Source organism: Heptranchias perlo, chromosome 10, assembly GCF_035084215.1.
Source record: "Heptranchias perlo isolate sHepPer1 chromosome 10, sHepPer1.hap1, whole genome shotgun sequence".
Classification (NCBI taxonomy): Eukaryota; Metazoa; Chordata; class Chondrichthyes; order Hexanchiformes; family Hexanchidae; genus Heptranchias; species Heptranchias perlo.
Window position 1 is genome coordinate 72,407,035 of NC_090334.1, and position 288,358 is coordinate 72,695,392.

Below are 288,358 nucleotides of genomic sequence, written 5' to 3' on the forward strand. Positions count from 1 at the left end.
CTGGTTGGAGAGAGACTGTTTCCCCCAGTGTGGGAAACACTCTGCCATGCAGGTGAAATCCCACACTTCCTCTTTTGACAGCTGATTCAGCTCATTAACTGACCTCAACAAGCAAGGTAAGTACTCTCAAGTGGAACCCCGCTGGCTTTAATTGCCTGCGGGATTCCCACCAGCAGGGGCCACGCACGCAGCCCCGCACGTCATCGGGGAACCCGGAAGTGGTCGGGATCGCAGTGCGATCCGGTCACGTGACCGCATATCGGGATTTTCGGGGGCCCCCCGCTGGAAACCCGCAGGAAACCCGACCCTAAAATCGAGCCCATGATGTAGATATGATTAAAGTTTTTCAAGTTTTCAATGAATTTTCATCTGCAACGAGCATCAGGGCTCAAGTCTTGATCTCACTCCCTACCCCGTTCCTATTCTGCTTTCTTTCCTGACTTCCTGAAGGAGTGAGTGGAATCTCCCATATCCGTGAAGGTTGAGTATTACAGCTCTCCACAGATGGAAACATTGTGCATCAGTGACTCTCACCAGCATTCTTGGCCTTTTATTTTATTTGATTCCAGATACTTAAGATAAATTTGATTTCTTAAAATATGGCTTTAGCCAGATGTGTGTCTGGGTGGCTTTGTGGAAAGTTCTGTTGTCACATTGCAATTATGCTTCATCTGACTCACAACTTGTGAAATGTCTTTGATGTATTGGGCTCTGTTACTTGCATCCCTCTTGGATGAGACAGAAGAATAATGTAACTTTCTTTTCTTTTCAATTGGATACTGGGAATTAGTCCAACTGAGAAGGTATGAATATCATTGAGTTAAGATTTGTTTCTTGGACCATTGGTTCATGGTTCACTTTGATGCAAGTTTGTTAAGGACAGCCTACAAGGTATCTGCTTTTACTTCAAAGAAATGACTGCCCTATAATCCAAGGACCATCTTATGGTCCCCAGTTCTCTATTTCACTTTGCCACTGACATCTGACAGGATGCTAATAGAAATTTTTGAAAAATTATTCCCAGGTATCACATCTTCCAAGATTTTATTTTCAGGAATTTGCTGAGAGACTATAAAAAAACATTTTTCTGAAAAAGGGAATGATAACCCCCTAGTGGGCTGATTCTAATCCTGTTGTTTTCTTTAAAGATTGTGCTGTACGGTATCTTGTATCTTTTTGCTTCTGTATATTTCACCTGCAAGTAGTTTTAAGTCAGTGAACATTAACCTAATGACACGTTACTTTTAATCTTCAAAGATGATGGGAGAATGTAGTGGGCCTCCCATTTATTCTCCAGTACACATCTCATAGTGATTAGGGATTCCTTATTAAACCAGGGCATGCTATTCCACGCACAGAGGTGAATAAGGACACGGGTTTCCGTTCAGAGGGGACTCCGTCTGCTGATAGAAATTGCTGTGTAGCTATGAACACAAGAATAACTGTTGAGAAGAATCAACAACATCTTTCTGGAATACCCAAGAAATGTTTTTTGCCCGGAAATATTTTGATCAGCCCTCCTGCATAAGAGTACCAGGATCTGTTAGAGATAATTGGGTCAGTGTATCCAAATAATATCTATTTCATTAAACCCAATGAATTTTGGAACCGTTGATGATGACAGGCTGCAATTCTGGTATAACGCGTGCAGTTGCTTTCCATGTTTGGCGCAGGGAGAGGCCTCCAGGTCAACTCACCACATTAACATACAGCACCCCTTCAGCCGTTTGCATCGCGTACACGAGGAAGGGGTGCTGAGCAGTGAGCTAAGGATGCTCGCTAACTTTGTTTTTGTATTATACATATACATGAGCATAGTTGGCAGCATTTATTATATAAAGTATTTCCCCTTTTCCTCCTCAAATCATTTGCTTGATTAAAACATAAAATTTCCTGATTACAAACATTCTGATGGTTTTGATTCCAGAAAGGATCCTATTGATCCGAAATCAGGATAAAATAAAACCTGACAATCAAAGCCTACTTATAAATAATTGGGGCAGGATACGCAAATAATGGGAGCAGGAAATGATGTGGGTAGGAGGGTTATTCTAATAGGTCACAATGCACTTTGTTTCTAATAAGAGGAAGATGTGATTTATCAGGGATGCCTTCTCTCTGGTGTGTGAGCGTCTGTTGTCCCCTCGGTGCTGTCAGGCAGACATTAATTGCAACGTCTGATTCTGGTATCAGCAGATGTCACGTCTGTCGCAGCCAAGCGAAGTACTCTCCAGATTTATGCAGCTGGATAAATTTCACTTGCTTCCACAGTTCGTTTGCAGGGTAAAGCCGATTGTTCTCCTCATGTACAGGGAAAAACACGGATTCCGACTTGGATACCATACCGAGCAGTAACATCTGGAACAGCAGCTGTATTGCTGAACAAGATAATTAGGGCTGGTTGATTTCAGCAACATAATTAAAACTCTCCTCCCAGTTATCCGCTCAGTAACATTTTAAAAGGTCGCTAATTATTGTAAATAATTCACACCTTCACACTTTGCTTTTACAACACAAAAGACCGGGGGTATGGTTTGCAGTCCCAGGGTTATTTATGTGGTACGTACCAAAATTACAACAATGATACCGGGGCCAGCTTGTATGCTACCTTCTCCAAAGGAGGCCACTCGACCTTTGTCTAACAGGACTGTAAGCCGCAGGCTGACTGGCTCTGTTCACAGGGCTGATCACCGACACGTTTCTTACCCAGCTTTGAGCTTCTTATTAACGCAGTACCATCATTAAGGGCTCCTGGTTTGAAAATTACAGCAATTCAGATAATTTCACAAAACACGTTATGGGAAAGAATATTCACCCTAATCACGTTTCAAAGAAGGGACCGAGTTGTCATGTGAATAAAATGGCCCATTACCAAACATGGTGCATTAAACGAAAAGGAAAGGACTTGCATTTATATATCACCTTTCACAACCTGATAGATAGGGCATGATACACGACAGGCAGTGTGTGACATACGGCAGACAATGTGTGATACACGACAGGCAGTGTATGACATACGGCAGACAATGTGTGATATGTGACAGGCAGTGTGCGATTCATGACAGGCAGTTTGTGATACATGACAAGCAGTTTGAGGTATGTGATAGGCTATCCTAGTACATGATAAGCAGTGGGTTGCTTGGAATACTTGGTAAGTAGCAGATCCCTATGAAAGCTATTGCATTGCCAATTAAATTGGTAAAGTTAATATCTGTAACTTTTAAATCAACCTCTGTCAGAAACTAGGACATAAATAGATCCCAAAACAACCCAGGTGCAAAGAAAGTCCTGCACCGCGTGGGATGTTCATCCCTTCCACCTGATTCAAATCAGGAGCTTGTTTCAAAGAGCACTTCAAGAAGCAACAATATTTATTCACTTCATTCTTTGACCTAATGTTGCGGTGAGTAAAATAGTTTTGTTTAGACAGCACAAGCTGGTGGTGTAAGAGGTTGAATGGAGTGAAAGCTTCACACTGTGTCAATAAGCAGTGTACAGAGTTGTACTAAAACAGAAGCCTCAAGTGAGAAGGAAACTACACGTGGAAACAATTGTAACACATCAAGAAGATGCATGTTGCACCTCATGGAAATATCTCCGGAGTCATACATTTACACGAGACAGACTCTGGAGTGCATCCTGTACCAGCTCTGGGGAACATTCCATCTTACATCCTGTTACAATGTATTGTTGGGAAAGGCTAATGGAGTGGATTTTATTTATGTTCCTTGGCATAGATGAAACCATTCAGCCTTGAATGGGTGGTAGCACCCTTGCCTCTGAGTCTGAAGGTCATGGGTTCAAGCCCTCACCCCTCCAGTGATTTGAACGCATAATCTAGGCTGACACTCCAGTGCAGTACTGAGGGAGTGCTGTACTGTTGGAGGTGGCATCTTTCAGATGAAGTGTTAAACCGAGGCGTGATCTGCCCTCTCAAGTGGCCTTCAAAGATCACATGACATTTCAAAGAAGAGCAGGCCAACATTTCTCCCTCAATCAAAACAGATTATTTGGTAATTTATCTCATTGTTATTTGTGGGACCTAGCTGTGCTCAAATTCACCGGTGTGTTTTCCTAAAGCGGAAGCAACATGCTACAGACAGAGCTAAGTGATTCCACAACCAACGGATCAGATCAAAGCTCTGCAGTCCTGCCACATCCAGTCATGAATGGTGGTCGACAATTAAGCAAGTACAGCTACAACACTGGCGTCTCCCGACAATGTGGAAAATTGCCCAGGTATGTCCTGTCCACAAAAAGCAGGACAAATCCAATCCGGCCAATTACCGCCCCATCAGTCTACTCTCAATCATCAGCAAAGTGATGGAAGGTGTCGTCGACAGTGCTATCAAGCGGCACTTACTCACCAATAACCTGCTCACCAATGCTCAGTTTGGGTTCCACCAGGACCACTCAGCTCCAGACCTCATTACAGCCTTGGTCCAAACATGGACAAAAGAGCTGAATTCCCGAGGTGAGGTGAGAGTGACTGCCTTTGACATCAAGGCAGCATTTGACCGAGTGTGGCACCAAGGAGCCCTGGTAAAATTGAAGTCAATGGGAATCAGGGGGAAAACTCTCCAGCGGCTGGAGTCATACCTAGCACAAAGGAAGATGGTAGTGGTTGTTGGTGGCCAATCATCTCATCCCCAGGACATTGCTGCAGGAGTTCCTCAGGGCAGTGTCCTAGGCCCAACCATCTTCAGCTGTTTCATCAATGACCTTCCCTCCATCATAAGGTCAGAAATGGGAATGTTCGCTGATGATTGCACAGTGTTCAGTTCCATTCGCAACCTTTCAGATAATGAAGCAGTCCGAGCCTGCATGCAACAAGACCTGGACAACATCCAGGCTTGGGCACATAAGTGGCAAGTAACATTCGCGCCAGACAAGTACCAGGCAATGACCATCTCCAACAAGAGAGCGTCTAACCACCTCGCCTTGACATTCAATGGCATTACCATCACTGAATCCCCCACCATCAACATCCTGGGGGTCACCATTGACCAGAAACTTAACTGGACCAGCCATATAAATACTGTGGCTACAAGAGCAGGTCAGAGGCTGGGTATTCTGCGGCGAGTGACTCATCTCCTGACTCCCCAAAGCCTTTCCACCATCTACAAAACACAAGTCAGGAGTGTGATGGAATACTCTCCACTTGCCTGGATGAGTGCAGCTCCAACAACACTCAAGAAGCTCGACACCATCCAGGACAAAGCAGCCCGCTTGATTGGCACCCCATCCACAACCCTAAACATTCACTCCCTTCACCACTGGCGCACAGTGGCTGCAGTGTGTACCATCCACAGGATGCACTGCAGCAACTCGCCAAGGCTTCTTCAACAGCACCTCCCAAACCCGCGACCTCTACCACCTAGAAGGACAAGAGCAGCAGGTACATGGGAACAACACCACCTGCACTTTCCTCTCCAAGTCACTCACCATCCTGACTTGGAAATATATCGCCGTTCCTTCATCGTCGCTGGGTCAAAATCCTGGAACTCCCTTCCTAACAGCACTTTGGGAGAACCTTCACCACACAGACTGCAGCGGTTCAAGAAGGCGGCTCACCACCACCTTCTCAAGGGCAATTAGGGATGGGCAATAAATGCCGGCCTCGCCAGTGACGCCCACATCCCATGAACGAATAAAAAAAAACACTACAACAGTGACTACACTTCAAAATATTTAATTGACTGTGAAGTGCTTTGCGACATCCTGAGGGTGTTTAAAGTCACGATATAAAATTCTTTATCTTCTTGAATTAGCCAGGTGCCCATGGGGTTTATGATGACAAGAACACATCACGCTATTGCAATCGATGGAAGGAGCTGTGGAAGGAGCAACAATTCAAGGTGTGAGTACAAGCATAAGGAGGGGCAAAGCAGTCTTCCCTCCTGCAGAATGGGCAACCATGGGAAACTTCCAAGGTACTGACATATTGGATGCAAACAGTGAGAGTCGATAGCAGGATGTTCCACCCTGGCAAATCTGGTGACATCTTTTCATTTTTTATGGCACTGCAATCAGGCCCTTGGACAAATACTGCTGGCATTTACATGATTGCCGACCTCTTTCCGAGTCTCTTCCCCAATTTGTCATGGGATTCGGCGTCTCTCCGTAGGAAAAAGAATATCCCTCCTCTCCCGAACTTGCTCCAGTAATAATATGACAGTCCCATCAGAGAACCAGGGCACCCTGTCGCTCCCTTGACTGCTGGTAGACACGGTAGGCAAGTTCCTGACAATGATTCTTCTTTGGCCTCAAAAAAGGCAGACTGCCCCTTTAAGCTGCTGCAGGCTTTTAAGACCTGCAGCAGCTCACAATTTCCCATCTCCCAATGTCCGAGCTACAAACCCAGGTGTTACTCACGCTAGCAGTTGGCCAACATATGCTAAATGAAGCTGAACTGGAAATTTGGCTATGTTCAGCGCTAGTTGTCTCGACGGGTGCCATTCCTACCATGCCGGCCTCCCATCGGTTTTTTTTCATTAAAATATACTTTATTCATAAAATTTGCAGCAATGCATACAATACAGTTGTCATATCACATTTCAAACATACACAATACAGATTATACAATTTGCAGGTTACATCAGGTACAGTTCAATGAACTCATTGTACATAATTACAGTTCATGACACTCTAGGGTGCTTCATTGCATAACACTCAATACAGATTATTGATTACAGATTCATTACAGGTACATTACATCAATTTGAATTTTACATTCTGCCCGGGGGAAGTTTTTCCCTGATTGCAGCCCCTCGGTATACAATGGCGGGAAGGCTCTAAATGGTTGCCACCAGTTATAAGCTCGCATTGTTTCCAGGAGAGGCGCCGTGCTATCTTCTATTGCTGTGTTTCCACAGAGATCTACAGCACAGCCTCCCTTATTCGTGGCTGTCACTTCCCATTCTTTAGTTTTCAGGAGGAATTGAAAGCTCGACCCCCTGGTTACAGGTTATACACCGTGACTACATTAAAATGGAGGCAATGACTCAAGGAGGCAGAATATTAAGCAACAGTCAAACTAATTATGCATTCATCTGAAAAACAACAAAAAGTTTATTTTACATAGACACCGAGAGCTCCAATGACTCTTCGGTACACAGGCTCCCTCTATTGATTACACTGGACACAGCAACACTGACCAGGATGGTGTCTCTGTTTTGTTAAGGAGTACAATTTACCAATAGTTGCTGTGAGACACTGATAGATAAAGAGGAGCATAGACGGAGGATTACGATAAGTAGAAGCATAGGTAGAAAGGAAGGAAGATTAGGACAATGCTGAGATAGAAAGGAATGGAGACAGGGAGAGAGAGAGATAGACATACAGAAGAAAATAAAACGTAAAATAAAATAATTAAGAAACGGAAATGAGAGCAACTTCAAGAAATTGCAAGAACAAGAGGAGCTGAATAAGGACAGCTTGGTGGATGGCATTGCCCTATTGCATGATTTGAGTTAGTACAAAGTCAATAATAACATGGGTACCGCAGTACAATATTACCAGCAGGCAGGTTACTGCTTAATGCGGGAGTCTGCTTTGGTCTGCCTCCTAGAAGAACATTAATAGTAGCCTAGAAACATCATTCGCCGGGCTATCTCAGCTGAGGTTGGTTTATGGTGTAAGGAGGTTCCGAGAGAGAAAAGGATATCAAAAGTAGATGACCCCACCTCACCCCCTCCCCCCCCCAAAAAATCCAGACACAATCTTTGGACACTGGAGAACCATGCCAAAATAATGCTTTGCCAAACCAAGGAGAGCTGTGCTAAATGAAAAGTACATAGTAGGCGACAACAGCACAGAAAATATTCCACTAACTCAGATTGTTTGTGGTTAAGCAGTCTGATTCATTGGGGGTCACTGCTATATTTTCAGCATCCTGTTTGCTCCAGTCTGAATGCCCTCTAGCTGATACAGCCACTCTCCTCTACTTGATAACATTACGGCGCACATCTTCTTCATTTCTCGTGGATCACCTTTGGCATTGCTCAAGGATAACATTTTCTTTTAAATTGACTACATAATTAAACAGTTGAACATTATTACCACTTCAAATCAAAAACTTAACGGATGGAAAGTTATGGGCTGGGAGCGTGCGATTTCACGATGTGTGCTGCTGGTGTGTGCCGGCAATCAGAAGCAGAGTTTATTCCACACCCCCTTCCCCCTGATGTTCTCCTCACCTACTACACTTGATAATAAAACTGTGCCCCGCACAAGCTACAGATAAATAGAATAAAAATCTGTGCGTGTATCATACTGTAATAGATAAATATAGATAGATGCATTGCTCACACATCACAGTTCCATAAATAATATTGCTCCTGTCGACTTCTGGTATTTGTTAGAAAAAAGAACTTGTATTTATTTAGCGACTTTCACAACCTCAGAATGTTCCAAAGAGCTTTACAGCCAGTGAAGTATTTTTGAAGCGTAGTTACTGTTGTAATGTAGGAAACACAGTAGCCAGTTTGCACACAGCAAGCTCCCACAAACAGCAATGTGATAATGATCAGATAATCTGTTTTAGGCGTTGGTTGAGGGATAAATGTTGGCCAAGGCACAAGGGAGAACTCCCCTGCTCTTTTTTAAATGGTGCCATGGGATCTTTTATGTCCTGGGAAGTCCACCTCAGTTTAACGTCTCATCCAAAAGACAGAATCTCCGACAGTGCATCACTCCCTCAGTACCGCACTGGAGCGTCAGCCTAGATTATGTGCTCAAGTCTCTGGAGTGAGACTTGAACCCACAACCTTATGACTCAAAGGCAAGAGTGCTACCACTAAGCCACAGCTAACACCCAACAATATTATAATAGTTAAGTTTGGGAAACATACCGCAAATGGTAATACAGGGGTGAAGCCACAATTCCACCAGGGCACAATTCATGCAGGAAGAGCTACTCTGGATACAGTCCCAATGACCGCCCTGCTGGAAGCACCAGATCATGGAATCCTCCTTCTGTATCTACTTCTGCTCAGTGCTTATTTTTACCTCTGTGATGTGGCTTGAGACCTTTACAACTTTAAAGGTGCTATATACGCGCATGTTTTTTTTTGTCATCACACTTCAAAGTGTTTAACATAAAAAGAGAGAAAGTAAGGCAGTCATTTAATACTGGTTTCTTCCAACATCAAGCCAGAAATTTACCAGCACCTGCCAATCTACAAATTTCCTTCACCAATGGCCATTAACCTCTAATTGACTTCATGACCTGCCTATTCACAGTAATTCATAGAATCAATCAGCACATAATGAGGCCATTCAGCCCATTGTGCCCGTGCAGCTCTTTGAAAGAGCTATCCAATTAGTTCACTCCTTTGCTCTTCCCCATAGCCCTGCATTTTTTTTCATTTTCAAGTATATATCCAATTCCCTTTTAAAACTGACTATTGAATCTGCTTCAACCACCCTTTCAGGCAGTGCCTTCCAGATTGTAACAACTTGCTGCCTAAATAAATTTCTCCTCATTTCCCGCTGTTTCTTTTACCAATTATTTAAAGTAATTAATCATGTGACCTTAAAGGTACAGGCTGGGATAAACAGACCTAAGTATTACTGTAGAAGCAGAATAATACATTGTACATTACATGGTATAACACTCCTTATATGCTTGTAGTTATAAAATAGTGCATTATCTGACTTGCTCATGAACAATATCAGAGGTGATCAAATAGAATATATGTAATGTATAAAAATTGGAAATATATGTAATTGTATAAATATATGTAAATTTAAATATATCCAAGTGTATATAATTGTAATTTAAATGATTTTTAAATGAACTTTAAATGTTATATAAAAACCTATAAATATTGCAATATTTATTGTAAATATATCTTTCAAACTGAAGTTAGAATTTCGTCAACAGCTCTCATCTGCTTCATAACTCACAGGAACACTATACTTTACTGGTTGACCGAGGTCGCATTTGGTTTTTATGGAAATAGTGCAGCAAAATCCTTGCTGGCTCTGGCTATGTGCGTTCATCAAGCCTGAGCTGCAATCGTCTCCTGCTAACCCTGTCCGTGAGGATAGGCTCTGAGAGTTGGTCCGTCTGCTATTAGACCTTAGGGCCTTCCTGCTGCCCAGGCTAAGGGAGAGGGTTCCGATCTCACGTGTATGTGTGTTTCAGACAGTGGATGCTTAGCAGGCCTTGACTGCCTGTGTTCTCTCTTTGCTTGATGTAGGTGAGGAGAAAATAGAGGGAGTTATAAAGGAATATGGAAAGAATAACATCTCTTTCCCTCTCCCTCAAATAGGATCAGTCCCTCTTTCTTTCTCTCGGGGGGCGGGTGCAGAACAGATATAAAGCCAGAGGATTCGGCCAAGTCCACCTTCATAACACCAGAACCCAATCACTCTACCTGGTCCACTACCTTTACTGGAGAAAGAAAAATCTGCAAACCCGCCCACTGCAGGTCACGTGATCGACTATCCGGGGGTGGGGGAGATGGAGGCACCTAACATACGATTTCCATAGACCAATCAAATTGGCAGAAGGTAACTCAGACTGAAGAAGTAAATACTATAGGTAAACAATAGACGAGTATCAAAGACAGAGCATTACTTGACAGCATCCCGTTAATTGGGCTCAGCTGCAGACTGTGGCATGCTTCCAGACCCCAGATTGTGCCCTGAAATCGATGTATTTTCAGAGGCTCTTGGGGGTCACTTTAATGGCTTCAGTCACAGGCTTTAAATCATTTCTAAATAAATAGTAAGCTTGTAAAAGCTCTGTCTGGTTCTACACTGTCGCTGAAACGACAGAAAATACTGAATTAAAAGCTAGCAGTGTGTTGACTATTGTGCTGAGAATTCCAAACTGGGCAAACGTAGAGCATTTTCCATTTAAATTAGAATTCTGTAGAACGGGAGTGACTAGATCCAATTCAAATATAGATAAGCGGGAGTAAATGAAGAGTGGTTTGGTTCATTGAGACTTTAAACAGTGGGTGTGAATGAAGAGGTTTAGGATGCTTCAATTCTACATAATGGTGGGAAATGGCAAGTGGTTTGGTCCATTAAGATTTCATACAATGAGCATGATTGTACGAAGACAGCTCAAGTAAAGAGGCTTTGGGGCAGGTTTTCTGCTCTCTCGGACTGAGGAATAGGGATGAGTAGGCAAAGAAACATAAAGTGGAAATTGGTTTGTGGACGTAGAATAAGGGAAACGGTTGGTAAAAATCGAGAACGCGTGAACACTCAGAGAATAAAAGAAAGTGAGGGAAAGAGAAACAGAGCAAAGAGAAAACAAGTGGGGGAAGATGAAGGAATGAGACGAGAAAAGGAAATTAACAAGGATAAAATAAAAGGAAATAACACTGAAGAGAAAGAGTAGTAGGAGATTGAAACTCAATGAAAACAAGAATAACTTTTAAAAATGTAGAAATAAGTACTGCTAGAAATCAGAGAAAAACGAGAAAATAGCAAGGTCATGGCTGCAGGTTTAGCAAGAAATCTAAAAGAAAGTGGAGAAAAGAGAAACGAGTAACCGAGAAGTGCTGTGCAGCAGCTGATTAGTATTCAACTCACAGCTCTGCTCCTGAGAGGAGCTCAGTACAGTGAGAAGCAGTCACTGAGCCTGAGACCAGCGCTAGAATCCGGAACTGGCAGGGGACAGTAATGTGAGCAAGCACGGAGGAAGGAGGCTTAGTCCAGCGCCGCTGAACACACACACACACTGGCTGTAGACCCACAAAGAGTTATTTATCTTCCTGGAATCTTTCAGGTTACTGAGCTCAATCCAACGTTTCCCTTGATTGTTAAGGGTATGGGGTGAAAGTCCACGAACATGCATCTGTGCATCAATTGAAGAAAGCTGAATTAGTGAGAGTGCAGCAGGATCTACAAGTGATTCGTTAAAACACCTCAAGCGCTTTAATACTATTTTCCTGACATTGCAGCTCTCTTCGGCTCCTAAAGGAAAACCCCAGCCTTTGGGAGTTCGCAGCAATCCTGCTGGCTTGTCTTTCACCAGAACAGATGCCTCGATGTTCCTGTCCTACTCAAGTTTCCTACCGATGGCTTGCGGCTAGTGTTCAGGTAAGGAAGAGGTGCTTGTAGTCGTCTATTGTACTTGTTTTTTTTTTACAGACGAGGTGTGCCTTAACCTTGTCACTTACGTGATGCGAGGAGAATCCTCTTAATTCTTTCTTCAGCTTACTGCGGTTTAGCAGCGGATCTCAGTCCGATACTAAATTCTGCTTATTGTGAAGTTATCTATGAATGGCGTTTTGATCTGTTGTGGGGTTTTTTAATATAGATTTTATTGCATTGTCAGTTGCGTGCATGTTTCGTTCGTAGCGTAACACACACTCACAGGTGTGACAGTTTATTGATTAAACTAGACCTGAGAGAGCAGTGTAAAGAGAAATCGAGGCCAACACAGTTCAGATCTGTTCGAAGACCTTAATTGATGTGAAGCCCAGGAAGGTGAAGGAGAAAATTTTGCATTGAAATATGCGTGAGTAAAAGTAAAATTAGATCTGTTCCACATTCGGTCTGTAAGATCTGGTTCACACTATCAGTCAGTGTCAATTCTTTCACTGACTAGAAACTGGAAAATCTTCAGCCCTCCCACCTGAAAATCGGTTCTTTTTATTTACACCCATTGTGTGTTTAGTGATAATGAGAGTTCTTAGGCAAACGCGTTGCAGCCTCATCACGTATTTCATTGATTACATTGTGAATTACAGTCATCATGTCCAACATCGTTTCTGAGGGGCTGAATGCGTGTCCCCCCCCCCCCCCGAAGTAATTGTAATAAATCATTTTATCAAGTTATTCTCGTCATATGTTAATAGAATTGTGCATTTTGTAAACAGATGGGAGAAAAACAAAAAGGCTGTGGAAAAAGTTAATTGTCGTTATTCATAGGGTAATAGTTTTAAAATTTTCATTAACTTTCCTCCCGCCCCTCCTTCCCCTAGCCCCGAAGGCGTTGATTCCCTTTTGGGGTGAATTCCCTCTAACACCCGCCATCCTCTGCTACCTCCCTTCCCCCACGGCTGCTATTTGTCAGCAGGCTATTTGACTACAGAAGGCTATCACAGCCCAGTCCTGCCGTCAGCCCACATCCACCCACGCACACTTCCAGTACGGGTTGCTGCATATCGAGAGCGGGACGTTGGCTGACTCTCCCTCTCCTCTCCCCTCCCTAACCGACGGACGATTAGGACCACTCCCGACACCTCAGATAAGATCAGTTAATTCGGCGCGCAGAGGTGATCGAACCGTGGACTTCCCAGCTGTGTATGACTTAGCTGGATAAACTCACTGAGCCATCGGGGGGAATATGGCCTCACTTTTTATGTGAGCTTGAGAGAGAAAAGAAAACTTGCTCATTGGTAGACGCAACTGCTGAAATAAAGGTCAATGGGAATCCTTTTGTGGTCGTAGAGAAGTGTATGAGAGATCAGGGGACAGCAGCCTCCAGCAATAAGGTACTGCCACTGGTAATTCACCGTGGCAAACTATACACACAAACCCTTTAAATAGTCTGTTATTGAACTTTGCATTACAACTGGATCTCCCATGGCGTTACTCGCATTGGGTCTGTTTTCTAATGCGGGCCCATTGCGCCCCAATGGCAAATCTCCCTCTTGCTCCCAGTGATGCCTTCAATGATGAGTTACCCACTTCTGAAAAACATGGAACAGGAGATTTGCTGATGGGGAATGAGCAAAGCAGATAGGAATGTCTCAAAACCCCATCAGCAGAAAGAGCTGTTGCGCTGCTGCTAGCGCTGGCTCAGGTAGGGGGTTAGGGCTGAGGTTTACTCAGGTAGAGAAGTGTCATGGCAGCTGTACTTCAGGGGGAAGTGGTTTTTGGTGGAATGTGTTTGGTCAACATTTAACGAATCAGAAAGAAAAAAATGAGGACTAAAGACACAAAAAATGTCATATAGATGGATGCAAAAGTGGAAGTTTGCATCATTTAGTTTCTGGAACACTGGATTAGTTAGATAACCAGCACAGCTAAAGACATAACACGTCTTGCTGTATTACTCATACTTCAAAGCAGAAAAACCATGCTAGATTTGAGCACATTACATCCATGACATGACCATGGAAATCTTCTCACTTTTCTAGGCCTCAATTAGCTTATAAAAGGATTTTCAAAGTGATTTTTCAGTCGCTCAGAAACCAACCTTTTGATGTGAGACCACCTCTAAATTGGACTTTGGAGCTAGGTAGCAGAGAAAGACACGTATGTTAAAGGTATTTTGAGGTATATTTTAAGAAATTGGATAAGATCAGGTAAATAGAGTAAAAGGAGTATGGGTGAAAGCACAGAAAGTAGAATTTCCGATCCGATGTACTTGTTCGTACGATAATCCTGTGTGCGCTGTCTCTATGTCGGAACTAAAATAAACGGGTTAATGCCTGCGTAACAATCGGGCTCACGGGAATGTAATATGCGGGGTGTGAACCTGGCTGATCAGAAGCTCCAGCCTAGAATGAGCACAAGTCTTTAAAGTTTACTATTTGTAGTTAATAATACTGCACATCAAATGTGCTGTTTGTGGGACGGTGCTGATGTGGAATGGTTGCTATGTTAATAGCTGCATAACAACACACATACTTCAGAATGAAATTCATTATGTGAAGCACTTTGAACATTTAAACATAATGAGGTGCTATATGAATACATGTTTTTACTATTTTGTACTAATGCAGTAATACATCTGCTCCTTCCATTGCTATTACCATAATTTAAAATTCTGAAGTTTTACCAGTTAAATTACATAAACACAAGATGGTGGTCAGTAGCTCATTATTCTACACATAAAGTATCCGAACCCTTCAGTTAAATTCCAGTCTGTAACTCGCTTCTAGTTATCCCTTATATTCTACATATAAACCGTCTGCTGTGCGAGCTCACCCCCACCAACTTGCTGTCCTCTTTAACAGCAGAGATTGCGACTGCATTGCCGTTCTCAAAGCTGACTCTACACATCAGAAAAAACAACCTTTTTTTCCAGTCCCAATTATCCTGTGCTACGTTCTGGAGAAGGGGATGACATCAGACCAAGCCTGCGATAAATGTACACACATCAGGTTAAAGCTGACACTGGGACATGTACTGCATGTGTGTATGCCGTCTGTATGAGAGGAAAGCACTCTAGGTGGCTGCTTTGCTTTCTCAGTGTTGGGTAAATAAATGTGAGCTCCTCTTTTACCAGCACAACCTGCTCTCACATGCTAGCTCCTCTGCTGTGATGGACTGTCCAAACTTGCTCAGCTTATAACACCATTTATACAGAAACTGGTGCTAAAATAGACATACAGTACCACATTTCAGTGAACTGTCAATTTTAATCCAACTCATCATTTACCGGAGCTACGTTCAGGGCTGTCTACTGCCCGATGTAAATGAGCTCTCAGCTATACAAGACCTCATCTGGAGTATTGAATACCATTTTGGTCCCCCTACCTCAAGAAGGACATTGTGGCTGTAGACACGGTACAGAGAAAGGGCAATGAGGATGATCACCGGCCCGAATACGTTGAGCTATGGCGATAGACTTCCTGCCTTGGGTTTGGACTAATCGGAGAAGCGTAGACTTAGTGGGGATCTGCTCAAGTCTTTAACGTTATTAAGGGCAGCGATAACTTCGATGTGATGGAGTCGTGTGGAACTAGGGGGCGCCTATTTACACCGATGAAGCAGGGAGTGAGTTTTATTTTTCTCAGCGGTTGATCAACCTGCGAAACAGGATTCTGGAACTAATAATGAGAACGAACTCTTTTCAGTCCTTCAAGAAATCATTAGATTTTTTAAAAAGAAAACTACGAGATCACAGCAGAATGAAGATAAACTTTCAGTAATAAGCAATGAGTTGGGACTTCCTGGGGCTTGGCGGACCACCTTTTGAGGGGTTGGGGGGGGATTTTTGACACCTTCCTGAATTGGTTATGGGTCTAAGCGTTCTTTGCATCTCCTAGGAAACGGGGGAAGTAAGAGTGGGGGTATTGGAATGGGTCCATTGAGAAGTGGGGTGAGCACATATGAGCCTGATGACCTTTTCTCATCCTGACCGCACAACAGTAGATGACAAGAGACTGTACAGTAACAGCTTTTGCCAATGTGCAGTGTACGTGCGATTGAGTTGATTCTGAAAGGTATAAGAATTGTAAAGTAACAGTACTGAGTAAACTGTCAGCTTTCACATGATCGATCCAAATCCAAATTAATGTGATAAAACAAACAAGGTAAATGAGGTTGTGTACACTTCCCAAATGGCATTGAAAAATATTGTAAACAATTTTACAACACCAAGTTATAGTCCAGCAATTTTATTTTAAATTCACAAGCTTTCGGAGGCTACCTCCTTCCTCAGGTGAACGAAGCTTTCGGAGGCTACCTCCTTTCACATCGTTCACCTGAGGAAGGAGGTAGCCTCCGAAAGCTTGTGAATTTAAAATAAAATTGCTGGACTATAACTTGGTGTTGTAAAATTGTTTACAATTGTCAACCCCAGTCCATCACCGGCATCTCCACATCATTGAAAAATATGTTCAAGAAATAAAAAGTTGGAGATGCAAATCAACTGGAAAATCTGTACCGAGATTAATAAATACCTAGACGTTATAGAATAATATAGAACTTATTATGTATGCTAGTTCATCTCTCAAGGCGTTGAATACGGTCTCCCTCTTACCTGTCTCTGCTTCATGTTGCTGTTTCTCTGCCTTGCACGTTTTGCTCCTGTCTCCTTTCTCTTCTCTTCTGTCTCTCTCCCCTTAACTCCTCTTCTTGCTTCTCTTTCCATCCTTTTCAGATTCTGTCGATTTCTTTTCTTCGTTTCCTTTGGGGGGTGGATAATATGATGTGGTGGGGAATGAGGCCACCAGTAGCTTCAGGCATTTGAGGTGGAAGTTGTGTGGAAAATGTGGGGCTCCCTTCTCATCTCGTCCCCCAGTTATTTGTGCTTTCCCCATACCCTCGCTTCCATCACATCCCCTTAACCTTGCCACTATTTTCTCCAATTACTGCCATCCTTTCACTCCCATCGCTACCCCTTCCTCTTCCCCTTTGAACTATCCGTACAACCCGTGTATCCTCCCCTCCCCTTGCTCTGCTGTGACTCACCTCACTCTTAGCCTTCCTTTAACTGTTCCCATGCCTGTTCCCATTCCTACTCACTCCCCTCCAGGGGTGGGTAGCAAGAGGCCAGAGGCTTCCTCATCCATAACCTGTTTCTCTCCTCCCCTTTCCCATCATACTTTTCCTTCCTGTTTCCCTCAGAGGATTTGTTTGCTTTCAAAATTCAACATACATTCTTTTTTAAAAGAAAATTAAATTAGAATGAGGAAAGGTGTTTGGTTTTCTATCTGTGTGTGTGTCTCTCATAGATGTTAGCAACTAGAATTGCTCTCTTACTCGTGTAACCAATAATTATCAATTAACTTTTCTAATTAAATCATAAATGAGATAATTAGTTGGCTTTAAAATTCTACTGGTGTTTTCTTTGAAAATTGAACAAACATTAATATCTGTCTGTCTGTCTCCCCTCTCTGCCCCTTCATCTCACATCCCCTCTCTCACTCTCTCTGACCCTCTTTTTCTTTCATTATCCCTCTCTCCGCTTAATACACTTTCAAAAACTTAGAGAATACAAGAGAAAAGCTTTATGCATGCACACACACTCAATTTCTTTTAAACACTTAATGTAAATTTTACCTCGATAAATTTGTCCTCTTGTTTGAAGAAAAGCTACTGGGTAGAAAGTACTAGAATCTAAAGAAACATATTTCACCAGTACAGCTGTGGGTATGGTAGCCTAGTGGTTATGGAATGGGAAATTGACTCTTAATGCAAACAGAGATGAGCAATAAATACTGCCTTATCATGTTGCCCACAACCTGAATGTTTAGTCTGCATAATCCAAAATCAGCTCAGACTGCATAATCCAAAATCAGTTCATAGAGTCACAGGTCTAGGCAAAAATATCAAGGCTAAATCCAGGATTTTGGGAGAAGCTGAGTGTTTTAAGTCAAACCATTAATGAAGGCATTAAAGGACAAATTTAATCATATTGTGAAATAGTTTTTAAAAAATCTTTTTATTTTATTTAAACTCTTATTTTGGACATTAGAAATTTCAGTTACTGAGAAAAAAATGACAAGTCAAATCATTTCTTAAAGCATTTTGAGCAATTTTGGGAATTCACTGGTCAGATTGAACTGTTACAGGATGATATACACTCTCTAAAAAGAAGCTAACGTGTCACTCAGGATTAAGTGATTCTGTGACAGGGGAGCATAACATTTTTAATGTTGAAAATGCCCATCACAGTGCCACTTACAGATGTAACCGGTACTTTAGGTACTAATAATTTTCAATTAAATGTGTGTCCCATTTACCAAATCTAATATATAACAATAAGAAAAACTCACCACGTCTTACCTCAGAACCTGAACAGGGCATCATTTTCAATCTTGTTCTGAGGCTTGGTTACAGAGATATGTGTTGAGAAATTCTGGGGGAGTTCTTTAGGGCCAGATCTGGGATGGGGCAGGACTTCCACCTGCTCCATGGATGTGCCCCTGTCTCACATCGCGAGGTCATGGGTGTTTGTATACTGTTATGGGTGCTGATGGGGTGCCCCCTCAGGTGGGGGGAGGGTTTAAGCTCCAACATCTCATGGCAGCGTAAATGAGCTCTGTGATTGATCTCTCTTGGGAAACTGACTCCCCAAAACACCTGAGAACATTGGATATCAGTGATGTACTGGTGTCCCTTTGTGTCTAGCATTGCTATGGTGAAAATGGTTGTATTTCTTTCACCTGCATGGCATTGTAATACTCTTGCTACTTGTGGCTGGGCATATTATGCACCTAACCCCACTTTGTTTGGAATTTCTGGCGGGCAATAAAGGAGGCCAGGATGCCGTAACCAGGTCCTGCCCCAAATTCTGCCCCTGTTCCTTTTGCTGTCTCAGGGTCACAGAATTTTGTGGCCATGATGTCTAAGCACACAGTCTTGGCTAACAAATGGAGACAATCTGATGCTCAGAGGGTCATTAGAATTTCCTGGTTTTCATTTTGGTACATGCCAGCCGGGAGTTGAATCATATCAATCAGTATACTTGAAGCCAGTAAAAAAAACTGGGTGCCATGGATATACCTCCCAAACATTACCCACTCAGCTCACAGTTGGAAATGAAAAGGACCTGGAGCTCAGTCATGGCACCAAGATTCTTGGTGCTTCTTCAGGTGAGAGCCCAGTAATGATACCGCTGGAAGCATCCATTCTAATCATAGGGGTCAAGTGATGCCATGCCGCACAAACGTGAGCGTGGTTTGTAACTGTTCACTTACCATAAGATTACATTCCAGCTGAAGCTCATTCCTCAAAATGTAGACTTTACTTTGTATATTGGTATTGAAGATGATTCAATTTTCAATCATCTTTCATGCCGACACTTGCTGGCCGTGCACATCATCACTGAGCAATGACACCATTACCACCTAAGAGAGCTGCGGAACCAAAGTGGTTTATGATGTGATTTGCAATTCCCAAACAAAACCATATTTATACAATGACACAAATAGATTGTGACATTACTAGCACATTTTTATCAAGAAATGAGCAGCAACTGATTACCAGGAATTCTGCCGCCACCCCCCCCCCATATTCATTTACCTACACAACAGTCTCTGTACTCCAAAAGTAATTAATTGTGTGAAGCAAGTTGAAATGTCTTAACGACATAAGGTGCTGTGTAAATACAAGCTTTATTGTGTTGATCTTAGTAGTGGATGTGCCACGGTGTTCACAGTGAGTTGGAGGCTAGGCTTTTTTATAATGGCAGCAGTGTTATACCATGTAAAGCACAATGTATTATATTATGACTGCAGTGATATTCACAAAAAAACAAATTAAAAAAAAATCTTTCTTTGTGTAATTATGTTTCTGCCTGTCTCAGACTTTAATCCTTTCTGTATTCACTAGGTATATTAAAACCATGTCATTCTTCTCCAACACCTCTCCTCTATTGTCCAGCTCCAAGGGACTGTCCTTGCCTGGTTCCCCTCCTACCTATCCAATCATTGCCAATGCATCTGTGGCAATGGCTTTGCTTCCCTCCCTTGCAACAAAAGTCACCCTCGGAGTCCGCTGAGGATTTATCCTTGGTCATCTCTTCTTCAACATAGATATTATGCTCCTTGGTGACATCATCCAAAGGCACAGGAACAGCTTCATGTATGTCGACAACACTTAGCTCTACCTCTCCACCACTTCTCTTGACCATCTCTGTGCTGTCAGCCTACTTATCTGACAATCAGTTCTGGATGAGTTATAACTTCCTCCAGCTCAATGTTGGGAAGACCATAGCTATCATTTTTGGCCATCACCACAAACTTCACTTCCTTCCTACTGATTCCATTTCCCACCCCAGCCAATGTCTCGGGCTCAACTGGATCATTCACAATCTTGACATTTTGTTCAATCCTGAACTGAGTTTTAATCTGCATATCTTTTCAACAGAAAAAACTGCCTACTTCCAGCTTTCCAGGATTTGGCCCTGCCTCAGCCCCATTGCCGTTGAAACCCTTATACATGTCTTTACCATCTCCAGACTCAAGTGTTCCAATACTCTCCTTGCTGGCTTCCTATCCCCACCCTTCATAAACTCCAACTTGTTCCCAACTTTGTTGCACATACTGTGTCCTGAATTAGATGCCACTCACCCATCTATGCCATCTTCACTGAAAGTACTTTGGCTTCTTATCACCTAATGCATTCAATTTATAATCCTCAGCTTTCTCTCTTTAAATCCCTTCAAGGCCTCTTTTTACTTTTCCATATCTTTGTAATTTCCTGCAGCCCTATATTTCCCCCCCCCCCAAAAACTCTCTATTCCTCTAACTCCAGTCTTTTGTGCTTCCTGTCCCATCTCCACACCACGGATGGCAGAGCCTTGAGCCGCCCTTGTGGTACTTTTTGGAACTCCCTCCCTAAAACTCTCTGCATCTCCATCTTTCTCTTTTCTTTCAAAAACCTCTGAAATCCATTTCTTCAACCAACCTTTCTGTCGTCCATCCTACCCTCTCCCTTCCTGACTTGGCATCCGTCTGTGGAGCACCTTGAGATTTTTTTTACTTTAAAGGTGCTATTTAAATGCATCTTTTTATAATTGTTTCTCACTTTGTGCCTTCCACTTTCTCTCACTGTTTCTCTGTATGTCTCTCACACTTTTTATTGTTGTATCTGTCATTTGTTTGTCTCCAACTCTTTTTCCCAGTTTTTCTCTTTCTCTCTCATTCTCTGTATTTGTTTGGTCAGGTGTAGGAGTGAGGGAGCAAAGTGCATCATGGCAATGAGGAGGGGCGGGGGCAGTGAAGGAGGAAATATGGTCACTACAGACGCAAAACTTTTTATTGGATGGATAGCTAGGTAGATAGGCATAGATAAACAGAACTAGTTAGATACAGACAAGCAGGTAGTTAGACTTAAAATACAATACAGAATAAGAATGGAGTGCATTTAGATTTTCAATTTTAGGGTCAGTTACTGCTCCATATACCATTATATTGCATGCAATACAAGTATGTTGCATTTAAGGTTGTAACATTTTAAATAAATATGATAAAACATCTAATCTGCTCCATGAAATATGAATGATTTAGGTGGAAATAGTGCTCTGTATATAACTGTTTGTAAGATTATTCCATGTATGAGGTGCACGCTTACAATAATTATATAATGTTTAAGTTATAGCAGAGAATAAGAATGTAGTCCATTTAAATTTGACAATTACTGCTCTAAGCATAATTATTAGACTGCAAGGACAATCATTTTAATTAGTAGAGGTGAGTATTTCAAATAAATATTAAATCATACTTAATACACAACACAAATATGTTTAACTGAGTTTATGCACTTTAGCTGTAATTACTACTCTTTGCAATACAATTATTGAGTGTACCAGGGCGTGCAATAAGGAGCTACACCAGAGGAGATGCCTAGGGCACTCCGCAGCTGTTTGTGCATAGCTCAGCTGCAAGCCCCTGGTTGATGTCACTCCCATTACAGGTCCAGCATTAGCTGAGACTGCAGCTCCCAGCCAGGCTCTCCTTTCACTCTTGCCAGACATCTTGGCCCCAATATTGCGAGACAGGTGGTCCTGAGCCTGCCTCTAGAACAGGTGCAGCCATGGTAATGAAAGGGGAGGGGGTGTTCCTGGCAGTCCCTCCTCAGCTTTGCATCTGAAAAGTGCCGATTTCCAAAGTCACCTGCAGAGGCTGGTGGAGAGTCTGAGCAGGCCAGGCAGCAAGGCAAAGGAGGCCGGAAAGGTGACTAGTGCTTTCAGTTAGAGGCTCCCAACAGATCTTCAAGTCAGTCCCACAGCTGCAGGCCTTTCAGGCCCGCAACTGCACTTCTGTTCCCGCCAACGTTTCCTGGCAGAAGACTATGCCAGGGGGCAGCGCTGCACCGGGGATGAAATTGGACCTTGCTAATGACCCATTCAGGCGGTCTGATGCCCAGACAGATGGGGCACACCCAAAGTGCACTCCGCCAGTCCAGCGCCCAGACAAAGGGGTGGAAGGAACATCCGGGCTCTTATCTTCAGGTTGTTCATGAACAGGATCAAGTGAGGCAGCAGCAATGTTTAGGACCGTGTCTTCGCTACCAGAGATCTCCAGCTGTGGCAGGGAGACTCTGTAATTTCGACCAGCTACTTAACAGTTCCACCCATCAAAACATACAACTTCTGAACTGGGCTTCCGGGGATGTTTCAGAATAATAAGTCCTGAGTCCTGCCGCCTGAATGGTTCTATTAATCCTCCCCTCGCTTTCTTCACTAATCATTCTTACATCATTTAAACAATTTCAACAGATTGCCTTCCTCTACAATCAGTGCTCCAACTTGCAAAATTTTCACTAAACATTTCCTGTTTCAGATTATTTACTCTTTTTCTCTCATCTCAATCTCCTTTTTCAAACTCTGATGTTTGCTGCTTGACCCAGTTTTGTACTGATTTAAAACTTCATTCAGCTGTCCCTTTCTCAGGCTAGTATTGACCCTCCTGGGTCTGGACAGCAGCAGCGTGGGCTCTTAATTTCTCTCTTCTCCCCAATTCTTTTGCTACATCTGGGATAACTAACCGAGGGTTCTTTTCGTAATTCCATCCCACATCTGTATGCTGTCGAAGAGCTGCTTTTAAATCCTCATTCTCCTCCTACTCAGTTTCTGTCACCTTTTCATAATGTGACTTGTAATATGTACAAGCAGTAGAAGCTAAATACATTGTCCGAGTCTTAATTTTTTTTCGTTTTTACATCGATCGACATTTGATTCTCTAAAGCAGCTGCTTATATATCCCCATGTGTCACATCGTGATTTGTTATCTGGGGCTAAGTCTCTAACCTGGGGATTGCTTACAAAGTTAATTACAAATTCATCTAATTCAAAGCCCTTTATCAGTGGCCATCATTTTGGTCAAGGTAGGTGTCTACGTTAAGCTTGCGAACCTTACAGGCAGGTGAGGTAGGTTGTGAGCCTTTCACTCAAAACTACACTTTTCTACAACTTCTTTTAACTATATTTTTTAATGAATCATTTTCTTAAGGAATCTCTAAGTTACTACATCAATACAGCGAGACCAGCTCATCAGCCTTAGACTAAGATGGGCGAAAGAGGCTACTACCTGGGGTAACCTTTCAATCAAAGCCACATAAAGTGGATACATTTCACAGAAGGTCCCGGTGGAGTCGCCAATTGTTAGATTATTGATCCAAAGGTCCACTTATATTTCTAATTTTGGCTGGAGACCTTCAGTGAAACATTCCACATACGTTAGTTCTTCTAAGCAAAATTATGGAACAGGACAACTCTGAAATAGAGTGAGTCAGTGCTGCTGGATAGAGAGGTCGAGAGCGTGCATGTGGTGACGCATGGCATTGTGCGCTCTTCATGTCTCTCTCCAGCTCATCGCCATGTGCCGCCACATGCATGCTCTTGACCTCTCTCCAGCTCCATGCTCAACGCCATGTGCCGCCACATGCGTGCTCTCGACCTCTCTCCAGCTCCATGCTCAACGCCATGCACCACCACATGCATGCTCTCGACCTCTCTCCAGCTCCATGCTCATCGCCATGCACCACCACATGCATGCTCTCGACCTCTCTCCAGCTCCATGCTCAACGCCATGCACCACCACATGCATGCTCTCGACCTCTTGCTTCAGCAGCACCGATTCACTATTTCAGAATTGTCTTGTTCCACAATTTTGCTTTTGATTTAGTCCTCCTGAGGTCAGGCTTTATTTTTAAAGTGTAAATTCCACAGTAATATGATTCATAAACATAACATTTAGTATATGAGATTAAAACACAGGGAAAGGGTTAAAGGTAGCTACTCGGACTGGCAAAAGGTGGGAAGTGGTGTTCCACAGGGATCGGTGCTGGGACCACTGTTGTTCACAATTTACATTAACGATTTGGATTCAGGAATTGGAAGTACAATTTCAAAATTTGCAGACTACACCAAATTGGTGGGTGCAGTTAATACAAAGGAAGGCTGTGTCAAAACTCAGGAAGACATTAATAAACTTGCAGAATGGCTGTGTAATTGGCAAATGAATTTCAATATGGATCAGTGTGAGATGGTGCATTTTGGTAGGAAGAATAAGGAGGAGACATATTGCTTGGATAATAAGAGTCTAAACAGAATAGGGGAGCAAAGGGATCAAGGGGTACAGATACACAAATTACTAAAAGTAGCGATATAGGTTAATAAGGCCTAAAGAAAGGCAAACCAAGCACCAGGGTTCCTTTCTAAAGGGATAGAATTGAAATGCAGAGAAGTTATGTTAAACTTGTATACAATCTTGGTTAGACAACACTTGGAGTATTTGCACAGTTCTGGTCTCCATTTTATAAAAAGGATATAGAGGCTTTGGAGAGGGTGCAAAAAAGATTCACAAGGATGATACCAGAACTGAAAGGATATACTTATTAGGAAAGGCTGAACAGGCTGGGGCTCTTTTCTCTAGAAAAGAGAAGGTTGAAGGGTGACCTGACAGAGGTCTTTAAGATAATAGGGTTTGATAGGATGGACGTAGAGAAAATGTTTCCACTTGTGGGAGAGTCCAAAACTAAAGATCGTAAATGTAAAATAGTCACTAATAAATCCATTAGGGAATTCAGGAGAAACTCCTTTACCCAAAGAGTGGTAAGAATGTGGAACGTGCTACCACAAGGAGTAGTTGAGGCAAATAGCATTGATGCATTTAAGGGGAAGCTAGATAAGCAGATGAGGGAGAAAGGAATAAAAGGGTATCCTGATAGGGTTAGATAAAGTACGGAGAGAGGAGGCTCGTGTGGAACATAAACCAGTTGGACTGAATGGCCTGTTTCTGTGCTGTCGTTTCGATGTAACTCGATGTAGGGTAAAGTTCTTCATCTAACAAGCTGTGTCTGCAAACTGAACAGATTGGTAGTTACCACAGCACCAGAAGATGTTCCACTTTTACTGTAGCTGTCAGCTTTCATGTCCTGGGGGCACACCCTCAATGAGGCTGCTCACTGCCACTCAATTTAAGGCAAGAAACTACTGCCTACATGAACTTCAACACAACGGCCAATTAAATCTTTATACCAGAGGAAAGTTACAGAACAAACAATCTCACCTGGTAAAATTAATGGGCTGACAAAAACCTTCCATCTCACTGAAGGACTGTCGTCCTCTTATCAATTAATGCATTCCTTTTGCAGCTGTGGCCAAGTAGATTTGTTTTTGCAGCTAGCAATTCTGCAGTATATCCTCTCCCCATGATTTAATGCTGGGCTTCAGGAACTAATTGAAACTATAAACTCCTAAACCATGAGGTTTACATGAAATTGTTCTTCCTGTGAAGGGAATGCCAGTCTGTCACTGCACCTTGACATGATAGCACTGGGCTATCATAAAGATATCCATGTGAAACTGCAAAAATTGATAGTCTGGGAGCAGCCACACTGTTTCTCAGCACTTGGGATCTAGACATTTCCAAAATCCTTGTGTGTTTATTAGAGGATTGTTAACCCCCCCCAAAAAAAATTAAACTGCAGGTGATATAAGGGTCAGCCTCAGTGGTTTACATGATATTTTAATTCAGAATCTAATCTCCTCTATCCGAATCAGGCCTGTATATTATACAAACTAGAGTTGTCCTGTTATTAAAATGTCACTTTAAAAACGCACTCACTTACAATGGGATGGGAACGTCTGTTGGGAAAAGACCATAGATGCCGGCCAAAAGCATGCGACTGAACTCTCGCTGCTGGGTGGGGAGGTTGGATTGGGTGGTTCTAGATCTCGCCCGGTGCATGCCATGTGCAGTGAGATCATACACGCGTCAGTCTGAAGAAGGAAAGGTGAGTAAAGATTGAGCTGAGGAGTAGGAGTTCTAAAACAAATTAGCAGGAAAATCCCAGGCTCCTAAGAAAAAAATCAGGCCTGCTGGCAGTGCTGACGCAGCAGCAGCAAGTCCTAGTAGGCAAGAGTGGGAAACAAGTAGAGGTGTGGGCGTGCTGAGCAGCAGAGTGGGAGTGACTCAATGCTCAGGGTGGAGGAGTAAGGGTGAACTATCCTGTGGGCGACAAGCTATTTGAATTTTTTGTTTGTTTGGTTCCTTTTATGTTTTTGGTCGGTTGTTTTTGTGCGGGATGCTGGTTGTTGGTTGTTTTCGATGCGTATCAAATTTGAACCAATCGGCATAGATAAGCTAACTTAAATAAGTTTTTTAATTGATTACTTTTCAGTTGATATGAAATTTGTATAACATATGAACAGGAGTAGGCCATTTAGCCCCTCGAGCCTGTTCCACCATTCAATGAGATCATGGCTGATCTGTGACCTAACTCCATATACCCGTCTTAGCCCCATATCCCTTAATACCTTTGGTTAACAAAAATCTATCAATCTTAGATTTTAAATTAACAATTGAGCTAGCATCAACTGCCGTTTGCGGAAGAGAGTTCCAAGCTTCTGCTACCCTTTGCGTGTAGAAGTGTTTTCTAATTTTACTCTTGAAAATCCTGGCTCTAATTTTTAGGTTACGTCCCCTAGTCTTAGGCTCCCTAACTAGCGGAAATAGTTTCTCTCTATCTACCCTATTAGTTCCCCTTAATATCTTGAAAACTTCGGTCAAATCACCCCTTCATCTTCTAAATTCCAGGGAATACAACCCTAGTTTGAGTAATCTCTCCTAGTAAATTAACCCTTGGAGCCCAGGTATCATTCTAGTTAATCTATGCTGCACTTCCTCCAAGGCCAATATATCCTTCCTAAGGTGCAGTACTGAACACAGTACTTCAGGTGTGGTCTAACCAGGGCTTTGTATAGCTGCAGCATAACCTTTATCCTGTTGTGTTCTAGTCCTCTAGTTATAAAGGCCAGCATTCCATTAGAAACCTTTGGACCATGAACAATCTAACAAATGGACAATTTATTCCCACAACCTATAGATTCCCACGAGGAAGGAAAGATAGGGCAACCTAAGCCAGAGTTCCCTGGATGACGAAAGAGATAGAGAGTAAGATGAAGCAGAAAAAGTGGGCATATGACAGATGTCAGGTTGATAACACAAGTGAGAACCAGGCTGAATATAGAAAGTACAGAGGAGAAATGAAAAAGGAAATAAGAGGGGCAAAGAGAGATTATGAGAATTGACTGGTGGCTAACATAAAAGGGAATCCAAAAGTCTTCTATAGGCATATAAATAGTAAATGGGTAGTAAGAGGAGGGGTGGGGCCAATTAGGGACCAAAAAAGAAATCTACGCATGGAGGCAGAGGGCATGGCTGAGGTACTAAAAGAGTACTTTGCACCTGTCTTTACCAAGGGAGAAGATGCTGCCAAAGTCATAGTAAAAGAGGAGGTAGTTGGGATACTGGATGGGCTAAAAATTGATAGAGGAGGTACCAGAAAGGCTGGTTGAACTTAAAGTAGATAAGTCACCTGGTCCGGATGGGATGCATCCTAGGTTGCTGAGGGAGGTAATCTTCCAATCCTCCTTAGATACGAGGGTGGTGCCAGAGGACTGGAGAATTGCAAATATTACACCCTTGTTCAAAAAAGGGGTTAAGGATAAACCCGACAATTACAGGCCAGTCAGTTTAACCTCGGTGGTGAGGAAGCTTTTAGAAACAATAATCAGGGACAAAATTAATACTCACTTGGACATGTGAGGATTGATAAAGGGAAAGCCAGCACGGCTTTGTTAAAGGCAAATCATGTTCAACTAACTTGATTGAGATTTTGATGAGGTGACAGAGAGGGTTGATGAGGGCAATGCGGTTGATGTGTATATGGATTTTCAAAAGGCTTTTGACAAAGTGCCACATAATAGGCTTGTCAGCAAAATTGAAGACTATGGAATAAAAGGGGCAGTGGCAGCATGAATACAAAATTGGCTAAGTGACAGGAAACAGAGAGTAGTGATGAACGGTTGTTTTTCAGACTGGAGGGAGGTATACAGTGGTGTTCCCCAGGGGTCGGTGCTGGGACCACTGCTTTTTTTAAATATATATTAATGACTTGGACTTGGGTGTACAAAGCACAATTTCAAAATTTGCAGATGACACAAAGCTTGGAAATGTAAACAGTGAGGAGGATAGTAGTAGACTTCAAGAGGACATAGACAGGCTGGTGGAATGGGCGGACACATGGCCAATTAAATTTAATGCAGAGAAGTGTGAAGTGATACATTTTGGCACGAAGAATGAGGAGAGTCAATAGAAACTAAATGGTACAATTCTAAAGGGGCTGCAGGAACAGAGAGACCTGGGGGTATATGTGCACAAATCTTTGCAGATTCAGTCGTGGCTTTCAAAAAGGAATTGGATGTATACTTGAAGGGAAAAAAATTACAGGGCTATGGGGAAAGAGCTGGGGAATGGGACTAACTTGATTGGTCTTAAAAAGAGCCGGCACAGACTCGATGGGCTGAATGGCCTCCTTCTTTGCTGTAACCATTCTATGATTCTAGATGTGTGTAGATGCAAGACTTTTATATATAGACAATAGAGCTGAAGGATTATGAAGGGGCTAAGGATCTTGACTGTTAAAATTGCATTTTGAACTCAATATCCACTCTTCCACCACCAGTGGCTGTGGTTGCAGTACGTATGATCTACAGGATGCATTGCAGTAACTTGCCGATGTTACCTTGACAGCATCCCCACCCCTCTCTCCTCTCCACGGGATCTACCACTTGGAAGACACAAGAGCAGCAAGATCACCTCCATACTATTCTCCCAAGTCACACACCATTCTGACTTTGACACATATCGCCTTTCTGTCATTGTCGCTGGCTCAAACTCCTTACGCTATCATGGTAATGCCATTACCACAAGAACTGCAGTGGTTCAAGGAGAATGCCCATTCCCACCTTCTCAGGACAACTAGGGATGGACAACAGATGTGACCTTGTCAGCGTTACCCACATCCTGAGAACAAGTAAAAAATTATCACACTTCAGTTAATCATAGTATCATAGCATGTTACAGCATAGAAGACGGCTGTTCGGCCCATCATGCCTGTGCCAGCTCTTTGAAAGAGCTATCCAATTAGTCCCACTCTCCTGCTCTTTCCCCAAAGCCCTGTAAATTTTTTCCATTCAAAAATTTATCTAATTCCTCTTTAAATTTATTATTCAATCAGCTTCCACCATTCTCTGAGGCTGTGCATTCCAGATCATAACAACTCTCTGCGTAAAAAAATTGTTTCCTCATGTCACCTCTGGTTCTTTTGCCAATCACCTTAAATCTGTGTCCTGTGGTTACCGACCCTTCTGCCACTGGAAACAGTTTCTCCTTATTTACTCTATCAAAACCGTTCATGATTTTGAACACTTCTGTCAAATCTCCTCTTAACCTTCTCTGCTTTAAGGAGAACAACCCCAGCTTCTCCAGTCTCTCCATGTAACTGAAGTCCCTCATCCCTGGTACCATTCTAGTAAATCTCTTCTGCACCCTTTCTAAGGCTTTGACATTCTTCCTAAAGTGTGGTGCCCAGAATTGAACACAATACTCCAGCTGAGGCCTAACCAGTGATTTATAAAGGTTTAGCATAACTTCCTCGCTTTTGTACTCTATGCCTCTATTAATAAAGTCCAGCATCCCATATGCTTTTTTTTAAACAGCCATCTCAACTTGTCCTGCCACCTTCAAAGATTTGTGTAAAGACACCCCCAGGTCTCTCTGTTCCTGTACCCCTTTTAAAATTGTACCATTTAGTTTATATTGCCTCTCCTCATTCTCCCTACCAAAACGTATCACTTCACACTTCTCTGCGTTAAATTTCCTCTGCCATGTGTCTGCCCATTTCACCAGTCTGTCTATGTCCTCCTGAAGTCTGTTACTGCCCTCCACATTATTTACTACAATTCCGAGTATCGTATCATCTTCAAACTTTGAAATTGAACCCTCTATACCCAAGTCCAGGTCATTAATATATATGAAAAAGAGCAGCGTTCCTAATACTGACCCCTGGGGAATACCACTGTACACTTCCCTCCAGTCGAGAAAACAACCCTTCACTACTACTCTCTGCTTTCTGTCCCTTAGCATATTTTGTATCCACACTGCCACTGTCCCTTTAAACCCATGGGCTTCAATTTTGCTTACAATGTATTTTATACAAAAAGGGGAAAGGGTGCAATGCTAAATATTTGTGATCTGCAAACCTCCCATCCCCTGACTCTGGCCTCTTGTGCATTTCCCCCCTTGCTTTGCCTGACCATTGGCGGCCATTCCTTCAGCTGCCTAGGTACCACACTCCAGAATTCCATCCATGAACCCCTTTTCTCATTCATTCATGGGATGTGGCAGTCACTGGCAAGGCCAGCATTTATTGCTCATGCCTAATTGCCCTTGAGAAGGTGGTGGTGAGCTGCCTTCTTGAACCATTGCAGTCCATGTGGTGAAGGTTCTCCCACAATGCTGTTAGGTAGGGAGTTCCAGGATTTTGACCCAGCGACAATGAAGGAACGGCAATATATTTCCAAGTCGGGATGGTGTGTGACTTGGAGAGGAACATGCAGGTGGTGTTGTTCCCATGTATCTGCTGCCCTTGTCCTTCTAGGTGGTAGGGATCGCGGGTTTGGGAGGTGCTGTCGAAGAAGCCTTGGGGAGTTGTTGCAGTGCATCCTGTGGATGGTACACACTGCAGCCACGGTGGTGAAGGGAGTGAATGTTTAGGGTGGTGGAAGGGGTGCCAATCAAGCGGGCTGCTTTGTCCTGGATAATGTTGAGCTTCTTCAGTGTTGTTGGAGCTGCACCCATCCAGGCAAGTGGAGAGTATTCCATCACACTCCTGACTTGTGCCTTGTAGATGGTGGAAAGGCTTTGGGGAGTCAGGAGGTGAGTCACTCGCCACAGAATACCCAGCCTCTGACCTGCTCTTGTAACCACAGTATTTATGTGGCTGGTCCAGTTAAGTTTCTGGTCAATGGTGATCCCCAGGATGTTGATGGTGGGGGATTCGCAATAGTAATGCTGTAGAATGTCAAGGAGAGGTGGTTAGACTCTCTCTTGTTGGAGATGGTCATTCCTTGGCACTTGTGTGGCGTGAATGTTACTTGCCACTTATGAGCGCAAGCCTGGATGTTGTCCAGGTCTTGCTTCATTATCTGAGGGGTTGCGAATGGAACTGAACACTGTGCAATCGTCAGCGAACATCCCCATTTCTGACCTTATGATGGAGGGAAGTTCATTGATGAAGCAGCTGAATATGGTTGGGCCTAGGACACTGCCCTGAGGAACTCCTGCAGCAATGTCCTGGGACTGAGATGATTGGCCTCCAACAACCACTACCATCTTCCTTTGTGCTAGGTATGACTCCAGCCACTGGAGAGTTTTCTCCCTAATTCCCATTGACTTCAATTTTACTAGGACTCCTTGGTGCCACACTCTGTCAAATGCTGCCTTGGTGTCAAGGGCAGTTACTCTCATCTCACCTCTGGAACTCAGCTCTTTTGTCCATGTTTGGACCAAGGCTGTAATGAGGTCTGGAGCCGAGTGGTCCTGGCAGAACCCAAACTGAACATCGGTGAGCAGGTTACTGGTGTGTAAGTGCCGCTTGATAGCACTGTCGATGACACCTTCCATCACTTTGCTGATGATTGAGAGTAGACTGATGGGGCGGTAATTGGCTGGATTGGATTTGTCCTGCTTTTTGTGGACAGGACATACCTGGGCAATTTTCCACATTGTCGGGTAGATGCCAGTGTTAAAGCTGTACTGGAACAGCTTGGCTAGAGGCGCAGCTAGTTCTGGAGTACAAGTCTGCCTTTCTGCCTCTCCTCCTTCAAGACAATCCTCAAAACCCACCTCTTTGACCAAACATTGGGTCACCTTGCCATCTCTCTGTCTGTCTCTCTCTGTGTGTGTCTCTCTGTCTGTCTCTCTCTCTCTCTGGCTCTCTCTCTCTGCCTCTGTTTCTCTCTCTGTCTTTGTGTGTGTCTCTCTCTGTCTGTCTGTGACTCTCTCTCTGTGTCTCCCTCTCTCCCTCTGTCTCCCCCCTCTTTGTCTCCCCCCTCTCTCCGTCTCCCCCCTCTTCGTCTCCCCCCTCTCTTCGTCTCCCCCCTCTCTCCGTCTCTCCCCTCTCTCTGTCTTCCCCCCTCTCTCTGTCTCCCCCCTCTCTCTGTCTCCCCCCGCTCTCTGTCTCCCCCCGCTCTCCGTCTCCCCCCGCTCTCCGTCTCCCCCCCTCTCCGTCTCCCCCCCTCTCTCCGTCTCCCCCCCTCTCTCCGTCTCCCCCCCTCTCTCTGTCTCCCCCCCTCTCTCTGTCTCCCCCCCTCTCTGTCTCTGTCTCCCCCTCTCTGCCTCCCTCTCTCTCTCTGTGCCCTTCTCTCTGTCTCTGTCTCCTTCTATCTGTCTCTGTCTCCCCCCCTCTCTCTATCTCCTCCCTCTCTCCGTCTCTCCCCCTCTCTCTCCGTCTCCCCCCTCTCTCTCCGTCTCCCCCCTCTTTCTCTGTCTCCCCCTCTCTCCGTCTCCCAGCTCTTTGTCTCCCCCCTCTCACCGTCTCCCCCTCTCTCCATCTCCCCCCCTCTCTCCGTCTCCCCCCCTCTCTCCGTCTCCCCCCCTCTCTCCGTCTCCCCCCCTCTCTCCGTCTCCCCCCCTCTCTCCGTCTCCCCCCTCTCTCCGTCTCCCCCCCTCTCTCCGTCTCCCCCCTCTCTCTGTCTCCCCCCCTCTCTGTCTCTGTCTCCCCCTCTCTGCCTCCCTCTCTGTCTCTGTGCCCTTCTCTCTGTCTCTGTCTCCCCCCTCTCTCTATCTTCTCCCTCTCTCCGTCTCTCCCCCTCTCTCTCCGTCTCCCCCCTCTTTCTCTGTCTCCGCTCTCTCTCCACCTCTCTTTCTGTCTCCCCCCTCTCTTTCTGTCTCCCCCCTATCTTTCTGTCTCCCCCTCTCTCTCTGTCTCCCCCCTCTCTCTCTGTCTCCCCCCTCTCTCTCTCTGTCTCCCCCCTCTCTCTCTGTCTCCCCCTCTCCCTCTCTGTGTCTCCTCCTCTCTCTCCCCCTCTCTCTCTCCCTCTCTTTCTGTCTCTGTCTCCCCCTCTCATTGTCTGTCTCCCTTTGTCTCTCTGTGTCTCTCACTCTCTTTTTCTCTGTCTTCCGCTCTCTCTCTCTGTCTCCTCCTCTCTCTCTCTCCCTCTCTTTCTGTCTCTGTCTCCCCCCCTCACTGTCTCTGTCTCCCTTTGTCTCTCTGTGTCTCTCACTCTCTTTTTCTCTGTCTTCCGCTCTCTCTCTCTGTCTCCTCCTCTCTCTCTCTCCCTCTCTCTCTGTCTCCCTTTGTCTCTCTGTGTCTCTCTTTCTGTCTCTGTCTCCCCCCCTCACTGTCTCTGTCTCCCTTTGTCTCTCTGTGTCTCTCACTCTCTTTTTCTCTGTCTTCCGCTCTCTCTCTCTGTCTCCTCCTCTCTCTCTCTCCCTCTCTTTCTGTCTCTGTCTCCCCCCCTCACTGTCTCTGTCTCCCTTTGTCTCTCTGTGTCTCTCACTCTCTTTTTCTCTGTCTTCCGCTCTCCCTCTCTGTCTCCTCCTCTCTCTCTCTCCCTCTCTTTCTGTCTCTGTCTCCCCCCCTCACTGTCTCTGTCTTCCTCTGTCTCTCTGTGTCTCTTGCTCTCTTTTTCTCTGTCTTCCGCTCTCTCTATCTCTGTCTCCCCCTCTCTGTCTCTGTCTCCCCCTCTCTCTCTGTCTCCCCCCTCTCTTCATCTCCCCCTCTCTCTGTCTCTCCCCCTCTCTCTCTCCGTCTCCCCCCACCTCTCTCCCCCTCTCTCTCTGTCTCCCCTCTCTCTCTGTCTCCCCTCTCTCTTTGTCTCCCCCCTCTCTCTGTCTCCCCCCTCTCTCTGTCTCCCCCCACTCTCTGTCTCCCCCCTCTCTCTCTGTCTCCCCCCTCTCTCTCTGTCTCCCCCCCTCTCTCTGTCTCCCCCCCCCTCTCTCTGTCTCCCCCCTCTCTCTCTGTCTCCCCGCTCTCTCTCTGTCTCCCCGCTCTCTCTCTGTCTCCCCCCTCTCTCTCTGTCTCCCCCCTCTCTCTCTGTCCCCCCTCTCTCTGTCCCCCCTCTCTCTGTCCCCCCTCTCTCTGTCTCCCCCTCTCTCTGTCTCCCCCTCTCTCTGTCTCCCCCTCTCTCTGTCTCCCCCTCTCTCTGTCCCCCCCCTCTCTGTCCCCCCTCTCTCTATCTCCCCCTCTCTCTATCTCCCCCTCTCTCTTTGTCTCCCCCCTTTTTCTTTGTCTCCCCCCACTCTCTCTGTCTCTCCCTCTCCCTCTCTCTCTCTGTGTCTCCTCCTCTCTCTCTCCCTCTCTCTGTCTCTGTCTCCCCCTCTCTCTATGTTTCCCCCCTCTCTCTGTCCCCCCTCTCTCTCTGTCTCCCCCTCTCTCTCTGTCTCCCCCCTCTCCCTCTCTCTCGCTCTGTCTCCTCCTCTCTCTCTCCCCCTCTCTCTCTCCCTCTCTTTCTGTCTCTGTCTCCCCCCCTCACTGTCTCTGTCTCCCTCTGTCTCTCTGTGTCTCTCGCTCTTTTTCTCTCTGTCTTCCACTCTCTCTGTCTCCGTCTCCCCCTCTCTGTCTCCGTCTCCGTCTCCCCCCTCTCTCTCTCTCCGTCTCCCCCCTCTCTCTCTCTCCGTCTCCCCCTTCTCTCTCTCCGTCGCCCCCTTCTCTCTCTCCGTCTCCCCCCCTCTCTCTCCGTCTCCCCCCTCTCTCTCTCTCTCTGTCTCCCTTTGTCTCTCTGTGTCTCTCTTTCTGTCTCTGTCTCCCCCCCTCACTGTCTCTGTCTCCCTTTGTCTCTCTGTGTCTCTCACTCTCTTTTTCTCTGTCTTCCGCTCTCTCTCTCTGTCTCCTCCTCTCTTTCTCTCCCTCTCTTTCTGTCTCTGTCTCCCCCCCTCACTGTCTCTGTCTCCCTCTGTCTCTCTGTGTCTCTTGCTCTCTTTTTCTCTGTCTTCCGCTCTCTCTATCTCTGTCTCCCCCTCTCTGTCTCTGTCTCCCCCTCTCTCTGTCTCCCCCCTCTCTTCATCTCCCCCTCTCTCTGTCTCTCCCCCTCTCTCTCTCCGTCTCCCCCCACCTTTCTCCCCCTCTCTCTGTGTCTCCCCCCTCTCTCTGTGTCTCCCCCCTCTCTCTCTGTCTCCCCCCTCTCTCTCTGACTCCCCCCTCTCTCTCTGACTCCCCCCCCTCTCTCTGTCTCCCCCCCTCTCTCTGTCTCCCCCCTCCCTCTCTCTGTCTCCCCCCCCTCTCTCTGTCTCCCCCCTCTCTCTCTGTCTCCCCCCTCCCTCTCTGTCTCCCCCTCTCTCTCTGTCCCCCGCTCTCTCTCTGTCCCCCCTCTCTCTGTCCCCCCTCTCTCTGTCCCCCCTCTCTCTGTCCCCCCTCTCTCTGTCCCCCCTCTCTCTGTCCCCCCTCTCTCTGTCCCCCCTCTCTCCATCTCCCCCTCTCTCTATCTCCCCCTCTCTCTTTGTCTCCCCCCTTTTTCTTTGTCTCCCCCCACTCTCTCTGTCTCTCCCTCTCCCTCTCTCTCTCTCTGTCTCCTCCTCTCTCTCTCCCTCTCTCTGTCTCTGTCTCCCCCTCTCTCTATGTTTCCCCCCTCTCTCTGTCCCCCCTCTCTCTCTGTCTCCCCCTCTCTCTCTGTCTCAGCCTCTCCCTCTGTCTCCCCCCTCTCCCTCTCTCTCGCTCTGTCTCCTCCTCTCTCTCTCCCCCTCTCTCTCTCCCTCTCTTTCTGTCTCTGTCTCCCCCCCTCACTGTCTCTGTCTCCCTCTGTCTCTCTGTGTCTCTTGCTCTCTTTTTCTCTGTCTTCCGCTCTCTCTATCTCTGTCTCCCCCTCTCTGTCTCCCCCTCTCTCTGTCTCCCCCCTCTCTTCATCTCCCCCTTTCTCTGTCTCTCCCCCTCTCTCTCTCCGTCTCCCCCCACCTCTCTCCCCCTCTCTCTCTGTCTCCCCTCTCTCTGTCCCCCCTCTCTCTGTCCCCCCTCTCTCTGTCCCCCCTCTCTCTGTCTCCCCCTCTCTCTGTCTCCCCCTCTCTCTGTCTCCCCCCCCCTCTCTCTGTCTCCCCCTCTCTCTGTCCCCCCCCTCTCTGTCCCCCCTCTCTCTATCTCCCCCTCTCTCTTTGTCTCCCCCCTTTTTCTTTGTCTCCCCCCACTCTCTCTGTCTCTCCCTCTCCCTCTCTCTCTCTGTGTCTCCTCCTCTCTCTCTCCCTCTCTCTGTCTCTGTCTCCCCCTCTCTCTCTGTCCCCCCCCTCTCTGTCCCCCCTCTCTCTATCTCCCCCTCTCTCTTTGTCTCCCCCCTTTTTCTTTGTCTCCCCCCACTCTCTCTGTCTCTCCCTCTCCCTCTCTCTCTCTGTGTCTCCCCCTCTCTCTCTCCCTCTCTTTCTGTCTCTGTCTCCCCCCCTCACTGTCTCTGTCTCCCTCTGTCTCTCTGTGTCTCTCGCTCTTTTTCTCTCTGTCTTCCGCTCTCTCTGTCTCCGTCTCCCCCTCTCTGTCTCCGTCTCCGTCTCCCCCCTCTCTCTCTCTCCGTCTCCCCCTTCTCTCTCTCCGTCTCCCCCTTCTCTCTCTCTGTCTCCCCCCCTCTCTCTCCGTCTCCCCCCTCTCTCTCTCTCTCTGTCTCCCTTTGTCTCTCTGTGTCTCTCTTTCTGTCTCTGTCTCCCCCCCTCACTGTCTCTGTCTCCCTTTGTCTCTCTGTGTCTCTCACTCTCTTTTTCTCTGTCTTCCGCTCTCTCTCTCTGTCTCCTCCTCTCTTTCTCTCCCTCTCTTTCTGTCTCTGTCTCCCCCCCCTCACTGTCTCTGTCTCCCTCTGTCTCTCTGTGTCTCTTGCTCTCTTTTTCTCTGTCTTCCGCTCTCTCTATCTCTGTCTCCCCTTCTCTGTCTCTGTCTCCCCCTCTCTCTGTCTCCCCCTCTCTTCATCTCCCCCTCTCTCTGTCTCTCCCCCTCTCTCTCTCCGTCTCCCCCCACCTCTCTCCCCCTCTCTCTGTGTCTCCCCTCTCTCTCTGTCTCCCCCCTCTCTCTCTGTCTCCCCCCTCTCTCTCTGACTCCCCCCCCTCTCTCTGTCTCCCCCCCCTCTCTCTGTCTCCCCCCCTCTCTCTGTCTCCCCCCTCCCTCTCTCTGTCTCCCCCCCCTCTCTCTGTCTCCCCCCTCTCTCTCTGTCTCCCCCCTCCCTCTCTGTCTCCCCCTCTCTCTCTGTCCCCCCCTCTCTCTCTGTCCCCCCTCTCTCTGTCCCCCCTCTCTCTGTCCCCCCTCTCTCTGTCCCCCCTCTCTCTGTCCCCCCTCTCTCTGTCCCCCCTCTCTCTGTCCCCCCTCTCTCTGTCCCCCCTCTCTCCATCTCCCCCTCTCTCTATCTCCCCCTCTCTCTTTGTCTCCCCCCTTTTTCTTTGTCTCTCCCTCTCCCTCTCTCTCTCTGTGTCTCCTCCTCTCTCTCTCCCTCTCTCTGTCTCTGTCTCCCCCTCTCTCTATGTTTCCCCCCTCTCTCTGTCTCCCCCTCTCTCTCTGTCTCAGCCTCTCTCTCTGTCTCCCCCCTCTCCCTCTCTCTCGCTCTGTCTCCTCCTCTCTCTCTCCCCCTCTCTCTCTCCCTCTCTTTCTGTCTCTGTCTCCCCCCCTCACTGTCTCTGTCTCCCTCTGTCTCTCTGTGTCTCTTGCTCTCTTTTTCTCTGTCTTCCGCTCTCTCTATCTCTGTCTCCCCCTCTCTGTCTCCCCCTCTCTCTGTCTCCCCCCTCTCTTCATCTCCCCCTCTCTCTGTCTCTCCACCTCTCTCCCCCTCTCTCTGTGTCTCCCCTCTCTCTCTGTCTCCCCCCTCTCTCTCTGTCTCCCCCCTCTCTCTCTGACTCCCCCCTCTCTCTCTGACTCCCCCCCTCTCTCTGTCTCCCCCCCCTCTCTCTGTCTCCCCCCCTCTCTCTGTCTCCCCCCCCTCTCTCTGTCTCCCCCCCCTCTCTCTGTCTCCCCCCTCTCTCTCTGTCTGTCTCCCCCCTCTCTCTCTGTGTCTCTCACTCTCTTTTTCTCTGTCTTCCGCTCTCTCTCTCTGTCTCCTCCTCTCTCTCTCTCCCTCTCTTTCTGTCTCTGTCTCCCCCCCTCACTGTCTCTGTCTCCCTTTGTCTCTCTGTGTCTCTCACTCTCTTTTTCTCTGTCTTCCGCTCTCTCTCTCTGTCTCCTCCTCTCTCTCTCTCCCTCTCTCTCTGTCTCCCTTTGTCTCTCTGTGTCTCTCTTTCTGTCTCTGTCTCCCCCCGTCTCTGTCTCCCTCTGTCTCTCTGTGTCTCTCGCTCTTTTTCTCTCTGTCTCCCCCTCTCTGTCTCTGTCTCCCCCTCTCTCTGTCTCCCCCCTCTCTTCATCTCCCCCTCTCTCTGTCTCTCCCCCTCTCTCTCTCCGTCTCCCCCCACCTCTCTCCCCCTCTCTCTCTGTCCCCCCTCTCTCTGTCCCCCCTCTCTCTGTCCCCCCTCTCTCTCCGTCTCCCCTTCTCTCTCTCCGTCTCCCCCTTCTCGCTCTCCGTCTCCCCATTCTCTCTCCGTCTCCCCCTTCTCGCTCTCCGTCTCCCCCTTCTCTCTCTCCGTCTCCCCCTTCTCTCTCTCCGTCTCCCCCTTCTCTCTCTCCGTCTCCCCCTTCTCTCTCTCCGTCTCCCCCTTCTCTCTCTCCGTCTCCCCCTTCTCTCTCTCCGTCTCCCCCTTCTCTCTCTCCGTCTCCCCCTTCTCTCTCTCCGTCTCCCCCTTCTCTCTCCATCTCCCCTCATCTCTCTCCGTCTCCCCCTCTCTCTCTCCGTCTCCCCCCCTCTCTCCGTCTCCCCCCCTCTCTCTCCGTCTCTGTCTCCCCCTCTCTCTCTCCGTCTCCCCCTCTCTTTCTCTGTCTCTGTCTCTGCCTCCCTCTCTCTCTCTGTCTCTGTCTTCCTCTCCCTCACTGTCTCCCCCGTCTCTCTCTCTGTCTCTGTCTCTGTCTCTCTCTCTCTCTCTCTCTCTGTCTCCCTCTCTCTCTGACTCTCTCTGTCTGTGTCTCTCTGTCTGTCTGTCTATGTCTGTGTCTCTCTGTGTGTCTGTCTCTGTCTGTCTGTTCTCTCTCTCTCTCTTTCTGGCTGTCTCTCTCTCTCTGGCTGTCTCTGTCTGTCTGTCTGTCCCTCTCTCTGTCTCTCTCTCTGTCACTCTGTCTGTCTGTCTCTCTGTCTGCCTCTCTGTCTGTCTCTCTGTCTGTCTGTCTCTCGCTCTCTCTCTCGCTCTTTCTCTGTCTGCCTCTCTCCATTTTCTTCCTGCCTCTGCAAAGTGCCCTGGGATGTTTTTCTACATTAAAGGTGCTATATAAATGCAAGTTGTTACTGTTATTCCATATAATATATGCAGGGTCTGCTTTCTACCTATATAATTTAAAGTCTTGTTTCTAGAATGTGCCCACAGGGCATGGGAAAGTGACACACTCATAAAATGTCCTTCACTTAAGGTGGCACATGTGCAAATTGTCCAAATATTATATTCATGAAAAAGCAGCAAATCACTGTGAACTGAACAATGCTGATTGCTTCATGTAGGAAATGTCCCAATGAGCAACCAGAAAGAAGCAAATAATTACTAGTAACATTGAAAACCCAGCAAGCAGCAAAAAGGCTCAGAATAACTCAAATATTTTGGGACTGAAAATCTTCAGCCTTGCTTCAGTGGGGGAAATGAGACAGAGGAGGTGTCAGTTACCTTGGCTACTGACCCAGGGTGGAGTCACCGAATTAACTCAGTGCCAGGCACCTGCACCACTATGGGTACATCTTGGGTGCTGCCAGAGGATGGGAGGTGGCAGAAGTGGTACTGACCAGCTATAATTTCCGCATCCAGCATCACTGGAGGATTTTTAAAATATCTGCCCCATGAACCCACTTTTTGTGGAAGTCCAGACCTGGACTCTTGGTGGGTCATACTTTTACCGCTCAAAAGACCAGTACATGGGTTCATCCCAACATCCAAGTCACTGGGTGAAGAGAGGTCAGAGATGAGGAAATTCCCTGCCCCACCCCACCAACATGTTTTGGAGGACAGAAATTCTGTCTGCTCCAGGCCTCTGCGTCAAACCTCCTGGCCCAATTTCTGCCCCAGAACTGCCATTGGGTCCAAGAAGTTTTGGCCTCTATTTTAATAACTGCTTTCAGCTCCTACTTTGGTTTCTAAGTAACCTGAGATGAAATGCCAAATATAACATTTCTAACATAATAAACACATTTTAAAAAAATGTTCATGATGAATTCATAAAGCTTACCAGTAAGAGGTCTATTTCCAAGTACGCACTTGTAGGTCAGGAACCTTGTCCACTGGTAGTGCTGATTGGAAAATTCACAGTTCTTTTGAAGGTGTTGAACATAGGGAGTCAGGCTGAAGTGTAGGAGTCAAGTAAAGTGGGATTGGGGGAGGGGGGAAATAATTGGACCAGTGCATGCCTTCTGTTGCTTATCTTTGTATTTCCATTCTATTATTATGGAAAGATAACAGGAAATGCGCATTGATGTGAGATTTTTAATTATATAATTACATATTATTCATTATATAACCAGGATTCATTATTCATGTTATTCATTATTCATATTATTCATTATATAACCTAGGCCCAACCATCTTCAGCTGCTTCATCAATGACCTTCCCTCCATCATAAGGTCAGAAATGGGGATGTTTGCTGATGATTGCAGTGTTCAGTTCCATTTGCAACCCCTCAAATAATGAAGCCGTCTGAGCCCGCATGCAGCAAGACCTGGACAACATCCAGGCTTGGGCTCATAAGTGGCAAGTAACATTCGCGCCAGACAAGTGCCAGGCAATGACCATCTCCAACAAGAGAGAGTCTAACCACCTCCCCTTGACATTCAACGGCATTACCATCGCCGAATCCCCCACCATCAACATTCTGGGGGTCACCATTGACCAGAAACTTAACTGGACCAGCCATATAAATACTGTGGCTACAAGAGCAGGTCAGAGGCTGGGTATTCTGTGGCGAGTGACTCACCTCCTGACTCCCCATCTACAAGGCACAAGTCAGGAGTGTGATGGAATACTTCCACTTGCCTGGATGAGTGCAGCTCCAACAACACTCAAGAAGCTCGACACCATCCAGGACAAAGCAGCCCGCTTGATTGGCACCCCATCCACCACCCTAAATATTCACTCCCTTCACCACCAGCGCACCTTGGCTGCAGTGTGTACCATCCACAGGATGCACTGCAGCAACTTGCCAAGGCTTCTTCGACAGCACCTTCCAAACCCGCGACCTTTACCACCTAGAAGGACAAGAGCAGCAGGCACATGGGAACAACACCACCTGCACGTTCCCCTCCAAGTCACACACCATCCCGACTTGGAAATATATCGCCGTTCCTTCATCGTCGCTGGGTCAAAATCCTGGAACTCCCTTCCTAACAGCACTGTGGGAGAACCTTCACCACACGGACTGCAGCGGTTCAAGAAGGCGTCTCACCATCACCTTCTCAAGGGCAATTAGGGATGGGCAATAAATGCCAGCCTCGCCAGCGACGCCCATATCCCATGAATGAGTAAAAAAAACATAACCAGATTGTGTCAGGAAGGGACAGAGCGTACAAACAAAAGAGTGCACTAACATATAGGGTCCGGATAAGAAAAAATAGTAATAAGACAAATAGGGCCATAGTGCAAAAAAATGTTAAAATGTCTAAAAATGTTAAAAAGACAAATCTAAAGGCACTATATCTGAATGCACGCAACATTTGTAATAAGGTAGACAAATTAACAGCGCAAATAGATTAAATGGATACTATATAATTGCGATTACGGAGATATGGCTGCAGAGTGACTAAGGCTGGGAGCTGAATATCCAAGGGTATTCGATATTTAGGAAGGACAGGCAAAAACGAAAAGGAGGTGTGTGGCATTGTTAGTAAAGGATGAAATCAGAGCAATAGTGAGAAAGGATATTGGCTCAGAAAATTAAAATGTAAATCAGTCTAGGTGGAGTTAAGAAGCACCAAGGGGCAGTAAACATTGGTGGGAGTTGTCTATAGGCCTCCAAACAGTAGTGGTAATGTAGGGGATGGCATCAAACAGGAAATTAGAGATGCATGCAACAAGGGTACTACAGTAATCATGGGTGACTTTAATCTACACATAGACTGGCCAAACCAGATTAGCAATAATACTGTGGAGGATGAATTCTTGGACTGTGTACAAGATGTTTTTTTAGAGCAGTACATTGAGGAGCCAACCAGGGAATGGGCTATCCTAGATTGTGTATTGTGCAGTGAGAAGGGGTTAATTAATAATCTTGTTGTGCGGGGTCCTTTAGGGAAGAGTGACCATAACATGATAGAATTCTTCATCAAGATGGAAAGTGAAGTCGTCCAATCCGAAACTAGGGTCCTAAATCTAAACAAAGGAAACTACGAAGGTATGAGGATTGAGTTGACTATGATATATTGGGAAGCTTCATTAAAAGGCATGACGGTGGATAGGCAATGGCTAACATTTAAGGAACGAATGCATGAATTGCAACAATCATACATTCCTTTCTGGCGCAAAAACACAAAAGGAAAAGCAGCCCAACCATGGCTAACAAAAGAAATTAAGGATAGTATCAGATCCAAAGAGGAGTCATATAAAGTTGCCAGAAAAAGTAGCAAGCCTGAGGATTGGGAGCAGTTTAGAATTCAGCAAAAAAGGACAAAGAGATTGATTAAGAGGGGAAAAATAGAGTATGAGAGTAAACTTGCAAGGAACATAAAAGTAGACTGTAAAAGCTTCTACAATGATGTAAAAAGAAAAAGATTAGTGAAGACAAATGTAGATCCCTTACAGTCAGAAACGGGAGAATTTATAATGGGGAACAAGGAAATGGCAGAGCAATTAAACAAATACTTTGGTTCTGTCTTCACGAAAGAGAACACAAATAACTTCGCAGAAATGCTAGGGAACCAAGGGACTAGTGAGAAGGAGGAATTAAAGGAAATTAATATTAGTAAAAAAATAGTGCTGGAGAAATTAATGGGACTGAAAGCCGATAAATCCCCAGGGCCTGATAATCTACATCCCAGAGTATTAAAAGAGGTAGCCAGAGAAATAGTGGATGCATTAGTTGTCATCTTCAAAAATTCTATAGATTATGGAACAGTTCTTGCAGATTGGAAGGTGGCAAATGTAACCCCACTATTTAAAAAAGGAGGGAGAGAGAAAACAGGGAACTACAGACCGGTTAGCATAACATCAGTAGTAGGGAAAATGCTGGAGTCTATTATAAAGGATGTGATAACAGGACAATTAGAAAATATCAGTGGGATTAGACAAAGTCAAAATGGATTTATGGAAGGGAAATCATGTTTGACAAACCTACTAGAGTTTTTTGAGGATGTAACTGGTAGAATAGATAAGGGAGAACCAGTGGATGTGGTTTATTTGGATTTTCAGAAGGCCTTTGATATAGTTCCACATAAGAAGTTAGTGTGCAAAATTAAAGCACATGGGATTGGGGGTAATATACTGGCGTGGATTGAAAATTGGTTAACAGACAGGAAACAGAGAGTAGGAATAAATGGTTCTTTTTTGGGGTGGCAGGCAGTGACTAGTGGGGTACCGCAGGGATCAGTGCTTGGGCCCCAGCTATTCACAATATATATCAATGATTTGGATGAGGGAACCAAATGTAATATTTCCAAGTTTGCTGATGACACAAAACTAGGTGGAATTGTGAGTTGTGAGGAGGATGCTAAGAGGCTTCAAGGCAATTTAGACAAGTTGAGTGAATGGGCAAATACATGGCAGATGCAGTATAATGTGGATAAATGTGAAGTTATTCACTTCGGAAGGAAAAACAGAAAGGCAGAGTATTATTTAAATGGTGATAGATTGGGAAATGTTGATGTACAAAGGGACCTGGGTGTCCTTGTACACCAGTCACTGAAAGCAAACATGCAGGTGCAGCAAGCAGTTAGGAAGGCAAATGGTATGTTGGCCTTCATTGCAAGAGGATTTGAGTACAGGAGCAAGGATGTCTTACTGCAGTTATACAGGGCCTTAGTGAGACCACACCTGAAGTATTGTGTGCAGTTTTGGTCTCCTTACCTAAGAAAGGATATACTTGCCTAAGAGGGAGTGCAGCAAAGGTTCACCAGACTGATTCCTGGGATGGCAGGACTGCTGTATGAGGAGAGATTGGGTCGACTCGGCCTGTATTCACTCGAGTTTAGAAGAATGAGAGGGGATCTCATTGAAACATATAAAATTCTGACAGGGATAGACAGACTGGATGCAGGGAGGATGTTTCCCCTGGCTGGGGCCTCCAGAACGAGAGGTCACAGACTCAGGATACGGGGTAGGACATTTAGGAGTGAGATGAGGAGAAATTTCTTCACTTAGAAGGTGGTGAACCTGTGTAATTCTTTACCACAGGAGGCTGTGCAGGCCAAGTCACTGAATATATTTAAGAAGGAGCTAGATAGATTTCTAGACATAAAAGGCATCAAGGGGTATTGGGAGAGAGCAGGAGTATGGTATTGAGATAGAAGATCAGTCATGATCACATTGAATGGCGGAGCAGGCCCGAAGGGCCGAATGGCCTACTCCTGCTCCTATTTTCTATGTTTCTATTATTACATATTCCTTGCCGTACATGAAGGCTATGTTATTCACTGCACTGTATGCAGGATGTTCTATCACCTGTAATATATGCAGAGTACTGAGTTGCAGATTGGGGTTGTCCTGTTCAATATCATAAGGATGTCAGTGTTTTTTTTTCGGTTGTGGGGAGGTGGGGGAGAATTGTAGCTGTGTCAGAGCCGTGGCCTCTTTAAATTGGGTCCAGCTTGCTGCCAGTGTTCAACAAGTGATTCATGTTGTGCTGGCTGTGATCTTCCCATATTTATAGTCCATTTCATTTGCTTTTGTACCAGGCCTTCAAAGGATGTGTATCTCAACTCGGGATTCTGTTTTTCCATCTACTTTGTCTTGAAAGTGGGCCGGCTCTCTGAAGAGCTAACAATTCATGTCTCCTCTGGTTCTTTTGCCAATCACCTTAAATCTGTGTACTCTGGTGTTCGACCCTTCTGCCACTGGAAACAATTTCTCCTTGAGTGTATTCAAGGCTGAGATCGATAGATTTTTGGACTCTAAGGGAATCGAGGGATATGGGGATCGGGCGGGAAAGTTGAGGTCAAATTGAATGGTGGAGCAGGCTCGAGGGGCCATATGGCCTACTCCTAGTCCTATTTCTTATGTTCTTATTAATATATATCAAAAAGAGCAGTGGTCCTAATACTGACCCCTAGGAAACACCACTGTATACTTCCCTCCAGTCTGAAAAACAACCGTTCATCACTACTCTCTGCTTTCTGTCCCCTCGCCACTTTTGTATCCACGCTGCCAATGTCCCTTTAATCCCATGGGCTTTCATTTTGCTAACAACGCTATTATGTGGTACTTTATATACGGAGAAATGAGCCATACAAAATTGCCTGTGGTAAATTGTTAGTTGTTATATGTGTGGACTCTACATGAACAGGCAATAACTCTGAGATGTACACAAGCTATACAGTACCAGAAGCTGCCAGACATCGAACCGCATCCCACCCCCACCTCCCCATGATACACACTGAAATGATCAATGAGAAACAACAAGTGGAATTGATTCCCCCTAACTTGACACAGGAGCTCCAGCATTTACTTGCTTGCCAGCTACTAATCCATTGGAAAATTTAAAGCAAGGTCCCCCATAAAGTGCCCTTGCATAAGTAAGTTTGGACTTGTTGAAATGATTGGCTAGTTCAATTCCAAAATAACCTTAAGGAGGGCAGGAATTGACCATTGGTGAATTAGCCCAGAATGGTCCAATTCAACTCACTTTGATTTGGGTTTGACTCATTCAGCTTGCTTGCTCTGCCTACTGTGGAGACCATGTCATTTGTTTCTCAGTCATAATGGATAGCAGATTTCTGGATGCAGTATGTGGTAAGTGTTGGCATGAGTTCTCCTGGTGTTCGGGTCCAAGTTCTTCCCTCAACCAAAATCCAAATTAACGCACCATTCATCTTATGGCTGTTTATGGGATGTTGTGGCGCTCAGTGGCTGTCACATTTACCTAGGTAACAGCAGTCACTGTGGTTCAAAAGTAATTCATTATGTGAATTTGAGACATTTTAGTGTGATGAGGCACTGCATATAATGCAAGTACAAAATGGGTACAAGCACCAAGTATAAGCAATCATCGATGAGAGTGCATAAAGTGTATACAGTGTGGATACAGATTGTCTGAAGGTGGAAGGAGGGTCACACATGGCCAGTGGGATCAAGATTAGGTCTGCAGCTTAATGAATCACTGGATGTTTAGCAAATATCTTGATATGAACCGTATGTCTGAATGGACTGTCAAAGTGCATAAAGAGGAAACTATTGGATACTAACTGGGAAGTCTAACTTAGACAGGCTCCTAGAATGGCTGAAGAGGCAAATGGAAATGTCTCCCTGGTGCATCAGGGATGCTCTTCTGGGGTTTAAGGGGTGATTCTATGATCCTGGTTTCCCTCCGTGGAGCTCCGTGGAGCATGATTCAGAGAACTGGGGCTACGGTGTACTAACCGTATCTCTGAATAGGTTTGCCAACTATGGTTAGATGTATTCCTGGAGATTTCATCACATGACCTCCCACCTCCAACAGCCCCACGCAGTCAAACAGCCTTTTTGTCCCATATCCAATATTTTTATAACTAATAACTGAAAAAAATGCACAACTTTTTAATGCCCTTATGATGTTTCTCCCGGTTTGCTCGCAGCAGTGTTAGGGAGATTAATCTTCAATTCCTGGAGACTCCAGAGCACTCCTGAAGCGTTGACAACCCTATCTCTGAGTGCTGCTCCCAAACAGGAAGCATGGCCCCTTTACTCTAAGTACACTGCTTGTGTGTTAAATGAGAATGAATTGCTTCGCTGGTGGGGTTTTTATTTAAAGCATGCTTTCAGGAAAGAGCAGCCTCACTCTGTGTGCTTCTTGGACAATGGGTGCCCTATAACTAATGCACCACTAAACAACCAGTCAGAATGCACTTGCCATAATGTTGTTGAGCTGTTTACCATGCACTGACTGATGCTGACTCAACCCTGCAGATGTTGATTAATGCTGTTGTATAGTGCACAAGTCCCTGGTGTTTTTTGTCCTAATTGGCACAAGTAAAAATCTGGCAACGACTTTGATGAGGCCCTTCTCTAATGAAAGAAACTCCCCTCTGTGTTTACTTGGAACATTACGGTTGCTTCAGTGTCTTGTATGTTGCTGATTTGAACTGCATTCTTGACCAGCATTGGAACTCTGTAGCTTGACTGCTTTTTTGCTGAGCAGTTGATTGGCGTCAATGAACATGACTTGCTGATTCCTAGCTCAATCACAGGACACCCTGAATAGATGTGCTTCAGTCATATTTACTGATCCTTGCCCAAGCTGCGGGATTCTCTCAGTGAGTGTGCTTCGCTAGTTCTTGGCTAAGCCAAGTCCCAGCCTGTTCTATTGTACTGGCAGGAAACAATAAGATGAGGCTGTGGCAGTTAATGAAGAACAGTAAGTAAGGTGGTTTTACTAAGATAACATTAATTTGCAGTATATTTAGCACGTGTTTTATTTCCATTCAACAACAAAAACATTGGTTTCTTACTCCAGGGTCGCCAACATTTATGATTTGATTCTTTAACCGTATATTGATTTGGCACCATTGCATCAGCTTGGCTCGGTCAGTAGCACTCTTACTTCTGGTTCAGGCGATTGTAGGTTCAAATCCCACACCAAGACTTGAGCTCATAATCTCTGCTGACACTCAAGTGTAGTGTTGAGGGAGTGCTAGCTATATTGCTGCCTGTTTGAATGAGGTCTTATCTACCTGTTTCAGGTAAATGTTAAAGATCCCGTGGCACTATTCAGAGGAAAGCGAAGGGTTGCCCTGACCAACATTTCTCTCTCGACTGAAAAATGACAGATTAACCGGTCATTCATTCTATTCTACTGTAGGAGGTTGCTGCTGCAGAATGGTCACCATGATCTCACTACACCTGTTAATCGTGTGAAGTGCTTTCATATGTTTTAATGATGCGATGAGCCATTATATTAGTGGGAGTCTTCCTATTGTGCACAATTTACAGGGATAGAAGGAACAGAGGGAGGGAATTTTTCTCCCATTTCTTTTTACCCCCCAAATCATTTGCATTAAAACAGCAGTGTAAATTATTAACAGCAATGCTCAGGTTCTTTCCCGTTAAGTTAAGGGAATGCTCCAGTTTCATAGAATCGTTATGGCATAGAAGGAGGCCGTTTGGCCCATCAAATTCGTGCTGGCTCTTTGTAAGAGTAATCTAGTTAGTCCCATTCCCCGGCTCTAACCCCATAGCCCTGCAAGTTTTTTCCCTTCAAGTTTTTATCCAATTCCTTTTTAAAAGCCACGATTGAATCTGCTTCCACCACCCTTTCAGACGGCCCATTCCAGATCATACGTACTCGCTGCGTAATAAAGTTTTTCCTCATGTCGCCTTTGGGTCTTTTGCCAATCACTTTAAATCTGTGTCCTCTGGTTCTCGACCCTTCTGCCAATGGGAACAGTTTCTCTTTATTTACTTTATCTAAACCCTTCATGATTTTGAACACTTCCATCAAATCTCCTCTCAACCTTTTCTGCTCAAAGGAGAACAACCCCAGCTTCTCCAGTCTCTTCACGTAACCGAAATCCCTCATCCCTGGAACCATTCTAGTAAATCTTTTCTGCACCCTGTCTAAGGCCATCACATCCTTCCTAAAGTGCGGTGCCCAGAATTGGACACAATACTCCAGTTGTGGCCGAACCAGTGTTTTATAAAGGTTCATCATAACTTGCTTGCTTTTGTACTCTATGCCTCTATTTATAAAGCCCAGAATCCTGTATGTTTTTTTAGCCCCTTTCTCAACCTGTCCTGCCACCATCAAAGATTTGTGCACATATACCCCCAGGTCTCTCTGTTCCTGCACCCCCTTTAGAATTGTACTATTTAGTTCATATTGCCTCGCCTCATTCTTCCTGCCAAAATGTGTCACTTCGCACTTTTCTGCATTAAATTTCATCTGCGATGTGTCCGCCCATTCCACCAGCCTGTCTATGTCCTGTTGAAGTCTATTATTCTCCTCTTCACTGTTTACTGCACTTCCAAGTTTTGTGATGTGGAGATGCCGGTGATGGACTGGGGTGGACAAATGTAAGGACTTGCACAACACCAGGTTATAGTCCAACAGTTTTATTTTAAATCACAAGCTTTCAGAGCTTACCTCCTTCGTCAGGTGAGTGAAGGGTTCTAAAAACGCATAGCATATATAGTCAGAGGACAATGCCTGGTGATTACAGATAATCTGTAATCACCAGGCATTGTTCTCCAAGTTTTGTGTCACCTGCAAATTTTGAAATTGTGCCTTGTACACCCAAGTTCAAGTCATTTAATGTATATCAAAAAGAGCAGTGGACCTAGTACTGACCCCTGGGGAACACGACTATATACCTTCCTCCATCCGAGAAGCAACCGTTCACCACTACTCTCTGTTTCCTGTCACTTAGCCAATTTTGTATCCAAACTGCCACTGCCCATTTTATTCCATGGGCTTCTATTTTGCTGACAAACCTATTATGTGGCACCTTATCAAACGCCTTTTGAAAGTCCATATACACATTAACCGCATTGCCCTCATCGACCCTCTCTGTCATCTCATCAAAAAACTCAATCAAGTTAGTTAAACACGATTTGCCTTTAACAAATCCGTGCTGGCTTTCTTTTATTAATCCTCACATGTCCAAGTGACTATTAATTTTGTCCCGGATTATCCTTTCTAAAAGCTCCCCCACCACCGAGGTTAAACTGACTGGCCTGTAGTTGCCGGGTTTATCCTTACACCCTTTTTTGAACAAGGGTGTAACATTTGCAATTCTCCAGTCCTCTGGCACCATCCCCCATATCTAAGGAGGATTGGAAGATTATGGCCAGCACCTCTGCAATTTCCACCCTTACTTCCCTCAGCAACCTAGGATGCATCCCATCTGGACCAGGTGACTTATCTACTTTCAGTACAACCAGCCTTTCTAGTACCTCTTTATCAATTTTTAGCACATCATATATCTCAACTACCTCCTTTTTTACTGTGACTTTGGCAGCATCTTCTTCCTTGGTAAAGACAGATGCAAAGTATTCATTTAGTACCTCAGCCATGCCCTCTGCCTCCATGCGTAGATCTCCTTTTTGGTCCCTAATCAGCTCCACCCCTCCTCTTACTACCCATTTACTATTTATATGCCTGTAGAAGACTTTTGGATTCCCTTTTATGTTAGCCGCCAGTCTATTCTCATATTGTCTCTTTGCCCCTCTTATCTCCTTTTTCACTTCTCCTCTGTACTTTCTGTATTCAGCCTGGTTCTCACTTGTATTATCAACCTGACATCTGTCATATGTCCCCTTTTTCTGCTTCATCTTACTCTCTATCTCGTTCATCATGCAGGGAGCTCTGGCTTTAATTGCCCTGCCTTTCCCCCTCGTGGGAATGTACCTAGACTGTATCCGAACCATCTCCTCTTTAAAGGCTGCCCATTGTTCGATTACAGTTTTGCCTGCCAGTCTTTGATTCCAATTTACCCGGGCCAGATCTGTTCTCAACCCAATGAAATTGGCCCTCCTCCAATTAAGTATTTCACTCTAGATTGCTCCTTGCCCTTTTCTATAACTAACTTAAACATTATGATACTATGATCATTGTTCCCTAAATGTTCCCCCACTGACATTTGCTCCACTTGACCTACTTCATTCCCCAGAACCAGATCCAGCAATGCCTCCTTCCTGGTTGGGCTGGAAATATACTGATCAAGAAAGTTCTCCTGAGCACACTTCAGAAATTCTTCCCCCCTTTGCCCTTTACACTATTACTGTCCCAGTCTATATTAGGATAGTTGAAATCCCCCATTATCACTACTCTATAGTTCTTGCACCTCTCTGTAATTTACCTACAAATTTGCTCCTCTATATCCTTCCCACCAGTTGGTGGCCTATAGAATACAACCAGTAGTGTAATGGCACCTCTATTGTTTCTTAACACTAACCAAATAGATTCTGCAATTGACCCCCTCCTTTCTTTCCTTCCCTATCTTTCCTGAACACCCTTATATCCTGGAATATTTAATACCCAATCCTGCCCTTTTTTGAGCCAGGCCTCCGTTATCGCCACTACATCGTATTCCCATGTGGCCATTTGTGCCTGCAGCTCACCAACCTTATTTACCATGCTTCGTATGTTTACAAATGTGCACTCTAAACCTATCTTAGACTTTCTTGTATTCTCCCTTAGTCTGATCCCACCTAATACTGTACTATTTCTTACTCTAGTGCTATCTGTCTTTGTGCTCCTTGTTTCTCCTTTCTAATGCTACTTCCTGGTGCCCATCCCCCTGCCAAATTAGTTTAAACCCTCCCCCACAGCACTCATGAACCTCTCCGTGTCGACATTGGTCCCAGCTTTGTTGAGGTGCAACCCGTCCATCTTGAACTCGTCTCTCCTGCCCCAGAACTGGTCCCAATGCCCCAAGAATCTGAAGCCCTCTCTCTGTGTGCTTTATATAAAAAAAATCACAATGTAGAACTTACCCGTTACCAGATGAGTCCTCAAGTATCAAAAACCGATAGATTGTATCCATGGTGGCTGGCTGCTGCCATTCTATCTGCCACACTCATAGAATCATACAAAATAGGAGCAAGAGTAGGCCATTCGGCCCTTCGGGCCTGCTCCGCCATTCAAAATGATCATGGCTGATCGTCTTAACTCATTACCCTGTTCCCACTTTTTCCCCATATCCCTTGATCCCTTTAGCATTAAGAAATATATCTATCTCCTTCTTGAATATATTTAATGACTTGGCCTCCACTGCATTCTGTTCACCATCCTCTGAGTGAAGAAATTTCTTCTCATCTCGGTTCTAAATGGCATACCCCCATATCCTGAGACTGTGACCCCTGGTTATAGATTCCCCAGCCATCGGGAACATCCTCCCTGCATTTTGTCTGTCTAGTCCTGTTAGAATTTTATATGTTTCGATGAGATCACCTCTCATTCTTCTAAACTCTAGTGAATATATGATGTGGAGATGCCGGTGATGGACTGGGGTTAACAATTGTAAACAATTTTACAACACCAAGTTATAGTCCAACGATTTTATTTTTAATCCCACAAGCTTTCGGGGGCTTTCCCCTTCCACACCGCCTGAGGAAGGGGAAAGCCCCCGAAAGCTTGTGGGATTAAAAATAAAATCGTTGGACTATAACTTGGTGTTGTAAAATTGTTTACAACTAGTGAATATAGGCCTTGTCGACCCAATCTCTCCTCATACGTCAGTCCTGCCATCCCAGGAATCAGTCTGGTAAACCTTCGTTGCACTCCCTCTATGACAAGGACATCCTTACTTCATCACTGCAGGAGTTCCTCAGGGCAGTGTCCTAGGCCCAACTATCTTCAGCTGCTTCATCAATGACCTTCCCTCCATCATAAGATCAGAAATGGGGATGTTCGCTGATGATTGCGCAGTGTTCAGTTCCATTCACATTCTCTCAAATAATGAAACAGTCCATGCCCGCTTGCAGCAAGACCTGGACAACTCCAGGCTTGGGCTGATAAGTGGCAAGTAACATTTGCACCAGACAAGTGCCAGGCAATAACCATCTCCAACAAGAGAGCACTTAGCCACCTCCCCTTGATATTCAACGGCATTATCATAGCCGAATCCCTCACCATCAACATCTTGAGGGTCACCATTGACCAGAAACTAAACTGGACCAGCCATATAAATACTGTGGCTGTAAGAGCAGGTCAGAGGCTGGGTATTCTGCGGTGAGTGACTCACCTCCTGACTCCCCAAAGCCTTTCCACCATCTACAAGGCACAAGTCAGGAGTGTGATGGAATACTCTCCACTTGCCTGGATGAGTGCAGCACCAACAACACTCAAGAAGTTCGACACCATCCTGGACAAAGCAGCCCGCTTGATTGGCACCCCATCCACCACCCTAAACATTCACTCCCTCCACCACCGGCGCACAGTGGCTGCAGTGTGGACCATCTACACGATGCACTGCAGCAACTCGCCAAGGCTTCTTCGACAGCGTCTCCCAAACCCACGGCCTCTACCACCTGGAAGGACAAGGGCAGCAGGCACATGGGAACAGCATCACCTGCACATTCCCCTCCAAGTCACACACCATCCCGACAGTGATGCCCACATCCCATGAACGAATAAAAAAAATCTTCTCCCTTATAATTATAATCTTGCTGACGAATAACGATCTGAGGGAATCTTCTCTCCTGTTTCTAAAGCATACTGGAGTCAACTAGTAGATTCATTTGGATGCAGTATGGGGCTGCCGGAAATGTTTCAGATCACTGAAGTTGTCACACCAAAAAATCTAGATCTATTCATGAGTTCTGTGGAACAGCAATCGTGGATAATGTTGTTTTGTCAGGATAACTATAAATGTTATAGACAAAGCTTTCAAAAACCACACATATTTCTACTCTTTCCAATAAGAAATAATCTTTGGTTCTGCACATTTCTCTAAAGATTGAAACTCGCTGTCAAAGTGCACAAATGGCCACCTAGCTGAGGGCTGTGGGGTCTCCTGGAACCGTACCCCTGCAGAAACCCAGTACTTTTAGGAGCAGAAGGGAGAATGGGGAACAAAATAAGGTGAAAATAGTCAACTTCCAAATCTTTGCATCACAGACCATTTAATCCATTCATTCAGAATTCAATTTAAACCCAAATAAACAGAAAGCACTGAGCAAAAGCATACATTTTACATAAAACTAATTAGATTTCTGAAAGGTGTTGCTGACTCTAGGTCAAGTCTAGGAGTAGATTGATGGTATTAACTGTGCTGTTCATTTTTTTTTTAAAAGCACTGGATAATTGGAGAACAGTTTACGCCTGGATGAGGATTCTGAGTTTAACTTGTTATGGAGGGATCAGGAATTCTATACTAAGTAAAAGGCTGGGTCTTCTGCTGCTCTCCTGGACCATGAATGAATGTAATGAGATTTGGCCCATTGGGATTCTACACGAGGAGAATAGAATTCTATACAACGATAGCAAATGAGAATTGGCATCTAATGAATGGGAGTGATAGGGGAATATTATGGCCTGTTAAAATTGTGTAAAATAAGGAATTTGTAATTGGTCCATTGGAATTCTGAATAGTACTACTGAATGAAATTGATTTCTCCCGTTGAAATTCCATACAGTATTAGGGAATGGAATTGGGTCAATCCATTGGAATTATGTGCATTGCTCGTGAATGAAATTGATTGGTTCATTGGAATTCTGCAAAATGCTAGCGAATGGAATTGGTTTGATCTGTTGGAATTTTTTACAGTGCTAATGAATTACTTTGAGGTTGTACATGGAAATAAATGGGAAATGGCTTTAGTTGATTAACATTATGCTTGCTTCAGGTGTACAACATCATTGTCTTTCCAATACCCGCACAAGTCTTGTTTTATTCATTCTTTCCATGGCATTAATCGTGTGAAATTAAAAGCCGGCAGGATAAGTCAATGTGCAGTTTTGACGTGCATTAAACTGCAGTGAAAATACATTGATAGGAGAAAGGTATTGACACATCCTATACTGGTAAACATCTGAAAATGGGGCATTTGACATTAACAGCAGGTCTGTGAAAACACTTACATCACTTTCAATTATTTGAACATTTGAAAGTCTTTCCGTTCTCAGCGGGCTGTGTGTAATCAAACAGAACTCAATTGAAACCCATTTCCCTTTGCAAAAAACAGAACTATTTGCATATTTATGGCTACGGACTGAACACTGAAATTGGCTCATTAATGAAGACTGACTCCTTTTTGGAGCCTCAGCCTTGGAGAACAGCAGCATTGTGTCTCTCTCCTACCATCTCCTAAAATAACACGGGGCCACAATTCTCCCTTTTTCTCATAGATCTCCTCTAACATATTCTATCCTGGTATCCTATTTTTTCTTAAATCATCTGAAATTTAAAAGATGAGTCTGGCCATCCACATGCAATTAAAGGGACACTGTCATTGTGAAGAAATGTGTAACAAGCCTCATTTTGTTTGGCAGAGAGAGAAAAGCCAGAAGAGTATTGCACTGTTTTTGTCGCAATGAGGTCACGAGCAACAGATCACAATGATGTGGATGAATACGATTTGCACCATCGTGTTGTGTGTTTGAAAACAAATAGGTTTGCCAAATTGTTTTAATAAAGATGATGACCCTTTTAAAAATCAAATTATTATGTAGAATTATTACAAGTAACAAGTTCAGCTTTGTGGTAAAGATGTAACTAAAGAAGAGGTAAACTCTAGGGAAAGCAATGCAAAGGAGGCAAGAATTTTGCTTTAAATTTTTGAGTATGTTTATCTTCTGAATCAGAAGTGAAGGGACACTGTGTACTATCTGCCTCCTCGCAGATGAAATTGGTCCTGGACGATAGCACAAAACAGGTGACAGGTAATCGGCCGCCTGCTTTACACGCCACCCGATTTTCTTTTCCATGACTTCAATGTTGCAGGGCTTGTACGTCCCTGAAGTGTCCAGCCAATGCTCCTTTACAAAAAGAAATCCCAGCTCTGTCTATTTTTGCTTATTCTTACTTGTGTATCTCCCATAGCATTGCTCACAGTAAGTCACATGTTATGCTGTTTTATAATGACAGGAGTGTCACGCTGTATGCAATGCACATTTCTTCTGCTAAGGTGGCTCTGTGTTCAAGTGACTTATTCCTTAAGGCCACAAAGCCTAATTGTTGTAAGTAAACACAAACTGAAGTGACTCAATTTAATTGCTGCTTGAGACATCTGCAGTCCATCCGACCGGTCCCAAAAACGAATACTCCTCAATCAAGCACTTCCTCAAATGTCTATCTAATTCCCCCTTAAATTTACCATACTATTGCCTCCACAGTCTGTTACACACATTCACCACCTCTGTGTGAAATAGTTAAATAAGGCGTCTACACGCCTTCCCCCTTCTAAGCTTGAGCTCATGTCCCCAGGTTGTAGAGTTCACAGATTAGAAGGTGCCTGTAAATTTCTGACTTCAGCATGAAACGGCAGCCCTGCTTTCACTTTCTTTTCATACAGCTCCTTCAGCCCTATATCTCCCCTCAAACACTCTAGTCCTCTGATTCTCGCCTTCTGTGAATCCCCCTCCCTCCCATCCTCCCACCATTAGTGGCGGAACTTTCTGTCACATCTGACTCTTTGGAACTCTCTCACTAAACTTCTCCACCTCTTAAAATCCTTCTCAAGACTAAGGCTTCTTCGACAGCATCTCCCAAACCCGCGACCTCTACCACCTAGAAGGACAAAGGCAACAGGCGCATAGGAACAACACCACCTGCACGTTCCCCTCCAAGTGACTTGGAAATATATCGCGTTCCTTCATCGTCGCTGGGTCAAAATCATGGAACTTCCTACCTAACAGCACTGCGGGAGAACCTTCACCTCACGGACTGCAGTGGTTCAAGAAGGCGGCTCACCACCACCTTCTCAAGGACAATCAGGGATGGGCAATAAATGCTGGCCTCGCCAGCGACGCCCACATCCCATGAACAAATAAAAAAATTTCCCTGGCCAAGCTTTCAGTCGCTTTTCCTAATCTATCTCTTCCGGACTTGCCATCCATTTTCATAACACTTATTTGTGAAGCACCTTGGGATGAGTTGTTGTTGAGGATATTAATGTATGAGACACGATCCATTCAGAGATGTGAAATACATTAAGCACTAGCGTGTACTGTTCGGTCAAAAACAACACAATATTAAACACTCAAATGATGTCAAAAGATCATTACTCTCTCAACAACTGATGTCACAGCACAATGAGCACTTGAAAATTTAAACCAGTAAATCAGCCTCCAAATTAAACAAAAATAAATAAATACGGTGCCAACATTTTCATCACTTTGCAGGCACATATTCAGACATAGGAACGTGAGAAGGCCATTCAGCCCCTCGAGCCTGTTTCGCCATTCAATTAGATTATGACTGTAAGAATATGGTTTAAAACAAGCATAGAAAATAGGAGGGCAAAAGTTCAGCATCTCTGTGAGAACAAGGACAGCTCACACAGCAGAACATCAGGGAGAACATAGAATAGTTACATTAACGTCAGAGGGTGGTTTACATCAAAACAAGAGATGTGATTGCTACGAAACCGACATTGGTTGGGCTGTGCAAAGCCAAATAAGCCGGGGGGGCTGTACTCAGAAAGGACGCATTCCTCAGAGGAACATAACAGCTTGTAAACAGAGATGGAGGTTGAAGTCATTAGCTATATTACGTAAATCAGCTTATCTTGAGTTGCTAACGTTACGTCAGCACGGTGGGAGGACTTAATAACCGTGAGATAAGACCAGGGGTGCTTATGTACAGAAAAACGCAGCCGAATAGTAAAAAGACAGGACATGCTCTCTCCCAAAAGTTAGAGCTCTCGAGGGTATGGTCAGAAGTCCATCAGGTTGTATTGATTACTTGCATTTAATGTAATCTGTAGACAGTTGTATTATAACTATAATAATGTTGAATGCAATGTTGAAGACAGCTGGAGTGCAACTCTGTTGTAAGTCAATCTATTAAACTTGCTATTTTATTACCACCCTGGCTAGAATCGAGTGGAAGTTATTGTTATGGCTCACCAACCCATAGTTGCAACAGTAACGAAGAAATTCACTAACAATGGCTGATCTGTATCTTAACTCCATCTACCCACCTTGGTTCCGTAACCGTAACCTTGCCTAACAAGGGGATGCAAAAAGACTATTGAGCCCATTGAAGTTCAGCAATCTAAACCTGTTGTCCTTGCGTAAGTCAGACGTACAAGCACCAGAAGTGAGATAGGAAAAATGATGATGTTTCAATGAGTGGAACAAGAGGTAACTGAATGGGGATCCCAAATCTATATTCATAATACCTAGTATATACTAGAGGGGAACCAATGTACCGCAGTGAATAGAAGATGCTATATATATATATATATATGTTTGTTTCAAAATTCTTCAGGGGATCTGCCAGTTTCCCACTTTAACTCCAGGCCCAACACCTTAGAAAATGGCGGACACCTAGTCGTGTCTGGTCTTCGCTGTTCCTGGAAATTTCTTGATTTCCTTTTAAGACGCTGAACCTCTATCTACCCATTACAAGGCAAATGAAGCCAGGGAACCTTAGACCCAGAGTTCCTGCTCCTTAGGCTCAGTAACGATCCAGAAGGTCGGTGCAACCAATGAGGTGAGGCAAACCGGCCTCCAGCAGGGTGGTTGTGGGCCCCTTAGTGGGTCCAAAGAGAAGTATTTTACCTTTTAACTTTTTTAATGGATTGACCCTACATGTGATGTCAGAAGTACATAAACTATGTCCATATTTAAAATGGAAATAGCTACTTAAACTTGTCATGCTGTAATTACATCCTCCCACTGTAGAGGGGGCTATAAGCACCTCAGTTTTACATCTCCCAGCTCCTCAGCCCATTTTGGAAAGAAACTCCAACTATGTCCCAGCCAACTGTACTTCTCTGCTTCTCAAATTGCCCCTAAAATTTTCCTATTTTATTATAAAAATCAAATCAAATCAAAGTAATATACAAAAATATAACGTATGGCTTTAAAATGGGGACTGAATTATCTTTGCGCGCGCACCCTGGTCTAATTATTCCCCGGTCCTCTAAGCCTGCTTCACCGGAAGACTACACTTGGTGTTGACTCCCCGTGTGCAATGCCACAAAAGATCAGCAAGTTTTATCATAAAATTTGAATGCAAAATTGTCTTGTTCACACCATTCTGGAAGTAAACTTGCCCAAAATATTAAAGTTTGCAATCTCATATTTTGATTCAGACCCATGGAGGAGGAGTCCTGAGTGGGTTAATCCTGATTTTAAAATTCTCCAAGTGTCCCACTTTACTCAATGCCCCTTACTCTGATCAATAGAAATGAAATAATATAGCAGTTCAATTTGCTTCAATCATCTGAGTCACCTTTATGAATTCCTATGCAAGGAAGCAGCTCCATGCAGTATAGATTTACCCTTCATATAATGGATTAATCTCCAGCCTTGTCAAGCAGATTGCTGCAGATTTCTCTATTTAAGATGAAGCCTTGGAAGCAATTCCTCAGACTTCCCTGGTAACTCTGCATCAGACTCACACCTTCCCAGCCAGCAGGCCCATGTTGGAGCCATTCCGTCCTCCCAACTGGCCTTAATGAAAAGATTCAGTTCACACACAGGGTCTCTACCCAAAACCTTAACCTTTCCTTTGATTTCTTTAGAGGGTGATGGACAGCCCTGCATTTGCCTGGTTTAAAAAAAATTCTCATGACACTTTCATCTGGAACTTTGGAGAGAGCCCTATGTGGTAGAGCAGGAAAAATTGGCAAAAGCTAGCCTATTGCTATAAGCCAATAACAGAGTCAGCATCAGACAGAGATGTTTGAAGTGTTAGTGTGTTTGTGGACGTGCATATAGTTTATGTCGAAATTCCACTCAGATCTACATTACGTGGATCCCTGCCAGCAGAGCCTATAGGGGGCACTGTTGTCAGTGTCATCAATGATATACTGTAGCATGAAAAAAGAACTTGCATTTGTATAACGTCTTTAACAATCTCTGGACTTTCCAAAGTGCTTTACAGCCAATGAAGTACTTTTGAAGTGTAGACACTGTTGTAATGTAGGAAACACAGCAGCTAATTTGCATACAGCAAGATCCTCACAAACAGCAATGTGATAATGGCCAGTTTATCTGTCTTTCTTTACGTGTTGGTTGAGAGATAAATGTTAACCAGGACACTAGGGGACAACTCCCCTGCTCTTCTTCGAAATTGTGCCATGGGATCTTTTACTTCCACCTGAGAGGGTAGGCAGGGCCTCGTTTAACATCTCCTCTGAAAGACGGCGCCTCCAGCAGTGCAGCCCTCCCTCAGTACTGCACTGCAGTGTCAGCCTAGACTATGTGCTCAAGTCTCTAGAGTGGGGCTTGAACCCACAATCATCTGACCCACAGGCGAGAGTGAGCCACAATCAAGAAAAGGCCTTTTGACCTATTAAGTCAAACAACCTGGTGCAAGAACTTTGAGCAGGTTAAATGGGAGTGGTGGAGTCCTAGATAGAGGAGGGGAGTGTGATTGCGAAGGGGACGGTGAAATGAGGGAACATTTGAGGAAGTGATGGTCTGGATGGTCTGTTGAAAAACAAAATTTTGTTTAATTTTTCTTTTTTCAGATTAAAAATCTATATTGTGAAGCAAAAAAAGTGTTCAAAATTAATCAAAATGCACGATTTATAATGTAAAAATTCAAAATTGCTGGGGGGAGAACACTAAAATGCACAGCCAGTTGGTGCAGGAGTTGGGGGCAGCATTAGGAAATAAAAGTGACATTTTCTGCCAACAGCCCTGGACATCAGGACCGTGTGGTAGCCAATGGAAACAAGCCAGTAACGGGCAATGAGACGTGAGGGCACGCTCCAGTACTCATCAGTATGTTTCAATGCTTCCTGAATCATTCAGACTGCACAGTCTACATCTGCAGCCTTTGATGTGTTACAGCTATTATCTGACACCTTTATAATATGGAGGTTTTTGGTTGTTCTTTGGATCTGAAAACACTCTAGTGTGACAAAGAACAGAATATTGCAAGTACGGTAGCTTAGAGGTAATGGCACTGGATTAGAAACTCAAAGGTCATGAATTTAAATCCCACCATGGTCATGTTGGATTGATATTAAAAACCCAACTGCTTCACTAATGGACTGCATTCAGCACATTTTGTACTGATGCTGCCTGTGACTGTTGGTGCTAAAGCATTTAATTTGACGGCTCTTGCACTGAAGGAGTAACTACTGTGACGTTATCGCTTCAGGTTTATCGAGAAATAATCTGCAGTTGATTACAGGCACTGCTTATTCCAAATCAGATCGATTTCGTTCTTGCATGGGTGTCTTCTCTCATGAATTTGGTCGACCCTAGCGAATCGATGCGAATCAAACAACAACGTGTAAATGTTAAGAGACAAGTAGCTCTTCACATTTAACAATGCTGCTTTTGAGTCACAGTTGAAACTGGTCTCTTTCATTTTTATTTTTTATTGTTTAAACTTTTTATTGTCAGCGAATGCCTTGAGGCCCAAGATGACATCTGGCAGGTAACATCAAATACTGAATGAGGCTGAGATTTCAAATCCCGAAGTGCACCAATGCTTTTACCACTGCAGTTCCCGGAGAGTTCGTGTTTTTTTTAAACAAACTTATTGCTATAAGCCAATCACTGAGTCAGCAACAGAGATGTTTGAAGTGTTAGTGTGTTTGTAGAAGTGCATATAGTTTGGCTTGAAATTCCAATCAGATCTTCATTATATCGGTTTCTGCCAGCAGAGCCTATAGGGAGCACTGTTGTCAGTGTCATCAATTGTAAACAATTTTACAACACCAAGTTGTAGTCCAGCAATTTTATTTTAAATTCACAAGCTTTCGGAGGCTTCCTCCTTCGTCAGGTGAACGATGTGGAAATGAAATCCTCGAAATGAAATCACATTTATAATTCACAGAACAATGCTTGGTGATTACAGACAGTTTTTTCAACTGCCCGTTGCCAAGGCAATCAGTGTGCAGACAGACAGGTGTTACCTGCCAGGTCTCAGAATATACAAATCACCAAAAAAAAACAACAAACAAAAAAAAAACAGAGATAGAGAGGTAGAAACATAGAAAAGACAGCAACTGACCCGTTATATTAAAAACAGATAACATTTGTTCGCTGGTGGGGTAACGTGTAGCGTGACATGAACCCAAGATCCCGGTTGAGGCCGTCCTCATGGGTGCGGAACTTGGCTATCAATTTCTGCTCGACGATTTTGCGTTGTCGTGTGTCTCGAAGGCCGCCTTGGAGTACGCTTACCCGAAGGTCGAACAATTATCTGTTTTTAATATAACGGGTCAGTTGCTGTCTTTTCTATGTTTCTACCTCTCTATCTCTTTTTTTTTTGTTTGTTGTTTTTTTTTGGTGATTTGTATATTCTGAGACCTGGCAGGTAACGCCTGTCTGTCTGCACACTGATTGCTTTGGCAACGGGCAGTTGAAAAAACTGTCTGTAATCACCAAGCATTGTTCTGTGAATTATAAATGCGATTTCATTTCGAGGATTTCATTTTCACATCGTTCACCTGACGAAGGAGGAAGCCTCCGAAAGCTTGTGAATTTAAAATAAAATTGCTGGACTATAACTTGGTGTTGTAAAATTGTTTACAATTGTCAACCCCAGTCCATCACCGGCATCTCCACATCATGAGTGTCATCAATGATAGACCATGAATCAAGAAAAGGCCATTTGACATATTAAGCCCATCTTTCCAAGCAACCTGGTGCAGGAACTTTGATTGAGCAGGTTAAATGGGAGTGCTGGAGTCCTAGATAGAGGAGGAGAGTGTCCCCAGTTACTTTTTTAGGTCTTCCTGGTCCGACTGACTACACCCCAGCTGAGAACACGAGCAGGCAACTTGTTCTCTTAGGCCTTTACCCATGTTGCACTGAAATTGGCCTCTAAGGGGTGCAAGAGACTGATTTTGCTTCCCCCCCACCCTGTGAAGAAGTGTGTGACCTTTTCTCACCACATCCCCACAGTGACAAGACACTGTACGGAAGATTGCAGGCTTAAACGCAAATCGCGGCTTATTGTTGCACAATACATCAGGGACTTCATTGCCTGGTTTCTGATTTAGCACCAATGGTCAAAAAATTGTCTTGAGTTGAGTCAAAATAAGCAGCTTAAATGCCAATGTATTAGCTGGTGATGGAGACCACTGTGGAAAAGCACCAATATTCCTAAAACCGACATCCTGAGCTGTGAATGAAAATCCTTTGTTTATTGAATTCTAAAATGTTAGCACAAGGATAAGTAAATATGATTTTCTCTCCTTCTCCTCTACAGGCCTTGGGCCAGTGATCATCATCACGGTCTGACAGCTCTTAACAGGTCAATCAATCATCGTCATTTCCTCCTACTTCTTCCCTCTCCCCTCCCCCACCTCCCATTACCCACCCTCCCCTGAGTCTGAATAATGGAAAACCTAACTGAACTTCAGAATCCTCTGCTGGAGAAAAACAACAAGCATGTCAGAAATGATTACGGTTACCAGGACGATTACAGCGGACAGCAACACTACAAGGAGAAGATTTTGAGCTACTTTGTGAACAATAATTCTGCCAAAAACAAACCTAAACCCAACTTCACCCACCAGCTCCTGGACGCCAGCTCCCTGCACCTGGCCGTCGAGGCCTTTTACCGCCCAAACTTTATTTTGTACAAGGACGAGGCGAAGGAGAGTGTAAAGGATTACAGGAACGACAGCTGTGAGACAACGTTCACGGAGAGGAAGAACTTGACTATTGACTCCCCCGACCATTCAGAATCTAAACTTGTGGAGTACACGGAGAACGATGTTAAGATTCAAACCGTCTCCTACGAGGTGGAGGAAGAGGAATTTCATGACTGTGAGGTAGAGTCACTCTCACTTTTTATTTTAAGGGTTTTTTTTAACTTCATTGGTATTGGCACTCTCAGCAGTATAATTTTATATGAACCATAGAACCATGGAAAAAATACAGCACAGAAGGAGGCTATTCGGCCCATTGTGTCTGCGCCAGCTCGAAGAACAACCAGGTGCCCATTCTAATCCCACCTTCCAGCAACTGGTCCGTAGCCCTGCAGCTTACAGCACTTTAGGTGCAGGTCCAGGTACTTTTTAAAAGAGTTGAGGGTCCCTGCCTCTACCACCAATTCAGGCAGTGAATTCCATACACCCACCACCCTCTGGGTAAAAAAAAAATTTCCTCATGTCCCCTCTAATCCTTCCGCCAATCAGCTTAAATCTATGTCCTCCAGTTCTTGAACTCTCCGCTAGGGGAAACAGGTACTTCCTGTCTACTCTATCTGGGACCCTCATAATTTTGTACACCTCAATCAAGTCTCCCCTCAGCCTCCTCTGCTCCAAGGAAAACAACCCCAGCCTATCCAATCTCTCCTCGTAGCTGCAATTTTCAAGCCCTGGCAACATTCTTGTAAATTTTCTCTGCACTCTCTCCAGAGCAATTACATCCTTCCTGTAATGTGGTGACCAGAACTGCGCACAATACTCCAGCTTTGGCCTTACCAGTGTTTTATACAGTTCCATCATTACATCCCTGCTTTTGTATTCTATACCTCGGCTAATAACGGAGAGCATTCCGTATGCCTTCTTCACAACTTTATCTACCTGTACTGCCACCTTCAGGGACCTGTGCACATGCACTCCAAGGTCTCTCACTTCCTCTACCCTTCTCAATATATTCCCGTTTACTGCGTATTCCCTATTACTGTTTGCCCTCTCTAAGTGCATTACCTCACACTTCTCCGGGTTGAACTCCATTTGCCACTTTTCCGCCCACTCCGCCAACCCATTGATATCTTCTTGGAGTCTACAGCTATCCTCTTCACTATCAACTACAGGACCAATATTTGTATCGTCTGCAAATTTGCCAATCATGCCCCCTACATTCAAGTCCAAATCATTTAATATATACCACAAACAGCAAGGCACCCAACACTGAGCCCTGTGGCACACCACTGGAAAAGGATTTACATTCGCAAAGACATCCATTGACTTTTACCCTTTGTTTCCTGTTACTGAGCCAATTTTGGATCCAATTCGCCACATTTCCCTGTATCCCATGGGCTTTTACCTTTCTGACCAGTCTGCCATGTGGGACCTTGTCATATGCCTTACTAAAATCCATGTAGACAATATCTACTGCACTACCCTCATCAATCCTCCTTGTCACTTCCTCAAAGAATTCAATCAGATTCGTAAGGCATGACCTTCTCTGAACAAATCCATGCTGACTATCCCTGATTAAACCATGCCTTTCCAAGTGTCAGTTTATCCTATCTCTCAGTATTGATTCTAATAGTTTGCCCACCACCGAGGTAAGACTGACCGGCCTATAATTGTTCGGCCTTTCCCTCATACCTTTTTAAACAATGGTACTACTTTTGAAGTCTTCCAGTCCTCCGGTACCTCCCCTGTATCTAGTGAGGATTGGAAAATGATCCTCAGAGCATCCGCTATTTCCTCCCTGGCTTCCTTCAATAGCCTAGGAAACAATCCATCCGACCCTGGTGACTTATCAACTTTCAAGGATTCCAGTCCCTCTAGTACTTCCTCTCTCGTTATGTTTACCTTATCCAATATTTCACACCTCTCCTCTTTAACTGCTACGTCCGGATCATCCCTTTCCTTTGTGAATATGGAGACAGATTATTCATTTAAAACCCTACCCACATCCTCTGCTTCTACACACAAGTTACCCTTATCATCCCTGATAGGTCCCACCTTTTCCTTAGCTATCCTCTTGTTCTTAATGTACGATAAAACATCTTTGGGTTTTCTTTAATCTTACTAGCTAATATTTTTTTCATGCCCTCTCTTTGCTTTCCTTATTTCCTTTTTTACGTCATCCCTGTACTTTCTAAACTTCTCTAGGCTTTCTGCAGTATTTAGTTTTCTGTGACAGTCATAAGCTTTCTTTTTCTGTTTTATCTTGCCCTGTACACTTCTATACAACCAGGGGGCTCTAAATTTGGCAGCGCCACTCTTTTTCTTTGAGGGGACGTGTCTGCATTGTACCCGTAGAATTTCACTTTTTAGTGCCTCCCACTGGCTTGCCACTGATTTCTCCTCAAGTAGTTGTGTCCAGTCCACTTCTGCCAAATCACCTCTTAGTTCTGTAAAATTTGCCTTCACCCAATTTAAAACGTTTACTCCTGATTTAACTCTGTCCTTTTCCATAATAATGCTAAAACAATTGAATTGTGGTCACTATCCCCAATATAGTCATCCACTGTCTCTTCACCCACTTGCCCATCTTCATTTCCCAGGACTAAATCTACAATTGCATCCCCACTTGTTGGGCTTGTCACGTACTGGCTAAAAAAGTTCTCCTGGACACCGATCAAGAATTTTGCACCCTCTGTGCCCCTCACACTGTTTGAATCCCAGTTGATGTTAGGGTAGTTGAAGTCCCCTACTATTATTGCCCTCTTATTTTTGCACTCAGAAATTTGCCTACATATTTGTTCTTCCAACTCCCTTTCGCTATTCGGGAGTCTATAGTACACTCCTAGTAGTGTGACTGCCCCTTTTTTATTTCGTAGCTCAACCCATATGGCCTCGATTGATGATCCATTTAGCATATCATCCCTTCTCACAACTGTAATTGATTCTTTAACCAATAATGCTACCCCCCCTCCTTTTTTATCACCCACTCTATCCTGCCTAAAAACTCTATATCCAGGGATATTGAGCTGCCAATTATCCCCCTCTTTAAGCCAGGTTTCCGTTATAGCAATGATATCATGCTGCCATGTGTCAATCTGTGCCTTTAGCTCATCTGCTTTGTTTGTAATACTCCTTGCATTGAAGTATATACCCTTTAACCCTGTCAAATTCCTGTGCTGAACATTATTTAACCTTTGCTTCTTTTGCCTTTCTGAGTCGCTAACTATGTCACTAACTGCTTTTCTACTTCCCGTTTCTTGGTCTGAATTTGTCCTATCTGTACCTGCCCTTTGGTTCCCATCCCCCTGCCATAATAATTTAAACCCTCCCCAACAGAACTAGCAAATGCCCCCGCGAGGATATTGGTCCCAGTTCTGCTTGGGTGCAACCCGTCCAGCTTGAACAGGTCCCGCCTTTCCCAGAATCAGTCCCAATGCCTCAGGAATTTAAACCCCTCCCTCCTACACCATCTCTCAAGCCACGCATTCATCTGGTCTATTCCCCTATTTCTGCTCTCACTAGAATGTGGCACTGCGAGTAATCCTGAGATTACTACCTTAGAGGTCCTGCTTTTTAATTTATTTCCTAACTCCCTGTATTCTGCTTGCAGGACCTCATCCCTTTTTTTACCGATGTCGTTGGTACTGATATGGGATTACCTATGTTCAGATATTTTAGGGGTTGTACAATGATCTGTGTTGGTGGGGGGTTGTGACAGAAAATTACAGTGGGAGATCAAGAGAACTCCTGTGGATTTTCAGGATTCATCTATCAATCCAATATTTTTTTTTGTGCCTGTAGCTTGTAGTCTCAACTTTCTGATTGATCCAGTATTTGTACTGTCTCTGATTAATCGAGAACATTTTTCTCTGAGATGCAGCCTTTCTGACCAACAGCTTGGAACGTCTTAAATACACTGGGAAGATAGAATCATAGAATCATAGAATCATAGAAGTTACAACATGGAAACAGGCCCTTCGGCCCAACATGTCCATGTCGCCCCGTTTATACCACTAAGCTAGTCCCAATTGCCTGCACTTGGCCCATATCCCTCGATACCCATCTTACCCATGTAACTGTCCAAATGCTTTTTAAAAGACAAAATTGTACCCGCCTCTACTACTGCCTCTGGCAGCTCGTTCCAGACACTCACCACCCTTTGAGTGAAAAAATTGCCCCTCTGGACCCTTTTGTATCTCTCCCCTCTCACCTTAAATCTGTGCCCCCTCGTTATAGACTCCCCTACCTTTGGGAAAAGATTTTGACTATCGACCTTATCTATGCCCCTCATTATTTTATAGACTTCTATAAGATCTCCCCTTAACCTCCTACTCTCCAGGGAAAAAAGTCCCAGTCTGTCTAACCTCTCCCTGTAAGTCAAACCATCAAGTCCCGGTAGCATCCTCGTAAATCTTTTCTGCACTCTTTCTAGTTTAATAATATCCTTTCTATAATAGGGTGACCAGAACTGTACACAGTACTCCAAGTGTGGCCTCACCAATGCCCTGTACAACTTTTGTTGATAATATTGAACATATCAGAACAAGCTTACCATGTTATCAGTGATAGAGGAGAGGAAACCTTCCCACCATGTTTCTGTTGTTGCTAACCCATGGTGACCAGAGGAAATCGTTCCCCATGGTGTAGATTTGTTTATTTAATTTGTGTCGCATCATTATGTTTCTTATTTCAATGCAGTGGAGCCTCTGTGCACAGTGAATCACCCGTTTAGATAATACATTAGGCTCACCATAACTGTTCTGCAACTGTCTGGTGTTGATCATTATAAAGAAATACTCCAGGAGACTGAATGGCGCAATAATTTAGTGAACTGACCTTTCACCTCTGGACATGGCTCGCAATCCACCCCAGACTGATGGAATGAAAGTCTCACTGCTGTTTGTGAAACCCAGTTTTGTGTAGAACAACCAAGTTTCGAGTGGATGCAAGTCCTTAGCACAGAACGACCTACAAATTGGTACAAAGTTATCAGTCTCACTCTGAAGAACCAGAAGGTTGGTAAGAGGCCTCTCTCTGACCAGTCCAAGTACCTGACTGACTGCCTTAGCAAATATTTGCACAATACGGGACTTTGTTTGCTTATATGCCTTGTTGTATTTATGCTCAGATGGGGTAAGGGGTATGCAGAGATGTTATCTGCAATTGCTCAACCACACAGCTCACATCTCCGATAGGGTTGTCAACTCTGGTTGGAGGTCTGACCACGCGGTGCCTGCCCGCAGTGTGCAAATGTTACTTAATTTACCTTATAAAAGGTTGGGGCCCCTATAGTTGAGTATCCTTCCTCTTGGTTTTGCGCCAGCGGCTGTAGTGAGGGAATTCTGAGAACCAGAAAGTTGCCCACGAGCAGACAAAGAAAGTACACAGGCGCAAACCCCAGGGGTGAACTACAAATGCGGTGAAGTGCGAACTCTACTTTCCTCCTGGGTTGCTAGCGGCTGTGTCCCGGGAGACTCCTCTTCCATTCTGGGAGACACCTGGACAATCCGGGAAGGTTGGCAGCCAAAGATCCAGGTACAGTACCTGTAACTCAATTAACCTGACTGAACAAACTCATCTTTCATAATGTTGTGAAATAGAAATATGTTGTGTAAATCGAAGTTGCATGTTTTCCAACTTTTCAGGAGGGAGAGGCTAATGGAGTTGAGAAGAAATGTGCTTGGTACCTAGACTGTTCATTCAAAAAGAATAATGAGCATTACACAATCCATGAAAAGCAGACTTTACATAGTGGAGAGGATAATGAGCTCATGGTGTCCTGGCCAACATTTATCCCTCAACCAACATCACTAGAAAGCAGATTATCTGGTCATTATTACAATGCTGTTTGTGGGATCTTGCTGTGCACAAATTGGCTGTCACATTTCCTACATTAACACAATGACTACACCTCAAAAGTATTTTGTTGGCTGTAAAGCGCTTTGGGACGTCCTGAGGTTGTGAAAGGCACGATATATAAATGCAAGTCTTTCTTCTTTCTTTCATCGACTTTATTTAATAATATGCTAATCAGCTGCAGAACTTGCAGGCTGCACTTGTGAACATGATTGAATAGGAATTTCCTCATGGCTAGCTGGCCCTCCTGAATCCTGCCGCGGTAACTTCACATAGATGCGACTGGATCGCACTTCTGACGAACTTACAGCAGCGGACGGGGCAGGGTCAGCGGCCAGGAAATTCCAGGCTGTTTATTAAAATCATAGAATCATAGAATGACGCAGCATAGAAGGAGGCAATTCGGCCCATCTTGCCTGTGTGGGCTCTTTGAAAGAGCTACCCGATTAGTCCCACTCCTCTGCTCGTTCCTCATAGCCCTGTAAATTTTTTCCCTTCAAGTATTTATCCAATTCCCTCTTGAAAGTTACAATTGAATCTGCTTCCACCACCCTTTCAGGCAGTGCATTCCAGATCATAATAATTCGCTGCATAATTTTTTTTTTCCTCATGCCACCTCTGGTTCTTTTGCCAACCACCTTAAATCTGTATCCTCCTGTTACCAACCCTTCTGCCACTGGAAACAGTTTCTCCTTATTTACTCTATCAAATCATGATTTTGAACATCTCTATCAAATCTCCTCTTAATCTTCTCTGTTCTAAGGAGGATAACCCCAGCTTCTCCAGTCTCTCCACATAACTGAAGTCCCCCATCCCTGGTACCATTCGAGTAAATCTCCTCTGCACCCTCTCTAAGTCCTTGACATCCTTCCTAAAGTGTGGTGCCCAGAATTGAACACAATACTCCAGCTGAGGCCTAACCAGTGTTTTATAAAGGTTTAGCGTAACTTCCTTGCTTTTGTACCCTATGCCTCTATTAATAAAGCCCAGGATCCCATATGCTTTTTTAACATCCTTCTCAACTTGCCCTGCCACCTTCAAAGATTATAAAACAGTGACTACACTTCAGAAGCATTTCATTGGCTGCGAAGCACTTTGTGACACCCTGAGGATGTCAATGCAAGATCTTTCTTTTCCTTCATGCCCAGATAGTTGACTTCATTACAGTAGGTTTGGGGCCCAAAATTCCTATTAGATTACACTGGGAAACTGGGCGAGAACAGAATAATCGGGCAGAGAGCCAGCTCCCAGCCCCCGATGACATTTCTCATCATTTTCCACTGGACTTGTCATTGGGCACATATTACACCCATCCAAATATAGGCAACTATATTATAACCAGAAGCAAATGAGAGAAATATAATATGCAACATATTTTCTATCAGTTGTGCCTGAGCAATACTGCGTGCAACGGTTGTCTATGTGCCCCTGGTGACCAGGGTTGCTAAAGGCCTGGGGAGGGGGTGCAATTTAAATTTAAACGGCTAATTTCAGCAGATACTGGCAGAACAATGAACTTGCTAATGAAAGCGTTTTTTGGATGTTCCCCAAGAATTATGGTTCCCCCTTATGCTGCTGCAAGATGCCATAATCAAATCCCTCCTCTCTACTTGGCAGGTGCCCCACTGACGTCATAAATGATCCTAGGAAATGTGCTGGGGTCACGGGCTTTGGTAAGGGGTGGATAGAGGTTCTGCCCTGCCCGAGATGCACCCCAATAGGCCTTTCCTGGAATTTCGAAGCTCTGCTGCCAGATCACCCTCTCCCCCTGCTGCTGCACCCATGCAGTGTGCCAGAAAACTCCTCTGTACTTCAGTCAGTGCAGTGGTGAGATGTGAAACCTTGCCGTTTGTGTATAGCTTTAGCCAGTAGGACATTCCTTTATCTATATATATATATATATATATATCTTGTGCTTATACTGTGCATAATACAAATCCTTTACCTCTTCTTCTGGGCTTTCAGGTCCTCCAAATCAGAGGGATAGTATTGACACTGACTCTCACATATTGCCACCCTTGGCACCTTCTTTTTACACACAAGGAGTTTCTTCTCCTTCACCAAAAACCATTTGTGCTGCTCTCTGCGTACTCCACTGTGTGTAACAGCACTTGCGAGGCCTCTGGGTTTTTTTTCTCCACTGGCGTTGAGACTTTCTCTTCAATGGCCCTGTGCTTCACAGCTGGGTTACTGAGCCTTTTCGACATTTGTACCAATTAAGTAACTCATTAACTGTTTTGAGAAGTGTTAAAGGATCATCATTGCAAGTGTGCTGCTGCTTTATCATTGCTGCTAATGAAAACATGATTCTCGGGAATCGCAACAGTTGAGAGCCGCACATTCCTGCTATTTCATTTAGCGGTTCATTAATTTTTGAGAAAGCGACTTTTCTCTCACTTTTAAGTGAAAAAATGAACGCCGGACTCTCCACTCCAAATTTGCAGTAAGAGGGGTTACCTAGAGATTCTCAAAACCCTTCAGTGGCTTTTATTTTTCTTCCTTACACAAAATTGATGAAGAAATAGTGTTGCAAATGGATAAAGCCAAATGTGAGGGTCACATTTGTGGAATAAAAAACAGACTTAACAACCATCAAAAGCTCCATCGTGTTTTTACTTATGATCTGGAAAGATAAAGAAAAAATTACCATATAAATGTTCTTGTTTTCCAAAAAGGCTTCAAGGGCAAAGTAATCTCTTAATCTTGTCTGTCAGTGCATATCAGGAATGTTGACAGAATACAAAGCAGCACCTTTCAGATCTTACTGCCATAAACTTGTTATGAATACAGAACATGACAAGGGCAAATCTAGTACTTCCACGGCATTATCTCCTGTGAGTATGTTTCATTGCTTGTGTCATATGCGGGCTGTAAACGTCGGAGAGTGTATTGCTCCTGTGGAAAGCTAGGTCGAAGTTGTTGCCTGTTTCTCAACTCAGGACTCAGACTGTGCTTCAGTCGGTCGGAGAGACACACACTAAAAACAGGCTTCAATTCTCTTTCTATGTTCTTATCTCTTGGCAGACTAAACCTGCTCTTAAGTGAAAAATGCACGTGAGTTGGACATCCCAAATACCTCCCATATAGAATCATACTGCACAGAAGGAGGCCATTCGGCCCATCGTGTCCACGTCGGCTCTTTTGAAAGAGCTATCCAAATAGTCCCACTCTCCCTGCTCTTTCCCCATAGCCCTCCAAATTTCTCCTTTTCAAGCATATATCCAATTCCCTTTTGAAAGTTACTATTGAATCTGCTTCCACCACCTTTTCAGATGGTTCATTCTAGATCACAACCACTCACTGCGCAAAAAAAAATTCTCCTAATTTCCACACTGGATTTTTTGCCAATTATCTTAAATCTGTGTCATCTGGTTGACGACCCTCCTGCCAGTGGAAACAGTTTCTCCCCATCTATATCAAAACCCCAGATAAAACACATATATCAGATTTATACTGATAAAAATAACAAGAGACCTCAGGTCACACCATATGGGTCAGTGGGTAAATGTACCACCTAGTGCAGTAAGCCACAGACCAAAATGGCCCAGGTTTAATCCCCAGTCTGTGCTAAATCAGCTAACCTCAGCAACGACAACAATTCAGGTGCTACAATTGGCCTTGTTGCTTCCGGGTTAGAGAATGGAAAAAATCAGGCAGGTTTCCCACTACTTTCCAGCCATCCCCTGCTGGGAAAGTGTGAAAATGTGAACAGTGGTTGAGGACGGGGTTGGGTCTGGTTGTGATGTGCTTTGTGGTCGAACAGTATGCAGACACTCACTGTCTAAGTTGAAGAATGGTCACTGGGGGGTTCCTACTGCTACTCCAACAGTAGCACAGCATGAGAGAAAACTGGGGATAAAACCTAACAAATCAGAACCCTTAAATACGCTTGCGTCACACAAGAAGGAAAATAAAGTATTAACTTGACGGTTAAGAGACTGAAGTCTAACTAGGGAAGGCATTGGTGACTAAATGAAAACTTACAAACTTTGGATAAATTTAATAATTCCACGTTGTATACAATTCATAGCTGTAAAGAAGAAAGAACTTGTATTTATTTAGCACCTTTCATGTCCTCAGGACATCCCAAAGTGCTTTACAGCCAATGAATTACATTTTGAAGTATTGTTTTTGTGGGCAAACATGGCAGACAGATTTTCATACAGCAAAGTCCCACAAGCAGCAATAAATTAATAAATTGGTTAGTTGAGATATAAATGTTATCCAGGACACCGGGAGGACTTCACTGCACTTCAAATACTGTCATGCGATCTTTTACATCCGCCTGAGAGGGCCTGGTTTAATATCTCATTGAAAGATGGCAGCTCCAACAGTGCAACCCTCCCTTAGTTCTGCACTGTCGTGTCAGCCTAGATTATGTGTTCAAGTCCTGGAGAGGGGCTTGAACCCCTGACTTTCTAACTTAGAGACAAGAGTGCCACCACTGAGCCAAACTAACGCTGAGAATTACCTGGAACTGAGGAAATATCGTGGCTAGTGTATCTCTTTCCCCTTGGCCAAGAGTCACGATATGTTTTCTTACATTTCAGGGTGCCTCATACTTCTAACTGACTTGTTACAGTAATTAACTTGCTTAAGTACAGTACTTGTGCCCGAGTATGGTTTCCGGCTGTCATAAGGGGTTGAAGCTGGGGACAGAATGACACTTGGGAATTTTTGTTCTTGTTCTTCAATATTATCAAGCATTTACTAACTGGTTCTACTATTACACTGTGTATTAGATTCTTGGGTCATATCTTTATTTCCCTGTGCACAGAAAGTAACAGATGCAATCACAAAAGCTTAGAGCCAATTTCTAAGCTGAGATTGTAGCTTGTATCAGTAAGATTTATAATTCCAATAAATTGAACATTCGTTTATGCTTGTAAGAACTTTTCAATCAAGTTTAGTGACTGGAGAAAAACATACCCACTAGAGTCGACAGTTTGGCAGTAACTTCCCAATGACAACATCTTCCAAGGTGGCGCCAATGGATTCATTTATGAAACTTTGAATTTTCCAATTATGATTTCAAATTAAGTACATCATTCCATTCAACCCAACCTCCCCTCCACCCAAAATAAGTCACTGTTCCCATTTTCTTTTGGGACTGTGCGAAAAAGTTTATTTTCAATAATTTCATTACAAGGGAAGTCAGTGATTTCTCAGCCCTGTGAAAGTTGTAGAGGGGAAGCTGAACAGAATGATATGTAGTGCAGCATAATTGGTGTGAAATTGGACTTTTGACAGTTGGGTGAGATTGAAGGAAGCATGAAGATCATCGCATAAGGAGTTTTGATTTGACCATTTGGAAAAAGCACATTGCAAGACATTTACTGCGCTCTTTAAACATAAATTCAATAACAATACCCACTGTGTACAAATTAAAGCTCTAATTATTGAGCAGTCGCACCCCAAATTACCCATTGCTGCTGTCAATTTCACGTTTCTGACCCCCTCAATTGGATTTATCTCTGTACATTTTACAAAATTACAAATAGGTGTGGAAGATACTTTTTTAAAAAAAAAATCAGAATCACAGGACTTCATTAAATGATAACACTGTTTTGATTAGATCATTTTGTTCCTTTTCCATCCCTTGTGTCACATTTAGTTTTAGTCCTTTGCCAGTCCCATTCTGCACTCAGATGCCGGGAAGGGCACCAACGTGCCAATGGTGACTTGCCTGATGAATTCCCTTACCTCCCTGTGAAGGGGGCACCTTACCTCTGCTTGGCAGCGCTTCCCAATTCAGGTTTGGGGAATGGCACACATTAATCTATGTGCCATAAATTGTTAGCATGTGCATTGCTATGCTGATCTACTGCGGCAAGAGGAGCCCTAATAAAATGAAGTCTTTAACATTCAAAGCATTTAAAAGGCTTGTGGAGCAGCAGTGTGTTGGTAGGAGGAGGACTTTGTAACTGCAAATGTGACATTTTGGAGGAGGGTTGATGAGACATGTTCTATAGTGTGTTCCATACTGAAGAAGGGGGCTACATTTCTCATTCGTTCTTTCTCTCTTTCTCTTTCTTTCTTTGTCTTTTCTTCCTTTTGTTGAAGAAAATTCAGTGTCAGCTTTGGAACTGGTTTAGAGCAAATGAGTCAAAAGAAAATGAGCAGCAAAAAGCTGTTGTGACATCTAGTCAGCCTGAGCCTCGATAGGATGTGGACTGAGGACAAGATGGAGGAGCTTGGTTTTCTCTGTCAGCAGAGATGGAAAGGTGCATGGCATTTGCTGAGGACATGGCGTCTCCGAGGGGGATAGAAGGGTATTCAGCGAAACAGTTGACAGTATCCTGAAAATATATAATCCTCGTCATACAGAAGGAATCCTACGCTGAAGAGAAGTGATAGCTGAGGGAACTTGGGATTGAGGAACCTAAAGGGTTACCACATAGGCAGTGGTTTAAAAACCTCTAAAAGGTAAAGTGCCTGAGGCAATATCAATTTGAGCAGGGTAGAGGAAGAAATGAGCAATTTCCCTCTGGTGCTTGCTTCCTGAAGTAGGAAATTAAGTTAGCAACTGAGCCCACAAGAGGCAAATCTTTTCAAGTTCCTTCTTTAATACGCTTCTTTAAATTTACCTCGGCTCTTATACGTAGACTGACATTTTACATTGGCTGATAGCAGAATTAATTGAGCTGCATTTCTCAGGCCTGGACTATACTGGTGATGCACTGCAGCATCTAGATACCTACACAGATAAACAGTGATTCTTCATTGTACCCAAGGGAAGACATCAGCAAGCATAAACACTGACATAGACCAGTTGGGGTGAATGACCTGTTTCTGTGATGTAAATTCTATGTAATTCCATCAACAGTTCCATCAACGGCATTACCATTGCTGAATCCCCCACCATCAACACCCTGGGGGTCACCATTGATCAGAAACTTAACTGGACCAGCCACATAAATACTGTGACTATAACAGAAGGTCAGAGGCTGGATATTCTGCGGCGAGTGACTCACCTCCTGACTCCCCAAAGTCTTTCCACCATCTACAAGGCACAAGTCAGGAGTGTGATGGAATACTCTCCACTTGCCTGGATGACTGCAGCTCCAACAACACTCAAAAAGCTCAACACCATCCAGGACAAAGCAGCCTGCTTCATTGGCACCCCATCCACCACCCTAAACATTCACTCCCTTCACCACCGGCGCACTGTGGCTACAGTGTGTACCATCCACAGGATGCACTGCAGCGACTCACCAAGGCTTCTTCGACAGCACCTCCCAAACCCGCGACCTCTACCACCTAGGTGGACAAGGGCAGCAGGCACATGGGATCAACACCACCTGTACGTTCCTGTTCAAGTCACACACCATCCTGACTTGGAAATATATCGTCGTTCCTTCATCGTCGTTGGGTCAAAATCCTGGATCTCCCTACCTATCAGCACTTTGGGAGAACCTTCACCACACGGACTGCAACGGTTCAAGAAGGCGGCTCACCACCACCTTCTAGGAACATAGGAACAGGAGTGGGCCATTCAGCCCCTCGTGCCTGCTCCGCCATTTGATAAGATCATGGCTGATCTGTGATCTAGCTCCATATACCTGCCTTTGGCCCATATCCCTTAATACCTTTGGTTGCCAAAAAGCTATCTATATCACATTTAAATTTAGGGCTATTAGGGATGGGCAATAAATGCTGGCCTTGCCAGCGACGCCCACATCCCATGAACGAATAAAAAAAAAGTTACCTAAAACAATTATTATGTCTAAAGCAATTTTCAACCAATTTATTATAAAATTTGTTTTCTGGTCTATCTAGAGTGTTTTCAAACTCAACTTTTAATAATAATTCCTACATTACAGCAGTGACTACACTTCAAAAGTACTTCATTGGCTGTAAAGAGGATGCAAGGTTTATACTGTATTGAAGGCTGCATTGATGCCAGGTTTATACAGTACATGCAACTTGTCACTATTGACCATGTTCAGGTTTTTTGGTGAGACTGGTTAACCCTGGACCTAGGATTTTCCCCTGCTGATAGTCCTAGAACAGTGACAGATACCTCTCCCTGAATGGAAGGCATTATTCAATCTCAGGATGCCCACAGCTGTCAAGATTTTCTTTTTCTGGTTTATGGTATTGTCTTATCCCTTTGATTGGATTCTGCCTTGTAATTCACTGATGGTGATCTAATGCTGTGCACACACAGCCATGTTTAGGAGATATCTGAAGCACTGCTGTTCAGAACCTGCCGATGACGAGCACCAGACAGACACCAGAGTTGGATCACAGAAACATTCGACCAGTTTGATTAAATTCTTTTACCGTAATGGCATGTGATCTTGGCTCTTTTGACAACAGTCTTGCTTCGGGGTCAGAAGGTTATCGGTTCGGGCTTCACATCAGTTCGTGGACGAGGCTACTACTCCAGTATGTTACTGAAGAAATACTGCATTGTTGGAGGTGACATCAATCAACTGAGCCACCAAACACAGGTTCCATCTGTCTATTTAGATGGAAATTAAAGATCCTGTTGTGCAGGGCAGCTAACTAGAATGGCTACATCGGGCCTGATTTAAGGCGAAGTGCTACATAACAATTTAACTGGAAGCCACTGCTGGGAGGCAAGATCAATGCGTGGATCTCTTTATCTAATTAAGCTGATATTACTTGATAGAATTTGATTACATTTAAAGATCCTTTTGATTTTTGTTCTGTTTTTTTGAGTGTTGATGACATCACTGTGAAGTGCTACTGAGCCTAAACCATCTTGTCATTTGCTTTTTTTTTAAAAGGGACTCTGCCCTTAGCTCAGGAAGAACAAAAGACTGGCCACGTGACATTTTTGTCCCATACGCGGGATGCAGTGATTTTGTTTTGTGACCCGAACAAATAGAAATGTTTTTTGCCAGATACTTTTAGATAAAATCTGTGCCCCTTTTTTTTCTCTCTTGCTCTCTGCTCCTAAATGCATTAACACTGTGCTGGGGTACACGTCCCTGACTGCCCTTGGGTAACTCGTCCACATAGCCATTAGTTACGTGTCAGTCTTAATAGTGAGCCTATTCCACAACTGGGAGGGGGTATCGCAGCCTTGCCTGATCTCCTCACCTGACACCCCTGCACATGCACATCTGGCTGAGGTCACTGGATTTCAATTGGGAATGTGAACTCTGGCTAATTTTCACCTCCCTAACTGGTGGAAGATTGTAACACCCCTACTGGTGGACATAAAAGATTCCACAGCACTATTCAAAGGTGAGCAGAGTAGTTCTCCCGGTGTCCTGGCCAACATTTATCCCTCAACCAACACATAACAGATGATCTGCTCATTTATTTAATTGCTGTTTGTGGGACCTTGCTGTGCACAAGTTGGCTGCTGCGTTTCCCACATTACAACAGTGACTACACTTAAAAAGTAATTAACTGGATGTAAAGTGCTTTTAGGACATCCTGAGGTCGTGAAAGATGCTATATAAATGCAAGTTTTTTCTTTTTACTTCTGCCCTGGCTGAGACCGGAAAACTCAGCACAGAGCAGGGATTGAACCTTGGACCTTCCTGATCATTATGGCTCAGCTACTCAGAGGTATCAGGTCTTGTCTGTGCCACTTTAATATGCTCCTCCACATTTCTCATCATTTCATGCAAACTCATCATATACTTGGAAGATTTTGATTCCTGATGAAATATGCAACAGATACAGATGAGAAACAACCTCGTACAGGGGTCGAAGGAAGGAGTTCGGAACCAGGAAGGAGAACCGTTTGGATGTATGTTTTAATGAGAGAATGTATTTTTATACCACCTTTCACAACCTCAGGATGTGCTACAGCACTTCATGGCCGATGAGTTACTTTTTGAAATGTAGTAACTGTTGTTTTGTAGGCAAACATAGCAGTTAATTTGTGCACTTCGAGATCCCACAAACAGCAATGAGATGAACGATCAGTTATTCTATTTTGTTGGTGTTGGTTGGAGGTGCATGGTTGGCCAGGACATCACGGGAGTTATTACATCCATCCGAACAGGAAAATAAGGTCCTGGATAATGTTACATCCAAAAAATGCATCTCTGACAATACAGTACTTCCTCAAGTAGTGCAGTGAAGTATCAGCCTAGATTATATACTCAAATTCTGGAGTGGCCTTGAACCCACAACCTTCTCAAAGCTGACACTATATGGTACAAAGTTAACCTGCATTGGGACTTTCCTGTCATCATAGGCACAATGGGCTGAATGGCCTCCTTCTATGCTGTACCAGTCTATGATTCTATATTCTATAAGAAAGACCCAGCTGTGAGGTGGATTTGTGAGAAAAGGGGGAAAGGTTTGCAAAGAAGGAGGTCTGTGGGATACACCGAGCTGTTGCTGAACACCCTGGAGGAGAGTTGCCCTCAGAAGGTGGTGGTGGGCCTCCTCCTTGATCCACTGGTCCTTGTGCTCATAATATTCCCATTATGATTAAAGGTAGGCAATTCCAGGATTTTGACCCAGCAGTAATTAGGGAATGGCAGTGTATGTCAAAGTCAGGATGGTGTGTGACTTGGAGAGGATCTTCGAGGTGATGGTATTCCCACAATCTTGGGGCTCTTCTCCTTCTCACAGGTAAAAGTCACAGAGCTGGCAAGTGCTGTCAAAGTAACAATGAGTTGCTGCAGTGCATCCTATAAATTGTACGTACTGCAGCCACAGTGTGTCAATGATGGAGGGAATGGATATTGAGTCAAGCGGAATGGGCACCAATCAAATTGACTGCTCTATCCTGGATTTTTGAGTGTTGTTGGGGCTGCACCCATCCAGGTGAATGGTGAGTATTACATCGCAATCCTGACTTGAGCCTTGTAGATGATGGAGAGGCTTTGAAAAGTCAGGTGAGCCACTCATCGCAGATTACATAGCCTCTGCCATTGTAGCCACGGTATTGATGTGGCTGGTCCAGTTAAGCTTCTGGTTAATGGTGATCTGCAGGATGTTGATGGTGGGATCTTGTTAATAATGGACACATCTTTGTCACCTGGATTAAGCAATTTATGATGCATAATCCTGATGCGCAGCATTGAATTTGCATGTCCAGAACATTAAGATGGGTGGTGTACTACCTGGGGAGGTCCTTCTACCATGCTGAAGAAGGATGTCCATTGTATTGTTGATGAGGAAACTCTGCAACTTGGGATGACAGCCTATGAAAGGCGTTACCTGGAAACCAAGTATGAGAGCACATGATCATATCTCTGGGTCAGTACCTACCACGATGGGCTGCAGAGAGGAAATCAGCTGCAGCTGAATTTCTGCATCTCCAGTTGGTGGAACTGGCATTCCATGAGGTATTGCGAGTATCTATGCTGTGGTCAGAGGGAGGGTGGCAAAGCAGCTGCATGTGTTATGTTGATTTGTGCTACCCAACATGCTTGCTTGCTACCTTCTGTCTGCCCAGCAACGCCTTAAACACATGCTCATCGGTTGTCTCATGTTTCTCCTCGAGGAGGAGTTAATCAGAATATCTTTGGAGCTGAGATGACTCCAAGGTGACACGGGAGTGAAGGAAGATTGGAACCAAGTTGATTGTTTGTCACGGAGTGTTGATACCTGAACCAGGCAGGTCCGCAGTACTCCAGCAACCAGCCTGAAGTGCTAATGGGGTCTGGAGGGGTAGACTTGTCACATGGGGTTGGGATTCTTCCCATGTGACTCCAGGTAGTCCTGCAAACCATTGCATTAACTGAATGTCAACCTTTTTAAGCAGTGGGCCAGATTCATGTGTTATAACTAGTGAGTGGGCCACATGTAGTTAAATGGCTCTTGAGTCATTCAGAATCATGATAAAACTGCACATCCAGCTCCCAATCTGTGTCGTGCTCCTTGCAGTTGTTGGACCATACCACTTCCACCTTGTTCACTTCTCCCATTGTCTCCTCCTTCACTCGGTCTCTTCATTACTTCTTCATTTATACTTCTGTTGTAGCGACCATCTCGGTTACTGTTCAAATCACCCACGCTGAGTCCAGAGAGCCTTTCGTAAGCAGAGTTTATTCAAGCATATGCAGGGGAGAACCTTAGTGAGCCAAGGCTCTCTCCGATTAAACAATTTCATCAGGCTTTATACATAGTACGGTTGATACTGACAGGCAGCAGCCTGTTGCCTCACGCATGTGACCAACTAGATCCCGCCTATACCTCGCCCATAGTCATCATGGAGTCTCACACATACGCGGGAGCAGATGTCTCTGTTATCTCAACCGTCTTAAGCTCTTACTTCTGCCTTTCCATGGTTTACAAATATCCGGTGTCTGAGGTCTCCCATTATCATTATCTTAGTCCATTGTTCTCGTTACAAGGTTTCGTGAAAACATGTTTATGACAACTGCTACGGTTAAACTGCTGACACTGTGCTTTAGTCCTTTTTGGTCAAGCTTCCCATTATGCCTTGCGGTCACACTGGTTGTGTCATAGCTAGCATAACTTCAGTATACATATAAAGATTATACACTCACACCTCTTACATCAGCATTAATATCGCAAAGCCCGTAATTCTTTAATTGCCACAACAATCCCTCCTTTTGGCCCTGGGTCAGACCCCTGTCCAACCCCGGATGGCCAACCCTGGATACTCCCCCTATGCCTTACCGGTGATCAGTCGGTCGCCATAAGGTTTGCTTCCCAATACACTAGGACTCTTATGGTTTCACCGGATCCTATTGACTCGGTTGGACTTGGTCCATAAAGCCCTACCCTAATTCCCCCTAAATTACCTCGTACGGGTTTAACTTCCACTGCAAGGGACTGTTTTATTCCTTTACCAGATCAGTCTGATCCACGGGTGGATCTGGATGTTCAGTCCCCAGTCCCACAGGTCATCCCACCATGTGGTAACCTTAATGTCCTCGACATCCTTCCTGATGTGCTTGTTCTGTTGCTGGAGTGTGTAGTACATCATCTGTGACTTCGTGATTTCCTGTCGCAGCTCCACCAGGTATTCAGGCAACGGGGGTATTTCATACCCAAATGTGTTGATATAGTCCGGTAATTCTTCCGTAATTGCTTCGGACACCTGGAATGTGGTTGATTTCCTCTGATGTATGTCTACTATTTCCTCGCGTTCAATCCGGACTGCTACTTCTGGGGTGAAGCAGAATCCTGGACTGGGGAATTCACATCTTAGATCTGCATACTTGAAGGTTTCCAAGTTAGTGGTCACACAATATTCTCCCTTACTTGTGTAGGCGGCCTGGGTTGGCCCCTATGGCTTCCATATTGCAATTGATCCCCTCACGTGTTACATTAAACCCGCACCCAGCAAGAGGGTCAAAATTTTTCTTGTGTGGACAAATCATTGTTGCATGTCGGGTCACACACTCTAATTTTGTTCCCACTAAGCTTTCCTCAAAGGTTACGGCATATGGCAACACTTTGTGGTAGGCTATAAATATTCCATCCTCGATGAGCTCTAAATTCTGGACTCGGTATACCTTCGAAGGTTCGGTTCCCAGGACAATAACCAGTATGGCCAATACCAGTCCTAGTAACCCTCCACGATTCACCTTACATTCCATTTGTGTGGGATATACCCGCACCATACCCCTGAGTTGGCACCCTGGAATAGTCCCAGGCTGGCTGGATAAATCGGTCAGATGTTCATAACTGACCAACAGGGGAACCTCGCCCTCTTTTATTTGGGCTAGGTTTTCTCTTGTCTGTTCCACCACCCAATTTCCAAATGCACTGCAGACATCATTTGCTGCTGTCTGCTGGGAGGCATTATAGTCCTCCTTAATTAGTTGATTTATCGTTTGGGCGTGGGTTTCTAGGACGGTAACTACGTCCTGGAGTCGGACAGTCAGGACCTGGTCCTCGCTCAATTGTTTGCCCTCATTCTGGATCTGCTGCTGCAGAATCGCTTTTATGCGGGATCCCAGATCCCGGCCCTTCTGGTCCACGGTGGCCAGATCAGTGGTGTTTACTACTGAGGTTCCTGTATTAAAGATAGTGGCTGCGTCATTTATGACTGATCTTTTCTGCAGTCTATCTTTCTTCGCAGGCCACTGACTCGTTCCGGCAGTCCCCTGCTCAAAACCTGACACATCAGTCTTTGATATCACCGTTGTGTCTGGCTGGAGCACCAGTGTGGGAGCCTGATATTGATTAGATTCAAGACTATGGTTACCAACTCATGGTGTACATTGTCATACATCACAATCCCTGATGGTGTTACCCATTTGTGGGTCCTGGAGGCATTGCCTCCTGAATATTGTGCTTGGGGGCGCCTGGGTAGTTTGTGCCCGTGTTATACGTAGTACGTCTATCAGCAGGGAATTGCATGCCTTTATGTGGTTTTTGCATAATATTAGTGCTTCCTCATCGCCTTCCAAGCACCCCAGGAGTGACTGGCTACCGCGCCCATGGCTAACACAACTGGTACATTCCGCCTCTCCATCTCCGTCACCATCACAAAAGATGCATGCTTGCGTGCTCTCGCCCGCTTCTACATTAACCATTCCTTCCCCGGTACAGTTCATATTTGTCCAAGGGATGCTTGGGTTGTAACCTGATGACCCGTTGTAAACTACCCAGTTGGCATTTTCCCCATAGGTACCCTGGGTCCACACACTGCTGTCTTTTGCCTCTATTCCTACCCCAAAACAGCTCACGACTACAATCCACTAATCCACTCCATCCCCTTGCCTCGTTAGGTAGTTCAGGCACCGACTCGTAGCTTTCCTGTAAGAGCAAACAGAAGTTTCATTATTAGTTCCCGAATACGGTTTCGCCTGTGACTAGTGTTTCCATCGTCCCTCTGCTCCTTTTTCCTTCATGTTCAGACATACACAAGTGTCGCTGGTCATGGTGACTTGGAAGGGTCCCTGCCATCGGGGTGTGAATCCCGGTTTGGCCGGCGCATCCCTATACATTACCCAAGTCCCTATCGCTGGTACACCATGAGTTGGTAACCATAGTCTTGAATCTAATCAATATCAGGCTCCCACACTGGTGCTCCAGCCAGACACAACGGTGATATCAAAGACTGATGTGTCAGGTTTTGAGCAGGGGACTGCCGGAACGAGTCAGTGGCCTGCGAAGAAAGATAGACTGCAGAAAAGATCGGTCATAAATGACGCAGCCACTATCTTATTATGTTCCAAGTCTGGGGCCCGAGCCTGTTCTCTGACCTCAGATCTAACTCCCTGTAACTGTTCACATAACTCTTCGACATATCGTCTAATCCTATCCTTCAACTGCCCTGTGTCCCTGTGTCCTGTAATCACATCCTCTGGTAGGTGCATTGCTCGTCCGGTCGTTAGCTCAAACGGAGTCAGGCCTGTCGTTTTGTTCCCCAAGATGGTCCGCTAGGGGATCTTGCAAACCCAGGAGTGCACCGGTTCGATTATCCCAGCTACTTCCATAAGTTGGGTGGTGCTCCGGTGTGCCCGAAACACCCAACCTCCCACTCCCCTAATTTCCAAAAGGTGTTTTGTTATTGGTAACGGCTCATCCGTGATGGAGACAGAGGCTCCAGTATCCACCAGCATTCTGCACTGCCGGCCCCCTATCAACGCTGTGGTAAAAATGCACGGATCACCGTTGCCAATATATATGGGGGCCGCTAACCCCAATTTTTTGGTTACCAGCTTGATGAGTTCCATCAGCTGGTCCTGGCTTAGGGTGGGCATGTCTCCGGCTCCCCAAGTCTGTCTTTGGCCATCGCTTTGACGCAGGCCTTTGCCCTCTTTCCACCTCCTTTTGCCCAGCAGTCAGATTTCACATGTCCCTTCCTGCCGCAACTGTTACATTTGGTGTCCCGATACGGGAGTTTACGCTGGCGACAATCCTTGGACTGGTGTCCTGGCTTGCCACATATAAAACAGGCTGCGGTGGTCGAAGTGACCGTGACGTCCATGGCAGCCACCTTTGCCCTTTGGTGCTTGGATTCAACCTCACTTGCCCACTGCATGACTGGGCCGTATTGATTCCCCACCGGGAGCCCCAGGTCCAATATTTTCTGGTGTTTTACACTTAGACCTTCCTTCAACATTTTAATGAAGACCGGATCATCTCGGGTAGGAGCTGCCACTCCTGAGAACTCCTCATAGGCCATGAACTTACATTCTGCATATTCATTTGGGGTTTCCCCTGGTTTTTGGATAATCCCAATGATGGCCCCCCAATTGTTATTTTCTGCCCCTAATGCTTGTTTCTCCTCTGTCTTAAATATTGCATATTTTTGTGCATGTGTTGCCCCCGCTGCCTGGGCCCAGGTCGCATCCTGGGTCCTGGCTGCCAATCCAAGCCAAATTGTCTTGGGACATTTAGCTCGGACCAGGGTGTGTATGTCAAGCTGGTGCATGTTGTGAATGTCAATCATGTCCTCCAGCCGGGTCCAGAACTCAATGTTGCAATGGTTCTGTTTCAGGGGCCCCAAATCCTTTAGTAACATTTGTTTTTCGGCTGGGGTAAATGGCCTGTGTATTTCAGTACAATATGCTTGGTTCTGTCCTCTAGCGGGCACACTTTTGATATGTATAGGTGCCATAGCAGCCAGAGCAGTCGGCTCCAGATGCTCGTACTCTGGTGGCCTGTCGGGCCAGTCATCATCTCGGTTGAATTTTGAGGCTTCCTCATCCAAACTGTCCCAGTCTATTCCCTTCTCATTCCTCCTATAACTCATTTGTAGTTTAGGTTGGTGTTTCCTGAGCTACTTCATCTCTCTTTCCATTGCTTCCTTCTCTTTGCAAAAATTTTGTCTTGCATTATCTAACATCTTAGTTGTTTGTATATGACATTGGCATAGAATTACTATGGCGGTTTCGTCTTTATCTTTCTTCCTCGCCTTCCACCATTCTTTCTGTTTACTTGGTTCCCAAACACAATCCCATCCGTCCCTTTCCACGCATGTGTGCGTTTTCTTATGTTTTCCCATTACCGTTTCCGTGATGGACCCCGCAGGGCCCATGTTTTCCTTATCAGACATTATGTTTGGCTTACGTCCCGAAACAAGCTCAATATGTACTGGCGTTCATCCCGAGTACACTATCTCTCTGGTGTATGCGATCGTACACAAATACCCTCTTACGCTCTCTTGCCACAACTCAGTATCCGGATCTCCAACTAGGCATTACCCATGTATTGTCCTATCAAGGGTCAGTAAAGAGTGTCTTACTCACCCGAGATGGACTAGCCCACGACACCCGGCCAATGGAGATCCTGCCGACTACACCAATTGTTGTAGCGACCGTCTCGGTCACCATTCAAATCACCCACTCTGAGTCTGGAGAGCCTGTTGTAAGCAGAGTTTATTCAAGCATATGCAGGGGAGAGCCTTAGCGAGCCAAGGCTCTCTCCGATTAAACAATTTCATCTGACTTTATACAGAGTACAGTTGATACTGACAGTCTGTTGGCCTCACGCATGTGACCAACTAGATCCCACCTATATCTTGCCCATAGTTATCATGGAGTCTTGCACGTGCGTGGGAGCAGATGTTCCTGTTTTCTCAACTGTCTTAAGCTCTTACTTCTGCCTTTCTATGATTAACGATTCCCCTTATCCAGTGTCCGAGGTCTCCCATTATCTTTATCTTAGTCCATTTCTCTTGTTACAAGGTTTCGTGAAAACATGTTTATGACAACTGCTACGGTTATCCTGCTGACACTGTGCTTTAGTCCTTTTTGGTCAAGTTTCCCATTATGTCTTGCGGTCACACTGGTTGTCTCGTAGCTAGCATAGCTTCAGTATACATATAAAGATTATACACTCACACCCCTTACATCAGCATTAACATCGCAAAGCCCGTAATTCTTTAGTTGCCGTAACACTTACGTCTCTCTTGCTTGACTTTGTCTTTCCCCCGTAACTTTCGTCTCTTCCTCTCTCTCCTCTCTGTGCCTCTCTCCTCTTTCACTCGATCTCTCCTCCATTTTTGTCTATCCCTCTTTCTCTCTTATTCTTTACTTTTTCCCCATTCCTTTTTCCTCTTTCCCTGTAATTTCTCAGCAGCACTGCCTTCATCCTGTAGTCAGGACCCGACTCAATGCACAACACTGCAGGTCCTGACCTTAGGGGCTTGTTGTAGGAGCTGGGTATCAGCTCTCTGAGAAAGTCAGTAGCGCTTTCTGCCTGTTGGATTTCTCTCCTTTTGCTTTCTGATGGGAAGTGGTCTGGATTTGGCCCTTGGGCTGGGAGGTTGAATAGCTCTACCCTAATGGGTAAGGTGATCCTGGCTGGATAAGCTGTGAAGCTTACAAGTGCTTTGTCAGAAATATGAGCCAGAAGGAAAGCCTCAAATTTGTCTGCAATTTAAAAAATCTTTTATCACCACACTTGTGATGAAGTTGACCACTCTGAGCAGATCACTTCTCCCAGGTACAGATGCTATCATTACTTGTCTTTATTGCTGATTAACATAAGAACATAAGAAATAGGAGCAGGAGTAGGCCAATCGGCCCCTCGAGCCTGTTCCGCCATTCAATAAGATCATGGCTGATCTGATCCTAACCTCAAATTTAAATTCATGTCCAATTTCCTGCCCGCTCCCCGTAACCCCTAATTCCCTTTACTTCTAGGAAACTGTCTATTTCTGTTTTAAATTTATTTAATGATGTAGCTTCCACAGCTTCCTGGGGCAGCAAATTCCACAGACCTACTACTCTCTGAGTGAAGAAGTTTCTCCTCATCTCAGTTTTGAAAGAGCAGCCCTTATTCTAAGATTATGCCCCCTAGTTCTAGTTTCACCCATCCTTGGGAACATCCTTACCGCATCCACCCGATCAAGCCCCTTCATAATCTTATATGTTTCAATAAGATCGCCTCTCATTCTTCTGAACTCCAATGAATAGAGTCCCAATCTACTCAACCTCTCCTCATATGTCCACCCCGTCATCCCCGGGATTAACCGAGTGAACCTTTTTTGTACTGCCTCGAGAGCAAGTATGTCTTTTCTTATGTATGGACACCAAACCTGTATGCAGTATTCCAGATGCAGTCTCACCAATACCTTATATAACTGCAGCAATACCTCCCTGTTTTTATATTCTATCCCCCTAGCAATAAAAGCCAACATTCCGTTGGCCTTCTTGATCACCTGCTGCACCTGCATACTAACTTTTTGATTTTCTTGCACTAGGACCCCCAGATCCCTTTGTACTGCAGTACTTTCCAGTTTCTCGCCATTAAGATAATAACTTGCTCTCTGATTTTTCCTGCCAAAGTGCATAACCTCACATTTTCCAATATTGTATTGCATCTGCCAAATCTCCGCCCACTCACCCAGCCTGTCTATATCCCCTTGTAGGTTTTTTATGTCCTCCTCACTCTCTACCTTCCCTCCCATCTTTGTATCATCTGCAAACTTCGATATGTTACACCCGGTCCCCTCCTCCAAATCGTTAATATAGATTGTAAAGAGTTGGGGACCCAGCACCGACCCCTGTGGAACTCCACTGGCTACTGGTTGCCAGTCCGAGAATGAACCATTTATCCCAACTCTCTGCTTCCTGTTAGATAACCAATCCTCCACCCATGCCAGAATATTACCCCCAATCCAGTGATTCTTTATCTTGAGCAATAATCTTTTATGTGGCACCTTGTCGAATGCCTTCTGGAAGTCTAAATACACTACGTCCACTGGTTCCCCTTTATCCACCCTGTACGTTATGTCCTCAAAGAACTCAAGCAAATTTGTCAGACATGACTTCCCCTTCATAAAGCCATGCTGACTTTGTCCTATTAAATTATGCTTATCCAAATGTTCCGCTACTGTCTCCTTAATAATAGATTCCAAAATTTTACCCACCACAGATGATTTTTGGAGAGAAAAAATAAACATCGCATCCAAGATGATTCATTATTTTTTAGCCATCCTCCTTGGTTTGCTTTACCTTTGCCTCTTTTCCCCTCGGTTTCTCAGATCCGATCATCTCCATTTCTTTCTGTTGTGTCAATGACACCTTTTGAAGCTTCTCCATTGCATTGGTTGCTCTGTGGTGACACCACTGGCCACTTATAGAAATAGAGAGGAGAGTTCTGAACTCTGCTGTTTCTACTCTGACCAATTACATAGAATTACATAGAATGTACAGCACAGAAACAGGCCATTCGGCCCATCAGGTCCATGTTCTGGTCTTCCCCGCAAGTGAAAACATCTTCTCCATGTCTACCTTATCAAACCCTTTCACAATCTTAAAGACCTCTATCAGGTCACCCCTTAGTCTTCTCTTTTCTAGAGAAAAGAGCCCCAGCCTTTTCAATCTTTCCTGATAGGTATAACCTCTCAGTTCCGGTATCATCCTAGTAAATCTTTTTTGCACCTTTTCTAGTACCTCTATATCCATTTTATAATATGGAGACCAGAACTGTTCACAAGTGTGGTCTACCCAAGGTCCTATACAACTTTAACATAACTTCTCTGCTTTTCAATTATATCCCTCTAGAAATGAACCCCTGTGCTTGTTTTTTTTTATTGCCTTCTTTACCTGCATCACTACTTTGTGATTTGTGTACCTGTACCCCCAGCTCCCTTCTTGCCTTTTATTTCAATCCATATGGATTCTGTTTCTGTCCTTCTGTTAGTTATATCCCTTTTTTCTACTGCCATTATGTTATCTCTAACTAGTACAGCTACCTCACCAACCCCCCCACCACCTTCCCTATCCTTTCGGATTATGTTTTAGCCTGCAATATTTAATTGACAGTCCTGTTCTTTATGCAGTTATTCCTACTACATCTGGTTCGCTACGGATTATTGCCTCTAGTTCCCCTGTTTTATTTTAGATGCTGTGTACATTGCTGTACAGGCAGTTTAATTCATCTTTAATAGTTGTTCCTTTTACTTTATTTTTAACAGTCCTTTTATACTTCTGTTTTATAACTGTATTTGTTCCTTGACCGTTTGTGTTATCTTTATTCCTTTCCCTGGTCTGACCTTTACACTCATCTCCTGTTTCTTTTATCTTTAAGCTTTTGTTATTGCTACCGGATCCCAGCGATGTCACTGCTGAGTTCAAGCTTTTAATTACAATGTTTTGGCAGTAGCGGAGGCATCAGCCCATTTAAAATAAACAGATTAATGTTCCCAGATTGTTTTATTTGTTTTCAGGATGTGGACAACACTGGCAAGACTGCATTTATTGTCCTAGTTGCCCTAATGTGGTCATGGGCTTTCTGCTCGAACTGCCTCAGTCCCTGTGGCAATGCCCTCCCCACAATGGTGTTGGATAGGGAATTCCAGAATATTGACCAGGCAGAAATGAAGGAACAGTGATATATGTCCAAGGATGGTGTGTGACTTGGAGAGGAAGATGAAGGTGATGGTGTTCCTATGACATTGCTGCTCTTGCCCTTCTTGAAGATAGGAGGTTGGGGGGTGGAGAGGTGCTTTCAGTGTAAGGATGGAGAGTTGCTGCAGCCACAGTATACCGGTGGTGGAGGGAGTGGATATTGTTGCAGAGGCACCAGTCATTTGAACTGCTCCGTTCTGGATGGTGTTGAACTTCTCAAATGTTGTTGCCATTGCACCAATCCAGGCGAGTGGCTGGTCCAATTCAACTTCTAGTGAATGATGAACCCCCTCCCCCCACCGTTGGTGGAAGGGGACTCAGCGATAGTGATGCCCTTAAAAGTCAGGGGTGATGGCTGGGCTTTCCCTTGTTCAAGATGGTCATTGCCTGGCACTTATGTTGTTTGAATACTACCTGGCACATCTCAGCACAAGTCTAGATATTGTCCACATCTTGTGTAGGCTGGCATGGAATGCTCCATTATTGGAGGAGTAGTGAATGGAGCTGAACACTGTGGAATCATCAGTAAACAGCCCTACTCCTGACCTTTGAGGAAAGGTTATTGTTGAAGCAGCTAAAGATGGTTGGGCCAAGGACAGGTCTCTGAGGAGCTCCTGCAGTGATGTCCTGGAGCTGTGATGACTGGCCTATGACAACTACAAGCATCTTCCTAGCCACTGGAGGGTTTTCCCTTTGACCCCCATAGATCTCAGTATTGCTCGGGCCCCTTGCTGCCATACTTAGTCCAATGCTGCTTTGATGTCAAGGGCAGCTACATTAACCACTCCTCTGGTATTCAGTGACTGGGCCTCGATCAAGACTGTTATGAGATCGGGAGCTGAGTGGTTCTGGTCAATGAGCTGGCCATTGGTGAGTAGGTGTCGCTTGATGGAGCTATTGATGATTCTTCCCATCGCTTTACTGATGATTGGATGGAGGCTGATAGGTTCGTGATTGGGCTGGGTTAGATTTATCCTGCTTTTTGTGGATTGGACATATCTGGGCAATCTTCCACATTGTTGAGTAGATGTCGGTGTCATGGCTAGGGGTGCGGCTAGTTCTGGTGTGCGGATATCTTTGTGGGTGCTGTGGTGGGGGATGGTGGTTGTCGTTTCCTATGGAGGAAGTAACTAAATGGGCCAAATGGCCTCCCTCAACTATACTTTTGTTTGTGATATTTGCAAGATCGCTGCCAGTGCTGTTTCTTTTTTTAATTCATTCTTGGGATGTGAGTGTTGCTGGTGTGTGTCAGGCTGCAGTAAACCCATGACCTGTCTGTTGGCACCTTGTACAAATCCTCCCCAAGCCTATCTGTCCTTCCAGCAACCACAAGGGTCAAATCGTGACACTGCTCTCTCCTCATCACAGTTGCTTCCAGCTGCACTGTGTTGCTATGCCAACCATGCAGGAGTTGTCTAAGGCCTTTGGAAAGCTGTATCCTGGATCAAGTGACGCCAGGAGATATGGCACAGGTGAAAATAGTGCCAGGGAAAAAAAAACAAATTAAAGAAAAATTATTTTTTGTTCGAGAAGCTAGAACCTTAAATGGCAAAGTCCAAACTTTCCATTTCTAATGCTTTGTTTGAACCTATCAAATGTTTATTCTATAACCCGGTTGCCGAGGTTACAATATCATGTCTCCGGAAACAACAAACGGAGGAGTCGTAGGATATAGGCTCTGACAAGTACTTGCAAACACGGTCCCTGCGTATATATGCAGGGGGAGGGGACAGGCACTGATATTCTGCCATAGATATATGATATGGGGGGAATGGCCGATCTTGGATATGACATGGTGGAATAACAGACCTTGGGTATATGATATGGGGGGGGGGAATAGTGGACCTTGGGTATATGATATGGGGGGAATAGTGGACCTTGGGTATATGATATGGGGGGGGAATAGTGGACCTTGGGTATATGATATGGGGGAATAGTGGAACTTGGGTATATGATATGGGGGGAATAGTGGACCTTGGGTATATGATATGGGGGGAATAGCGGACCTTGGATATATGATATGGGGGGAATAGCGGACGTTGGCTATATGATATGGGGGGAATAGCGGACCTTGGGTATATGATATGGGGGGAATAGCGGACCTTGGGTATATGATATGGGGGGAATAGTGGACCTTGGGCCTATGATATGGGGGAAATAGCGGACCTTGGATATATGATATGGGGGAATAGTGGACCTTGGTATACGATATGGGGGAAATAATGGAGCTTGGGTATATGATATGGGGGGAATAGTGGACCTTGGTATACGATATGGGGGAAATAATGGAGCTTGGGTATATGATATGGGGGAATAGTGGACCTTGGTATACGATATGGGGGAAATAATGGAGCTTGGGTATATGATATGGGGGAATAGTGGACCTTGGTATACGATATGGGGGAAATAATGGAGCTTGGGTATATGATATGGGGGGAATAGTGGACCTTGGGTATATGATATGGGGGGAATAATGGACCTTGGGTATATGATATGGGGGGAATAACGGACCTTGGGTATATGATATGGGGGGAATAACGGACCTTGGGTATATGATATGGGGGGAATAATGGACCTTGGATATATGATATGGGGGGAATAGTGGACCTTGGGTATATGATATGGGGGGAATAACGGACCTTGGGTATATGATATGGGGGGAATAACGGACCTTGGGTATATGATATGGGGGGAATAGTGGACCTTGGGTATATGATATGGGGGAATAATGGACCTTGGGTATATGATATGGGGGGAATAACGGACCTTGGGTATATGATATGGGGGGAATAATGGACCTTGGATATAGGATATGGGGGGAATAGTGGACCTTGGGTATATGATATGGGGGGAATAACGGACCTTGGGTATATGATATGGGGGGAATAACGGACCTTGGGTATATGATATGGGGGGAATAGTGGACCTTGGGTATATGATATGGGGGGAATAATGGACCTTGGGTATATGATATGGGGGGAATAACGGACCTTGGGTATATGATATGGGGGGAATAACGGACCTTGGGTATATGATATGGGAGGAATAGCAGACCCTGGATATACAATGGGGGAATAGTGCCACATCTGCCCTAGGCCCTAAGTGCCACATATCTGCCTGGCCCCTGGATATTATGCATTGTCTGTATTCAGGCATCAAGAGGTGGTTACGGGAATAATGGTTTCAGTCTTGATGCATACAACGTTGGCGTTTAATTGTTGCACCGTAGGTGGTCATGTTTTATTCCAACAAGAGCATTATATTACACACAATTTTAGAGAGGGAGCAAGATGATAAGGTAATGGATGATTACCAAATTAAGATAAAAAAAGGAATGAGGTTTCCACTGGATCATCACACTACTTACAGTTAAATTGAATCATTCTGAAGCATGAACATTTAAATTCCATCCCACTTGTCAGTGGCTGGAGTGCAGTGTAGGCTAACGGCATCACGATCGCTTGATTACATCACACACTTCATTCTACTTCTACCCATTTCATTTTAGTCCTAGATTAATGTGACTCTGGAATTAGGTGTGACAGAGAATGTCAATGCTCAGCAACATAGACTGGAGAGGATGAAGAGACAGAAGAAAGATAGGACAGCATGCAGACTGAGGAGAGTTACACACAGGAAAACACCAAGGCTGGAGTGTGTTACACAGAAAGTAATGCACATTCTGGAGTGTTTCACAGAGCATAACACACAGGCTGCACTGTTTTACATTAGGAAAATCATTGCATGTGTTATGAACAGGATAGTCTCCTGGGTGAAGAAAGCAACAACCAGTATATTATAGAGAACCACTTACGCTGCAAATAAAGCATATAAAACCTGTATATAATATCAGAAGCTGTATATATTATAGGAACTCTGTATATATGATGGGTGAATTGTGGACCCTGGATATATGATGGGGGTAAGAGAGGGGGGAATAGCGGACCTTGGATATATGATATGGGGGGAGTAGCGGACCTTAGATATATGATATGGGGGAAATAGCGGACCTTGGATATATATGAGGGGAATAGCGGACCTTGGCTATATGATATGGGGGAAATAGCGGACCTTGGATATATGATATGGGGGGAGTAGCGGACCTTGGATATATGATATGGGGGAAATAGCGGACCTTGGATATATATGAGGGGAATAGCGGACCTTGGCTATATGATATGGGGGGAATAGCAGACCTTGGATATATGATATGGGGGGAATAGCGGACCTTGGATATATGATATGGGGGGAATAGCGGATCTTGGGTATATGATATGGGGGGAATAGTGGACCTTGGATATATGATATGGGGGGAATAACGGACCTTGGGTATATGATATGGGGGGAATAGCGGACCTTGGATATATGATATGGGGTGAATAGCGGACCTTGGATATATGATATGGGGGAATAGCGGACCTTGGATATATGATATGGGGGAATAGCGGACCTTGGATATATGATATGGGGTGAATAGCGGACCTTGGATATATGATATGGGGGAATAGCGGACCTTGGGTATATGATATGCAGGATTAATGGACCCTGGATATACAATGGGGGAATAGTGCACCCTGCAGGAATCGCTGATCCTGAGGCTGAATTTCCTCATTTTCAGTGTAATAACACAATATTAATGGTGGGCAGGGGTGGAAATTGGGGCCAGGCCTGATTACCCTGGGTCTCTGCCTGCTTTTCTGCCCGTTAAAATTTCCAGTCCATTTGTGGATGGGCACTTGGTATGTCCCCTGACAAGGTGGATGCATACACATTGGGGAATGGTGGTATGCATCTGTGCTCCCTGATGTCCAGCATTGCTAAGGGAATCAGAGGCTTTTAAATTATAAAAGGTCAGGGTTTTCCCAGGACAGAAACTGGCTTATTCAAAAACGACTGAAATTGTCTTCAATTTGGGAGGGGTCAGGGGTGCATCATTAAATGGGCAGAGGGATTGCCACACCCAAATCTGCCCTCAAAGGACACCTTGAGGAAATTCAGGATCACTGTATATTTAATCCTCAAGGAAATTAAGGATTGTGTATATATAATTCAGGATTGCTGTGTACATAATCCTTGAGGAAATTCAGGATCACTGTATGTATAATGGGGGCATAATAGGCCCTTTCTGTAATAGCAGGAATCGTTAACTCAGTTTATATGATGGGGAATAGCAGATCTTTTGTTTGGCAGCAGGAATTGCAGTCTGAAAGAGGCAGAGCATTTTGGAAACTCATTGTTCTACAGAAAATGAGGAAGCTAAGTACCGTGACATTACACTGTTGCTCCTATAATTTCTGTTCTTACGTACATAAGACATTTTGAAGATACATTTAAAATCTATTTGGGTTAGAATTAAGGAACAGTAGAGGAGCTATTATGCTTCTGGGTGTATGCTATAGGCCACCAAATAATAGGAAGGAATAAAGGAGCAAATTTGCAGGCAAGATGCAAGAATTATAGTGATAACGGACTTCAATTATCCCAATATAGACTGGGATAGTAATAGTGTAAAGGGCAAAGAGGGGGAGGAATTCCTGAAATGTGTACAAGAGAACTTCGTTGATCGGTGTGTTTCCGGCCCAATGGGGAAGGAAACAATGCTGGATCTAGTTCTGGGGAATGAAGTGGGGCAAGTGGAACATGTTTCATAATATCAAGTTTAGAATAGTTATGGAAAAGGACGAGGAACAATCAAGCGTAAAAATATTTAACTAGAGGAGGGCTAATTTCAGTGAGTTAAAAAGCAATCTTGCCCTGGTGGATTGGAATCAGAAATTGGTACGCAGAACAATGGGAGGCCTTCAAGGAGGAGTTAGTTTGGGTACAGAGTAGACACATTCCTACGAGGGGGAAAGGAAGGGCATCCAAAGCTAGAGCTCCCTGGATGACTAAAGAGATAGAGATTAAAATGAAACAGAAAAACGAGGCTTATGACAAATCTAAGGTTCATAATACAGTAGAGAACCAGGCTGAGTACAGCAAGTACAGAGAAGATCTAAAAAAGGAAACAAGAGGGGCAAAGAGAGATTGAGAATAAATTAGCGGCTAACATAAAAGGGAACCCAAAAGTCTTTTATAAGCATATAAATAGTAAAAGGGTAGTCAAAGGAATGATGGGGCCGATTAGGGACAAAAAAGGAGATCTTCTTGTGGAGGCAGAGAGTATGGCTGAGGTACTAAATTAATACTTTGCATCGGTCTTCACTGGAGAAGAGGGTGCTGCCATTGTAGCAGTAAAGGAGGAGGTAGTAGCGATATTGGATAGGACAAAAATAGATAAAGAGCAAATACTTAAAAGGTTGGCAGTACTCAAAGTAGAAAAGTCACCCGATCCAGATTGGATGCATCCTAGGTTACTGAGGGAAGTAAGGGTGGAAATTGCGGAGGCCCTGGCCACAATCTTCCAATCCTCCTTAGATATGGGTGCAGTGCCAGAGGACTGGAGGATTGCAAATGTTACACCCCTTTCTGTGTTAGCACTTAGGTTCTCATGTGCCTTTGTCCCCAGTTTGTTGAATGTTTTAGTTGCCTCCAACATCACTCAAGCAATTCCCCCCCAAATCTCCACCCACATTATACAATACACCATTTTTCATGGGTAGGGAACACTAGTGATGGAGGTGCCCATCCCAACAGGTGGAAGCTTCATTTAAATATAAATTAGGAGGGAGGGAGATCCTGCACATTATTCCCTAATGTTCGGGCATACAGCAATCCATTTGTAATAACCCCCTGTGTAAATGGGCATCCAGGGTTTCTAAGTAATGGTAAGTGGAAGGAAGATCAGGGAAAGGACACAGCAATATTAAGGGAAGTGTGTTTCAGTATTTTCTGCACTGCTTTTCTTTTCTGTGTGTTGGCACTTAGGTTCTTTGGCCGGGATTCTCCTCCACATCCCACTTGGGACTGCTCCCTCCCCTCCCACTGCATGCCAATGGTGGCAGAGGGTTCAGGGCACAGGAAACTGAAGGTTTTCCCTCCTATCTTCCTCACTTAACGCTGCTTCCTGTGACCTTTATGGGTAAGGTAGCAGTGGGCCCCAGGAAGCGATGGTAATGGCCTTGAGGCCCTCAGTGGAGGGAGAGGGCTTTGTAGCAGCCTCCTCTCCCTCCAGTCTAGCGCCCAATACTTACACGCTGAAGGCCCCGGTGGGATATGAATCCGATCTTCAAAGCGCTTCTGCCCCTTTAAGGTTCTTCACTGGCTCTTCTGACGTTCCTGCTTTAGCACCATTGATATTCCCCTCAGCACTTGGTGCCGGGAATCCTACCAAAAGCCATAAATGAGCCCTGGCCCAGGGAAATAGGTTGAGGCGGGTTCAGAAGTGCTGGTGGAAGTCCTGCCCCACCAGGAACTCCATCCAAAGAGGATATCCCGGCATTTGTGTTGATGACTCTTCATTTTTATGCCTGTCTCTTCTTGGTTCCCTACTCTTCCAGCCTTAGCAAAAGCTGCTAATGTGCTCAGATGATTTTTTGAACCTTTCCAAAGGCTTTCAAAATTTTTGTCCCCCTATTCAGATACACCTTTAATTGCTCCCATCCAGTTAAATTTGACTTAGCCAAAATCAACTGCTCCAACCACTAATGTGCTGCCTGCACCTGGAGCTGTGGTAATGAGCTGACCTCGGAAAATGGTGGGGTTTTTTGCTCATTCTGCCTCTTTATTGTTCACACTTTCTTCCCCTGCCTTTTCTGTCACTTTTTTTGGTGTCTCACTTTATTGTTTCTGTCCCTTTGCTGTCACTCATAGAATCATACAGCACAGAAGGAGGCCATTCGGCCCATTGTGCCTGTGCCGGCTCTTTGAAAGAGCTATCCAATTTGGCCCACTCCCCTGCTCTTTCCCCATAGCCCTGCAAATTTTTTCTTTTCAAATATATATTCAATTCCCTTTTGAAAGTTACTATTGAATCTGCTTCCTCCACCTTTTCAGGTAATGCATTCCAGATCATAACAACTCGTTGCATAAAAATCTCTTTCTCTGATTCTCTACACACACATGGAGAGAGAGACATTGCAGTAAGCGATGTGTTTTCAAAGGACTTAAGAGCTACATAGAAATAATTGAGAATGATGAGAGGGAGATAAAATGGGAGGAAGGGACTCTTTTTTTATTGTGATGTACAACCTGGTATAATTTCAGTCGATTGCTCTTCTGCTACACACACACGCACACACGCATGTGCACAGTTGTACCGATCTTTCCCCAAGGCCATGAGCTATATTTTCTTCCCTGCCAGCATCTGTCCTCATTGTGTGATCTGATGAGATTACTGAGAATGTTTTCCTAATGCCTTTGGTAATTCAGTCTTTATCTACTTGTGTACCATTAATGAAAATCAGTGTTGAGCTGCCAATGATGGACTCAATCATTCTCCTCCTGCTCCTCCCCAGAGTGACTGCTCAAGTGACAGTGACAGCGAGGACAACTTCATTATGATCCCTCCGCGTGACCACCTGGGCCTGGCCATCTTCTCCATGCTGTGCTGTTTCTGGCCTCTGGGCATTGCTGCATTCTACTTTTCCCAAGGGGTAAGACTCGTGTGTCTTCATTTTTTCATGTGACCCACTAGCATGATGACTCGTGTGTGTGTGTGTGTGTGTGTGCATGCGTGCGCTTGGCACGTGGTTGATGTATGTGTTGGTGCGTGCATGTGTTGCGACAGACGTGTTGTTTGCTGAATACTGGTGGGGAAAGCCGGGTAAACGGGAGAGCTAGCACACCCGCATGGGCAGAAAGGGCCCAGATCGAGCCAGGGCCTTTATTTACACCTCTATCCTGGAGCCAGAGACTTTTGCTGGGGTATGAATGCACAGGTACAGGCAGTACTCCGGTACTTCACCCACATAGTGGTTCCTCACGTGTGAGCCTGGACAGTGAATGTCGACATTGAGTCACATCTTTGAGAGGCTGCGCAATATGATATATGCAGTGGGTATGATCGTGTAGTGGATTATGTTACTGGACTAATAATCCAAAGAACGTGAGTTCAAGTCCCAGCATGGCAGCTTGAAAATGTGAATTCAGTTTAAAAGAAAAACTGGAAGTAAAAATAAAAAAGCCTGTATCAGTAAAAGTCGGATTGTTGTAAAAACCCAACTGGTTCACTAATGTCCCTTAGGGAAGGAAACCTGCTGTCCTTACCTGGTCTGTCCTATATGTGACTCCAGTCCCACACCAATGTGGTTGATTCTTAACTGCCCTCTGAAGTGGCCCAGCAAGCCACTCAGTCAGGGCAACTAGGCCCAAATTAATGCCGGCCTTGCCAGTGATGCCCGCATCCCAAGAATGATTTTTTTTTAAATGTAAAAGACCGGCAGCAAACTAGGGAAGAATAGATCAGGCCTGTGGGTGTCAGAGCCCTGAGCCTATAGGCACTATAGCTTAAATAAACAAGTGACTGCAGGAGAGCGGTTTGGGGGGGTGGGGGGGAACGGATTAAAGGAAACAGCCGCCAGTGGGAAGAGGAGCAGCTTTTCCAGGTACAGCACGGAAAGTATGGTGAACATTCAGCTGACAGTGAGATCGCCTGTCATTACGGGAGAGGAGAAACAGCAGCAACTAGGGACAGTAGGGAGAGCTTAAGGAACAAACAGATATATCAGGAGAAGTATGCAAGAAGAAAATAGGAAAGAGAAAGGGAGAGACAGGTATCCATCATGTACAGAAATTTCCATAATTTCTGGGGAAAAATGGCCCTGGGGTAGTTCTTTGTAACAATTGCCTTCTCTTCCCCCCAACCCTGCATTTTCAGCCACCAAGGCCCTATGCTCTGGAATTCCTTCTCTAAACTCCTCCACCTCCCCTCCTTCTTTTAAGATTCTCCTTAAAACCCACATCTTTGGTTACCCCTCCTAATATCTCCTCCTTTAGCCCAGTGCCCACTTTCTGATTACACCTCTGTGAAGCACTTTGGATTTTTTCTTTACATTAAGGGCATTACACAGATGCAAATTGTTATGAAAAGTTATGAGATGAAGGCTAGGAACTGGAACGAGCTCCCACAATGGCTGGTTGGATTTATTGGGTGAGTAACTTGAGTTATCGAGACCATGAAGTCCTGAGTGCACAATGATAGGGATGCTACAAATGGCACCACTGCCCCCTGGGTTAAGGAGCAGAAACTCTGTCAGGGTTCCTGCTCCTCATTGTTACCCAGTGACTGCTGCTGCTGGAAGTGCTATGGGTGAAGGCAGAATTTGGCATGGCTGTGAGTTCTCTCTCCCAAATATGGTCAAATAGCCAGCCAAAATCCTCTGTCCAGACTTATGCATGAACAATGGGCACTTGGCAAGGTACTGGAGAGTGCCTGTAGAGCTTTGACTCCTAGAATCACAGGATCCTTTAGCACAGAAAGAGGCCATTCGGCCCATCGTGCATGTGCTGGCTCTTTGAAAGAGCTATCCAATTAGTCCCACTCCTCTGCTCTTTCACCATAGCCCTGCAAATGTTTCCTTTTCAAGTATTTATCCAATTCCCTTATGAAAGTTACTATTGAATCTGCTTCCACCACACTTTCAGGCAGTGCATTCCAGATCGTTACAACTTGTTGCAAAAAAAAATTCTTCTCATCTCCCCTCTGGTTCCTTTGTCAAATATCTTAAACCTGCGTCCTCTAGTAACTGACCCTCCTGCCAGTTTCTCCTTATTTATTCTATCAAAATCCTTCAAAATTTTGATCGCCTCTATTAGATTTTCCCTTAACCTTCTCTGCTCTAAGGAGAACAATCCCAGCTTCTCTTGTCTCTCCACGTGACTGAAGTCCCTCAACCCTGTTATCATTCTGGTAAATCTCCTCTGCACCCTCTCCAAGGCTTTGACATCCTTCCTAAAGTGTGGTGCTTTGAATTGGATACAGTACTCCAGCTGAGGCCTAACCAGTGATTTATAAAGTTTAGCATAACTTTCTTGCTTTTGTACTCTCTGCCTCTGTTTATAAAGCCCAGGATCCCCTATGCTTTTTTAAACAGCTTTATCAAATTGTCCTGCCACCTTCAAAAAGTTGTGTATGTGGACTCCGAGGTCTCTCTGTTCCTGCATCCCCTTTAAACTTGTACCATTTAGTTTATATTGCCTCTCCTCATTCTTCCTTCCAAAATGCATCACTCCACACTTCTCTACATTAAATTTCATCTGCTGTGTATCTGCCCATTTCACCAGTCTGTCTGTCCTCCCGAAGTCTACTACTGTCCTCCTTACTGTTCACTACATTTCCAAGTTCCTTGTGGGGGAGGGGAGAAAACGCGCAGAAAAATAGGCAAGTGAAATATTTTTTTAAAAATATGAAACAAAAATTACAATTGAAACAGGAACAGTTGATTGGAGAAGACAGATGACCATCCTGGGGCAGATAGGAGATGGTTTTATCTTAAGACTGTAAGAATACTTGGCTGCGCTAAATATTAAATATTCATTAACCAGGGTAATTGTGAGAATTTTAATATTTGCATGTACAGATTTGTGTTCTATATGAATAACTGGCTGAATTGTCAAAGCTCTGTTTGAGTCATATTTCATTCCTGTCCATTTGTTAAATGAGATTAATAAACTCTTATTGCAATACACAATCTAATGTCTATTAAATGTAATGATAGAAATCAATGTTCTTCAGGAAAAAAGGAATTAAATGAATAGCTGAGTAATTTTGTAAATGAAAGTATGTGTCTAAGTTCCCATGATATATGGAAGGAACCCGAGGTCCTCGATTATTTTAGTATTTTAACTATAGGCTGTGAGACCCCCTACCCCGATATCTGTACAGTAGTTTTGGGGGTTCAAATAGGGAGTGCTGCCCTCACCAATCTCTGTACAACTGCCACAGTGAATTAGCATTGGGTCAGCTTTTCCCTGATATGGGATGTTCTACACGACCGAACCACTTTATTAAATATCATTTATGGACACATTCAATTTTCTTCACATCAGAAAATTCCAACAGCAAAATAGTAACTTTGGAAGGGGAATGAAATTTTAAAAGAAAAAATGTGAAGATTGCAATGATTTCTGCAATCACCAACCGGCTTTATTTAGAATTGAAATTATTATAGGAAAAAGTGGGGCACCGATCAACTACGGATCAATTATAGAGCGTCTTGTTCTGAATACTGGTCGGTGTGTGTGTGGAGTGCAACCTGTCAGTGTTGAATAATGGAGGTGGTTATCGTTCGATTGATTCATGTCTGGAAGTTTTTGCTCAATTACGTTCAAGAGTCAGTATTGCTGTGATCTCTTCTGGCAGCTTTCCCTGAGGATATTCACCCTGTCGCAAGGGGATTGAATAGACTGGAGAAAGCCCCCTGCAGTGACACTATACTCAGTCTATTGGAAGGAGTGGGTTTGCTGAATTCTATACCCTTTTCTCATTCCACATTTTTCATGTTCAAATTAACATTTTTTTACACCCCATTTATTTCTTGACTTTTTTTTCCCGTTTAGAGCAGGACAAACTGTCACCAGCAGGATCCCACTTAAAGAGGGCTCAAGGGGAACTGAGTGGTACTGTAGTCGTGCACCTCTAGGATCTGGGTATTGATGGGATGGAAATCTCGTCAGTCTGCTGGCTGTAACGGGCCTTTGTGAAATGAGTTTGGACTGTCTCAATCCAATTTCTAGTGACCATTGCCCTCCACTAGTTGGCAATCTCACTCAGAGAGGCTGGTGTGTCAAATGTCACATAGGTACAGTAGGGAGTGCACTCCTAAGGTTGGGGCTGAGGTACGTTGTCAGGGCATCTTTACTCTGCATCTGGCTGCACTACACTTGACCTGGGATTTATTGATGCTGACACTGGGGTGGGGGGTGTGGGGGTGGGGGGGAACAAGTTTTGAAATTTAGGCCAGACCCACCCCCCGCCGATGTCAGTTACATTCTCAGTTGCTTAAATGAAGACTTCAACTATCCATTGGATAATGCAGCAAGAGGGGAACACCATATCAACACCGTTGTTTATAACCAGGCTCACTGTAGCTCCCCCAGTGATTCAGTGGGTATTAGGGTTACGAACCCTCCAAGATTGCCCTGGAGTCTCCAGGAATTGAAGATTAATCTCCAGGACACTATGCGAGCAACTCGGGAGCAAAATCATAGGGGCATTTTTTTAAAAAAGTGTATTTTTCATTTAATCTTTATAAAAATATTGGAGAAGGATTAAAAAAAAGGCTGTTTGACCGGGCGGGGTGGTTGGAAGCGGAAGGTCATGTGATTAAACTTCCAGGAATACTTCCAACCAGAGTTGGCAACCCTAGTGGGTATACGTATCATGGTGCACTACTGAGCCATAAAGATCAGGGAGGTCCCTCATTGGATCTCTGGTCTCCATTGACATTCCTGGACTAGGCAGGGAAAAACAAATCTGGTGCCTGCGACATTTCACCAGTGGAAATGGATGTGTGTAGACCTTGAGTGAGGATACTATTATCCCGGCTCCCCACAACTGAATATCCCGCTGACTCACTCTCCAGGCTCGCATATAACAAACATTGGGCCTATCAGCTTTGGTGAAACCGTATCTTGGCATGGGTCACTGCTTTTATGTGGTAGTGCGGGGGAGGGGGCGGCAGAGGAGAGAACGAAGGACAAAACTGGAAAAAAAACCTAAAAAAAGATGGTTGCACTGTTTGATCCCTAATTGAAATGGGACTTCTTGATTTTAAAAAAAATGTTTGTCCGGAAATGCACTCATTGCAGGAGGCCAATCTGTCACTTTGGACAAAGTTTGGCCTGCACCACTCTCCTCCTAAAAATAAAAATCACAAACTTGCAACCTCAACCCCAGTGTGCAGACACATTTACCTACCTTGCGGACCCCCTCAAACGTACATCTTCCGGATGGGGGCCGCCATAGCTGCAGTCATGACCTCCTCGGAGGGCGAACAGCATCACCAGCCTCGTCGGCCACGCCGTCCACCTCTGACATGTGGAGCTCCACAACACAGAGCTGTGACACATCCACCTGCACAGCAGGAGGGAGGGCAAATGCAGAGAGAGATGCGTCGCAGAGGGCACTACCCTCACCACAGGGTCCACAGACCGAGGCTCAGCTTCCTGGACCTCTCTGAGCAGCAGTGCACATGGAGTCTCAGAGTCACTCGACATGTAGTCGTGGATATCTGCAGCCTCCTTCGTGCCGAGCTGCTCCCGGCTGGCCCAAGCACCATCTTCTTACCTATCGCTGTGAAAGTCACCACTGCCCTCAACAACTTCTCCTCCGCATCCTTCCAGGGTGCCACCAGGGACATCGCCGACGTCTCTCAGTCGTCTGCACAAAAGAGCCCTGCAAATACATCTACACCCACTCTGCAGTGACACAATCGGTGGCATCAGTTGTGGGTCTTCATAGTGATCCTCAGGAAAGGGAATTATTGCACAAACCAGACAAGATTTGCAAAGATATGGCAGTAGTGGTGATAACAAATTTTAATGTTTTTTTGCAAAACAAACGAAAGTAAATCAAACACATGACATTTTGTCTTACACCCTTGTGCATCCCCTTTGTGCTCACAAAACCTTGGCCTTACGTTTACAGGAACCCCTACGTGGTGCTACCCCTGTGGCTGTAGCAGAGGTAGTGGCAGGTTGCTCTTGTCCATGCCCTGACCGATGAGATGCTTTGCGCGGACGCCCTCTGGGTTTCGGTGCCCGTGAGGGCCCCTCCAAAGACTGCTCCACCTGTGCCTGTGCAGGGACAGACTCGGCCACCTGGAGAGGGGGCAGCATTGCAGGTACTGGTTGAGAGGGGGGCAACGGGTGAGACGTGGGAGCGCTTTGAGTAGCGTCCCCCTTCCATGTCCCCTTTCACCATCATCCCTCTCCTGGCCCAGGCCCACATCACTCCTTCCACCTTGCAGGACGACAGTTTGGAGGACTTGTGTGAAGCCTTGGAAGGCCAGTTGTAAGGTATCTGTCAGTCTGTTTAAGGCGGCAGAATGTTGCTCACCCTGAATCCGAAGGGACGTTGTCAGGGCCTGAATGGACTCATTGTTGAGCCGTGCTTGAAGCTCAATGGAGGCCAGCCTTTCCTCCATCGCAGACTTTCCCGCACCTGCCCATGACACTATCTCAGAGATGCCTTCACGTCCCTGTGACAGTATTCCATTCAGGCAGGAGTTGGACTCGTCCATCCTCTGCGCGATTGGAGAGTGCACGTGGCAACTGCTCCAGTACCTCGGCAATGTGCTGCTGGCCCTCGATGACTCTTCTTTACATGGCTGGCCCCCAGGGTTCAGCATCTGGGGCCAGCTGAGCAGAGCCTGGAGAAGAGTGCTCCCACTGACACGGACTCTCCACAGCTGCCCCTGCCACCAGGGTCTGCTCGTGCTCACACGTGCGTGGTGACTCACCATGTGCAAGCCCAACTAAGTGAGGACAGAGACCCACCGAGGTGTGTGTATCTGCGCTGGTGGATGGCCGGCTCAGATGTGACGATGGACCCTCAGAGGCCGGCAGGTCCTCTGAGGAAACGCCCTCCACAGTCACGGCAGTCGCAGATGGCCCTGTAAGAGAACAGAAAGCAATATTAAGCACGTGGACAGATGTTGAGGTGCTGCAGATGCCAAGTGATGCGAAGATCATTCGCTATCATGAGTGCTGAGTGTTCGATTTCTGTCACCGGCCGCTTGTGCACTCCCAATCTCGGCGTCCACCACGGACAGGCACTCCAGCGTCTGGCTTATTTTGAGTGCCTGCTGCTCCGCATCTGTTAAGACCACCTGGTGTGGCGGGCCCCCTCTGGTCCTTGCCCTCCCCCGGGCATTCAGGCATTTCTTCTCCTATCAAGGCAAAACACAGAGGCGTGATTGAGTGATGGTTGCATGGTGACCAGCTGCAATAATTGGTGTGGGTGGGGGTGAGCGTGAGGGAGATGCATGGGACGGTGCGTGTGAGACATAGCCATGAGATTGTATGAGAATGTGTGGTAGTGTTCGAATGGGAACTGGGGCAGTGAGTAAGTGCAGACAAGGTGAGGATGATGGTTGAGTGGATGTGAGGAGTGATGCGAGAGCATTGTGGTGGCAGTGCAAAAGGAGTTGTGTGGTGGTGGAGGTGATGTGGAAGACGGTGTGTGGGAGAATGCGTAAGTATACTCACTTTGGCTGACCTGGGTAGGTCATTAAATCTCTTCCTGCACTGGACCCAGGTTCGGCACACATTGCCGCTGCTGCTGACCTCCTCGGCCACCTCCAGCTAGACCTTGGTGGCGGAGGGAGGCCACCTCCTCCCATCCGATGGAAAAAAAATTTCCCTCCTCCTCCTCACCCCATCGAGCAGCACCTGGAGTGGGGAGTCAGAGAACCTTGGAGCAGCCTTGCCTCTGGCCTGCTCCATGATCCAAAATTGGGTCTTTGCTGCAGGAGGAACATTAGAGGACTGCCCCTTTAAATAGGGCTCCTCCTGCTGACAGCCTGTGTTGCGGGTGCGCAGTGTGCCCGCTGCGCAGGTCTGGAACGGGAAACCCGGAAGCACGCATAAATACCTTCAATTAGGCTGCGATTGCGTGCGGTGCACCCCGAATTCACTGGGCACGTTACCCACGCGCCCAGTCGACTCCCTGCTGCCAGCCCGCCTCCCTCCCAATATCGGGCCCATTATCACACAAAACACAAGATAGCAAAAGGTGATTGACGTGCATTAGGCTCGAAATATTCTCTGTGTTGACATTGCTGAGAGCTCTGAAAAGTGAGATAAGTGGGGGAAATGCCATGCCTGGCTCAGGATTACCTATTTTTATGGCACTTTTGCAGAGAAATGCCAGTGTAAATACAAATTAGGTCTCCTACAGACGGTACAGGCCGTTAATGCAATAACCTTTCATCGCTGGGAACTGGGGTCATTGGCAGTAAACACTGTAAATTAAATTAATTTGGATAGTCTCGACCCAGTTCCAAGTGGGCACAAATCCACTGAACATAAATGGTGATAATTTGGCCATTTTGTCGAGAGACCCTATGTGGTGGAAAATGGGAATGTCACACCGAGGTGGCAGAGGATGCTTTCCTGAAGTCAAGGTTAAGGCATGTTGCTGGGGCAGAATAGAGAGAGCTTTGACCCATATCTAATCTGTGCTAACTCTAACCTGGAAATGTTTGATGGGTCAAAACAGATGGAGCTGACTGTGACTGATGCTGAGTGAAAAAGAAATTCCATTCCCCACCTGGTCGAGCAGAAAAAAAAAATCCCAACTAATATTCTTGGGCTGCAAAAAGTATTGGAAGCTTTTCCACGTTTAGTACCTAATGTCAGAATCAACTCTTCCTCGGGGTCTGGTACATGATGGGGAGGATGTAGAATAAAACTGTTTAGCCACGTAGAACCTCCCCAGTGCAACCTTTTTGTAGGCACTGTGATTTATTTTCCACTGATTAAACTGATTTATTTATTCAGTTGAAAGCAATGTACAAGTGTGGTATTCTGTGTGTTTGGGAGACGGGCAGCCGGGTGACAAGATAAGTATCTGGCCTGGTGCGGCTGACCATGGATCAGTGAGACTCTGGTGCCAGTGAGTTGTCAGTTAGCCTGTCAGACAGCTTCCCATTACAAATCCTCTTTTAATGACATGTGTGGATAGGGTTGCCAACCCTCCAGGATTGACCTGGAGTCTCCAGGAATTAAAGACTAATCTCCAGTACACTGCTGCGGGCAACCCAGGAGAAAAACCCCAGGGCATTAAAAAAATTGCGTTTTTAAAAAATTTTCTTTGAACACTTTTGTTAATTAGTTATAAAAATATTGGACATGGGGAAAAAGGCTGTTTGACTGAGAGTCAAGAATCAACCAATCGGGTAATGAAGAGACTATTCACTTTCCAATTGGCATAGGAAGGTGGACAGCACGAGGATGGACAATTTGGACGACCAATGGCGAGAGTGTGGGGGCAGGGTCGTTGGAGGCAGGAGGTCATGTGACAAAACCTCCAGGAATATGTCCACAGAGTTGGCAACCCTATATGTGGATAGAGTTTCAACAGTTCATTTTTGGAGCATTATGTCCGGATTCGGCACACTGACTCCCCACGTCACGTGTTGCTGCTATTCCAATGGGATTTGCACCATTGCGTCGTCTGTACAAATCCTAAAATGTTTTGCCAAGAATTTTATCATGAATTCAGTGCATCTTTTAATTTAAAGAAAAAAAATCCCTTCTGTCTCCAAAACGCTCTTGAACCAACTTGTGCTGTCTGCTTCATTAGCCGTCCCTGGTAACGTATTCCACAACTCTATTTGCCATAAGTTTTGTAATTTAACCATAAATAATATTAAATCAAAGTATTATTTAAAAATAATTACAGAATATATGAGTTTAAAATGGAGACTGAATTATGTCTGCATATCCTAGTCCTATTATTCCCCTCCCTCTAACCCCACTTCACCAGAAGACTACAATAGGTCTTGATGCTACGACCCAGATATTGGATCTACAGCGCCCGCTTTTTGCCTGAATAAGAATTTTAATTTGATGTCTTGGATGACCGAGAGTTAATGTAGGTCAGCAAGAGCGGGTAATGTGTGAGCGGGAAGGTGGGGGATAGGATATGGGCAGAGTTTAAGATGAGCTGAAGTTTGTGGTGGATGGAGGATGGGAGGGTGGAGGATGGGGAAGTGGCCAGGAGAGCATTGGAACAGTCGAGTCTAGGGGTGCCACAGGCTTGGATAAGGGTATCAGTGGTAGATGGGCAAGAGGTAGAGGTGGAGATTGGAGATGTTACGGAGGTGGAAGTAGATGGTTTTTGTGATGGAGAGGATATGTTTTAGAAGCTCGAGTCAAGGTTGAATAGGATGCCAAGATTGCAAATAGTCTGGTTCAACCTGAGACAGTGGCTGGGCAGGGGGATGGAATTGGTAGAGAGGGTAGAGTTTGTGGTAGGGGCTAAAAATTAGGACTGTAGTCATCCAATGTTTAACTAGAGAAAATTGCAGATCATCCATAACCTTTCTGTCCTTATAAACTGACCTACTATGATCGGTATCACAGGACATCTGTTTGTACAATAAATAACTTTTAAAACAATTACTTAGGCATTACATAGATAAATATATAAACAGTTCATTCAATACACTACAATAGGATTGACTGCATTCCCATTTTATTATTGAGGTATTCCTGTATAAGTGTTTGTACTCTCATAAGCGTAAGATTCGAAAGGAGATGTAGAGGGAGATTTCACCTTATTGTTGCAGTCAAATTGTCTTGACATCAGTTTTGCCATTTGCAAGCTTTCAAGAACTAACAACTTTCCAAATAAGCAGAAAAGACAGATGTTACAGTGCAGTGGTTCAACAAGAATATTCAGTGAGATCACCTCAATGCAGTTCAAAAGAGTGTACCCCATCAATAACGCTAGTCAATTTTTCTAAAGGTAAGATTTTCTCTTTCTTTCTTATTTTCTCCACTGTTTTCCTGAAAAGGTCTCCCCCACCATGCCCCCCAGTCTGAGAACAAGCTGTGGGAAGCTTGCTCTTAGATCTACCAGCACTAGTCTGAAATGTGCTGGGGGAATGCCCCATGGTGACTCTTCACCTGACTTTGCCGAGATTTCCACAGTTTCTTTTAATTACCTTTGCCGGGCAGGGAGACATTTTCAGAACTTTCCCTCGATGAGTTAAATAAGTTGGTAATTAGGACTGGTTTACCCAAAGAGTGTTGAGCATTTGAGATGGACTTCTGGGTAGGGTAGCAATGGCAAAAACCTTGGAGTCATTTAAGAAGTAGTTGGATGTTGTGATAGGACTTTAGGTTTTTCTAGGTGGGGAAGCTAAGATCAACCATGACTTAATTGAATGGCAGAGCAGGCTCGAGAGGCTGAATGGCCTACTCCTGTTCCTATGTTCCTAAGATGGGTTGAATGATCTTTCTCATCTATATTTATCATGTGATAGTTGATGCGCAGTCCATGGAAGGGACAGGATTTGGGGGTAAAGTTGTTCTCATTCCCGTTTTCTTACATTTCTAAATTAATCACAATTGTTTATACCTGTGAACAGAACAGAACCTGGCTAAAACATAGATATGAACAAAGAATTGTGATTACCTTAGAGCATGGAGATGTTATTATGTCCCTTCAGTTTCTCTCTGACTCAACGAGCTCAGAGCCACTATACTCCTGTTTCCTTAGAACCAATTACACTTGATCTTGCTGTGCACAAATTGGCTGCTGTGCTTGCCTACATAACAAGACTCCCTGCATTTCAAAGCAATTTGTTATATGTGAGGTGCTTTGAGAAGTTCTTAAAGACATAAAAAGGTTTTTGTGTACATGTAATTCTTCTTTCTTTCCCTTTGTCCCTGTTTATTGGAAGTTGTGTTCATTTTCATGTTCCAGTGACTAGTTCGCTAAATTGCTCGGTGTGACAACGGGGATTTTTTATCTGCTACTTATTCATCAAAGGTCACAGCTATTTATCAGCATTTGCCCACAAGTTCTGAAATCCGTTCAATAAACTGGTCGATAAGAGATTTATCAATGGAAAATGGCCATTTCTACTTATGTGGTGCCAACAGGTCATCGAGTCTGGTTGACTAGTCAGATTCTGCAGCAGATATTTGTTTTTAGATTTTCTCAAAAGAAGTGTTCAAATCCCTGGAAAATATAAAAAACAGTCGGTAACACATAAATGAACTGGAATATTGATATTCAGCCCATTAGTACAGGAACAAGTATTGTGAACTTGATGGAGATGTGTGAATATGGACAATTTTTTTTATTTTTTTTATTCGTTCATGGGATGTGGGCGTCTCTGGCGAGGCCGGCATTTATTGCCCATCCCTAATTGCCCTCGAGAAGGTAGTGGTGAGCTGCCTTCTTGAACCGCTGCAGTCCGTGTGGTGACGGTTCTCCCACAGTGCTGTTAGGAAGGGAGTTCCAGGATTTTGACCCAGCGACAATGAAGGAACGGCGATATATTTCCAAGTCGGGATGGTGTGTGACTTGGAGGGGAACGTGCAGGTGGTGTTGTTCCCATGCGCCTGCTGCCCTTGTCCTTCTAGGTGGTAGAGGTCGTGGGTTTGGGAGGTGCTGTCGAAGAAGCCTTGGCGAGTTGCTGCAGTGCATCCTGTGGATGGTACACACTGCAGCCACAGTGCGCCGGTGGTGAAGGGAGTGAATGTTTAGTGTAGTGGATGGGGTGCCAATCAAGCGGGCTGCTTTATCTTGGATGGTGTCGAGCTTCTTGAGTGTTGTTGGAGCTACACTCATCCAAGCAAGTGGAGAGTACTCCATCACACTCCAGACTTGTGCCTTGTAGATGGTGGAAAGGCTTTGGGGAGTCAGGGGGTGAGTCACTCGCCGCAGAATACCCAGCCTCTGACCTGCTCTCGTAGCCACAGTATTTATATGGCTGGTCCAGTTAAGTTTCTGGTCAATGGTGACCCCCAGGATGTTGATGTTGGGGGATTCGGTGATGGTAATGCCGTTGAATGTCAGGGGGAGGTGGTTAGACTCTCTCTTGTTGGAGATGGTCATTGCCTGGCACTTATCTGGCGCGAATGTTACTTGCCACTTATGAGCCCAAGCCTGGATGTTGTCCAGGTCTTGCTGCATGCGGGCTCGGACTGCTTCATTATTTGAGGGGTTGCGAATGGAACTGAACACTGTGCAATCATCAGCGAACATCCCCATTTCTGACCTTATGATGGAGGGAAGGTCATTGATGAAGCAGCTGAAGATGGTTGGTCCTAGGACACTGCCCTGAGGAACTCCTGCAGCAATGTCCTGGGGCTGAGATGATTGGCCTCCAACAACCACTACCATCTTCCTTTCTGCTAGGTATGACTCCAGCCACTGGAGAGTTTTCCCCCTGATTCCCATTGACTTCAATTTTACTAGGGCGCCTTGGTGCCACACTCGGTCAAATGCTGCCTTGATGTCAAGGGCAGTCACTCTCACCTCACCTCTGGAATTCAGCTCTTTTATCCATGTTTGGACCAACGCTGTAATGAGGTCTGGAGCCGAGTGGTCCTGGCGGAACCCAAACTGAGCATCGGTGAGCAGGTTATTGGTGAGTAAGTGCCGCTTGATAGCACTGTCGATGACACCTTCCATCACTTTGCTGATGATTGAGAGTAGACTGATGGGGTGGTAATTGGCCGGATTGGATTTGTCCTGCTTTTTGTGGACAGGACATACCGGGGCAATTTTCCACATTGTCGGGTCGATGCCAGTGTTGTAGCTATACTGGAACAGCTTGGCTAGAGGCGCAGCTGGTTCTGGAGCACAAGTCTTCAGCACTACAGCTGGGATGTTGTCGGGGCCCATAGCCTTTGCTGTATCCAGTGCACTCAGCCTTTTCTTGATATCACGTGGAGTGAATCGAATTGGCCGAAGACTGGCTTCTGTGATGGTGGGGATATCAGGAGGAGGCCGAGCTGGATCATCCACTCGGCACTTCTGGCTGAAGATGGTTGCAAACGCTTCAGACTTGTCTTTTGCACTCACGTGCTGGACTCCGCCATCATTGAGGATGGGGATGTTTGCAGAGCCTCCTCCTCCCGTTAGTTGTTTAATTGTCCACCACCATTCACGACTGGATGTGGCAGGACTGCAGAGCTTTGATCTGATCCGTTGGTTGTGGAATCGCTTAGCTCTGTCTATAGCATGTTGCTTCCGCTGTTTAGCATGCATGTAGTCCTGAGTTGTAGCTTCACCAGGTTGGCACCTCATTTTTAGGTGCACCTGGTGCTGCTCCTGGCATGCTCTTCTACACTCCTCATTGAACCAGGGTTGATCTCCTGGCTTGTTGGTAATGGTAGAGTGAGGAATATGCCGGGCCATGAGGTTACAGATTGTGCTGGAATACAATTCTGCTGCTGCTGATGGCCCACAGCGCTTCATGGATGCCCAGTTTTGAGCTGCTAGATCTGTTCTGAATCTATCTCATTTAGCACAGTGGTAGTGCCACACAACACGTTGGATGGTGTCCTCAGTGCGAAGACGGGACTTCATCTCCATGAGGACTGTGCGGTGGTCACTCCTACCAATACTGTTATGGACAGATGCATTTGCGACAGGTAGATTGGTGAGGACGAGGTCAAGTAAGTTTTTCCCTCGTGTTGGTTCGCTCACCACCTGCCGCAGGCCCAGTCTAGCAGCTATGTCCTTCAGGACTCGGCCAGCTCGGTCAGTAGTGGTGCTACTGAGCCATTCTTGGTGATGGACATTGAAGTCCCCCACCCAGAGACAATGGGATCTAGAATCACAAGTGTGAAAAGGGCTCAGACTCAGCAATTACATGCAAACGAGTAATGATACCATTAGAATGTGCCCACTGTATTAGAATTTCCCTTCTAGCTACGGACCATGTAGGTTTATATGTATACTTGCTGGTGGGTTCCATAAGAACATGCTTCAACCCTGTGCTCCCGGGACTGAAGCTTTCTTCTATAATATCTTTTCTACCTCCAGAAACCCCGCTGCTATTTTCATTCTCTTTTATTTTCTTTGCTTGAGGCAAAATACAATAACTGAAATTATTTTTGTCAGCTTCGGCCTGCAGTGGTTTTGTTTATCCTGTCCAACTTTATTAAACCTTCCTGCAAAGTAGCAAGGTTTGTTACGGTGATAAAAGGTCGCACTTAACTCGTCGATAAATGTTGCACCTGCAGGAAATGAAGAAGTGGCTTGTTTTTAGGGTGATTCTCTCCAGCATATTTTACAAGAAGTTGTAGATTTTCACATACATGGGGATTTTGTGAGCTAAGCCACATTTCAAAGGGATTCTTATCCTTAGGAAACTGTTCGTCTCGTCACTCTTAATGTGAACGGAAAAGTCACAGCAGGTATGTACACATGCAGCAACACTTCACTTACACTACCAACCAACGGTAAATGTACCCCTTCATGGAAAATTATCAGAAAACTTTCTTTGTTTGTTTGAGATGGAAGTAGACCCATTTTCTTCACACTGATGTCACAAAAAAGCCATTTTAAGAGGCCTTTTAACACAATTCCCCGTTTAACCCATGAACGCAGCACCTACAGAAAACCTAAGCCAAGTTAATATACAAAACTGTGCAGACTCAACAGTCCCTTCTAATTTGTCAGTGTTTTGTCTGCAACTGTAAAGTAGTATCCAAATTAATAGGGCTCGGGTGGAGTGTGTGTGTATGTACGTAGGAGAGACAGAGGATACCATATAACATATGCACAACAAGCAGATCTGACTGTACAAACTAGTGAGCACTGAAGTGGTATTCTATTTATACCATGAAGATTAATGTGAGCTGTTGGCATTTGAATAAATATCGCTGAATACTTTGCCGTAAAGGAAGAAAAATACCTGTGGACTGTGATTCCATTACCACACTGGCAGTGAAGCTGTGTCCTCATGGTGTGTGAACGTTGCAGAGGCCACGGAGAATGTAGGCCAGTAGCTTAGGGCTGTAGTTCAATTATTCCAGTACTGCTGTCGCTGGCAGTCATCTCCATTATTTCTAATGCATTTTGTGAGGCCAAATGTGATTATTTTCTGGAAGCCCAAATCTCTTGTGTATAAACCACCACTGTCTCATGAAAGCGCACACACCAGTCAAAGTGTCAATTCTCCCCACGTTAGAGGTAAAGGATCAATAGGCAGTTCTTAGGAAAGTAACACTGTGGGGTGGGTGGGCACAAGACCCGTCTGGGTGAAGCAAGCATAATGTAATGGAGGTGGAAGTAGGTGCCTTTTGTGATGGAAAGGATACGGGGTCGAAACTTAGCTCCGGGTCGAACAGAATGCCACTGTTGCAAACAATCTGGTTCAGCCTGAGAAAATGGCCGGGGAAGGGGATGGAATTGATGGCAAGGATACAGACTTTGTGGCAAAGGCTGAACATGATGGCTTCAGTGATCTCGATGTTTAGCTGGAGGAAATTGCGGCTCATCCAAGACTGGATGTCTGACAACACTTGAGGCATTGGAAGGGACGGGACAGGTGGGTGGAGAGGCAGAGCTGGGTGTCGCCAAGGGGCAGCGTGTAGATGATGAAGAAGAGGGGGCCAACGATAGATCCTTGGGGGACTTGGGAGGTAACGGTTTTGGGGAAGGGAAGAGAAGCTATTGCTGGTGATGCTTTGGCTACGATCAATTACGCAAGAGTGGAACCAAGCGAGGGCAGTCCCACCGAGCTGGACAACGGAGGAGAGGGGTTAAAGGCAGATAATGTGGTCGACTGTATCAAAGGCTGCAGCGAGGTTGAGCAGGATGAGGAGGGAAAATGCACCATGGTCACGGTCACAGTTACAAAGATGCCACTTGTGACTTTGGTTAGGGCCATTTTGGTGCTATGGCAGGGGTGGAAACATAACTTAAGAGATTCAAGCAGGGAGTTGTGGGGAAAATGGGCATGGAATTGGGAGGTCACAACAAGTTCAAGGACTTTGGACAGAAAGGGAGATTGGAGATGGACAGGAGTTTGCAAGTACAGCAAGGTTGAAGGTAGATTTTTTTTGAGGAAGTGGGGTTTGAAAGGGAGTGGGACAGTACCTGAGGAGAGCAAATCATTTACAATATCAGCTAGTGTCGTGGCCAGGAAGGGAAATTGGGTGTCAACAGTTTAGAGGGAATGGGTCAAAGGTGCAGGGGTCATCTCACAGACGAGATGAGCTTAGAGAGGGCACGAGTGGAGATGGGAGAGAAACTAGAAAGAAAGACGCAGGTTCAGGGCTAGGGCAGGGGGAGGTTTGGCTTGGTGTGGGCAAGATGAAGGAGGGGGAGGCAGCAGAGGCAGCTGAATGGACGGCCTCAATTTTAGTGACAAAGAAGTCTATGAGCTTCTTGCACTTATTTTTGGAGGTAAGGGTGGAGGGAGCAGGGGAGAGGGGTTTAAAGAGATGGTTGGTAGTGGAGGAAAGAAGCCGGGGGTTATCTATAAATTCCAGAATGAACCTGGAGAAGTGGGTAGTTTTGGCTGAGAGTGAGTGAGGCGCTTGATGTGGTCCAGTCACATCTGATGAATGATGGCTAAACCAGTTGTGTGCCAGATATGCTCAAAGCTGCATCTCCTTGGACCTGTGGAAGCAAGGTTGGGGACCCTAACTGGGAAGGACCAGGCTGGGAGAGAGTAAAGATTTAACTAGGCAGCAAAGAAAATCTGTTTGAGCAAATTGATGGCTTACTGGAGTATTGTGGTGAATGGAAGGCTAAAAGCTAGGTAGTTGGGAGTTTGAAAGTGCAGTTGTAAGTGACTTGGAGGATAGGTTATTTCCAGGCTCAGTAGGAAGTGGGGTTGGAAGGGGTCAGTGAAGGATTCAAAATGTGGTTGGAGATGGTGTTGTCAGTGATAGAGACTATGGGAGTAGTGAGGCCACTGGAAATGGCAAGGTCGAGGGGATGATCATGAATATGGGCAGAAGAGTTTATATAGAGGGTGGGTTTTAAAGAGGACAGGAGGGCAGTGAATTCAGAAGAGTCACAAGGTTACCTCCAATTCTGTGCGCTTTTATTTTTTGCCAATAATCTCATGTGCAGAACCTAATCAGATGCCTTCTGGAAGTCCATATAGACACCATGAATATACACTCCCCTATCCATCATGCTAGTGACCTCCTCAAAAAATGCAATTAGATTAATAAGACATGATCTACCTGTCACAAATCCATGCTGACTCTTTTTGATCAGCTTATATTTGTCCCAGTGCTCAGTCACTCTGTCTCTAATGATAGATTTCAGTAACTTCTACAACACTGATGTTAAACTGACAGGTCTGTAGTTATCTAGTTTCTCCTTCTCTCCCTTCTTAAATTGTGGATGTTTGCAACTTCCCAATCCAAAGGCACAATTCCTGAATCTAGAGAACTTTGGAAAATTATGAGACTGCAATTTCCCACCTATTTTAATACTCCAGGGTGGAAACCATCAGGTCCTGGAGCCTTGTCTATCTTTAGTCCCATTATTTTCTCTCTTACCATTTTTCCACTTATATTAAATTCACTACCACCTCCTTGCCTCTAAAGAAAAGTTTTAACCTCTTTAATTAATTCCTAAATTCTCCTAAAATTCCCATTCAACTGTGAAGCATAAAACCTTCAGAAAACTAACACTGATGTAATCTAAAGGCAGAACAACCAATAAACATAATTATAGAGGGGTTGCATGCCATTGTGCAGAGAGAGTAATAAATTAGCACAATAGCATGCAACCCCTCATGCCTGCTCTCTAACCCTCGGGAAATATATGCTGTTTAATCCGCTGGCACTATCAACAATAAACATAATTACAGACAAGTGCCACAAAAAGCATGTAGTAAATTTGTCATGATGACATTAGGGTCCATTGAGCCTGCTCTCAATCCTTCAAGGAAACGTTTGTACTTTAATCAGTAAGAACTCCCCATAAATACATTTCCAGACCAGCACCAGACACGGAGGGACCAATTAATATTGCCACATCTGCCCTGTGGAGCTGTTCTCTAACCCTCAGTAAAATGTTTATTGCCTAGTCTGCAAGTGATGAGGACCGTAAACCTGTTTAACCAGAACAGCCCAACGTGATGCTTCATTTCATAGGGGCTTTGGGGAGGGCAGAGCATGATGATGAGCAATGTTGGTCAAGGTGATGAAGCTATCTCCTGCTCTTTATAATCAGTCCGCGGTCTTTAACCATCATATTAAACAGACGGGTTCTCAGTTTGAGATCAGCACTTTCAACATTCATCTCAATTATTAGGGAAATGTCATAGATGTAAGGATGGATTATTGAGGAGGGGATTCGGGAGTACACAAAGTTCATAATTTATCACTTTCACCCCACTCACCCGCTAACATTGTGTGTAGAAGGTCTTCTCCACTGAATTGTGTACTGTTACCAACAGGCAGATTAGATATATGTATTGCTACTGGACTGCTGTGACACAACCTGTACACTAATACCTATTGAACTGCTGGGAGACCACCTGTACACTAATACCTACTGAACTGCCGGGTGACCACCTGTACACTAATACCTATTGAACTGCTGGGAGACCACCTGTACACTAATACCTATTGAACTGCTGGGGAACCACCTGTACACTAATACCTATTGAACTGCTGGGGGACCACCTGTACACTAATACCTATTGAACTGCTGGGGGACCACATGTGCACTAATACCTATTGAACTGCTGGGAGACCACCTGTACACTAATACCTATTGAATTGCTGGGGGACCACCTGTACACTAATAACTATTGAACTGCTGGGGAACCACCTGTACACTAATACCTATTGAATTGCTGGGGGACCACCTGTACACTAATAACTATTGAACTGCTGGGAGACCACCTGTGCACTAATGCCTACTGAACTGCTGGGGGACCACCCGTACACTAATACCTATTGAACTGCCGGGAGACCACCTGTACACTAATACCTACTGAACTGCCGGGAGACCACCTGTACACTAATACCTATTGAACTGCTGGGGGACCACCTGTACACTAATACCTACTGAACTGCCGGGAGACCACCTGTACACTAATACCTATTGAACTGCCGGGAGACCACCTGTACACTAATACCTATTGAACTGCTGGGGGACCACCTGTACACTAATACCACTGAACTGCTGGGAGACCACCTGTACACAAGTACCTATTGAACTGCTGGGGGACCACCTGTACATTAATACCTATTGAACTGCTGGGGGACCACCTGTACACTAATACCTATTGAACTGCTGGGGGACCACCTGTACATTAATACCTATTGAACTGCCGGGAGACCACCTGTACATTAATACCTATTGAACTGCTGGGGGACCACCTGTACATTAATACCTATTGAACTGCTGGGGGACCACCTGTACACTAATACCTATTGAACTGCCGGGGGACCACCTGTACATTAATACCACTGAACTGCTGGGAGATCACCCGTACACTAATACCTATTGAACTGCTGTGACACAACCTGTGCATTAATACTTACTGAACTGCTGGGGGACCACCCGTACACTAATACCTATTGAACTGCTGGGAGACCACCTGTACACTAATACCTATTGAACTGCTGGGGGACCACCCGTACACTAATACCTATTGAACTGCTGGGAGACCACCTGTACACTAATACCTATTGAACTGCGGTGACACCACCTGTACAGTAAAACCTATTGAACTGCTGGGAGACCACCTGTACACTAATACCTGCTAAACTGCTGGGAGACCACCCGTACACTCAGACCTATTGAACTGCGGTGACACCACCTGTACGTTTACACCTATTGAACTGCCGGGTGACCACATGTGCACTAATACCTATTGAACTGCTGGGGGACCACCTGTACACTAATACCTATTGGACTGCTGGGGAACCACCTGTACACTAATACCTATTGGACTGCTGGGGGACCACCTGTACACTAATACCTATTGAACTGCTGGGAGACCACCTGTACACTAATACCTATTGAACTGCTGGGAGACCACCTGTACACTAATACCTATTGGACTGCTGGGGGACCACCCGTACACTAATACCTATTGAACTGCTGGGAGACCACCTGTACACTAATACCTATTGGACTGCTGGGGGACCACCTGTACACTAATACCTATTGAACTGCGGTGACACCACCTGTACAGTAAAACCTATTGAACTGCTGGGAGACCACCTGTACACTAATACCTGCTAAACTGCTGGGAGACCACCCGTACACTCAGACCTATTGAACTGCGGTGACACCACCTGTACGTTTACACCTATTGAACTGCCGGGTGACCACATGTGCACTAATACCTATTGAACTGCTGGGGGACCACCTGTACACTAATACCTATTGGACTGCTGGGGGACCACCTGTACACTAATACCTACTGAACTGCTGGGCGACCACCTGTACACTTATACATATTAAACTGCTGGGGGACCACCTGTACACTAATACCTATTGAACTGCTGGGGGACCACCTGTACACTAATACCTACTGAACTGCCGGGAGACCACCTGTACACTAATACCTATTGAACTGCCGGGAGACCACCTGTACACTAATACCTATTGAACTGCTGGGGGACCACCTGTACACTAATACCACTGAACTGCTGGGAGACCACCTGTACACAAGTACCTATTGAACTGCTGGGGGACCACCTGTACATTAATACCTATTGAACTGCTGGGGGACCACCTGTACACTAATACCTATTGAACTGCTGGGGGACCACCTGTACATTAATACCTATTGAACTGCCGGGAGACCACCTGTACATTAATACCTATTGAACTGCTGGGGGACCACCTGTACATTAATACCTATTGAACTGCTGGGGGACCACCTGTACACTAATACCTATTGAACTGCCGGGGGACCACCTGTACATTAATACCACTGAACTGCTGGGAGATCACCCGTACACTAATACCTATTGAACTGCTGTGACACAACCTGTGCATTAATACTTACTGAACTGCTGGGGGACCACCCGTACACTAATACCTATTGAACTGCTGGGAGACCACCTGTACACTAATACCTATTGAACTGCTGGGGGACCACCTGTGCATTAATACTTACTAAACTGCTGGGGGACCACCCGTACACTAATACCTATTGAACTGCTGGGAGACCACCTGTACACTAATACCTATTGAACTGCTGGGGGACCACCCGTACACTAATACCTATTGAACTGCTGGGAGACCACCTGTACACTAATACCTATTGAACTGCGGTGACACCACCTGTACAGTAAAACCTATTGAACTGCTGGGAGACCACCTGTACACTAATACCTGCTAAACTGCTGGGAGACCACCCGTACACTCAGACCTATTGAACTGCGGTGACACCACCTGTACGTTTACACCTATTGAACTGCCGGGTGACCACATGTGCACTAATACCTATTGAACTGCTGGGGGACCACCTGTACACTAATACCTATTGGACTGCTGGGGGACCACCTGTACACTAATACCTATTGAACTGCTGGGAGACCACCTGTACACTAATACCTATTGAACTGCTGGGAGACCACCTGTACACTAATACCTATTGGACTGCTGGGGGACCACCCGTACACTAATACCTATTGAACTGCTGGGAGACCACCTGTACACTAATACCTATTGGACTGCTGGGGGACCACCTGTACACTAATACCTATTGAACTGCGGTGACACCACCTGTACAGTAAAACCTATTGAACTGCTGGGAGACCACCTGTACACTAATACCTGCTAAACTGCTGGGAGACCACCCGTACACTCAGACCTATTGAACTGCGGTGACACCACCTGTACGTTTACACCTATTGAACTGCCGGGTGACCACATGTGCACTAATACCTATTGAACTGCTGGGGGACCACCTGTACACTAATACCTATTGGACTGCTGGGGGACCACCTGTACACTAATACCTACTGAACTGCTGGGCGACCACCTGTACACTTATACATATTAAACTGCTGGGGGACCACCTGTACACTAATACCTATTGAACTGCCGGGAGACCACCTGTACACTAATACCTATTGAACTGCCGGGAGACCACCTGTACACTAATACCTATTGAACTGCTGGGGGACCACCTGTACACTTAGATCTATCGAACTGTTGTGACACCACCTGTATGTTACCACCTATTGAACTGCTGGGCGACCACCTGTACACTTATACATATTAAACTGCTGGCAGACCTTTACTTCACACTTCAACCTGCCATCCAGAGAAGACCACAGTTATATGTAAAGGTGTGCAGATCTCCGACCCAGTGATGACCACACTTAAGCCTCTATGAATTTACTAACCATGGGCACTCTGCCCGTGATTTACAGACAAGTGGGATCAGTGGGCAAAGTTTCCTGCTGCTGGCACATACTCAAAGAATTACTCCCCGAGTGAAAATGCTGCCTAAATCCAGTATATGCACCTGACGTGAGACTGGAGCAGAGCAGAGAAGAGTGAAACCTGCTGGAGGCTCACCCACTTAATTCCAGAGTCAAATTGTGCCTGAACTATGGATATACACTGCACAACCTTAGTGTCAGTGCCAAAGGGGAAGATACTAACTTTGTGGTGTCCCCTAAATGTTTTGCTGCTAAACAGAAATTTAAAAATAAATTAAGGGATTGACATAGCTAGAATTTTCCGATTGGTGTTAATGCATGCATCTCAAACAGGCTAGCAAGGCTGTTAAAATAAAACTGTTTGGAAAATCTCATCTTTCATGAGTAAGATCTCCTGACAATCTCTGTGGAGCAACTGAAACCAATTCTCAGGCCTATTAAAGCTTTGTCTTATTACTTCTCTTCATTTTCTTATATTTTCTAAGCAATTTCCAGGAAAGTTTTACACTTTAATAATCATTCTGAGGTTATTGTAGAAATCGTTAAAGGTACATTTGTCGCTACTATAATGACGTTGATTCTAGGAAAGTTCTCCTCCCCTGGAGAGTTCTTCCATCTGTTGGGTGCAGATGCAACACCCACATTATGCAGTTGGTTGGATGTGTAGGCTCCAGGCATCTATTAAGGATTTTATAATACCTTCTCATGTAGGTACAAATTGTTTCCAGATGCAGCATTATCGGGAGTATTGAAGTATGGTGCTCTGAACCTTTGCTGAAAGATTACTTGAAGTTTTCAAAGGGAGAGTTCTGTACTCATTATTTTTTTTAACAGTCATACTCTGTCACATTTCTCCAGGAAGTAGAACTGATCCTCTACAAGAATTTTTGCTGTGACATCTGTTTCTTATTGCTTAAGGGGGGGCGAATGATTTTTAAAAGCTTGTTTTCATGATTTGTGCCCATGTGTTTGGTGAGGTAGATTCATCACTTCCTGAAGATACCATGGTCTGTAGTGAGTCCAGAGAGATAACAGGAGAGAATTCACCCCTTCAGTGTCGTTTTGGTTCTGAACCTACCGTGTCATAAATCTCCAACGTCAGCATAATGAATCAATCACATTTTCATAACCAATACATTATTTTGTTTCACATTTATAATCAACTTTCATCTGGTTCCTCCTTTACCCCTCGTGCCCCCTCCACACGAACTATTTGCGTGTTGTCATTACTTTCCCAACAGCTGGTACAACACATACGTGGAATAATATTTTCTCATTCCTTCACTTAAAGCAAGCAGTTCCACCACTGACGCCTGCCTGGAATATTTAGCCCATATTTCAAAGTCTTAGCACTCCTTCCTGACAGTTTCCTTGGTGATAAATGACTACTAATGGGTCTGGAGCTCCATTTGTTTCTTTCGCTCGACCAACAGTTCCCATCTTAACTAAAACCACTCACTTGAATGTAAAAGATGGGCTGTTATGTGCCATTAATATTATTCATGACTGGCTGCAGAAAACTCATTAGGTGGATAACTCACTTCATTCACAACAGATGTGGCTCTATGAAGTCTGGCCCACAGAGACCCTTCAATCTTCAGAAATGTAAGCAGGTAATTAAAACAAAATCCTACATGAAGGCACGTGTTTCAAGGGAGATAAACTAATAGAACATTATAATAATATTTACATTCAGCCACAGGAGTTGCACAAAATGTAAGACCCTGAGGAATTCTTTGATTTTTGATTATAATGTCTAGGATGCTGGCATCTTTTCACAGACTAATGTTTTGATATTTCGGAATCTCCCGTCAAATGTCACTTTCTTACCCGAAGGAGAATATTATTGTTTGGGGAACTGCTCTCAAAGGAAAGCTCTCCTCCTTCTTATCTTCCCACATATATAGCTTAATTTTTTTTTACAGCTATTAAGAAATGGCTAGTATTTAATCATGGCTGACACGATGTATCCTCTGTAAATAGACTGTGACTCCCAGAGGCAGTACTGTGTGGTGTGCAGCCAGTAGTGGTCAATCAATAGGCCTCTTCGTGCCAATGGGAACATCCAGTTTGAAGGCCATTTGAAACATAATTATTCTAGAATTGTAGCAAGGCCGAAAAGCCATCGTAGAGCTTACAGTCTCACTTGGATGAGAAGGTTGTTAGGGAGCAGTGTTAATTCATTTCAATCAATTTAATAGAGCTCTTTAAAATTATGAAGGCGTTTGATAGGTAGACCTACAGAAGATGTTTCCACTTGTGGGGCAGACCAAAACTAGGGGCCATAAATATAAGACATTATCCAATAAATCCAATAGGGAATTCAGGACTTCTTTACCCAAAGAATGGTAAGAATGTATAACTCGTTACCACATGGAGTAACTGTGGCGACTAGCATAGATGCATTTAAGGGGAAGCTAGATAAACACACGAGGGAGAAAGGAATAGAAGGATATGCTGATAGGGTTAGATGAAGAGGAGTGGGAGGAGGCTCGTGTGGAGCATAAACGCCGGCATAGACCAGTTGGCCTCTTTCTGTGCTGTAGAATCTATTTATTTCACCTGTTTCCCATCTACCTTTACCTACATTACAACAGTGATTACACTTCAAAAGTACTTCATTGGCTGTGAAGCATTTGGGACGTCCGGAGATGGTGAAATAAATGCAAGTTCTTTCTTTCTTTACTTTCATTCTAAACGTTCTTCCTACAGAGGTGCTCTGTACTCGGCTGACTACTGCAGGATCTTCCAGGAAACCTTTTCTTTCTTCACCTCCCTTTTCCCCTTCCTCTTCCTCCTCACTTTTGAAAAAAAGTTGCACATAGAAGCTCAGCCAGGAACCGACTAAACGTTTTCTATGTGTGGCTGCAAGATCTGAATGTCTTCTGTCAGTCAAGTGCAAACCCTCAATTTAATATGAAGGAAATGGATGGGCACTTACATATTTTTCTTCTTCACCCTCCAATTTTCACCCCTTTTCCTTCTCTTTTCTCCTGAAGGCAAAGACTCGTGTTGGAATACAGGTCCAGGGCTCTCTATGGCTCTCTTGTACCTTATCCAGGTGAATTCTATTTCTTCATTTCTGCATGGCAGTGGGCGTTTGCCTGTGAGGGATGCCGTAGCCAGGTCCTGTCCTATCTTTGATTGGCCTCTACAGACATATATGTTGTTGCTGGGCAGTAATCAAGACCACTTTTCTCCTTCCACGGCCCAGAGTAATTGAGGACAATTATGATGACCCCGTTGTGACACAGTGAAGTTAATTAATTCAGCACAGACAGGGATCAAACCGTCCTGTTTGGTTTAGGTAAACGTTGCACTTGTACATTTAAAACATTCGATCACATTTTTCTGTCGATCATGAATTATTCAAAATTAAGTATCCACTTTAGAAAAAGTGTAAATTGTGCTGCATGAGGACATCGAGTTAATAGGTAAGGGAATCTTTGACAATCATAAATATTCTCATATTGAGTGAAAAAAGTGAAAATAAGTGAGAGGCTCAAGACTCCCTCCGCCCCAAATGTTCACAACTATTTCCTATTCAACAAACATTATGCTCCTTGTCTACTTTTCTTGCTGATTGTGTGAATGTGCATAAAGGCGAGAGAGAATATTGCTGGAGAATAGAACATTTAAGAACATAACATAAGAAATAGGAGCAGGAGTAGGCCATTCGGCCCCTCGAGCCTGCTCTGCCATTTAATGAGATCATGGCTGATCTGATTTTTACCTCAACTCCCGTTTCCCGCCTTTTCCCCATATCCTTTGACTCCGTTGCTGATCAAAAATTTGTCTAACTCAGCCTTGAATGTATTCAATGACTCAGCCTCCACAGCTTTTTGGGGTAAAGAATTCCAAAGATTCACGACCCTCTGGGAGAAGAAATTCTTCATCATTTCCTTCTTAAATGGGCGACCCCTTATTCTGAGACTATAGGAACATAGGAACAGGAGTAGGCCATTCAGACCCTCGTGCCTGCTCCGCCATTTGATAAGTTCATGGCTGATCTGTGATTTAGCTCCATATACCTGCCTTTGGCCCATATCCCTTAATACCTTTGGTTGCCAAAAAGCTATCTATCTCACATTTAAATTTAGCAATTGAGCTAGTATCAATTGCCGTTTGTGGAAGAGAGTTCCAAACTTCTACCACCCTTTGTGTGCAGAAATGTTTTCTAATCTCGCTCCTGAAAGGACTGGCTCTAATTTTTAGACTGTGCCCCCTACTCCTAGAATCCCCAACCAGCGGAAATAGTTTCTCTCTATCCACCCTATCTGTTCCCCTTAATATCTTATAAACTTCAATCAGGTTCACCCCTTAACCTTCTAAGCTCTAGAGAATACAACCCCAATTTGTGTAATCTCTCCTCGTAACTTAACCCTTGAAGTCCGGGTTTCATTCTAGTAAACCTACGCTGCACTCCCTCCAAGGCCAATATGTCCTTCCGAAGGTGCGGTGCCCAGAACTGCTCACAGTACTCCAGGTGCGGTCTAACCAGGGTTTTGTGCAGCTGCAGCATAACTTCTGCCCCCTTGTACTCCAGTCCTCTAGATATAAAGGCCAACATTCCATTAGCCTTATTAATTATTTTCTGCACCTGTTCATGACACTTCAATGATCTATGTACCTGAACCCCTAAGTCCCTTTGGAGATCCACTGTTTTTAACTTTTTACCATTTAGAAAGTACCCTGTTCTATCCTTTTTTAATCCAAAGTGGATGACCACACATTTGTCTACATTGAATTCCATTTGCCACAGTTTTGCCCATTCACCTAATCTATCAATATCGCTTTGTAATTTTATGTTTTCATCTACACTGCTTACAATGCCACCAATCTTTGTGTCATCGGCAAACTTAGATATGAGACTTTCTATGCCTTCATCTAAGTCGTTAATAATTATTGTGAATAATTGAGGCCCTAAGATAGATCCCTGCGGGACTTGACTAGTCACATCCTGCCGATGTGAATACTTACCCATTATCCCTACTCTCTGTCGCCTTTCGCTCAGCCAATTTCCTAACCAAGTCCGTACTTTTCCCTCAATTCCATGGGCTTCCATCTTATCTAACAGTCTCGTATGTGGGACCTTATCAAATGCCTTCTGGAAGTCCATATAAATAACATCCATTGACATTCCCCTGCCTACTACTTTAGTCACCTCTTCAAAAAATTCAATCAGGTTTGTCAGGCACGACCTACCTTTCACAAATCCATGCTGGCTCTCTCTGATTAACTGAAAATTCTCGAGGTGTTCCGTCACCCTATCCTTAATTATAGACTCCAGCAATTTCCCCACAACAGATGTTAGGCTAACTGGTCTATAATTCCCTGGTTTCCCTCTTTCTCCTTTCTTAAAAAGCGGAGTGACATGTGCAATTTTCCAATCTAGAGGGACAGTTCCTGAATCTAGAGAACTTTGAAAGATTATAGTTAGGGCATCTGCAATGTGCTCACCTACTTCCTTTAAAACACTGGGATGGAAACCATCTGGTCCTGGGGATTTGACACTCTTTCGTGCTGTTATTTTCTTCATTACTGCTGCAAGTGACGATGCCAAGCATTCACCGTGCAGATGGCACATCTCCAGGCTAGAGCAACCCTACATTATTTCAGCAGCTGTAAGACAGGATCTGTTCTGTAAGTTCTTACTTTGCGGTCCGGCCTTTAATCAAAAAGACTTGCAGGTGGTTTGATTAAAGTATAACAGTTTATTTAAGAGTTGCAATACAAGATACAATGGTGCAATTATAAAATTATAACACACTAAGTAAGACATTAAACAATGCAACCTGACAAAAGATTTACATGAGAAGGCTTCCAAAACTGCATGACACTGCCCATTGAGCTGTCCAGCTGCTCCATGAATATTCCATCAACTACATAGAATCATAGAAAGGTTACACCATGGAAGGAGGCCATTCAGCCCATCGAGTCCACACTTGCTCTATGCAAGACCAATCCAGCTAGTCCCACTCCCCCACCCTATCCCCGTAGCCCTGCAAATTTTTTCCTTTCAAGTACTTATCCAATTCCCTTTTGAAGGCCATGATTGAATCTGCCTCCACCATCCCCTCAGGCAGTGCATTCCAGATCCTAACCACTCACTGTGTAAATAAGTTTTTCCTCATGTCACCTTTGATTCTTTTGCCAATCACCTTAAATCTATGTCCTCTGGTTCTTGACCCTTCCGCCAATGGGAACAGTTTCTCTCTATCTACTCTCTAGATCCTGATCCTGATCCTGTTAGACATGTTACCCTGCTACCTATATACCTATAATCACATATTAAAATCAGCTGTATCCCAAACAAACTTGTGCTCACAGGTCAATCAATTACTCTGTAGGTCAAACACCATCTGCTGACTCCGTATTTCTACAATAGTGCCGTGACGCACTATAAACATTAGATAATAATGGAGACATGGGGGTAAATTTTAACCCCCAAGAATGGGTGGGTTGGGGGCAGATGGGGAGTGAAAATTCTCTGTTTTCGGAGCGGGACCGTATCCCAGCTCCAACGGGGCGGCTTCCGGTTTGACCCAAACGCATTTGGTTGCGCGCACGCTTCTGAAACCCAAAAGTCCTGCTGACACTTAAAACTGGCGGGCCGATATTTAAAGGGCCAATTTCGGCATTTAAACCACTTAAGGTGATTAACTTTTTGTGTATTGTTTTACACAAACGATTTTAACTTCTCTTTAATGTGTCTCCTGTGGCCTCTGAATCACGCCATGGAAACAGAGGCAAGTTGCAGCCAACCCTCATTTGGACCTTTAAACACATGTGAAGAAAAGGTGAGTTTTTGCAGCAGGGCAATCAGTTCTCTCAGTTCTCTCCCTTTGACTGGGAGTTCTTTGTGTTTAGACTGAGATTTCTTTGTTCACACTCAGAATTCTTGAGTTCAGACAAATTTACCTACATTTTGGACCCTCTCAAACTGACAACATCAAGATGGGAGGGGGGCGGGGGGGGGCAATAGATCTATTCCACAGTGCACCTGAGGAGGAGGCACAGCTCCACAAGTTGTAGCTCCACAAGACAAGGTGTGTCACAAGGACCTGCAGAAGAGCAGACAGGGGACCAATGGAGGGGCGGAGGTCGCAGGAGGCACTACCCACGAGAGGGTGTACAGCAGAGGCTGAGCTTCCTGGACCTCTCTGAGGAGCAGTGCCTACGAAGGCTCAGATTGAGTCACCGGGTGGTCGCAAACATCTGCTCTCTCCTTCACGCAGAGCTGCTCCCGGCTGGGCCTGGCGCACAAGCACTGCCCGTCGCAGTTAAAGTCACCACTGCCCCTCAATTTCTTTGCCCCCAGATCTTTCCAGGGCGCCACCCGTGACATCACCAGGATCTCTCAGTTGTCTGCAGATAAGTGTATACGACAGGTGATGGATGGCTTGTTTGCCAGGGCGTCCCACTACGTCAACTTCCTCTGCATCGACATCAGCCAGACTGAGAGGGCAGTGGGTTTCAACTCTCTGGCTGGCTTCCCACGGGTACAGGGCACAATTAACTACACACACATAGCAATCTGAGGAGCTACACACGAGCTAGGACTGTTCATAAACTGAAAGGGATGTCACTCCATCAATGCGCAGCTGGTTTGCGACCACTGGAGGAGGTTTCTGCAGGTTTGAGTCAGATTCCCTGGTGGCTGACGTGATTCCTTCATTTTGCGCGAGTCCGACATCCCGGCCTCTTCCACACACGAGACAGACTTAAGGGCTGGCTCCTTGGAGACAAGGGAAACCCCCTGCAGATGTGGCTCCTGACACCTGTGAGAAACCCCACCAACGAGGCACAGCAGCGGTACAACAACAGTCACATCACCACCAGCTCTGTCACTGAAATGCTGAAGATGCCCTTCAGGTGCCTGGATCGATCTGGATAAGCCCTTCAGTACTCACCAGCGAGGGTGTGTAGAATAATAGTCATGAGTTGTGTCCTGCACAACATCACTCAACTGAGAGGGTTACAGGTGGAGGAGCTCGAATGCGCTCATGGAGCATCATCATCTGCCGGCAACATTGAAGAAGAGGAGGAAGATGAAGATGGGCAACCCATCAGCAGAGCAGCAGCACAGATGGCTGCTCGAGATGCCAGGGAGTCACTCATATCTAATAGGTTCTTATCAGAAGATCTGCAAACTGAAGATAGTGAACTACTCAGACCACCTGGAACAACCATCACTACCAACACCAGACCCCCACCCTCTGCTTGCACAAAACAGACCTTCAACCACACATACACCCATTGTAAACGCGCCCAATGGGTGGCATCAAGTCTCACCGTTTATGATGAGGCACGTGCAAGGACGCTTTCACAAAAGGGACTCAAGAATGGACAAGACATGGCAGTGGTGGTGACAAGTATGACATTTAATGTGAATGTAAAAAATCAAAGAGAAATGAAAAACATGACATTCTGTCAGACACCCTTGTGCATACCCTTGGTGATCACAAAATCTTCGCCTTCCTCTTCTTATGGCTTCTGCGTGGTGCATCCCCTGTGGCTTCAGCAGAGGCAGCGGTAGGTTGCTCAGATCCCTGCCCTGATAGCTGAGATGCTCTCGGCCTACACCCTCTGGGTTTTGGAGCCCTTGAGGACCCCACCAAAGACTGTTGCACCTGCACCAGTGCAGGGGCAGATTCAGCCATCGGGACAGGAGGCAGCACTGTGGGTACTTATTGGGGGGTGGGGGGGGCAACGGGTGAAATGTGGGAGCGCTTTGAGTGGAGTCCCCACTTTCATGTCCACTTTCGCCATCATCCCTCTCCAGGGCCACGACCACATCACTCCTACCACTCTGTTGGACAACAGCTTGCAGGACATCTGTGATGCCTTGTAAGGCCAGTGCTAAAGTATCTGTCTGTCAGTTTAAGGCGGCAGAATGTTGTTCACCTTGAGTCCGCACGGCCTGAATGGACTCATTTGTGAGCCATGCTTGAAGGTCACTGGAGGCTGCCATTCTCTCCATCACAGACATTACCACACTTAACCTGTGCCACCATTTCACTAATGCTGGAGGTGGACTCCTCCATCCTCTCTGCTATTGTGGAAAGTGACCGTGGCACGTCTTCCAATACATCGCAAAGGTGCATCTGTACCTCTATCATTCTCCTTCTCAACGATGGCCCCCGGGGTTCAGCAGCTGAGCAGAGCTTGGAGAAGTGTGCGCCCATCGACACAGACTCTCCACAGCTGCCCCTGACACCAGTGTCTGCTCGTGCTCACTTGTGAGTGGTGAATCACCAGATGACAACCCAACTAACTTGACTACTAGGACCCACCGTGGTGTGAGCATCTGCACTGGTCCATGGCTTGCTATGATGTGGTGGTGCACCCTCAGAGGCATGGAGCTCCTCTGAGGGAAGACCCTCTTCCAGGTCGTGTGTCCTTGAAGGCCCTAGAAGAGAATACACAGCAATATTAAGCATCATCGCAAAAGTTATTTTGCAATGAGCATACTGAGGTGTGCAACAGGTCAATCATTGATAACATCAACTCATGTTGTATGTGAGAGATGATAAAGTTCTGTCATCAGATGTTTGCGGGGTGCCAGTCTTTGCATCTTCGACTGCCAGGCATTCGACCATTTGGCTCAGATCCAAGACCTCCTCCTCCGTCTCTGTCAGGGCCACTATTTGTGGTAGCCGCCACCCCCCCCTCCAGTCCAACTCCTCTCCCATGCATTTTACGCTCTCTTCTTCTACAAAGGGAGAAAGAACAGACGTGTGAGTGAGTGAGGGCAACCGGGTCACCCAATGGATGCATTGCTCTGGGTGAGGCTGACAATGAGACAGATGCATTAGATGGTGAGCATCAGACAGATTCCTCACATTGCATCAGGATTGGGGTGGGTTCACAAATGGGGAGGTGAGGAAGTGCACAGAAAGTGAAGGTAAGTTGATACTGAGCCTTAAGTGGGTGTGAGAAGTGATGTGATGGAGTAGGCTTGGCAGGGCAGATTGGGAGGTGGGAGCGGGGGGAGGTAATGTGTTAGGCTCACTGGTCTTTTTGATATATATTAATGACCTGGACTTGGCTATAGAAGGTATAATTTCAAAGTTTGCATACGACACGAAACTCGGAAGTGTAGTAAACAGGATAGTAACAGACTTCAGGAGGACATAGACAGACTGGTGAAATGGGCAGACACGTGGCAGATGAAATTTAACACAGAGAATTGTGAAGTGATGCATTTTGGTAGGAAGAATGAGAAGAGGCAATATAGATTAAATGGTACAATTTTAAAGGGGGTGCAGGAACAGAAAGAACTGGGGGTGCACATATAAAAATCTTTGCAGATGGCAGGACAAGTTGAGAAAGCTGTTAAAAATCCATATGGGATCCTGGGCTTTATTAATAGAGGCATAGAGGACAAAAGCAAGAAGTTATGCTAAACCATTGTAAAACACTGGTTGGGCCTCAGCTGGAGTATTGTGTTCAATTCTGGGCACCACACTTTAGGAAGGATGTCAAGGCCTTAGAGAATGTGCAGAAGAGATTTACTAGAATGGTACCAGGGATGAGGGACTTCAGTTATGTGGAGAGATTGGAGAAGCTGGGGTTGTTTCCTTGGAACAGAGAAGGTTAAGGGGACATTTGATAGAAGTGTTCAAAATCATGAATAGTTTTTACAGAGTAAATAAGGAGAACTCTTTCCAGTGGCAGAAGGGTCGGTAACCAGAGGACACGGATTTAAGGTGATCGGCAAAAGAGCCGGAGGCGAGATGAGGAAACATTTTTTTAATGCAGCGAGTTGTAATGATCTGGAATGCAGTGCCTGAAAGGGTGGAGGAAGCAGATTCAATAGTAACTTTCAAAAGGGAGTTGGATAAATACTTGATGGGAAAAAATTTACAGGGCTATGGGGAAAGAGCAGGGGAATGGGACTAACTGGATAGCTCTTTCAAAGAGCTGACACGGGCACGATTGGCAGAATGGCCTCCTCCTGTGCTGTACCTACTATGATCTGCACTATTTCACTTTTAAGTGGTAGTAATGAGTCTTTTGTCATTGGCTTGTTCTAATTATATTTCAACCAGCCCAATACCATCAAATCTACTACATGAAGAAAGCAGATTGACAAAATCACTCTCTAATTCTCTCTACTATTACAATCTAAATTACACCAAAATCCCTTTGTCTAAGCAGCTAATTCTAGTGCACCAAACTTCAATACAGGCCTTAACACTAGCCCACTTACTTAAAATTATGCCCCTGTCACAAAGTTTGCCTACTTGTGTCCAGCATCCATGGCCTCCCTGATGGTAAGTTCCTGTTCCAAGATTAGTAATGACTTCCCCTTCCAGATTCCTTTTCTAATGTTGCCTCCTCCCAGGCCTTTCTTTGGTGGCCTTTGTTCCAAGAATCACTCTAGGCTTCTCGTGATGAACTGTTGCCATGGTTTCCCCAACAGATGCACCCAGTTGACTGACTGACACTTGAAGGCTTTTCATAATGTAAAGTTTCAGTCTGCCCACTACAGCCACTTGAGATTTTCCCAATATACACTCTAGGATTTCCTGGTGAAAACTCAGAGGGGTAATTTTATGAGGCCCACATTGCCAATGGGGAGCCTCCTACACCAATAGTGCACATTGGGAATTCAGCACGAACTGCCCACCATTTTCTGATCATCCACAACAGCAGTGAACTCTCAAAATAATCCCTCGTAACCCACTATGTTCCTTTATAGATGCTGCAGGATTTCTTGACCAATTCTGTAGGCTTCTCTGTAGAATGTACATGTAGAATATCATGTGATAGGTCCCACCATAAGGTCCTTGAAAGACTGCCATGAAAGCACTGAGTCTTGATAGTAGGTTGGCTTGAAGTGCTCAAAGAGAATCTTTCAATATTCTCAAATCTATCCTCAATGGACACCCCTGTTTGACCTATTGACTGCATGAAGAAAACTCATCCTCTAATTTTTTGTCAATCATTTGTATCAGTGAGAACATTTTTGAGCTTTCTTTTAAAGGGTCAGGATTGAACAGTTGAGTCCAAAGCTTGGTTCCAATCCAACCAGGGGGAGGTTGGTGCACATCCATACTCGTCCCTCATCATCACAGGTCACAGCTGTTACTACAGGACTTCTGTGGCTTAGCATGTTGGAACATCAAAGGACAGCAAAACAAAGTGTTGGATGGATGTTCACACCCATGGTCTGTCACATAGTGATGCCATGTGGTGAGGTACTCAACAGAGATCAGAATGGTAAGTAATATCAGAAGGACCATCAACCTCAGCTGCTCCTGTGCATCTCCAAATGACCATTTTCAGAGTGTCACTGGCAGATGCCTGACAGTAGGATGCCTTCCCTGCCTCCTAACTGAGAGAGGGATAAAATATATATTTTTCAATAAAAATTATACTGGTCAACAACAATCAGTCTGGTCAACTCTGATTTTCCGTGCTTAGGTATTTGAGGATGTTATATGTTTGCATAATAACTACATAAAATATCCATGTCAGCAGTGAGGAAGAACATTGAATAGATCTTTCAGCAGTCAACTCAGCAGGGCTTCTCCATTAAGTACAGAAATCAATTCCATTTGCTCGAGTCTTTTTTTGTATGAACTGGGTAATTGTCTATTTGACCAAAGAACAGGTTGAGTCAACTTCAATATATTACAATATGCGATGAGCTGATAGCTCTATTATAGACCTCATTGTTAGACATTGTTACACATTGTGACAGATGGTGTAAAAGCCATTAACAATCTGAATCAATTATACTGTAATGGACCTAGTTGTTACTGTAACAGAGTGAGTGAAACTGCCTAGGTAAAGTTTATCTATGAGATACTTCATTTCTTCTCAAAGTTCTTCATTGTGTTTTTATTTTGCTTTCATGTTTCTGTTGACAGGAGGTGGTTACGTTTTATTGCATGTAACCTGGCACCGGAATGCCCTGTCAATGATTTATAGGGGAGGGGGTTACATTGCTGGCATCTTTTCTTTGTGATTTGTAAATTAGATAAACTGTAATTGTGTGAAAAGATCAGAAGTTAGAATAACTGTTGCTGCTGCCAATACGAGCAAGAGAGACATAAAAAAGGCTGCATATAGTGACACCACAAGTCACGGCCAGAATGGAGATGATAGGGTAATTCCCCCGTCAATCACTCCAGGAGATCGCACTGCTGTTAGTGACTGGGATTGATTTTACACACATAATTTGTATTATGTAACTATCCTCCACTCACTGCATTTTGCTGGAGAAATAACCCTGCTTTTTATCAGCAGATTTTGCTGCAGTATTGGTCATAAGTTCTGTTTGCTGTAGTTCATAGAGTCTCTGTTTAAATAGACTCTGTTTGCTGTTTACTGAGTAAATAGACTCTACTGTTTGCTGAGTAAATAGGCTGTTTGCTGTGGGTCCTGCTGTAAGTCCCAGCCCGCCTCCAACTCATCGGCTGACACAGTGATGTCAATGCTCACTCCGTAAAAAGCAAGGTGCTGGAAAAGTGTACTTGCTCCAGTATATCTGCAGTCCAAAAGAAACTGCACTCCTGACAAAAGGTTTCTTCCCAAGCTGGGTGAAAAGTTATAGCGGCAGAGCAGGAGCTGGAGCAGCTCCAAAGACATTCCCAGCCTTTGTCTTCACGTTCTGATCCCATAGAATTTTCTCATCACAAAACCAACTGATGCTGAACCCTGTCATGTACTGCAAGGGTACCTGCAGTGGCGATGCAGTATAGGGGCTGTCACATGCATTGACAGTGGTGGTTAGCTGTGGCCTAAAACGGCTTTGTCTCCTTGCAGGCATGCTGCAACACTGACCTATGAGGATTATGCCACGGAAATGCTTCCTCGGAAATACCTCATGCAGCATCATCTCAACTTCAAAAGTCATCAAACAGGGTCCAGTGCTGGGCTGCTCTGTAATGTACCTTTAGTTTTGCCAGGGCACTTCTTAACCCTCACCTACTTCAGCCGTGGCAATGGTGTCTTAATGGGTTGAGATGCCTTTTAAGCTTTTCCAATGATTGTGAATTTTTGTTACTCCCCTTTAAATTTCACTCACACACAATCTTCCACTCCCTGCATATGTCCAAATCTGCACCGGGAGGTATGCAAAAATATGATAATGAACTTACCTCTGAAAATTGGGTGCAGCTAGCACAGTATGGGGTTGATTTTCAACTGTCACCCACCCGTTTCTTACCTGAAACATGAGCGGCTGGCATTGGAAATGGTTGGGGGGGGTGCAACTTGGTGCCCCCTTATACAGCCAATGCCCACCTGATGCAATTTTCATTAAATCGGTGAACAACACACTCGGCTGTCCCGATATGTAAATCAATGTCCTACACTGTTGTTGCTGCGGTTCCCACATAAATGGCAGCAACTCATCCAATGATGGGAGGAAACTGTTATGTACAAACAAATATGGAGGCTGAAGAACATTTGTCCCTCTGCTCATTCATTGGCACTATTTTCTTTTGAGGGAAGAGATGTTTATGGAATCGACATTGTCTGAACTGGGTCAACGTCAAGTCCTTCCACAGAGACAGGAAATGGCTCTTAGTTAAGAGTAATTTGAATCGAGAATTGGCAGTGTGAGGTTGAAGTGACTGTGTGTCACTGGCAGCTTGAAGCATCCGTGTTAATGGCAGTGTGAAGTTGGAATGACTGCATGAATGGTTACGTGATGGAATGTTTGTGCCAAGGATAGTGTGAGATGTCATTAACAATGTTTGGCAATAGTTCATCCTTCAAATGCCTATTGTTTTTCTAACTGGTTGGCACACACTCACTAACCCTGGATGAGACTGCATTAAAACCTTCATGATTAGAATTGCTAATTTTGGTAGTAACAAACGACTTTTTCAATTACAGACAAGCAAAGCTATTGCGAAAGGAGACTATCAGCGTGCAACCTCAGCATCACGAAGAGCCCTGTTCCTAGCAGCACTCTCCATCACCATTGGAACGGGAGTTTACGTCGGGGTCATTGTGGCCCTCATTGCTTACTTGTCAAAACCAGGACATGTATAGTATTGAACTCCAGTCTGCTCAATGTGAAGGTCTTTGAAAGACAGTTCTTCAGCTGTTCAATTATCTGATTTTATTGCCCTGTAATTGAGTAAATTGTGTGCATTATTCATTGTATGGCCATTTTGGATATAGGGAATGTGTGCTGCCCAGTAAGGAGGAGGTTTAAGATACTTGCTTCACACCTCTGCACTGGGAGCTTTGAGTGACAATAGTCACCAACCCTCAAGTCCACCAGTGTCTCCTCAGTTCTTGACAGGGCAACCACATGAGATACCTCGCCAGAAGCAGAGCACTTTACTGTGGGAGGGAGGCGGGGGTACTGTGGGAGGGAGGCGGGGGTACTGTGGGAGGGAGGCGGGGGTACTGTGGGAGGGAGGCGGGGGTGAGGAAAAGCCAGTCGTTGCCATCTCACCCTGCTGAGCTAACACAGAATTACATTGGGGATGATAGTGCGGGGAAATTTATGGCCTCATCTCCCCTGTCCTCATGGCATCAAGGAAGCTGGAAGAAGCAGAACAAGTTTAAGTAGAAGGAAAGGGGGGAAAAACAATGCTATACAAATGTAAATAACTGGTCTAGGGCAAGAGTGGATAAGCCAATGATATGAAAATAGGCCATTTGCTGTTGCCATGCAAACTACGCCCATGGTCATTCCCTCTCAGTAAGCCAATTATGCCATAATTAGCTGTTCATTGTTAACGTAGCAGTTTCATAAAGGCTACCTCTTTGATTATGCCTGGTCCATTATAAGCGCTGGGTGAAATAAGAAGGCCTGGATCCCACTATAATTCCACAATTATACTGTTTTATTGTGTGAAATTCAAGAATATTCTGAAAATTAAAGGTGACTTTTAAAAAAAATATCTGATTTCATCTAAAACTAATATCACATCTTGACTATTATCAGCCTCCTTGTCAGACATTCAGACATTTGTCAAACACAGATACAGGAGCATTGGGAGCAGCGGGTGATTCTGGGTCTAACTAATGAGGAATATCTGTTTCATCATTCACCACCACCACCCCATCCCCCCATGAACATAAGTGGATCTAAAAATTTCCTCTCCCCTCACAATCAGTTTTTTTCCTAAGTATATGAATTAATGAAAGAGATGTGCTGTTTAACTGGGTTATATTGGTTCACTCTTGACATTTACCACACATCGATATCAGCTTTACCAAGGCAGCCAGATACTGTGTTACTGATGTTCAGCAAAATGTCAACAACAGGTACCACACTGGATACCTGTGAGAGAGTTAACAAGGATTGCACCAACTGAAGGATTCAAATGGGCTTGTAGATCACAAATATTTAATTCTTCCTATCAGCAAAATGCTTCACAGAGGGGCATTCTACACACTGGGAATGCTGGGGAATGGTGCACTAAACTGAATGCATTTAGACCAAATGGGGAAATTATATAATGGGATTGCACAGGAATAACAATGTACTTAACTCCTGTTCGGATGAGGAGTTTTGTATGATGGTAATGTAGTACATTTAACTAAATGAAGAACTCTTATCTAGTCAGAATGAGGACAACATGGCTTCTTAATTGCCAGAGAGCACTTAAAGGGGTCAAAGCATCTGGCTCGGACAGACTGCACACTAGGGTAAATACTTGGGTAGTCGCGAGTGAAACTGGTCAGATCCTGCCAAGCGTCATTAGGGACTTGTTCAAAACAGTGCCTGGCGATTGGAGAAGGGCAAATCTCTCACTCATTTATGAAGAGGGGTATAAAGATAACACTGGGAACTACAGGCCAGTGAACCTGACATCGATAGCAGGTAAAATATTAGGGAGCATCCTGAAGGAAGGAATATTGATGCACTCAGAGAAATATAGAACAGTAAAAGGGAACCAGTACGAGTTTGTGGGAGAAAGGTCACGTCTGACAAATCTGTTCGACTTCTTCATGGAGATTATGGGTCGAGTGGACAAGAGGTGCTCAGCAGAGAGTGTCAGGTAAATTTTCCACTTTCCTGATCCCAGCACAGAGCCTCACTCGTGCATGTCTGGAAATCGACCCTGTCTTCTGTAGGTTAACATTAATATTTTGATTTTAGCAAAGGTTCTGACATGGGAGCAAAGAGGAGATTGGTTAAAAAGGTTAGAAGGTACAGAACAGAAGGGGGAGGGAAATGGATTGGCTCAATCCAGAGGAAGTTTACATGGAGCTGCATCAGAGTGGAAGAAGGTGGCTCATTGGGCAGGGGGTGGAGGGGGAGGTCATTGCCAGACCCATTACTGTTTACATCCTACATAACTGATGTAAGTGGGGACAGATGCAAAGCAGGTTGAGCTTCCTAGTGATACAAAACTGGGGAGGCTACAAATAATAGGATAATAAGTGGGTAACATAAACAGAGGGATCCAGATAGATTGGGAATTAAACAGACAAGTGGCAGACGTTTTTTAATGTGGACAAATGCAAGGTGATAAGTCTGGGAATTAGGATTAAGGAGCCATAAAATGGACAATAGTAGACTAGAGGACTCAATACAGAGAGGGAATAGAGGGATACGGGGGCAAGGTGGGAAGATGTAGTTAGAGTGGGAGGAGGCCCATGTGAAGCGTAAACACTGACATAGACCAATTGGGCCGAATGGCCTGATCCTGTGCTGCAGATTCTATGGGATCTGAGGGTACTGGTCAATAGCTCGATAAAGCTATTAGTACAACATGCAGCAAACTAGACCATAATGTGTACAGCTAAAGGGTTAAAACAAAGGGAGTAATGGTGAGCTTTATTGACCACCGGTTCAGCCCACCAAGAGTAATGTGTACAGTTTTGGGCACTATACAACAGTGGAAAGGTTACAGTAAGATAATTAAACTCTTAACGAACATTGTGTATACAGAAGAAAATAAAAATCTAAAATGTGCATTAAAAAACTGCGGGTCGGAAAACCACAGACCTTCAGGTATCTTCCCCGCCAGTTTCTGCTGGGCCTTGTTTGGGACAGAATTTCTGTGCACCCCAAACATGATCCCCTTCATCAGAGGCAGTGTGACTGGGGGAAGGGACTGCCAGGCCGGGGGTTTACTCATCCCTTATCTGTCTGAGCAGCATTGGGGCAGTACTTCAAGTGAGAGGAGATGTACCAGCTTGCTTTCCAGCAGAAGTAGGGCCCACATGGGGGAGGATCCAGGCCTGCATCATGGCCTGGGACCCCCCAAAGATTTAAAAATAATTCTTTCAGGTCCCTTTTGAGGGGAGGGGATTGATATGATACGTGGGTGCGGGCACCCTCCACGTCATTGTGTGGCCTTCCCTCTGGCAGATACCTGGGATTATGTAAATAGGGTGACCACCCCCGATCCCACATACTTTGCCGTGGAATTGGATAAATACTTGAAAAGAAAAAATGTGCAAGGCTACGGGGAAAGGGCGGGGGGATGGGAAAGGGACTAACAGGATTGCTCTTACAAAGAGCCAGCATGGGCTCGATGGGCTGAATGGCCTCCATCTGCGCTCTAACCATTCCATGATTCTAGGACAGTGCCAGAGGTTACAGGCAGGTTCAGTCCAGCACTTACAGCAGGATAGCCAGCCTGCGGGTAGCAATTAATCACACAGAGGGTGGTGAATATACAGAACAGACTGCCCAGGGAGATAGTGAAGGAAAATAGTGTTAGCAGATTCGAAAGTGAGCTCGCTAGTTTTTTTTAACAAATGATGCATTTGAGGAGTTTAAGAGACGAAGGAATATCGTATATGGTATTTTTTGAACTTTGGGACAGCAAGGTGGAACATAATGCTCTTTTCTGGTGCTTTACTTTCCTACAGGAATAATAAACAACCAAGAATTCTGTATAATGGGAGTGGATGGGAACAGTGCACTCAATTGAATGAAGAATCCCAATACTTCCATTTATATAGCACCTCTCACATGAATACACCCCAAAGCACTTTATACACCACGAATTATCTTTCGGAAGTACAATCATTAGTGTTATGTCAGCAAACACTGCAGCCATTCTGTAGCAGCCACGTCCCATGAGCAGCAATGAGATGAATGACCCGTCATTCTGTGTTTTGAACCTACGTTTCACTATCCCGTGGACACTATGTATTAGGTTTCCAGCGTGCATTCCGATGCATTGTTTTAGGATGATTTGTTTTATTTAGTTTTAAAGAATCTTTTTCAAAGAGAAAATTATATAGAATTTTTTACATATAATTTACAACACAGGTACAGGCCATTCGGCCCAACCAGTCAGTGTTGTGTTTTGTGCACCACACGAGCAGTAATCTTAATCCTTTATCCCCTTTTCCTTCAAGCACCTGTGTAACCTATTCTAATGTGTTGACGTAGTCTCTTCTTCAACCACTAACTCCTGGTCATGTATTGGACAGTGGTGTTGGTTGAGGGACTAATGTTGGCCAGGATATCAGGAGAACTCCCTGTTCTTTGATTAGTGCCATGGGATCTTTAACATCCACCTAAGCCACTGGAACAGGCAGACAGGGCCTCTCCTTAACATCTTCACTGACACCTCCAACAATGCAACACTCCCTCAGTATTGCTCTGGAGTGTCATCTTAGGTTACATGCTCAAATCACAACCTTCTAATCCCAGAGGGAAAAGGGCTACAAACTGAGCCAAACTGGCACAATGGGAAATCCATAAGTGATGTATTATGAAGTCCTGACTGTCTAATTAGTTTTAGATTGCAGCATGAAGTGGCACCAAATCAATCAAAACACTAATGGAACTCCTTCCCCTCCCACATGCTTGGGCTAGAAATGCTACTTGCCAATTAGTCCAGGGCAAGTTACTTTTCATGAAACTGCCCCCTCCTTCAATATTCTCTTCATCTCTGTGGGGTGCCTTCATTCTCCACCTTTCCCACTCATCTAATACTCACTCATAATTTTGAACAAGTAATGCAGAGAGCTGGGGACACAGCCTTTGGATTCCCCAACTTGGTCTGCACACAGCCTCACTGCCTCCCCCCACCCCTCCCATGGCCCACCTATTGGCTCAGTGGAGTGTGTCAGAATATATTTCTGCAACCTATATACCGTGAGGCCTTGTAACCCCCAATGAAAGTGGATGGTATCTTCCTGTAGTATATTTTGGTTGATTCCTGCTTTGTGTAGCACCAATTTGCTATTTCCCACGTGTGTTCTGATTGACTCTAGACGACCGACTGATGTAAGACACGTTTCTCCCAGTCTACCCCACCCTTCTGTACCAGATTTCCTCGAAAACACCTCTTTGTTTTTTGGTCAGTAGCGTATTTGTATAATATCTATTAAACATTGTAATGTAATTTATAAAATCAACTATTGTATAATGTGAAGTATTTTGTATATTTTGGGTTCGGAATGGTTATATTTGTAATTTCCAACATCTTCTTGCTTTTTGTCATGAGGTGTGGTAAGTGGGAGCTTTGCAAGTTTTCTGAGGTAAAGCTCGATAAAAAACAGTAGATGATGGGTTGTAGATTCCGATTGATTGAGAAGCAATATTATAATCCATAATAAAAACTCAATTTGCTTCAGGCCTGGAAACTTTTTTTGTTGTTTATGAACAGCCGTTATTTTTAAGCCAGCACAGAATCATCACCAGCTGTATATGGGAGTGGTAATTTCAGAGGAGCAGTGTGCTGAGAGAGACTCCATCCCGAGAGGAGCAGTGTGCTGAGAGAGACTCCATCCCAAGAGAAGCAGTGTGCTGAGAGAGACTCCATCCCGAGAGGAGCAGTGTGCTGAGAGAGACTCCATCCCGAGAGAAGCAGTGTGCTGAGAGAGACTCCATCCCGAGAGGAGCAGTGTGCTGAGAGAGACTCCATCCCGAGAGGAGCAGTGTGCTGAGAGAGACTCCATCCCGAGAGGAGCAGTGTGCTGAGAGAGACTCCATCCCGAGAGGAGCAGTGTGCTGAGAGAGACTCCATCCCGAGAGGAGCAGTGTGCTGAGAGAGACTCCATCCCGAGAGGAGCAGTGTGCTGAGAGAGACTCCATCCCGAGAGGAGCAGTGTGCTGAGAGAGACTCCATCCCGAGAGGAGCAGTGTGCTGAGAGAGACTCCATCCCGAGAGGAGCAGTGTGCTGAGAGAGACTCCATCCCGAGAGGAGCAGTGTGCTGAGAGGGACTCCATCCCGAGAAGCCCTACGTGCTGTGCTACTGAGCGAAGGTGAGAGTGAACTGCCATTTTCTTTCATCATAAGACTTTATACCAGATGTGTCAGAATACTTACCTGGGCAATTTTCCTGAGTCCTGAAAATTTCTCTTTCATCTGCTGACAAGACCTATCCAGGTGTGACACAGCATTCATGTGCTCAACCACCTCTGTCAAGGCATTGCACACATTATCCAGTATTGAGGCCTGAAGAGGACCACCATTCTTTACTGTATCTGGTGGAGCAAGAGCTCCAAGGCTATGTACTCAAAAGGAGGAGACTTGCTCCTTGACCTCTCTGCTGCCATGGCAATACTGTGTGTGGAAAATCTCAGCCACATCAATGTGCCTTTAAGTCGGTGAGTAGAAGCCCTTCAACAACTGCTCCCACTTGATATCCCACCCAATTAGTCTGTGCTCTAGGAATCTCGCTGTGTCACAATAATCAGCTTCCTCTATTACATGTACCGTGCACCACAAGTCCTGCTGTCACTGACTGTTCCTTCCCCCCTCCCCCTCCCCTCCGGCCACATGTAAATCTATGGCATAGAATCACTCCCTCTATCCACAGACCAACAGTGTGCTGGGAGAGGTGACAGTCACAGACCAACAGTGAGCTGGGAGAGGTGACAGTCACAGACTAACAGTGTGCTGGGAGAGGTGACAGTCACAGACCAACAGTGAGCTGGGAGAGGTGACAGTCACAGACCAACAGTGAGCTGGGAGAGGTGACAGTCACAGACCAGCAGTGAGCTGGGAGAGGTGGCAGTCACAGACTAACAGTGAGCTGGGAGAGGTGAGAGTCACAGACTAACAGTGAGCTGGGAGAGGTGAGAGTCACAGACTAACAGTGAGCTGGGAGAGGTGACAGTCACAGACTAACAGTGAGCTGGGAGAGGTGACAGTCACAGACTAACAGTGTGCTGGGAGAGGTGACAGTCACAGACCAACAGTGAGCTGGGAGAGGTGACAGTCACAGACCAACAGTGTGCTGGGAGAGGTGACAGTCACAGACTAACAGTGAGCTGAGAGAGGTGACAGTCACAGACCAGCAGTGAGCTGGGAGAGGTGACAGTCACAGACCAGCAGTGAGCTGGGAGAGGTGACAGTCACAGACCAACAGTGAGCTGGGAGAGGTGACAGTCACAGACCAACAGTGAGCTGGGAGAGGTGACAGTCACAGACCAACAGTGTGCTGGGAGAGGTGACAGTCACAGACTAACAGTGTGCTGGGAGAGGTGACAGTCACAGACTAACAGTGAGCTGGGAGAGGTGACAGTCACAGACCAGCAGTGAGCTGGGAGAGGTGACAGTCACAGACCAACAGTGAGCTGGGAGAGGTGACAGTCACAGACCAACAGTGAGCTGGGAGAGGTGACAGTCACAGACCAGCAGTGAGCTGGGAGAGGTGACAGTCACAGACCAACAGTGAGCTGGGAGAGGTGACAGTCACAGACCAACAGTGTGCTGGGAGAGGTGACAGTCACAGACCAACAGTGAGCTGGGAGAGGTGACAGTCACAGACCAGCAGTGAGCTGGGAGAGGTGACAGTCACAGACCAACAGTGTGCTGGGAGAGGTGACAGTCACAGACTAACAGTGAGCTGGGAGAGGTGACAGTCACAGACTAACAGTGAGCTGGGAGAGGTGACAGTCACAGACCAACAGTGTGCTGGGAGAGGTGACAGTCACAGACTAACAGTGAGCTGGGAGAGGTGACAGTCACAGACTAACAGTGAGCTGGGAGAGGTGACAGTCACAGACTAACAGTGAGCTGGGAGAGGTGACAGTCACAGACCAGCAGTGAACTGGGAGAGGTGACAGTCACAGACCAACAGTGAGCTGGGAGAGGTGACAGTCACAGACTAACAGTGAGCTGGGAGAGGTGACAGTCACAGACCAACAGTGAGCTGGGAGAGGTGACAGTCACAGACCAACAGTGTGCTGGGAGAGGTGACAGTCACAGACCAACAGTGAGCTGGGAGAGGTGACAGTCACAGACTAACAGTGTGCTGGAGAGGTGACAGTCACAGACCAACAGTGTGCTGGGAGAGGTGACAGTCACAGACTAACAGTGTGCTGGGAGAGGTGACAGTCACAGACTAACAGTGTGCTGGGAGAGGTGACAGTCACAGACCAACAGTGTGCTGGAGAGGTGACAGTCACAGACCAACAGTGAGCTGGGAGAGGTGACAGTCACAGACTAACAGTGTGCTGGGAGAGGTGACAGTCACAGACTAACAGTGTGCTGGAGAGGTGACAGTCACAGACCAGCAGTGAGCTGGGAGAGGTGACAGTCACAGACCAACAGTGAGCTGGGAGAGGTGACAGTCACAGACTAACAGTGTGCTGGGAGAGGTGACAGTCACAGACCAACAGTGAGCTGGGAGAGGTGACAGTCACAGACCAACAGTGAGCTGGGAGAGGTGACAGTCACAGACCAACAGTGAGCTGGGAGAGGTGACAGTCACAGACCAACAGTGAGCTGGGAGAGGTGACAGTCACAGACCAGCAGTGAGCTGGGAGAGGTGGCAGTCACAGACTAACAGTGAGCTGGGAGAGGTGAGAGTCACAGACTAACAGTGAGCTGGGAGAGGTGACAGTCACAGACTAACAGTGAGCTGGGAGAGGTGACAGTCACAGACTAACAGTGTGCTGGGAGAGGTGACAGTCACAGACCAACAGTGAGCTGGGAGAGGTGACAGTCACAGACCAACAGTGTGCTGGGAGAGGTGACAGTCACAGACTAACAGTGAGCTGAGAGAGGTGACAGTCACAGACCAGCAGTGAGCTGGGAGAGGTGACAGTCACAGACCAGCAGTGAGCTGGGAGAGGTGACAGTCACAGACCAACAGTGAGCTGGGAGAGGTGACAGTCACAGACCAACAGTGAGCTGGGAGAGGTGACAGTCACAGACCAACAGTGTGCTGGGAGAGGTGACAGTCACAGACTAACAGTGTGCTGGGAGAGGTGACAGTCACAGACTAACAGTGAGCTGGGAGAGGTGACAGTCACAGACCAGCAGTGAGCTGGGAGAGGTGACAGTCACAGACCAACAGTGAGCTGGGAGAGGTGACAGTCACAGACCAACAGTGAGCTGGGAGAGGTGACAGTCACAGACCAGCAGTGAGCTGGGAGAGGTGACAGTCACAGACCAACAGTGAGCTGGGAGAGGTGACAGTCACAGACCAACAGTGTGCTGGGAGAGGTGACAGTCACAGACCAACAGTGAGCTGGGAGAGGTGACAGTCACAGACCAGCAGTGAGCTGGGAGAGGTGACAGTCACAGACCAACAGTGTGCTGGGAGAGGTGACAGTCACAGACTAACAGTGAGCTGGGAGAGGTGACAGTCACAGACTAACAGTGAGCTGGGAGAGGTGACAGTCACAGACCAACAGTGTGCTGGGAGAGGTGACAGTCACAGACTAACAGTGAGCTGGGAGAGGTGACAGTCACAGACTAACAGTGAGCTGGGAGAGGTGACAGTCACAGACTAACAGTGAGCTGGGAGAGGTGACAGTCACAGACCAGCAGTGAACTGGGAGAGGTGACAGTCACAGACCAACAGTGAGCTGGGAGAGGTGACAGTCACAGACTAACAGTGAGCTGGGAGAGGTGACAGTCACAGACCAACAGTGAGCTGGGAGAGGTGACAGTCACAGACCAACAGTGTGCTGGGAGAGGTGACAGTCACAGACCAACAGTGAGCTGGGAGAGGTGACAGTCACAGACTAACAGTGTGCTGGAGAGGTGACAGTCACAGACCAACAGTGTGCTGGGAGAGGTGACAGTCACAGACTAACAGTGTGCTGGGAGAGGTGACAGTCACAGACTAACAGTGTGCTGGGAGAGGTGACAGTCACAGACCAACAGTGTGCTGGAGAGGTGACAGTCACAGACCAACTGTGAGCTGGGAGAGGTGACAGTCACAGACTAACAGTGTGCTGGGAGAGGTGACAGTCACAGACTAACAGTGTGCTGGAGAGGTGACAGTCACAGACCAGCAGTGAGCTGGGAGAGGTGACAGTCACAGACCAACAGTGAGCTGGGAGAGGTGACAGTCACAGACCAACAGTGTGCTGGGAGAGGTGACAGTCACAGACCAACAGTGAGCTGGGAGAGGTGACAGTCACAGACCAACAGTGAGCTGGGAGAGGTGACAGTCACAGACCAACAGTGAGCTGAAAGAGGTGACAGTCACGGACCAGCAGTGAGCTGGGAGAGGTGACAGTCACAGACCAACAGTGAGCTGGGAGAGGTGACAGTCACAGACCAACAGTGTGCTGGGAGAGGTGACAGTCACAGACTAACAGTGTGCTGGAGAGGTGACAGTCACAGACCAGCAGTGAGCTGGGAGAGGTGACAGTCACAGACTAACAGTGAGCTGAAAGAGGTGACAGTCACGGACCAGCAGTGAGCTGGGAGAGGTGACAGTCACAGACCAACAGTGAGCTGGGAGAGGTGACAGTCACAGACCAACAGTGAGCTGGGAGAGGTGACAGTCACAGACCAACAGTGTGCTGGGAGAGGTGACAGTCACAGACCAACAGTGTGCTGGGAGAGGTGACAGTCACAGACCAACAGTGTGCTGGGAGAGGTGACAGTCACAGACTAAAAGTGTGCTGGGAGAGGTGACAGTCACAGACCAACAGTGAGCTGGGAGAGGTGACAGTCACAGACTAACAGTGAGCTGGGAGAGGTGACAGTCACAGACCAACAGTGAGCTGGGAGATGTGACAGTCACAGACCAACAGTGAGCTGGGAGAGGTGACAGTCACAAATCAACAGTGAGCTGGGAGAGGTGACAGTCACAGACTAACAGTGAGCTGGGAGAGGTGACAGTCACAGACCAATAGTGAGCTGGGAGAGGTGACAGTCACAGACTAACAGTGAGATGGGAGAGGTGACAGTCACAGACCAACAGTGAGCTGGGAGAGGTGACAGTCACAGACTAACAGTGTGCTGGGAGAGGTGACAGTCACAGACTAACAGTGTGCTGGAGAGGTGACAGTCACAGACCAACAGTGAGCTGGGAGAGGTGACAGTCACAGACTAACAGTGAGCTGGGAGAGGTGACAGTCACAGACCAACAGTGAGCTGGGAGAGGTGACAGTCACAGACTAACAGTGTGCTGGGAGAGGTGACAGTCACAGACTAACAGTGAGCTGGGAGAGGTGACAGTCACAGACCAACAGTGTGCTGGGAGAGGTGACAGTCACAGACCAACAGTGAGCTGGGAGAGGTGACAGTCACAGACCAGCAGTGAGCTGGGAGAGGTGACAGTCACAGACCAACAGTGTGCTGGGAGAGGTGACAGTCACAGACTAACAGTGAACTGGGAGAGGTGACAGTCACAGACTAACAGTGAGCTGGGAGAGGTGACAGTCACAGACCAACAGTGTGCTGGGAGAGGTGACAGTCACAGACTAACAGTGAGCTGGGAGAGGTGACAGTCACAGACTAACAGTGAGCTGGGAGAGGTGACAGTCACAGACTAACAGTGAGCTGGGAGAGGTGACAGTCACAGACCAGCAGTGAACTGGGAGAGGTGACAGTCACAGACCAACAGTGTGCTGGGAGAGGTGACAGTCACAGACTAACAGTGAGCTGGGAGAGGTGACAGTCACAGACCAACAGTGAGCTGGGAGAGGTGACAGTCACAGACCAACAGTGTGCTGGGAGAGGTGACAGTCACAGACCAACAGTGAGCTGGGAGAGGTGACAGTCACAGACTAACAGTGTGCTGGAGAGGTGACAGTCACAGACCAACAGTGTGCTGGGAGAGGTGACAGTCACAGACTAACAGTGTGCTGGGAGAGGTGACAGTCACAGACTAACAGTGTGCTGGGAGAGGTGACAGTCACAGACCAACAGTGTGCTGGAGAGGTGACAGTCACAGACCAACAGTGAGCTGGGAGAGGTGACAGTCACAGACCAACAGTGTGCTGGGAGAGGTGACAGTCACAGACCAACAGTGAGCTGGGAGAGGTGACGGTCACAGCCTAACAGTGTGCTGGAGAGGTGACAGTCACAGACCAACAGTGTGCTGGGAGAGGTGACAGTCACAGACTAACAGTGTGCTGGGAGAGGTGACAGTCACAGACTAACAGTGAGCTGGGAGAGGTGACAGTCACAGACCAACAGTGTGCTGGGAGAGGTGACAGTCACAGACCAACAGTGAGCTGGGAGAGGTGACAGTCACAGACCAACAGTGAGCTGGGAGAGGTGACAGTCACAGACCAACAGTGAGCTGAAAGAGGTGACAGTCACGGACCAGCAGTGAGCTGGGAGAGGTGACAGTCACAGACCAACAGTGAGCTGGGAGAGGTGACAGTCACAGACCAACAGTGTGCTGGGAGAGGTGACAGTCACAGACTAACAGTGTGCTGGGAGAGGTGACAGTCACAGACTAACAGTGTGCTGGGAGAGGTGACAGTCACAGACTAACAGTGAGCTGAAAGAGGTGACAGTCACGGACCAGCAGTGAGCTGGGAGAGGTGACAGTCACAGACCAACAGTGAGCTGGGAGAGGTGACAGTCACAGACCAACAGTGAGCTGGGAGAGGTGACAGTCACAGACCAACAGTGAGCTGGGAGAGGTGACAGTCACAGACCAACAGTGTGCTGGGAGAGGTGACAGTCACAGACCAACAGTGTGCTGGGAGAGGTGACAGTCACAGACTAACAGTGTGCTGGGAGAGGTGACAGTCACAGACCAACAGTGAGCTGGGAGAGGTGACAGTCACAGACTAACAGTGAGCTGGGAGAGGTGACAGTCACAGACCAACAGTGAGCTGGGAGAGGTGACAGTCACAGACCAACAGTGAGCTGGGAGAGGTGACAGTCACAGCCTAACAGTGAGCTGGGAGAGGTGACAGTCACAGACTAACAGTGTGCTGGGAGAGGTGACAGTCACAGACTAACAGTGTGCTGGGAGAGGTGACAGTCACAAATCAACAGTGAGCTGGGAGAGGTGACAGTCACAGACTAACAGTGAGCTGGGAGAGGTGACAGTCACAGACCAATAGTGAGCTGGGAGAGGTGACAGTCACAGACTAACAGTGAGCTGGGAGAGGTGACAGTCACAGACCAACAGTGAGCTGGGAGAGGTGACAGTCACAGACTAACAGTGTGCTGGGAGAGGTGACAGTCACAGACTAACAGTGTGCTGGAGAGGTGACAGTCACAGACCAACAGTGAGCTGGGAGAGGTGACAGTCACAGACTAACAGTGAGCTGGGAGAGGTGACAGTCACAGACCAACAGTGAGCTGGGAGAGGTGACAGTCACAGACTAACAGTGTGCTGGGAGAGGTGACAGTCACAGACTAACAGTGAGCTGGGAGAGGTGACAGTCACAGACCAACAGTGAGCTGGGAGAGGTGACAGTCACAGACCAACAGTGAGCTGGGAGAGGTGACAGTCACAGACTAACAGTGTGCTGGGAGAGGTGACAGTCACAGACTAACAGTGTGCTGGGAGAGGTGACAGTCACAGACCAGCAGTGAGCTGGGAGAGGTGACAGTCACAGACCAACAGTGAGCTGAGAGAGGTGACAGTCACAGACCAACAGTGAGCTGGAAGAGGTGACAGTCACAGACCAGCAGTGAGCTGGGAGAGGTGACAGTCACAGACCAACAGTGTGCTGGGAGAGGTGACAGTCACAGACCAACAGTGAGCTGGGAGAGGTGACAGTCACAGACCAGCAGTGTGCTGGGAGAGATCCTACTGAGAGAGCAGGTCAGAGGCTGGGTATTCTGCGGTGAGTGACTCACCTCCTGACTCCCCAAAGCCTGTGAGCTGGGAGAGGTGACAGTCACAGAGCAGTGTACTGGGAGAGGTGACAGTCACAGAGCAGTGAGCTGGGAGAGGTGACAGTCACAGACCAACAGTGAGCTGGGAGAGGTGACAGTCACAGACTAACAGTGTGCTGGGAGAGGTGACAGTCACAGACCAGCAGTGAGCTGGGAGAGGTGACAGTCACAGACCAACAGTGAGCTGAGAGAGGTGACAGTCACAGAGCAGTGTACGGGGAGAGGTGACAGTCTCAGAGCAGTGAGCTGGGAGAGGTGACAGTCTTAGAGCAGTGAGCTGGGAGAGGTGACAGTCACAGAGCAGTGAGCTGGTAGAGGTGACAGTCACAGAGCAGTGAGCTGGGAGAGGTGGCAGTCACAGAGCAGTGTACTGGGAGAGGTGACAGTCACAGAGCAGTGAGCTGGGAGAGGTGACAGTCACAGAGCAGTGTACGGGGAGAGGTGACAGTCACAGAGCAGTGTACTGGGAGAGGTGACAGTCACAGAACAGTGAGCTGGGAGAGGTGACAGTCACAGAGCAGTGTACGGGGAGAGGTGACAGTCACAGAGCAGTGTACGGGGAGAGGTGACAGTCTCAGAGCAGTGAGCTGGGAGAGGTGACAGTCTTAGAGCAGTGAGCTGGGAGAGGTGACAGTCACAGAGCAGTGAGCTGGGAGAGGTGACAGTCACAGAGCAGTGAGCTGGGAGAGGTGACAGTCACAGAGCAGTGAGCTGGGAGAGGTGACAGTCACAGAGCAGTGTACGGGGAGAGGTGACAGTCACAGAGCAGTGTACTGGGAGAGGTGACAGTCACAGAGCAGTGAGCTGGGAGAGGTGACAGTCACAGAGCAGTGTACGGGGAGAGGTGACAGTCACAGAGCAGTGAGCTGAGAGAGGTGACAGTCACAGAGCAGTGAGCTGGGAGAGGTGACAGTCACAGAGCAGTGTACGGGGAGAGGTGACAGTCACAGAGCAGTGAGCTGGGAGAGGTGACAGTCTTAGAGCAGTGTACTGGGAGAGGTGACAGTCACAGAGCAGTGAGCTGGGAGAGGTGACAGTCACAGAGCAGTGAGCTGGGAGAGGTGACAGTCTTAGAGCAGTGAGCTGGTAGAAGTGACAGTCACAGAGCAGTGAGCTGGGAGAGGTGACAGTCACAGAGCAGTGAGCTGGGAGAGGTGACAGTCTTAGAGCAGTGTGCTGGGAGAGGTGACAGTCACAGAGCAGTGAGCTGGGAGAGGTGACAGTCACAGAGCAGTGTACTGGGAGAGGTGACAGTCACAGAGCAGTGTACTGGGAGAGGTGACAGTCACAGAGCAGTGAGCTGGGAGAGGTGACAGTCTTAGAGCAGTGAGCTGGGAGAGGTGACAGTCACAGAGCAGTGTACTGGGAGAGGTGACAGTCACAGAGCAGTGAGCTGGTAGAAGTGACAGTCACAGAGCAGTGAGCTGGGAGAGGTGACAGTCACAGAGCAGTGTACTGGGAGAGGTGACAGTCACAGAGCAGTGAGCTGGGAGAGGTGACAGTCACAGAGCAGTGTACGGGGAGAGGTGACAGTCACAGAGCAGTGTACTGGGAGAGGTGACAGTCACAGAGCAGTGAGCTGGGAGAGGTGACAGTCTTAGAGCAGTGTACTGGGAGAGGTGACAGTCACAGAGCAGTGTACGGGGAGAGGTGACAGTCACAGAGCAGTGAGCTGGGAGAGGTGACAGTCTTAGAGCAGTGAGCTGGTAGAAGTGACAGTCACAGAGCAGTGAGCTGGGAGAGGTGACAGTCACAGAGCAGTGAGCTGGGAGAGGTGACAGTCTTAGAGCAGTGAGCTGGTAGAAGTGACAGTCACAGAGCAGTGAGCTGGGAGAGGTGACAGTCACAGAGCAGTGTACGGGGAGAGGTGACAGTCACAGAGCAGTGTACTGGGAGAGGTGACAGTCACAGAGCAGTGTACGGGGAGAGGTGACAGTCACAGAGCAGTGAGCTGGGAGAGGTGACAGTCTTAGAGCAGTGTGCTGGGAGAGGTGACAGTCACAGAGCAGTGAGCTGGGAGAGGTGACAGTCACAGAGCAGTGTACTGGGAGAGGTGACAGTCACAGAGCAGTGTACTGGGAGAGGTGACAGTCACAGAGCAGTGTACGGGGAGAGGTGACAGTCACAGAGCAGTGTACTGGGAGAGGTGACAGTCACAGAGCAGTGTACGGGGAGAGGTGACAGTCACAGAGCAGTGTACTGGGAGAGGTGACAGTCACAGAGCAGTGTACGGGGAGAGGTGACAGTCACAGAGCAGTGTACTGGGAGAGGTGACAGTCACAGAGCAGTGTACTGGGAGAGGTGACAGTCACAGAGCAGTGTACGGGGAGAGGTGACAGTCACAGAGCAGTGTACTGGGAGAGGTGACAGTCACAGAGCAGTGTACTGGGAGAGGTGACAGTCACAGAGCAGTGAGCTGGGAGAGGTGACAGTCACAGAGCAGTGAGCTGGGAGAGGTGACAGTCTTTCTAATGTTGTTACTTGAATTGATGAGATGATTACATCCTCCTCAGATTGCTGAAGCAGTGTGCTCCTGCTTTCGTGCTGCACAAATGCGCCTCAGGAAGGAAGCAGTCTCCTACAAGAGAACCATCACTGCCTGTTTCTCTACTTAATCATGGAGGGAGAAAGCTGCTATTCCATATGGCACAATATGTATCAACATGGGGGAACGGCGGGAGATTGCAAAATCACATGATTCCTGGCTGAGTAAGCTGCAATGTCAACCTGTCAGGAAGAGATTCATAAGTCATGGTTTCTAGCTGCACAATTAGAGCCTTTGAAAGCCAAGCAGCCTTTTAGTTTTCACAAAAGATACTTTATCGCAAAAGGTCATTCTTTTTTCTCTGTAACTTCTGAATGCGTTAATGATTCATAATTGGAAAAGGTGAGCGGCCACAGAACGTAACGCTGCTCTTACTGGTGCTGATTTTAAAAATTCGACAAAGTCCTTTAGTTACCAAGTAATGTGCCAGGGTTATCTAACTTGTGAACGGAGGCGAGCACATTCTCAAATTAACCGGCTGCGAGACTGGAGGGGGCTTCTTATCGGGGTGGGGTCGGGGGTTGGAGATGCAAGGTCAGCGGCTGCAACAAGATGAGTTTGGAGGCATCAATGCCATGCGGTGGGGCGGGTACCCACAGTCAGGTGTGGAGGCGTTACGTCCCCAGGTTGAGATGTCATGTCAGGTTAGAGCAGACGTGATGTCAGGGTGACCAGGCAACGGTACCGGTTGAAATCATGAACCAACATGCTTGCACTCTGTGGTGTTTCCATTGGTGTTACTGCCCAGCCCAGCCCAGCATACCCTTCACATGATAGATGGTTCTGTGATTTTCATTATCAATGAGTTGGGACTTTTCAGAGGCCTGTGCACTTCAGCAGCACCTCCAAAACTTGCAACCTCAACACCAGAGAAGCCATAAAATAAGTTCAGGCACAGTGCTATTCAGGAGCTGAACAATGGGAGAAAACATTATTTCCCATTTGGGAGCAGGACAGGGGATAATCGTCCTCATGTGCTCAAGTCTGGTGATAGGCCCTTGAAGCCCTGTGGCTCAGAGACAAGAGTGACACCAACAGAGCCAAACCGACATTTCGCGAAGGAATTCACCCCAATGTGTCGATGAATCTGCTAAAAAGCAGAATCGAACCCACATGTAATTTAAAATAAAAGATTTATTAAAAGTTATTTTGTCTCTTGGTGCCTCGTCAACAGGCCAAAGGCCACGGATTGGCTGACAACAGCCTGTTAGCAACTGCCCATGAATGCAAGAGACTACCTTGGAGTGGGCTGCAGTTCAATCGCCATTACCTACCCACGGGAAGTGCTTCCGTTTAATAATCTCCATCCTAACCTCCTCCCAACAGCCTTACAAACCAAGAACTCATCATGTGGGGAATCAGTGCCTGGCGAGAACCCATACCTCACCTTCCTCACGATACATCATTTTGAGCAATCAACATCTTATGGTAATACATTTCCCTACATTACGACAGTGTCTACGCTTTGAAAGTACTTAATTTGCTGTAAAGTGCTTTGGGACATCCTGAGGTCATGAAAGGCGCTGTGTAAATGCAAGTTCTTTATATATCTGACATCAAAATCAAAAGCCTACGTTAACATTTCGGGGTTTAAACATAGTGACTGAAAATAACGGTGGAAAGACAAGGGGAAATGAACCAGAACAGATAAGGGAAGTAAGCATAGGGGAACAGCTGGGCAATAGTGATCATAACATAATAAGGTATAAAATAATGATTGAGAAAGACATAAGTAAAACAAAGATTGGAAAAAAGCTAATTTTGAGAGGATGAGAATGGAACTAGGGCAGGTAAACTAGAAAAACATTTTGACAGACATAGAAATAGAAGAGCAGTGGGTAATATTTAAAACAGTGATCAATAGAGTTCAGGAGAAATATGTTCCTCTAGAAATCAAGAACAAACTAGCCAATAATGAAACACCATGGAGGAATAATGGGCAAAATTGAAACTAAAGAAGAAGGCATACTCTAAGTGCATAGACAATAAAGGAGAGGATGACAAAAGGGAACAAGAAGAGGTTAGGAAATAAGTTTTAAAAAATTGGAAAGCAATGAGGAACTACGAGATTAAATTATCAAGGAATATAAAAAGCAATAGTAAAGTATTCGACAGACACATAAATAACAAAAGAAAAAGCTGTGTAGGGATAGGGCCACTGAGGGATGCACAAGATAAACACACAGGTAATGACAGCGATATGGCAGAAATATTAAATAATTACTTTGCCTCAGAATTTACCACGGAGACTAACAAGGTGGGCATGACATTAGAAGAAGAGATCAAAAAGACATAAAAACATTTAAGATAGATAGGGGCAGATAATTGTTAAATTAATCAAACTTAGAGAGGATAAAACCCCTGGTTCGGATGGATTGCATCCGTGAATATTAAGAGCAGTTAGGGAGGAGATAGCAGAGCCACTATTACATATATATAAAAATTCACTAGGAAAGGGAATAGTGCCAGAGGACTGGTGGACAGCTAATGTTATTCCTATATTTAAAAAGGGAGATAGAACAAGTCCAGGGAACTATAGACCAGTTAGCTTAACGTCGGTGGTAGGAAAGATAATGGAATCTTTACTCAAAGATGTAACATAAAGGCATCTAGAGGATGAAAAATAATAAACAATAGTCAGCACAGATTTCAAAAGGGTAAGTCATGCTTGACCAACCTTATTGAATTCTTTGAAGAAGTAATAGAAAGGGTAGACAAGGGTAATGTAGTAGATGTAATATATTTGGATTTTCAAAAGGCCTTCAATAAGGTACCGCATTGTAGACTCATGGCTAAGGTTAGAGCATACAGAGTCAGGGGACAGGTAGCAGAATGGATAGCAAGTTGGATACAAAACAGAGAGTAGAGGTTAATGGTAGATACTTAGACTGGCAAAAGGTGGGAAGTGGTGTTCCACAGGGATCGGTGCTGGGACCACTGCTGTTCACCATTTACATTAAGGATTTGGATTCGGGAATTGGAAGTACAATTTCAAAATTTGCAGACGACACCAAATTGGGGGTAGATTTAATACATTTTATGGGGAACTTCAGCTCCAAGTTGAGGAGCTGGAGTCCGAGCTGCAGACATTGCGAGGCATCAGGGAGGGAGGAAGTTACCTGGACACTTGGCATGGGAGAAGGTTCATGGGGCACTGGCACCAGTACTGGGGAAAGAGGGAACTGTTCCGTTGGGACGGGCTTCACCTGAACCATGCTGGGACCAGTGTTCTGACGAAACGAGTAACTAGGGTGGTAGAGAAGGCTTTAAACTAAATAGAGAGGGGGAGGGCTCAGGTGGGGCGAAGTTTAGATTGATAAAGAGAAAAGACAAGGAAGTAGTACAGGAAAGTGATGGGGGTAATGATAAACAGAGTGTGTCAGGAAGGGACAGAGCGTACAAACATAAGAGTGCACTAGCAAATGGGGCCGGGGTAGGAACGAATGGTAAAAAGACAAGATTAAAGGTTCTTTATCTGCATGCGCGCAGCATTCGTAATAAGATAGATGAATTGACGGCACAAATAGAAACAAATGGGTATGATCTCGTGGCCATTACAGAGACGTGGTTGCAAGGTGACCAAGGTTAGGAGCTAAATATTCAGGATTAATAAATATTTCGGAAGGATAGGAAAAAAGGTAAAGGTGGTGGGGTAGCTCTGTTAATAAAGGATGAAATTGGTATAATAGTGAGAAATGATCTTGGCTCAATTTGGGTGGAGGTAAGAAATAGCAAGGGAAAGAAATCACTGTTGGGAGTAGTATATAGGCCCTCTAACAGTAGCTACACTGTAGGGCAAAATATAAATCAGGAAATAAGGGGGGGCTTGTAAAAAAGGTAATGCAATAATCATGGACGATTTTAACTTTCACATAGATTGGACAAATCAAATTGGCAAAAGTAGTCCTGAGGAGGAGTTCATAGAGTGTATTTGAGACTGTTACTTAGACCAGTATGTCAGGGAACCAACCAGGGAACAGGCCATTTTGGATCTGGTAATGGGTAACGAAACAGGATTAACGAATGATCTCAAAATAAAGGATCCCTTGGGAAGCAGTGATCATAGCATGATCCAGTTTGAGAGCGAGGACCTTGGGTCTGAAACTACTGTATTAAACTTAAATAAGGGCAATTATAAAGGAATGAGGGCGGAATTGGCTAAAGTGGACTGGGTAAACAGATTAGATGGTATGATGGTGGATAAGCTATGGCAAACATTTAAAAAGATATTTTATGACTCGTAACAAAAATATATCCCTGTGAGGAGGAAAGACTCCACAAAAAGGGTGAACCAACCATGGCTAACTAAGGAAGTCAAGGATGGTATCAGGTTAAAAGAAAAAGCATACAACATGGCAAAGATTACTGGTAAGCCTGAAGATTGGGAAAACTTTAAAAACCAGCAAAGGATGACAAAAGAATAATAAAGAGGGAGAAAATAAATTATGAGAGTAAACTAGCAAGAAATATAAAAATTGACAGTAAAAGCTTCCACAAGTTTATAAAAAGGAAGAGGGTAGCTAAAGTAAACATTGGTCCCTTAGAGGATGAGACTGGGGAAATAATAATGGGAAACAAGGAAATGGCAGAGGAATTGAACAGAAATTTTGTATCTGTCTTCACAATAGAAGACACTAATAATATACCAATAATAGTAGAAAATCAAGGGGCAAAGGGGAGGGAGGAACTAAAAACAATCACCATCATTAGAGAAAAAGTACTCGGTAAACTAATGGGTCTAAAGGCTGACAAGTCCTCTGGACCTGATGGCTTGCATCCGAGGGTATTAAAGGAAGTGGCTACAGAGATAGTGGATGCATTTGTTGTAATCTTCCAGAATTCACTAGATTCTGGAAAGGTCCCAGCGGATTGGAAAACTGCAAACGTAACACCCCTATTCAAGAAGGGAGTGAGACAGAAAACAGGTAACTATAGACCAGTTAGCCTAACATCTGTCATTGGGGAAATGCTAGAATCCATTATTAAGGAAGTAGTAGCAGGACATTTGAAGACTCATAATACGATCAAGGAGAGTCAACATGGTTTTATGAAGGGGAAATCGTGTCTGACAAATTTATTAGAGATCTTTGAGGAAGTAACGGGCAGGATGGATATAGGGGAACCAACGGATGTAGTATATTTGGATTTCCAAAAGGCATTCGATAAGATGCCACATAAAAGGTTACTGCAGAAGATAAGAGCTCATGATGTTGGGGGTAATATACTGGCATGGATAGAGGATTGGATAACTAACAGAAAACAAAGAGTTGGGATAAAAGGGTCATTTTCAAAATGGCAATCTGTAACTAGTGGGGTGCTGCAGGGCTCAGTGCTGGGGCCTCAACTATTTACAATATATATCAATGACTTGGATGAAGGAACAGAGTGTCTTGTGGCCAAATTTGCTGATGGATAGGTGGTAAAGCAAGTTGCGATGAGGACACAAAGGGCTCGATTTTAGCACCCGCGATCGCGTGTGTTCGTGGCGGGGGGGCTGCGAAAATTGGGGATTCCCAGGGCGGGTCTGGAGCCCGGCTCCAACCCGTCCACTTCCGGGTTCCCCAGTGACGCGCTGGCATGCGCGCGCAGCCCCCGCATGTGGGACTCCCGCCGGCTTTGTGCCACTTAAAGTACTTAAACAGGTACTTCAGGTCGTTTACAGACCTGATTGACCTGATATTTTAGGAGGGGTGGGATTTTGAAATTAACTGAGACTGTTTCCCGTACTGGGGGAAACACTCCCAGTTCAAATGGACGTGTTGCAGCCACCGGCCTGTGGCAGCTGCAAAGGTCCATTTGACAGGTGGGGGTGGGGGGAGACCCTCACTCATTGCAGGAGGCCACTCTGTCACTTTGGACAAAGTTTGGCCTCCACCACCCTCCTCCTAACAGTAAAATGCACCAACTTGCACACTTACCCCGGTGTCCAGACACATGTACCTACCTTGCGGACCCCCTCAGATGTACATCTTCCAGATGGGGGCCACTGCAGCTGCAGTCATGACCTCCTCAGAGAGCGAACAGCATCACCAGCCTCGCTGGCCACCCTGTCCACCTCTGACACGTGGAGCTCCACAACACAGTGCTGTGACACATCCACCTGCACAGCAGGAGGGAGGGCAACCACAGAGAGAGATGTGTCGCAGAGGGCACTACCCTCGGCACAGGGTCCACAGATCGAGGCTCAGCTTCCTGGACCTCTCTGAGCAGCAGTGCACATGGAGGCTCACAGTCACTTGACATGTAGTCGTGGACATCTGCAGCCTCCTTCATGCCGAGCTGCTCCCGGCTGGCCCGAGCACCATCTTCTTACCTGTCGCTGTCAAAGTCACCACTGCCCTCAACAACTTCTCCTCTGCATCCTTCCAGGGTGCCACCGGGGACATCGCCGACGTCTCTCAGTCGTCTGCACAAAAGAGCCCTGCAAATACACCTACACCCACTCTGCAGTGACACAATGGGTGGCATCAGTTGTGGGTCTTCATGGTGATCCTCAGGAAAGGGCATTATTGCACAAACCAGACAAGATTCACAAAGACGTGACAGTAGAGGTGACAATATAATATGTTATGTGAGTTGATCAGAAATTAAATATAGGTAAACACCATGATAAACCCTCAAACACCCTTGTGCATCCCCTTCATGCTCACGACACGTTTGCCTTACGCTTCCTACTGCACATATGTGATGCATGCCCTGTGGCTGCAGCACAGGTAGTGGCAGGTTGAGTGAGGCTGACTGTGAAAGAGATGCATGAGAGGGTGAGTATGAGATAGAGCCATGAGATTGTATGAGGATTGGGTTGAGTGGTAGTGGTGGGATGAGTACTGGCGAGGTGAGTAAGTGCAGGTAAGATGAGGATGAGGTTTGAGTGGGTATGAGGGGTGATGTGACAGAGTAGTGTTGGCAGTGCAGAAGGAGATATGGGGTGGGGGCGGTGATGTGGCAGACGGAGTGTAGGGGAATGAGTAAGTGTACTCACTTTGGCTGACCTACTTAGGTGATTGAAGCGCCTCCTGCATTGTATGCAGGTGGGCGATATGTTGGTGGTGCTGGTGGCCTCCTCTGCCACCTCGAGCCAAGCCTTCTTGGTGGCAGAGGCAGGCCGCTTCCTCCCGCCCGCCGGGGGGGAAGATCTCTGTCCTCCCCCTCCTCCTCACCCGATCCAATGATACCTGGAGTGAGGCATCATTAAACCTGGAAGCAGCCTTCCCCCTGTGCTGCTCCATGCTGTAATTTTTCCTATTTTCTGCAGCATCAGTCAATGGAGGACTGCCCCTTTAAATAGGGCTCCTCCAGCTGACAGACCTTGATGCGCATGTGCAGTCCACCCGCCACGCAGCTTACCAGCGAGAAACCCCAAAGCACAGGTAAGTGGCTCCAATTAGCATGCGATTCTGTGCGAAGCACACTGATTTCACCGGGCGAGTTACCCACGCACCCAGTTGACCCCCCGCTGAGAGCCCACTGTCCTGCTAATATCGAGCCCAAAGTGTCTGCAAAGGGATATTGACAGGTTAAGCGAATAGGCAAAAATTTGGCAGATGGAATATAACGTGGGAAAATGTGAAGTCATTCACTTTGGGAGGAAAAATAAAAAAGCAAAATATTATTTGAATGGAGAATTACTACAAAATGCTGCGGTACAGAGGGATCTGGGTGTCCTCGTACATGAAACACAAAAAGTCAACATACAGGTGCAGCAGGTAATCGGGAAGGCAAATGGAACATTGGCCTTTATTTCTAGGGGGATGGAGTATAAAAGCAGGGAAGTCATGCTGCAACTGTACAGGGTGCTGGTGAGACCACACCTGGAGTACTGCGTACAGTTCTGGTGCCCTTATTTAAGGAAGGACATACTTGCATTGGAGGCAGTTCAGAGAAGGTTCACTAGGTTGATTCAGGGTATGGAAGGGTTGTCTTATGAGGAAAGATTGAACAGGTTGGGTCTATACTCATTGGAGTTTAGAAGAATGAGCGGAGATCTTATTGAAACAGATAAGAATCTGAGGGGTCTCGATAGGGTAGATGCTGAGAGGATGTTACCCCTCATGGGGGAATCTAAAACATATGGGGCATAGTCTCAGAATAAGGGGTCGCCCGTTTAAGACGAAAATGAGGAGGAATTTTTTCTCCCAGAGGGTCGTGAATCTTTGGAATTCTTTATCCCAAAAAGCTGTGGAGGCTGAGTCATTGAACACATTCAAGGCTGAGTTAGACAAATTTTTGATCAGCAAGTGAGTCAAAGGATATGGGGAAAAGGCAGGAAAGTGGCGTTGAGGTAAAAATCAGATCAGCCATGATCTCATTAAAAGGCGGAGCAGGCTCGAAGGGCCCAATAGCCTACTCCTGCTCCTTTCTCTTATAGTCTTATGCTCTTAAAAGAAGAATGGGTCAAAATGCAAGAGGACATTAATAAACTTGCAGAATGGGTGTGTAATTAGCAAATTAATTTCAATATAGATCAGTGTGAGGTGGTGCATTTTGGTCGGAAGATCACAGGGCACTGATACACAAATCACTAAAAGTAGCGACGCAGGTTAATAAGGCCATAAAAAGGCAAATCAAGCACTGGGGTTCATTTCTAGAGGGATAAATTTGAAAAACAAAGAAGTTATGTTAAACTTGTATGGAATCTTGGTTAGACCACACTTAGAGTATTGTGCACAGTCGTGGTCTCCATATTATAGAAAGGATATAGAGGCATTGGAGAGGGCACAAAAAAAGATTCACAAGGATGATACCAGAACTGAGAGGATATACTTATCAGGAAAGGCTGAACAGGCCGGGGCTCTTTTCTCTAGAAAAGAGAAGGTTGAGGATGACCTGATTGAGGTCTTTAAGATAACGAAAGGCTTTGATCGGGTAGACGTAGATAAGATGTTTCCACATGCAGGGAAGACCAAAACTATGGGGCCATAAATATAAAATAGTCACTAATAAATCCAATAGGGAATTCAGGAGAAACTTCTTTACCCAAAGAGTGGTGAGAATGTGGAATGCACCAACACTAGGAGTAGTTGAGGCAAATAGCATAGATGCATTTAAGGGGAAGCTAGATAAGCAGACAATGGAGAAAGGAATAGAAGGGTATCCTGATAGGGTTAGATGACATTGGGAGCAGGCTCATGTGGAGTATAAAGGCCGGCATAGACAAGTTGGGCCAAATGGCCTGTTTCTGTGCTGTAGTTTCGATGTAACTCAATGTAGCAGCCACCATTCTGTTCCATGTAATTTATCGTGTGACGAGGCCTTTTATAATAGATAGTGATTTTAGGAAGAGGCTGAAACATTTCAACAACTGAAGCTAGGTGTATTGGGCTTTATCGATTTATTAAATTACAGCCCAGTGAAGTGCAGCAGCATTATGTACAATAAAACCTCTTCATTTGTACTTAAGTTTTTTTCTGCACAAAGCTGCTGGTTAAAGGGGCAGTCTCTCTCTGGAAAAAAATTTTGTAGCCAACACTAAAAAAAATCATTCTCAGGACGCGGGCATTGCTGGCAAGACGGACATTTATTACCCCTCCCTCGGTGTCCTGAGAGGTGGTGGTGGTGGGTCTTTCTCGTGATCCGCTGGTTTGGTACAACTGAGTGGCTTGCCACTTCTAGACCACTTCTGAGGGCGGTTCAGAGTCATTGGTTTGGGACTGGAGTCACATATGGGCCAGACCGTGTACACCTGGCAGGTTTCCTGCCCCATAGAACGTTAGTGAACCAGGTGGGTTTTTACGAGAATCCGACAGGTTCATGGTCACTTTTACTGGTACCAGCTTTTTATTTACAGAATTTTAAAAATTAAACTTAATTCAAATTCTCAATCTGCCATAGTGGTTTTGAACTCACGTTCTTTGGATTATTAGACCAGAACTCTGGATTACTAGTCCAGTAAAATAACCACTACACTACTGTACCCACTATCCAATGTCAGTCACGTTGAATCGCACTTATACATAAAGTTGTCGTGATGTCCCTTTCTAATCTCCTCCCTAAATAATAAAAGGTTTGCCAAGCATTTTTTTATGGAGACGGTGGTCCCCTTAAGAAGCCTGTCTCGACCAAATGAGAAAAAAAGCAATACATACAGAAAGTAAAATGAACGTTGTGAATGTTAATGCAAAACTTACAAACAAACATCAACTCTTCTAAAAGTAAATGGATGAGTGTAATATAAAGAGCATCAAAAAGATTTTTGTGAAGCAAAATATGTGCTTTTTTACCTGGATGCAGTGATACTGTCAATCATCAAGCGGTGGAAGAAAGCTGCCTTCATCTTGAAATAAAAACAGAAAATGCTGGAGAAGCTCAGCAAGTCAAGCAGCATCTGTGGAGAAAGAAACAGAGTTAATGTTTCAGGTCGATGACCTTTCGTCAGACGAAGAGTCATCGACCTGAAACGTTAACTCTGTTTCTCTCTCCACAGATGCTGCCTCACTCGCTGAGCATTTCCAGCATTTTGTTTTTATTTCAGATTTCCAGCATCCGCAGTATTTTGCTTTTGTCTTCTTCTTGAGCTCTCTTGGCTTTCAGCCTCACGTACAGAGTTCAGGATTAGCTGTGGAGATATAAGGGACAAATGCTGCAACCCCTGGAAATCGGAGCTAAAATCAGGAAATTTTGGGCGGGGGGGGGAGTGGCTTTGCCTTGCTCTGTTTTACCCGTCTCTCAATCTATTACCACCAATGTTTCCAGTCCATCACAGCCCCAACAACTTTCCCTGTGTTCACAGCATATCATTTTTCTCAGTTTCTCTTCTCTCTTCCCTTGTCCTGGTTCAAGGACCCTCTCATTAGTGATTCTTCTTTTTAACATACAAGTGTGTGTGTGGTCTCAGAGCTCAGGCTCCTCCGGTCTTTTTCCTACTTCTGTGTTTCACTTCGGTACAGTGCTGTTAACTCGATATAACAGCTCAGTACTACACTTCCTATAACCAGATTGATTTCACAGTTGCACAGAAACTCTGTCTTGTAGTTCAAAGCAACTTTCGCTATTCTTCATTTAACTTCTTTGGTGCTTTGTCCATCTGATATTACACTTGTAAACAATTTTACAACACCAAGTTATAGTCCAGCAATTTTATTTTAAATTCACAAGCTTTCGGAGGCTACCTCCTTCCTCAGGTGAACGATGTGGAAAATGATATTACACTAGCCAAGTAAACAGCTTGATCTGTTTGCTCCATATCCCGATTTACTTTGAGTTCATTTTTCCAGATCTCGCACGCAGGATTACTTTGGGTGCATCGACGTTGCATTTAGTGTCGGAGAGAACTAGTTTCCACTTCACACCGACCACAAACTCGTGTCCTGTAAATCTGGAGCTAAGGCTTGACCTCACACCTTCAGGAAGTCTGACTCCACTTCACCCCAGAGTTAGGTCAGACCCTGATTCTGGATTTAGGTTGCATTCATACAGTAACTGTAGCATCGGCGAGAATTGAATCCACTTCACACCAATGCTACAATTGTAATCTGAATGCACTCTTTATTCTTAGCATTTACTATCAATGCGTATTCGACAGTTGTCTGATTTACCTGCTCCAGTATCTCCTGTAATCTCTCTTTTGTATCTGCAATCAGTATTGTATCATCAACATGCCTTTGGTTATATAATTGTCCATTGATCTTGAATCCAACTTCTAAGTCGTCCTAACTCATTCAGAATTAATTCCGAGTATATTTTGATAGAATTGGATGATGGAGCATATCCTTGCCTTGCTCCTTTTCTGATCTATGCCCATTTTGTTAACTCATCATTAGCTGTTGCTGCTGCTAATTGTTTCCCGTGACGATTCTTGATAAAACCTGTTACACCATGATACCAGTGTGTGTGGTACCACCTCAATCTTGTCGAGGCAAAGATGCATGGAGGATCGACCATGTCCTTTGGACTACGTGGGAATCCACTTTTATCTCCACAGAAGCCAGCAGGCCCAGTTAACAAAAAGAACTATGTAGTCACTTGGGTTATTTTTCCAGCCTTCCCTTTTCTTTGGTCTTTTCAGGACATGCAGTAACCACAGGAAGACTTGCTCCTGAATCTCCACCAGCCTTGTTCTCAGCCAGCTGTTGGGAAGTGACCTGGTGCATAAGTTTGCCAAAGCTGGTTGGACGTATTCCTGGAGGTTTCTTCACATGACCTCCTGCCTCCAACCACCCCATCCCCACACTCCCGCCATTGGTCGCCCGACATGTCCATCCTCATGGTTCACTACCTTCTGACGCCAATCGGAAAGTGAATGGACTCATTACCTGATTAACTAACGGTCAAGAATCATCCAAACAGCATTTTTACCATGTCCAATAATTTTATAATTAGCAAACAAAAGTGTTCAAAGAAAGTTTTTTAAAAGCACATTTTTTATTGGTCCTATGATTTTTTCTCCTGGGTTGCTCGCAGCAGTGTTTTGGAGATTAGTCTTACTATCCTGGTGCTGAATTTGCTCTGATATTTCCCTCCCTATTCGCCACACAGTGCTTTCTCCAGCTGAGTTTGAGGTGCAAACCCACCTATCCCCATTGAGTGCTGCTGTGCTAGCCCTATTATGTGTTACTTCTTAAAGCTTCGTTTCAGAGCTCCAGTTAACGGCCTAACCCCTCTAGGAGCCCATCAGAAAGGGCTTTAAGCTGACCGTGCATAAATCAGAAGTAATTTCAGTCTGGAGCTCATCGTTAGGTTTAAATGAAGTCACCTGACCTTGTGGACTTCAATAGTTTAAAGTTGCAGAATCCATTAGCTGGTCTGCTGTTATTTTGTATTCAAAGCTTCAGGTAGGTCAGACTCAGAAGGCTTAAGTGTTAACCCGTGCCCCCATCTTTTCTGGTAGTTTTTTTTGTGTGATGTAGTCCTGGAGAGGACTAAATTTTCACCCCGCCTCAACCTGTGGACCGGATTCTGAGGCGGGTGGCACAGTTTGTCATCGCAGTGATTTTCCTAGAATGAAAATCAAAACTAATTCCAAACGGGCACGGCTGAAGCGGTTACGGCACCGGCAGAAGATCTTTCAGCAGTCAAACAGGCGACATAAAGAGAGATTGCAATCACCAGACTCATCTGTGCTGCTGCTAGACTGAAAGAACCCCACTGTTTTGCCAGATGGGAGTACACATCGATGATTGTTTTACATTGCAGCCTGTCACAGATAACCTCACTCCACATCTCAAAATACACTTTTTATATTCAACTTGTTTTCTATGATGAAATGGGGAGGGGAGGGGGGTGATTAATCTTCTGCTCGTCACGGTAAGAGTGCTACAGAGCAGAACATCTTGCTAGCTTTGCCATAGCCAGTGACAGACACTGTCATCAATCATTCCATGCCCAGACATATCCACGAATTATGTTCAGTATGAAGCTCTCCCTAGGCTACCCTGACAATATGCTTCAAACTCAACCTCAGATTTCCCCAACCCCGCACCACAGTGACATCTCCATTCCCCACACCATATGGTCGTGTGGTCTCTTGGCAAGAATGCCTAGTTAGTATCAATTAGCACAAAATTATGGACAGATTCCGCGGGGTTCTGCGTAAGAGTGTCCAAACTAATTTCATATAAGACATTTAACACTTGTCAGAAAGAAGAGACATTCCAGCGGTCAGGGGTAGATTCTGACTCAGATTTATAGGAAGTAAAAACAAAAGTGTTGCACAGCTTTGAGATCCTGGTAAAGAATGAATTAGTGTATGAAACAGTGCATGAAGACAGGAAGCCATATATCTGAACCCATACAGCATGTGAGTAATGCCTACTGAGCATACTTAACATTGCTCACTAGAATATGTTGTACATACTGTAGTACAGATGTGTCCTGAGCCTCTATTTTACATATATTGTAGTACAGATAAGCCTTGAGCCCCAATGTTACATATACTGTAATACAGATGAGCCATGAGCCTCTATTTTACATATACTGTAGTACAGATGTGTCCTGAGCCCCAATGTTACATATACTGTAGTACAGATGACCCCTGAGCCCCAATGCTACATGTACTGTAGTACAGATAAGCCTTGAGCCCCAATGTTACATATACAATAGTACAAATGAGCCCCGAGCCCCTCTGTTACGTATACCATAGTACAGATGAGTCCTGACCCCCTATATTACGTATATTGTAATACAGATGACTCCTGTGCCCTGATGTTACATATACCATAGTACAAATGAGCCATGAGCCCCAATGTTACATATACTGTAGTACAAATGAGGCATGCGCCCCTGTATTACAGATATTTAAAGGATCTTTACTGTCAGTATGTATTGCCAAGTTAAAAACCCATTTTGGGGTTTTATCAGATTTCATTTTTATTGTAACAAGAGAAAATCAGTGGGAAAAATTAGACCCCCAAAACCTTGGTAAATTCAGAAAATCAGTAAAAAAAAAAGCTGTTTTTATTTTGAATATTGGTAAAGCTCAGGAAAACAAGCAAGGGACTAAAGAAGATATAGTTAAGCTAAAAGATAACCCTCAATTATTTACAAAGTTCACAGACACCACTTTTATGTGGCTCATCACCAGCCTCTCATTTAACCACTAGATAATACTTTTAATTCAGAGTAACATTGAAGAACCTGGGGTAGAGTTTCCACTTTGGGTGCAATCAGGAAATTGTGCCCAAAATGTACATGAAATTGTGCTGGTTAGGTTACACTTCATGTTTCGGATAAAAATTATTTGCATAATAACAAACGTAAAATCTTCCATGACCCAGCGCAATCAGGCAGCTTAATAAGATATAATAATTTTTTTTTCTTTCCATTAAAAAGTATTCCTTGATGTATTTAAGAGTGGTAAGCTGGTGCAGTTTTATTAATACAAGTGAAAATGGGTTTAGCAGCAAAAATAAGCATTTTTAATAAGGGTGTCCAGTCTTCCACCTGTGAGTAACCTGATTTAAAATCACTGAAAATGACTTAAAAAAAAACTATACTGACCCATTTAATTATTTCTTGGTGTGCACTAGTCAGTTTCTTAGTAAATTAAATATTTTTTGATATGAAAAAACGTTTAAAATGTGCCTACTAGTGCCTGTGTGTCTAAGAAAATGAGCACAATTTGAAGAGCCTACCCAAACCAGCGCAATTGGCAGAATCTCGCAGTGTTGAGCTGTGGGCGTGGCCAGTTTTGTGGGCGGGGCCTAATCCGGGTGAACTGAACCTTGAACTAGTGTAAAAGATCGTAGAAAGCACGAGCGTAAGTGGTTTTAGGCGTAACTCACCCTTGCTTAAAATTCCCTGATTTTTTGCGCTGGTTCGGCCAATCTGGGCACAAAACTAACAGAAACTCGACTCCATTACGTTTATTGATTTGGCTCTAGCCACTTACCTGCCACTATGATGGTGGGATAAAAAAAGCTGTTGGACGTTGCAGACAGCAGAACAGTTATACCTTGCTCTAGGTAAACAATGCCTTGGCGTGTGACCCAAGCCAGCCTTTGATTGACGACCTCAGTCTTCAGTGGACTATCTGGGTGATAGCTGTCAATACATTGCTGTCCCAGATCTATCCCCAACTCGGAATTAAATACTGACATTTATTTCAAATAAAGAATGTAGTCCTCATAGCAGGAACCTAAAGGAGATCCAGATCGCCTTACAGAAATCCAAAACGCACAGCATTTGCTTCCTTTCCTACTGAAAATTGAGTCCAGCGATGCAAGCACATCACATCCATGACACCAGTACGACATGTACAACACGTAATGTGCATGCTATCGTATTTATCAGACCGGATTTTTGGTAAGAAAACAATCAGTTCCTAGGTTATATCTCCAGTAGTTGAGATGATCACTCAGTCAGCGTCTTATATTTTTTTATTCGTTCATGGGATGTGGGCGTCGCTGGCGAGGCCAGCATTTATTGCCCATCCCTAATTGCCCTTGAGAAGGTGGTGGAGAGCCGCCTTCTTGAACCGCTGCAGTCCGTGTGGTGAAGGTTCTCCCATAGTGCTGTTAGGCAGGGAGTTCCAGGATTTTGACCCAGTGACGATTAAGGAACGGCGATATATTTCCAAGTCGGGATTGTGTGTGACTTGGAGGGGAACGTGCAGGTGGTGTTGCTCCCATGTGCCTGCTGCCCTTGTCCTTCTAGGTGGTAGAGGTCGCGGGTTTTGGAGGTGCTATCGAAGAAGCCTTGGCGAGTTGCTGCAGTACATCCTGTGGATGGTACACACTGCAGCCACGGTGCGCCGGTGGTGAAGGCAATGAATGTTTAGGGTGGTGGATGGGGTGCCAATCAAGCGGGCCACATTGTCCTGGAGGGTGTCGAGCTTCTTGTTGGAGTTGCACTCATCCAGGCAAGTGGAGAGTATTCCATCACACTCCTGACTTGTGCTTTGTAGATGGTAGTAAGACTTTGGGGAGTCAGGAGGTGAGTCACTCGCCACAGAATACCCAGCTTCTGACCTGCTCTTTTAGCCACAGTTTTTTTGTGGCTGGTCCAGTTAAGTTTCTGGTCAATGGTGACCCCCAGGATGTTGATGTTGGTGGATTCGGCGATGTTAATGCCATTGAATGTCAAGGGGAGGTGGTTAGATTCTCTCTTGTTGGAGATGGTCATTGGCTGGCACTTGTCTGGTGCAAATGTTACTTGCCACTTGACAGCCCAAGCCTGGATGTTGTCCAGGTCTTGCTGCATGAGGGCACGGACTGCTTCATTATCTGAGGAATACATACACTGTAGGATAGATGCGCATTCAGTTCCCATGTTATATATACACTGTAGGAGAGGTGGGCACTCAGTCCTCATTTTATATATGCTGTTGGAGAGATGAGCACTCAGTCCCCATGTTGTATATGCTGTTGGAGAGATGAGCTCTCAGTCCCCATGTTGTATATACTGTAGGGGAGATGAGCACTCAGTCTCCACTTGTGCAGCCACATCTCTTTCCTCAGCAACTGTCTCCAGCTCTGACTTATTCGGTGCAGATTCCAACTTAAATTCCATCCTTCATGTTTCACATCTTAATTGTATCCATGTGATTTATATCAATTAGTGTTAATTGTATTCAGGTGGTGCATATCAATTGGGAACTCTTATATCCATTTATAAGAGAGCTGATCTAGGGTGTGGTGTGGGTGCAATGTCGAGCTCTGTGAATAAAGGCTTGGAAGCAACTGAAGACCAGGTTCTAGTAGTCTATCCTTCACCACCTGGCTATCCAATTTATAACATCGGATCCACCCATGATTACAGATATCTCCATGATATTCAGCATTCCTCGAACCACTATTGTCACCACTTCCCGCGATCCATGCTCAATGCCTTACGCCACCACATGCACGCACTTGACCTCTCTCTTCAGCAGTACCGACTCACTATCTCAGAGCTGTCCTGGTCCGCAGTTCCATTTCATCCTTCGCCTCATCTGGCGCTTTTAACAAAAAACTTTTTTTCTTCCTTTCAGGTTCAAGGACCGTAAGCTTCAACAACTCTTTAGATACCAATGCCCCACATGATCCTTCTGCCCCTTCACTTCCCCCTGACCCATCCCTCCTTCCAATCTCACCCTTTGTTGTGTTTTTACTATCCCCTCTGAGCTTCCCCTCTCTGACCCCAAATGATCAGTCCTCAGCAAAGGCCTCAGCTTCATCCCCTTACGCCCCCACCTCAATGAATTTCGAGCTCGACATGATGCTGAGTTCTTCTTCCGTCACTATTGTGCCCATTTCTTTGGCCAGGAGTCTTCCCCCTGCACAGCGGACCCTTTCTCCCGTCTTCAGAATGCTTGTTCCACCTGGTCCCCTCCCGCTGGCCTCTTACCCTCTCAATCTATTCACTGGGAACAGCCGGCATGACACCATGTCTCAATTTCTCTACTCTCCTCATTCACTCTAATCTGCCTCCCTGGCAGCACTCTGTTCTCTCAGGTCCAACCCTGACATTGTCATTAAACCTGCTGACAAGGGCGGCGCTGTTGTTGTTTGGTAAATAGACCTCTACCTTGCGGAGGCTGAACGCCAACTCTCTGACACCTCCTCCTACCTCCCCCTGGACCATGACCCCACCGCCAAACATCAAGCCATCGTTTCCCAGACCGTCACTGACCTCATCTCCTCTGGAATCTTCCCCCCAGGGCCTCTAACCTCAGTCTCCCAACCCCGCTCCCACCTCCTTCCCAAGATCCACAAACAGGACTGCCCCAGTAGGCCCATCGTTTCAGCCTGTTTTTGTCCCACAGAACTTATTTCTTCTGATCGCGACCATTTTTCCTCCCCTTGTCCAGTCTCTTCCGACCAACATCCACGACTCTTCTGCACTCTCCGCCACTTTAACCGTTTCCAGTTCCCCAGTCCTAACCGTCTCCTTTTCACCATGGACGTCCATTCCCTCTACATCTCCATCCCCCACCATGGCCGTCCATTCCCTCTCCTTCTCCATCCCCCACCATGACGGCCTGCAGGCCCTCCACTTCTTCCTTGAACAGACATCGGTCGAACTTGTTCTTAAGTTGAACAACTTCTCCTTTCACTCCACTCACTTCCTCCAAATAAAAGGTGTCGCTATAGGAACCAATATGGGTCCTCGCTATGCCTGCCTGTTGTGGGATATGTGGATTCCTTGTTCTAGTCCTACTCAGGTCCCCTCCTTACCTCTTTTTCTGGTAATTGATGACTGTATCGGTGCTGCCTCCTGCCCTTGCCCCGAACTGGAAAATTTCATCAACTTTGTATCCAATTTCCACCCCTCCCTCGCCTTCACATGGTCCATCTCCGACTCTTCCCTTCCTTGACTTCTCTATCTCCATTTCTGGGGAAAGGTTGTCAACCAATATCTATTATAAGCCCACTGACTCCCACAGCTATCTTGATTACACTTCCTCCCACCCAGCTTCCTGTAAGGTCTCTATTCCATTCTCCCAGTTTCTCTCCCTCCGTCTCATCTGTTCTGACGATGCCACCTTCCACACCAGTGCTTCCGATATGTCTTCCCTTTTCCTCAACCGAGGACTCCCCTCCACTGTGGAGGACAGGGCCCTCGACCGTGTCTGTCCCATTTCCCGCACTTCTGCCTTCACCCCTTCCCCTCCTTCCCAGAACCACGATAGAGACCCCCCTGTCCTCACCTTCCACCCCACCAGCCTCCACATTCAACGTATCATCCTCTGCCATTTCTGTCACCTCCAGCGCGATGCCACCACCAAACACATCTTCCCCTCCCCTCCCCTTTCAGCATTCCGAAGGGACCGTTCCCTCCGCAACACCCTGGTCCACTCTTCCATCACCCCCAACACCCGCTCTCCTCCCCACGGCACCTTCCCATGTGAGTGCAGGAGATGCAACACCTGTCCCTTCACCTCCTCCCTTCCCACTGTCCAGGGCCCCAAGCACTCCTTCCAGGTGAAACAGTGATTTACTTGTACTTCTTTCAATTTAGTTTATTGTATTCGCTGCTCACAATGTGGTCTCCTCTATCCTGGGGAGACCAAGCGCAGATTGGGTGATTGCTTTGCTGAACACCTCTGCTCAGTCTGCCTGTGTGACCCTGACCTGCCGGCCGCTTGCCATTTTAATTCCCCGTCCCACTCCCACTCTGACCTCTCTGTCCTTGGCCTCTTACACTGTTCCAATGAAGCTCAATGGAAACTCGAGGAACAGCACCTCATCTTTCGGTTAGGCACTTTACAACCTTCCGGACTCAACATTGATTTCAATAACTTCAGATCATAACCACTGCTCCCATTTTTTTAGACAGCATGTGTTGGTAGTGGTTCTGATGTTGCCATTTACAGCTCTAGGCGCATCTTTTGTTTCTTTTCTTGTCCCATTCCCACCCTCCATGTCTTGCACCATCATCCCTTTTGTCATTTAATCACTCCTGCCCCCCACCCTATCACAGACCTTCCTTTTTGTTCTTTCCTACTCCCCCCCTTTCCCTTCTCCTGGCTCTGTATTTGCTTAAAAACTGTTTAATCTTCAACTTTTTCCAATTCTGACGAAAGGTCATCGACCTGAAACGTTAACTCTGTTTCTTTCTCCACAGATGCTGCCCGACTTGCTGAGGATTTCCAGCATTTTCTGTTTTTAGCTCAGTCCCCATGTTATTTTATTCGTTCATGGGATGTGGGCGTTGCTGGCTGTAGGAGAGATGAGCACTCAGTCCCCATGTTATATATACTGTAGGAGAGATGAGCACTCAGTCCCCAGGTTATATATACTGTAGGCGAGATGAGCACTCAGTCCCCATGTTATATATACTGTAGGAGAGATGAGCACTCAGTCCCCAGGTTATATATACTGTAGGCGAGATGAGCACTCAGTCCCCATGTTATATATACTGTAGGAGAGATGAGCACTCAGACCCCAGGTTATATATACTGTAGGAGAGATGAGCACTCAGTCCCCAGGTTATATATACTGTAGGAGAGATGAGCACTCAGTCCCCAGGTTATATATACTGTAGGAGAGATGAGCACTCAGTCCCCAGGTTATATATACTGTAGGAGAGATGAGCACTCAGTCCCCAGGTTATATATACTGTAGGAGAGATGAGCACTCAGTCCCCAGGTTATATATACTGTAGGAGAGATGAGCACTCAGTCCCCAGGTTATATATACTGTAGGAGAGATGAGCACTCAGTCCCCATGTTATATACACTGTAGGAGAGATGAGCACTCAGTCCCCATGTTATATATACTGTAGGAGAGATGTGCACTCAGTCCCCATGTTATATACACTGTAGGAGAGATGAGCACTCAGTCCCCATGTTATATACACTGTAGGAGAGATGAGCACTCAGTCCCCATGTTATATATACTGTAGGAGAGACGAGCTCTCAGTCCCCATGTTATATATACTGTAGGAGAGATGTGCACTCAGTCCCCATGTTATATATACTGTAGGAGAGATGAGCACTCAGTCCCCATGTTATATATACTGTAGGAGAGATGTGCACTCAGTCCCCATGTTATATACACTGTAGGAGAGATGAGCACTCAGTCCCCATGTTATATACACTGTAGGAGAGATGTGCACTCAGTCCCCATGTTATATATACTGTAGGAGAGACGAGCTCTCAGTCCCCATCTTTTATCTATATTGTAGAGATGAGCACTCAGTCCCCATGTTATATATACTGTAGGAGAGATGAGCACTCAGTCCCCATGTTATATACACTGTAGGAGAGACGAGCTCTCAGTCCCCATCTTTTATCTATATTGTAGAGATGAGCACTCAGTCCCCATGTTATATATACTGTAGGAGAGACGAGCTCTCAGTCCCCATCTGTTATCTATATTGTAGAGATGAGCACTCAGTCCCCATGTTATATACACTGTAGGAGAGATGAGCACTCAGTCCCCATGTTATATACACTGTAGGAGAGACGAGCTCTCAGTCCCCATCTGTTATCTGTATTGTAGAGATGAGCTCTCAGTCCCCATGTTATATATACTGTAGGAGAGACGAGCACTCAGTCCCCATCTGTTATCTATATTGTAGAGATGAGCTCTCAGTCCCCATGTTATATAGTGTCACAGTGTCCTATCATCTCGTAACCTTCTTCATACGACAAACCATAGTCCTTGACCAATTCGTACTTCAAAACACTTGTCTTTTAATTCACTCCACACAAAGACACACTACAGTCCCTTTAGCAATGCCTAGTACACTTTCCCAGTCCCAGGCTCTTTCAGCTGTCCACAGCTGCCTTGCAACTGCCCTTCAGCTCATCAGCTTCTTTACAGGTCTCGGAGTCCCATCCCGTCCCAGCTGCTTTCCGGCTTCCTCTTCAGGGACTCACCATTACTTCTCTTGATCTCTCCCTTTCATTCTCACCTGACTGGGGGAGGTCTCCACCCACTCCAGCCTTAATTACTTCTTAAAAGGTGAGGTCTCCTTAAAAGGACTTACTCGGGGATCAGGGCCCTCAGTTACTCTGCTACACACCCTCCCCCCCCCCCCCCAGCATTGAGCCATTGGCTCTAGCGGCCTGTGCCGCGAGGGTGGTGGGGACATACAGTATTCCCAAGCGACCCAACTCCATGCCCAATAATTGCCTTGCAGTCATTTCACCAAGTTCTTGCCGCCCATGTTCACACGCCCCGTGGACAGTCCCGTCGGCTATTTCAAAAGGCCATTGACACAGCGTCCAAGTTTTCAGCTTTTCCTTTTCGTACAGACTCCAGCTTCTCCCTTTCAAAGAGGAGTCCTCATGCCAGATTTTCCCCATGGAAATTTCCCGCTCGTGTCCATCGCCTTGCACTACTGGTGTAACCACCTTTTTGAGAAAGGACACAGTCGAACCTGCCGATAGCTTCGCTTTTCCAGCCTTCTTCTCAGTAAAGGACTCTTCTTCATTCTGGCTCCCTCTGAGCTTAGTCCATTTGCTCTCTTTTCCAATGCACTTTCAAAAGACTGCTGGCAGCCATATCCCCTCATGGAGCACAGTCCTCTCAGCAGGCTGATCCAATGGACCACTAAAGAAAGACACGAGGGTAGGAGCATCCAACTGAACTGCTTCCCGGTCTGGAGCAGACTTCTGTTTCTCTTTCCACTGCTTAACAACCTCTGTTGCTGTCATATCTTTGGACTTTTTCTTGAATCCTTTCCCCATGTACTCCCTTCGACATGGGGTCTGTAGATGTGGAACTCTCCACTGCCCGCACCGCCACTCGATCCCATAAGATCGTAAACAAACCCTGTGGGTGGCCAAGGACCCCATTCCTTGAGTTTCTCAGAAATTGGAACTTGTTTCTTGGGGTTCCACATTAACCACCCCAACTCCAGCCGCTGCTCCTCAGCCACACTTCGCAGGATGATGAGTAACTCCATCGCCTTTTCCAACAATGAGCGGTTGGCTTCGTCCTCCATTTTGAAGCAACCATCCCTCACTCCTCTTGATTCCTGCAGTTTGCGCCTGCCCCTCAATTTGGTCCATCTGACCCTCCTGTGGGTTTTCCCCTTGCACTATTTGTTCCTCTTCCCCCAGAGGTACCCTTCTTCCCCTGGTCCTTATTTGATCTCTGAGGTGCTGATTCTACTTGGCACCCTTCAAATGACCATTTAGTGGAGGCCCAATCTCCAGGAGACCAACCTGATTACAGGGTTATCGGTCACTCCATTGGCTACCTCCATTTCATCTTCTTTTGGTGCCTTTTCTGTGCCATTACTCTGTGGAGTTCCCGCCCTGTCGGTCCCGCCCTGTCGGTCCCGCCCTGTCGGTCCCGCCCTGTCGGTCCCGCCCTGTCGGTTTCTTGTCTGAGATCCGTTTGCGTTTCCGCTTTGATTCCTTCCAGCTGCGCTGATTGCAGGACTTCCAGTTTGTCATCCCAAACGGTCCCAATTATTTCTGTTACCACCTTCTTTACCACTTCAGTTAGCATGTTTTCCATGGTTTACACTCTTAGGTCAACTATTTCAACACCTATTCCCAAAGACTCTAATTTCTGTTCACCAATTTCATTGATTTTGCATTCAGCCAACCCAACCTACAAGCTGTTCCGCTCTGGAGCTCTTTCACATTTTGTGTAGAGCCGTTTTCAGGGACCACACAAGAGTGTCTGACAAGCAGCCAGCTGTTGCTTCTATTGCAGCCTCTGTAATGACAGTTGTAGTTTCTATCACTGGTCCTTGTACAACCCCTGCATCAAGCTCAGAGGGTTGTAGAACCTGATCTACAGCACTTAACTCTGGAATCTCTGTCTCCACAGAGGCTACAGATCACTTTGCCGTTTTGTAGATCTTTCCACCTGTTCATTGATGGATTGCCTCCTTTGACCTTCAGTTACCTCTTGCTTCCTTTGAAGAGTTACAACCGCTTCAACTTGGGTTTCATAGGTGGACTGGAGATTCTGGTTTTGAGAGGTCAGCTCCGGAACATTTTTGGCCAGTTTGTTGGCTTTGGACTCGGTCCTTTCCAGAGCTCCAGCGGTGTCTTCCAGCTCGGCCTGCAATTCGAGGACCCGATCCTTGCCATTTTCCTTCCGACTGTTCCCAAATAACCACTTCACTGCTCTCTCCTTCATCCTGGGGAAAACCTTCTACAGGACTGTTTTGGTTACAAACGGACTTCCTAGACCTTCTTCTGCAACCCTTTCTGAACTTCTGCACCTCCTCAGAATGGGCAGAGGTCTCCTAAAAAATTCCAGCAAGCTCCTTTCCCATCTCATCATAAGCTGCCCGTTGCTCCCTATCACTCATTTCAGCATATGTTTTACCCCCAATTTCCTCTTGCCGGGAGTCAAGGATCGAGGACCAAGCATCCCTTTCTTCAGCTCGAAATATTTCCTCAAGCATTTCCTCCATATTAACATAAGAACATAAGAACATAAGAAATTGGAGCAGGAGTAGGCCAATCGGCCCCTCGAGCCTGCTCCGCCATTCAATAAGATCATGGCTGATCTGATCCCAACCACAAATCTAAAGAACACAAGAAGTCGGAGCAGGACCCGGCCACATAGCCCCTGGGCCCTCTCCGCCACCCACAGGGCATTGACCGATCCGAACTCAGCTTCATGTCCAATTTCCTGCCCGCTCCCCATAACCCCTAATTCCCTTTACTTCTAGGAAACTGTCTATTTCTGTTTTAAATTTATCTAATGATGTAGCTTCCACAGCTTCCTGGGGCAGCAAATTCCACAGACCTACCACCCTCTGAGTGAAGAAGTTTCTCCTCATCTCAGTTTTGAAAGAGCAGCCCCTTATTCTAAGATTATGCCCCCTAGTTCTAGTTTCACCCATCTTTGGGAACATCCTTACCGCATCCACCCGATCAAGACCCTTCACAATCTTATATGTTTCAATAAGATCGCCTCTCATTCTTCTGAACTCCAATGAGTAGAGTCCCAATCTACTCAACCTCTCCTCATATGTCCGCCCCCTCATCCCCGGGATTAACCGAGTGAACCTTCTTTGTACTGCCTCGAGAGCAAGTATGTCTTTTCTTAAGTATGGAGACCAAAACTGTATGCAGTATTCCAGGTGCGGTCTCACCAATACCTTATATAACTGCAGCAATACCTCCTTGTTTTTATATTCTATCCCCCTAGCAATAAAAGCCAACATTCCGTTGGCTTTCTTGATCACTTGCTGCACCTGCATACCAACTTTTTGATTTTCTTGCACTAGGACCCCCAGATCTCTGTAGGAGAGATGAGCACTCAGTCCCCATATTATATTTACTGTAGGAGAAATGTAAAAGCATAGAAAAAAGGAGCAGGAGTAGGCCATTTGGCCCCTCGAGCCTGCTTCGCCATTCAATATGATCATGGCTGATCCAAGTGTTGCATATGCTTCCAAACTCTATTTCTATCATTGAGGGTAACTCCAAGATCCTAATATCTTGGGAAAGCTTTCTTCCCGTTCTCTGGGCTTACATTATTGAGGGAATCTGAATGGACAATATTATGGAGCCTCTGATGTCCACCTGCGATATTTATGAAGTTAGAAAATTATTCCACCAGAGTTGTGTAACTTTTTCTCCCTTGAGCATTATTAGTCTGTTTTTCTCTTGCTTGATCAAACGCAGCTGTGGTAAATTAATTTCAACTCTCAGCAGCAGGGGAGAATTAAATGAAAGTTTCTTTGTAAGTAAAGTGTACTCAATGAATTCACTTAATAATTAAAACTCCTTAAGGCCATGAAGTTTTAATTCTCCAAAAATATGTAATCCACTTCATCATTTGGAGAGTCGATTATTTTTACATAAATTGCTTCTGCTATTGAAATAATTAAAACTATAATCAGCTATAAATCCATTACGTTGTGCTACTGAAATATTCATGTTCAGTTGCATTTGTTAATTTTTTAATATAAATTATAATTATGCTCATCATAGCCTTTAAAGATGGAGTCTTGCCATCCAGAACCCCTTTTAGAGAATAAACATTCACAAAAAGTCAACATTAGCTTTCACATCCCTTTTTTCTGGTCTCTTGAAGCTGTTTTTAAATGAATTTGACACGCACAATCCTACTCACCCACTAGTGTCATCATCCCTTGACCTGACTGAGTTTGCACCTTGAGTTGTGAAAAATTATGCACTTTCCATGATCTCCAACTTGTCCAAAACTCTGCCACACATATCCTGCCCTGAACTAAATCCTGCTCATCCATCAACATCATCCTCACTGGTCAACACTTGCTCCCCATCCCTCAACACACTCAATTCATATTCCTTGTCTATACGTTTCTCCGTGGCCTTATTCCATCTTTTCTCTGCAATCTCCCTCAGTCCTACATCCCCTCCCAAATGCTCCGATCCTTTGGCTTGAGCCTTCTCTGTATCCCCTTTGTCCCACTATTGGTGGCAGGGCCTTCAGCCACCTCAGTCCTACTCTCCAGCACGCCCTCCCTATAAGACCATAAGAGATAGGAGCAGGAGTAGGCCATTCGGCCCCTCGAGCCTGCTCCGCCATTTAATGAGATCATGGCTGATCTGATTTTTACCTCAACTCCACTTTCCCGCCCTTTCCCCCTATCTTTTGACTCCCTTGCTGATCAAAAATTTGTCTAACTCAGCCTTGAATGTATTCAATGACTCAGCCTCCACAACTTTTTGGGGTAAAGAATTCCAAAGATTCATGACCCTCTGGGAGAAGAAATTCCTCCTCATTTCCATCTTAAAAGGGTGACCCCTTATTCTGAGACTATGCCCCCTAGTTTTAGATTCCCCCATGAGGAGTAACATCCTTTCAGAATCTACCTATCGAGTCCCCTCAGAATCTTGTATGTTTCAATAAGATCTCCTCTCATTCTTCTAAACTCCAATGAGTATAGACCCAACCTGTTCAATCTTTCCTCATAAGACAACCCTTCCATACCCGGAATCAACCTAGTGAACCTTCTCTGAACTGCCTCCAATGCAAGTATGTCCTTCCTTAAATAAGGGCACCAGAACTGTACGCAGTACTCCAGGTGTGGTCTCACCAGCACCCTGTACAGTTGTAGCATGACTTCCCTGCTTTCATACTCCATCCCCCTAGAAATAAAGGCCAATATTCTGTTGTCCTTCCTGATTACCTGCTGCACCTGTATGTTGACTTTTTGTGTTTCATGTACGAGTACACCCAGATCCCTCTGCACTGCAGCGTTTTGTAGTAATTCTCCATTCAAATAATATTTTGTTTTTTATTTTTCCTCCCAAAGTGGATGACTTCACATTTTCCCACATTATATTCCATCTGCCAAATTTTTACCCATTCGCTTAACCTGTCAATATCCCTTTGCAGACACTTTGGGGCCGATTTTCGGATGGTCGAGCGGGTGCGTCAGGGGCGGGGGGCTCCTAAAATGGTGGAATCCCAGAGCGGATTCGGAGCCCAGCTCCAACCCGCTGACTTCCGGGTTTCCCAGTGACGCGTTCGGGTGCGCGCAGCTCCCGCATCCGGGACTCCCACCGGCAGTTAAAGCCGGCGGGATGATGATTTAGATACTTATATAGCTAGTTGAGGTACTTGACAGACCTCATTGACAGGAGATTTTGGCAGGGGTGCAATTTTGAAGGATCCTTAGCGTGTTTCCCGTGCTGTGGGAAACACTCCCTGTTGGAGCAGACGTGTTTCAGCCAGCAGCCAGTGGGAGATGCAAAGGATATTTTGACAGTTGGGGGGAATACTTCATGTATTGCAGCAGGGCACTCTGTCACTTCAGACAAAGTTTTGGCTGCAACACCTTTGTCTTTCCACTCAAAATTATTAATTTATACCCTAAACTCTGCTGTGCCAACATATATACCTACTTTGGGGACTCCCTCAAACTCGCACCGTCAGAATGGGGGGATGCCTTGGCTGCATTCATCACTTCATCCGAGGACGAGCAACATCACCAGTCTCGCCAGGCACGCCATCCACCTCCGCCACGTGGAGCTCCACGACACAGTGCTGCGCCACAGGCACCTGCACAAAATAGTCGTGCAACTACACATACACCCACTGTAGGGTGACCCAATGGGTGGCATCAAGTGTGGGTGTTCATGGTGAACCTCACGAAAGGGACTTATTACACAAGCCAGTCAAGAATGGCCAAGACATGGCAGTAGTGGTGACAATATAATATTTAATGTGAGTGGAACAAAAACGAAATATAAATAAAAAGCATGACAAAGCATCAAACATCCTTGTGCATCCCCTTTATGCTCACAAAACCTTCGCCTTATGCTTACGAGTACTCCTACGTGGTGCTTCCCCTGTGGCTGCAGTAGAGGTAGAGGCAGGTTGCTCTTGTCCATGCCCTGACCGATTAGATACTTTGGGCCAACGCCCTCTGGGTTTCGATGCCTGTGAGGACGCCTCCAAAGACTGTTCCAACTGCACCTGTGCAGGGGCAGACTCGGCCACCTGGAGAGGAGGCAGCATTGCGGGAACTGGTTGAGAGGGGGGGCAACGGGTGAGACGTGGAAGCACTTTGAGTGGTGTCCCCACTTCCATGTCCCCTTTCGCCACCATCCCTCTCCTGGGCCTGGCCCACATCACTCCTAACACTCTGCTGGACAACAGTTTGGAGGACATGTGTGAAGCCTTGTAAGGCCAGTGCTAGTGTATCTGCCTGCCTGTTTAAGGCGGCAGAAAGTTGCTCACCCTGAGTCTGAAGGGCCATTGTCAGGGCCTCAATGGACTCATTGTTGAGCCGTGCTTGAAGCTCGATGGAGGCTAGCCTTCCCTCCATCGCAGACATTCCCACACTTACCCGCGACACTATCTCAGAGATGCCCTCACGTCCCTGTGACAGTATCTCGGAGATCCCCTCCTGTACCTATGTCACCATTCCACTCATGCAGGAGTTGGACTCCTCCATCCTCTGCGTGATTGTGGAGAGTGCGCATGGCACCTGTTCCAGCACCTCGCAAATGTGCTGCTCCCCCTTGATCATTCTCCTTTTAAAGGATGGCCCCCAGGGTTCAACATCTGTGTCCAGCTGACCAGAGCCTGGAGAAGAATGCTCCCACCGAGGCGGACTCTCCACAGCTGCCCCTGCCACCAGTGTCTGCTCATGCTCACGTGTGTGGTGACTCACCATGTGCGACCCCAACTAACTGAGGACAGGGACTCACTGAGGTGTGTGTATCTGCGCTGGTGGATGGCTCGCTCAGATGTGACGGTGCCCCCTCAGAGGCCGGCAGGTCCTCTGAAGAAACGCCCTCCGCCCTCTCCGGTCGCTGAAGGCCCTGTAAGAGAACAGAAGGCAATATTAAGCATGATGACAGATGTTGAGGTGCTGAAGATGGCAAGGCATGTTAACATCATTTGCTATTGTGAGTGTTGAATGTTAAAGTTCTGTCACCAGCCGTTTGTCGGGTGGCAGTCTCGCCATCCCCCACGGACAGGCACTCGAGGGTGCGGCTCAATTCGAGACCCTCCTGCTCCGCGTCCGTGAGACCTGATGTTGCGGCCCTCCTCCGGTCTTCACCCTCTCCCGTGCATTCTGGGCTCTCTTCTCCTATAAGGGGAGAAAGTAGAGAGGCGTGAGTGAGGGATGGTGACATGGCCAACCACTGAATGCATTGGTTTGGGTGAGGCTGACCGTGAAAGAGATGCATCAGAGGGTGAGTATGAGACAGAGCCATGACATTGTATGAGGATTGGGTTGAGTGGTAGTGGTGGGATGAGTACTGGGGAGGTGAGTAAGTGCAGGTAAGTTGAGGATGAGGTTTGAGTGGGTGTGAGGAGTGATGTGATAGAATAGTGTTGGCAGTACAGAAGGAGTTGGTCACCACATTACAGAAAGGATGTAATTGCTCTGGAGAGAGTGCAGAGAAGATTTACAAGAATGTTGCCAGGGCTTGAAAATTGCAGCTACGAGGAGAGATTGGATAGGCTGGGGTTGTTTTCTTTGGAGCATAGGTGGCTGAGGGGAGACTTGATTGAGGTGTACAAAATTATGAGGGGCCAAGATAGAGTAGACAGGAAGTACCTGTTTCCCCTAGCGGAGAGTTCAAGAACTAGAGGACATAGATTTAAGCTGATTGGCGGAAGGATTAGAGGGGACATGAGGAAAAACTTTTTTACCCAGAGGGTGGTGGGTGTATGGAATTCACTGCCTGAATTGGTGGTAGAGGCAGGGACCCTCAACTCTTTAAAAAAGTACCTGGACCTGCACCTAAAGTGCTGTAAGCTGCAGGGCTATGGACCGGGTGCTGGAAGGTGGGATTAGAACGGGCACCTGGTTGTTCTTCGAACCGGCGTGGACACGATGGGCCAAATGTCCCCCTTCTATGCTGTATCTTTTCTATGGTTCTATAGTTGTGGGGTGGGGCAGTGATGTGGAAGACGGAGTGTAGGAGAATGAGTAAGTGTGCTTACTTTGGCTGACCTAGTTAGGTCATTGAAGTGCTTCCTGCACTGTATCCAGGTGCGAGAGACATTGCTGCTGCTGCTGACCTCCTCTGCCACCTCGAGCCACGTCTTCTTGGTGGCAGAGGGAGGCCACTTCCTCCCGTCCGCCGGGTACATGGTGTCCCTCCTCCCCCTCACCCCATCCAGTAAGACCTGGAGTGAGGCAGCATTAAACCTGGGGGCAGTCTTTCCCCTGGGCTGCTCCGTGGTCTTGTGTCGTTTGCTGCAGGATCAGTCATTGGAGGAGTGCCACTTTAAATAGGGCTCGTCCAGCTGATAGTCTGTGATGTGGGTGCGCAGTCTGCCAGCTGGCAGGTTTCCGATGGGAAACCCAGAAGCCAAGTTAAGTGGCTTCAATTTACCCGCAATCGCATTGGCAACGGACGGATTTCACTGGGCGGGTTACCCACGCGCCCAGTTGCCCCCCCGCTGCCATCCCACCTCCCTGGTAATATCGGGGCCTTTGTGTCCTCATCGCAACTTGCTTTTCCACCTATCTTTGTATCATCAGCAAATTTGGCCACAAGACACTCTGTTCCTTAATAGAAACATAGAAAATAGGAGCAAGAGTAGGCCATTCGGCCCTTCGGGCCTGCTCCGCCATTCAAAATGATCATGGCTGCTCGTCTAACTCAGTACCCTGTTCCCACTTTTTACCAATATCCCTTGATCCCCTTAGCATTAAGAAATATATCTATCTCCTTCTTGAATACATCTAATGACTTGGCCTCCACTGCCTTCTGTGGTAGAGAATTCCACAGGTTCACTACCCTCTGAGTGAAGAAATTTCTCCTCAGCTCGGTTCTAAATGGCATACCCCGTATCCTAAGACTGTGACCCCTGGTTCTAGACTCCCCAGCCATCGGGAACATCCTCCCTGCATCTAGTCTGTCTAGTCCTGTTAAAATTTTATATGTTTGGATGACATCACCTCTCATTCTTCTAAACTCGAGTGAATATAGGTCTAATCGACCCAATCTCTCCTCATACGCCAATCCTGCCATCCCAGGAATCAGTCTGGTAAACCTTTGTTGCACTCCCTCCATGGCAAGGACATCCTTCCTCAGATAAGGAGACCAAAACTGCACACAATACTCCAGATGTGGTCTCATCAAGGTCCTGTATAACTGCAGTAAGACATCCTTGCTCCTATACTCAAATCCTCTTGCAATGAAGGCCAACATACCATTCGCCTTCCTAACTGCTTGCTGCATCTGAATGCTCGGTTTCAGCAACTGGTGTACAAGGACACCCAGGTCTCATTGCACCTCCCCTTTTCCCAATCTATCACCATTCAGATAATAATCTGCCTTTCTGTTTTTACAACCAAAGTGGATAACCTCACATTTATCCACGTTATACTGCATCTGCCATATTCTTGTCCACTCACCCAACTTGTCAAAATCACATTGGAGCCTCTTTGCATCCTCCTCACAGCTCACATTCCACCCCAGCTTTGTGTCGTCTGCAAACTTGGAAATGTTACATTTAGTTCCTCATCCAAATCATTGATATATATTGTGAATAGCTGAGGCCCAAGCACTGATCCCTGCGGTACCCCACTAGTCACTGCCTGCCACCCGGAAAAAGACCCGTTTATTCCTACTCTCTGTTCCTGTCTGTCAACCAATTCTCAATCCATGCCAGTATATTCCCCTCAATCCCCTGTGCTTTAATTTTGCACACTAACCTCTTGTGTGGGACCTTATCAAAAGCCTTCTGAAAATCCAAGTACACCACATCCACTGGTTCTCCCCTATCTATTCCACTAGTTACATCCTCAAAAAACTCCAGAAGATTTGTTAAGCATGATTTCCCTTTCATAAACCCGTGCTGACTTTGTCCAATCCCGTTAATGCCTTCCAAGTGTTCTGTTATCACATCTTTTATAATAGACTCTAGCATTTTCCCCACTACTGATGTTAGGCTAACTGGTCTGTAATTCCCTGTTTTCTCTCTCCCTCCTTTTTTAAATAGTGGGATTACATTTGCCACCCTCCAATCTGTAGGAACTCTTCCAGAGTCTATAGAATTTTGGAAGATGATCACCAATGCATCCACTATTTCCAGGTCCACTTCCTTTAGTACTCTGGGATGTAAATTATCAGGCCCTGGGGATTTGTCAGCCTTTAACCCCATTAATTTCCCGAGCACTATTTTTTTACTAATACTGGTTTCCTTCAGTTCCTCCCTCTCACTAGACCCTTGGTTCCCTAACATTTCTGGGAGGTTATTTGTGTCCTCCTTTGTGAAGACAGAACCAAAGTATGTGTTTAATTGTTCTGCCATTTCTTTGTTCCCCATTATAATTTCTCCCATTTCTGACTGTAAGGGACCTACATTTATCTTCACTAATCTTTTTCTCTTGACATATTTATAGAAGCTTTTACAGTCAGTTTTTATGTTCCCTGCTAGTTTACTCTCATACTCTATTTTTCCCCTCTTAGTCAATCACTTTGTCCTCTTTTGCTGAATTCTAAACTTCTCCCAATCCTCAGGCTTGCTGCTTTTTCTGGCAATTTTATATGTCTCCTCTTTGGATCTAATACTATTCCTAATTTCTTTTGTAAGCCACGATTGAGCCACCTTTCCTGTTTTATTTTTGCGCCAGACAGGAATGAATAATTGTTGTAATTCCTGCACACGTTCTTTAAATATTAACCATTGCCTATCATTCATCATCCCTTTTAGTAAAGTTCCCCAATCTATCATAGCCAACTCGCACCTCATACTTTCGTAATTTCCTTTATTTAGATTCAGGACCCTAGTTTCGGATTCAACTACTTCACTCTCCATCTTAAAGAGGAATTCTATCATGTTATGGTCGCTCTTCCCTAAGGGACCCCGCACAACAAGATTGTTAATTAATCCTTTCTCATTGCACAATACCCAGTCTAGGATCGCTTGTTCTCTAGTTGGTTCCCCAACATATTGGTCTAGAAAACCATCACGTACACACTCCAGGAATTCCTCCCCCACCGTATTATTGCTAATTTGGTTTGACCAATCTATAGAAGTCACCCATAATTATAGTTGTATCCTTCTTGCATGCGTCTCTAATTTCCTGTTTAATGCCCTCCCCTACATCTCCACTACTGTTTGGGGGCCTATAGACAACCTCCACCAATGTTTTCTGCCCCTTGGTGTTTCTTAGCTCCACCCATACAGATTCCACATCGTGATTTTCCGAGCCAATATCCTTCCTCACCATTGCATTGATTTCCTCCTTTACTCACAATGCTACCCCACTTCCTTTCCATTTTTGCCTGTCCTTCCTAAATATTGAATACCCCTGGATGTTCAGTTCCCATCCTTGGTCACCCTGCAGTCATGTCTCCGTAATAGCAACTATATCATACCTGTTAATATCTATGTGCGCTGTTAATTCATCTAACTTATTGCGAATGCTCTGCGCATTAAGACACAATGCCTTTAGACTTGTCTTTTTACGATTGCTAGTCATCTTAGTATTATTTTGCACTACGGCCCTATTTGTTATTCGCCCTTGTTTTCTCTGCCTTCCACTATTGCTTCTTCCCTTTCTGTCTTTTGTTTCTATCCTTGTTTCCCCCTCCTTTGTCTCCCTACTCAGGTTCCCATCCCCCTGCCATTCTAGTTTAAACCTTCCCCAACAGCACTAGCGAGGACATCGGTCTCAGTCCTGCTCGGGTGTAACCCGTCCCTCTTGTACAGGGCCCACCTTCCCCAAAACTGGTCCCAATGTCCCAGGAATCTAAATCCCTCCCTCCTACACCATCCCTGCAGCCACGCATTCATCTGGTCTATTCTCCTGTTCCTATACTCACCAGCACGTGGCACTGGTAGTAATCCTGAGATCACTACCTTTGAGGTCCTGCTTTTTAATTTATCTCCTAACTCCTTAAATTCACCTTGCAGGACCTCATCCCTTTTTTTACCTATGTCATTGGTACCGATATGGACCACGACTACTGGCTGTTCACCCTTCCCCTCCAGAATGCCCTGCAGCTGCTCCATGACGTCCTTGACCCTAGCACCAGGGAGGCAACATACCATCCTGGAGTCACGTTTGCGGCCGCAGAAACGCCTATCTGTTCCCCTTACAATTGAATCCCCTATCACTATAGTCCTGCCACTCTTATTCCTCCCCTCCTGTGCAGCAGAGCCACCCGTGGTGCCACGAACTTGGCTCTTGCTGCTTTCCCCTGATAAGCCATCTCCCCCAACAATATCGAAAGCGGTATATATGTTTGAGAGGGAGATGGCCCCAGTGGACTGCTGCTCTACTTGCCTAGTCCTTTTACTCTGCCTGGCGGTCACCCATTTCCTTTCTGCCTGCATAATCCAAGACATTGATATATATTGTAAATAGTTGAGGCCCCAGCACTGATCCCTGCAGCACCCCACTGGTTACAGATTGCCATTTTGAAAATGTCCCTTTTATCCTGACTCTTTGTTTTCTGTTAGTTAGCCAATCCTCTATCCATGCCAGTATATTACCCCCAACACCATGAGCTCTTATCTTATGCAGTAATCTTTTATGTGGCACCTTATCGAATGCCTTTTGGAAATCCAAATATACTGCATCCATTGGTTCCCCTTTATCCACCCTGCCTGTTAGTTCCTCAAAGAACTCTAATAAATTTGTCAGACATGATTTCCCCTTCATAAAACTATGCTGACTCTCCTTGATTGTATTATGAGTCTCCAAATGTCCAGCTACTACTTCCTTAATAATGGATTCTAGCATTTTTCCAATGACAGATGTTAGGCTAACTGGTCTATACTTACCTGCTTTCTGTCTCACTCCCTTCTTGAATAGGGGTGTTACGTTTGCAGTTTTCCAATCCGCTGGGACCTTTCCAGAATCTAGTGAATTCTGGAAGATTACAACCAATGCATCCACTATCTCTGTAGCCACTTCCTTTAAGATATAGACAGGGGATATAGACAGGCTGGGTGAGTGGGCGGAGATTTGGCAGATGCAATACAATATTGGAAAATGTGAGGTTATGCACTTTGGCAGGAAAAATCAGAGAGCAAGTTATTATCTTAATGGCGAGAAACTGGAAAGTACTGCAGTACAAAGGGATCTGGGGGTCCTAGTGCAAGAAAATCAAAAAGTTAGTATGCAGGTGCAGCAGGTGATCAAGAAGGCCAACGGAATGTTGGCTTTTATTGCTAGGGGGATAGAATATAAAAACAGGGAGGTATTGCTGCCGTTATATAAGGTATTGGTGAGACCACACCTAGAATACTGCATACAGTTTTGGTGTCCATACTTAAGAAAAGACATACTTGCTCTCGAGGCAGTACAAAGAAGGTTCACTCGGTTAATCTCAGGGATGAGGGGGCGGACATATGAGGAGAGGTTAAGTAGATTGGGACTCTACTCATTGGAAGAATGAGAGGCGATCTTATTGAAACATATAAGATTGTGAAGGGGCTTGATCAGGTGGATGCGGTAAGGATGTTCCCAAGGATGGGTGAAACTAGAACTAGGGGGCATAATCTTAGAATAAGGGGCTGCTCTTCCAAAACTGAGATGAGGAGAAACTTCTTCACTCAGAGGGTAGTAGGTCTGTGGAATTTGCTGCCCCAGGAAGCTGTGGAAGCTACATCATTAAATAAATTTAAAACAGAAATAGACAGTTTCCTAGAAGTAAAGGGAATTAGGGGTTACGGGGAGCGGGCAGGAAATTGGACATGAATTTAGACTTGAGGTTAGGATCAGATCAGCCATGATCTTATTGAATGGCGGAGCAGGCTCGAGGGGCCGATTGGCCTACTCCTGCTCCTATTTCTTATGTTCTTATGTTAAGACCATCGGATGCAAGCCATCAGGTCCAGGGGACTTGTCAGCCTTTAGACCCATTAGTTTACCTAGTACTTTATCTCTAATGATAGTGATTGTTTTTAGTTCCTCCCTCCCCTTTACCCCTTGATTTTCTACTGTTATTAGTATGTTATTAGTGTCTTCGACTGTGAAGACAGATACAAAATATCTGTTCAATTCCTCTGCCATTTCCTTGTTTTCCATTATTATTTCCCCAGTCTCATCCTCTAAGGGACCAATGTTTACTTTAGCTACCCTCTTCCTTTTTATATACTTGTGGAAGCTTTTACTGCCAGTTTTTATATTTCTTGCTAGTTTACTCTCATAATTTATTTTCTCCCTCTTTATTATTCTTTTAGTCATCCTTTGCCTCCCTAAACCTCTCTGACTCTTTCTCTGCCTTTAACAACCTCTTGAAAACCCATTTCTTCATTCAAACAATCGGTCACCCTACCTAGAATCATAGCATCGTTACAGCACAGAAGGAGGCCATTTGGCCCATCGAGCCTGTGCCGGCTCTTCGCAAGAGCAATCCAGTTAGTCCCATTCCTCCGCTCTTTCCCCGGAGCCCTGCAAATTTTTTCTCTTCAAGCATTTAATCAATCCCTTTTTGATAGCCACAATTGAATCTGCACCAACCATCCTTTCAGGCAGCGCATTCCAGATCATAATCACTCGCTGTGTAAAAAAGTTTTTCCTCATGTTGCCTTTGGTTCTTTTGCCAATCACCTTAAATCTGTGTCCTCTGGTTCTTGACCCTTCCGCCAATGGGAACAGTTTCTCTTTATTTATTTTATCTAAACCCATCATGTTTTTGAACACTTCTATCAAATCTCCTCTCAACCTTCTCTGCTGTAAGGAGAACAACCCCAGCTTCTCCAGTCTATCCACGCAACTGAAGTCCCTCATCCCTGGAATCATTCTAGTAAATCTCTTCTGCACCCTCTCTAAGGCCTTCACATCCTTCCTAAAGTGTGGTGCCCAGAATTGGACACAATACTCCAGTTGTGGCCGAACCAGTGTTTTATAAAGGTTCAGCCTAACTTCCTTGCTTTTTGTACTCTATGCCTCTACTTATAAAGCCCAGGTTCCCGTATGCTTTTTAAACCACTTTCTCAACCTGCCCTGCCACCTTCAAAGATTTGTGCACATATGCCCCCAGGTCTCTCTGTTCCTGCAACCCCCTCCCCTACTTAGAATTGTACCATTTAATTTATATTGCCTCTTCTCGTTCTTCCTGCCAAAATATATCACTTCGCACTTCTCTGCATTAAATTTCATCTGCCATGTGTCCGCCCATTCCACCAGCCTGTCTATGTCCTCTTGAAGTCTATTACTATCCTCTTCACTATTTACTCCACTTCCAATCACTACCTAATCTTTCCCTCCCCAACACTGACTCCATTTTTCCTACCCCTATTCATGAAGCACCTTGGGACATTCTTTATGCTAAAGGCGCTATATAAATGCATGTTATTGTTGTTGTTAGTGCCGGTATATTGTGCGTAACTTCTACGTCCTTGTCTGTGACTCCTAAGTGATTCCCTGTGAAAGAAGTACATGGCTGGCTGGCTGTTGTTGAGGTTCAGTGGGAACCAGTTGAGTTTCAGAGTTCCCTGTGCTTCCTTGTGCTGGATCCTGAGATGGTCTTTAATTGGTTCAGCCACGGCCTGCTGCTGTTGCTGGCTGGTCCTGCTTACTTTTTGGTGCACATTTTGACCATGTTTTGTTCGCCTTTGCCCCTGGGGAATGCTCAGGTCCCTGGGTGCAAAGGTTAGGGAAAAAGGACAGAGACTCTGATCACCAGTTCTCCACCCCTATTATGTTTCTCCTGAGATTTCTGGATAGGGAGGGGCAGAGGTTGGCCTGCATTTACAGTCAGCCGTGGTTCAGTGGGTAGCACTCTTGCCTCTGAGTCAGAAAGTTGTGAGTTCATGCTTTTTTTTTATTCGTTCATGGGATGTGCGCGTCGCTGGCGAGGCCGGCATTTATTGCCCATCCCTAATTGCCCTTGAGAAGGTGGTGGTGAGACGCCGTCTTGAACCGCTGCAGTCCGTGTGGTGAAAGTTCTCCCACAGTGCTGTTAGGTAGGGAGTTCCAGGATTTTGACCCAGCGACGTTGAAGGAACGGCGATATATTTCCAAGTCGGGATGGTGTGTGACTTGGAGGGGAACGTGCAGGTGGTGTTGTTCCCATGTACCTGCTGCTCTTGTCCTTCTAGGTGTTAAAGGTCGCGGGTTTGGGAGGTGCTGTCGAAGAAGTGGATGGTACACACTACAGCCACTGTGCGCCGGTGGTGAAGGGAGTGAATGTTTAGGGTGGTGGAAGGGGTGCCAATCAAGCGGGCTGCTTTGTCCTGGATGGTGGAGCTGCTTGAGTGTTGTTGGAGCTGCACTCATCCAGGTAAGTGGAGAGTATTCCATCACACTCTTGACTTGTGCCTTGTAGATAGTGGAAAGGCTTTGGGGAGTCAGGAGGTGAGTCACTCGCAGCAGAATACCCAGCCTCTGACCTGCTCTTGTAGCCACAGTATTTATATGGCTGGTCCAGTTAAGTTTCTGGTCAATGGTGACCCCCAGGATGTTGATGGTGGGGGATTCAGCGATGATAATGCTGTTGAATGTCAAGGGGAGGTGGTTAGACTCGCTGTTGTTGGAGATGGTCATTGCCTGGCACTTGTCTGGCGCGAATGTTACTTGCCACTTATCAGCCCAAGCCTGGATGTTGTTCAGGTCTTGCTGCATGCGGGCTCGGATTGCTTCATTATTTGAGGGGTTGCAAATGGAACTGAACACTGTGCAATCATCAGCGAACATCCCCATTTCTGACCTTATGATGGAGGGAAGGTCATTGATGAAGCAGCTAAAGATGGTTGGGCCTAGGACACTGCCCTCTGGAACTCCTGCAGCAATGTCCTGGGGCTGAGATGATTGGCCTCCAACAACCACTACCATCTTCCTTTGTGCTAGGTATGACTCCAGCCACTGGAGAGTTTTCCCCCTGATTCCCATTGACTTCAATTTTACTAGGGCTCCTCGGTGCCACACTCGGTCAAATGCTGCCTTGATGTTATACTCCCACTTCAGAGACTTGAGCACATAATCTCGGCTGACACTTCAGTGCAGTTCTGAGGGAGTGCTGCTCTGTTGGAGGTGCAGTAATGTGGATGAGATGTTAAACCGAGGCTCTGTCTGTCCTCTCAGATGGACAGAAAAGATCTCATGGCACTATTTCGAAGAAGAGCAGGGGAGTTCAACCCGGTGTCCTGGCTAATATTTATCCCTCAACCAACATCACTAAAACAACAGATTATCTAGTCATTGTCTCATTGCTGTTTGTGGGACCTTGCTGTGCACAAATTGGCTGCCATGTTTCCTATATTACAATAGTGACTACATTTCAAAAGTACTTCATTGCCCGTCAAGCGCTTTGTGACGTCTTGAGGTCATGAAAGGTGCTATATGAATGCAAGTTCTTTCTTCCTTATTTAAATAAAATGCGAAGGGGAGTTCCTGGCCTCCTCATTCGTTTATCATCTAAAATGTTGTTGGACTACCAGTGCAGAAGCTTCCAAAAAGGATGGTGCTCTTTGTCTATCTTCGTGTTTCTATCTCTCTCTCCTTCTCTCTGACTACTTCTTGTGTTGTCTGTCTCTGTCTCTCTGGCCTTGATTTTATTGCAGGACGGGATCATTCCGTGTGAGGGGCCAGGGCAAGCAACAAGCCCAGATGGATTTTAACTCGATCCAGCGCCCAGGAGGCTTGGCCTGACGGGGAAGCAGTCATTGCTCCCCCTGCTCAGGCCTCCAGTTAAAATAGCTGATCGGGCCTCGATGAGGTCATCAGAGCCCGATTCGCATATTTAAAGAGGACCACACTGGCTTGATGCGGCTGTCCTCGCCATCTGCAATTATTGGGGCGGGAAAGGAGTGGGTAAGTCCCCCACTACATTTTAAAATCAGGGCCTCTCTCTCTATCTCTCTCAAGGAAAATCGGGTGAGGAGAATCGCACATCAGTTTTAGATACTGCCCAATATTCTGTCCAATGAAATGAATTGTTTTAAGCTCCTTTAAGATTTCAGTAAGATAAACATTTCAGTTGAAAGTTACTGTTTGTGCTTTTTCCGTGCTGCAGCATGGCCACTCTTGGTAAGCATTTAATGGGCTGTTTATCTCCAAAAGGTGGAACCAGGATAAGGCAGCTTGAATGCTTTGACATGGGACCGAAGCACATTCAGTGACAGATTATCAGGACATACTTTGTGGCATGAATACTTGACGCTGCTCCTCGGCTCAGAAAGCTGCTCATCAGCTCTAGTGCTGCCTCATCAAATAGGACAGTGTATGGTCACAAGTCCCTTCCTTGCTATCCCAGGTGGGAATGTAGCTGAACAATGGCTGCTCAAGCCACTGCTCAGTCCACCATGGAACTCGAACAAGATCCAAAATAGGAGGTAACGGCCTGGTGAGTCTACTTCCAAAAATAAATGAAAACCCAAAAGGCAGATTTATAATCACTAATTTAAATGATTGTGTCCTTCTTTCAACACTCCAGCCCTTAGAGGGCGGTGCTGGACCAAGCCCAGCTGCTTCTTGCAGCCTGACGTAAGCATGGGACCTCATGGACACACTGGGCCAGAAGTGGTACATGCCAGCTGTCAATCAATGGCTTTCCAACATGCCAGGCAACGGCTATTAATACTCAGAAAGAGACCATTGTTCCACTGGGGCAAATAATTAGATTTGAGGCCAAGTCATTATATCCGAGGCTCTAATATCTGAACTGATCCACAGGAAGAATGAAAAATTATGTTAATAAAATGCAAAATGAATTATTAGTGATCTTAGTTCTAATTGGTAAGAATGTGCATTAAGTCCATTGGATGAATTATCTCCAATACAAAACGACAAGGTTATAAAGAGGAGACTTGAGTGACATAGTTAGTGCTCTTACCTCTGGAAGATGGACTCCAATCCAACCTAGGCCGATGGAATGAAAGTCTCCCTTCTCAACAGGTGTGAGGGTTCGATGTGAAATAGGTTTTGAGCAGTCTCAGCCCAATTAAATGTGGATTCAAGTCCACTGTTAAAACTGACACTAAATTCACAAGGTAACAAGATGATTGGTGTGCAAAATGGAAACTGACATGAGTGCTCTTCTGAGAAGGCACTTAAGCTACATTGTTGAGACAGAGTCCTTGGCTCAGTGATAGCAATCTTTCTTCTGAATTGGAAGGTTGTAGGTTCAAGCCCCACTCCAAAAGAGACTTAAGAATCTAAAACAAAAGCAAAATACTGGGGATGCTGGAAATCGGAAATAAAAACAGAAAATGCTGGAAACACTCAGCAGGTCAGGCAGCATCTGTGGAGAGAGAAACAGAGTTAATATTTCAGGATGATGACCTTTCATCAGAACTCGAGAACCCTGTGTTCCTCTTTTGAATCCCCCACACCCTTCGACCCACCATTGGCGGCTGTGCCTTCAGCCTTCTAGGCCCTAAGCTTTGGTATTCCCTCCCTAAACCTCTCCACGTCCCTCTCCTCAGGTCAGCCCTCCTAATATCTCTTTCTATGGCTCAGTGTCGATCTTTGTCTGATTACACCTCTGTGAAGTCCCTTTGGACGTTTTTCTACTTTAGAGGCACTATATAAATGAAAGTTATTGTTGTATTGGAGAATTTGTTTTTTTGAGAGGGATGGAGAGGGGAGAGGAAAGGAAAGGAGAGAGGAGAGAGGAGAGGAGAGGGATTCTGCTCTTGAGTATTTGCAAAATCAAGCTGAAGCACTAACCTCAACCCCACAAACTAGCATTTGAGCCTCCTCAGCCTGAGGGAGGATAAAAGTGAGAAATTAATTTATAGATCATAAGATCAACAGACAACTATGGATGAGGAAGGCCATTTGGCCCATCTCAATTCATCCATTGAGAAAGACCCTACAATCCCCCATTTTAGCATTGCATTGGTTCTTAAATTATTCTAGAGTTTTCACCTCCACTACTCTTTCTGGGAGTCCATTCCAAGTGTTGGTCCCTCTTTGTGAAGAAGAACCTGCTGATATCAGTCCTTAATTTACCGTTTGCTAGTTTGAATCTGTGTCTCCTTGTTCTACTCTCACAATCTAATTTAAAGTAATATTCTGAGTTTACTTTTTCCAAACCTTAACTATCTTATATACTTTCCTAGGATAACCTCTCAGATGCCTCCTTTTCAGGGTGAAAAGCCAAAGTCTATCTAGTCTTCCCTTAAAACTTAGACCCCTGACATTAGGGATCAGTGTAATGGCTTTGCTCTGCACTGCCTATAGCACTTGAATGTCCCTTGTGCCTCAGACCAGCATTGTACTCAAGAGCACTGTATGGTTTGATGACAACTTCCCCTCACTTGTATTCTACTGTTGTGGCAAAGTAGTTTAATATTCTATTGGCTTTGTTGATTGCTGCTCTGCTTAGCACTGTGGGAGAACCTTCACCACACGGACTGCTGCGGTTCAAGAAGGCGGCTCACCACCACCTTCTCAAGGGCAATTAGGGATGGGCAATAAATGCCGGCCTCGCCAACGATGCCCACATCCCATGAACGAATAAAAAAAAAATTAGCTGGACATTTTGAGCATTGAGTCTACTAAAGCTCCTAGATCTCTTTCAACTTCATCATTAGAATTTTAACACCATTCATGGAGTACGTGCGTTGTCAATTTTTCTTTCCAATGTTCAGTACTTTACATTTCACCACCTTAAATTTCATCTGCCATTGTTCTGCCCAGATAGAATCATAGAATGGTTACAGCACAGAAGGAGGCCATTCAGCCCATCTTGTCCATGCCAGCCTCATCCATAGTTGTCTGTTGATCTTATGATCTATAAATTAATTTCTCACTTTTATCCTCCCTCAGGCTGAGGAGGCTCAAATGCTAGTTTGTGGGATTGAGGTTAGTGCTTCAGCTTGATTTTGCAAATACTCAAGAGCAGATACTCCAACTAGTCCCACTCCCCCTGTAGACCTGCATTTTTTTTCCTTTCAAGTACTTATCCAATTCCCTTTTGAAGGCCATGATTGAATCTGCCTCCACCACCCCCTCAGGCAGTGCATTCCAGATCATAACCACCCGCTGTGTAAAAAGGTTTTTCCTCATATTGCCTTTGGTTCTTTTACCAATCACCTTAAATCTATGTCCTCTGGTTCTTGACCCCTCCGCCAATGGGAACAGTTTCTCTCTATCTACTCTGTCTCGACCCGTCATAATTTTGAATACCTCTATCAAATCTCCTCGCAACCTTCTGTGCTGTAAGGAGAACGGAAGGAGGCCATTCAGCTCATCGAGTCTGCACCAGCTCTTTCCAAGAGCAATCCAGCTTCTAAGTCAATATTCTAAGTGATTTATGTAAATTAAAGACTTCTGCGGGCCCAACACCGATCCCTGAGGCACCCCATTCAGTACCTCCCCTCCAACCTAACATTACTCCTCTAACAAGTCTCGCATACTATATAAGCAGCTCAAAAAGTAATTCACTATGAAGCTCTTTAATGATGTGATAATGCATTATCACCACCACCTAGAAGGGCAGGGGCAGCAGGCACATGGGAACAGCATCACCTCCAAGTTCCCCTCCAAGTAACACACCATCCCGACTTGGACATATATCATCGCTGAGCCAAAATCCTAAAACTCCCTACCTAACAGTACTGTGGGAGAACCTTCGCCACACGGACTGCAGCGGTTCAAGAAGGCGGCTCACCACCACCTTCTCAAGGGCAATTAAGGACGTGCAATAAATGCCAGCCTTACCAGCGATGCCCACATCCCGAGAATGAATAATTTAAAAAAATATTTAAATACAGGTATTTCTTTCTTTAAGTACATGGTCCCTTGAGTCTCGCCCTCAGTTGAGAACAAGATAATTACGTACCATGGGGTAGGAAGTAGCAAGGGTGACTATTCCAGGTCAAGTACTTACGCTGTGTAACTGCAGGTCCCAGGTAACCATCAGCAGTGACACCGTGCCTTATACATGGGCCAACAATCAACCTGACAACTGGAATCACAGACTTTCCACATCAGGACAACTAAATGTTGTACTTCAGACTCACCGAGGAACCTTGAATTTTCTGCTTAAGAGAGCAAAACATCTGTCAAGATCCATCTTTCGCTATCTGTTTTCAGCATTTCCCTACAGCTGTTTCCACTTGCACATCGAGGCACTGGAGACAGTTACCCGGTGTCACAGTGGAACACAGCATTTTCATTTTACGCTTCGTGAAAATCAAAAAAAGTATATTGAGCAAATATCTGAAAGGGCATAAAGGCAGCAATGTAATCTCAGGCTTCAGGTGGTGCATTCATGGGCTGTGAGTGAACAATCTCGACACTTTAATGTGCGTTACTGCCTTGTACTTCCCTTCCGGGTCGATGATTCTCTTCTGACTATGCGGAAAAAATTTTGGCAAACCTTTTTTTGTTGGTTGATGGGGGGTAGAGCCAAAACCTCTCTGGTGTCACATGAAGATACACTGTTCATGCATCAGCTGTTTGGGAAAAAAAACATGTATCAAACAGACTATTTTTCAAGGAACTGGTGCCCCTTTATACCTTATTGTAGTTTAACAAACTGAGAGGTGTTAAAATAGAGCTAATGGATGGAGAATTCCTGTGGGATACAACGACCTCCACATCCCAGTTCCCAATAAGCACCCCCATCGCATGAAGCCTTGTACTAAGGTCACACATTCCTATAAATTCCAGGTTTAAATGTAGGACCAGATCCCAACCGGTTAGAAGAGTGAACAGCACAATGTCAGAGTCTGTACATTAGAAAGACAAGAAAAGTCTCCTCACTAACAAGAACTGAAATAGCACTGAAGAACACCAAAATCATATTTTCATCTGAAAGAGAGTCTATCACCCCTGAAAGTTTTATGGAACTTCTTTCCCTGCTGTTCGGTTAACATAGATATAGAATTATATAATTTGTGTCACACATAAAATCTTTACTAGGCTTGGGTGTCATATTATAATAAGAAAATGATGATTGGACCTTCTGGGTTTTTTCTCCTCATCAAAACTATTCCTGTATTATTCACCGATGGATCTTGAAATCTGATTATTGAATGATGGGGTGGATTTTCGGAATATAAGCCAGATGACAGCTTTGTTCACCAGTGACTGCACCCAGGAAAATCACGAGTGTGCTGGCCGAATTGCCTGATACGTGCAGCCGGTAGCCGATGCTCCCCATCAGCAGTGAAAACTCGGAAAATCGTCCTTTATAATTCACCATGCAATGTTCGACAGTGGTGATTGGAGTTGGAAATAGGTTTTTACGAATGTGTGTCCTTAGCACAAGGCTTCATGCGATGGGGGTGCTTATTGGGAACTGGGATGTGGAAGTCATTGTATCCCACAGGAATTCTCCATCCATTAGCTCAATGAGTTGGCGGGGGTGGGGGGAGGGGGGCACACATACTGAGACTGGCAAGGTTTGTGGAGTCAGGGGGTGGTATGGTGCTATGCTGCCCAATTTCTAGGCTACTGTCTGGCCATTGTTGTTTGCGGGACCTTGCTGTGCACAAATTGACTGCTGCACTTTCCTACATCGCAACAGTGACTACAGGGCCGATTTTAACCACGGACAGGAAACCACGGGGCAGAGAACAATCCCGTGCGGAAGTCATTATTGAACGTCGCTGGTCAGCTGCTCTTCTGCTTCAGGGAGAAAGTGGCAGCTGGCCGGCGAGGGATGATGGTCAAGCAATGCAGATATCACCCGCTGGGACTAAGAGAAGGTTGACGGCAGCAAGATAAGTCCAGGGGGAGAGTTGCAAGAATATCTCAGCTTGGGGGGGAGCCCAGGGCAGATGAGGTTCGGATTTTCCTTGTGGAGCCCCGTGGAACATTCCTAATCCTCCCTGCCCCACCTAGGAAAGTTTTGACTTACCTGCGAGGGCCTCGCTGGCTTCCCAACAGCTTTACCACGTGTGGCGGCAGTGGCGGGCACCCCACTCAGGAGCAGATGAGGCTCCAGTGGTGTGGAAATGGGGAATCGCTGGCAACAGAGCAGGAAATGAAGCCGCTCCATTTTAGCTGCTTCCCCGCTCTTTTTCCACCGATTGGGAGAGATAAAATTCCCCCTTACACTTAAAAGGTACCTCACTGACTGAAGAACTGTGAAGAGACACTCTGAGATTGTGAACGGTGCTATATAAATGCAAGTTCTTTTCTTTACAAGCTGGTTTCCAACTGCAGTTTCAGTATAATTACTTGCCTTCACATGTCACAGGCTTTTATGTTGGTGTGACCGATAGTGTACAGAGTAAGGGGAACCCAGGTGAGATCGAGAATGAGGATCCGCAGAAACTGATCCTATCCAACAGGTACAATGTACTTGCTACCTGTGAGGATAAGGATAAAGACTGTCAGAAGGACAGCCAGAATGCTGACCATGGCACCCTGGAGCAGGAGGCTGTCCAAAGGGAGGAGGAGGAGGAGAAGGAGAATGTGATAATTGTAAGGGATTCAATAATTAGGGATAGCATCCTTTGTAAGCAGGATTGAGAGACCCACATGGTATGTTACCTAACTGGTGCCAGGGTGAGGGACATCTCGAACCGGCTTGAAAGGATGTTGGAGAGGGAGGGGGAGGATCCAGTCATTGTGGTCCATGTTGGGACCACCAACATAGGAAAGAGTGGACAAGAGGTCCTGGTCAGAGAGTACTAGCAGCTAGGAGCTAAATTAAAAAACAGGCCCTCAAGGGTTATAATCTCTGGATTATTACACGAGCCACATGTACATTGGCGTAGGGATAAGAAGATTAGGGAGGTGAACACGTGGCTAAAGGAGTAGGGTGGGAAAGAGGGGTTCCATTTCATGGGACACTGGCCCCAGTGCTGGGTCAGGAAGGAACTGTACCATTGAGGCAGGCTCCACCTGAACTCGGTCCAGGGTCCTAGCGGAAAGGATAAATAGGGCGGTCACAAGGACTTTAAACTAGTAAATGGGGGGAGGGATCAAGTGGAAAAGGTAGTACAAATAATAATTCTAAAACAAATGAAAAGGAAGAGAGTAGATTAATAGTCAGAAATCATGCTTTAGGCACTACAGGTAAAGGGAAAACTAAAAGATGTAAAGTAATTAAATCAGGAGAGAGAAATAAGAAATGTGTGAGAAAAACAACATTAGAGCAGAAGGACAGGTTAGGGCGTGTGGCCCAAATAAACGTTCTTTATACAAACGCACGGAGTATAAGGAACAAACTGAATGAATTACAGGCGCAAATTCAACTTAGAGGGTACGACATGGTAGCCATTACTGAGACATGGCTGCAAGATGGTCAGGACTGGGAACTGAATGTACCAGGTCATAAGGTCTATAGGAAAGAGAGGGAAACTGATAGAGGCTGAGGAGTAGCCTTAGTGATTAAAGATGAAATTACTTCAATGATAAGAGAGGAAATAAGGAGAGGTAAGCTGGCAGTGGGGACTTTATGGGTAGAATTAAGAAATAGAAAAGGATTTAAGACTGTAGTGGAAGTTGTGAATAGGCCCCCTGGTAGCAGCTGTGAAGCAGCAGAATGTATAAATGCAGAGATTAGACAAGCATGTAGCAAAGGCAGAGTGGTTTTAATGGGGGATTTTAACTTTCATATAGATTGGGATAAACAGACAAGCTCATGTCAGAAAGGTAGCAAATTTCTTGAGTGTATTCAGGACAGCTTTCTGCAACAAGGGGGCAGGCCATATTAGATTTAATAATGAATAATGAGCCAGATTTAGTTAACAGCTTAACGGTGCGTGAACATTTATATAATAGTGATCATAAAATGATCGCGTTCAACATTGTGTTTCAAAGGGAGAAATCCGTAACAGCTACTAAGATTCTAAATTTAGGTAAGGCCAACTTCAACGGGATGAGACAGAGACTGTCCACAGTAAACTGGGCAAATCTGTTAATGGGTAAAATGACAGAAGATCAATGGGAGGTGTTCAAAAAAGAATTTAACGTGATACAGAACCAGTTTATAACCCTAAGGGACAAGAGCTCTACTTGCCAAAAAAAACAGCCATGGATGACAAAAGAGGTAAAGGGACAACATAAAACTAAAAGAAAAAACATACAAAAATGCAAAAAAATTGAACAGATCCTGGTGACTGGGAGAGATACAAAGAACAGTAAAGGGTGACAAAACAGATAGTAAGAGCTACAAAAAGGGAGTGTGAAAAGAAACTTGCAAGGGATATCAAAATCAACACAAAAAATTTTATAATTATATTAGGAAAAAGAGGGTGGTCAGGAGCAATGTGGGCCCCTTAAAAACTAATAACAGTGATATTGCAAATGAAAATAAGGAAATGGCGGACATGTTAAATAATTACTTTGTGTCAGTATTTACAGCAGAGGAAGAGGATAGCATGTTGGACAGCTCAAGGAAACTAATTTTGAATCAGGGACGAGGACTCACCATAATTAAAGTAAGCTAATTAACAGTATTGAAGAAAATAATGGCACTAAAGAGTGACAAATCCCCAGGACCAGATGGTTTCCATCCCAGGGTTTTAAAGGAAGTAGGTGAGCACATTGCAGATGCCCTAACTTTAATCTTCCAAAGTTATCTTGATTCAGGAACCATTCCTTTAGATTGGAAAATTGCACATCACTCTGCTATTTAAGAAAGGTGGGAGAGGGAAATCAGGGAATTATAGACCAGTTAGCCCATCATCTGTTGTTGGGAAATTACTAGAGTCTATAATTAAGGATAGAGTGACTGAAAATCTTGAAAATTTTCAGCTGATCAGAGAGAGCCAGCATGGATTTGTAAAGGGTAGGTCATGCCTGATGAACCTGATTGAATTTTTTGAAGAGGTGACTAAAGCAGTGGACAGGGGAATGTCTGTGGATGTTCCTTATATAGACTTGCAGAAGGCATTTGATAAAGTCCCTCATAAGAGACCATTAGCTAAAGTTGAAGCTCATAGAATTGAGGGCAGGTTGAGAAATTGGCTGAACAGCAGGAGACAGAGAATAGAGATAATGGGCAGGTACTCAAATTTGGCAGAATGTGACTAGTGGTGTTCCACAGGGATCTGTGTTGGGGCCTCAGCTATTCACTGTATTTATTAATGACTTAGATGAGAGCATAGAGAGCCACATATCCAAGTTTGCTGATGACACAAAGATAGGCAACATTGTAAGCAGCGTAGATGGAAGCATAAAATTACAGAGAGATATTAATAGATTAAGTGAATGGGCAGAACTGTGGCAAATGGACTTCAATGTAGGCAAATGTGAAGTCATCTACTTTGGACCTAGAAAGGTCCAAAGAGACTTAGGGGTCCATGTACTTGGATCATTAAAATGTCATGGACAGGTACAGAAAATAATCAAAAAGCCTAATGGAATGCTGGCCTTTATATCTAGAGGACTAGAATACAGGAGGGTAGAAGTTATGCTACAGCTATACAAAACCCTGGTTAGTCCACACCTGGAGTATTGTGTTCAGTTCTGGGCACTGCACCTTAGGAAGGAAATAATGGCCTTGCAGGCAGTCCAGCGTAGATTTACTAGAATGATTACCTGGACTCCAAGGGTTAAATTATGAGGAGAGATTACACAAACTAGGATTGTATTCCCTGGAATTTAGAAGATCAAGGGGTGATTTGATCAAAGTTTTCAAGATATTAAGGGGAACTGATAGGGTAGATAGAGAGGAACTATTTCCGTTGGTTGCGGAGTCTAGGACTAGGGGACATAGCCTAAAAATTAGAGCCAGGACTTTCAGGAGTGAACATAAGAAATAGGAGCAGGAGTAGGTCCTACGGCCCCTCGAGCCTGTTCCACCATTCAATAAGGTCATGGCTGATCTTTGACCTCAACTCCACTTTCCTGCCCGATCCCCATATCTTTTGATTCCCTTTGTGTCCAAAAATCTATCGATCTCAATCTTGAATGTACTCAACGAATGAGCATCCACAGCCCTCTGGAGTAGAGAATTCCAAAGATACACAACGCTCTAAGTGAATCTTTGGAATTCCTAAATGGCCGACCTCTTATCTTGAGACTATGACCCCTATCTCCCCTAGTTCCAGACTTTCCAGCCAAGGGAAACAACCTCTCAGCAATACCTTGTCAAGCCCTCTAAGAATTTCATACGTTTCAATGAGATCATCTCTCATTCTTCTAAACTCCAGAGAACATAGGCCCATTTTACTCAATCTCTCCTCATATGACAACCCTCTCATCCCAGGAATGAATCTAGTGAACCTTCGTTGCACTGCCTCTAAAGGCAAGTATATCCTTCCTTACGTAAGGAGACCAAAACTGTACACAGTACTCCAGTTGTGGTCTCACCAGAGCCCAATATAATTGCAGCAACACCTCCTTACTCTTATACTCCAACCCCCTTGCAATAAAGGCTAACATACCATTTACCTTCCTAATTGCTCGCTGTACCTGCACGTTAACTTTCTGTGATTTGTGTACAAGGACACCCAAATCCTTCTGACTACCAACGTTTCTTAGTCTCGCACCTTTTTAAAAATATTTTGCTTTTCTATTCTTCCTACCAATGTGGATAATTTCACATTTCCCCATGTTATACACCATCTGCCACCTTCTCACTCACTCACTTAAACTGTCCATATCTCTTTGCAGCCTCTTTACGTCCTCCTCACAGGTTACTTTCCCACCTAGCTTTGTATCGTCAGCAAACTTGCATACATTACACTCGGTCATTGATATAGATTGTAAACAGCTGAGGCCCAAGCACTGATCCTTGCGGCACCCCCCAGTTACAACCTGCCAACTTGAAAATGACCCGTTTATTCCTACTCTCCCTTTTCTGTCCGTTAACCAATCCTCAATCCATGCTAATACTGCCAATCCCATGAGCCTAATCTTCTGTAACAACCTCTTGTATGGCACCTTATTGAATGCCTTTTGAAAATCCAAATATATTTCATCCACTGGTTCCCCTTTATCTACCCTATTAGCTACACCCTCAAAAAGTAGTAGCAGGACATTTGGAGACTCATAATACAATCAAGGAGAGTCAGCATGGTTTTATGAAGGGGAAATCGTGTCTGGTAAATTTATTAGAGTTCTTTGAGGAAGTAACGGGCAGGGTGGATAAAGGGGAACTAATGGATGCAGTATATTTGGATTTCCAAAAGGCATTCGATAAGGTGCCACATAAAAGATTACTGCACAAGATAAGAGCTCATGGTGTTGGGCGTAATATACTGGCATGGATAGAGGATTGGCTAACTAACAGAAAACAAAAGAGTCGGGATAAAAGGGCAATCTGTAACTAGTGGGGTGCCGCAGAGATCAGTGCTGGGGCCTCAACTATTTACAATATATATCAATGACTTGGATGAAGGAACAGTGTGTCTTGTGGCCAAATTTGCTGATGATACAAAGATAGGTGGAAAAGCAAGTTGTGATGAGGACACAAAGGGCCCGATTTTAGCACCCGCTCTCAGGTGCGTTCTCGGCGGGGGGGCCTCGAAAATCGCGAAATGGAGGACCCCGACCGGATCCCGCCTCAATCGCGCCCACTTCCGGGTTCCACGCTGACGCGCTGGCATGCGCGCGCTGCCCCCGCTGGTGGGAATCCCGCAGGCAATTTAGTATCTATTTAGCTATTTCAGGTCATTAACTGACCTGATTGAGCTGTTTTATTAGGAAGTGTGGGATTTTACCTTGAACTGAGACTGTTTCCCATACTGGGGGAAACACTCTCACTCCAAACGGACGTGTTGCAGCCAGCAGCCTGTGGCAGCTGCCAAGGTGCATTCCACAGGTGGGGGGGGGAGAGCCTTCACCAACGCAGGAGAACACTCCATAACATAGGGCAATGCTTGCCCTCCACCACCCTCCTCCAAGCAAGAAGATTCACCGGCGTGGAAGGGCAACCCCTGTGCGAGGACACACTTTTCTACCGTGCACAACCCCTCAGACCTACACCTGCCAGATGGGGGCCGCCTTGACATCCTCGGAGGACGAACAGCATGACCAGCCTCAGCAGCCTCGCAGTCCACGCCGTCCGCCTCAGAGACGTGGATCCCCACAACACGGTGCTGCGGCACATCCACCTGCACAGCAAGATGGAGGGCAACCGCAGAGAGAGATGCGTCGCAGGAGGCACTACCCTCCGCACAGGGTCTACAGACCGAGGCTCAGCTTCATGGACCTCTCCGTGGAGCAGTGCATACGTAGGCTCAGAGTCACTCGCCAGGTAGTCGCCGACATCTGCAGCCTCCTTAATGATGAGCTGCTCCCGGATGGGCCAAGCAGCATCTTCTTACCCATCGCCGTCAAAATCACCACTGCCCTCAACTTCTTCGCCTCCGGATCCTTCCAGGGTGCCACGGGGGACATCACCGGGGTCTGTCAGTCCTCCGCACACAAGTGCATAAGGCAGGTCACCGATGGGTTGTTCCACAGGGCCTCGCACTACATCAACTTCGCCATGGACGAGCGCAGCCAGACGGAGAGGGCGGTTGGATTCCATGCTGTGGCTGGCTTCCCATGGGTGCAGGGTGTAATCGATTGCACCCACATAGCAATACGGGCACCTCCACATGAGCCAGGGCTGTTCATCAACAGGAAGGGGTATCACTCCATGAACGCCCAGCTCATTTGTGACCACCGCCAGAGATTCCCACACGTGTGCGCCAGATACCCTGGCAGCTGCCACGATGCCTTCGTCCTCAGGGAGTCCACCATCCCGCCCCTCTTCCACGCACCCAACACAGGCAACGGCTGGCTCCTCGGCGACAAGGGATATCCCCTGCACACGTGGCTTATGACACCTCTGAGGAACCCCATCACCGAGCCGCAGCGTCGATATAATGACAGCCACATTGCTATCAGGTCTACAATTGAGCAGGCTATAGGGCTGCTCAAGATGCGCTTCAGGTGCCTTGATCATTCTGGGGGAGCGCTCCAATACACGCCACTCAGAGTGGGACGAATTATAGTTGTCTGCTGTGCCCTGCACAACATGGCACAACAGAGAGGGGTGCCTCTGGAGGAGGCCCCATGCACACCCGCCACCCACATTGAGGACGACGATGAGGAGGAGGGGGGGGAGGAGGAGGACGAGGAGGAGTACGAGCGAGAGGAGGAGCAACGACCCATGGCCCGAACACCGGCTCACCTGCATGCTCGTCAGGCCAGAGAGGCACTCATATGCCAACGGTTCACCTAACATCACACTGTGTGAGGCGTTCACATATCATCACGTGCACAGACGAGGGTCCATACAAGCCCCCTCCACAGAAGAGTGGTGCCTGTACTCCTGCACCCACTGTATTATGCCCAATGGGTGGGACCAGGTGTTCGTCGTCATGATGAGGCGCACGGCACGGACCTATTGCACAAGCCGCAGAAGAATGGACAAGAGGTGGCAGCAGTGGTGAGAACAATTGTGTTTATTGTGTATGTCCATTCAAGGGCTAGAAATAAAAAGATAACAAATCGTCAGACACCCTGGTGCATTCCCTGTGTGTTCACAAAACCTTGGCTTTACATTTTCGGGAACCCCTACGTGGTGCTACCCCTGTGGCTCCAGCAGAGGTAGTGGCAGGTTGCTCCTGTTCGTGCCCTGACCAGGTAGATGCTTTGGGCCGACACCCCCTGGGTTTCGGTGCCCGTGAGGGCACCTCCACAGACTGCTCCAATGGTGCCTCCTCTCCAGGGGCAGACTCGGCCACCTGGAGAGGAGGGACCATTGCGGGCACTGGTTGAGAGGGGGGCAACGGGTGAGACGTGGGGGCACCTTGAGTAGCGTCCCCACTTCCATGTCCCCGTTCACCATCTTCCCTCTCATGGCCTAGGCCCACATCACCCCTTCCACCCTGCTGGATGGCAGTTTGGATGACGTGTGTGAGACCTTGCAAGGCCACCTCCAATGTATCTGTCAACCTGTTTATGGCGGCAGAATGTTGCGCACCCTGAATCCGAACAGCCGTTGTCAGGGCCTGCATGGACTCAATGTTGAGCTGTGCGTGACGCTCGAGGGAGGCTAGCCTGTCCTCCACCGCAGACATTCCCGCACCTACCCGCGACACTATCTCAGAGATGCCTTCATGTCCCTGCGACACTATCTCAGCGATACCCTCCTGCACCTGTGTCACCATTCCCCTCATGCAGGAGTTGGACTCCTCCATCCTCCGTGCGATTGTGGAGAGTGCGCGTGGCACCTCTCCCAGTACCTCGGCAATGTGCTGGTGCCCCTCGACGACTCTCCTTTTGACTGGTGGCCCCCTGGGTTCAGCATCTGGGTCCGGCTGAGCAGAGCCTGGAGAAGAGTGCTCCCACTGACGCGGACCCTCCGCGGCTGACCCTGCCACCAGGGTCTGCTCATGCTCACATGTGCGCATGTGACTCACCATGTGCAATCCCAACTAACTGAGGGGGGGGACCCACCGAGGTGTGTGTATCTGCGCTGGTGGATGGTTGGCTCATATGTGACGATGCACCCTCAGAGACCGGCATGTCCTCTGAGGAATCGCCCTCAACGGACACGGCGCTCGCAGACGGCCCTGCAAGAGAACAGAGGGCAATATCAGACATGTGGACAAATGTTGCGGTGCGGCAGATGCCATGTGATGCTAAGATCATTCGCGATCATGAGTGCTGAGTGTCAGCTTTCCCTTACCGGACGTTTCTGCAGACCCAGCCTCGCCATCCGCCACGGACAGGCAATGTAGCGTGTGGCTGATCTCCAACGCCTCCAACTCAGCGTCCGTCAGAGCCACCTCGTGTGGCGGGCCCCCTCCGGTGCGTGCCCTTTCCCGGGCGTTCTTGCAACTCTTCTCCTGTGATGGCAAAACACAAAAGCGTAATTGAGTGATGATTGCATTGTGAGACGCTTCAAGCATTGGTGTGGGTGGGTTGAGCGTGTGGCAGATGGATGGGAGGATGCGTGTGCCATATGGCCATCCCATTGTATGGGGATTGGGGTGTGTGGTAGTGGTCGAGTGGGGACAGGGACGGTGGGTACGTGCAGGCACGGTGAGGATGATAGTTGGGTGGCTGTGAGGATTGTTGCGGGAGCGCTGTGGTGTCAGTGGAGATGGGGTTGTGAGGTGTTTGAGGTGATGTGGAAGACGGAGTGAGGCAGAGTGCGTTAGTGTACTCACTTTCCCGTACCTGGTGAGGTCATTGAATCTCTTGCGACACTGTATCCAAGTTCTGACCTCCTGCTGCTGCTGCTGCTGACCTCCGACGCCACCTCCTCCCATGCCTTCTTGGTGGCGAAGCCAGGGCACCTCCTTCCGTCACTGGGGAACAGTGTCTCCCTCCTCCTCCTTACCCCGTCCAGCAGCACCTGGAGGGCGTGGTCTGTGAAGCGTGGAGCAGCCTTACCCCTGGGTTGATCCATATTGCGCTACCTCTTGGTTGTGGCTGGAGGGGCATTGGTGGACTGCCCCTTTAAATAGAGCTCCACCATGGCTCAGACGTCACTGCGCATGCGCAGCCCGCCGGTGCGCAGCTGAGAAGCGGAGAACCCGTAACTGCCGGCTAATTACCTCAATTATCCTGCGATCGCGCGCGGGACGCACTCAATTCACACGCCGCGTTTTTCACGCGCCCGAAAGACCACCCGCCGAGAACCCGCACCCCTGGTAAAATCGGGCCCAAAGTGTCTGCAAAGGGATATTGACAGGTTAAGTGAATGGGCAAAAATTTGGCAGATGGAATATAATGTGGGAAAATGTGAAGTCATTCACTTTGGGAGGAAAAATAAAAAAGCAAAATATTATTTGAATGGAGAAATACAACAAAATGCTGCGGTACAGAGGGATCTGGGTGTACTCGTACATGAAACACAAGAAGTCAACATACAGGTGCAGCAGGTAATCCGGAAGGCAAACGGAATATTGGCCTTTATTTCTAAGGGGATGGAGTATAAAAGCAGGGAAGTCATGCTACAACTGTACAGGGTGCTGGTGAGACCACACCTGGAGTACTGCGTACAGTTCTGGTGCCCTTATTTAAGGAAGGACATATTTGCATTGGAGGCAGTTCAGAGAAGGTTCACTAGGTTGATTCCGGGTATGGAAGGGTTGTCTTATGAGGAAAGATTGAACAGGTTGGGTCTATACTCATTGGAGTTTAGAAGAATGAGAGGAGATCTTATTGAAACATACAAGATTCTGAGGGGACTCGATAGGGTAGATGCTGAGAGGATGTTACCCCTCATGAGGGAATCTAAAACTAGGAGGCATAGGGCCCGATGTTAGCAGGGCTGCGGGTTCTCGGCGGGGGGGCTATCGGGCGCGTGGGTAGCGCGCCCGGTGAAATTAGTCAGCTTCCCGCGCGATTGTAGCATCCAATCCACTAATTGGATCCACTTACCTGCTCCTCCGGGTTCCTCACTGCTGATCTGCGCGTCGGGCGGGCTGCGCATGCGCAGTAAGATCTGTCAGCTGGAGGCGCTCTATTTAAAGGGGCAGTCCTCCACTGACAGATGCTGCAACAAATAGCAAAAATTACAGCGTAGAGCAGCCCAGGGGGAGGGCTGCTCCCAGTTTAATAATGCCCCACTCCAGGTATCAATACATGGGGTGAGGAGGAGGGGGAGGACAGAGATCTTGAATTTCTTATATTGAATTTCTGAACAACTCACATTACATATTATATTGGCACCACTACTGCCATGTCTTCGCGAATCCTGTCTGGTTTGTGCAATAATGCCCGCTCCTGAGGATCACTATGAGGACCCACAACTGATGCCACCCATTGTGTCACTGCAGAGTGGGTGTAGGTGTATTTGCAGGGCTCTTCTGTGCAGACGACTGAGAGACATCGACGATGTCCCCAGTTGCACCCTGGAAGGATGCGGAGGAGAAGTTGTTGAGGGCAGTGGTGACTTTGACAGCAACAGGTAAGAAGATGGTGCTCGGGCCAGCTGGGAGCAGCTCGGCATGAAGGAGGCTGCAGATGTCCACGACTACATGTCGAGTGACTCTGAGCCTCCGTGTGCACTGCTGCTCAGAGAGGTCCAGGAAGCTGAGCCTCGGTCTGTGGACCCTGTGGCGAGGGTAGTGCCCTCTGCGACGCATCTCTCTCTGCGGTAGCCCTCCCTCCTGCTGTGCAGGTGGATGTGTCACAGCACTGTGTTGTGGAGCTCCACGTGTCAGAGGTGGACGGCGTGGCCGGCGAGGCTGGTGATGCTGTTCGCCCTCCGAGGAGGTCATGACTGCAGCTACGGCGGCCCCCATCCGCAAGATGTACATCTGAGGGGGTCCGCAAGGTAGGTACATGTCTCTGGACCCCGGGGTAAGTGTGCAGGTTGGTGACTTGGACTGTCAGGAGGAGGGTGGTGGAGGTCAAACTTTGTCCCAAGTGACAGAGTGGCCTCCTGCAATGGCTGAGGGTCTCCCCCCCCCCCACCCACCTGTCAAATGGACCTTTGCAGCTGCCACAGGCTGACAGCTGCAACATGTCCATTTGACCTGGGAGTGTTTCCCCCAGTGTGGGAAACAGTCCCAGTTTGCTCTAAAATCCCACATAATCCCTTAATCAGGTCAGTTAATGACCTGAAATACCTAAATAAATACTTTCAAGTGGAACCCCGCTGGCTTTAATTGCCTGCGGGATTCCCACCAGCGGGGGCTGCGCGCGCACGCCAGCGCGTCAGCGGGGAACCCGGAAGTGGGCGGGTTCGGGGCGGGCTCCGGTCCCGCGCCGGGATTCTCCAATTTTTGGAGCCCCTCCGCCAGGAACACACCCGATAGCGGGTGCTAAAATGACGCCCAATAGATTTGTCAAACACGATTTCTCTTTCATAAATCCGTGTTGACTCTGCCTAATCATATTATAATTTTTTAAGTGCCTTGTTACTACATCCTTAATAATAGATTCTAGCATTTTCCCTACCACTGATGTCAGGCTAACTGGCCTATAGTTCCCTGTTTTCTCTGTCCCTCCTTTCTTGAATAGCGGGGTTACATTTCTACTGTCCAATCCATGGGGACCATTCTAGATTCTAGGGAATTCTGGAAGATCAAAACCAGGCATTCACTCTCTGCAGCCACCTCTTTGAAAACCCTGGGATGTAGGCCATCAGGTCCAGGGGATTTGTCGGCTTTTAGTCCCATTAATTTCTCCAGTACTTTTTCTTCACTAATCTTAATTACTTTAAGTACCTCTCTCTCATTAGACCCTTGGTTCCCCACTATTTCCAGTATGTTTTTTGTGTCTTCTACTGTGAAGATAGATACAAAATATTTATTTAATGTCTCTGCCATTTCCTTATTCCCCACTATGATTTCTCCCGTCACTGCCTCTAAGGGACCCACGTTTACGTTTACTAGAAGTTAGGAAACACTTTTACATGCAAAGGGTGGTAGAAGTTTGGAACTCTCTTCCGCAAACAGCAGTTGACACTAGCTCAATTGTTAGTTTTAAATCTGAGACTGATAGATTTTTGTTAACCAAAGGTCTTAAAGGATATGGAGTTATGTCAAAGATCAGCCATGATCTCCTTGAATGGCGGAGCAGGCTTAAGGGGCTAAATGGCCTACTCCTGTTCCTATGTTCTTATGTAAGTTTAGTTTTGAGTTGTTGGATTTTTTGAAGTTGTTGTGCAGCTTTTGCTTGTTAGTTAGGCTGGCTTGTATGGATCCATATAAAGCTTAGGGTTGCCAACTCTGGATGGATGTATTCCTGGAGGTTTCATCACATGACCACCCCACTCAATCGAACAGCATTTTATCTCATTCCAACTTTTTTTTATAAATAATAAACAAAAGCACTCAAAGGAAATGAAAAAAACACACAATTTTTTAATGCCCCTCTGATTTTTCTCCTGGTTTGCTCGCATGACATTAATCTTTCATTTCTGTAGACTCCGAGACAATCCTGGATGGTTGGCAACCCATGGGGTGACTACACGATAGTCTTAAATGCTACGTTAGCCTCTGTGAGTGAGCTGACAATTTTAGTGTCAATTTGTGGTGAATTATGGAGATTTTTACGCTGTGAATCTATATACACTAGGAACTGTGTCCGAACTCTTCAAAATTAATTTGGCGCAGACATTTTGGAATTGCTTCTATCGTAACACCATGAATTGAGTATGCTGGCCGTTGTGCATTGTCCACATTTATGTTCTTACTGTCATTGAAAAAAGGGATTCAGTATGAAATGTCCACTCCTCTGAACAGCATGTTCAAAGCATAAAAACGGAAGGACAAGAAATGACTGAGAGGTTAATATGGAGCTTCCGCCATTTACCATTCATAACGTTACATAGCAATTCAAGTGATTATCACGTCCCTTACAGCTTGCCATCTATACCTGCACATCTGGCGCATGCAAACCTACTGCATGCAAGTTTGAAGAGGAGTTGTTTGCATACAGTTCGAATTTTGGAAATTTCCAAGTTGCACGTGAATATTAACAAGGGAATTGTGAAGGAATCAGAATGTGAGAAAGACCTGTGCACAAGCAGGTTTCGTGAAATATCTATACACCCTTCGTGGTTATGATAATGGATCAGTAACCCACAGGTCATGAGTTCAAATCTCACCATGGCCATGAGTCTAGCAATTTTGGGGCTTGCACCAGTAAAAATGATCACGAAAGTTGCTGAATTGTCGTAAAAATCCAACTGATTCACTAATGTCCTTCAGGAACCTGCCACCCCTACCTGGTCTGGTCTACGTGTGACTCCAAGCCACCTGCATGATTTCCTCTTGATGCCCTCTGAAGTGACCCTAGCAAGCAAGCCATCCATTTGTGCAAACAATTGTTACTTGGGCAAGTAGGTATAGGTAATAAATCTGGCGTTGTCAGTCAGCCACATCTCGAGAACAAATTGATCAAAAGAGCTCTGCCTTCCCTCACTCAACAGCGATTCAAACCGGCAGTATAGCTGAGGCTGCCCAGTAGTATCACTGACAATACAGACAATAGAATCATAGAATCATACAGCACAGAAGGACGCCATTTAGCCCATCGTGTCTGTGCTGGCTCTTTGAAAGAGCTATCCAATTAGTCCCACTCCTCTGCTCTTTCCCTGTAGCCCTGCAAATTTTTCTGCTTCAAGTATTTATCCAATTCCTTTTTGAAAGTTACTATTGAATCTGCTTCCATCACCCTTTCAGGCAGTGCATTCCAGATCATAACAACTCGCTGCGTAAAAATCATTTCTCCTCATCTCCCCTCTGGTTCTTTTGCCAATTACCTCGAATCTGTGTCCTCTAGTTACTGACCCTCCTGCCAGTTTCTCCTTATTTACTCTGTTAAAAACCCTTCATAATTTTGAACACCTCTATCAAATCTCCTCTTAATCTTCTCTGCCCCAAGGACAACAATCCCAGCTTCTCTAGTCTCTCCTCTACAAAGCTTGGAGTAAAAATATTGGAAATACACAGCAGGTTTGTCGACATCTGGAAGGAGGAAAGACAGGGTAATATATTGGGTGTGTGGCATTCTCCAGCTTTCACTTTGTGCCTCTGCTGCACTGCTTGGTGCAGTGTAACTGGTGCATCGCAGCCTGTCCTGAAGACCTGTTTCTTTAAACCTGTACACAACCTCCAAAGCATGTTCGCTTGCCTGAGAACAAAGGCAGAATGATAATTGGACATGATATAAGGTATTATGTGTAAACTCTGGCAGTTCCTCCAAAGAAAAGAGTAATCAGGAAACGATCAAGTTAAAGCCAAGAAAATCTGGCAGAGTCGGAAACCCCTGGGGCAGGTGCAGATTACTACACACTACTCAATTAGACAATTTCAATACAGGCTGACTGCGCAACATTCACATTTCATCATGCAGTCAGCATCACGGGTGATCTCATCTTGGAACTTGTCAATTATTAAAGGAAAAAAAGATTCTTCCAAAGCTGACAAATTCCCACCTGACTAATAATGAGCAGCAGCAACAGGGAGAATGCTGGAGATCCACAAACCCAAACTGACTGTACTTTTTTTTTTGCCATTCTGCTGTTGGTGTGTCACATGGTGACGGTATGCATGGGTTGCATGTGTGGTATGTTATTTGATGGTTTAGTGCACATTACCATGCCAAACATAGGCACACGTTAGTATGTAGTTCTGACGTGGCCCTTATCAAAGTCACAAATGACTTTGTACGTGATTGTGACCGTGATAAACTCTCCCTCTTCATCCTTCTCAACCTGGCGGCAGCCTTTGACACGGTTGACCACACCATCCTTCTCCGACGCCTCTCCTCCGTTGTTCAGCGGGGTGGGACTCCGCTCGCCTGGTTCCATTCTTATCTATCCAGTCGTAGCTAGAGAACCACCTGCGATGGCTTCTCTTCCCACTCCCACACCGTTACCTCTGGAGTCCCCCCAGGATCTATCCTTGGCCCCGATCCTATTTCTCATCTACATGTTGTCCCTCGGCGACATCATCCGAAAACACGACGTTAGCTTCCACATGTACGCTGACGACACCCAGTTCTACCTCACCACCACTGCTCTCAACCCCTCCATTGTCCCTGACTTGTCACACTGCTTGTCCGACAGGATGAGCAAAAATTTCCTCCAACTAAATATTGGGAAGACCGAAGCCATTGTTTTCGGTCCCTACCACAAACTTCGTTCCCTAGCCACCAGCTCCATCTCTCTCCCTGGCCACTGTATGAAGCTGAACCAGACTGTTTGCAACCTTGGCGTCCTATTTGACCCTGAGATGAGCTTCCGACCACATATCCACTCCATCACTAAGACCTACTTCCACCTCCGTAACATCTCCCATCTCCGCCCCTGCCTCAGCTCATCTGCTGCTGAAACCCTCACCCATGCCTTTGTTACCTCTAGACTTGACTATTCCAATGCTCTCCTGGCCGGCCTCCCATTTTCCACCCTCCATAAACTTGAGCTCAACCAAAACTCTACTGCCCGTATCCTAACTCGCACCAAGTCTTGTTCACCCATCACCCCTGTGCTCGCTGACCAACATTGACTCCCGGTCTGAGAACGCCTTGATTTTAAAATTCTCATCCTTGTTTTCAAATCCCTCCACGGCCTTTCCCCTCCCGATCTCTGTAACCTTCTTCAGCCCTACAACCCTCCGAGATCTCTGCATTCCTCCAATTCTGGCCTCTTGCGCATCCCCAGTTTTAATTGCTCCACCATTGGCAGCCGTGCCTTCAGCTTCCTAGGTCCTAAGCTTTGGAATTCCCTCCCTAAATCTCTCTGCCTCTCTACCTCTCTCTCCTCCTTTAAGGCGCTTCTTAAAACCTCCCTCTTTGGCCAAGTTTTTGGTCACCTGTCCTAATATCTCCTTATGTGACTCGGTATCAAATTTTCTTTGATAATCACTCCCTTGAAACATCTTGGGACATTTTATTATGTTAAAGGTGCTATATAAATGTGAGTAGTAGTAGTAGTAGTAGTAGTTGTTGTTGTTGTTGTGATATGTGCCAATGATGCACACAGCACAAGGAGTCGAAGTTGGCTCTGTTGCTTTCAAATTACAATGTAGCATCAAAATGTCTAACAGCAGCGACTGGGAGTAAACGCAGGGATATTCTCAATGGTGAAAATAAAGGTGCACATTGATTATGAGCCCAGCACAACACATCCAGTGGACCCCAAACCACTCCTGTACCTGCTCCAACGGACTGGGAGAACTATAAAAAGGCAACAAGAGGGATACAAAGAAAGTAATAAGAGGGGCAGAAAGAGAATACGAGAAAAAGCTTGCAAGGAATGTCAAAGCTAACAGAAAGAAAAAAAAGAAAGACTTGCATTTATATAGCGCCTTTGCAGGTTAAGAGGCACAGTAAGTTGTGTGGATGGGAGCAGGAAGTTGCAAAGGGACATATGGGCATGGTTTTAACATGGCGGTGGGAAGTCAGTGGGTGGGTGAGTAGTCGTGTGGGAAACCCAGAAAAATTTCTGCGCATCGGTTTGAGCAATCGTGACTGAATTGAAGGCTCTTAATTTTATTTCCGGGTTTCGCATCTCCAAGCTGTGCAGTGGGAACACTGCACACCCAAGCAACGTGCTGGGAACTGGAGTATTTGTAGGGCCATTGCAAGCATCGATTTTGAAGGAGAAAAGAGGATAATTCCAAAATGAAACCTCACAGGGTGAAGGCAGCATTCGTTTCAGTGACTCCTCCCTTGAGTTGCTACCGGCTGGTGTCAGAAGCAGGAGGAAAGTCCTCTACCTGCTGATCAGAGGAAGCGTCCTGCTTCTGCAACCAAGAAGGCATGGCTGGTGGTAGCAGAAGAGCTCAGCAGCAGGAGCACGGGTCCCAGGTCATGGGTGCGATAAAGGAAGCAGTTTAATGACCTAACCAGGTCAGGAAAAGTGAGTACTTTTTTGGTGATTCACCCACATCCTGTGAAAAGAACCCACCCTCTCTCTCACTCTGTGTTGGCAAGCCTACTCCACCACATCACTCCTCATACCCACTTAAGTCTCATCAACTTACCTTCACTTTCTGTGCACTTCCTCACCTCTCCATTTGTGACCCTACCACTCCCACTCACCCCAATCCTGATGCAATGTGATGGATCTGTCTGATAGTCACCCACTGATGCATCTGCTTCATTGTCAGCCTCACCCAAAGCAATGCATCCATCGGGTGAACAAGTCGCCTTCAGTCACTCGCATGTCTGTTCTTTCTCCCCTTGTAAGAGAAGAGAGCACAAAATGCAAGGGAGAGGAGTGGAAGTGGTGGGGGTCCACCACAACAGTACCCCTGACAGATGCAGAGGAGGAGGCGATGGATGTAAGACGCGCAGTTGCATGCCCGGCTGTCAGAGATGGCGAGACTGGCCACGTAGAAGCGCTAGGAAGGGGAAGGCTAAGGTTTTGTAATCACCAAGGGTATGCAAAAGGGTGTCTGACAGAATGGCATGTTTTTCATTTATATTTGGTTTTTTTGGTAACTCTACATTAAATTTTATAATTGTCACCACCACTGCCATGTCTTGTCAACTCTTGGGTCCCTTTTGTGAAATCGCCATTTCATGTACTTCACCATGAACGCCAAGACATGATTCCACCCATTGGGCGTGTGTGCAATGGGTGTATGCATGGTTAAAGGACTGTTTTGTGCAAATGGAGGGGAGTGGGCTGGTGTTAGTGGTGGTGGTGGTTGTTCCAGGCGGCCTGAGTAGTTCACTATCTTCATTTTACAGATCTCATTATGAGAACCTGTTAGATAAGAGTGAATCCCTGGTATCACAGGCAGCCATGTGCGCCGCTGCTCTAGCGATGGGTTCCCTATCTTCATCCTTGTCCTCGTCGTCCTCCTCCTCATTCTCCTCCTCCTCCTCCTCCTCATCCTCTTCATCCTCAATGATGTGGATGCTTCATGAGCGCATCCAAGTTCCTCCACCTGTAACCCTCTCTGTTGAGCGATGTTGTGCAGGATGTAACTCACGACTATTATGCTACACACCCTCACTGGTGAGTACTGAAGGGCTCCCCTGATCGATCCACGCACCTGAAGTGCATCTTCAGCATTCCTTTGGTTTGTTCAATGACAGACCTGGTGTTGAATGACTGTCGTCATACCGCTGCTGTCCCTTATAGCTATCATTAACTATGTCTGCAAGGGGTATCTCTTGTCTCCTAGGAGCCAGCCCTTAAGACTGTCTTGTGTGTGGAAGAGGCCGGGATGGCGGACTCACACAAAATGAAGGAATCATGTTGGTTGCCAGGGAATCTGACACAAACCTGCAGAAACCTCCTCCGGTGGTCGCAAACCAGCTGCGCATTGATGGAGTGATATCCCTTTCGGTTGATGAACAGTCTTGGCTCATGTGCAAGTCCTCAGATTGCTACGTGTGTGCAATCAATTGTGCCCTGTACCCGTGGGAAGCCAGCCGGAGAGTTGAAACCCACTACCCTCTCAGTCTGGCTGATGTTGTCACGGGGGAAGTCGACGTAGTCAGATGCCCTGGCAAACAAGCCATCCATCACCTGTCGTATACACTTATATGTAGACGACTGAGAGACCCTGGAGATGTCACTGGTGGCATCCTGGAAGGACCTGGACAAAGAAATGGAGGCCAGTGATGACTTTATGTGTGACGGGCAATGCGTGGCCACCAGGCCCAGCCAGCTCAGGCCCAGAGGCCATGGGAGACACATTCAGTGTAAGTTAAAATCATTTGTCTGGCAGAATGCACAAAAATTGAATACCCTTAAGTGCTTCAAGTACATTAATTGGCCCTTTAAATATGAGCCAGCAGGACATCCAGGTATCTGTTGCGCCGCACGCAAATGCACCTGGGTTAAACCCAGAAGTGGACGCGTTGGAGCTGGGCTGTGGTCCCACTCCAAAAAGCTGTTATTTTCACCTCCCACCCACCCCAACCCACTCGTTCTTGGGGGTTAAAATTCCCCCCCTTAAATGAGTGGGCAAAATTATGGCAAATGGAACTCAATGACGTCGTGGTGTTATCCACTTTGGATCTGAGAAAGACAAATCGGATTTAGATGTCCAGGTCCACAAATCATTAAAAGCAAGTGCACAGGTACAAAAAGTAATCAAAAAGGCTAATGGAATGTTGGCCTTTATCGCAAAGGGGTTGAAATTCAAAAATGAGGAAGTGATTCTTCAATTGTACGGAGCCTTGGCCTGAAGCACTGCCTTCAGTTTTGGGCACCAAACCTCAGGAAAGATATATTGGCCTTGGAGGGGTGATCTAATCGAAGTGTTTAAAATAATAAAGGGTAGATACAGAAAAACTATTTCCTTTGGTGGGGGAACCCAGAACAAGAGGGCATAATCTTAAAATTAGAGCCAGGCCATTTTTTTGTGGGTTTTTTTTTGGGGGGGTTTACAAACTCCACATTTGCCCAGCTCCTGTTGGAGAACAGTGGAAATGTAAACGGGAGAGAGCAGTGGTTATAGCACAGCTCTTTATTACTTGTTCTCAGGATGTGGGCGGCGCTGGCAAGGCTGGCATTTATTGCCCATCCCTAGTTGCCCTTCAGAAGGTGGTGGTGGGACGCCTTCTTGAACTTTTGCAGTCCGTGTGGTGAAGGTGCTCCCAGATTGGTGTTAGGCAGGGAATTCCATGATTTTGACCCAGCACCAATGAAGGAACAATGTCCAAATCAGGATGGTGTGTGAGTTGGAGGGGAACTTGGAGGTGATGGTGTTCTCACAGCTATGCTGCTCTTGTCCTTCTCAGTGATGGAGGTCACAGCAGGAGGGAGGTGTTGTCAAAGTAACCTTGACGAGTTGCTGCAGTGCATCCTGCAGGTCGTACATACTGTGCTGGTGGTGGAGGGGAGTGGATATTGAGTTCAGTGGCATCGAGGTCTAGAACTACCACTGGAATGTAAATGCATCTGTGACTGGAGCTCACAGACTCGACAGCACACATCTCTGATGAGAGACACAAATCCCTTGTTCTCTATTTTCCCCTGCCAACTGTAAAACCTCCATATTGTACAAGATTTTTGCGCCTCGGCAGATGCCCATCTAAACTGGGATGGTGCAATCAGTTGGGACAATTTCAAAACCAATATCCCTGACGGAAGTGCCAAAACATGGCCTGAGATATTCCAGCTGCCAATCATTACCTCCGTGTTACAAGATTTCTCATTGAAATTTATTCTAAATTTCAGTCTCACACAGAGAAATCTAATTAGGATGCAACAGTCCTTCATTTAAAATTAAAATGAAGCCACAAGCTAAGCACATTCCTTTAATTCACAGTGGGTGAAATAATGAATCCCATATTTAAACAAACAGTTTTTTAAATGAGCTAATTACGTAGCTTGCATTGTATTCCTAAAATCATATTGTTCCCATTTGCTGAATGAACTACAATATTCCCCCTGGAGGATGTCATAAATTAAAGATATCTTGAATGTTCAGCTCTTGGGTCTTGTTAGGTTGTTCGCTATGAAGACGGGAGCACAATAAGTGATAAGGAAATGAAAGGGCTGCTGTGTAGAATGTAGTGTCTCCAACTCACCCTGTGACTCTGTAGGTAAGGGCTCGTCTGTTGTGGTATTGAGCCATTTTAAGCATGAATGTAAACACAGAAAATGCTGGAAATACTCAGCAGGACAGGCAGCATCTGTGGAGAGAGAAACAGAATTAACATTTCAGATCGATAACCATTCATCAGAACTGGAAGAAGTTAGAGAGACAGATGCTGCCTGACCTGCTGAGTGTTTCCAGCATTTTCTGTTTTTATTTCAGATTTTGTTTAGGTGTTTAATTCACTGCCACTGATCTTCCTTGAATGCCCACTTTGTGGAAGCTCTGCTCTTCTCTCCAACGGGATTTCCATTTGTCCCTTTTACCTTGTTTTCTAGCTCCTTCCAGTTCCGATGGAAGGTCATCAACCTGAAACGTTAACTCTGTTTCTCTCTCCACATACACTGCCTAACTTGCTGAGTGCTTTCATACGAATACGAATTAAGAGCAGGAGTAGGCCATTCGGCCCCTCGAGCCTGTTCTGCCATCTGATAAGATCATGGCTGATCTGATTGTGTCCTTAACCCTACTTTCCTGTCTTCCTACTATAACCTTTGACTCCCTTGTTAATCAGGAATCCAATATGAACATACGTTCATAAATACGAAATGCTTTTGTTTTGGCTAAGTATGAATGTCCCAGCTTTAATTCCCAGTGTGCACTGAGTTAGCTGATCTAAGCTGCGGTGGCAATGGGGCTGCTACTCTTGGCCTCAGCATCCCTCGGACATCAACCAGTTGCCAATTGCTATTCAGATTTCCAGCATCCACAGTATTTTGCTTTTGTTTTGGCTAAGTATGAATGTCCCAGCTTTAATTCCCAGTGTGTACTGAGTTAGCTGATCTAAGCTGCGGTGGCAATGGGGCTGCTACTCTTGGCCTCAGCATCCCTCGGACATCAACCAGTTGCCAATTGCTATCCAGTGACTCCAGCTGGATAGTGTGAATGCTGAGTGAGGACAGGGCAAAGGTCAGTCGAATACCCTCCTGTCACTCACCACCTAAACGCACATGAAGAATGCCCATTTTGTGAGACACTGGAGTCCTGGTGTATCTCAGCAAGAATCACCACCGTAAGGAGATAATTAGGAGGGTGAATTAAATTAAATATTTTGCGTCCAGAGGTTTCCAGGCATTTTTATTAGAAACACCAAACTGATGAAACCTTCACAAATGTGACATGCAGAGGGAGTTTTCCCCACTGAGTTTTATATTTTGTACCTTTTTTTTTATCTTTTTGACTTTTCAAAACTTTTTATTGTCTTTTTAATAATTCTGATGATGTAAAATCCATTCTGATGCCTCTCTTGGACAATAACCCCACGAGAAATCTCTTCAAGAATTATGATGCCAAGAGATTCTTTCAATTAAAAGCCTTCCGGAACACTAGGTTCCTTTTGTATAAGGTTTGTTCAGTACTTTGGAGATCTGAGTTAACGTCAGTCCTTGTGGATTGGCATGGAAAACAATCATTACAGCATGCTCTAGCAAGAAGGATCAATAGGGGTCTGACACTCCATTAAGGCAGTCCATAATGAGCTCTGTACACTGACAGTAGGCAGCACAGTCGACTCCTCATTACTGTGCATCTGTTCACTAAAATATTGGCATCACGAATATGATTAGTCATCATTTCAGATCCTCTCTCCAAAAGTTACCTTTACATTTTTAATCATAATGATATTGCTGGCCGCTGGGACGGGTGGAGTTGGGGGGAGGGGTGATCTCTCATTACGAGTTTGAAGTCTGCTTAATCAGCTCCATGATGAGTTCAATCTATTTCCATTCATTCAGAATTAGGTCTCGTCCACTCCAGAGTTGACAATGGGTCTCCATGTGAAATACGACCTGTCTTTTCTCCTTTCAGATGCTGGTGGACCCATTGTGTATTTCCAACATTTTCTGTTCCCTTCCCCTGTATGCCTATCATTCTGCAATAAAATATAGGATTCCTGCTGATATAAGGGCTCTGAATATTAAAGGGGGTCGTTACAGTTTTAGGGAGGTTTTCAGACAGCCCTCAGTTCCTGGAGGACTCGAAAGAGCCCATCTCAGACATCCCACCATGTTGTCTACCAGTGGAGGTTTACAGTGGAGCACACATTATTCTGCAGTATGAATATCTTGCATGTGCTTTTGGCATTGTGACCTTGCTACACTCCTCCAGCAGTGTACTGGGTAAAGGCACAATCCTTTGGTGTAGTGCGAAATCATCTAAACTAGTAGCTCCAGAATTGATGTCCTCTTTGTGCAAAGTTAGTTGATCTCAACCAGGGCTGCATTTTATGTGCTAAAACTGGCCTCAAAATTAGATTTCTGCTCTTAATTGTTCTCTAGTGACCCCAGCAGGAAGGCGACATGTGAGCATTGGGTAAGGACAGGGTGAGTCTTGGCTAAGTTGCCCTCTGCTGGTGGAATAGCCTGCAAACTGTCACAATCCAGGCTCAGCCACTTGTGGCATCTGTGGAACTGTACCCCAGTATTGTCGGGACAGGAAGGAGAGGAGGGAGAAAACAGTAAAAGACAAAAGGACTGAAAATTCCAGGGGTACGGACGTGACCGGATAACTGTGGCGGAGTGGGACTTACGCCTGCTGAAATTCAGAAGAAGCCGACCCTGTCAGAAATTCTAGGATCAACTCATTTAAATAATGCCGGCGGGGCAAGGGTGGGAATCCCTCTAGCGGGGGTCCAGTTGGGTTGCGGGAGCCCGGAAAATTTGGGAAGGAGGAAGAACGAGGGGCACAACTTCCCTATTCAAAGGGCTCCATGCATTTAAAGGGTTGAATAGGTTCTTGGAAGATGGGCTGAACCGGCTGGGGCTATAGAAGAAAGGAGGTAAGCTCCTCATTTTTCGTGGGTTGATGTAGAAGGGATGTTGGCCCAAATTAGAGAACAGAGGGACACCATTGTTGGAGGACCAGCGAAGGGGTCATCACATGCACCAGCACGGGCAAGAATTGGTTCCGTCGGGATTCCTGTCCCTGCAAAGGTGCAGCTCCCAATTTATCCCCTCTTCCAACCCGGGAATTTCAGGACCAAAGCCATTACTTTTCAATTCATCTTTAAAAATCAATAATTGGCAACAAAAGCTTGTGATCTGTGAGGTTAAAGCAGGGCACTGGCTGGAGGACCGTGCACTCTATCACCTGAAAACCTGGAATAGCGTCTCGCAAAATAAAAAACTGTTTGCCAGATTTGCAAGAAACTTTGCTATGGCAACAAGGCCTCAGAAGGTTGTGCTTCAGAGGGGTTCTGGCTGCCTGATTCTGTACAAGTTCCAATTTGTTAATATTGCTATTGCCTAGCTGCCAACCTTAGCACCTTACAGGGAGTCAGAATGAGATTTAATGAGCACAAACAGCTCATTTAGCTTTATAGAGACATGTTTATTATCCGAGAGATACTTATACTAAACCAGGCTAGACTTCATTTTCCGTTTCAAGAAGACAGGCAAGTGGTAACGGGTTAATAAAAAAACAGGAATTAACGAGTGAGACAGTACTTCTGATATCTAGTATAGTGCCTTATATACGATAAGCATAATAAAGCTGAGATTTAACCTTGCGTTTTGGACAAACGTTCATGTTAAAGAATCATCCCTTTCTACTCCGGGTTAGTGCAATGGATTAATCTGCTTATTTGCTAAACCCCATTCCTTTAACGACTGCTTTTGATAAATTGGGCATCAGTATTCCAGCACAAAAGAATAGCAAAAAGAAGCAGATTTATTCCCAACTTTTTTCAAACCAAATGAATCAACAAGCATAAGGTCCTCATCCAATTTGCTCACAGCAAGTTCCCACAAATGTCAATGGAATAAATGACCAGATCATCTATTTTAGATGTTAGTTGAGGGATAAATATTGACCAGGACACCAGGAGAACTCCTCTGCTCTTCTTCAATCACAGTCAGTGAATCCAACCATGGTGTTACAGCAGGTCATAATGAGCTAAATCGAGAGCAGCTTTAAGGGAAGGCAGATTAGTCTACAGCAGGTTAAATCTCTAGGGTGTCTTGGGCTGAGAACAGACTGCATATCAATCAACACTGAAAACTTGTTAAAATACAGTTAAAAAGACAGTGATATAACTCACTGAGACCTGACTGTGCCAGAAAAAAGCCGGTGGGACATGGGTTTCAGCTCATGATCTTCCACCTGCTGCGTTGCTGCACAAAGGTCGTGAGCATAAGGAAAGAAAATCCAAAGGCCATCACTGACAGGTACTGACCCAGAGAGAGTACATCCTGCACCATGACTGACAGGTACTGACCCAGAGAGAGTACATCCTACACCACCACTGACAGGTACTGACCCAGAGAGAGTACATCCTACACCGTCAATGACAGGTACTGACCCAGAGAGTACCTCCTGTACTCTCACTGGATAGGTACTGACCCAGAGAGTACATCCTACACCACCACTGACAGGTACTGACCCAGAGAGTACATCCTACACCATCATTGACAGGTACTGACCCAGAGAGAGTACATCCTACACCATCACTGACAGGTACTGACCCAGAGAGAGTACATCCTACACCATCACTGACAGGTACTGACCCAGAGAGAGTACATCCTACACCATCACTGACAGGTACTGACCCAGAGAGAGTACATCCTATACCATCACTGACAGGTACTGACCCAGAGAGAGTACATCCTACACCATCACTGACAGGTACTGACCCAGAGAGAGTACATCCTACACCATCATTGACAGGTACTGACCCAGCGAGAGTACATCCTACACCGTCACTGACAGGTACTGACCCAGAGAGAGTACATCCTACACCATCACTGACAGGTACTGACCCAGAGAGAGTACATCCTACACCATCACTGACAGGTACTGACCCAGAGAGAGTACATCCTACACCATCACTGACAGGTACTGACCCAGAGAGTACATCCTCCACCATCACTGATAGGTACTGACCCAGAGAGAGTACATCCTACACCATCACTGATAGGTACTGACCCACGGAGTATCTCCTGTACCATCACTGATAGGTACTGACCCATGGAGTATCTCCTGTACCATCGCTGATAGGTACTGACCCATGGAGTATCTCCTGTACCATCGCTGATAGGTACTGACCCACGGAGTATCTCCTGTACCATCGCTGATAGGTACTGACCCATGGAGTATCTCCTGTACCATCGCTGATAGGTACTGACCCATGGAGTATCTCCTGTACCATCACTGATAGGTACTGACCCATGGAGTATCTCCTGTACCATCCCTGATAGGTACTGACCCACGGAGTATCTCCTGTACCATCACTGATAGGTACTGACCCATGGAGTACCTCCTGTACCATCACTGATAGGTACTGACCCATGGAGTATCTCCTGTACCATCACTGATAGGTACTGACCCATGGAGTATCTCCTGTACCATCACTGATAGGTACTGACCCACGGAGTATCTCCTGTACCATCGCTGATAGGTACTGACCCATGGAGTATCTCCTGTACCATCGCTGATAGGTACTGACCCACGGAGTATCTCCTGTACCATCACTGATAGGTACTGACCCATGGAGTATCTCCTGTACCATCACTGATAGGTACTGACCCACGGAGTATCTCCTGTACCATCGCTGATAGGTACTGACCCACGGAGTATCTCCTGTACCATCGCTGATAGGTACTGACCCATGGAGTATCTCCTGTACCAGTATTGACCCAGGCAGTATCTCCCTACTCTGACTCTGAAACACATTGAAAAGCGCTAGAAGGAATACTTTTTGCTTTTTAACTCTATTTGTTCCCCAGAACAAAAATTATCCTCCAGTACATGGTGCTGTCAAGTGACCTGGTCCCAGGTGCCTTCCTTTGCTTGTTGATAACTTGATGTGTATGGTTACCTCAGAATCATAGAAATTAAGCAGCAGAAGGAGGCCACTCAGCTCATAGTGTGTCAGCGAGTTCTTCAGCTGGAGCCATCTACTCTAATCGCATTCCCCATTTCCTTTTCTACAGTTCTTTCTCAAATACTTATCCTATTGGTTTTTAAATGACGTTATATTCTCTGTTTCAATAGCCACTTGTGGTAAAGAATCCCCTCTTCAAAGAACCCTCCATATGAAAACATTTCTTCTAAGTTCCCCATCTGTTGTAGTGATAATCCTGAGTCTACAGGGGCCAATTTTCCAGCCCCCGTCCAGGCATTGGACAGAAGCAACACGCCCGAATTGTGCTGCACCTGTCCAAGCCTCAGTCCAGATTTAGTGGACTGAGACATTTTCATGGCCCAGTCACTGCCACCGAGCACAGGCGTTCTCCCTGGCAGGGCCTAACACCTGGAATTGGGGCAGGTAGGTTGCTCACTGCTACCGACCTGCTGCAATGGCACTGGAAGCCGTGCTCAGGGCCTCTGGCTGTTGTCCCAAAAATAGCAGCCAGAAGGCTTCCAGAAGATTCCTGCTCCAACGCCCTTAAAAGCCACAGAAGGGACTTAGCTGCTGGCAAAAATACAGGAAAATGAGGTGGGCAGATGGATATTCAGGCCTACATAGAGTGCGCAGAGACCTGACATCACGGGTCTCTGTCCCTATCTCCTGTCATTAGCACTCAAGGGAATGCTATCTCCCCCTAAGTTCCCCTGTTACCAATTCACCAACCAATGACACGGGCCGTCTTACAACCCAGAAAGTGGACGGGATTCTTCGGGATTCTCATGTAAGAGAAAGGGAGGAGGGACCGATAATACAGCACAATGGAACCATTCACAGGAACATTCGGGAAATCTCCCGATTTCTCACATGGTCAGTCCGCCCTTGACCCTCTCAAAACCTTCCATGATCTTGAAAGCGCTCTATTAGCTCCCCTTTGACCTTCTGTGTCCCCAGTGGAAAAAGCCCTGTTTTTTTGAGCTTTTGTCCTTAGTTATAACTTCTGATTCATGGTGTAATTCTTCACTCTATCCTTTCCATGGCTCTAATACCCTTTTCTATGACGGGATATTTCACTCCCTCCTTGTGGTGATAACAGAGATCTGGCTCAAAAAAGGGCAGGATTGGGTACTAAATATTCCAGGATATAAGGGTGTTCGGGAAAGATAGGTAAGGGAAGAAAGGATGTGGGGAGGGCTGGCAGTATTGATTAAGGAAAATATTGCAGTGCTGGATAGAGAGGATGTCATGGAAGGGTCAAGGACAGAATCCATTTGGTTAGAGTTAAGAAACAATAGAGGTGCCATTACACTACTGGGTGTATTCTATAGACCACCAGCTAGTGGGAAGGATATAGAGGAGCAAATTTGCAGGGAAACTTCAGAGAGGTGCAAAAGCCAGAGTAGTGATAACGGGAGACTTCAACTATCCTAATATAGACTGGGATAACAATAATAATATAAGGGGCAAAGAGGGGGAAGAACTTTTGAAGTGTGTTCAGTAGAACTTTCTTGACCGGTACATTTCCGGCACAATGAGGAAGGAGGCATTGCTGGATTTGGTTCTGGGGAATGAGGTGGGCCAAGTGGAGCAAGTGTCAATGGGGGAACATTTAGGGAACAGCAATCATAGTATCATAAGGTTACGAATAGCTATGGAAAAGGACACGGACCACTCTAAAGTAAAAATACTCAATTGGAGGAGGGCCAATTTCAATGGGATGAGAACAGATCTGGCCCAGGTAAATTGGAATCAAAGATTGACAGGCAAAACTGTAATTGAACAATGGGCGGCCTTTAAAGAGGAGATGGTTCAGGTACAGTCTAGGTACATTCCCACAAGGGCAACCAAAGCCAGAGCTCCCTGGATGACAAAAGAGATAGAGAGTAAGATGAAGCAGAAAAAAGGGGTGTATGACAGATGTCAGGTTGATAACACAAGTGAGAACCAGGCTGAATATAGAAAGTTCAGAGGGGAAGTGAAAAAGGAAATAAGAGGGGCAAAGAGAGAGTATGAGAATAGACTGGTGGCCAACATAAAAGGGAATTCAAAAGTCTTCTATAGGCATGTAAACAGTAAACGGGTAGTAAGAGGAGGGGTGGGGCCGAACAGGGACCAAAAAGGAGATCTACTCATGGAGGCAAAGGGCATGGCCGAAGTACTAAATGAATACTTTGCATCTGTCTTTACCAAGGAAAAAGATGCTGCCAGAGTTTCAGTAAAGGAAGATGTAGTTGAGATACTAGATGGGCTAAAAATTGATAAAGAGGAGGTACTAGAAAGGCTAGCTGTACTTAAAGTAGATAAGTCACCCGGTCTGGATGGAATGCATTCTAGGTTACTGAGGGAAGTAAGGGTGGAAATTGTGGAGGTACTGGCCATAATCTTCCAAACATCCTTAGATACGGGGGTGGTGTCAGAGGAGTTGTTCAAAAAAGGGTGTAAGGATAAACTCAGCAACTACAGGCCAGTCAGTTTAATCTCAGTCGTGGGGAAACTTTTAGAAACGATAATCCGGGACAGAATTAACAGTCACTTGGACAAGGTGGATTGATTAGGGAAAGCCAGCACGGATTTGTTAAAGGCAAATGGTGTTTAACTAACTTGATAGAGTTTTTTGATGAGGTAACAGAGAGGGTAGATGAGGGCAATGCATTTGATGTGGTGTATATGGACTTTCAAAAGGCATTTGATAAAGTGCCACATAATAGGCTTGTCATCAAGATTGCAGCCCATGGAATAAAGGGGCAGTAGCAGCATGGATACAAAATTGGCTAAGCGACAGGAAACGGAGAATAGTGGTGAACGGTTGTTTTTTGGACTGCAGGGAGGTGTACAGTGGTGTTCCCCAGGGGTCGGTACTAGGACCACTGTTTTTCTTGATATATATTAATGACTTGGACTTGGGTGTACAGGGCACAATTTCAAAATTTTCAGATGAAACAAAACTTGGAAGTGTAGTGAACAGTGAGGAGGATAGTGATAGACTTCAAGAGGATATAGACAGGCTGGTGAAATGGGCGGACACATGGCAGATGAAATTTAACGCAGAAATATGCGAAGTGATACATTTCAGTCGGAAGAATGAGGAGAGACAATATAAACTAGAGGGCACAACTCTGAAAGGGGTACAGGAACAGAGAGATCTGGGGGTACGTGTGCACAAATCGTAGAAGGTGGCAGGGCAGGTTAAATAGAGGCATAGAGTACAAAAGTATGGAAGTAATGATGAAACTTTATAAAACACTGGTTCGACCACAACTGGAGTATTGTGTCCAGTTCTGGGCACCGCACTTCAGGAAAGATGTGAAGGCCTTAGAGAGGATACAGAAAAGATTTACTAGAATTATTGCAGGGATTAGTTACATGGATAGACTGGAGAAGCTGGGGTTGTTCTCCTTGGAACAGAGAACATTGAGAGGTGATTTGATGGAGGTATTTAAAATCATGAAGGGTCTGGACAGAATAGATGGAGAGAAATTGTTTCCATTGGCGTAAGGGTGAAGAACCAGATTACGTAGATTTAAGGTGATTGGCAAAAGAACCAAAGGTGACATGAGGAAAAACCTTTTTACGCAGCGAGTGGTTAGGATCTGGAATGCACTGCCAGGGGGGTGGTGGAGGCAGATTCAATCATGGCTTTCAAAAGGGAACTGGATAAGTACTTGAAAGGAAAAAATTTGCAGGGCTATGGGGAAAGGGCGGGAGAGTGGGACTAGCTGGATTGCTCTTGCATAGAGCCGGGACGGACTCGATGGTCCGAATGGCCTCCTTCCATGCTGTAACCTTTCTATGATCTATGATTCTATGATTCCTTCCCTGTAGGGAACCATCTGTCCGGCCTACTGACAAAGGCAGGGTTTAGAGACATGTAACTCACAAAAATGGTGGCAACCATCCCATGTCCCATTGCTCTGTTGCTGGACCTCCCTAATGCCCCAGAAAGAATATATTTAGCAGGCCTTCCATCTTTGTTTCCTGCACGTCAGGCGAATGGCAAATTAAGGCCAAGTTTCAAACACCTGCTGTCACCATCGGCTTCCCCCTGTTTTTTTTTATTTCAATTATTACTGAGACTTATTATCCAAAACATCTCATCTGTTTATTTATCTCTTTCAGTTGATCTTGAAAAAAAAAGACTTGTGTTTAAACAGTGAGAGCTGGCTCTATCTTCGAGAAGTATGGGCTCGGAGGAGCTACTGAGCCCTACTGTGTGAGGGAGAGGAGTTAACGGCAGCACAGATACAGTCTGGGGGGGCGGGGAGGGAGGGGGGTTTGGATATGGAAAGAAGAAAGAAAGACTTTATGTAGCGCATTTCATGACCTCAGGGAATCCCAAAGCGCTTTACAGCCAATGAAATACTTCTTGAAGCGTAGTCACTGTTGTAATGTAGGAAACGCGGCAGCCAATTTGCGCACAGCAAGATCGCACAAACAGCATCGAGATGATGACCAGATATAACCTAATTTTGTAGTGATGTTGGTTGAGGGATAAATATTGGGCCAGGACACCGGGGAGAACTCTTCTGCTCTTCTTCGAAAATAGCACCATGTGATCTTTTACGTGCACCCGAGAGGGCAGACGGGGCCTCGGTTTAATGTCTCATCCACAAGACAGCACCTCCGACAGTGCAGCATTCCCCCAGTATTGGCACTGGGAATGTCAGCCTGGATTCTGTGCTCAAGTGTCTGGAGTGGGACTTAAACCCACAACCTTCTGACTCAGAGGCAAGAATGCCACCCACTGAGCCCTGGCTGATACCGATGTGTTAATTCAGAGTTAATTCAGTGCTGTCGAGTCAGGCACACCTCTGAGCTAACTCCTCCGATGAGATCATCGGCACTGCCTGTTCCAAAAAAAAAACTTGAAAAGATCGACCGAATTAGATGAGGGACAAAAAGAAATTGGTTTGATTTCACAAAAGGATGCTGACTGCAAGGCTTCTGTGAAATATAATCATTCCTTGTTTTCAGAGCTGCAGTAGTACGACTGATTTTTGTTGTTTTATTTCAAATCTCGTTGCGTGAAATTAGGTTTGAAAATAAAATCTACTCTGCTAACGTATTGTGCACACAGACTTCTGTCACAAACAGCTGTTCTCAGCTGCAGAAACACAGCGAGGCACAATTAGTTCTGCTACTCAAAAATGAAATGTGCCCATCAACAAGCACCTGCTGTTTCCCTTCAGCCTCCAGTACTCAGCATTATGCATGTGTTCACCATATTCTGTTGTTATGCAAGGCTGCGCATGTGACCTAATGGGCTGCAGTTCATGACTGATAGAATGCCAGTCATGTGGCCTTTGCGAAGTCTGCCCATCGAAAGAATCGACAAAAATCACTGCACAAAGTATTCTCGGAGTCAAAAATCATGGAACAGACAGAAAACGTTACTTGCTTGACCTGCTGCGTAATTAGCCCAAGCTGGAAGATGTTTGGGTAGTTTTCAGGCTCTGGAGGGACGATCCTTTGAGCCTTCACTACAATCACTTGCCTTCCCTTTAGCAATCAGGGCTTCTCATGTCTGATTGGGCCATATTTCCAAGTGCCCAGAGGTCATTCCGTTACTAATTAGGCACCAGAGATAGGTTCAAAATCCCCCTCACCCACAACTACAGATGGCTCCCCCTGCTCTCGCCAAACTGTGCCAGGACCCGTGTCCATGAGATACTTGGAGGTCACGAAGCCAGCAATATTCCACTTCTCGCACCACCCCACAAAAGGGGGAGATTTTAATGGGGGGGCGGGGGGGGGGCGGGATCAGTGAGTGGGAGGCCCGAAGCACCTGGATGTTCAGAAGGAAGTGAGGTCTGGATTTTAACGGCTGGGCCTCATTTTAATATATGACATCAGACCACATTTGGAGTACTGTGAACAGTTCTGGTCTCCATATCATCAAAGGATATAGAGGCACTGGAGATGGAGCAAAAAAGATTTACTAGGATAATACCAGAACTGGGAGGTTATACCTATCAGGAAAGACAGAACAGGGTGGGGCTTTTTGTAGAAAAGAGAAGGTTGAAGGGTGACCTGATAGAGGTCTTCAAGATTATGAAAGAGTTTGATACAGTAGATGCAGAGAAGATGTTTCCACTTGTGGGGGAGACCAGAACTAGTGTTTTTTTTTTATTCGTTCACGGGATGTGGGCACCGCTGGCAAGGCCAGCATTTATTGCCCATCCATAATTGCGCTTGAGAAGGTGATGGTGAGCCGCCTTCTTGAATCGCTGCAGTCTGTGTGGTGAAGGTTGTCCCACAGTGCTGTTAGGAAGGGAGTTCCAGGATTTTGATCCAGCAACGATGAAGGAACGGCGATATATTTCCAAGTCGGGATGGTGTGTGACTTGGAGGGGAATGTGCAAGTGGTGTTGCTCCTATGTGCCTGCTGCCCTTGTCCTTCTAGGTGGTAGAGGTCACGGGTTTGGGAGGTGCTGTCAAAGAAGCCTTGGTGAGTTGCTGCAGTGCATCCTGTGGATGGTACACACAGCAGCCACTGTGCACCGGTGGTGAAGGGAGTGAATGTTTAGGGTGGTGGATGGGGTGCCAATCAAGTGGGCTGCTTTGTCCTGGATGGTGTCGAGCTTCTTGAGTGTTGTTGGAGCATCCAGGCAAGTGGAGAGTATTCCATCACACTCCTGACTTGTGCTTTGGGGAGTCAGGAGGTGAGTCACTCGCCGCAGAATACCCAGCCTCTGACCTGCTCTTGTAGCCAGAGTATTTATGTGGCTGGTCCAGTTAAGTTTCTGGTCAATGGTGACCCCCAGGATGTTGATGGTGGGAGATTCGGTGATGGTAATGCCATTGAATGTCAAGGGGAGGTGGTTAGATTCTCTTTTGTTGGAGATGGTCATTGCCTGGCACTTATCTGGCCCGAATGTTATTTGCCACTTCTCAGCCCAAGCCTGGCTGTTGTCCAGGTCTTGCTGCATGCGGGCTCGGACTGCTTCATTATCTGAAGGGTTGCCAATGGAACTGAACATTGTGCAATCATCAGCGAACATCCCCATTTCTGACCTATGATGGAGGGAAGGTCATTGATGAAGCAGCTGAAGATGGTTGGGCCTAGGACACTGCCCTGAGGAACTCCTGCAGCAATGTCCTGGGGCTGGGATGATTGGCCTCCAACAATCACTATCATCTTCCTTTGTGCTAGATATGACTCCAGCCACTGGAGTGTTTTCCCCCTGATTCCCATTGACTTCAATTTTACTAGGGCTCCTTGGTGCCACACTCAGTCAAATGCTGCCTTGATGTCAAGGGCTGTTTTTCTCACCTCACCTCTGGAATTCAGCTCATGTTTGGACCAAGGCTGTAATGAGGTCTGGAGCTGAATGGTCCTGGCGGAACCCAAACTGAGCATGGGTGAGCAGGTTATTGGTGAGTAAGTGCCACTTGATAGCACCGTCGACGACACCTTCCATCACTTTGCTGATGATTGAGAGTGGACTGATGGGGCGGTAATTGGCCGGATTGGATTTGTCCTGCTTTTTGTGGACAGGACATACCTGGGCAATTTTCCACATTGTCGGGTAGATGCCAGTGTTGTAGCTGAACTGGAACAGTTTGGCTAGAGGCGCAGCTAGTTCTGGAGCACAAGTCTTCAGCACTACAGCCGGGATGTTGTCAGGGCCCATAGCCTTTGTTGTATCCAGTGCACTCAGCCTTTTCTTGATATCACGTGGAGTGAATCGAATTGGCTGAAGACTGGCTTCTGTGATGGTGGGGATATCGGGAGGAGGCCGAGATGGATCATCCACTCGGCACTTCTTGCTGAAGATGGTTTGTCTTTTGCACTCACGTGCTGGACTCCGCCATCATTGAGGATGGGGATGTTTGCAGAGCCTCCTCCTCCCGTTAGTTGTTTAACTGTCCACAACCATTCACGACTGGATGTGGCAGGACTGCAGAGCTTTGATCTGATCCGTTGGTTGTGGAATCGCTTAGTTCTGTCCATAGCATGTTGCTTCCGCTGTTTAGCGTGCATGTAGTCCTGTATTGTAGCTTCACCAGATTGGCATCTCATTTTTAGGTACACCTGGTGCTGCTCCTGGCATGCTCTTCTACACTCCTCATTGAACCAGGGTTGATCCCCTGGCTTGTTGGTAATGGTAGAGTGAGGAATATGCCAGGCCATGAGGTTACAGATTGTGCTGGAATACAAATCTGCTGCTGCTGATGGCCCACAGCGCCTCATGGATGCCCAGTTTTGAGCTGCTAGATCTGTTCTGAATCTATCCCATTTAGCACTGTGGTTGTACCACACAACATGTTGGATGGTGTCATCAGTGCAAAGACGGGACTTTGTCTCCAAGAGGACTGTGCGGTGGTCACTCCTACCAATACTGTCATGGACAGAGGCATCTGCGACAGGTAGATTGGTGAGGACGAGGTCAAGTAAGTTTTTCCCTCGTGTTGGTTCGCTCACCACCTGCCGCACGCCCAGTCTGGCAGCTATGTCCTTCAGGACTCGACCAGCTCGGTCAGTAGTGGTGCTACCGAGCCACTCTTGGTGATGGACATTGATGTCCCCCACCCAGAGTACATTCTGTGCCCTTGCTACCCTCAGTGCTTCCTCCAAGTGGTGCTCAACATGGAGGAGGACTGATTCATCAGCTGAGGGAGGACGGTAGGTGGTAATCAGCAGGAGGTTTCCTTGCCCATGTTTGACCTGATGCCATGAGATTTCATGGGGTCCAGAGTCAATGTTAAGGACTCCCAAGGGCACTCCCTCCTGACTGTATATCACTGTACCGCCACCTCTGGTGGGTCTGTCCTGCCGGTGGGACAGGACATACCCAGGGATGGTGATGGAAGAGTCTGGGATGTTGGCTGAAAGGTATGATTCTGTGAGAATGGCTATGTCAGGCTGTTGCTTGACTAGTCTGTGGGACAGCTCTCCCAATTTTGGCACAAGTCCCCAGATGTTAGTGAGGAGGACTTTGCAGGGTCAACTGGGCTTGGTTTGCCGTTGTCGTGTCCGGTGCCTAGTGGTCCGATGCCGGGTGGTCCGTCCGGTTTTATTCTTATTTTGACTTTTCGTAGTGAGATTTTACAACTGAGTGGCTTGCTAGGCCATTTCAGAGGGCAATTAAGAATCAACCACATTGCTGTGGGTCTGGAGTCACATATAGGCCAGACCAGGTAAGGACGGCAGGTTTCCTTCCCTAAAGGGCGTTAGTGAACCAGATGGGTTTTTATGACAATCCGGTAGTTTCATGGCCACCATTACTGATACTAGTTTTTTTTTATTCCTGAATTTTATTTAATTAATTAAATTTAAATTCGCCAGCTGCCGTGGCAGGATTTGAACTCAGGACTGTGGGTTATTAGTCCAGTAACATAACCACTATGCTACTGTACCATTACTAGAGGTCATCAATATAAGGTCACTAATAAATCCAATCGGGTAAAACATAGGAACATAGGAACAGGAGTAGGCCATTCAGACCCTCGTGCCTGCTCCGCCATTTGATAAGATCATGGCTGATCTGTTATCTAGCTCCATATACCTGCCTTTGGCCCATATCCCTTAATACCTTTGGTTGCCAAAAAGCTATCTATCTCACATTTAAATTTACCAATTGAGCTAATATCAATTGCCGTTTGCGGAAGAGAGTTCCAAACTTCTACCACCCTTTGTGTGTAGAAATGTTTTCTAATCTCGCTCCTGAAAGGTCTGGCTCTAATTTTTAGACTGTGCCCCCTACTCCTAGAATCCCCAACCAGCGGAAATAGTTTCTCTCTATCCATCCTATCTGTTCCCCTTAATATCTTATAAACTTCGATCAGATCACCCCTTAACCTTCGAAACTCCAGGGAATACAACCCCAATTTGTGTAATCTCTCCTCGTAACTTAATCCTTGAAGTCCGGGTATCATTCTAGTAAACCTACGCTGCACTCCCTCCAAGGCCAATATGTCCTTCCGAAGGTGCGGTGCCCAGAACTGCTCACAGTACTGCAGTTACGGTCTAACCAGGGTTTTGTATAGCTGCAGCATAACTTCTGCCCCCTTGTACTCTAGTCCTCTAGATATAAAGGCCAGCATTCCATTAGCCTTATTGATTATTTTCTGCACCTGTTCATGACACTTCAATGATCTCTGTACCTGAATCCCTAAGTCCCTTTGGACATCCACTGTTTTTAACTTTTTACCAATTAGAAAGTACCCTGTTCTATCCTTTTTTGATCTAAGGTCGATGACCTCACATTTGTCTACATTGAATTCCATTTGCCACAGTTTTGCCCATTCACCTAATCTATCAATATCGCTTTGTAATTTTATGTTTTCATCTACACTGCTTACAATGCCACCAATCTTTGTGTCATCGGCAAACTTAGATATGAGACTTTCTATGCCTTCATCTAAGTCGTTAATAAATATTGTGAATAATTGAGGCCCCAAGACAGATCCCTGCGGGACTCCACTAGTCACATCCTGCCAATGTGAATATTTACCCATTATCCCTACTCTCTGTCGCCTTTCGTTCAGCCAATTTCCTAACCAAGTCCGTACTTTTCCCTCGATTCCATGTGCTTCTAACTTAGCTAACAGTCTCTTATGTGGGACCTTATCAAATGCCTTCTGGAAGTCCATATAAATAACGTCCATTGACATTCCCCTGTCCACTTCTTTAGTCACCTCTTCAAAAAATTCAATCAGGTTTGTCAGGCACGACCTACCTTTCACAAATCCATGCTGGCTCTCTCTGATTAACTGAAAATTCTCGAGATGTTCAGTCACCCTATCCTTAATTATAGGCTCCAGCAATTTCCCCACAACAGATGTTAGGCTAACTGGTCTATAATTCCCCGGTTTCCCTCTCTCTCCTTTCTTAAAAAGCAGAGTGACATGAGAAACTTTACCCAGAGAGTGGTTAGAATGTGGAACTCGCTATCAAATGGAATGGTTGAGGTGAATCGCATAGATGCATTTAAGGGGAAGCTGGATAAACACATGAGGGAGAAATGAATTGGAAGTTATGCTGATAGGTTTAGATGAAGTAGAGAGGGAGGAGGCTAGTGTGGAGCATAAACAATGGCATAGACCAGTCGGGCTGAATTTCTGTTCTGCAATTTCTATGTAATTCTATGTGGTCTCCCACCCGAAGCCAACGGGAATGTCATCAAGGCCAAAGGGCAGGATTGAGAATTGGGGTGGGAGCCGGCTATCGACAGGAGATCCAAGGGAACGTTCCCGGCACAAGTAAAGTCCTTGGCAGGGGGGGCGCGGGGGAGATGGTTCCCAAATAGATGCTGGTGTGGGGAGGGAGAGGGAGGGCCGGGACAGGGAAGGCCCATGGATTCCTTCCAGAATTCTACTCCTCAAATCTCCAGTCTCACTCGATGCTTTTTAGTCTTGAATCTGTAATTATGTTTTCGTGATCCAATGTAAGAATAAGCAGGTTTCAGGGAGTCTGGTCCTCACTGCTCAAGGCTCTGGGCCCACTGGAGATGCTACTCTGAAGACTTCCTCTTCAACTGACAGCTGAAGCTTGATTCGCTCACCATCTCTCTGCCCATCCACATACTGATGACCAATGATGGCTGAGCTGTTGCCCTTAAGGCAGATAAATTTACCAATGAGTAACAGTTATTCCTTCTTGGCTCCTTTTGCTAGCACTCTCGCCTCTGAGGCTGAAGGTTGTGGGTTTGAGCCTAACTGCAGATATCGAGCTTATAGTCTCAAGGCCGACAATTCAGTGCAATACTGAGGGGGTGCTGCATTTTCAGAAATGCCGTCCTTCAAATCAGACATTGAAGACAAGACCCCATCTGCCTGTTGAGCTGGAAGTTGGAGATCCCATGGCACTATTCAAAGAAGAGCAGCGAGTTCTCATGATATTCTGGCCAACATTCCTTCATCACCCGACACCACCAAACACATTCATCTCATTGCTGCTTGTGGGGACTTTGCTTTTTACAAAATGGCTCAGTTTTTGCTTACATAACAATAGTGACTGAATTTCAAAGTAATTCATTGCATACGAAGCACTTTACGACGTATCTCAGACACAGGATAAATCTTTCATCTTTATTGCTGGTGATTCTATCTAGCTGTAACGTTCTATCGTTAAGAGCTTTCTCTCCTTCTGCGGTAGATTTATTTAATCTTCTCCTCGCTGAATGTTGTACATAAGTTTTGGTATTTTTATCTATTTGTTATTCAATGGAAGTTTTCTTTAAAGAAAAGATAAAAAATTGTCCCAATTGTAATCCTTTCAACATAAGAAAAATATTGCTGCAGTATTTGTGTTCTACTAGTAGCTGTTACCAGCACGTTCAATAAATATTGATTTGCATTACGTTTATGATTCATGCTAAAGACATCAATAGTAAAATATCATTACAGCACCAGTGTTTTTTCAACACTTTGACTTCTTGAACTGGATTTCTGAAAACTGGATGTGGGAATCTGAATGGATTCCTAGGAGTGGATTTTAACTGTACTCGCCCGGCAGAAGCAGGGCGGGCGGACGGTTACAAACTAGCAGATTACCTGCCCGCTCGGGACTCGACACTTTGGTGCTATTTCCCATCTTAACCCGCAGGGTTCTGCAGGCAGATGAGGCGCCGGCCTAAAGCAGGGTGAGGGCCTCATGAATTGATGCAAATTGGGGTCCTATTGAAATTTTAACTGGGGTCTGAGCGGAGAAAACTTCACAACTTTCCCTCTAGGCAGAAACAGATCAGCAGCTGGTCGGAAGACGGTAGCGCCCTTCTGGTAAGTCTAAAACTTTCCTTTGAGGGGCCAGAAGGAGGAGGGGTGCTCCTTCAGGCCCCACAAGGAGAGTCGCAGCCTCCTATGCCCCAGAATTCTCCCCTTCCCTCCCGCAAGACCCTCCTGAAACCCCTTTCCCACCACTTACCGGCAAGTGCTGGCTGATCTTTCCCTGCCGGCAGCCACGCCACACTTCCTTCCCGACCGGAGTAAGCGGGAAGTGGACCGGTGGCATTTAAATGAGGCCCGGGAGTTAAAATACTTGGGCCAGCGAATGCGTTTCGCACTTGCTCCACTCCCCTGCCCACGCGAAACACGCTCCAGGTTAAAATTGACCTCCTAGTGTCAAAATAGCGTTTCGTCTCAACCTCTTATCTAACATTATGCCAATTCTCAATGATGTGGGGTATTTGCTTGTGGTCTGGGCAACAATCCTAGGACCTGGCTTCAAATCTAGCTTTATAGAAGATTAAAGTCTTGAGGGTTGTAAGGGTCCAATGTGAAACAAGTTTCTGGCAGCCTCAAACCACTTCTTAGCAGATGAAAATCTGAAGCACTAAATTGCCTATAATTCAGTGCAAATTAACACTAAGTTGATGGTCTAGGTCATCAGTCTCAGAGAACGTGGATAACTTCAATGGAAGCAGATACAGAATTAGCTTCGTGACAGTGAATCAGCAGCAAGTGTTAGCAGTAAATGACTTACACGTGGCAAAGTGATTAATGCAAATCAGAGTTGCTTGCAGGCCAATTGGCAAAACACTGAAGTGCAAAGTGAACAGAAATGTTTGCCCTTATATTTGGAAATTGATGGAACTTGCAAACACATTGCTCAGTGATGGGAAGATTAAGTGAAATAAATCGTTCTGAGGAGATACCACGTAGCTCCTTGGCAATGACATGCACAGAGATTGCTGAGATGAATCGAAAGGAGAGGAAAGTCATGAGACTGGAATTATATGAAAGGACTACCAAAAATGTACAAATGATAATAGGAGCTCATGGCAGTAAACACAGATCCTCAATTACATGGAATACATAGCAGAGCAGATCAGTTGATGGAAACTTCGAACTATCCCAATACCTCAATAAGATGATTGGGAGTGTGGACACCACCGATGGAATCTCTGGGAAGAGGATCATCCCAGATGCAGAGCGTTTAGACGATCAAGTTAGAAGTGAACGGGCAAAAGCACATGTGAGCTGAGAGTGGAAGCCCCTGAATCGGAATGGAGAATATTCTTGGCTTTAGCTTCCCATAGTTTCTCTATCTAAAAGGTACCTCTACAATGAAGTGGGGAGACAATTCAGGGTGGTCAACGGAGACGTGGGAGAGGGTGGCTTTTGATGATTTACGGTGCAGAAGCAAATGTTGTTGTGAGCCATTAGAAAATGACGAGCACTGACTCAGAAATTCTTTGACAGATTAAATTGGATAAAGTACGTTCAGCTTGAATTACAAAGATCAAAAAAAACAACTGAACAAACCATCAGTGATATACACACCTTACCAGGATACAGTCAAATCAAGAGCAGTCCATCATAAGAGCTCTCTTACCTTTGACACTGTAACACCAGGCACAGACAGCAGTCACCACCCATTACAATTGAGGCAAAATAATGGCTGGACAGACAAAATGGTTCCCCAAATGGACAAAGGGACCTATTGGGCCCGATATTAGGAGGGCAGCGGGTTCATGGCGGGGGGTCGGCTGGGCGCGTGGGTAACGCGCCCAGTGAAATCGGGGTGCTCCGCACGGAATCGCAGGCTAATTGGATCTACTTACCTGTGCTTCCGGGTTTCCCGCTGGTAAGCTGCGCAGCGGGCGGACTGCACATGTGCCAGCATAGACTGTCAGCTGGAGGAGCCCTATTTAACGGGGCAGTCCTCCACTGACTGATGCTGCAGGAAATAGGAAAAATTACAGCATGGAGCAGCCCAGGGGGAAGGCTGCTCCCAGGCTTAATGATGCCTCACTCCAGCTCTTATTGGATGGGGTGAGGAGGAGGGGCAGGACAGAGATCTTCCCTCCGGCGGGCAGGAGGAAGCGGCCTGCCTCTGCCACCAAGAAGGCCTGGCTCGAGGTGGCAGAGGAGGTCACCAGCACCACCAACATATTGCACACCTGCATACAGTGCAGGAGGCGCTGCAATGACCTAAGTAGGTCAGCCAAAGTGAGTACACTTACTCATTCCCCTACACTCTGTCTGCCACATCACCGCCCCCAACCCACATCTCCTTCTGCACTGCCAACACTACTCTGTCACATCACCCCTCACACCCACTCAAACCTCATCCTCATCTTACCTGCACTTACTCACCTCGCCAGTACTCATCCCACCACTACCACTCAAACCAATCCTCATACAATCTCATGGCTCTATCTCATACTCACCCTCTTGTGCATCTCTTTCACAGTCAGCCTCACTCAACCTGCCACTACCTGTGCTGCAGCCACAGGGCATGCATCACATATCTGCAGTAGGAAACGTAAGGCAAACGTGTCGTGAGAATGAAGGGGATGCACAAGGGTGTTTGAGGGTTTCTCACGGTGTTTACCTATATTTAATTTCTGATCAACTCACATTACATATTATATTGTCACCACTACTGCCATGTCTTTGCGAATCTTGTCTGGCTTGTGCAATAATGGCCTTTCCTGAGGATCATTATGAAGACCCACAACTGATACCACCCATTGTGTCACTGCAGAGTGGGTGTAGGTGTATTTGCAGGGCTCTTTTGTGCAGACGACTGAGAGACATCGGCGATGTCCCCGGTGGCACCCTGGAAGGATGCGGAGGAGAAGTTGTTGAGGGCAGTGGTGACTTTGACAGCGACAGGTAAGAAGATGGTGCTCGGGCCAGCCGGGAGCAGCTCGGCATGAAAGAGGCTGCAGATGTCCACGACTACATGTCGAGTGACTCTGAGCCTCCGTGTGTACTGCTGCTCAGAGAGGTCCAGGAAGCTGAGCCTCGGTCTGTAGACCCTGTGGTGAGGGTAGTGCCCTCTGCGATGCATCTCTCTCTGCGGTTGCCCTCCCTCCTGCTGTGCATGGGAATGTGTCACAGCACTGTGTTGTGGAGCTCCACGTGTCAGAGGTGGACGGCATGGCCGGCGAAGCTGGTGATGCCATTCGTCCTCCGAGGAGGTCATGACTGCAGCTACGACGGCCCCCATCCGGAAGATGTACATTTGAGGGGGTCCGCAAGGTAGGTAAATGTCTCTGGACACCGGGATACGTGGGCAAGTTTGTGAATTTTATTGTTAGGAGGAGGGTGGTGGAGGCCAAACTTTGTCCAAAGTGACAGAGTGGCCTCCTGCAATGAGTGAGGGTCTCCCCCCCTCCACCTGTCAAATGGACCTTTGCAGCTGCCACAGGCTGATGGCTGCAACACGTCCATTTGAACTGGGACTGTTTTCTCCAGTACGGGAAACAGTCTCAGTTCATTGCAAAATCCCACCCCTCCTAAAATGTTATGTTAATCAGGTCTGTAAACGACCTGAAATAGCTTAATGAGTACTTTAAGTGGCACTACGCCGGCTTTAATTGCCGGCAGGAGTCCCAAATGCGGGGGCTGCGCGCGCATGTCAGCGCATCACTGGGGAACCCGGAAGTGGGCGGGTTGGAGCCGGGCTCCAGACCCGCCCCGGGAATCCCCAATTTTCGCAGCCCCCCCCGCCGCGAACGCACCCGCTTGGGGGTGCGAAAATCGAGCCCATTGTCTCTCTGAGCATGTGCACTGCCCTGGAAAGGATCAGTGATTTAGACTATGGCCAATTCAACGCTTTTCAAATACACAAAAAATAGTCCAGTTTGGATCTGCCAGTTGACCATTTGGACCTGCAGTCATCCCCTAAAGTTAAAATCTAGGAAGGCAGATGCTCATAACCTTCGAAGGAACCCCAGAATCTAAAGATGGAAGATGCAGCATTAAACATCGATCAGTAGTTGGCTGGGTACACATCCAAAAGAAAACCACACCAGGGGCGATTGTAACTTGAAGTGACCAACGAGGAGGGGTCAGCAAGTGGAATGTGCCTGCTCACCCCCTGATTGTTACCACCGGGAGATCCAAACCATTTTGAGGCTCGGGCTTAATTTCCATGCAGCTGGCGATTTGTGGGTGTTCCCCAGCCCCGCAGCCCGCTGGTTGGGGGAGGGTAGGAATTTGTCTGGCTCCCACATGGAGCCAGCTGACAAATCAAAATGACCCCCAATATGATGATTGTCAGGGCACCAAAAGAAATGCAAGCCAAAAGGAAGAGATGTCAGCCAAATTCTTTGAGTGACAAGATACTGGACTTACTTGAAGGGACTTGCTAAGAATAGAAGAGAACTGAATAAATGGGATGCAGAATAACGGTTTGCAGAACAAGGCTCTGAGAAGCTCCAAAGGGCACTGAAAGGCAAAGCACGATGCAGTAACAGAGCAGCTCTGGTGGCCATTATGATAAGATCAGCAGCACTGTAATCTGTGAGTGGGCACTATAATCTGGTAATGGATTTTGGGACTTTTGTGCAAGCTGTTAATGGTAACTACAACATACTAATGGGCTCTTTAACCACACACCTGCAACCTTTTAGATTAATTAGTCATGTAAAAACTATATAAGAATAGTGATTATCATTGCTAATTTTAGGCAAAGCATATTTCGTGCCTCTTTCTCTTGCTCACTCTCGATCTTATTTTCCTCCTTAAAAAAAATACACTACTGAATAAATGTTCCCAGGTGGAATGAAAAGTAAGGCTAGGGGTACAAATTGATTAATTACTGCTCACTCAGAGACTCGGTGAGAAGGAACAGTGCGGCTTTAAGACCCAATATAGCACAGGAGAAGGATTAATTACCAGCCCAGCTGTGTCATCAGAACAATTAGGCAAAATGGGAGATTGTGCGAGAAAGCAGAGTTTGTAAATGAACTCAGCTCACAAGCCTGGAAGAGAGGATTGCAACCAGAATTGGTTCAAAACAAGAATAGACACACGTACGAAACCTGCTGCTGGTTTGAATGTGTAGTCTTTAGTTCTGAGATGCACTGGTTGACCCCCTTTTGTTGTCCAAATGGCCTCCTACTGTGCTGTAACCTTCTATGGTTTGGACTGCTCTGTTAAAATGAGGGGTAGGATCGCAGAACTTTCAGCACAAATTGAGGCCTTTAAACTGTGCTCTCACTGTGTTGATGCGATTGTTCCACTCCCCCCCTCCCCCACCGATAGCTGATTCCCAGAAGCAAATACTGAGGGAAATATGTTCAGAACCAATTGTAAAACACAAATATCTCAAGGAATGTACAAAATGAAGTGTGTTTTCAAAGCAATCTGTTCCTGGCATAGAAAGAAAAGAAAATTTACAGCACAGAAGGAGGCCATTCGGCCCATCATGTCTGTGCCGGCTGAGAAACGAGCCACCCAGCCTATTCCAACTTTCCCGCATTTGGTCCGTAGCCCGGCAGGTCACGGCTCTTCAGGTATTTTTTTTTAAAATGAGTTGAGGGTTTCTGCCTCTACAACCCTCTCAGACAGTGAGTTCCAAACCTCCACCACCCTCTGGGTGAAAATCTTTTTCCTCATTTCCACTCTAATCCTTCTACCAATCACTTTAAATCTATGCCCCCTGGTTATTGACCCCTCCGCTAAGGGAAATAGGTCCTTCCTATCCACTCTATCTAGGACCCTCATAATTTTGTACTCAAATCACCCCTCAGCCTCCCCTGCTCCAAGGAAAACAACCCCAGCCTATCCAATCTGTCATCATAGCTAAAATTCTCCAGTCCTGGCAACATCCTCATAAATCTCCTCTGCACCCTCTCTAGTGCAATTACATCCTTCCTGTAACGTGGTGACCAGAACTGTGCGCAGTACTCAAGCTGTGGCCTAACCAGTGTTTAAGACAGTTCCAGCTTTTATATTCTATGCCTCGGCTAATAAAGGAAAGTATCCAGTATGCCTTCTTAACCACCATATCTACCCGTCCTGCTACCTTCAGGGATCTGTGGACATGCATTCCAAGGTCCCTCACTTCCTCGACACCTCAGTATCCTCCCATTTATTGTGTATTCCCTTTCCTTGTTTGCTCTCCCCAAATGCATTACCTCACACTTCTCTGGATTGAACTCCATTTGTCACTTTTCTGCCCATCTGACCAGTCCATTGATATCTTCCTGCAGTCTACAGCTTTCCTCCTCACTATCAATCACACGGCCTATCTTTGTGTCATCCGCAAATTTCTTAATCATGCCCCCTACGTTTAAGTCCAAATCGTTAATGTATACTACAAAAGGCAAAGGACCTAGTACCAAGCCCTGTAACACCCCACTGGAAATAGCCTTCCAGTCACAAAAACACCCGTTGACTATTACCCTTTACTTCCTGTCACTGAGCCAATTTTGGATCCAATTTGCCATAATCCCTTGGATCCCATGCGCTTTTCTTTTTTGACCAATCTGCCATGTGGGACCTTGTCAAAAGCCTTGCTAAAATCCATGTAGACTACATCGATTGCACTACCCTCATCGATCCTCATCACCTCCTCGAAAAATTCAATCAAGCTAGTCAGACACGACCTCCCCTTAACAAATCCGTGCTGACTGTCCCTGATTAGTCCATGCCTTTCTAAGTGACAGTTTATCCTGTCCCTCAGAATTGATTCCAATAATTTGCCCACCACCGAGGTAATGGTGACCGTGAAACTACCGGATTGTCGTAAAAACCCATCTGGTTCACTAATGTCCTTTAGGGAAGGAAACCTACCATCCTTACCCAGTCTGGCCTATATGTGAGTCCAGACCCACAGTAATGTGGTTGATTTTTAATTGCCCTCTGAAGTGGCCTAGCAAATCACACAGTTGTACAATCAAGAAGACGGCTCGCCACCACCTTCTCAAGGGCATAGTTTCCCAGTATGGACTGTGTAGTGTCTCACGGGCCTCTGCCGTCCTTAGTCTGGTTGCTAGGACGTTTGTGAGCATGGGTCTAGGATTACCAATCCCTCTGATTATCCCTCCTTCCCTGTGGAGAACTGCTCACACTCCAATCACCACCTTCCCCCTACAGTGTGGTCATGATTGGGAATTCATCACAGGGTTAAAATTCTCCTGTGCATTATTTCTAGTGCTCCAGTCAATGTGTTTGTTACACATTCTTGTCGGTCATTTCAATAAAGTTGTTATTTATTTTAAAATATAGTGCAGAGAGGGATTTGAATCTCAATAAGGGACTTGCAGAACGTATGTTTGCTACTCCTTGGCATGAATCATTGAAACACAAGCAAGTTGTCCCACTGAGCTGCCTGTTAGATACAATATGGACAGAAAACTCTACGTTAAGGGTTGTATATATATTGCAGTGGGCGGGCACACTATCCTTTCCCTTCTGGGGCCTGAGTTCAAATCCAGCCCAGTGCTGGGATGAAGGCTTCCTCTTGCTGATGTCTGCAAGGGTCGTACTAACCTTCACCCAGTTCAAATACAGTACTGTGGTTCCATAGCACCTAATAGTTGGGCACACGTTGTAACCTCATTCAGAAATAGCTGATGTGGATAATGGAAATGTGACACCGAGAGAACAGGAGGTGCCCTTCTGAGAGTTAGGGCTGCAGCAAGTTACTAAAGAACAGGGAACAGAATTCCGTATCTAGCTCATGCTATTCCTGACCTGGGAGTGCTTGTGGCTGACACGAGGAGGGTGTAATTTCCTCTGGCAGTGCACACACTTGCTTTCGGCACTGTTTTCAGTCACTAACAGGTTTATTCTAAAAGGGTTAAGTATTGCACTAAAATAGCAATTGTAAACAATTTTACAACACCAAGTTATAGTCCAGCAATTTTATTTTAAATTCACAAGCTTTCGGAGGCTTCCCCCTTCGTCAGGTGAACGATGTGAAAGGGGGAAGGGGGAAGCCTCCGAAAGCTTGTGAATTTAAAATAAAATTGCTGGACTATAACTTGGTGTTGTAAAATTGTTTACAATTGTCAACCCCAGTCCATCACCGGCATCTCCACATCATGACTAAAATAGCAGACAAAGAAATGTTTACACCAATGTGTTAACCAGAACACTACCAAAGAGGCAAGGATGTGGGCGGTCTTGATGAGGATATGGGGCTGGAAGCTCAACTCAGGGTCAAATAGGATGAGGATGTTGCGAACAGTCTGGTTTCCTGAGTACTCTCACGCTGTCCTCCAATACATGTTATTAAATGCAGCTGTGATACTCTTTACAAGTTTTCCTCCGTCATTTCTTGATCTTACAACTTAACTCAACACTCTCTTACACCCTTTCCTATTCTTCCCAACTCTGTGCTTTGAGGACGGGGGAAAGCACGGCTTTTATACCTTCAATTCTAAGATAAGTCCTTCCAGGACTAAATATTGGTGACTGAGTCAAAAAGGATTATCTCTGTTATGTGGATCTTTTCCAAGGTGTCAATCAACTGGATTGACGTGTGTCATAAACTGTCCTGTATCTTGATCTCTTTGGTCAGGTCCCACCACTAGCTTTCTCAGAAATTAATCTACAGCCAGGAAGCTCTTATTTGGACTTTAATATCTTCTTAAAGGTTTCTCCATTTGTCCCATGGCTGCCTACACAAAAGAATGATCCATCCATTAGCCTCTTGGGGTATGTTATTTTGACAGGTTTATCACCATCAGAATATTTTTTAAGCGGTGAGAAAGTATTAAATGTTGGTGTTCAGAGGGAATTCAGTGTCCTTGTACACGAAACACAGAAATTTAACAGGCACGTACAGCAAGCAATAAGGAAGGCAAATGGTATGTTGGTCTTTATTGCCAAGGGGTTGGAGTACAGATACCGAGAGCTCAATACTGCAGAAAGCCTAGAGGAGTATAGAAAGTGTAGGGGTGAAATCAAAAAGGAAATAAGGAAAGCAAAGAGAGGGCATGAAAAAAATATTGGCAAGTAAAATCAAGGAAAACCCAAAGATGTTTTGTAAATGCATAAAGAGCAAGAGGATAACTAGGGACCTATTAGAGAACAAAAAGGTAACCTATGTCTGGAGACGGAAGACATGGGTATGGTTCTTAATGAATACTTTGCGTCTGCCTTCACAAAAGAGGAGGACGATGCAGAGATTGTAGTTAAGGAGGAGGAGTGTGAAATATTGGATGAGATAAAAATAGTGAGAGAGGAAATATTAGGGGGGATTAGCATTTTTGAAAGTAGATAAATCACCAGGCTAGGATGAAATGTATCCCAGGCTGTTATGAGAAACAAGAGAGGAAATAATGGAGGCTCTGACCATCATTTTCCAATCCTCTCTGGCTCCAGGCATGGTGCCTGAGGACTGGAGGATTGCTAATGTTGTATCGTTGTTTAAAAAAAGAAAAAGGGATAGACCGAGTAATTACAGGCCAGTCAGCCTAACCTCAGAATTTTATATACCTCTTTGGAACAGAGGAGGCTGAGGGGAGACTTAATTGAGGTATATAAAATTATGAGGGGCCTAGATAGAGTGGTTAGGAGGGACCTAATTCCCTTAGCAGAGAGGTCAATAACCAGGGGGCATAGATTTAAAGTGATTGGTAGAAGGATTAGAGGGGAGTTGAGGAGAAATGTTTTCACCCAGAGGGTGGTGGGCAAATTATTGGAAAAAATTCTGAGAGACAATATTAATCGTCATTTAGAAAGACATGGATTAATCAAGGACAGTCGGCATGGATTTGTTAAGGGAAGGTCATGTCTGACTAACTTGAGTGAATTTTTTTGAGGAAGCAACAAAGAGGGTCGATGAGGGCAGAGCATTTGATGTAGTCTACATGGATTCTGGCAAGGCTTTTGACAAGGTCCCACATGGCAGACTGGTCAGAAAAGTAAAAGCCCATGGGATCCAAGGGAAAGTGGCAAGTTGGATCCAAAATTGGCTCAGTGGCAGGAAGCAAAAGGTAATAGTCAACGGGTGTTTTTGTGACTGGAAGGCTGTTTCCAGTGGGGTTCTGCAGGGCCGAGTACTAGATCCCTTGCTTTTTGTGGTATATATTAATGATTTAGACTTAAATGTAGGGGGCATGATTAAGAAATTTGCAGATGATACAAAAATTGCCTGTGTGGTTGATAATGAGGAAGAAAGCTGTAGACTGCAGTAGGATATCAACGGACTGGTCAGGAGGGCAGAAAAAAGGGAAATGGAATTCAATCCAGAGAAATGTGAGGTAATGCATTTGGGGAGGGCAAACAAGGCAAGGGAATACACAATAAATGGGAGGATACTGAGAGGTGTAGAGGAACAGAGGGACCTTGGAGTGCATGTCCACAGATCCCTGAAGGTAGATAAGGTGGTTAAGAAGGCATACGGGATACTTTTCTTTATTAGCCGAGGCATAGAACATAGAGCAGGGAGCTTATGCTAGAACTGTATAAAACGCTAGTTAGGCCACAGCTCGAGTACTGTGTACAGTTCTGGACACCGCATTACAGGAAAGATGTGATTGCACTAGAGAGGGTAGAGAGGAGATTCACGAGAATGTTGCCAGGACTGGAGTATTTTAGCTATGAGGAATGATTGGATAGGATTCTTTTCTTTGGAACAGAGGAGGCTGAGAAGAGACTTAATTGAGGTATATAAAATTATGAGGGGCCTAGATAGAGTGGATAGGAAGGACCAAATTCCATTAGCAGAGAGGTCAATAACCAGGGGGCATAGATTTAAAGTGATTGGTAGAAGGATTAGAGGGGAGTTGAGGAGAAATGTTTTCACCCAGACGTTGGTGGGGGTCTGGAACTCACTGCCTGAAAGGGTGGGAGAGGCAGAAGCCCTCATCACATTTAAAAAGTACTTGGCTATGCACTTGAAGTGCCGTAACCTACAAGACTACGGACCAAGAGCTGGAAAGTGGGATTAGGCTGGATAGCTCTTTATCGGCTGGCACAAACATGATGGGCTGAATGGCCTCCTTCTGTGCCGTAAATTTCTATGATACAAGAGAAAGGAAGTCTTGCTGCAATTGTACAAGGCTTTGGTGAGACCATACCTGGAATACTAAGGAAGGATATACTTGCCTTAGAGGCAGTGCAACTAAGGTTTACTAGAATAATTCCTGGGATGAGAGGGTTGTCCTATGAGGAGAGGTTGAGTAGAATGAGCCTATACTCTCTGGAGTTTAGAAGAATGAGAGGTGATCTCATTTGAAACATATAAGATTCTGAGAGGGCTTGACAGGGTGGATGCTGAGAGGCCATTACCCCTGGCTGGAGAGTCTAGAACTAGGGAACATAGTCTCAGGATAAGGGGTCGGCCATTTAGGACTGAGCTTACGTGAAATTTCTTCAGTCAGAGGGTTGTGAATCTTTGGAATTCTCTACCCCAGAGTGCTGTGGATGCTCAGTCATAGGGTATATTCAAGGCTGTGAACGATAGATTTTTGGACTCTAAGGGAATCAAGGGATATGGGAATCGGGCAGGAAAGTTGAGTTGAGGTTGAAGATCAGCCATGATCTTATTGAATGGCGGAGCAGGCTCGAGGGGCCGTATGGCCTACTCCTGCTCCTATTTCTTGTGTTCTTACATTCTTAAAGAAACCGAACCCTCTAGAAACAAAGTGAGAAAGCATTCAATCCCCCAGCAATAATCCCTAACTAGTACAAAAACTCAACAAGATAGAGGCACTCGAGACATCAATCAAATCCTTCTTAAATGTCTATAAGACACTTTTGTAAACAGAGAAATGAGTAATGATGTGAATGGTGACAAAGAAAGAACTTGCATTTATCATGTCTCAAAGCGTTGCTTATAAACTGGTATTATGTAGACAAATGTGCCATCTTGCCCACAGCAAGATCCCGGTGATGTTAGTTGAAGGAAAATATTGGCCAGGACACCGCAAGAAATCCCTCCTCTTCTTCCAACAGTGTTGTGGGATCTTTAATATTCATCTAAACAGCAGATCTAGGCTTTGATTTAAGTTTTCACACAAAGGGCAATATCTCCAACAATGAGGCAGCCTCTCGCTACTCCAATCACGAAACCCACGTCACAATAATTCATTTAGGGCAGCCCAAAGATCCCCAGTGGTGGTGTTCAAACTAAATTTTCAAAGCAAGCTGGCACTGACTGTGCCAGGAGTTGAGAAATAGCTCAATTTCATGAAGATGTTCCTTTAAGTATCACACATTTGAATACAAACTAGAAATTTTAAAACAATCCCTTGCCTCCTTTGCCGAAGGGAAATTGCAAAACATGGACTCAAGGCAGCTGAACCAATATCCAACCAATGTGAAAGAGAAGTACAGAGTGCTCATTTTATCTCAGTAATAACCCAGTTATCAAATGAAATGAAATACTGGAGTTAGTGTAACAGATTGGATACCTATAATCAGCTCAGATATACCTCTTCACTATTGTGCTTGGATCAGATCATTACTGATCGGTTGATGTCATCTGGAACCATCTGGGATGTTAGAAGGGAGATGTCTGTCTGTGAGGGAGTGAGAGAAAAGATACTGAGGACAAATGACTCAGTACAAAAGCACAGATTGCATCACATTTTAACATTTTAACATACGCCCGACGATTTTCCCTTCCTATGTCTTCAATGGAAAGGCAAATCAGGTGAGGTGTATAACAGGCGGCTAATTCAATATCGCCCCTTTTACACTGTCGCCCAAAGTTAAATATACCCCCAATGTGTGTGACTGCCCCAGAGTCTAAAGTCCTCGCCTTGATTTATTTATGCAAATACAAGACACTTGCTGAAATATATTCACGCGCATAAGCTGCTTATTTGAATAGCACGTCTTTCATCTTGATTTCTACTCACTTATCTGCATACTCTAATCTAATCAGCACAAATTAGAACCCCTGCTGGTTTGACTGACAGGACAGCAGAAACAGATCAATTGGGCAGATTAAAGATGACAAAAATACAGAAATGAAATTATTTCAGAATTCAGTTGTTTCACTAATTAGTGGCGTTTCCTGAGAATTCTTCAGAAGTAGCGGTAAATACCTATAATATAGGTACGTGATGATGTGGGACAATCTCCCCGTTCATTTAAATGGAGCTTGCATTATTGTATTAATTGTATTAGAATCACTGGTCCTGACATAAAGCAGGTAACAGATAGTGATCCTGTATTTCTGGTGTACATCTCCTGAAATACAAACCCTGACCCCAAGACTATGAACCTTTCTATTAACCTTTGCCAGATTAACTTGCGTCATTTCGCAACAATGCTCAGACTGATCAGAAATGGCTCCCCCACTGTTTGATGAAACGACACAGCAGATGGACGCTGGCAAGTAGACAGTGAAAAGTGACAGAGGGAGAAAGGAGGACAATATATCATGGAGAATGCCAGAACAATCAAAAATTGTTTGATTAAAGCACAATTCATCAATGAGTTGTTGTCTATTTTCTGGTAGCTAGCTGGAAAGTGGATTTTTACCAAAAAAAAAACAGCTGCGGAGACAACAGCTGCGGAGACAACAGCAGTTGTTTCAGAGGGTCAGCATGGTGCCCTTACACCTCTGGGACCTGGATTTCAAATTCAATCCAACAGACGGGTTGCAGGCCGTTTCTCCTTTCCATGTGAAAAGAGTTTGCCCTCTAATTTGACATGAAACTGGCACTTGCAAGCAGAGAGGCTATAACGGTGATTGGATTGGGAAGTGGGAAACTTCACACTGGCACAGGGAAGGATGGAATTCTGAGATTGGGAATAAGACATATTGTTGGGCCAGAGTAAAGGGAGCAATGCCATGGACATTTTTATCCCATCAGTCAGGCTGCTTCTGAATCCAAATCCTAGAGTTAAAATATCATGTCCTGCCCGTGTGGCACTATGTTTCTCGAAGGTTTGTATTTTATAAGCTAGCCACTGACTTAAAAAAAATCTTTGGCAGATGGTCCTTTGAAATCTATTGCTTGTCAAACCCTAGAGTTACAATGTCACTTCCCCAACAAGGGTAAACCTCACTCTACCGCAAGCCCACGGACAACCTCACGATGCTCCACTTTTCCAGCTTCCACCCCAACCACGTCAAAGAGGCCATCCCCTATGGACAGGCCCTGCGAATACACAGGGTATGCTCAGATGAGGAGGAACGCGATGGACACCTACAGACGCTGAAAGACGCCCTAGTAAGAACGGGATATGACGCTCAACTCATCGATCGACAGTTCCAACGGGCCACAGCGAAAAATCGCATAGACCTCCTCAGGGGACTAACACGGGACGCAACCAACAGAGTACCCTTTGTCGTCCAGTACTTCCCCGGAGCGGAGAAACTACACCATGTTCTCCGCAGCCTTCAACATGTCATCAATGACGACGAACACCTCGCTATGGCCATCCCCACACCTCCACTACTCGCCTTTAAACAGCCACCCAACCTCAAACAATCCATCGTTCGCAGCAAATTACCTAGCTTTCAAGAGAACAGCGTCCACGACACCACACAACCCTGCCACGGTAACCTCTGCAAGACATGCCAGATCATCGACACAGACACCACCATCACACGAGAGGACACCACCCACCAGGTACGTGGTTCATACTCCTGTGACTCGGCCAACGTTGTCTACCTCATACGTTGCAGGAAAGGATGCCCCGGAGCATGGTACATTGGCGAGACCATGCAGACGCTGCGACAACGGATGAACAGACACCGCGCAACAATCGCCAAACAGGAGGGTTCTCTCCCAGTCGGGGAACACTTCAGCAGTCAAGGACATTCAGCCACCAACCTTCGGGTAAGCGTACTCCAAGGCGGCTTTCGAGACACACGACAACGCAAAATCGTCGAGCAGAAATTGATAGCCAAGTTCCGCACCCATGAGGACGGCCTCAACCGGGATCTTGGGTTCATGTCACGCTACACGTTACCCCACCAGCGAACAAATGTTATCTGTTTTTAATATAACGGGTCAGTTGCTGTCTTTTCTATGTTTCTACCTTTCTATCTCTGTTTTTTTTTGGTGATTTGTATATTCGGAGACCTTGTAGGTAACACCTGTCTGTCTGCACACTGATTGCCTTGGCAACGGGCAGTTGAAAAGACTGTCTGTAATCACCAAGCATTGTTCTGTGATTTATAAATGCGATTTCATTTCGAGGATTTCATTTCCACAACATTCACCTGAGGAAGGAGGAAGCCTCCGAAAGCTTGTGAATTTAAAATAAAATTGCTGGACTATAACTTGGTGTTGTAAAATTGTTTACAATTGTCAACCCCAGTCCATCACCGGCATCTCCACATCATGGCTCCCCAACAAGGGGTCATGAGTGCATTAAGGAAGAGATAAGGGCCGATTTTAACCCTGCCCATCTGGTTTCGGGCTGGTGACTGACGGGAGCCCTTGATGTTAATATCCTCTGGACCTCACGCTGCAGAGATTGGCACAGTTTGATGCTCGCCTCGATCCTCACCCACACAATTGCCGTGCCCCGAATTAAAATCGGGGCTATAGTGAACCAAAGACAAACCTTAGCAATATGCACTGGAATACTTGGAGACCGAAGAAGTGGCACGTTGGAATCATGTGATACAATCATAGAATCTTACAACACAGAAGGAGGCCATTCGGCCTGTCATACCTGTGCCGGCTCTTTGAAAGAGCTGACAAATTTAGTCCCACACCCCAGCTTTTTCCTCATAACCCTGCAAATTAGTCCTCTTCATGTACATGTCCAATTGCCTTTTGATAAATTAAGATGGGAAATCCCATTACAGCAGGGAAACAGAAGAGGGAATCTTAAAATGGGAGTCCTCATAGGAAATGTTTACATAGAAGTTTTCAATGGAACCCTTGACCGACGTCTGAATGGTGATGGCACCACAGTGACTGCTTCTAGTTCAGGTACCGCCTGCGTCCCTGTGTATCTACACAAATATCAGGCTGTTGGGACAATTAAGGATGCAATTTGCTTGTGGGAGGGTGAAGGTATTTATCTTGATTAATGCCAACCTACTTCAGTATTCATAACATCATTAGTCTATACTCTTTTGCACTTACAGCAGAGCAGACAGGAGCACCGCTTCTAGATGTTGCAGCCTGTGGAAATTAAACAATTCTATCTAAATTATAGATGAGGGAGCAGAGAGCTAAGTGTCAGATACTAACAGTTAGTGTCGTTACCGTATAACTTGCATTCAGTGTTTACTAAATGTAATAGAAAACAACCCTGTCTAACTGTGCAATCATGATTATCCCAGTCTGAGGGCTTTTCAGATGGAGGCCATCTCCCTGGGATTCAACAGAGACTCGTTCTGTTATGAATATCATAAGATGGAATTAAACTAACAAATCAATTAATTCATGACTGGTCATGGTTGGCAAGTCGGATGATTACAAGTAAAACCATTTAACAAAATCCAACTATCTATATAATATGTTACAATTCAGACGTTCATCGAGGGCTCCACTGAAAACTGCTGTGTAAACGTTTCCAATTAGGACTCCCATTTTAAGATATCCACACTTCTCTGTTCTGTTTCCCTGTAACACCAGTAGGTGGTGCTCTAATGGGATTTCCCATCTTAATTTATCATTTGCCTGTCACAGTTGGCTGTTATTGCTCCCTGTCACACCACCACTTGGTGCTGTATTATCTTGTCCCAAAAATCATCCAAAATGCTTTCTGAAAAAAATTTCATCCACCATTTTTTTTATCAGTAACTGAAATTTCTAATATCCAACTTGCATTTATATAGCGCCTTTAACATAGACAAAGCATCCCAAGACACTTCACAAAGGCATAAAGTGAAAGGATATAGAAGAGATTGAGGCGATGGCGGGATTGGATTATGAGGATTATATAAATTGGGCCTGTTCTCACTGGAAAAGAGAAGGTTGAGAGGTTATATGACTGCTGTTTGTAGGATTCTAAAGGGACCAGATAATATAGACCAAGCTGTTTCATCTTGTCTACAACAGTAGAATCAGAGCAATGAAATGAATGACCAGTTAATCAACATTTGTTTTGGTGTTGATGGTTGAGATAGGATCTTTGGGAAGAAAAACAGGAGAACTCCCTGCTCTCGGTCAAATAATAACAAAGGATTTTTACTGCCTGAACCACCTGAACAGGTGGATGGGGCTTTGTTTACATTCATAGGACGGCTCCTCTGACAATGTAGAACCCCCTCAGCACTGCACTGAAGTGTCAACTTAGGTTATGTTCTCAACAATCTTCTGCCTCAGTGTCGTGAGTTCATGCTAACACTGTGGCTCTGGTGTGGGGGTAGAACCCATGACCTCCTGTCATAGACGTGAGAGATCATGCTAACACTGTGGCGCTGACTCTTAGCTAAATTGCAGATAGAGTGACGACGCCCATCGTTCCTTTATTTGATGGCTTGAGACTAATGAGTTGAAATGTTTCACACCTTTTGTATGTTAGAGTCATTTTTGAGAATTGGCATTCCCTGGTGGAACCTCACCTGCAAACAATAGATTTTGGGAAATCACTGCCACACTCCCCATAACACTGTCCATTCATTTTAATGCACGTTTGCCCCTTTTGCCTGACTATTAACGTTACAGTCCCAAAACAGGATAAGATGATGTTATTTGCAAAATAGAGTCAGAAGCCACCTTGACCAAAGAGGATTGATAAGGATTTTTGGTCAGTTCCATGGTCCAATAAGCCCATCACTTTTTGATAAATTAACCCCACTTACCCACCTTCTCAACATATGCTTCATTGCAGAAACACATCTAATTATCTCTACAGCCAACTCTCAGCTTCAATGTCCTTCTCAGATAACTTATTTCAAAAGCTTCTTGGGTGAAAATGTTCCTCCAAACTTCTCTTCCTACTCATAGGAGTTTATTCAATGATCCTGCCCTCCCAGCATGGAGCCTCACTCAATAGGTGAGATAATCCGTTACACCTACGCTCCCATCTAGTGACAGCTCCCTGCTGGGAGCATATGAACCACTGAAATTGCCCTGTAACCTCCTAACTGTCACCTCCTAATGACACTGAGATGAGACAAAATGGGGATGAATTTCCATGGAAGTTCTCTTGCTCGTCTGTCCTAGCCAGAGCGGCTGTCCCACCAAAGTTACTGGGGGGGGGGGGCGAGGACTAGAACCCTCCCTTCCCCACTGGAAATTCGCTCCCCTGGGCTTTCCGCAATACCGAGGGCTTAAATATTTGGCTTTAAAACAAGTTGTATGATGCTGAGGTGACATCGCAAGGGACCTCTGCCAGCACACTAACTTTCTACCCCGCCCCCTTATTCCAGCTCTTAAAATGGCAAGTTCCAGTTTTAAGAAATGGTCCTGTAATGCCCAAGTTGCATCCTCCTTTGCACTGGAATCAGAAGGTGCTGCTTAACACAAAATTAGCAGACGTCATTGGATAGTAAAATTGGTGTCCCTTAACTACATATCTCAGCAATAAAATACACAGGGATCGGTGCTGGGACCACAGTTGCTCACAATTTACATCAACAATTTAGACTTGGGAATTGAAAGTACAATTTCAAAATTTGCAGACGACACGAAATTGGGGGGGGGGTGTAGTTAATACAAAGGAAGAATGTGTTAAAATGCAAGAGGACATTAATAGTCTTGCAGAATGGGCATATAATTGGCAAATGAATGACTATATTGCTAAGTGTGAGGTGGTGCATTTTGGTAGGATGAATAAGGAGGCCACATACTGCTTGGATAATAAGAGTCTAAATGAGGTAGAGGAGCAGAGGGATCTCAGGATACAGATACAGAAATCACTAAAAGTAGTGACGCAGGTTAATTAGGCCATAAAAAAGGCAAACCAAGCAGTGGGGTTCATTTCTAGAGGGATAGAATTGAAAAGCAGAGAAGTTTATGTTAAACTTGTATAGAACCTTGGTTAGACCACACTTGGAGTACTGTGAACAGTTCTGGTCTCCATATTATAAAAAGGATATAGCGGCATTGGAGAAGGAGCAAAAAAGATTCACAAGGATGATACCAGACCTGAGAGGATATGCTTGGCAGGAAAGAATAAACAGGCTGGGGCTGTTTTTTCTAGAAAAGAGAAGGCTCAGGAGTGTCTTGATAGAGATCATTAAGATAATGAAAGGATTTGATAGGGTCGACATAGAGAAAATCTTTCTACTTGTAGGGGAGTCCAAAACTAAAAGTTATCAATATAAGATAGTCACTTATAAATCCAATAGAGAATTAAGGAGAAACTTCTTTACCCAGAGAGCAGTAAGAATGTGGAACGTGCTACCACAAGGAGTAGTTGAGGCAAATAACATTGATGCATTTAAGGGGATGTTAGATAAGCACATGAGGGAGAAAGGAATAGAAGGGTATCCTGATAGGGTTAGATGAAGAAGGGTGGGAGGAGGCTCGTGTAGAGCATAAACGCCAGCATAGACCAGTTGGGCCGAATGGCCTGTTTCTGTGCTGTAGACTCAATGGGCATGATTTTAGCTCAGAGCCGGGAACCCAGCGTGTCCACAGATATATGCGTGGAGAACCCGGAAGCTAATCTGCGATTGCAACTCAATTGTAGGTAAGGGTTTGTGCTTCTAGATTTCCCACGCGCAAGGCAGCCAGGTTGACCTGCTGGCTGCCTGTCGGGATGGGAAGGAGAGAGAATGTAGGGGATGGAAGAAATCGTAGGGGTTGGGGGGGGAACGTGGACATCATCGGGTGGGCCTTGGAGAAGATGGGAGGGTCCAGCGTCGGGGGGGGGGGGGGGGCGGTGGTCCAGCATCGGTGGAGGGGTCAGCTGATCACGAGGGTCCGATCATGCCAGGTGAGCTTGTTGGGCCTGGATGAAGCACTCCAGATCCTCCGGGCCCACAGGCAGTGCAATAAAGGCCCCCACCTCATAGATTCGGTCCTTCCCGCCTGCTTTCACCTGACGTGAATCAGAAGCGATAGAAAACCCGAACTGGTAAGGTTAAAGTTGTTTGACACAATAATACACAAAATATTAAGTACCTCAACTCTTGCAATGAGGTACATTGCCCCTTTAACTATCAGCCTGCCGGCTTTAAGTGGGGATGGGACTTCCGGGTTTCTGATGCTCGCATCTAAACGCGCCTGGTCCCGCTCCAAAAATCAACTACTAAAAACTGCCCACCCGCTCCCAGCCCACCCGTTCTTGGGAGTTAAAATCACCCCCAATGTAAGTCAATGTACCTGTAGATCACAACAGGGATCTTAAATGCTTTTATAATGAATCAGATGTATGAAATTCTAAAGATAAATTGTTCTCGCTCTGCTGTTTCCTGTTCAGTGCCTGGGCTTTAAAAGTTATTTTATTCAACTAGAGCTGTGTGAACTACATTAAACTCCCAGGGGGGTTATATTTCTCTTCCCGCTGAAAGAAATGTGTTAAAGCAGTGTTTACTTTTGCCTGACATTGTAACAACTCACAGGAATTCGCTGTTTCAAATGCTGCTGGAACACGCAGACAACTGACGAGCCAGTCAGAACGTATGTGCAGAACAGGTACTGAGCCATTCTTTACGCACCAAACAGGCTTCTTAACCAGCATGCAGTGCGCATGTTTGAGGGGCTTTGGTCTATGGTGGTTCTGTACTTGTGCCCCAGCTACTCACATTTACATCATCAATTTCAGCTCCCTTATCCCAAAAGCAGAATCATTGACCCACATTCTTGTAGGTCTATAATACATACATATGGATATATGAAAAGAAGTCTCCGATAAGATCATCAAGCGTGCCCCGATAAGCCCAGATTTTAACCTAATCTACTCGGCAGGAAGGGGCAGGTTGTGTTCTGGGGGCACGCCCGTTTTACACCAGCCCAATTTTACTCTCCATTGAAGTCAATAGAGTTCAATCCAGCAGCGGGTTAAACGGGCAACCGACCCAAACCTGCCTCAGTGGGTTCAGTCGCTGGACACTTCAGTGCTAGTACTGAGGGAGTGCTGTTGGAGGTGCCGTCTTTCGGATGAAACGTTAAACCGAGGCCCCGTCTGCCCTCTCATGTGAATGTAAAAGATGCCATGGCATTATTTCAAAGAAAAGCAGGTGAGTTCTTCCCAGTGTCCTGGCCAATATTTATCCCTTAACCAACATCACTCCTCAGATAATGAAGCGGTCTGTGTCCGCATGCAGCAAGACCTGGACAACATCCAGGCTTGGGCTGATAAGTGGCAAGTAACATTCGCGCCAGACAAGTGCCAGGCAATGACCATCTCCAACAAGAGAGAGTCTAACCACCTCCCCTTGACATCAACTGCATTACCATCACCGAATCCCCCACCATCAACATCCTGGGGGTCACCATTGACCAGAAACTTAACTGGCCAGCCACTTAAATACTGTGCCAACAAGAGCAGGTCAGAGGCTGGGTATTCTGTGGCGAGTGACTCACCTCCTGATCCCCCAAAGCCTTTCCACCATCTACAAGGCACAAGTCAGGAGCATGATGGAATACTCTCCATTTGTCTGGATGAGTGCAGCTCCAATAACACTCAAGAAGCTCGACACCATCCAGGACAAAGCAGCCCACTTGACTGGCACCCCATCCACCACCCTAAACATTCACTCCCTTCACCACTGGCGCACAGTGGCTGTAGTGTGTACCATCCACAGGATACAATGTAGCAGCTCGCCAAATACTTCTTCGACAGCACCTCCCAAATACGCAACCTCTATCACCTAGAAGGACAAGGGCAGCAGGCACATGGGAACAACACCACCTGCACGTTCCCCTCCAAGTCACACACCATCCCGACTTGGAAATATATCGCCATTCCTTCATTGTCACTGGGTCAAAATCCTGGAACTCCCTTCCTAACAGCACTGTGGGAGAACCTTAACCACACGGACTGCAGCGGTTCAAGAAGGCGGCTCATCACCACCTTCTCAAGGACAATTAGGGATGAGCAATAAATGCCGGCCTCGCCAGCACGCCCACATCCTATGAACAAATAAAAAAAACAGACTATCTGGTCATTATCTCATTGCTATTTGTGGGACCTTGTTGTGCACAAATTGGCTGCTGCGTTTCCTACATTACAACAGTGACTACACTTCAAAAGTACTTAATTGTTGTAAAGCGCTTTGGGATATCCTGCGGTCGTGAAAGGCGCTATATAAATGAATATCTTCCTTTCATTCTAGCCAGGGAGGTTAGGTTAAAATCGGGGCTATGTGTAACTATTACACCATTTATTTACTCTTTAACCACGGGAAAGAAAAATATACAGGGAAAAAAAAACCTGTGGCCAATTTAGGAAAAACTGGGACGTTCCGCTCCGATGCCTTAAGGCAATGAAGCAAAGATCTGAAAGACCAGGATATCCTGTCACTCATCATCGTCCCCGCTAACTAACAACTTATTGTCCACAACTTGACTCAGGTGCTCGTACTCCCTGATCATGAGCAGGATGAACTCCACTCTCGTGAGCCAATGTAAAACTATTGGAAAGAAGTGGTGGTGTTTAAAAGCCCGAACTGCAACAAACCCGCCTGACAGCCACTGTCAAGGCAGACATATGAATAATAAGCATTTGGGAGAGGTGTGGCCAGACATGACCAGAGTTTGGGGAACCATCTCCAGAAAGGAGTCAACAGTTTCAGGAAAGGAGCGAGAAAACTGCAAAAATGGAGATAGAAGCAAGGAATGCAATGATGGAACTTTTGCTACATTCATGGCAGACTGATGGCACTGGAACTCTGGAAGATAGAGAATGTGATTCTAACCTTTAAAACAAAATTTTGCATTTATTTCCTTCCTGTGAAGCCTTGCAATACTTTGAGTCTGCAAATCCCTCATGGTCATTCTCTATCCTACCTCTGCAACTTCTCCAGCTCTCCTCCAAGCTTGCAACCTCCACTCAACCAACTCTAGCCTCCTGTGTGTCCACTTCCATCCTCTCCACTCCACCATCACATCTTCGCCCCTGCACTGCAATCTCTTCTGTAACCTTCAGATATCCCACCCCTCTTAACACCTACAAAAGTCTCCTCAAAACCTCTTTTATCAGGCCTCCAGCCGCCTGTCCTTATTCTGCTGTCAAATTGTTATCAAGCACCATGGGATGGTTCACCACATTAAAGGTGCTACATACGTGCAAATTATTGCTGTTGCTGTTGTTGTTGCTGTTGTTGTTATTGATGCTGTTGTTGAGGCTGTTGTTGTTGATGCTGTTGAGGCTGTTGTTGTTGATGCTGTTGTTGTTGAGGCTGTTGTTGCTGTTGTTATCGATGCTATTGGCTGTTGTTGATGCTGTTGTTGTTGATGCTGTTGTTGTTGATGCTGTTGTTGCTGTTGTTGTTCTATTTGCTGCTGCTGTCTGTTGTTATTGTATAACACCAGTGCTTTGCCTCTGTTACTTGATGCAGAATTGCAGAAACTCAGCAAGGGGAGCAGCACAAGTCACAAGTACCCTTCATGCAACGTATCAACACTTTTCAGAAGTCCCAGGGACTCCTTCTTCACTCTACCCCCAGTATTCACTTGCCTAATGTCAGCTGCACATTATCTTTTGAGGGCAGGAGATAGAAATGGACCATTCGTATTTAACAGCCTGATTGATTGTCGAAGGCACATTGGTAAATAAATCACCACAGCTCTCTTTTGAATTTGATTTTTGCTCAGAGTGGACGATAAGTCTTTGAATTTGATTTTTGCTCAGAGTGGACGATAAGTCTTGATTCAGTAAAATGATCTAATCATGCCTATACATTTCTCTAAGTGTGTTTGCGATCTGCAGTCGTTTGAATGCCTTGCTGTTTCACTCACACAATACTGCACTGAATTAGAGAGCATTTCACAGTTTACCAGCGAGGCATTTAGAGACACATTACCAGCTTATTTCAAACTACTGTAAGGTTTATCTTGAATTTATTGTTGTGCTGTGATGGCTCAATAGCACTGTGCTTTAGCGTTATAAATGGGAAATGTACTTTAATTTATATAGAGAAAGGAGTGCTACATACTCTTTTAGATGTTATCTCCATGCCTGTCATTACTTCACGCACTCTAATCTGTATTTGTTTCATTTCATGCAATTTACGGTGACAGTTACTCGCCACAAATTACTCTACTTTGTATCTTATTTGTTTTTGACAGATAAATCCTGATACTGTTTCACATGCTCAGTGTGTTTCTATTTTGATCTGCTGCAGTAGGTAGTGACTGCAATTAGAATGTATTGAAGGGCCACAGCCAGGAAACAACAACAGGATCTGTAACCGTGGGCAACAGTCTTTCAGTAACACACAGTTTGGTCTAGATTTGGCCCAGCTCTTGATACCCACTACTTGAAGTGCGAGTGCAACACAAAAAAAATGTAGTCTACGCAATGTAAGTTGCCCACCTCTCAACTCTACGCCCCACTGAGACAGGCTCTCTTATTCTTCATATACATAATTGATCTGGATGTGGGCATTTGGGGATTAATATCAATATGTGCTGATGACGCAGAATTAGGAGCCATGGCAGGCCGTGAGAAAGAATGCAGGAGACTGCAGGAGGACACAGACAGGTCAGGGGGAGTGGGCAGATATCACAAAGATGAGGGAGGCCATTTGGTCTTTCTCAGAAACCTACAATGACCCCCATGATCACAGCATTGAACTACCTCTTGCTTTCTCCACCTTTTCCTCCACTGCCCACTCTGAAGGACATTCCAGGTAGCAATCAGTCCAGGGTAGTCTTTCGTCTTTACTCCCTGGGCATTTAGCACTGCATGGCGAAGTACAAAGAGGGGCATCTGATGGGGAGGATCACACACCCCTTCTGAACAGCCAGATTTTTCTTCCATTGACTTCAATGGAAAATCCGATCTGTTCTGTTACCAGGGGTGCGATCCTCCCAGCTGACTTTCCTTTCTCCACTCTGCCCTGGCGATGCTTAACGCCCAGCGAGTAAAGACAAAAATCTATCCCACTCTGTATGAAATGCTTCCTGACCTAAGCCCAGTTTGTACCCATGTCCCCTTGCCCTGCAGCCGTGGTTTAATTTGAAATAGTCCTCAGGATTAACCCTTTCTATTCCAACTCTGTTAGGTCCCCTGCTATTTGTCTCATTTCAGAGTGGAAGAATCCACAAGATTTTATAACCTTTCCCCATAACTCAGTCTTCTGACACTAGGGAGCAGTTTCACCGGCCTTCTCTGCACCACTTCCAGAGAAAGGTAAATGCAAAGTGGTATAATTTGGGGAAAAGAATGGAGTGGAAAGTCTAACTTAAAACTCTACAGAGTGAAGGAACAGAGCACAGATATACAGATCTTTAAAAGCAGGATCGCAGATGGAAAAAGGCAGAAAAAGGGCAAATGAGATTCTGGGTTTTATTTATAGAGGCATTGAACACAAAAGCAAAGAGGCGATGATGAATCCATACAAAACATTGGTTAGACCACAATTACAGTATTCTGTGCAGTTTTAGATATCCCATTATACAAAAGATTCCAGAGGCATAGAAAAAATACAATGTAGATTCATTAGGATGATATGAAGGGTGAGAGGATATAGTTATAATGAGACACTTGAAAAACTAGGACTGTATTCACTGGAGTAGAGGAGGTTAAGGGTGATTCAATAGCAATGTTCAAAGAGAGTGAAAGATTATTTCCATTTTTCAGCAAATTGGTAACAGGGGAAATAAATTTAGGATTTGTACAAGAAGCATAACGAGGGAGGTTAGGAGAAATGCTTTCACAAAAAAGTTTTTTAGAGTTTGCAATGCATTATCACTAGTGCCTACTGAAACTGATTTAATCATGACATTTAAAAAGGGAATTAGATAAGCACTTGAAGGGGAAAAATATTAAAGGGTATTGGGAAAGAACAGGGAAATGAATAGGTATCTCTAATGTGGAGCCAGTACCAGCACAGGCTCCATGGGCTGAATTTCTCTGCTGAATTTTCTATGATTCTATGAAAATCAGTAATTACATCGAGTTACATCAAATCTACAGCACAGAAACAGGCCATTCAGCCCAACAGGTCCATGCCGGTGTTTATGCTTCACATGAGCCCCCTCCCTCCCGACTTCATTTAACCCAATCAGTATACCCTTCTATTCCTTTCTCCCTCATGTGTTTATCTAGCTTCCCCTTAAATGAATCTATCCTAGTCGTCTCAACTATTCCTTGTGGTAGTGAGTTCCACATTCTCACCACTCTTTGGGTAAAGAAGTCTCTCCTGAATTCCCTATGAATTTATTAGTGACTTTCTTATATTTATGACGTCTAGTTTTGGACTCCCCCACACGTGGAAACACTTTCCCTACATCTATCCAGTCGAGCCCTTTCATTATCTTAAAGACTTCAATCAGGTCACCCCTCAGCCTTCCTTTTTCTAGAGAAAAGCACTCCAGCCTGTTCAACCTTTCCTGATAAGTATATCCTCTCAGCTCTGGTATCATCCTTATGAATCTTCTTCTATCCCTCTAGAAATGAACCCCATCACTTGGTTTGCCTTTTTTATGGCCTTATTAACCAATGTCACTACTTTTATTTAGACTCTTATTATTCAAGCAGTGTGTGGCCTCCTTATTCTCCCTACCAAAATGCACCACCTCGCAATTATCTATATTGACATTCATTTGCCAATTAAATGTCCATTCTCCGAGTTTATTAATGTCGTCTTGCTTTTTGACGCAGTCTTCCTTTGTATTAACTACACCCATCCATTTCTTGTCATCCGCAAATTTTGAAATTGTGTTTCTGATTCTCAAGTCCAAATCGCTGACTGCAGAGGAATAAAACATTCAAGACCGTGACTGGCATTTGATTCAAATCGTACCTTTGCTTTGCTGAGGGCTTAACAGTAAGAATTTTTACTCTGGATCACATGGCAAGTCCTCATATCGGTAAAAAGGGCTGAATGGCATCCCACTGTGCTGAGATTTCTATGACTCTATTTACGCTCTGCCTGTTGTGGGAGTGTTTGGTGCTGGCACCAACTGGGCTTATAACGTGGAGATGTTTTCCTTTCCACAGCATTAAAAGCCCTCACCTTTTAATGCGAAAGAAATGTAGAATGCAACTCAAGCAAGAAGTTGTCAGCATGTAGAGTACAAAACAGAAAAGCAGCCTGAAAGTGGAATGGAAATCTTTACATGTGGCAGGCTGTATATGTTTACATGTGGCAGTCTCATTGGGGTTTGCCTTAGCTCTTTCAGTGCTTTATTTCTATGTTGTGAGTGGCGTAACCTTCAAAATATAATACACCATTGTACACTGTCTCTCTCCCTATCCGCAGACTTGAATTACCTTTGAAGACATGTCAGAGAAAAAGACTTTAACGCACTGTGTCACTCATAACCATTCAAGCAATGCTTTAAAGAGATACACAAGATACTGGCCCTTAAATTGAATTGCTCCTGTAATAATCTAATTGTCAACAGATTGATGCCAATGGCTCCACATTCAATCAACATTAGCATATTAATCTCCTCTTTTTTGAAAGATACCAAAATTCATATAAATTGATCTTAGCCTGCTAGTGCAAAATGTGTATTGCTCTACCCTCCAAAAATCGCCCACAGGAGTCACAATTAACCCTGTGTGTACTGTTACTAGTAATACAGAATTCAAATCATAATCTGACACTGATAAAAATACACCTTGGCACAGCTGAGTTCGACCGTGTCCTCACACAATGTCCGCACATACAAGTACTTTCTAATTGGGTCTCTGGATAACAGTTAGGAGCAGGAACCTCGCCTGATTGCTTTCTTTCCTACCTCAGGGGCACTGAAACCAATCGTAGTGCCCCTCCCATTCCCTGGCTGAGATCAACTAATGATGTGGAGATGCCGGTGATGGACTGGGGTTGACAATTGTAAACAATTTTACAACACCAAGTTATAGTCCAGCAATTTTATTTTAAATTCACAAGCTTTCGGAGATTTTCTCCTTCCTCAGGCAAAACAGAGATCAACTAACTCAGCACAGATCAGGAATCAAACCTGGGACCTTGCTTGTTGCTATGCTCAGATCCACATCATGCAGTGTGTTATTACTCTTGTTGCTATGCTCAGATCCACATCATGCAGTGTGTTATTACTCTTGTTACTATGCTCATATCCACATCATGCAGTGTGTTATTACTCTTGTTACTATGCTCACATCCACATCATGCAGTGTGTTATTACTCTTGTTACTATGCTCATATCCACATCATGCAGTGTGTTATTACTCTTATTGCCAAGAATCATATCCATTTCATGCTGTGTTATTACTGTTGTACCTTTTTTAAATGAAGCTCATGGTGTGAACTATGGATAAACACTTCCATCAATAGTGCTTGTCTCCTGTACTAAGTCATTCTTTCCCAGGTCCTCAAAACTGTGAAAATCCTCACCTCCCCCGTCTTCCCTTCCTCTGACAATCTGCAGGCTTTAAAACCCAAGCTTGTGGCCTTTTCATCCCTACTTCTTGTTGTACCTCAACTTCTCTCCATCTGCTTTCTACCTTGATGCCCTGTGCAGCGGCCATTCTGAATTTTTAAAAAAATCTCCTCTAAAAAAGCCAATGCTTTCTAAACTTTCTGGCTTGCAAGCCAAATTTCTTCTCAGAAATGACACTAAGCATTACTCGTGACAGCGGTGGATTCAGGATGTCCTGTGGGCTTTCCCCTGAGGTAGCTTTTTTTTTGGAGTGCTTAGCTTCAATTAGAACATCAACCTCCTCTACCAAAACAGCTAAAATAGCTAACACTATGAACCAATGCCGCCATACTGAACTAGTTGCTATGGATAACTGTTTATATTGCCTTTAAGCTGTCATTGCCGACCACTCCCATCTGCCCCATTGCCACATCAAGGCTCCTTTATGAGGACAATGACGTGGTAAACCAATTAGGACGTCACTTTATTAAGCTCGTAAGTAAGACATTCAGAGTGATGAATCGATGGCACAATGATGTCATCATATCGCTGATCACACCAGCTGCCATCAGTCAGAATTCTCTTTGTTGAGCTGGTTGAAAAATAAAGACATCAGCTGGAAAATTGGATTGCAGTGGTTTGCACTGTTCACCTGTGCTGTGCCCCAACCTCTTCTGGCATCTCATTTAGTAGCTTTGAAGTGGAATGTTGGAAGCAGGTTCTTCCTGGATCCCAACCTGTCCTGGAAAGTGCCTGGGAGGTTGGTGCTGCCCCTTTAAGATAATCACGGTGCATCAGTATAAATCGCATAACTGTCTTTGGAAGTTGCCTAGACTCCTGTGATTATTCGACATGAAGTTTTTATGTTTCAGTGATCAGCTTCACAAACTTAAATCCAAAGTTGCTTCCCTCTCTCTTTCTGAAGTCCTCCTTATCCTGGTACTGGGCCCGACAATAAAACAAATAAAATGGTGCGTTCTATTTGTAACTCAGTGCTGGCCTCAGAACTTGAAAGGAGAATAATGACGTGCTCCTCATGGTCACAGACCCCATTGACTTGCGGAGGATGCGCAAGTGCCAGCAAGTGTATTGTCGGGAATCCTCCATGAGGATCAACTGGAATAAATGTTCTGGACTCCTGGCAGGTCAGTGGGGGGGTCGACTCCATGATGGAGGAGCTCTGGCCTTTTGCCTGCAGCACCACTCACCTCCTACACCTGGGAGTCTACCTTAGCCATGTCGAGGAAGCCTGGCCGGTGAAGTGGCAAAAGCTGGAGGCCAAAGTCACTGTTTGCCTAAGGCACTGGACAGGACAGCTCCGAGTGCTACCACACAGGGGTCGAGTGCTAGTCATAAGCCAGCTGGTAGCCGCAATGTCATGGTACCAGTTGGTCACTTTGATTCCACCCCCTGAGTTTGTTGCCAAGATTCAGAGGAAGCTCGTTAACAACTTCTGGGACAAAAGAAAAAAGAAGAGGAGAAGCAGCTTTAGATCGGAGGCTTCGAAAATGCTCAGGCTGTTGTAAGTAAGTTTGAGAATGAAAAATTAGAGAAATGAGAAAGTCTATGAGTCACAAACCGTAAGGAATATTTCCATTAACATAGCGCCTTATCACACCTTTCAGACATGTCTCAAGTCAGTTCACACACAGCAAGTCTCTTTGAAATTCAGGGACTATTGCTATGCAGGTCAATGCAGCAGCCATTTTCCATACAGTGAGATCCCGCAAACAACAGTCAGATGAATGGCCAGTCGGTCTGTGCTTTGGTGGTGTCGGTTGAGGGAGGGAATGTTGGCCAGAACAATATTCCTCTGAAATGAAGCAAAATTGAATTCTATTTTTATATTTTACTACGTAACTAATTTGTACAACACATTCCAACTCTCTCCCACTTCACAACTCCTCTCCTGCTACCCCAACCAAGTGACCATTTTATACCTGTGAGCCTAGACCAGGAGTAGCAGCGTGGTGGTTTAATGCTTCTCACATAGATAAACTCCCCAGACACTTGATGATGAGAACAACAACATGCATTTATAACATGGAAAAACATCCCAAAGAAAGGTGTAATCAAAAAAAATATGGACACCGAGCTAAAGAAGCAGATAAGAGGTGATTCTTATGGAGGGTCTTAAAGGAGAGTGAGGGAGATGGAGAGGTGGATGGGTTTAATGAGGTCATCCTGAGCTTGGAGCCTAGGCAGCTGAAGGCATGGCCACCAAAGTTGAGGCGAAGGGAGTGGGGGGATGCACAAAAGTTGAGTTAGAGGGATGGAGAATTTGGGGGGGGAGGGTTGTAGGGCTGAAGGAGGTTGCAGAGATAGGGATGTGCGAGGCCATGAAGGAATTTGAACACAAGGATAAAAATTTAAATTCGAGACTTTGGGGGACCGGGATCCAATGTAGGTTAACGAGAGAAGAGGTGATGGGTGAGCAGGACTTGGTTAGGATGTGGGCAGTAGAGTTTTGGATAAGCTGATGTTTACAGAGCGTGGAGGATGGGAGGCTGACCAGGAGAGCATTGGAATAGTCGAGTCTGGAGGTAACAAAGGCATGGATGAGGGTTTCAGCATCAGATGGGCTGAGGTGTTAACAAGCTATGTTACGGAGGTGGAAGTAGGTGGTCTTTGTATGAAGAGAACATGAGGTCAGAAGCAGTGGACAACAACGGGAAGTGAAGTATTTTGGAAGGGAAGTCCACAGACACGGTAGGAGAGATAAGCTTTCATAAAGCTTTGGAAAGCAGAGAGGCAGGTGGAGAGGTGAACTGGTATCGGAAGGGAATTCCAGAGGGCAAGGAGTGAATGATTGGCCAATGGTGGACCAATGGGAAAGGGAAATAAGCAGCAGTTCAGAAACAGTGTGACAGAGGGTGCAAAATGAAACATGGGGCTGGAAGAAGATTTACAAGATAGGGAGAGATGCCCTCCAAACTATCCGACACTCCCAATTGGGAGCAGTGCCTACAGGGAACATCTCTCGAGAAATTAGACACAAAGTCCATGACTTTCCATCCATTCATTCTAATTTTAATTTTAATTTTAACAGATTAAAAAAAGACACATTACCTGCCCACAACCTTCCAAGAGGTGCTTCATGTGAGTGCCGCTCCCTGCTGGGAGTGCCATGTGGCGGGACCACCTCTTGTGTTCCTTCATTATACTGGACACTTAAGCGAGCACTTTCAGAATTACACGCAGTACATTATAAACTGCAGGAGTTCTCTTATTTCTATAATCCATCAAAATAAAGCTCGGAGCGGATTCTTGGCACAGAATGGCTGCCACACATGCCTGCAACACAACGGTCAGTCTGCTTCAGAAGTAATTCACGGTGCAGCACTTTGGGATGTTTTGACATGATAAGGCACCACTCCAGAGACTTGAGCACATATTCTAGGCTGACATTCCAGTGCAGTACTGAGGGAGTGCTGCCCCATCTGAGGTGCTGTCTTTTGGATGAGACATTAAACCGAGGCCCTGTCTGCCTCTCTGGTGGACGTAAAAGGTCTCACAGCATTATTTCGAAGATGAGTAAGGGAGTCCTGGCCAAATGTTATCCCTCAACCAACACCTAAAAACAGATTATCTGGTCATTATCACATTGTTGTTCGTGGGAGCTTGCTGTGCGCAAATTGGCTGCTGCATTTCCTACATTACAACAGTGACTACACTTCAAAAAGTACTTCATTGGTTGTAAAGCACTTTTGGATGTCCTGATGTTATGAAAAGCATTATATAAATGCAAGTCTTTCTCTGTTCTTCCATATAATTGCAAATATTTATTCATCGTTATTCTTGATGACTCATCTGTCTCGAGTTCTTTGGTACTTTTACCACTGATGCTGCAGGCACTACTTCTCTCTCCTCTGCAACTTTCTCCCAGACCCTGCTGTCATCTGGATCTGTCTCTTGTAGACCACCGGTTATAGAATTAACAGTTGTTTGCTGAGCCAGGGCGAGTGGAGCATGCATATAGTCCAGGGGAGTTTCCAAACTGCGGAGGCTCATGTATTCAGGTGTTGGTTACTGGAGACAGTGGGATAAAGCTCCCTGAACAATGTTACAGCAACAACAGCTTCAGCCAGATCTACAAATTCACTGTGGAGAAACAAAATAATCATCTGAATAACTTAGAACAAAAGAGGCAGATTTTTGGAGGAGGGAAGAAGGAAAAATAAACATTTAAAAAAATACTTGCATCTTAAGCATCAACTGAAAATCCACCTTGGGAGATAGGAGAAGGAGAAAAAATATTCCATGATGTAAATAACTGGGAAGGAGAGGTTTTGGTGAAGGATAAACAAAGTTACTTTCATCTTAGACAAGTGTTGTCAAATGGTGGGTTGATAGTACTACAGATCTACCTGAGGCCTGTATCAATATCAGTAAGGTGTGTAATATTTTAATCTCCTGTCAGACATGTGATATATTGTTTTAATAAATGTGCTTTATTAGGGCAGATGCTTCGGCATTGAGGCAGTAATGGTACCGCGATAAACATCAGAATCCATGTTCTGAGTCACCATCTATCCACGAGCAACGCCACGGGAGATCTACAAATTTATTTGCATTTCATTCAAAACAAGCTCTATTTTCTCTCTGCTTTTCTCTCCACCCAAGATAGCAGGCCTGCTCCCAGGAACCAACAATCCCACTTTGAACCAGCCAATTTATTCTCCTCCCCTCTAGTGGCAGGACACATTGAGGTCACCAACATGCCCCATCTCAGATTGACTCACTGCCTCCCCACAGTGAAGTGACTGGAACTCAATAGTGTGTGAGGATGGGCTGGCTGGGGTAAATCAAACCTGCATCCCTCTTCTCCACACAACCCTGCATCATTGCACCGTCGCTGCGCCATCCAAAAGGCAGATGTTGTTATAAGGCCTTCTTGGCCCCACTGTCTCCAAGGCTGTGGCACGATAGGGCTTTCAATTAATAAGAGGGGGGGAGGGTTCAGGTAAGGGTAAATTTATAAGTCTAAAGAGAAAAGTCAAGGCTGTAGAGCAGAGTAGTGATTTGGCTAAAAACAAGCAGAGTGTGTCAGGAAGGGACAGAGAGTTTAACAAAGATAATAGGGCATTAGTGACTAAGGTCACATCAGGGAAAAATAGTAAAAAGTTCAAATTAAAGGCGATATATCTGCATGCACGAAGCATTCGTAACAAGTTAGATGAATTAATGGCACAAATAGAGATTAATGGGTTTGATCTAGTCGCCATTACTGAGACATGGTTGCAAGATGACCAAGGTTTGGAACTAAATATTCCAGGGTACTTGACTTTTAGAAAAGATAAAAATGGAACAGTTGGAGACGGGGGAGGAGGGGCGGTGGGGGAGGGTAGCCCTGATAATAAAGGATGAGATAAAGACAGTAGTGAGAAAGGATCTTAGCTCAGAAAATCAGGATGTAGAATCAGTAAGGGCGGAGCTAAGAAATAACAAGGGGCTGAAAACATTGGTGGGAGTAGTCTATAGGCCCCCTAACAGTAGTTATAGTGTTGGACAGATTATAAATCAAGAAATTAGAGGAGCGTGTAACAAGAGCAATACAATAATTGTGGGGGACTTCAATCTTCATATAGACGGGGCAAACCAAATTGGCAAAAGTAGTTTGGAGGACGAGTTCATTAAATGCATTTGAGACAGTTTTCTAGAACAATATGTCGAGGAACCACTTAGGGAACAGACTATTTTAGATCTAGTATTATGTAATGAGACCGGGTTAAATAGTAATTTTAGAGTTAAGGATCCTTTGGGATAGAGTGATTATAATATGATAGAATTTCATATTGAGTTTGAGAGTGGTGTAGTTAAATCTGAAACTAGGGTCTTAAATTTAAACAAAGCCAATTACATAGATATGAGGGGAGAGTTGGCTAAGGTAAATTGGGAAATTAGATTAAAAGATATGACGGTAGATAAACAATGGTGAACATTTAAAGAAATAATTAATAATTTTCAACGAATATACATTCCCTTGAGGAATAAAAACTCCATGGGAGAAGTGATCCAAACATGGCTAACTAGAGACGTTAAGGATTAGATTAAAATACTAAAATACTAAAAAGTGTTGCCAAAAAGAGTAGCAAGACTGAGGATTGGGAGGGTTTTAGAAATCAGCAAAGGATGACCAAGAAATTGATAAAGAGGGAGAAAATTGAATATGAGATTAAACTGACAAGAAATATAAAAACAGACATAAGAGCTTCTACAAGTATGTGAAAAGGAAGAGATCAGCGAAAGAAAACGTGGGTCCCTTAGAGGCAGAGACAGGAGAAATGACAGAGACATTAAATAAATATTTTGTATCTGTCTTCACAGTAGAACACACAAAAAAATACCGGAAATAGTGGGGAACCAAGGGTCTAATGAGAGTGAGAACTTAAAGTAATAAGATTAGTAAAGAAAAAGTACTGGAGAAATTAATGGGACTAAAAGCCGACAAATCCCCTGGACCTGATGGCCTACATCCTAGGGTTTTAAAAGAGATGGCTGCAGAGATAGTGGCTGTATTGGTTTTGATCTTCCAGAATTCCCTAGACTATAGAACGGTCCCCGTGGATTGGAAGGTAGCAAATGTAACCCCGCTGTTCAAGAAAGGAGGGAGAGAAAAAATAGGGAACTATAGGCCAGTTAGCCTAACACCAGTGGTAGGGAAAATACTAGAATCTATTATTAAGGACGTAGTAACAGGGCACTTAGAAAATCATAATACGATTAGGCAGAGTCAACACGGTTTTATGAAAGGGAAATCGTGTTTGACAAATCTATTAAAGTTTTTTGAGGGTATAACTAGCAGGGTAGATAAAGGGGAACCAGTGGATGATGTATGTTTGGATTTTCAAAAGGCATTCGATAAGGTGCCACACAAGAGGTTGTTACACAAGATTAGAACTCATGGGATTGGTGGTAATATATTAGCATGGATTGAGGATTGGTTAACGGACAGAAAACAGAGAGTAGGAATAAACAGATCATTTTCGGGTTGGCAGATTGTATCTAGTGGGTGCTGCAAGGATCAGTGCTTGGGCCTCAGCCCTTTACAATATTTATCAATGACTTAGATAAGGGGACCAAGTGCAATGTATCCAGGTTTGATATGATACAAAGCTAGGTGGGAGAGTAAGCTGTAAGGAGGATGCAAAGAGGCTGCATAGGGATATAGACATGTTAAGTGAGTGGGCGAGAAAGTGGCAGATGGAGTATAATGTGGGGAAATGTAAAATTATCCACTTTGATAGGAAGAATAGAAAAGCTGAATATTTTTTAAAAGGTGAGAGACTAATGAATGTTAGTATTCAGAGGGTCCACAGAAAGTTAACATGCAGGTACTACAAGCAATTAGGAAGGCAAATGGTATGTTAGCCTTAATTGCAAGGGGGTTGGAGTATAAGAGTAAGGAGGTGTTGTTGCAATTATATTGGGCTCTGGTGAGACCACACCTGGAGTACTGTGTACAGTTTTGGTCTCCTTACTTAAAGAAGGATGTACTTGCCTTAGAGGGGGTGCAACAAAGGTTCAGTAGATTGATTCCTGGGATGAGAGGGTTGTCCTATGAGGAGGGGTTGAGTAAAATGGGCCTATATTCTCTGGAGTTTAGAAGAATGAGAGGTGATCTTATTGAAACGTATAACATTCTTAGAGGGCTTGACAGGGTAGATGCTGAGAGTCTGTTTCCCTTGGCCGGAGATTCTAGAACTAGGGGTCATAGTCTCAAAATAAGAGGTCGGCCATTTAGGATCGAGATGAGGAAACATTTCTTCACTCAGAGGGTTGTGAATCTTTGAAATTCTCTGCCCCAGAGGGCTGTGGATGCTCGGTCATTGAGTATATTCAAGATTGAGATTGATAGATTTTTGGACACTAAGGGAATCAAAGGATATGGGGATAGGGCGGGAATGTGGAGTTGAGGTAGAAGATCAGTCGTGATCTTATTGAATGGTGGAGCAGGCTCAAGAGGCCATGTGGCCTACTCCTGCCCTTATTTTTTATGTTCTTATGTTCTTACGGCGTCAAGCTCAGCACAGACTCCAGGAGTCAGGGTTGCATAGACTAAACTTGTATTCCCTTGAGTAAGGAAAATTTAAGGAGTGATCTAATTGAGGTGTTTCAGGTGATTGAAGGAATAGGGTAGATGTCAGGAAGAATTTCTTCACACAGAGTAGTGGAAATCTGGAACTCTCTCACCCAAAAAGCTGTTGATCAATTGAAAATTTCAAAACTGAGATTGATAGATTTATGTTAGGCCAGGGTATTAATGGTTATGGAACCAAGGTGGGTAGATGGAATTGAGATACAGATCAGCCATGATTCAGTTGAATGGTGGAACAGGCTCGAGGGGCTGAATGGCCTACTCCTGTTCCTACGTTCCAATGTTTGAATGTTCCGATGTTCCCATGTTCCCATGTTCCCATGTTCCAATGCTCCGATGTTCCAATGCTCCAATGTTCTCATGTTCCAATGTTCTCATGTTCCAATGTTCCAATGTTCCGATGTTCCAATGTTCTCATGTTCCAATGTTCCGATGTTCCAATGTTCTCAGGTTCCAATGTTCTCAGGTTCCAATGTTCTCATGTTCCAAAGTTCCGATGTTCCAATGCTCCGATGTTCCAATGCTCCAATGTTCTCATGTTCCAATGTTCTCATGTTCCAATGTTCCTATGTTCCAATGTTCCTATGTTCCAATGTTCTCAGGTTCCAATGTTCTCATGTTCCAATGTTCCTATGTTCCAATGTTCTCATGTTCCAATGTTCCTATGTTCGAATGTTCCTATGTTCCCATGTTCTGATGTTCCCGTGTTCCCATATTCCGACATTCCCATGTTCCAATGTTCCTATGGATCCTCACATTTGGAAGGAAGGAGTTAAAGACCCTCAGGCAGCATTAGCTAGAACCCATCTACAGAGGTGTCAATCGAACGCAATGAAGATTACAAGTAGAAAGCTTATGGAAAAATCCAACCTAAACCTGTAGTAAGGGAACAGAAAATTCTCTGCTCCAATTGCAACCTGTATTTGCGAGGATTTCAGCAAATCTCTGGAAAAAAATTTTCATAATAGCTCTTCTTCTTCAGGAGCACCCAGTTTGTGAACAGGGAGTTTGCATTGTTTGCAATGACATTCGGTAGAATAATGCTGCTTTACTCAGCCTACAAAACGTGGCCCCTCCTTGTAAATTCAAAGTCATTCTTCTGACTGTGACACTGTAATGGCTGGAAAGTGTTTGTTCTGAATGGGTGCGCAGGTACAAACAGTAATATCCTAAGTCTGATACTGCTGCGCAGCTGGTCTTAGGGGCTTGTTAACGTCCTGCTAGCAAATATTTAATAGTCAGATAGGCTCTGAAAGATAATTTCGTTTTTGGTAGCTGGAAGCAGTAATGCTAGAATCTTTTGGATTTATTTAAAATCAACTCCAGTTTACCCAGACTACACTTCAATCAAAAAAACCTATCCAAAATTAAATCTTACTGCCATATCATTATCGAAATGCTCCCAGGCCTTTTGGAGTGAACTCTACTTAAAAGAGGCCGCTTCAAAAGGAGCCCTTACTTCCAAACCAGATTGTCATGGGATCAATTTCCCAGCAGCTCTTCAAAAGCAAAATACTACGGATGCTGGAAATCTGAAATAAAAACAGAAAATGCTGGAGAAGCTCAGCAAATCAGGCAGCGTCTGTGGAGAAAGAAACAGAGTTAATGGGCCCGATGTTAGCAGGGCTGCGGGTTCTCGGCGGGGGGGCTATCGGGCGCGTGGGTAACGCGCCCGGTGAAATTAGTCAGCTCCCCGCGCGATTGTAGCAGACAATCCACTAATTGGATTCACTTACCTGCTCCTCCGGGTTCCCCACTGCTGATCTGCGCGTCGGGCGGGCTGCGCATGTGCAGAAAGATCTGTCAGCTGGAGGAGCTCTATTTAAAGGGGCAGTCCTCCACTGACAGATGCTGCAACAAACAGAAAAAATCACAGCATGGAGCAGCCCAGGGGAAGGCTGCTCCCAGTTTAATGATGCCTCACTCCAGGTATCAATACATGGGGTGAAGAGGAGGGGGAGGACAGAGATCTTCCCCCCCGCGGGCGGGAGGAAGCGGCCTGCCTCTGCCACCAGGAAGGCCTGGCTTGAGGTGGCAGAGGAGGTCACCAGCACCACCAACATATCGCCCACCTGCATACAGTGCAGGAGGTGCTGCAATGACCTCAGTAGGTCAGCCAAAGTGAGTACACTTACTCATTCCCCTACACTCCGTCTGCCACATCACCGCCCCCAACCCACATCTCCTTCTGCACTGCCAACACTACTCTATCACATCACTCCTCACACCCACTCAAATCTCATCCTCATCTTACCTGCACCTACTCACCTCGCCAGTACTCATCCCGCCACTACCACTCAACCCAATCCTCACACAATTTCATGGCTCTCTCTCATACTCACCCTCTCATGCATCTCTTTCACGGTCAGCCTCACTCAACCTGCCACTACCTGTGCTGCAGCCACAGGGCATGCATCACATATGTGCAGTAGGAAGCGTAAGGCAAACGTGTCGTGAGCATGAAGGGGATGCACAAGGGTGTTTGAGGGTTTGTCATGGGTGTTACTTATATTTAATTTCTGACCAACTCACATCACATATTATATTGGCACCACTACTGCCACGTCTTTGCGAATCTTGTCTGGTCTGTGCAATAATGCCCTTTCCTGAGGATCACCATGAAGACCCACAACTGATGCCACCCATTGTGTCACTGCAGAGTGGGTGTAGGTGTATTTGCAGGGCTCTTCTACGCAGACGGCTAAGAGACGTCGGCGATGTCCCTGGTTGCACCCTGGAAGGATGCGGAGGAGAGGTTGTTGAGGGCAGTGGTGACTTTGACAGCGACAGGTAAGAAGATGGTGCTTGGGCCAGCTGGGAGCAGCTTGGCATGAAGGAGGCTGCAGATGTCCACGACTACATGTCGAGTGACTCTGAGCCTCCGTGTGCGCTGCTGTTCAGAGAAGTCCAGGAAGCTGAGCCTCGGTCTGTGGAACCTGTGGCGAGGGTAGTGCCCTCTGCGATGCATCTCTCTCTGCGGTAGCCCTCCCTCCTGCTGTGCAGGTGGATGTGTCACAGCACTGTGTTGTGGAGCTCCACGTGTCAGAGGTGGACGGCGTGGCCGGCGAGGCTGGTGATGCTGTTCGCCCTCCGAGGAGGTCATGACTGCAGCTACGGCGGCCCCCATCCGGAAGATATACATCTGAGGGGGTCCGCAAGGTAGGTACATGTGTCTGGACACCGGGGTAAGTGTGCAAGTTGGTGACTTTGATTGTCAGGAGGAGGGTGGTGGAGGCCAAACTTTGTCCCAAGTGACAGAGTGGCCTCCTGCAATGAGTGAGGGTCTCCACCTACCCTCCCCCCCCACCTGTTAAATGGACCTTTGCAGCTGCCACAGGCTGATGGCTGCAACATGTCCATTTCAACTGGGAGTGTTTCCCCCAGTGTGGGAAACAGTCCCAGTTGTTTCTAAAATCCCACCCCTCCTCACATAATCCCTTGATCAGGTCAGTTAATGACCTGAAATACCTAAATAAATACTTTCAAGTGGAACCCCGCTGGCTTTAATTGCCTGCGGGATTCCCACCAGCGGGGGCTGCGCGCGCACGCCGGCGCATCAGCGGGGAACACGGAAGTGGGTGGGTTCGAGGCGGGCTCCGGTCCCGCTCCGAGATTTCACGATTTTCGGGGCCCCCCCCCCCCCCGCCAGGAACGCACCCGATAGCGGGTGCTAAAATGCTGCCCAATGTTTCAGGTCGAAGACCTTTCGTCCGAACTGGAAGATATTAAAAGAGTTAAAGTTTTTTAGCAAATACAGAGCCAGGGAAAGTGGGGGAGGAAGGGGAGAGGAGGAAAGAACAAAAGGGAAGGTCTGTGATGGGGTAGAGGGCAGGAGTGATTAAATGACAAAAGGGATGATGGTGCGAGGCAAGGAATGTGGTAATGGGACAGGTTAAGAAACAGAAGATTGATCAGGAGGAGCTGTAAATGGCAGCAGCAGAACCATTACCAACACTAGCTGACTGAAAAAATGGGAGCGGTGGTTATGATCTGAAGTTATTGAAATCAGTGTTGAGTCCGGAAGGTTGTAAAGTGCCTAAAAGAAAGGTGAGGTGCTGTTCCTCGAGCTTACGTTGAGCTTCATTGGAACAGTGTAAGAGGCCGAGGACAGAGAGGTCAGAGTGGAAGTGGGACGGGGAATTAAAATGGCAAGCGACCGGCAGGTCAGGGTCACACAGGCAGACTGAGCAGAGGTGTTCAGCAAAGCGATCACACAGTCTGTGTTTGGTCTCCCCAGTGTGGAGGAGACCACATTGTGTGCAACGAATACAGTATACTAAATTGAAAGAAGTACAAGTAAATCGTTGTTTCACCTGGAAGGAGTGCTTGGGGCCCTGGACAGTGGGAAGGGAGGAGGTGAAGGGACAGGTGTTGCATCTCCTGCGCTCACATGGGAAGGTGCAGTGGGAGGAGAGAGGGTGTTGGGGGTGATGGAAGAGTGGACCAGGGTGTTGCGGAGAGAGCGGTCCTTTCAGAATGCTGAAAGGGGAGGGGAGGGGAAGATGTGTTTGGTGGTGGGACCATGCTGGTGGTGGCGGAAATGGCGGAGGATGATACGTTGAATGTGGAGGCTGGTGGGGTGGAAGGTGAGGACAGGGGTTACCCTATCATGGTTCTGGGAGGGAGGGGAAGGGGTGAGGGCAGACATGCAGGAAGTAGGACTCCCTATTTCGCATGTTTGTCACTCTTTATTGATCTAGTGCCAATATACGTCTCAGTCCCATTGGTCCAGTATCAGCATGTATTGCAATTACTTTTGGTCTAATGCTGGGATGTATCTCAATCTCTTTTGATCTAGTGTCAGTATATGCTCAGTCCTTTTTGGATTAGTGTCTGTATGTGTTTCAATCTCTTTTGGTCTAGTGTCCGTATGTGTTTCAATCTCTTTTGGTCTAGTGTCCGTATGTGTTTCAATATCTTTCGGTCTAGTGCCCGTATATGTTCAGTCCCTTTTGGTCTCGTGTCAGTATATGTTTAAATCTCTTTTGGATTAGTGTCCGTATATGTTTTAATCTCTTTTGGTCTATTGTCCGTATGTGTTTCAATCTCTTTCGGTCTAGTGTCCGTATATGTTTTAGTCCCTTTTGCTTTAGTGTCAGTATATGTTCAGTCCCTTTTGCTTTAGTGTCAGTATATGTTCAGTCCCTTTTGCTTTAGTGTCAGTATATGTTTTAGCCCCTTTTGGTTTAGTGTCAGTATATGTTTTAGCCCCTTTTGGTTTAGCACCAATATGTATCTCAGTCCCTTTTCACAAGATCACAAGTTAATTATGGATGAGGAAGGCCAATCAACTCATCTTGATTCATCCATTCAGAGAGATTTTAACATAACCCCACTGTAGCATCCAATCATTTGTTAAATGATTTCGGGTTTTTGCCTCAACTACCCTAGCTTGAAGTTTACTTCATATGTTGATCACTCTTTATTGGCCTAGTGCCAGTATATGTCTCAGTCCCATTGGTCCAGTACCAGCAAGTATCTCAATCCTTTTGGTCTAGTTTTATTCTGTAACTTAGTCCCCTTACCCTAGCCCCGCTATATACCTCTGTCCCATTGTCTAATTTTGAAATGTATCTCAGTCCCATTGGGCTAGCCCCTGTATATGGGTACAGTAGTTTAGTGGTTATTTTACTGGACTAATAATCCAGAGAATGTGAGTTAAATCCCACGATAACAATTTAAGAATTTGAATTCACTTTTAAAATATCTGGAAATAAAAAGCTGGCATCAGTAAAAGTTACCATGAAGGTGTCAGATTGACCTTAAAACCTATCTGGTTCACTAACGACCTTTAGGGAAGGAAACCTTACCCAGTCTGGCCTATATGTGACTCCAGTCCCACACCAATGTGGTTGACTCTTAACTGCCCTCTGAAGTGGCATAGCAAGCCACTCAGTTGTGTCAAACTGCTACAAAGAAAAAGGCCCACCACCACCACCTTCTCAGGGCAAGTAAGGATGGACAATAAATGCCAGTGACGCCCACATCCTGAGAATGAAGAATGTCAGGTGATCTCATTGAAATGTCTAAAATTCTTCGAGGGCTTGACAGGGTAGAGGCTGAGAGGCTGTTTCCCCTGGCCGGAGTGTCTAGAACTAGGGGTCATAGTCTCAAGATAAGGGGTCGGCCATTTAGGACCGAGATGAGGAAAAATTTCTTCACTCAGAGGGTTGTGAATCTTTGGAATTCTCTATCCCAGAGAGCTGTAGATGCTCAGTCGTTGAGTATATTCAAGACTGAGAGCAATAGATTTTTGGACACTGAGGGAATCAAGGGATATGGGGATAGGGCAGGGAAGTAGAGTTGAGGTAGAAGATCAGCCATGATCTTACTGAATGGCGGAGCAAGCTTGAGGGGCTCCTATTACTTATGTTCTTAAGTTCTTAAATGCATCTCAGTCTCCTTGGCTTAGTGCCATGTTGTGTCCAGTTCCTTTTGGCCTAATGCTAATATATGTTGGAGGCCCCAACAATCTATGAAAATACTGTGAAAATCAGATTCAGTGCCAGCTCCATCCTCCACTAGATTAACTCGCAATTACCACTCAAGAGCTAACAGGAGATTTACTGCCTTTCCCTCTCACGATTTCCCACTGACAGTACATTAACCCAGCCAATCGAATGTCAGATGCAATCAGGGAAATTAATCAGCATTAACAACAGGAAATGAGATACTTAACCTTTGTTGGTGAGTCAGATTTTATTTACTGGTTGCGACAAACCGAACACCTTGCTGGCGTAAACTAAACATTAGGGAGCAGGAGCGTGGCATTTTAGCAAATAACAGAGGCAATAGTGGCATGAAAAAGCCATACGTCTGAGCCACAGACACATTCAAATAACCCACCCAGACATAACATTTCATGCACCAAGAGGAACCCAGCGGACTGCAGGGAACGTCATAAAACACCAGGAATGGGAAGCAACATTGGAGAGAGGCAACAGTCAGAGGCTGAGAAATGTAATGGACCAGTTACCAAGGAAAAGTGTAAAGAGGAGGGAAGTTTGCGTTCTGTCTGCAGTTATACATGGTGGCCTGTCAAAGTTCATGAGGTTGCCTATTTAGATGACTTGTTCACAAGCCTCTTTTCCCCCTGGCTTGTAGAAGTGAAACTTCCTTCGGCTAGATTGGGGAATAAATCCAGTATTCCCACTCCATCACTAGTCAGCACTATTCTATTTAGTGATTCCCCCGACTGGAAATATGTGTGCGTGGACGTTGGCTGAGGGCAGGACTCAGCTCCAATTGTGTGTGAGTGTGCGTGTGAGTATGTGCCTGTGCGTGAATGAGTTTGGGTTGGGTGAGGACAGGACTGAGCGGTGAGTGTGTGACTATGTAAAAATGACTGGGCTAGGAATTGGGCTGTCTAGCACCCGTTGTTTTGGCACTATGTGGCCTCCCGAACATCAAAGATGGTGTCTTGAATGTGCACACATGTGCGTCGGACGCCATCTTGGTAAAGGGTTTAGCACATGCGCAAATAACGAACACCGGCAGCATGTAAAGTAAGGAGGAGATGCGTTCGATCAGTGTGCAACACTGATTTAAAGTGATAGACTCCATTTTGGGACGTAACGCTCCGCTCAACGCATTGTCTTAATGACGACCATTTAAATATGTCTTAGAGTGCCTGGAGGACCCCCCACCAGTGCTAATTAAAGGGACCATACAGGATTTACAGGTTAGTTGCTGGATTATTGCTTCTGGCTGCTCATGCATTTGTAACTGTTTTTGGAGGTCTCCTGTACTTGAATACTAGGACTAGGGGCTTTGGCCTAACATTTAGAGCCAGGACGTGCGGGACTGAAGTTAGGAAACGCTTCTACACGCAAAGGGTGGAAGAAGTTTGGAACGCTTTTCTGCAAACGGCAGTTGATGCTAGCTCAATTTTGAATTTCAAATCTGAGATTGATAGATTTCTGTGAACCAAGGGATATGGGGCTAAGGCAGGAATATGGAGTTAGAGCACAGATCAACCATGATCTTACTGAATGGTGGAACAGGCTCGAGGGGTTAAATGCCACTGCCACTTGCTGCCTCCTGTTATGCGCCACCTTCTCCTGCAAGAAAGCGGGACGTGTGTCTGGGTGATGCGCCTGTCATGGTTGAATAGCTGCCAGTGTGTGTGGCCTGTGAATTGTGGGTCTGTGGCTTGCAACAGTGGTAATGTGTAAGGGTGAGTGTAAGGATCTGATTGGAAGAGTTGAGTACTGATGGAACGAGTTTGTTGGTAAGTGGGTGATGGGGGGGTGTAGTGCGAGGAGCAGTGGATGCGGCTAGTGGTGCAGTTGGTAGGAGATGCTACTTGACAGTTGACCTCACTCATCTTGACCGCTCGTGTCAAACCATTGAACTTCTTCCCACAGTGCATCCATGTTAGTGGTGCTATGCGCCTTGCAATGACTTTGTCCCCTACTGCCTCCCACTGCCTTTTGAGCGTATGTCTGGAGGGCCTCTTGCCCCCCCCCCACCCCCGACCCTCCCCCCCGCGGATAGAGGATTACTCTCCAGACCACCTCTTGCACCAAGGCCTCTAGTGCATCATCAGAGAACCTTGGTGCATGCACTCTCGCAGACCTGGTACCAACTCGGACTGGCAGATTGCTGAGGCCTGGCGTGTAGATTGGAGGATGAGGAATTTAGTGGTGCGCAATCTTAATTCAATGTTTTAACGTAACTCAACAGTTTGTGAACATAGGGATGGGACCTGCATCTGTGTTTTACGGTGTGTGATGTCTGATCTCCGTTCAGACTCCGTCCAGACAGCAGACTGTTATTTTTAGCAAATTACTGGTACCAGCAACCTTTAAGAGATTTTGGCAGGCTGTCAGAGAGACAGTCTGCCTTTAAGAGATTGGGGCTCCCCCTGCTGGTGAAAAGTGCACATATCCTTGAATCCTCGTGGTAACACTGATTTGGAATGTTGCTTTCAGATGAGTACTGAGCACCAGGAGCAATGTCTCGACCTGCCTGCGCAGGAAGCACCAGGAGCGGGCGCGGGTTAGTCACGGGTCGCAATACTCCCACCCGGTTTCGGGCCTAATGCAATATAACCTCCCATGTGTTTGTGTGAATGTATGTGTATGTAAGTGAAAAAGTGAACGTGTGTGTGTACGTGAATAAATGAGTGCATTTATCCGTGTGTGTGTGTTTACATGTGTGAGAGTGAGTGTATGTGAGTGTGAGACTGCGTGTGTCTATGTGTGCCTGCGTGCCTGTGTGTGGTGTCAGTGAATTTGTTCGTTTTGCGCCCCCACTGGAGTTAAATTTCACCCGTGTGTATTTGTGTGTGTATCTATGTGTGTATGTGTCTGTGCGTGTGTCTGTGTTTGCGTGTGTCTGTGCGTCTGTCCCTGTGTGTCTGTGTGTCTGTATCTGTGTGTGTGTGTGTCTGTGTGTGTGTGTGTCTGTCTGTGTGTGTACGTCTGTGTGTCTGTCCGTGTGTCTGTCTCTGTGTGTGCGTGTGTCTGTATGCGTGTGTCTGTATCCATGTGTCTGTGTATGTGGGCGTTGGGTGAGAACAGACTGAGCTGTGATGCCCTCCACACCCTGCCGATTATCATTGTCTAAGTCCACAAGTGAAAAATGGACACTTGGACAAAGTACAGGATGGTAACAGAAACCTGTGGAATCGAGAAGAGGAGGAAGTGAAACCAGAACAAAAAAAGATTTTTAAAAATGAGCGGTGTGTTTGCAATATCGATGTGATGGCGACTGTGTCTAAGGATTTTTTACAGCTCTATTACTTCAGGTTTTTTTGTATTATTAAATCACAATCACCTTCCAAAAGTCCCTCAGAGCCCAAAGTCATATTCTCCTCTAGCAAAATGTTCCTGCCAAGATTGCACATTTGATTGAGAAAGTAATAACTGCTGACCTGTTAGTGCAGCGTACTGTGGAGAACAGAGAGTGTAGACCAGATTAGGCATTCCTCTCAGATATCCGTCTTCGTGTTTAGTTATTCTGAATATCTACCGAGCTGTCGCTTTCAATCTTTGCCATTTAACTTGTGTCATCACCCTTGACAAACGAGGTCTTGCTGTCAGCAAATGAAAGCTGCGGGAGGAGAAGTGGCAAGGGATGAGTTCGCAGAGACTGATCCGAGTTGTGTTTACACAGGGAGCAGGGCTGTAGAGGAAGCTGGAAGGGCAGCACAGGAGAGGCAGCAAAAAGCAACATTTTCTTTTAGCATGTCACAAAGTGGGCAGATGTTCAGTGAGAATGTCCCTTCCCTGTTTACTCCCTTGCCAAGTTAGGGTGTCGAGTGCTTTGGCACACCATAACCCTTCACCACAGTGACAGGATGCTGCTGGCTTCTGTCCACCAGTCCCCCACACAATAAATTGCTGAGCTTTAATCCCTTCCTTTCAAGGAAAGGGGGGAGGAGAGAGAATAAGAGGGTAACTTAATACCAGAGCTATTCCAAATTACTGCCTGCCGCCTGGTTCGAGTGTCAGCCACTGCAAGACAATGCATTCTGTTTGATGATTGGAGAAACTTCTTGGAGATAAAAGCTCTAAAATTCCTCAACGTCCTCAAGATCAAGGGTGACCCGATCGAGGTGTTTAAAATGTTAAAGGAAATCAATAGGGTAGATACATAAAAACTATTTCCTCTGGTGGGGGAATCAAGAACAAGGGGGCATAATCTTAAAATTAAAGCCAGGTCACTCAGAAGTGAAATCAGGAAGCACTTTTTCATACAAAGGGTAGTAGAAATCTGGAACTCTCTCCCCCAAGAGGCTGTGGATGCTAAGTCATTTGGAGCTTTCAAGACTGGGAACGATCGATTTTTGTTTCAAGGGATAGGGAGCAAAAGTGTGTAAATGGAGCTGAGGTGCAGATCAGCCATGATCCAATTGAATGGCAGAACAGGCTCGAGGGGCTGAATGGCCTACTCCTGTTTCTAATGTTCTTATGTTCCATCTACGTCCTTCCAGACCCACAACCACCACCCCCCCCCACCACCACCCCCCATCCCCCACCACCAGAAAGTCCGCCCTAATATCAAGGGTGTGCAGGCTAGGAAGATTCACAGCAGGTCGCAGCCAATTCCTCTGAGCCCTGCTGTGAAAACCAGTTCCCCCTGATGTCCAGAACAATATTTGTGGCAGGTGGCAGGAGGAGGGGTGTCTCAGAATCCAGGCTACAATTTAACGCGCTTTCCTTTGTTTTTATTTTCACTCTTTGTTCAACTTTAGATTGGTACAGTATTTGATCAGAAATGCATTCGAGCTCTCTCTGCGTGTCCAACATCAAAGAGCATTTTAGCCACACTTGCTATTGTGGAGACTTTACCCATTCAGGCTTACACTTTGATCCTATTAATGTCACTCAAGAGCGAATTACGTTTTAAATTGGGAGCTGCTTTTCATCCCTTTGCTTTTGTCCCTCACTCTTCAGTGGTGCAGGTTTTGTGATGTGAGAAATGGGAATGTCACGCTGCTGTGGGGGGAGGGGAGACGGGGGCTGAAGGATGTTCTTCTGATCAAGGCAGGTTGTCTGTGCAGACTGAGCTGTTCCATCTAATCCATACTATGGGACTACTTGGATTTTAAGATTCAAGCCCCTCAAGATTTAACTTACCCGCTATCCACTGGCATAAAAAATAAAAGTCCATCAACATTTACAATGGAAAATTGGACTGCACCAGCTCCGCCGGCAGTAATATGCTGGAAGTGGGGCGGACATCCCGTTTACACTCTAAAGTTCTGATGAAGATTCATACATGAAACGTTAATGTCCATCCTTTCCCCACAGATGCTGCCCGGCCTGCTGAGTGTTTCCAGCATCATCAGTTTCTCTTTCACTCCCTGCCTGTGGATGTTGTCTGTAAACTTTGATAATGGGTGGGGGTGGCTGTGCCACACACAGAGCCAGGGCGTAGCTCCTATCTCCCATACCGGTGAGTTCCCTATCTCGGCCCCGTTGCTGTGGGGAGGGGCTTGGCAAAGCGATGCCGCTTCCTTGAAGTGAGAGAGTGAGGCAAGCTAGGAGGGACAATCATCCCTGGCCTACTCTGACGTGCTACTTGGACGCTGCTTTCAGAGTGGCATGGGCACAGGCCAGGGAACAGGACAGCTGACCATCAGGCTTTTAAGCCACAGTTGTTACAAGCAGACTAGCAAAGGGGAGAAAATAGAGGAAGAATCATCCACAGAGGTTTATGCATCTATACATATCCA

General features: G+C 45.6%; 1 protein-coding gene across 1 annotated transcript; it reads left to right on the forward strand.

Annotated features, from left to right (window-relative positions):
- The first annotated feature begins 11,911 nt into the window (after positions 1-11,911).
- Positions 11,912-137,935, forward strand: syndig1l (synapse differentiation inducing 1-like). Its single transcript, XM_067991056.1, has 4 exons — positions 11,912-12,063; positions 63,423-63,990; positions 99,290-99,427; positions 137,493-137,935. The coding sequence occupies exons 2-4, from the start codon at positions 63,553-63,555 to the stop codon at positions 137,649-137,651; spliced, it is 735 nt and encodes a 244-aa protein (XP_067847157.1). The 5' UTR covers positions 11,912-12,063; positions 63,423-63,552; the 3' UTR covers positions 137,652-137,935.
- Positions 137,936-288,358: the final 150,423 nt, after the last annotated feature.

Bases quoted from the DNA above. Each gene is read 5' to 3' on its own strand.
- syndig1l (XM_067991056.1), top strand. From the start codon at position 63,553: ATGGAAAACCTAACTGAACTTCAGAATCCTCTGCTGGAGAAAAACAAC. The intron at 63,991-99,289 runs GTAGAGTCACTC...GCTCCTCCCCAG, and splicing joins AGGAATTTCATGACTGTGAG to AGTGACTGCTCAAGTGACAG. The intron at 99,428-137,492 runs GTAAGACTCGTG...TTTCAATTACAG, and splicing joins CATTCTACTTTTCCCAAGGG to ACAAGCAAAGCTATTGCGAA.